General features: G+C 38.0%; 3 protein-coding genes across 19 annotated transcripts in view; 1 reads left to right on the plus strand and 2 right to left on the minus strand.

Moving 5' to 3' along the window:
* Positions 1-7,591: 7,591 nt before the first annotated feature.
* On the minus strand, positions 7,592-158,182 carry LOC145991146 (uncharacterized). Of its 12 annotated transcripts, none has more exons than XM_083126951.1 (3): positions 142,933-143,067; positions 74,564-74,990; positions 7,592-8,115 (listed from the first exon to the last, which is right to left on the minus strand). In XM_083126951.1, exons 1-3 carry the CDS (start codon positions 142,958-142,960, stop codon positions 8,076-8,078), a joined length of 495 nt encoding a protein of 164 aa, XP_082983077.1. In that variant the 5' UTR covers positions 142,961-143,067; the 3' UTR covers positions 7,592-8,075. The 12 variants fall into 12 exon arrangements, with proteins under 12 accessions (XP_082983077.1, XP_082983069.1, XP_082983071.1 ...); XM_083126943.1 differs by lacking the exon at positions 7,592-8,115 and adding an exon at positions 45,928-47,151; XM_083126945.1 differs by lacking the exons at positions 7,592-8,115; positions 142,933-143,067 and adding exons at positions 45,928-47,151; positions 90,487-90,677.
* Positions 158,183-239,879: 81,697 nt separating this feature from the next.
* LOC145991148 (uncharacterized) lies at positions 239,880-283,457 on the minus strand. Of its 3 annotated transcripts, none has more exons than XM_083126952.1 (3): positions 283,096-283,457; positions 271,308-271,753; positions 239,880-241,479 (listed from the first exon to the last, which is right to left on the minus strand). In XM_083126952.1, the coding sequence occupies exons 2-3, from the start codon at positions 271,721-271,723 to the stop codon at positions 240,342-240,344; spliced, it is 1,554 nt and encodes a 517-aa protein (XP_082983078.1). In that variant the 5' UTR covers positions 271,724-271,753; positions 283,096-283,457; the 3' UTR covers positions 239,880-240,341. The 3 variants fall into 3 exon arrangements, with proteins under 3 accessions (XP_082983078.1, XP_082983079.1, XP_082983081.1); XM_083126953.1 differs by lacking the exon at positions 239,880-241,479 and adding an exon at positions 246,874-248,025; XM_083126955.1 differs by lacking the exon at positions 239,880-241,479 and adding an exon at positions 261,048-263,885 and having other exon boundaries at positions 283,096-283,452.
* A 161-nt stretch (positions 283,458-283,618) lies between these two features.
* Positions 283,619-288,358, plus strand: part of LOC145991558 (uncharacterized) — a 21,058-nt gene continuing 16,318 nt past the window's right edge. The window contains exon 1 of one of the 4 annotated variants that reach the window (XM_083127597.1): positions 283,619-283,729. Coding sequence is in view for 3 of the 4 variants with exons in the window: in XM_083127594.1 (XP_082983720.1) it covers positions 284,076-284,529 (454 nt within the window). In the remaining variant the exon portion in view is untranslated. Of the gene's footprint in view, positions 283,730-283,798; positions 284,530-288,358 lie in introns of those variants that run through there. The other 3 variants (XM_083127594.1, XM_083127595.1, XM_083127596.1) reach the window with 3 other exon arrangements.

The raw sequence follows: 288,358 nt of genomic DNA on the forward strand, positions 1-288,358 counted from the left end.
CTACAAAAAGATATACATAATTACAAGCAATTTATCGACAGGCTATTTGAGAACAACTTAACTAATATCTTGCATAGCTATAAATTATGGTCCCGGGTTTGATACCCGGTGGAGGAACATAGTGGTTTGGACCCCATTTTAAACTGTAGGTCCATCCCAATTAGCTGGACTTAAAACACCAAATGTACCAACCAGCCAAGCTTTAAATTGCATTACTTCATTCTCTCAATGTAAATGAGCAATTAGCAACTATGACACAATAATGAAGAATCAAGGATTAATTCAACATAAAAATACCATGCATGAAAAAAGTAACTTCAAGTACTGTTGTACAACTGATAATAATGTGCTGTATATTTTTTTTAAAAAAAGGTGGTATTTTCATTTCTAGGCGATGTTAGTATTTTATTAATTATATCTATAACTTTATGTTCTAATAAGGACAGGACTCAATGAATATTATTGCGTAGTATTGAAATTTTCTGGCAAACTACATTGTACTCGTATGACTAAACTGCTCACACTTTCCGATTCCCTACCATATAGGATAATACAGTATGTTCTTTGTCTTTCTCGATTTGGCTAGGGCTTTACAGGAACTGAATTAAAATATATTTATATATATATTGCAATATCTTTTACTGAAAAGTAAATAATTATAATTAATGTGATATAATCACTCAGAATTATTTCAAATCCAAGGGTGGAGGTTTTCTACTTTTGAAATTTGCATTCTATTGCATGAGCTTTTGCAGATTTTTGACCCAAGTGTCGGCCCTTGAATTTGCACCTGGTGGAACACTGCTGCAAAGTTCAGGGCATGTAAGGGTTACATGGAACAAGGTAACATGAAAGGGTACATGAAAGGGTTACATGGCAGTTTCTGTAGTTGTTTCATTCAAGGTCATGTTTCCTTCTAACAGTCATCCTGCTCTCTCCCCCTTTCCTTTCCAGTGGCAATGGTGGTTGACTTTGGGGTTACCATGTTATGTCTTTTGAGATTGATTGATTTGCTTTATTTTACTTCGCTTTTTGTGCCACTTTCGGCTAATTTGCGAAGATGGGGATGAGTGATGAAATTGATGAATGGACACTCGCAAACATCCATGCCTAGACAAGGATTCGAACCCGGGACCCCTGGGTCTTTTGTGAGCTTATACCATGTGACATGCTTGTTCTTTGTGCTACGTATTATGAGTGTAGTCATCTTTGTGCACAGAAAGGTTAATCAGGACTAGATCTACAGTTTAAAGTTGAATCTGAACCACTATGTGGCTTGGCACTCTTTGGTTTCTTGATTTGTGTTCGCATCATGTTATCATCCTTGGCTTAATGTAAAGTCTGGCTGAAACATGTCAGTATTTTCTGCTATGGAGAATTTCATTAAGTGTGCATTGCAAGTGTGTGAATAGTTCTGATTCATTTTGCTAAGCATATGATAGTTATATGCTGCCTGAACAAATAAAAATGTTACAGACGTTTACTCAAAATGCAAAATGCTTATAATGCTTACATTGGTATAAAACTTGCAGTTAAATGGTGGTCGAGCACACTATGTGATAGACTTCAATCTTGGCACAGAAGTGTATGGGTTCAAGTTCTGGTTTGGACATGCATGCTCTTTGTACCACTTCATCAGTTTCATCAATTATTACTCATCCTCACCATTACAATAAGACCAATGATGCACAAAGCAAATAAATAAATAAATAAATATCAAAAATATAAATACAAGATAAACAGTTAGCTCACCATTTTTACAAACTTGAAATGCAAGGTACAGTCTTTCTCTGCCTTGGGCATGAACCTAAAGATCATACTAGAGGCTACAAGCTTTAACCTAGCACAGTAGTTTAAAACTGTAGACTTTCTTCTGCAAGCCAACTTTCCAAGGCATCTTGTTGGTATTTTCAACCATATTGGCAGAACTGAGTCTTTTGTTGCCACATTGTCGGTCGAGTTATTGTTTTTAGTCCACTTTATGCACGCACAGGCTGACCGGGACTGGACCTACAGTTTAAAATGGGATACGAACTATTGTGCAATGTGCCTCCACAGAGAATCAAACCCAGGATACCTTGATTTCAGGATAAAAACGTTACCACTATGCCTTAAATAATTGTGAAGGTCAATGATTGTGAATACTTGAGAAAACTCTTAGCGAAGAGAAAACTAAATATATGCTTACAGGCCAAAACCAAGTATTAGATAATAATCAAAATATAATTAAATTATAACAACTCGTTTGTATCAGTTTCCAAATTAAAGTACTTAAGAGTAATACTAACAAATGAAAATGATACTAACCCTCCATAACCCACGTGGCAAGTGCTGCATTTTTTAAAATTTTGAATTATTTTTCTTACCAGCGCAATAATGACTGGGAAAGCACTAGGTAATTATCTACACTATTCCTACAAAAACATAGGCGTTCACACCTTTTTTTCTGGTGTTCTTTCAGTTGCTTGCATGCCTCTGAAGTAACCAGTCCCACTTAGGCAGCACTCAGTACCATGCGAGGGAAGTTTCCTACTCTAAATCATAGAACGCCAGCCACGAATTTGGCAAAAATAAAAATGATAAAATTACAGTACATTGTTTGGAATGCAAATTATTTGTATGCAGACACCATTGCAGTGACCATACGATATGTCAGAGTTGTCAAAATAACAATATTGAAAAGTAACATTATTCGGTTCCTTTTATTTGAGTCAGTATGGCTTTCTTTACGTATATCTCATAAAAAAAAGGAGAAATATATTGAGATTTGAACATTTTAAAAATATTTTGTAAGTTTCTTCGAGTTTTATTTCATACATTTGATTGCCTTTTCTGCGAGTCAGTAAAATCTGGACTGAGAAATTTGGAACAAATAGCTCCTTTCTAAGCCAATATAAGTTGTACGATTTCAATTCGTTTTGAGATAGGTTGAATTTTTTTAAAAAATACGTTGAAAGTTTTGTGAATGGTGAGTTCATTTTTTAGTTCCTTCATTATATGGAAAACTTGAAACTTCTAATTATTTTTGAGAATAATGTTTTGGTGCATTTGTTTCAAGAGTATAAGCTTGTAATCTATGAGACACTTTCATTTTTTCATTTATTTCCTTTAATAGCTAATAAAAATGTCCAAAATGGACGTGTTTGCAATCATATATTTCCTGATTTCCAGTAAGTGTTAGTGTAATTCAACATCGATTGGCATCAATAATTCCTGTAACATTGGTTTTCATAGGGTGGCAATGAGTGCCGTGTGTAGGACATTTGTGCTACTATGAGGGTGCGGATGACAAAAGGTTAAAGAGGAAATAAAAAGCACACTTAATTCAAGAAATATATATTATCTTTCTCTTCTCATATGATATCTAAGAAACTAAAAGTTAAAATATACAAAACTGTAATTTTGCCTGTGCTATTATTAGGATTTAAAACTTGGCCCTTTACATTAAAAGAGGAACATAAACACTCTTCTGGTAGAGTGGTCTCTCGTAAAGGTGACTACAATCAACTCATGCTGACGAGGTATACTGCCACATTTATTATTTCTGCAGTTAGAAATATTTTTAGTTCAGAGTGGCCAGATAACTTTGGAGGAATGTACATCACGGTCACATGTTGCATGAGCAGCTCTGGCACACCAAATCAGAATGGGCTTCTCATGTTGGCTACTTGTGACACAGAAATTCTACAAACACAGCAGATATTTCTCCATGGACCATGCTTCAGCTCAGTGCTATGAAATTCTGGTTTTGTAAATATTTTTGAATCTTGACAAATTACACTAGTCAACAAATTTAAACTTTTTTTCTGCAACACGGGAAAAAAAGGGTCAGTTTAACTAAATCAAACCTCCTGAACACGAAAATGATAGTAAAAATGTCGTAACACGTAACGTTTTTGTGTTACACTGGTAAAGAGGATTGTAGTGAAGGCGACGAAAATATATTACGTGACTTGTATTTTAACTAGGTTACGAATGCAGTTATTACACTTGTGTGAGTAAATATCATCAATAAGATGTAAAAAAGATCAAGGTACAAACACGTAAACATATGTGTGTGTGTGTATATATGTAATATACACAATATACAGCTATCACAATGGATGCAATTACCCTTATTTCCTCCTCTTGTAATGTTTATCACTATCTCTAACTGGGAACCAGCAGTAATCGCCCATCGTGTGAGGATCCCATCTACCTTGATATCTCTGCTCCATTGTGCGAGTATCTTGATGGAATCGTTCCCCTTGTTCATCACTGACGGCTCCTAAGTTCTTTGGGGAAAAAATCCAGGTGGGAGTGGAGAAAGTGGATTTTGAGCGACATTCGACATCGAAGCTTTGCATAAGAATCAAGGAGTTCCAGAACTAATTGAGTATAGTTTGGTGCTTTAGTATTGCCCAGAAATCCATTCACCACTGCACTAAAAGCCTTCCAGGCAACTAGTACTTTGACACTTAACTTCCTATTAAAGTTGTGATCTCTCAACAGTTTCCGAATTTGGGGGCCAACGAATATTCCCTCTTTCACTTTAGCATCACTTAGTTTTGGGAAGAAGCTCCTGAGGTATGCAAAACCATCTCCATCTTTGTCCACGGCCTTTACAAAATTCTTCATGAGGCCTAATTTGATATGCAAAGGAGGAATAGCCCTACTGTCCCACGAGCAAAGAAATCAACAATGCTTTGTAAACCCACATTGGAGTCCCATTAATATGGCAATGACCTTTAAATCGCCACAAATCTGCCAGCAGTATTTGTTATATTGAATCATATTTAACAAGACAGACATACTGTCATATGTTTCCTTCATCTCAACAGAATGTGCGAATGGTATGGATGGTTTTTGGTTGCCATTGTGTAACAACACTGCTTTCAGGCTACTTTTGGACGAGTCTATAAACAGTCTCCATTCCTCAGGAATGTGCTCCAACCCAAGTTTATCCATTAAACCGTCTATATTTGTACATACACAGAGGGAATTTTTCATTTCAAAGTAGCCTGAAAACTGTTCATGTCTCTTTCTGAAATGGGTAATTCTAGTTCCGGAAGCCAGCAGATCCACTGTTGAAGTCGAGATCCAAGCACCTCAGCCTGCTGCTTAGTTAGATACATATCTCTAACCAAGTCATTCAGTCTGGACTGGTCGACAAGGAGTGGTTCCATCTCTGGTTGTGGAAAATAGCTTGGATCATTGGAAGTGGACGGGATGGGTGGCTCTTCTTCTTCTGCAAAAGATTCCTCTAAATGTGAGGGTGGGCTAGGGATTGGAAGTTCAGGTGCATGTGGTATGGGTCTCATAGCGGAAGGAATATTGGGGTACACAATACTGGATTTTGTTCGTTTAGAATGTCCCGCTATGCTTGTTAGGCAGAAGTAACAGTCCTCAGCATGGCTACTCGGTTCACGCCAAACCATTGGCACCGCAAATGCCATAGCACGGGTTTTGTCTCCACGAAACCACCTCACAAGAGTTGAATAACAAGTCACACAGCATACATGGGGAGCCCACACTTTGTCTTGATCACCAACATTGCACCCGAAGTAGCTATAATACGCTTGTTTTAACGTTTCTGTCAACATTCGGCGTTGACTTTTCAAAGTGTACTGCCCGCACACATAGCAGAAATTGTTTGGTAAATTTATACAAGCACGTCGGTTTTTCTTCATTGCAGTATCACCCAAGTAACTTTAACACAACTTCTCTACCTCAAAGCACGTAATACTGAACTCATTAAATCACACTCCCTTCAGTCTGTAGAGCATTCTCCCTTATCTTATCTTATCAGTAACTCATTCTGGGGGAGGGAAGCAGCCTTTTTGAACGTCAACAATGGAAACACAGCCAGAAAAAGAAACAAATCTTTTTATAAGTGTGTTTGTTTATACATTGTTGCAAAATTTATTTTCATTGTTGCCCAAAATCATATAAATTGGAATCCAAATGTAAATAACGTATCCACGTTATACCGGATATGACGTCACGTGTATCTCTGAAATGTTACGTGATACAAAAATTTCAGTTGCAGATCTGAAATCAGCACATCCGAATTAGTTAAGAACACATGTTACCTTTGATGTTGCAAAATGGTTGTTGACTAGTGTTATATATTCACGATTATTTAAAGTTAGCACAAGAGAGGAGTACAATAACACAAATAATTGAACGAAATAAGTAAATTATTTCTTGCACATTAAAACATATGCTAGAGCACAAGAGACTTGGCTCTATTTTGAATTTTTGAATTATTTTGATGTATTACTCCTTTTGTCAAAATGATCTCTTACAGTCTGAAATCCAGAATGTCTACTAAGAGCTTCCTTACTTGCAAATAATTCATTCCATGTTGATCACACGCAAGGCTGTTCAGCACAATCAATTTTTGAATGTTCTTTAAGATACCACACATCTATAAATAATCTGCTGAATGTTGATCACCAGGGAACAGATTTACATGTAAATACATACATATTTATGTATGAAGCTGAAATCAATTATATTTTGTATTATCCTTGCACATCATGATATGTTGACTCGAGAAAAAAGTTTTTATTTTTTCATATTTGTACAAATATAATGACATGTTGACTCGAAAAAAAAATAGTTTTTATTCTCAATATTTGTACAAATATTAGGTTTGGCTTGGGAATAACCAACAAATTTGAAATACACTCCCATTGCTTATTGCGATATTGAATGCAGTTTTAGTCAATATAAATCCATCTTAAGAGACTACAGAAGAAAATTCACGTTCAAACAACAAAATTTTGTTATTCATTGTCTTCGAAACAGAAAATAAAACACATTTTGTGTTGTTTCATAATTAATGTCATTGTAAGCATATTGTATTTTTTGTAGCTCGTGTAGTGTCTTATATTATTAAAGTGGTAATTTAAAAAAAGGTTTAATCCATATTTAAGTCCATGTTATGGCGAAAATAAATATATATTTATATATTTAGCACATTTTTACTACATATACTGTAAATCCGTTTCCTGTTGATCACAAGGGACTTCTTTTCACTTTCAATTCTCAAATATATTCTAAGAAATTCCTTACGTTAAAATGATTCGAAACAAATTGAACACGCAGGAGGTTTTCCAACACCATGAATTTCTAAATTTTATTTCAGATTGAGCAACTCTCTAAATGATAAGTTGCAAACGAAACAGGGAAAGAGTTAATTACTAGCATGAATTCTGAAATGTCTTGCAAGAAAGCACTTGCTTGCAAATGATTTGTTACACGTTGAACACACATACGGCTTCTCTTAAGTATAAATTCTTAAATGTTTATTAAAACTTGTTTCATGTCTAAATGACTTGCTACATGTTGAGCACACAAACGGTTTCACTTCAGAATGAATTCTTAAATGTCTTTTAAGATCATTCTTGCGTGTGAACGATTTGTTACACGTAGAACATACGTAAGGCCTCTCTCCACTATGAATTCTTGAATGTTTACAAAGATCGTCCTTCCGTACAAATGATTTGTTACACGTTGAACACACATAGGGCTTCTCTCCAGTATGAATTCTTAAATGTTTACAAAGATCTTCCTTCCATTGAACATGCAAAAAGTTTTTCAACATTATGAATTCTTGAATGTCTTTTGAGCTCTCTTTCTAGTGTATATGATTTGTTACATGTTGAACACACATAGGGCTTCTCTCCAGTATGAATTCTTAAATGTTTACAAAGATCTTCCTTCCGTGCAAATGATTTGTTACACGTTGAACATACAAAAGATTTCTCACCAATATGAATTTTTGTGTGTTCCTTAAGACACTTCATCTTCTTAAATGATTTGTTACACGTTGAACAAAGAAAGCACTTCTCTACAGTATCTATTCCCCTGTGAACTACAAGTTCATATGTCTGATCGAACAAATTAGTGTCATCATTGCAAATATCACTACGCTCAGAGTTTGAAGACCTTGTAGATACTAAATTAGCTTCGTTATGTGTTACCTGAGAACACATAGCTGTTGGAAGCGATAAGCTGCAGAAAGGAGATTCATTTTGTAGTGATATTGATCCAAAATTAATATTTGAAACAATATCCAAATGTTCTTGTTAAAAGTCTCTTCCAATCAATGTGTATTCCAGTGATAACCTACAAGGAGATATACGCAATTAAAAGCAATTTATTGACATGCTATTTGAGAAAACTAAACTAATACCTGCCTCAGCTCTAAATTACATTATTTGATTTTATCAATGTGAATGACCAAATATGACAAAATAATGAAGAATCAGTGATTAATTCCACATAAAAATACCATGTGTAAAACACTAAAAGGAAGGTCAAGTACTGTGGTATACCTGACGGTAATCTATATTTATCCAAAACAAGAGGTGCTGTTTTGTTTCAAAGTAATCATCGCAATTAGCGAAAAGTGATAAAAAGCGACACTATTATCCATACCAGCTAACTGTAGACCAGATGAACGAGAACAAGTCTCTGCGGAAGTTGTGACGCGAGACGGCTCCACCAATGAACACTGAGAGAAACAGGATTGTGTAATGGGCAATGGGAGTTCTCCCGAGATTCTTCCCATTCCCTCCAGTGTTGCAAACTTTTGAAAAGGATAATACCGAACGCACATGGCAAACAGGCCGTATTTTTGTCTCCAGGTCCGTACGATTGGTTTAAAAATTTTTAGGGAAATATTAGAAATAAAACTGCAAGAGCAAATTTTCACAAGCAGTGCATTTAGCGTACGGACTAAGGTCTGGACCGTACATCCGTACATGTATGGTCAGGACCGTACGGTTGGCAACACTGCACTTTCACCACTTGATTTTCCTCTTCCTCCTCTGCCGATATGCGTGGCCCTGCTCTACAGTTAGCTGGGACAGGGTATATGTAAAAATTAATGAATCAATCACATATGGATACATATATTAAATTGGTGAAACTGATATTATCAGTTACTAATTGGAAACAATGTTAGCAAAAATAGTATATTTTATCCACTCTTTCTGCTGATACGCTTTAGGGTCATTCCATGTCAAATCAACCATGGAAGTCAACAAATTTAGGAAATTTTGCACACATCACAATTCAATCATAATCATAATCTTTATTGATCGGTTGACCCATTTTTTCATGGGTATGGTTTTCGTCCAGATACATGAAAATATAAGGTATGGTATACAAGCAATTACAGTATAAGAACAAAAGATTTTTACATGCTGCACATATGTGATAAAAAATAAAAAAATAAATTGTACATTACATATACAATATTAAAAACAATGAGAAGCATATATACCTGTATAATATATATATTACATGTATCACTTTTTTAAATTAGAGTTACATTATTCCTTCTATGGTATTATTACATTTCTTTGTCCACTTGATATTTGTACCCAATCTAATTTATAGTTCATTAATGTTATACAGAACTCTGCCTGTAAGGTATTTTTTGATTAGGAGCAATTTTTCTTAAACGGAGTGATATTTTTTAGACAGGTGGGAAGGTTGTTGTGGAATTTTATGCCTGCAGAATGTGGTGATCTGTCTGTCAGAATTAATCTGTTAGTCTGTATATTGGAATTTTTGTCTGTCTTGTATTATGTCCATGAATTTCTTCATTTCTTAATTGTGTCTTGTCATTAAGTACATAGATAATAGATTTATAAACATAGAGTGAGTATACAGTCATAGTTTTGTTTTCGCGAAAGGCAATTCTGCATGTGGATCTGGATGGTATTTTGCATATAAGTCTAACAGCCCTTTTCTGTAGTGTGAACACTCTTTTTGTATGTACATGAGCTGCCCCTCCCCAAGCTGTAATACAGTATTCTAATTGAGGATAAATAAGACCATAATACAGGATCATATTGATTTCCTTAATATTATATTGAGAAAGGATTTTCAATATTTAAAGATTTCTTGTGAGTTTATCACAGATATAGTCAATATGACATGCCCAATTTAATTTATCATCGATGGTCAATCCTAGGAATTTTACATGGTTAGCATACTCTACTTCACATTCATCTAAGTAAACCACTAAGTTATCAAAGTTCTTCTTGTTGCCAGGGTTAAAAATCATGAAATTTGTCTTTTGATGGTTTACATTTAGGCTATTAATGTTCAAGTACTGGGTTATTTGATTAATTGAGATGTAAGTCTGAATTTCTAGTTGTTCTTTTGTTTTTGCTCTACATATTATGCTAGTGTCATCTGCATAGGTGATAGTTTGAGTCATGTTGTTCATCGGTATGTCATTGATGTAAAGGATGAATAATAATGGACCAACTATAGATCCTTGAGGGACACCTATCTTTAACGATTTGTAGCTGGAGTAGAAGGTTTTGATAGATGAATTATCTGTGCTCAATTTGAGTGCATTGTATTCGATCAGAGAGAAATGATTTAATTAAGTTAAATGTGCCACCTCGGATACCTAAACTATACAGTTTATGCACAAGTGTGTTGTGGTTGAGAGAGTCAAATGCTTTGGACAGAGCTAGAAATACTGTACTTGGATTTTCATTGTCCTCCAAGGCTTCAGTAATTACTTTTGTAAACTGTACAGTTGCAGAATTCGTTGATTTCTTGAAAAAATAATTTCCATAGAAATGAATTGCCGTCATATTACAGTAAAAACTGCATATTGCGGAACCTCTGTAAGAAGGGAATTTGTAAATATGGAAAAAAAGTCCCCAGAACGGACCGATTTTATACCTGAAAATGACCTGCTTAAGGCGGAAATCTCCTTAACGCGGAAACATAACACCATTTAAAGAACAACGAGATGTTTTTATTCTCAGTAAGACAGAAATTTCTTCCCTTATTTTTTTCACTCGCAAGAAAACAATGCAATACTGTAAGTGGAACATGCCTCTGTTATCACTCGCTTATCAGTAACATTGTCAATATGAAAAATGTGCTACAATATTCATAGCTGTTACGATTCAGTTTCTTTCTTTCATCTCTTACCCTCTTCCTCCATCTTTCTTTGTCTATTTCTCCTCTGTTCTTTAGTCATCTTTCAATTTTTCTTGTTATCTCTCTTTCTTTCTTTCTTTCTTTTTTCTTCACATTTATCTCAATCTTTCTTGTAACGTATTGGCTGCGTACTAGAAAAAGGGACAATAAAGCCTTATGGGAAGCGTGAAGAAATAGGTCCGGGATCAATTAATGTACGCGCTATAAAGTAAGCAACAATCAAGAGTTACAAGTAACAAATTGTTGAGGTCATTGGCCAGCGCTTTAACACCGCCACCTCAGTCTCAATAGAGAACCAATGACAAGGCTATGCCTAACAATAAAGAAAATATAATTCTCGGTACTGGTCCCGCCTTTAAATCGATCAAAATAAGTAATAGACAATGGCATTCACAAAATATCGTGGAATATTTCGCTCAGGTTTGACAATTCTCCCAAAATATCCTGCAATACAGAAAATACACACTAACTATTCATAAGAGAACTACAGGATCAATACTACTCGATGAAGTTCATAACTTCCTTTCTTACCAATACCAACTTCGCAGCTTCGCTTTCTTGTGCGGAAGGTTCGTGAACAAAAAGTATAGAACAATATTCAGATTTTTTAAAGACTTGAGTCAAAAATTTATTAGATTCAATTTCGAACAAGAAACGATCAATATCTCAATTATCAACAATGTGAGAAACATTTCATCATGAACAAACCCAATTTAATTGCATTTAGAAAATCTCTCCAATTTAAACTTTAACAAACCTTTCTTACAATTTACCATTTGACGTATCAAGAATACGTATTACTACTTAGACGTTAATAGCAACTTGAATTACTATCACGATTAAATCCATTCTTTTATACTCGTTATAAAATCCACTTGGTCATCAAACCGAACATTTACAATTAATTAACAAATGACTCACTTTGGTCTATTATGCTTTTGTCACAATAAATTATACAATTCTCCCCTTTCTACATTTGATGCTCCCACTAATCTATTTTAATGTTGTGCCACCCTAATATTAATTATTCCAACATTTAAAGATTCGCGACGATGGATAGGAATTATCATTCGTACGCCTCGCTAAATTTCAATGTTACGCGAACGTTGCAAGTTCCGTCATTTTCATTGCCGTATCACAAAATATTCAAATAGTGGTGTCACATTAATTATCCCACATGTATAGGTGCAATCAAGAATAGTTTAAACTTTCGTCGCCCGTTCTTCTTTCATTTTACTCGTCTAAGTTTTTTGACTCAATCGTAATAAAGAAACGGGATTCTAACCCAGTTTCGCGACTTGGACTTCGCAGAACTAAGAGAACGTATCGACACTGTACATACCTCCATTAATCTCTTCCAAAATGTTCCCTCCTCAAATTCGACACTGCAAAGGACGGTCAGTCAAACAGAACTCTGCCTTCCTTCAAGTTCTGGCCTCTGAATATTGGGGTAACGTCTGGAAACGTCCATCAAATCCGTCCCTCGGCTATAGCTCTGGATACAGGTCTACGTTGCGGAAAGTTGGCGAAATCTAACAGGCCCTCGTTAGACTTCTCACTCCAATCAAATGCAACTTCCTTGCAAGCGTATGAGATCCGTCACAAAAGGTACTTCTATCTCGCGTTGACGTGTGGAACTTCATAGAGAGCAACAATAACGAAATGTGCAATCGCTATCAGAATAAAGTTAAAGTCTCGCCCGCGAGACGACTTGCACACTTAAACCAGCAACATGCTCTCGGCCCTTTTCCCCTTTGTCAGCCAAGTCACGCTGACAACTTTCACGTAGGTCTGCAAAGTCGGAACTGAATACTGCAGTTTTTTGTGTCAGCTCGAGAAGAGAGCGCCGAGTGAGAGGTCAGTGGAGACCTCTAGCGGGGGCCAATATAATCAAGAAAGACAAGCGAGACGCAAGGCGTACGAAAAATGAGAAATTGTGACGTTATTCCACGCAGGATTATTACGTAGTACTTTTTTTTACGCAAAGCGTAGGAAAAACGTCACATTCTTCACCTCTCTTATTCCATCTTTCTTTTTCCCTCTATGCACATTGCGATACGATGCCAGGGGTACCGGGTTCGAAAAGATACATAAGTACTGTACGTTCTTACAATACTGTAAAAAGTGTACAAATATGTTGTGTAGTTACATAATTGTAATCTCTGCTATGCTTATTGCGACTGTATCACATTTTTATTCATGTACGCACATGCATTAGTACTCTACATTATTTATAAGTAATGCGAAATGTAAATCTGTCTTTCAATTATTTCCTGCAGCGCTCTATACTGTATTTAAAGTAAACCCTGTATAAGAAGGAAAGCTGTTAAGATGGAAAATTTTGCTCGGAACCATCATGTTCCAGGATATACAGGTTTTACTGTATAAAATTTTGCACACGAATAGTCAATTGATGTCTTCAAAACATATATTCTTTTTAAAAAATAAAATGGGTGTGTTTGAGATAAAAAAAACATTTTTTAAAGTTTTGGATAAATTACAAAATTCGAATAGCACGGTCATGTTGCATTTCAATTTAAAGATCATTAAAAACAGAAGAAAATGACACCAATTTGAGCTCTCTAGATCAAATAGTTTTTGGTCTACAGCTGTTTAAAGATTTTAAAATGTCGTCAAATTTTGGGATTTTTGCTTTTTTAAAAGTCAGTAACTCAGAAACTAAGAGTCAAAAAAATCTGAAATTTGGCAGTTTTTCTCCTCTTGGGAAGTACAATGAATAAACCAAAAATCTTAAAAATCTGAATCGTAAAGGTTCAAATTTTTTTTTTTTTTTGGTTGATTTGACATCGAATGAATGACCCTTTAGTGAAAAAATATTTAACCAACGCTGGTACATCAACATTTGATAACACTTGTAACGTGTAGCAGTGTTCACGTTACAAATATGTATATAAACTTAATATTTTTCTTTGTTTTGTACTTATAATTTTTGTGTGTTAATGGTTAATTACCAAGGAATGTGGAACACACCTCGTATATAAACTATACATCCTGATGTTAAATATAAGTTCCAAGAGTTTGTTTCTTTCTGCCAGCAAGCTGAGCTGGAAGTTTATTATCGGTAAACAATGCAAGAAATCTAACGCTATTGTGTAAGAGCCAGGCAGACTCAACTTTATGAAAACGTTGTCACAGGGAAAAGACGAAAGATTAGGCTGTCTTTCCCATGCTATATCTGTTGTGTCCCTTGGCGGACAATAATGAGACTAATATCATAATAATCCCTGATTCTTTTACTGCAAGACAGTGTATTCAGAATTTAGTTATGTTAAGGTAAAAGAAAGTTATGCCCGCGCAAGACAAAACCTGTATATAAATAATTTTTGCTTAACATTTTGACGTTGTAAATTTTCTTTCTTTTTCTTTGTTGTCATTTCGCGTGGCCGTTGCAGGGAGAGAGGGGAGTTGGAAGAAGCCATACTCCCTGGTCAAATTAAATGCTGAATGTAACAATTAAAATTATATTGCATATTTATTATTCACAAAAGGGTAAAAATAGTAATTTTTACATGTAGCTAATTATGTTCCTCATTGATATTTTATTAATATGTATTTTATTGTAATGTAAAATTGATGTTAAGATAAAAGTTGGTAAATCCTTCACGGCACCGAGAAATGCTATATAAGCAGCAAAGCTCGGTGGCCCGTGGCCTTTGTATTCGAACTTCTTATAAATACGGAACTCGTATAACCGTCTTTCCTTTCAACGCTCGAACTTCTGCGTTTTCTTCCACTTCGTTATTAGGAATTAGTTCATTCTGGGATTACCGTAGGACAATTACTTAGCTCTTCTGGTCAGAAGGCTTACGTTCTCTCGGTTCTATGCTCCTGGTCAGGAGATATAATTGAGAGGGTTGTGATTGTCTTGAGATATACCGGAATTCGGGATCGGCCGATAGACTGTTGGTAGTCAACGTTTGTGACCCTGGTCAGGGTACACCTTTTCTTATTCTGTGGTCACGGATTAATTTTCGGTTCTCTGGTCAGACGCTGAAAAGAGAAAAGGAAGTTGGATACTTAACTGGATATCAACAGAACCTAATGGGAAGAAGGATTGTCGATTGCTTGTAGAATCTTGGTCAAGATCTATAAGTAGATTGAGAACCTTTGACCCAGAATTACGAGGGACCTTACATCGAGGACTGAAGCAACTGGATTAACCCGAACTCTGAGCCGAGGAGACTCAAGCCCTGAAGAGATACTGAGCGTGAAGCCGAGGCTCAATAGACCAATCAAACCAAGTACGATCCAGGTGGATCCTTACACACTGCATTAGTTGATCTTCCTGAACAAGACTGCAAGTTATGCCTTTCCACCTCCGAAACCAACGTCTCTCTCATTGTCAGAGCAGAATTTTTTGCAGCACTTCCTTGTGGAAGAGGGCTTCGGGTGACATTGGACGAATTAGTCAAATTTCATGAGATTTTTTTAAACAGGACTGTACCACTGATCTTCATCCACTTAATATTGATTTGAAAACCAGGTTCCAAAATTTATCCCCAGCACTTGCATAAGTGCACAAAATGTGTAATGGAATTCATTTTTATTATATTTTTTCATTAAATGCCATTTCTTCAAAACATCATATGATCCCAGGCCACATCACCTTCCATTTACTTTCTTCCTTCAGAGTTTCGATTCAAACAAGGTTTCCCTTCACAAAATTTCAAAGTGGTGCTGTTTTCAGTAGCAAGTAGAGAAAGAAGAAAGGCTCTTATGGCTTGGATCAGTGGGCTTTCAGACTTGCTTCACACAAGGAATTGAGATACAGTACCAACAGGCTAATGGCAAGGTAATGATAATTAATAAATTGAATAAGTGCATTATAAATGGTAATTTATACTAATTTACGCTGAAATTTTCATGAGACATTAAACATGGGTTTCTGATGGGACATATTTATATTGAAGAGAGATTGGAGTGGATTGATTTGTTGTTTTAAGTCCACTTTATGCACAATAAGGCTAATCAGGATTGGACCTACAGTTTAAAGTGGGATCCTGTAAAAAAAATCCATGTAAAAAAAGCTGCAGATGTTGAGCTTATGCAAATATTCACATGATGGAAAGCAAAATACTTACCGATGTTACCATCACATCATCTTCGCAGACTGTGGGTAAATATGAAATTATGAGGATTGCTCAATATTTTGAAAAGAATTTAAAATTACATTTCATAAACTATTTGTAAATATGCCTTTCCAACATCAGATGGGACTCCATTTTTCTCCAGGTGAATCACTTTTTAACTCCAGTGTTTCAATCTTTACTAAATTACTTTGCATTAAATTTGAAGCAGCAGAATCGTAAATATTAACTCGATGTTATTCCTAGAAATTAAGTTTTTTCTTCATTCTATATTATAATTTTTCAACCTAATGTGACGTTTTTCCTGCGCGAATTGTAATAAAGACGTATTACGTCTATATTTCGCGCAGAAAAGACCTCACATTTCTCCTTCGTAGTACGCCTTGCGTCACGCTTGTTTTGTTGCTTGTGCCAATCGCCGCTAGGTGTCTCCACCTATCTTTGCCCAGTGCTGCATTTACGACCGTGTAAGCTGAATCAGTTCCGATCCGACCTTTTTTCACGTAACAGTCAGGTTCTCGCAGGGAAACGAGCGAGAAAAAAGGAGGATGACGTGCGATTAGTGTGGAACAGTGTCTCGCTGGACGAGACTTGCATTTTTTTGATATCATAATTGCACGCACTGTTTTGGATTATTTCTCCATACTTCGGACAACCACCCAAAGTTCGGATTGTTCTCACAATCTCGCATTAGAAGTCAAGTAGTGGAAGGACTACATTTGCATGGAATCTAATACGCGTGTTCCGATTCATGTTTGACGTGTGACAGACTGTTTTGGCGTATTATGCACGGTACACGTCACCACTACTTCTATGGAGCGTTCTCTCGGAGCCGTGATTGAGGGGGAAGCTGAGTTTCGCCATGCCGATTTGAAGGAAAACACGACCGGATGAGAAGGAAGCCAAATCCTGTTTGACGCTCCGTTAGCAGAGTCTGATTGGCCAGATGGAACAATTTTGAGTCGACTGTTGAGGTATGTACTGTGTCAAATCCCTCATTTGTGACATATCAAATAAAGTGAAGTGCGTCGGGTTTATATACTTTGAATCTCCAGTTCGAATAATGGGAAGAAAGAGAACATAAGCGTCGAATTATTGGAAGTATGCAAATAGAATTAATCACGTAATTGTTTGGGCAAGCACGTCGACGTCACTGTTTTCTCGTGTACAAAAATAGTAAAGGAGAATTTCTAAGTTCTTAACGTAAATTCAGCAAGGCGTACACTAGGGCAATTTATTATTGCATCTCAGAGGACGTTGGGATACAATGAGAGATAATGTTTGTTTGGCACAATAAAAGATATTAAAAATAAAGTAACTAGGGAGCATCAAAGTAAAAGGGGGATAAATTGTTACAAGAAGAAATAAGAGTTTTTTGCTATAAAATCTTATTGAGAATTTTAACTTGTTAAAGGTGTTTGACATTATATCATTCTACGTTTTGGTTGAATTTATTCTTGTTTGTTGTCGTAACTGTAACGACCTAATGTATGAAAGCTACGGAGTAAATCAAGGGGAGAAGTAATTGTTGAATCTATTTTTGGATATAATCTTGTGAGATTTAAAAGACGGGTTTCTCGTTAATAATTGTTTGATGTACATGTTTTCATGTTGGGACGTTAATCAGTCTTCGCTGCGAGATTAACGCAATAAATTTTGACTTAGGGTCTCAAATGAAATATATTCTCTCTTTTCTTTTTTTTGGAACCTTGCTTGCTAACAAAGAACGAAAGATTACCAACGTTAAATGAAAAGACGAATTGATTGGTTAATATTGCATGCATTTTTTGTGGTGTCTCGTGTACACTCTCGTACATGAATATACACATATCAAAACTGAATGATCGGTATAGTGTGAAATTTTCCACGATACTCTGTGACTATATTTATTGCATACCTTTTTTTGTTTTGCTTAGCATTTTTTGTGAGGGTCCCGCGTCTTCGGACGCGTGTCACCCCTTTTCTCCCATTGGTTCTCAATAGAGACTGAGGCGGCAGTGATAAACGCTTGCCATTAACCTCAACTTTTTTGTGACTTTTGTGACTGGTTAGTTGTTATTCGTTTCTACGAACGTACGTTAACTGATCCCGGACCTTTTGCGCGTTTCCTTAAATAACTTTCACTATCTTTATTACGTACGCAACAACCACGTTACAAAGTTCCTGGTATCAGAGCTGGTTTTATTAATTTATATAATACAAATATCACAAAATTTTTTTCCCTTCACGCTACTATTTTTGGTAGTATTGGTGATAACAATTTTTTTTTTGTTAACCTTGGAGCCCCCCCCTTTTTTTTTAGACATTCTTTTGAAATTTTTTTTTACAGATTCATACATAAGAACCTTTGTTTATTGATTTCCAATATTTTACAGTATATCTTGATGTGGCATTATTGCACTTACTTTGTATTTTGGATATTGTTAGTCCCCTTTTTGTTTTGCCTATATTTTTCGACACCTTTTGGATTTCCTCATCGAGGAACAAATATAATGTCGCTTCCCTTTCAAGGCCATTTGCCTCGGGTTGGGTCGACCTCTTTTCCCTTCCCCCCGGTTAATATACAACCTTCACCTTTTTTACAGACCCCAAACTTACACACACCCAGAGAACTTTTGTTGCATCCCGATTATTCCTATATTACAAATCACATTAGATACACAACCGTTGTTGATTTTTTACGGGTATTACAACCAACGGACGGTTCAGATCCTGACAAGTTGTTTTATTTTTTGCTGAACCTCCATAAAATCTTCAAACTAAACCTCATTGATTTGGAATCTTTACTGCTGATGGCATTTACATCCACGCAAGGACTCCTTCGGGATACTTGGTATGATTCTCTTTACGAGAAATTCCCCTGGCCCATGTTTATACGTGTCATATGGTATCGCTTCGTCCCTTATTCCACGATGCAAGGGTTATTAGATAAACATCTTCTTCGTCCTCAGCGAAGTGGGGAATTCCTCTCCACTTATTTGAATGACATCTACGAGGCTTATCATGTGTTACCCACCAACTGGTCTGAATCTGGTCTATTGGAATTTACGTTACTGAATTTACAAGAGAGCACACGTTTGCATTTAATGGGCTTTGATCGACCGACTTCTATCGCTAATTTTATTTGTTTATCTAGGGAGATATGGCCCTTAGAGTTACGTCGCATTGAACAACAACAGGAAGAATGTACGTTACATTCTATTGATTCCCGTTTTCCTCAATCATTCCCAATCTTACCTGTCCCTTCTTCCTCTTACTCTTCTTTGCCTAAGGTAGAGATCTCTGAAGATTTACCCTTTAAGGTTGTTTCACAGCAAAATTCTAATTTATCGCACATTGAGTCTCCTCCTGTTGACAGAGAACGACATCTGCCATCAGAGGTTACACCTATACCTCATATAGAACACCCTTTGACAATTATCGACAAGGTTATGCCTATCATACATGCCACCTTAAATTCTACACCGAGTCGTCTTTTGGTCGACTCTGGCAGCTCTGTGTCATTAATTGCGAGGGGATTTTTAGCTACCTTACGTCCCATACCACCTACTCTTCAAGATAATGTACGTACGTTGCAAACTGTTAATAATCAGTCTATCCACCTTAATTCACGTGTGATTTTGACGTTGAAATTACAGGGCTTATCCTGGAAATGGACCTTTTGGATTTCCGAAACTTTACCGTTTCCCGTCATTCTTGGCTCTGATTTCTTTTCCCATTCAAAGGGTACTATTTCTTTTGATCATTTAGTGGTTTCATTTCCTTATTCTACGGACTCCATTCCGTTCGCCTCTTCTACACCTCCGGTCGAGAAACAGGATCAGGTACGCCTAGTTGACAAAGTTGATTGCTCTCCAGCAAATAACTTGTCTACCAGCATTACTAATTTATTACAGGAATATGAGGATGTTGTCACAGAACGTGTTGGTACTTGTACGCTGGAACCTGTTTCAATTCCCTTAATCACGAATGTTCCTTTTCGATCTAAACCATTTCAGTTAAACCCTACCCAAACAAACATTTTACGTCAGCAAATTCAGGAGTTGTTAGACCAGAACATCATAGAGGAGTGCGCCTCCTCTTACGCATCCCCTTGTTTCCTCGTAGATAAGAAGGACGGCGGTCATCGCCTTGTATGTAGTTATAAGCATCTTAACCGGCTTATAGCCTATGACGCTTTTCCACAAAGCCGTATAGATTTGATTTTCCAACACTTACAAGCTGCTAAAGTATTTTCTTGCTTAGATCTTTGCAAAAGTTTCCACCAGCTGAGGCTAGATGAATCTAGCAAGGACTTAACGGCTTTTGTCACCTCTTTCGGTCAATACCGGTACACCAGGGTTCCTTTTGGTATCAATCTTGGCACACAATTACTGACTCGTGCGTTGGACAAAATTTTGGGACCCTTTAAATTTAAATTCCTTGTGACATATGCTGACGATGTTTTGATCTTTAGCCCTGATGAAAAGACTCATTTGATTCATCTCAAATTGGTTTTGCAGGCCTTTCGCGAGGCTGGACTCACTGTAAATCCCGTAAAATCTAAATGGATGCAAACCGAAGTTAAATACTTAGGATATATTTTACGGGAAGGGCAACTTGTTCTAGACCCCGACCGTATTTCCGCCATTCAAGATATGCCCTCTCCTCGAAATGTCAAAGCCGTTCAACGTGTTTTGGGACTATTGGGATATTACTCGCGTTTTATTCCATCCTATTCCGACCTTACCTCCTTCCTAACTGATAAAAAGAAAAAGGGTCTTCCCTTCACGTGGTCTGACGAAGATCAACAACAATTTGATAATCTCAAAAAGGTTTTTCTCAAACATACCGTCTTAGCTTTGCCCGATTTTTCAAGGGAATTTGTTTTGCAATGCGATGCTTCGGGATTGGCCCTGGGGGCTACCCTGAACCAACGTATGCCAGATGGGTCATTACGTCCTATTGCTTTTGCTTCTCGCAAGCGTACAGACATAGAACGTCGACAATCCATATACGAGGCCGAATGCTGTGCCATTGTTTATGGGTTCAAAAAGTTTGAAACATATTTAACCGAGAAGCATTTCACTCTTCAGACGGACAACCAAGCACTTTCATGGCTTTTACGCCATCCTGAGCAATACGGCAAATTTGGTCGCTGGTTGCTTTACTTGTCACGCTTTTCTTACTCTGTTGAGCACATTGCTTCTCGTTTGAATCCTGTTGCGGATTGCTTATCACGTATGTATTCCCCTGATGAATTCCAGGTTTCTCCTCAACCCATCACTTCTCTTGCTTGTGCTGCTCCCAAATTTCAAATTATCCCTTTTAGTAATTCTGATATCCTTGACCTTCAGCATAAAGACTCTACTTTACTTTCCATCATTCAGAAATTACAAACGGGTCAATCATGTACTCATTATGCTCTTTATAACGACTTACTTGTTTGGCAACCTCCACGTTCAAAATCTTCATTAATAGTCGTTCCTCATGCCCTACAACACCTTATTTGCCGTTACTATCATGATACTCCCGTGGGAGGTTCCCATTTGGGTGTTCAAAAATGTACCAAGAAAATAATGAATATATTTTGGTGGCCATCGTGTAAACAGGATATCAAGACATATGTTAAATCTTGTGATACGTGTCAAAAAGCCAAATTGGCTATACGTAAACCACCTGGTTTTTTGTCATCTGAAATCATCAAGCACCCTTGGCGGCGACTGTACATTGACCTTGTTGGTCCCTTGGTACGTTCATCAAAAGGGCATACTTATATATTGGTGGTTGTTGATGCATTTTCTAAGTGGGTTTCCCTTTATCCTCTTCGAGGTCCCACTTCCAACCACATAGTAGAAAAACTTCGGTCTTTGTTTCTGGTGTTCGGAGCGCTGTGTGAATTGGTCTCTGACAATGCATCATATTTTCGATCTCGCTATTTCAATTCCTTTTTATTTGAGTCTCGAGTCAAACACATCTATACCAGCGCCTACTATCCTAATCCTTCACTCGCAGAACGTTTTATTCGTAATCTTAAGGCCTCCCTGATTGCATATCATTCTGACGATCACACTAAATGGGATGTTCATTTGAATGCAATTTCTTTCGCATTCAATACTGCGGTACAGGATAGTATACAAACCACCCCAGCGCAGATTTTGTTTGGAAGAGACATCGATGGACCTATGAACTTCTTTTGGGAATTTAAATCCGATTCGGAATTGGCTGGTCCCCCTTCCGCAGATCGTGCTAAATGTTGGGCTCAAGCCTACCGTCATTTGCAGAAGGCATGGGTGAAAAGACGTAATAGATACGACCCTAAAAGGCAACCTTCCTCCTTTAAGGTTGGGGATTTAGTTCTATACAAAACCTTCCCACAAAGCAATGCCTTTCAGAAAGTCACTGCAAAGCTCCAGCAACGTTGGGCAGGTCCTGCTAAGGTTTTTAAGGTTTTGGGCCCCGTAACGGTTCTCTTGGTAGATCCGGAAACTGAAGTTTTCCTACGGAAGGTCCACATTTCCCACATTAAACCATATTATCTCCGTGAGGAAGCTTCATCAGATGTGGAGTTATCAGACTCGCACATGGTTTCACTTTTGTACCCCACCACCCGGGATCAAAACCCTCAGCGTTCTTCACTTTCACGCCAATCTTTTTACTGCAATTTTTGCCGCCGACCAGGACATTCTGCTTCTCATTGCCGACGTCGTCCCCCAACCACCCGCCACTCTTCTCATGACCCAGTTCCTCGCATCTAAGAAATGCACGGAATACTACAACTTTGGCTTTTGTATTTTGGTCGTGTATTTGACTTAGAACCTTAAGAATATTGAAGATATATATATTTTACGCAATTTTGATATATACATGATCTCTGTTAATATTTTTTTTCATGTTGTAAATTAGCTTATGTGTGATATATTGTGTTTTTGAAACAAATGTTTCTTGTCAGATGTCAATCATGATTTTATTGGTAATTAATTTTCTTATTGCATATTACTTATTGCAATTTTTGGTGTATATGTAGGATGACTGTTTTAATCACAATTGTAATTGGTGCTCCCTTTTCTCAGTGTATTCCCCTCTGTTTAGGTTTCCTCTCCTCTTTCCTATCCTTTTTTTTTTTCCTTCTCTTCTATTCTTCTATTCTAATTCGCCCTTTTTTTCTGTTTATTTTTCATGTTTATTGAGGAAACATAAATATCGAGTGTGCCAGCCTGGAATCATTATCTGACGTAAAAATGGAAAACAACCACCATATTATTCTCTTCGAGTGCTAACCTGATTGTAAAACGTCTCCTCTGTTTTTAGAGAAATTCTCCACATTATAGTGTTTATTTGCACTTTCTTTTTCTACGTACAGGTGTTATTTAACAGGTATCTTTATATTGAGTGTATTGTGAAACTTGAATGTTTACTTTGATGTAATGCCTCTTTTAATGGCACTTATACTCATATCTCAGGTTACGAGTATTCTTATTTGTAATGTTAACTTTTCATCCAATATGGTCATTTCATTAATACGATTGCAATCGACTTTTCATGCTCACCTTTTTCGCAATCATTTTTTATAGAGTATTTATTCATCTTATTATCTATTGTGTTTAAATTGGTTACCAACATTGTGCATATTTTTGATATTATTCAATCTAGTCTCAATCTAATCAATTTGTGTGGGATATATATATATATTTTTTAGGTACTTGTTTGCATATATTCTCACATGGTTTGTGTGTTCTCTATTTATTATGTGTCTTTATGGTTCTTTAAAACACACGCATTTGGGTATTTCTTCTTCGATTAAGGGGAATTTGCTTACATATATATTAGATGCTCCAAAATGGTATATCGGTGTCTGGTTAGTTCATGTGCCTTTCTTGCCAAATTATTATGGTTGTTATTATTATCTATATATTTGTTCTTTTATATTTGTTAGCCGGGGGAGTTTGTGACGTTTTTCCTGCGCGAATTGTAATAAAGACGTATTACGTCTATATTTCGCGCAGAAAAGACCTCACATTTCTCCTTCGTAGTACGCCTTGCGTCACGCTTGTTTTGTTGCTTGTGCCAATCGCCGCTAGGTGTCTCCACCTATCTTTGCCCAGTGCTGCATTTACGACCGTGTAAGCTGAATCAGTTCCGATCCGACCTTTTTTCACGTAACAGTCAGGTTCTCGCAGGGAAACGAGCGAGAAAAAAGGAGGATGACGTGCGATTAGTGTGGAACAGTGTCTCGCTGGACGAGACTTGCATTTTTTTGATATCATAATTGCACGCACTGTTTTGGATTATTTCTCCATACTTCGGACAACCACCCAAAGTTCGGATTGTTCTCACAATCTCGCATTAGAAGTCAAGTAGTGGAAGGACTACATTTGCATGGAATCTAATACGCGTGTTCCGATTCATGTTTGACGTGTGACAGACTGTTTTGGCGTATTATGCACGGTACACGTCACCACTACTTCTATGGAGCGTTCTCTCGGAGCCGTGATTGAGGGGGAAGCTGAGTTTCGCCATGCCGATTTGAAGGAAAACACGACCGGATGAGAAGGAAGCCAAATCCTGTTTGACGCTCCGTTAGCAGAGTCTGATTGGCCAGATGGAACAATTTTGAGTCGACTGTTGAGGTATGTACTGTGTCAAATCCCTCATTTGTGACATATCAAATAAAGTGAAGTGCGTCGGGTTTATATACTTTGAATCTCCAGTTCGAATAATGGGAAGAAAGAGAACATAAGCGTCGAATTATTGGAAGTATGCAAATAGAATTAATCACGTAATTGTTTGGGCAAGCACGTCGACGTCACTGTTTTCTCGTGTACAAAAATAGTAAAGGAGAATTTCTAAGTTCTTAACGTAAATTCAGCAAGGCGTACACTATGGCAATTTATTATTGCGTCTCAGAGGACGTTGGGATACAATGAGAGATAATGTTTGTTTGGCACAATAAAAGATATTAAAAATAAAGTAACTAGGGAGCATCAAAGTAAAAGGGGGATAAATTGTTACAAGAAGAAATAAGAGTTTTTTGCTATAAAATCTTATTGAGAATTTTAACTTGTTAAAGGTGTTTGACATTATATCATTCTACGTTTTGGTTGAATTTATTCTTGTTTGTTGTCGTAACTGTAACGACCTAATGTATGAAAGCTACGGAGTAAATCAAGGGGAGAAGTAATTGTTGAATCTATTTTTGGATATAATCTTGTGAGATTTAAAAGACTGGTTTCTCGTTAATAATTGTTTGATGTACATGTTTTCATGTTGGGACGTTAATCAGTCTTCGCTGCGAGATTAACGCAATAAATTTTGACTTAGGGTCTCAAATGAAATATATTCTCTCTTTTCTTTTTTTTGGAACCTTGCTTGCTAACAAAGAACGAAAGATTACCAACGTTAAATGAAAAGACGAATTGATTGGTTAATATTGCATGCATTTTTTGTGGTGTCTCGTGTACACTCTCGTACATGAATATACACATATCAAAACTGAATGATCGGTATAGTGTGAAATTTTCCACGATACTCTGTGACTATATTTATTGCATACCTTTTTTTGTTTTGCTTAGCATTTTTTGTGAGGGTCCTGCGTCTTCGGACGCGTGTCACCCCTTTTCTCCCATTGGTTCTCAATAGAGACTGAGGCGGCAGTGATAAACGCTTGCCATTAACCTCAACTTTTTTGTGACTTTTGTGACTGGTTAGTTGTTATTCGTTTCTACGAACGTACGTTAACTGATCCCGGACCTTTTGCGCGTTTCCTTAAATAACTTTCACTATCTTTATTACGTACGCAACAACCACGTTACACTAATTAATGTACAAGAACACAAATCTCTCAACACAGTACTTGTCTTAAGTAGAATGGCCTGTAATGAAGTCTACATCAATCAACTGATGCCCAAGAAGTATACTGCAATACTAATGATTTCTGCACTTAGAAATATTTTCAGGGTAGCCAGATAACTTTGGACAACCATACATAATAGTCACATGTCACATGAGCAACTCTGGCACTCCAGGAAAGAATTGGCTTACTCATGTTGGCCACAAGTGACACATCAATTCAGTAAAGGTTAACAGCCAGTAGCTACTACTTTCCCACAGAACATGCATCAAACTCCATGCTACAAAATTCTGATTTTTCAAAAACATTTGAATTTTGGGAAATTACATCCTTGTGATATTCAAAATTAACAGAGATGTGAAGTATAATAAAACACAACGATCAAAGAAACAGGCAAACAATTTCTTTAATATGGAACATATATTAGAACACAAAAGCCTTGTCTCTATTATGAATCCTCGATTATTTTTGATGTATTACAAAATGATTTGTTATACACTGGATACAAATAGGGTTTCTCTCCAGCCTGAAGTTCAGAATGTCTATTAACAAATACAGTACTTCCTTGCAAATAATTTGTTACACATTGATCACACACAAGGCTATTTACCACAATAAACTTTGGAATGTTTTTAAGATAACATATAACTCCAAATGATTTGTTGCACACTAAACACGGAAAGGGTTAACTACCAGTATGAATTCTTGAATGTCTTGTGAGAACATCCTTGCGTGCAAACGATTTGTTACATGTTGAACATACGTAAGGCCTCTCTCCACTATGAATTCTTATATGTTTATTAAGATTTGGCTTCTGCCAAAATGATTTATTACATGTTGAACATGCAAAAGGCTTTTCGGAACTATGATTCTTAGAATGCTTATTAAGATCTGCCAACTCTCTAAATGATTTGTTGCACGTTGAACATGGAAAAGGTTTCACACTAGTATGAATCTTTGAATGTCTTCTAAGAAATTCCTTCCGAGCAAACGATTTATTGCACATTAAACACACAAAAGGCTTCTCAACATTATGAATTTTTGAATGTTGTTTAAGGTACGAACATTCTCCAAATGACTTGTTGCATGTTAGACAGACAAAGGGTTTTTCTCCACTATGAATTCTTAAATGTCTTGTAAGCACTTCCTTGTGTACAAATGATTTGTTACATGTTGAACACACAAAAGGTTTCTCAACATTATGAATTTTTGAATGTCTTGCAAGAACTTCTTTGCGTGAAAATGATTTGTTACATGTTGAACACACATAGGGCTTCTCTCCAGTATGAATTCTTAAATGTTTACAAAGTTCGTCCTTCCGTTCAAATGATTTGTTACATGTTGAACACACAAAAAGCATTTCAACATTATGAATTCTTGAATGTCTTTTGAGAACTCCCTTCCGTGTAAATGATTTGTTACATGTTGAACACACATAGGGCTTCTCTCCAGTATGAATTCTTAAATGTTTACAAAGATCTTCCTTCCGTGCAAATGATTTGTTACACGTTGAACACACAAAAAGATTTTCAACATTATGAATTCTTAAATGTCTTTTGTGATCTCCCTTTCGTGTAAATGATTCGTTACACGTTGAACACACAAAAGTTTTCTCACCAGTATGAATTTTTGTGTGTTCCTTAAGATACTTCATCTTCTTAAATGATTTGTTACACGTTGAACAAAGAAAACATTTCTCTACAGTATCTCTTCGACTGTGAACCACAAGTTCAAATTTGTGATCGAAGAAATTAGTGTCATCATTGCAAACAGAAATTGAAGACTCTGAATATCCTTTTCTCCCTGTAGAATCTAAGTTAGCATCTTTATTCTTTGACAGAGAACAGTTAATATTTGAACAAATATCCAAATGTTCTTGTTGAAAGCCTCTTCCAATCAATGAGTATTCCAGTGATAACCTACAAGGAGATATACATAATTAAAAGCAATTTATCAACAGAGTATTTGAGAACAACTTAACTAATACCTTGCATAGCTATAAATTATGGTCACAAGTTTGATAGCTGGTGGAAGAACATATTGGTTTGGATCCCATTTTAAACTGTGGGTCCATACCAATTAGCCTTACGAGCCATACGTGGACTTAAATAAACCAAATGAACAAACCAACCAAGCTTTAAACTGAAAAAAAGTAACTTCAAGTACTGTTGTATAAGTGATAATAATGTGCTGTATTTTTTTAAAAAAAAGTAGTTTTTCATTTCTAGACAATGTTAGTATTTTATTAATTATATCTTTATGTTCTAATTAGGACAGGAATCAATGAATATTATTGTGTAGTATTGACATTTTCTGGCAAACTACATTGTACTCATATGACTAAAAACTGCTCATACTTTCAGATTACCTACCATATAGGATTCTACCTTTACAGAAACTGAATTAAAACAACAAAAAAAAAATCCAATATCTTCTAATGGAAAGTAAATCATTAGAATTAACGTGATATAATGACTGAAAATTATATTTAAAATCCAAGGGTGAAGGTTTTCTACTTTTGAAAATTGTAATCTATTGCATGAGCTTTTGCAGATTTTTGACCTGAAAGTCGACCCTTGCGTTTGCACCTGATGAAACACTGCTGCATGGCATGTCAGGGTTACATAGAACAAACTTATTTCGGTTGCTTTCTACAAGTGGCAGGTTCTGTTGTTGTTTAATTCAAGGTCATGTTTCCTTCTAGCAGTCATCCTGCTCTCTCCCCAGTTCCTTTCCAGTGGCAATGGTGGTTGACTTTGGGGTTAGCATGTTATGTCTTTTGAGATTGATTGATATGCTTTATCTTACTTCGCTTTTTGTGCCACTTTCAGCTAATTTGCGAAGATGGGGATGAGTGATGATATGATGAATGGACACTCACAAACATCCATGCCCAGACAAGGATTCGAACCCGGGACCCCTGGGTCTTTTGTGAGATTATACCATGTGACATGCTTGTTCTTTGTGCTATGTGTTATGAGTGTAGTCATCTTTGTGCACAGAAAGGTTAATCAGGACTAGATCTACAGTTTAAAGTTGAATCTGAACCAGTATGTGGCTTGGCACTCTTTGGTTTCTTGATTTGTGTTCGCATCATGTTATCAATCATGGTTTAATGTAAAGTCTGGCTGAAACATGCAAGTATTTCCTGCTATGGAGAATTTCATTAAGTGTGCATTGCAAGTGTGTGAATAGTTCTGATTCATTTTGCTAAGCATGTGATAGTTATATGCTGCCTAAACAAATAAAATATGTTACAGACGTTTACACAAAATGCAAAATGCTTATAATGCTTACATTGGTATAAAACTTACAGTTAAATGGTGGTTGAGCACACTATGTGATAGGCTTCAATCTTGTCACAGAAGTGTATGGGTTCAAGTCCTGGTTTGGACTAGCATGCTCTTTGTATCACTTCATCAGTTTCATCAATTATTACTCATCCTCACCATCACAATAAGCCCAATGTTGCACAAAGCAAAAAAAAAAAAAAAGAAGAAGAAGAAGAAGAAGAAATAAAAAATATAATACACGACAAACAGTTAGGTCCCCATTTTTACAAACTTGAAATGCAAGGTACAGTCTTTCTCTGCCTTGGGCATGAACCTAAAGATCATACTAGAGGCTACAAGCTTTAACCTAGCACAGTAGTTTAAAACTGTAGACTTTCTTCTGCAAGCGAACTTTCCCAGGCATCTTGTTGGTATTTTCAACCATATTGGCAGAACTGAGTCTTTGTTGCCACATTGTCGGTTGAGTTATTGTTTTTAGTCCACTTTATGCACGCACAGGCTGATCGGGACTGGACCTACAGTTTAAAGTGGGATACGAACTACTGTGCAATGTGCCTCCACAGAGAATCAAACCCAGGACACCTTGATTTCAGGATGAAAATGTTACCACTATGCCTTAAATAATTGTGAAGGTCAATGATTGTGAACACTTGAGAAAACTCTTAGCAAAGAGAAAACTAAATATATGCTTACAGGCCAAAACCAAGTATTAGATAATAATCAAAATATAATTAAATTATAACAACTCGTTTGAATCAATTTTCAAATTAAAGTACTTAAGAGTAATACTAACAAATGAAAATGATACTAACCCTCCATAACCCACGTGGCAGGAGCTGCAATTTTTTAAATTTTGAATTATTTTTCTTACCAGCGCAATAATGACCGGGAAAGCACTAGGCAACCTATCTACACTATTCCTACAAAAACATAGGTGTTCATGCCTTTTTTTCTGGTGTTCTTTCAGTTGCTTGCATGCTTCTGAAGTGACCGGTCCCACTTAGGCAGCACTCAGTACCACGCGCCGGAACGTTTCCTACCCTAAATCATAGCACGCCAGCCATGAATTTGGCAAAAATAAGAATATTAAAATTACAGTACATTGTTCGGAATGCAAATTATTTGTATGCAGACACCATTGCAGTGACCATACGAAATGTCAGAGTTGTCAAAATAACGATATTGAAAAGTGACAGCATTCGGTTCCTTTTATTTGAGTCAGTATGGCTTTCTTTACGTATATCTCATAAAAAAAGGAGAAATATATTGGGATTTGACCATTTTAAAAATATTTTGTAAGTTTCTTCGAGTTGTATTTCATACATTTGATTGCTTTTTCTGCGAGTCAGTAAGATCTGGACTGAGAAATTTGGAAATTTCAATTCGTATTGAGATAGGTTGAAATTTTTTTAAAAATACGTTGAAAGTTTTGTGAATGGTGAGTTCATATTTTAGTTCCTTCTTTATATGGAAAACTTAAAACTTCCTCTTTTTTTAGAATAATGTTTTGGTGCATTTGTTTCAAGAGTATAAGCTTGTAATCTATGACACACTTACTCTCATTTTTTCATTTATTTCCTTTAATAGCTAATGAAAACATCCAAAATGGACGTGTTTGTGTTCACATATATTTTGAATGATTTCCAGTAAGTGCTAGTGTAATTCAACATCGATTGGCATCAATAATTCCTGTAAGTAACATTGGTTTTGATAGGGCAGCACCGAGTGCCGTGTGTAGGACATTTCTGCTACTATGAGGGTGCGGATGACGAAGGGTTAAAGAGGAAATAAAAAGCAGACTTAATTCAGGAAATATATATTACTTTTCTCTTCATAAACATTTCTCTTCTGATATAATATCTAAGAAACTAAAAGTTAAAATATACAAAACTGTAATTTTGCCTGTACTATTATTTGGATTTAAAACATGGTCCCTTACATTAAAAGAGGAACATAAATTAAGATTATTTGAAAATAAAATCCTTAGGAAAATATTTGGATCTAAAAGGGGTGAGGAGACATTGAATATTACCATTTTCTCAATTTCGTAAAAGTTTGGTTTCATTTTGAACAGTCCTTGTAGTTTATCAACTGTGTCTGTGTTTGAGAATGAACATTTCTCAGGAAAGTGTTTGTCTTCTGGCAGAGTGGCCTCTCGTAAAGGTGACTACAATCAACTCATACACATTTATTATTTCTGCAGTTAGAAATATTTTTAGTTCAGAACAGCCAGATAACTTTGGAGGAATGTACATCATGGTCACATGTTGCATGAGCAGCTCTGGCACACCAAATCAGAATGGGCTTCTCATGTTGGCTACATGTGACACAGCAGATATTTCTAGATGGAACATGCTTCAGCTCTGTGCTATGAAATTCTGTTTTCGTAAATATTTTTGAATCTTGACAAATTATATATTCACGATTATTTAAAGTTAGCACGAGAGAGAAGTACAATAACACAAATCATTGAACGAATTAAGTAAATTATTTCTTGCACATCAAAACATATGCTAGAGCACAAGAGACTTGGCACTATTATGAATTCTTGAATTATTTTGATGTATTACTTCTTTTGTCAAAATGATCTCTTACATGATTAATACAAATACGGTTTCTCACCAGTCTGAAATCCAGAATGTCTACTAAGAGCTTCCTTCCTTGCAAATAATTTGTTCCATGTTGATCACATGCAAGGCTGTTCAGCACAATCAGTTTTTGAATGTTGTTTAAGATAGCACACATCTATAAATAATCTGCTGAATGTTGATCACCAGGGAACAGATTTACATGTAAATACATACATATCCTTGCGCATCATGACATGTTGACTCAAAAAAAAAAGGTTTTATTTTCAATATTTGTACAAATATTAGGTTTGGCTTGGGAATAACCAACAAATTTGAAATACCCTCCCATTACTTCTTACGATATTCAATGCAGTTTTAGTCAATATAAATCCATCTTAAGAGACGACAAAAAAAAATTCACGTTCAAACACTTACAACAAAATTTTGTTATTCATTGTCTTCGAAACAGAAAATAAAAACACATTTTGTGTTGTTTCATAATTAATGTCATTGTAAGCATATTGTATTTTATGTAGGTCGTGTAGTGTCTTATATTATTAAAATGGTAATTTTTAAAAATGTTTAATCCATATTTAAGTCAATGTTATGGTGAAAATAAATATATAGTTATATATTTAGCACATTTTTACTACATATACTGTAAATCCGTTCCCTGTGGATCACAAGGTACTTCTTTTCACTTTCAATTCTCAAATATATTCTAAGAAATTCCTTACGTGAAAATGATTCGAAACAAATTGAACACACATGAATTTTTAAATGTTATTTCAGATTGAGCAACTCTCTAAATAATCAGTTGCTAGCATGAATTCTGGAAATGTCTTGCAAGAACGCACTTGCTTGCAAATGATTTGTTACACGTTGAACACACATACGGCTTCTCTTCAGTATGAATTCTTAAATGTTTACTAAGAGTTGTCTCATGTCTAAATGACTTGCTACACGTTGAGCACACGAACGGTTTCACTCCAGAATGAATTCTTAAATGTCTTTTAAGATCATTCTTCTGTGTGAATGATTTGTTACACTTTGAACACACATGGGGTTTCTCTCCCGTATGACGGAATAAATGTCTTAGAAGATATGTTTTCAGTGCAAATGATTTGTTACACATTGGACACATGTAAAAGTTTTCAACACTATGAACTTTTAAATGGCTTTCAAGATATGCAAATTGTTTAAATGATCTGTTGCATGTTGCACACAGAAAGGGTCTATCTCCACTATGAATTCTTAAATGTTTATTAAGATTTGTTTCACGTGCAAATGACTTGCTACACATTGAACACACAAACGGTTTCACTCCAGAATGAATTCTTAAATGTCTTTTAAGTTCATCTTTGCGTGTAAATGATTTGTTACACTTTGAACACAAATGAGGCTTCTCTCCCGTATGAAGGATTAAATGCTTTATAAGATATGTTTTCAGTACAAATGATTTGTTACACATTGAACACACAAATAAATTTTCAACACTATGAACTTTTAAATGGCTTTTAAGATATGCCAATTGTTTAAATGATGTGTTGCATGTTGCACACACAAAGGGCTTGTCTTCACTATGAATTTTTGAATGTCTTACAAGATCATTCTTCCATACAAATGATTTGTTACTCGTTGAACACACAAAAGGTTTTTCTCTAACATGAATTCTTGTATGTCTCTTAAGATATTTCTTCTGTTCAAATGATTTCTTACACACTGAACAGACAAAAGAATTTTCTCTTGATTCAGTTTGCATAGCAAGAAATTCACATTTGTGATCAAACAAATTAGTGATATTATTGCAAATAGCACAACCTTCAGTGTTTGAAGGGTTTGCTGATTTGCTTCCCCACGTAGATTCTAAATTAGCTTCATTACCCTTTGCCCGAGAACAGATAGCTGTTGACAGTGTTAAGCTGCATGAAGTTGATCTTGATCTAAAATTACTATTTGAAGCACTATTCACATGTGTTTTTTGAAATGTTCTTCCAACGAATGTGAAATCCAGTGATAACCTAGACGTTATACGTAGTTAAAAGCAAGTTATCAACAGGATATTTATAAATGGAAATTACCAATTAGAAACTACAACAGAATAATGAAGAGTAATTTCAGGTAAAAATATTATCTTTGAAACACTAAACGTAACATCAAGCACCTCACATGCATCCGTTATATTTTCCCAATGGAAAATCTGCTGTTTCATTAGAAAGCAATGCTAGTATTTCATTAAATATATTTTTAAGTTAATGTTCGTGTTCTAATAAGGACAGGAGTCAATGAATATTAATTACAGCTGAGCCGATACCACCATTTTCCGATACCAATACCATGACCAACCGATACCGATACTTGTATAATTCCAGTACAAAATAACAAAGGCTAGTTACAGAGTCATACTAACTCGTCACATCACTAGGCATGTGTTTAGAAATATATAATTTCGGGAGCCAGACCGAGCTAAGTGTCTCAGAAATATAATAATAAAAGTGTTTCTATTTAATACGTTAATATAATTATTTGTAATAACATGAAAACTAATTAATTAGTACTTAATTTCTCCAATGCATGTGTTGTATGTAATCACAGACTAAGAAACGGAGGAAAGACAACGTTAATACTTATTTTGCTCTTTCTATCTTGCCTCAAAAATATTGTTATTACATAAATAGTAAAAAGACACTATAAAATTAGATAAAACAGCAAATATTCATCATCTAGCTTGAGTGTAGTTAAGACCACTAAAATTTGTGTAAAAACAACAGTCATGGCAAGGAAAACGTATGTCAAAGTAGTAAAAAAATTGAATATTTATTGAATATCAAAAAAAATGATGAAAAGTAAAGTTCCTGATAAATATTTTATGTACATTATTGTAAGTAGTGGTGTACATAAATCTTTAAGAGGGGCCTCTCCGATGGTGTCGCCGTCGCCTTGTAATCAATAGATCGCGGGTTCGATACTCAGTGAGGGCACACAGTGGTACAGGTAGGTCCAGTCCCGATTAGCTTATCTTTCTTAGTACAGGGTTCCCACGCAAACTCCAAATCCATTTTCCCTGAGATTTCCCTGAGTGTTCCAGAATCCTCATATTTTTTCCAGAGTATTGAATGAACAGTAAATGACTACTATAATTTTACAATGGCCTCCTCCATTTCCCCTCATAGCTATACCATCCTCACCTTCTTTATTACTGTTGTTTTCTGATGCAAATAACAAAACTAGTTCAATAATAAAATAAAATCACACTTCTTTGCATGTAATTAAGAACAAAGATGACCAGTTTTCTAGAACTTTAAACAACTCTGACACAATTTCTAACATATCTGATATAGAACATTGAAATATTTTCACACTTTTCATACATGTTTATAAATGGCTACAATATCAATTTATCTGTAATGCGTACAATAATAGTTAAGACAAACAAATTATTGGAATTTTTAAAACATATAAAAATGAAGTGACAATTATTAGTACCGATTTAAAAAGGAATAATAAGTTACTGAGACTGAAATATAAAACAAGAAATTTACTTAATGTCTGATACAGCAAATTAAGAAACTTTACTTCTCAGAAGCTTCAAGTTTTTTTAATTGTTCTGCAATAGCCTTCCCTTCTTCTTGCATCTTATGTTGTTTGGCTTGTAAAGCACGGATCTCACTTGCTTTACATTTCATTTCTTTCCTTTTGTCTTCTTTGTGATCACATTTCTTTCTCATCTTCTGCAATGCTTCTTCGTATCTAATACGTGCACCTTTAACACTCGGGATCATATATTTGCTTACTTCTACATTTCACACTCCTCTCACCACTTTCACTGCGTCATAAACTTGCCGAATAGCCACAACAGACTTCTTTCAAGTTTTCTATTAAAACCTGCTTATTTACAGAAAACCCACTTTCCACATATGCATTGCCATGTGATAAAATCAAAACCAACTTAACAGTGCTCCAAAACAAGCCTAATCTAAGATGAAGAAGTGAGGAATGATAGTACGTAATGGTAAGTTAGTGACAGTTGCAAGTGCAAGTGTGATGGGGGGTTAAGTATACACCATTCGACTGGCCTTCACCTCATGATATCTGTTGAGAAAACTATTTCACTACATGATATTAATGTAGATTTGCTGGTCCTACCAGTAATTCCATTATACACATAAGTGAGCTTTTGAGGCATGTAAATATTCACATGTCACGTCATGACTATAACAATAGTTGAACATGATCAAAAACTTAAAGTATGAACAAGTATTTATGAACAGTACATAATTCATATATGGCACTAGTAAGTAAATATTTAAAATTCTGTTCTAAATGCAGTAAATACACAATCAACAATATTGTACACATAAGATGGCAGAAAATAAATATTTCCCTAAACAGGACACTCCATTTTTTACTATTTTGTAAAAAAAGAAGGAAGAAAAAACTTAAAACTACTCCCTAATAAGGGAAATCAGATGAACACTGGTTAACTTTGGACATCAGGTTATCTTTATTATGCATTTTCCACATCTTGAAATATATTTTACGCCATGTAAAAGATCAAAATTGGTTAATTAAATTTTAAAATTAGCAAAATTTATGAGGGTATACACTTGGTCACCAGCTCTGGAATCACATTTAAAAACAAGAAACAGACAAACAAATAGATATGAGTTCCTTGCTGAAAGAGAAATGCTACAACAGCCTGGATTATCCACAGACAGGAGCATATTATAATCCCTCAGTTTTGCTTCATTGGGAATCATTAATCAATCACAAGATTTTCCCTGAGATTTCCCTGAGATTTGTATTTTTTTCAAATTCCCTGAGATTTCCAGGTTTTCCAGGTGTGTGGGAACCCTGTTAGTACTATCATTCAAAACTGTACGTTCTCAATCTAATCTACGCAGAAATTATTGATTGATTGATTCCCTTTACTTTACTTCCCTTTTTGTGCCACTTTTGGCTAATGTGCAAAGATGGGGATGTGATGGAATTGATGAATGGACACTCCCAAGCATCCATGCCCAGGCCGGGATTCGAACTCTAGCGTCGTAGCGCAATGTGCTAACCACTCCGACACGGGGGCCGGCTTTCGGTGGAAATAAATAGTCATCATTGGCCGATACCGACAGTCACACGAAAGACAGAAGTGAAGAGGATAAGTATAAATTGCTGATTCCCCTTTGCACTTGAATGTAGATAATACAAAGCTAATTTCATAGTGACCTTCATCCCCCTTTTCCAAGAACTTCGCAACTACCTGACCTGTAGTTCCGTTTCTAGGATCGATAACAGATACGTCGATCCATAAATTAACAAAACAACTATTTATTACTGCCAAACGGTAAGATACACAGTTGTACAATTTCTATAACGTCTTCACTCCGAGACCGTCATACTACTGACACAGACTATTCAATCCTGCGTAATGTGAGCATGGTTGCCAGACCGGAACATTCCCCCTTTGCGAACATTACGTGCTAACAATAGTATTTCTACTTTTACACATACACTAGCTAATACTAAATTATTTTACATGAATATCCCCTTACATATTTTCTCCATTTTTGATTTAGTCACATTTTTAGTTAGTATATCAGCTTCTAGATTTTCTGAATTTACATGTTGAAGATACACATTTCCATTTGCTACATCCAGTTTTACAAAATTATATTTTCTATTTAAATGTTTAGTTCCTGCCTTTACAGTGTTACTTGAGATCCAATCAATTGCTGATTTACTATCAGTTTTAACAATCACTGGTCTATTTACAACATTTCCAACATCTAATTCTGATATTAAACTTATGACCCATTTTATATCACACAAACCTTCACATAGTGCAATCAATTCTGCCTCACAAGTAGACAAAGCAACTAAATTCTGTAATTGACTTTTCCAGCTCATGACTGAGTATCCAACCTTGACAAGATAGTCAGTAAGAGATTTCGCTTCTACTGCTGTACCGTAACTTGCATCCGTGCATAATTCAAGCTTACCACCTTCACTTGAATAATTTAATGCATAATTGCATGTTCCTTTCAAATATCTATATACTCTTTTTAATGCTGTTAGATGTATTTCTCTTGGATCTTTACTATACCTTGACAATTGACTCACACAAAAAGCTATATCTGGTCTTGACCCTACAGATAAATACATAAGTGAACCTAACATTTGTAAGTACTTTGTTTTATCAACTGGTTTTGACTCTTCAAAATTATGCAAATCTTGGTTCAAATCACCTGGTGTTCTCACTGGATTACAATCATGAAGTTCATACTTCTTTAATATTTTTGAAATATAACCCTTTTGTGACAACTGATAACCATCTTCAGTTACAATTATATCCATATAAATATGCAGTTTTTACATCATAGAGTTTTACTTTCATTTTGTAATGTGCTCCCACAGTTAACAATGCATGTACTGATTGCATACTTATTACTGGTGAAAACGAACTCTCATAATCAAGCCCTTCTATCTGTCTGCAACCAACTGGCACCAATCTTGCTTTTCTTCTGTATATTGTCCCATCCATGTTCTCCTTTGTACTAAATACCCATTTGCTTCTTACAACCTTCATGTTCTCCTCTCTCAGTATTGGCTCAGCTCTAATATTAAGGTGTGATATTTAGATTTTCCAGCTAATTACATTACACTCGTAAACTTAATTTTTCCCCGACTGAAAACTGTTTTTATTTTCTGATTCCCTACCATATAGGATCTTTGAACCTGGTCTTTGTTTTGCTTCATTCGGAAAGTTTTTAGAAATTGGAATTAAACATAATAATAATTTACAATATCGTATAACAATAAGCAGATAATTTAAGATGATATAATGATTCAGAGATGTATTTCAAGTTCAACGGTTTATATTTTCGAAAGCTGCATCTTTATTGCATGTGCTTTGGCATGGTTTTCAACCTCAGCTGCACCTCTTACCTTTGCTGCCTGGTGAAGCACCTCTGCTTAGTTCAGGATACGTCACCATTACACTCGGTTTCTATGCAAACACTCGCAAAACTGGTAAGTTGAACAAGTGAATGCAAATAACCTTCAGATTGTTCATGTTTTGTGATAACATTGGTGAGATTACTTAAGTTGTTGAAACCTTCTTTGTTCCACGTATTCCATTCATTAGAAGGCAATAAGCATCGCCAGATAAATAATTTACTCAGTTTACGTTAAACCAATCAGTCCATTCATATTAACTCTGTGTTGGTCTCATGTGGTCTCTCCTTCCCAGTGTGTGATTTTAATGATGTTATTTATCAATGATTGTTTTGTCAACACCCTCCCTCTGTCTACCTGAGTTTCTAACACCATGACTTTGTTTTCAGTGTTAGTAAGATATTTGAGCCATTAGGGAGGCTTCATTGAAGCTCCTTGCTGTCTGATTCCATGCGTGGCTTTAGACGTACCTAGTTTTTACTGAAAATCCGATATGCTGTTCCATGCTGGATTAATTAACAGTACATTTTCATAATTTTACAGAATTTAAATTTTTATAGTTTTATAACTAACTAACTAACTAAAACTAACTCCCTAGACTTCTTAAACCCGAAGGTTCATGGCTTCAGCAACACAGGCCTTCCATTTTTCCCTATCTTCAGCAAGTTCTATATACTCTTTTCCATCCCTACCAATTTCCCTTAGGTCCATCTCAACGTTGTCCCTCCATCTTCGTCTTGGCCTTCCTACAGGTTTCTTACCATCAGGTTTCCCAACAAGAATCCTGTAAACTCCTCTTTCCATAGAATCTCAATTGTTGAAAGAAAAGATCTAATCATAATAATTGAAGAATTGTCATTTTAGACCATTAATTTGGCATATTTTAAAAACCCAGCCTTCGAGACCATCGACATAAGTTTTCTCACGTGACCCACGATGGGTTAATTAAAATTAAAATAGGAAAAGTATTCTCTTCCCTTTTCTTTATGTAAACATTTCAAGTTCAGGAGTGTTGGCACAGGTCTCTGTACATTTATAAATAACACATTTGATTGTCATTTGCATTACCATTTACAGAAATGGATTGCTGGATCACAGCTCAACATGCTATAGCTGTGAGAGCATTTTATAGAAACGGCTTGTGCACTTTCGATGTGGCCTTTGGCCATGTCGTATGCACTCGTTTACATGGCCTTCGGCAACATTTTGGGTTCCTCAATGATCTAAAAATATTGAAAATATCGAAGTGTATTATTGGAGGAAGAGAAACGAGTAAGTATGTTCTCTTATTTGAAGAGTTTAGAACATAACCTTATGTATGTACGGGCTTTAATATTGTACAAATATACAAAGATTCAAAATGTACTATTTTCGTAATAATAAACTGAGTAAACAATAACTGTTTCAAGATAGATAGTTCGATGTTTTGTATAAACGAATTTAATAGTGACACAAAATTGGAAAAAGCAATATTTACGTCTTTTGTCACTTTCACATTTTTAAACGTAATTGAAAAAATACTTGTTTTCTGTCATTTTCCTCAAATTCCTACCTCTCCTCTGTAATAAATTCTGATGCTCATATTTTGAAATTCGAAAAGTCTAGCATAATTCACTTACAGTAGTTTTTTGGTGTGAAAATAGACCATCTTTAAGTTCCCTAGCAACGAATGGGAGAGGAAAGAGGAGTTTACAGGATTATTGTTGGGAAACCTGATGGTAAGAGACCTGTAGGAAGGCCAAGACAAAGATGGAGGGACAACGTTGAGATGGACCTAAGGGAAATCGGTAGGGATGGAAAAGAGTATATAGATCTTGCTCAAGATAGGGAAAGATAGAAGGCCTGTGTTGCTGCAGCCATGAACCTTCGGGTTTAAGAAGGCTAGAGAGTGAGTTAGTTAGTTAGTTAGTAGCAACATCCATTTCCATGGTCAACAACAAGTATGGCAAACTCTAAAGAATTGTTTGTTATTACTAGGGAATGGAATTTAAGGTACAGCATCTTTCCAAAAATATAGCTGTTTTCACACCAATCGTTTGAGATATGTATTTTAGAACATAAAATCAAATAAAATGAACACAATTTTATGCACCTTTTTGTGGCATGGCTAATTACTAATTATATTATTTGCTATAGTGTTGAATAAAGAATGTTAATGTAACCTGTTTAGACCTGAATAAAGACATTTTATCAACACCTATTTTTGTACATTTTTTAAAACATTTTTAGAACCTTTTTTCCTCCTTTACCGACCATAATTTTGCACCTTAAGATCGGTTCCCTAGTCTTTGTACCTCTCAACATTTAATTAAAACAACCACGATATAGATATTTTTGTACTCAGTACCAATATCTAATTGTATCTGAACTGTAGATCTCAGTCTTGTTTGAGGCACCTTTTCTAACCAGTTGATTCATCTGTTATTGATCTGTGAGAAACAATGTAGCTGGATAATGAAGATTGAGTGAATGTGGGCCCCAAAAAAAAAAAAAAGCCTATAAAAATGGGTTGCTAGGGATGTGAAAAAAGGGCATTTTCACCCTTAAAAGAGGGTGAAGTGAGCGATTCTTAAATTCTCTCAGCCTTTTGAGGTACTTGAGGATCGTAATCGAGCATTTTTTTGCCCACGGGGCTTCCTTCATGGAGATAATTTATGTCAGTGAGCGAGTGAATGGTGGGATTGGGGCTTGTACATATATTGAAGGACTCGCGCACTTTCAATGTGGCCTAACACCCATGTCTAGGTTAGGATTCAAACCTGGGGGACATGGCATTGTAAAACGCTGTGATAACAACTCCACCATGGAGGTTGGCGAAGCTATAATGAAAAGATTAAACTTACCTCAGACAAAACGGATAGGTGGATCCTGTGAACACAAATCTCCAAGGTACACACACACACACACACACAACACTTTTTACTCACATAGGAAAACTTAGTAAGAACATGATTTCAAGAAACTGCAATAATTATGTTCAATGTGTGACCAAAAGTGCTGGCTGCTAAGAGTTGCAAAAAGTTCAGAAGGATAATATAACCGATGTACCAATTACCATTACCATCGGTCTTTCTACGCATTCCCCCAAAGATTTCATTTTTCTGCTCTCTGAGAAAAGACAGCTGCCTCAAGAAACCAGCATTCTTTCCCATGAAGCCCCGCATATATCACTGCCCCTACTTCAATATAAAGGAGCCAATGTGTCCTGCAATAAACTCTCATATCCATCCCGTCCACATTTGGCTCATGTCAACATAAATTCAAGCTCAGCCTGATGGCTGAAATTGGAGCTAATCACGGAACTTCAGACATTTTAAAACTTAAAACCCCAATGAGGACTTTCCCCCTTGTCTTAAACAAGGACCCTCTGTTCTCACGAGAGTTCGCAGATGGCCAGGCTCAGAATCGAGACAATTGCTCTACACATGGCAGTCTCGACGAGACGTCATAACTTCTACGATCCCGTTCGCCAGTCTGGCTCAGTGACAAGGGTAAATAGTACGGAATCATGAACTACAACCCTGCCCGAAAATATCTCTTCGTATCTCTTCACTTCAGTGGGGTTTTGGCAGCCACGGAAAGCATGACTTTAACAAAGTGTCCCAGTTGTGAGCAATAAAAATTGAGTTGTGAGCAATAAAAATTAATTAGAACAAGATACTTTTCATTCTCGAGATCAGATCTCGAACAAGGTGCTATTGTGTTTTTGTGCTACGCGATTATCACCCTTCGGTGCAGACATGACCACGTGTGGGAGGAGTTAAAAGTTCGACGACCAATAGAGAAGAAGAACAATTCTTCCGGGAACGAAGGAACTCGAAGGAAAAGAGGAAGTAAGGACTTAACAGACACAGTTCGATATTCACAGTTTAGAGACACAGTGCAAGACTCACGGTTTGACTTTTGAGATTAGGATTCTCGTTTCAGTACCTTAGGATTAGCTTTGAGATTTCAAACTTAACTTTTAAACTTGATAGAAATGGTTCTCACGTAAAGGACTATTGTTTACATGCAACGTCGACCATCAGCGGTCTGCGCTGCTAGATTGTTTTGACCCGGTGCATCATGGGTCTGCAATAGCGTCTTGTTTATAATGGTGCTTTTGTAGGTGAGCAACAAGGTGTTGTAAGTATGTCAACAGTAATGCATTAAATATTATGTCATAACATGTTACAGTGTTCGGTGTCTTGATTTCTGATTCCTACTGGTAGAGATAATTTTGGCTTGTAAATGAAGACCAATGCATTGGGAACAAATGCATCTCAGTCCATTGGCTGAATACTTGGACCGTAGACACGATGAATAATCCCGTGTCATAATTAAGTTGGTAATTTAAATTTCTATTACATGAATGAACATCCATGCCTAATAATTAACGTATTCAAACCTTGAAAATGGCCCTCTTCTATATTTATAACTATTATAATAATAATTGAAACCCATATCATGACGATATTCCTGTTCAAGTTTCCTAGAAGGAATAAAATCTGGCTCCGATAGTTAACAACTTCATCCATGGTACATTTACAAAGAATACTGTAACCTTGCAGCCTGAAGTCAAATACATCATTCCTAAAACTCTTTCACAAATTAAGTCCACAAATTTAACTGCTGCCAATGACATTCTTATGATATTTCTAAAGCAAATCTTCAACACATTGAACACTGATGCAAAGATTGGAACGTGAAAATAAATCCTGAAAATTATGATGCCATGATGTTTACTCCCAAACTGAATTTTACAGCACCATCCTGTAAACTATGCAAACAGAATATAAAGTTCATTCTGTTGGATAAGGTGCTGCCACCTAAGAAATCATAGCTGTAAACTACTGGCGCCTGGGACAGCACATACCCTGACCGCAGCTGATAACACGTCTTTTTGACCTTCTGCCAACACAACATAGTAGCAGGAGAAGGATCAAGTAGAATTGGAGAGAAGAGTTCAGCAGCAAATATAGGATTGCAGTATATTGGCTTTGTTCAACTTTCCTATTTAAAGGGAAAAAGTTAGTATTCAACATGCCGAACAACAGTGACTCGTCAAAGCTGAGCAACAACTTGCATTCGTTGAAAAATGTGAATCCTCCAGTGTAACGCACAGCTCATTGTGTTGCAAAAAAGGGCGTAGCCTCCAAGGAAGTATTAACCCACTAACAGGAAGTAAGGACTTACGTCACATATACTTGTCTCATCCTCAACGCGTGTGATTGAGACAAGGCCTTTCCTTCCCCCTTTCTTAGTCAAGGGCAAGGTTACCGACAAGGCGACCAACAGGACGTTAAGGTGGCTTAGTAAATATCAACAAGGCCAAGACCTTGGGCCTGATGATAGGCCACAAGGTCTCCTAACCACAAAAACCTCAGTCGGGGCCAGCAAGGCCAAATGGACAGATTACTAAAATAGCCACAAGGTTGGTAGCACTAAGAACTGGGTTGAGGATGAAGACAAGGTTGTATTGTGAATATATACTTCTTGCACAGAACCGTGTGGGTGTGTGCCCTGCGGACTGGTGAGACGACGAGAGGCTGCCCTGACTAATGCCGCTGCTGTCATAGAGGGTAAGACCCATTTTATCTAAGTGGGCTTTCCACTTGGAACTTGCTTTATAGTTAATAGTTAAACGATTGGCCATGAAGTTAGTAATTAGTACTTAGGTACTATGATGTTAAGATTTAGAACAATAAATAATTGTTATGTCTTGGAACAGTGCTTTTAAATTAAGTCTTAGTATTAAGTATATCATATATAGTACCTTACGCAATAGCGTTACACCAGATCAATTTGTTCTGTGCAACAAGAACAGCTGCTATGATGAAGGAAAAGTTTTCAACGTTATGTAACAAGGGAACTATTTCATTTCGAGGTTGTGATCACCCAATCGTGTTGACAGCATTCAAAGCACCACACGATGTGCACCGTGCATGCACTATATTGGCTGTTAAATGCAACAGGGGGTGCAATGAGAGGTATCCTAATGTGATCTTGACGTGCGGCTACGAGATGTAGTCGAATGGCAAAGTCGCAGCATACAGCACAACAGTGCTATAATGCTACTAGCGTTGACATTAAAACAAATCAAAGGCAGTTTTAAACAAAGCCAACATTGCATTACACCTACAGTAACAGTTACCAAAGGCTGAAAGAGATGCAAGCAATTTCCGACAGTGAGAAGGAAGTGGCAGATAACATATTAGCATTCTTGCAAGATACGCCAGTGGTATGTGCAGTACTGCATACCGATTGCTGATGGTGTCCATTTTGTGAAGTGTACCAAAAACAGTCCATAGAAGGTTGCTCTCTGCACCTCCAGTACCTTTACTTCCCAATGTTTCCCCATGCACATAGTGAGTGGGGTGTATAAGTATTACCAAGCAAATTGTTCATCGTGTTCATGCACCTTGCTTTACCACATTAGAGCTTCATGAATTGAAACAAAATGCCAAACAAGCTGCTGACAGCACACTTAAAAATGTATTCCTTAATATATGTGAGGTGCAAGCAAAAAATTAATGAAAATGGTCATGTACAATTTGTGGAGATCCCACCATACGTGATGGTTCCCAAACATCAAGAATATCTATTGCATTTTCCAGAACCATGCATTGTTACTGATTTGATGTACAAGTATGATGCAACATTTCTACCCCTCTGGGATGTGAGTTTTGAAAGGTCACTGCTATTTTTGACATTTGAAGGACGACATGATTCAAGATAGGATTGTTGTTGGGTGGCTGATAAATGTGATATAACGATAAGCTCCAGATGCAGTGTGATTTGATGCTTGCTGAGGCTGTTAATTGGGTAAAGCAGTTCAACCAACAACAGAAGATTAAGTATGAACTTGGAGAATAAGGTCAGGTGCAGCAAGTGAGCAGACAACCATCATGAACTATGCCACTAGAAGCAGAAGTGCAACCAACAGGAGAGGTATTTTGCAACCAGCAGGTCAGAGTAAGTACAACACAACCTTAGAAAAACCGAAGAATTGTCCCTTCTGTGGAGGACTATTTCACTCAACACTCAAAGACTGCCCTGCCAGAATAGTGAAGTGTAGGTACAGAAAAAAATTAAGAACATTCTCTTCACGTTTCCAGGAAGAAAAACACGAAAACAGTCAATTATTTTGAACTGTGCAATGCTAATAACTAAAACCCCAACAAAAGAGTGAATGTGCAAATGATTTTGTAGTAAATATACATGGCGCTAGTCTTAATACAGAATTTGATTGGTACCGGTCAATTTACATTTAGGAATTTGCAAGGCGACAACACACAAGAAGCTTTAGAGCAAAAATAATTTTTGGTCTGTTAAGATACAGCATCTCTTCAAAAGATCTGTAGCATGTTGGAAACATAAAGGGCTTATTCCTACTATGAATTCTTGGTTTTCTTCCATGAAATGATACACCTTGAACACACATACGGTTTCGATCCAGTATTAATTCTCAATATATATCTTACATTTGTCATCTGTGCACATGATTTGTTACACTTTGAACATTATGAATTTCTGAATGTCTTCTAAGATCTCCCTTGCGTGCAAAAGATTTGTTACACATTAAACACACATAGGGCTTTTCTCCAGTATGAGTTTTTAAATGTGTGGCGAGATTTGATATCTGTGCAAATGATTTGTTACATGTTGAACACACATAGGGCCTCTCGCCAGTATGAATTCTTAAATGTTTTCTAAGATCTTCCTTCACTGCAAATGACTTGTCACACGTTGAACATATAAAAGGTTTCTCAACACTATGAACTTTCAAATGTTTTCTAAGATATGATACATCTCCAAAAGACCTGTTGCATATTGGACACAGAAAGGGTTTCTCTTCTTTATGAATTCCTGAATGTCTTTTAAGAATTTCCTTTCGTGCAAAAGATTTGTTACATATTGAACAGACATGTGGCTTCTCTCCAGTATGAATTAATAAATGTTTACTAAGATCTACCTTCTGTGCAAATGATTTGTTACACATTGAACACACGTGGGGCTTTTCTCCGGTATGAAGTCTTAAATGTTTTCTGAGATATGCTTTCTGTGCAAATGAGGTGTTACACTTTGAACACATAAAAGGCTTTTCGACACTGTGAATTTTCGAATGACTTTTAAGATACCTCAGTTCTCCAAATGACCTGTTGCATGTTGGACAAACAAAGGGTTTTTCTCCACTGTGTAGTCTTAAATGTCTTCTAAGATCTTCCTTCCGAGTAAATGATTTGTTACAAGTTGAACAAGAAAAAGACTTTTCTCTATTACTAGTCCGTGTACGAATCACAAGATCACATTTGTGATTAAACAAATTACTGCTATCATTGGAAAAAGCACATCCTTCTGAGTTTGAAGACTTCTCAAATTCTCTTCTCCCTGTAGATTCTACATTAGCTTCTTTATTCTTTGCCCCAGAACAGATTGTTGTAGGCATCAGTGATCTGCAAGAAGGAGACGCTATATGTAGTGATCTGAATCCAAAGTTCTTATTTGAATCAGAAAAAGAACCTGTAAGATATGAATGTATATGACTGTCCATGGATTCTTCTTGAAAGGCACATCTAATCAATGTGTAATCCCCTGATACCATGGAAGGAGATATTAGTCATTAAAGACAATTTATCAACAGGATATATGAGAACAAGTGCATGAATACCTCACTCAGCTTTAAATTACATATTATCACTTTCTAAATGGACATAACCAAATAGCAACTATCACACAATAAAGAAGAATCAACAATTATCTCAAAATAATAATAATAAATCTGTGAAATGAAGTAATTTCAAACTTTGAGTTATACTTAATTATAGGGATGGGACCGATTAATCGGTACTCTATCGGTATCGGCCGATATAGGCATATCGGTGTATCGGTAAAATTACCGATTATTTTACCGATCCGATATATCGATAAATATCTGATAATTTAGTGCAAAATTCTGCCATTTTGTTGTAATTTTTATGGATAATCTCCATACCCTACTTTCTAAAAAAGTAAATGTTTAAATATGCAATTTCTTTTGTACTGCAATCACCTCGAAACACACATTTATTAAGGAGGTCAATGAAACTTTCAGTTTCTTCAAGGACCATTTCTAATTATATATCGGATCGGTAGAATATCGGTTATCGGTATCGGTAAATTTTATATCGGTACTTTATCGGTATCGGCCAAAATTTCATATCGGCCCATCCCTACTTAATTATAATCTCTTTCAAAAGAAGGCAATGTCTATGTGAAGATAAGTACAGGATTTGAATATTATTGTGTGGTATTTATATTATTGGGCTAATTACATTATCCATGTATACATGGTTCTTGCTGACAGGAAACTGCTCTTATTTTGCGATTCCGTTTCATATAGTATCTTTAAACCTGGTCTTTGCTTTGCTCTGTTGGGCTAGGGATTTTCAGAAATTGGAATTAAGCCAAATTATAATTTGAAAATTCCTCAATAAAAAGCAAATAAGTTCAAAAGAACATTTTCTGTCAGAATTCAACATGACAAAATTATTCAGAGTTGAATTTCTAGTTGAAGGGTGGAGGATTTTCATTGCATGTTCTTTCACAGGGATTTTTGACTGATTAGTGTCTCTTATGTCTGCCATCTGATGAAGCCCTAGTGTGAAGTTCAGGACTTGTCGCAGTTACATTAACCTAGTCCAAAGTCACCCCCATTAAGTTTCGTGTTGATGAACCTAAATCATCCCATGTAAAGTTTGGGTGCCAAGCTACCTTTTCTGACCATGCCTCATGCTTTTTTAATTATTTTTTTTTTTTGCCATAAGGATCCCATGCTTAGAATGTAAGCATCCCTGCTGAAAGTACTTCACTTCTTTTTTAAAAAAATCTTAGGCTCTAAGGTAATGAGTCACAAAATACACATTCGTTGTGGAAACAGCAGTGGCTAAGTTGGAGAAATCTTGCGTTTCTTTAGTGCATGCCCAGTATTTTATGCTATACTGTTTGTATGAATCATTTTCTGTAGAAGGAAGGTAATCATCACTGCTGCTACTCTTCTTTCCTCCCCAACATAGTGGTTTGGATCTCACTTTAAACTGTAGGTAGAGTCGAGATTATCCTTACTGTGGATAAACTGTATTTAAAAAAACTTTTAAAAAACTCTTTCGTCTCCTGGCTTCACTACCACTTGAGGAGGTAAGTGAATAAACATCTTCAGTTCAAAGCGGCAACTCTCCTGTGGTAGCGTTCTTGTTCCATCTTCAATTTGTGTTCACGCTAGCAACCTTATGAAATGCATACTGTTCGTCCAGATTTGCCTTGAATCATGGCCTTCCTTTCTTCCCTTTCATTTCAAGAAACATCTTGTCCTACGTCTGTCATCTTCATGATGTCCTGATTGAAAATGTCAAATTCTCTGAATGTTACTGACAATGATTCTACACTAGCATGCAATGTTAATTGGACATTATCCATTGTCTAGTGCTTTAAACTATACATATTCTAACACTACATTTCAAGAGAGCACTTCCTCTGTTGTCTTCAGGTGAACCATTTTTCTTTTCGCTGGTGGTAGGGATCAAACCTACACTCTGTAAAGAACAAATAGCGACACTTGCTCGGATATGGTTTTCACAAGATTATGAAGTGAATTAAAACAATAAGAAAATCAGGATTTGTCCACCAGCCGTATTTGTGAAGGACCATTCTCGAATGCATTAGTAAACTGTAGGAGGAACATGAGTGCTGAAGCGTTGCAAGGGAGCGGATAGGAGGGAGTGAGAGAGGCAGGATGCATCGTCGGTCGTGTTCGTTTGATGGAAAACCTCTCGTCATGTGATGCCTCTCTCACTCCCTCCTATCATCGCAGAAGAAATGGGAGGTGGTTTTGCAAAAACGATTATATTTATCCAACAACCCCAGTTCTTTTCTATTTACATTAATTTTTTTGTGTTTCAATGCAAGAGACTCCCTCTGGTGCTACTCTGTTGCTTTTGAGGTTCATTGTGCAGGCGGGAAGTTCGCATCGAACGAAGCACTTATCAGCCTCCACGCAACAGAGTAGCACCAGAGGGAGCCTCTTGCATTGAAACATAAAAAAAATAATGAAAATAGAAAAGAACTGGGGGTGTTGGTTAATGAATCTTGTGAAAACCATACCCAAGCAAGTGTCGCTATTTTTTCTTTAAAGAGTGTATAGTAGACCTGTGATTTTAATAGAAATCCGATGATCTAACCAATTACTCCATGGCACCCTCCAGACAGCCCTCACCCAAAGCACCAGGAAGCCAAAGACATGGGTTAGATATGTAGGTGATAGATTTCCTCCAGCATCTGATTAGCATACATCCACCAATTACATTCTCTATGGGAAGGAACAAAAAAATGCCTGCCATCTCTCGATGTCCTAGTAATTAGATTTGGAAATAAAATATCAACATCTGTGTATCAAATGCCACCTATACTATAAATCAAACCACCCCAAGAGTACAAAGAATGCCATTGTCCACTGCATTAGGACAAGAGCCAGAAAAATCTGTTCAAATCCAGAAACACTCAGAAAAGAACAGGAAAATACCATAGATACAATGGAACTCAATGGGAATCCACTAGTGTTGAGCGATATACCGTCCAGACCTAAAAAAGTTTCTGCTAAAACTTTGGATCTATATCTTCCTTCTAAAATAATTATAGTACTGATATTATTGTTCTTCCCTGCTAAAAAAATCCTAAATTTGATTTTTGATGAAGAGCAAAAATCAGTTTTGGATGTAAATCTAAGACATTTGCATTAAAAATGGTAAAGAAAATGTACAGGTCATAAAAATGTAGCTTGAAATGTACTGAAAACAATATCTTTCCCCTAGCTTCCTATCATTTTTCTTAACTGAGTTATCAAGTTGATCACAACTGTCTGGAAAGGCCAAAAATGCCAGAAACCATGAAACAAAAATGGATGTTATTTTTACGTAAAGTCATATAAAAAAGAAATAATATCTGTTTTCTACTACACTTGCACAATGGTTACAACAAAACAATTATATTTTTTACAAACTGTCAGACAACTGATTAATTTCTCTTGGAAATAAATTTAGAAATTTAAATAGATTGACCCTATAGTTGGTAAATTCAACTTTCATATTACATGGATAGGGTTCACACATCAGATCAAAAACATTATCTTCATTTGTGAGAACATTTAAATGTGTGCTTTTCTGTGGACTATGGTGAACATTTCCCTCGTCATAAAGACACTGGCCCACATAATGCTTAGAATAAGAATTCACACCAAAGAGACACACGACATGTGACACGTGTCGTTTGGAAGCAAACCCTCAGTAATCAATGCAACCTTTCGAACCAAAGAGACACGGCAACATGCACGTGTCGCTTAAGTGTGTCTCAGACTGTGCCGCTTTCTCAATATTGTGCATCGTGATGCTTCAGTTTGTTGTTTGCGTTTGCGCAGTGAATGCTTCACTCCGAGCTATATTTATACTTTAGAAGAGAGCCCAACCGGAGGTCTTACAACGTATTTGAAGATCAAATTTGTTGATATAATAAAGTATCGATATGTACAATGTTTTAAGATTTAACACAACGTTCTTTTCGCTTTATCGAGTTTTTTGATGCAGTTATGGACTGTAATTTGCCTTCACAACATCGGGTAAAGAGGCTGTGTTTTCGCCATTTACGACGTGACTGTTTATATTTGAAAAAGCCAGCATATGGAGGCACTTTAGTCCAAAATAGATGAGTCAACATGGTAAAGTAATCTAGTGCATTGTTTCCCAACTGCTGGACTGCAACTCGATACCGTGCCCTCGTATCAACTATACTGACATGCGAAAGGTTCTTTTGAAATTCACAACTATCATAATCCCAATATCATATTTGAGTTGTGAATTTTCATTTTTTAAGTCCATTTTATGCACAAATATACTTATCAGGGCTCGACCTACAGTTTAAAGTGGGACCTGCACCACAACATGCCACCACCGGTTATCAAACCTGGGACCCCTTGATTACAAGGCGACGATGCTACCACTGTGCCATCGGAAGACACTCTTCACCCCCATCCCTTATGAGTAAGTGTGCATATGCGTCTCAAGTTAGTTCTCGCCTCAAGTCTCGAAATGTGTATTGTGTAGTTTCTTTGTTAATTCAATATACATTTTCAGCCAATGAACACATTTCTATATACAATAAACAGAATAAGATGCATTGAATGAAAGGCATAGTTATAAAACACACAAATAACCACACACTATGAAACACGCAAATAACCACACACTATGAAACACCAAATAACAAAATATGTTTTAAACAAGTCTGAAAGAACATGTTTAAAACACTTTGTTGTAAACATTTGTGACAAAACAAAGCCATGTGTTTTAAACGTTTAAAACACTTTTGTTTTAAACATGCCAACCCTGCTCTTCGGTGTGAAACTCTCGTGTCGCATGTTGTGTGTCTCTTTGGTGTGAATTCTCCCTAAGGTTTCAAATCAAATTTTCAATTATACAGAACATTGTTACAGAACAGGTAAACCATTACTCTCATGACTTTGGTTACAAATTTACAAAAGCCATTTTCTTTGGCCATAATATACACGAAGCTTGAAAATTTAGAGGGGTACAGAAATGTTTCCCTTCAAACTATATATTTATGGTATCGCCACCTGCTTCGTGTGGAACAAACTTCTTTTAGAAAGTTAAGATATCGTTACATGAAAATATATCCATGATCTTGGGGAATTGTTACAAATATTTCAAATAAAAAGATTCAGACAGTTATTCAAATAGCCGCAGAGATCATATTATGTTCAATTCAGACAACTACTTACCCCTGTGTTGGTCGCATATGGTCTCTAGTTCCAGATGTGTGGCTTTAACGTCGTTATTTTTCAGTGATTATTTTTTTGGCCGACCCTGTTGCCGAGTGGCTAGCACATCGCGCTGCAATGCCAAGGGTCCCGGGTTCGAATCCCGGTCGGGCTTGGTTGTTTGCGAATGTCCATTCATCAATTTCATCATTTCATCACTCATCCCCATCTTCGCAAATTAGCCAAGAGGCACAAAACGTGAAGTAAAATAAATTAAATCAATCAATCAATCAGTGATTATTTTGTCAACACCCTCCCTTTGTCTACTTCAGTTTCTAACCTTCCTCTTTAACACCATGATTTTGCTTTCATGTTAGAAAGATCTTCGAGCTGCTAGGTAGGGTTTGTTGAAGCCCCTTGCTGTATTGAGTTCATACATGACCATAGGTGTACCTACTGTTTACTGAAAATCCGGTCTGCTGTTCAGTGCCCATCAATGTAACTTTTCTGACATGACACATGAACTGCCGCAGAGAATAGAAATAACACATTTCATAAATTCTGATAAGGTGTCATGCAAAACAACATTGACAAGAATATTTTAGAACTAATAGTTACAAAAAATACTTCCTTCTATCGGTAATGCGTCTGACTATCATGATCAAGGTCCCGGGTTCGATCCCCAGCCGGTTCAAATCCGGGAACTTTTCTAAGCCCCAGCGCCCACCCAGCGTCGAATGACATGGGTACCTGGGGGAAACCCTGGGGGGTAAAGGCAGTCAGGGGCATGATGCTGATCACATCACCCCCACTCATGACCGGATCAAGAAAGTGTGGGGCATTACTCCCACACCCCCTATACGCCTTGATGGCATGGTGCTAAGCACAGGGGAGCACTTTACCTTCTTTTTATCACAACTGATCACACGTGGTGCAGAAGAATTAAGGAAAAGGCTTGTGTCTTGAATCCACCAACCAAAGAACAAGAATCTCCTTCAAATATCTTGAGAACTCTCGTCATTCTGCATCAGACAAAAAATAAAAGCGAGCAGGTGAATAAATTTGTTTAAAATTCGGTATGGAATAAAAAAAAATGTAGAAGCACCGTTCATAAATCCTACAGTGATTCCTCCTTCACAATTTGGCCTGCACTTATCCCTCTCTCGAGCACAGCCTTGACTTATAATTAAACCTTCTTCAACACAAAAGGTTTATTTACATTCAGTAGCTCCAATTGGTTGTCAAAACTGGAGGGGCAAGAACAGTTTACTTTCATTTTTCTTTTTGGTACACAAGGTTTGGCATTAAGAGCCCATAGTGTGTGGAAAAAAACTGACAAAGTAAGGGGGCAACTGCCCACCATGCCCTCATAAGCTCTGCCACTGTTTACAATTATACATAACAAGAAAATTCCACAAGCAATTAAAATCACATCCACAAGAAAACCAAATTAATAAGGAGCGCTGTGCATTTCATAATGTGATGATAACAATAGTGGTTTAATAACAGTAAATAGTAATTATGAGTTGCCGCGGTGGCTCAGTCGGTAACGCAGCTGACTACCATGCTAAAGGTCCCAGGTTCGATGCCTGGCCGGTTCAAATCCGGGAACTTTTCTAACGTACGAAGCAGCTCCGGTGCACACCCAGCATCGAATGACATGGGTACCTGGGGGAAACCCTGGGGGGTAAAGGAGGTGAGGGGAATGTTGCTGATCACATCACCCCCACTCACGACCAGATCAAGAAAGTGTGGGGCATTACCCCCACACCCCTTATACACCTTCATGGCATGGTGCTAAGCACAGGGGAGCACTTTACCTTTTTTTAAAAAAATAGTAATTATAAGAATATGCTTTTCTCGAGTAGATGGACAAAGATTCGTTTTGACGATTCATCTTACAGTGGACCACCAAAGTTCCAAGTGGGTAATAATACAATATGAAAATTTATATATTTTAGCAACTGTCAGTGGTGTGTAAATATAATTCTAAACCTTCCTTTGGGCATTCTTAACTGATGATGTGTGCGACTTACTCACTTTTATACAGATTAATTCGTATTCTCAATAAATTAATCAAAAATACAAAACTACTTATGTGTAGTGCGTATCTATTATTTCAAATGACTTTTTGGGAACAACTGTTCCCTTCCTCAGGTTGTATTTCTCGGCTACCAGAAATATGTCATAGCCTCGTCAAATCATTTCAAACGTCAGGAAAAAGGAAATGGTATGACTTAGGTGAAGGCATAATTAGGAAAAATTATCTAAAATCTTTACTACCCCCATGTTCCCTTGTTTGTTAAAAACCATCACTGTATGTAAAAACTTCTTCGTCTAAAAACCCTATTTACAATTAAAACGTTAAAAAGATGCCCGCTTGTTTCACTTCCCCGTGCTGACTGTTTTTAGACGGAGAAGTTTTTACAGTGGGGGTAGTAAAGGTTTTAGAAAAAAATTCCAAATTCACCTAAGCCGTACCATTTCCTGAAATGATTTGACGAGGCTATGACATATTTCTGGTAGCCGAGAAATAGAACCTGAGGAAGGGAACAGTTGTTCCTGAAACATCGTTTGAAATAATAGATACTCACTACACGTAAGTACAAAAGTTTTGTATTCTTTTGGACATGTGGGGTAACAGTGTCCCCATTCATATTCACTGCGAGATTGCAACATTGTGACCTACACTGCACATGGACAATTTTCTGTAGCTGAACATTCTTCTTTATCTTTGTTCTAAGCTGTGCTGTGTTATTGTTACACTTCCAAGCCACATAATATTATAAAGTTAATGTCAGTAACATGCTTAGGGGACTGAATAGTAGGAAAAATATAAAATCAAGAAAGACAGAGCACACAGTAGACTCAGATGTTATACACAAGTGGCTTTGTGAAGAAGTGGGAGGACACGTAGGTATGTGTTGGTGACGAAAGTGAACATGAAAGTGATCATGTGACTGAAAGTGAACATTTCACTGCTTTGGTTGTTACGTATTTAGGCACAAGGAGGAGGGGGAGAAATTGTCTCCCAAGCATGCAACTGACATTAACTTCATGATATTACATTATTTAGAAATTGCAGTCAATCTTAGAAGAAAGACAAAGAACATTCAGCATGCATGTGTAGTATAATTAACAATGTACATCATGTCCCTATGCATGTTACAGAAAAGATACACCTAAAGCAGGGTTAATAGTTCTATGTTTCTTAATTCAGATTATTGTAAATTTTTGAAGGGCCGTCTTAAATATGTTTAAAAGAAAAGTTTACAAAAATGTTCATGTTTAAATTATGTATAAATAATAACCATGTCGAACTCTCCATAGGTATAGGATATAGGATTGGTAAAAAGTGTGTGGTTAAAAACAATAAAAATCTAAAACCCATTACAGGTGCACGTCAATCTACCATGCCGTTTTCCCCATTAGAAACTGCTCCTTAAAATGCTAAAACTTTAAAACTGTGAATACCCACGGTCCGTGTGTGCTGCAATACTCCAATGTTTCCTCCTAGAGTGCAAGGTCGGGCACTTCCTCTCTCTTTCCTCTCTGTCCCCCCCCCCTCCTCCATTCCAGTTCACTTCAAGTCCAGTGTGAATTCCTCTTCCATTTGAGCTTTGCATGCTACTTCCGAGGTTACGTTAAATCCTATATTTAAGTATTCATTCCCATCCCATTTCTTGAACATCTTCCCCCACATCTCATCGATATTCCCGTCATCCCTGTTTAATTTATTCTCTCTTCCCTTACATATATACGACCCTTCATATACATTCCTTTTTATAGGTTTTTCCACTTCCCTAAGCACTTTCCGTTTGGCGATTACATGGCCTTCATCAAGGAAATGTTTGGAGAGCCCTGTCTTGGGAACTCCCCTCCCTTATATCCCTGTTGTGCTCACCCCACCGAACATTCACACTCCTTCCTGTTTGGCCCCGCCTTGGGGACCCCCCCTCCCTTATATCCCTGTTGTGCTCTCCCCACCGAACATTCATACTCCTTCCTGTTTGGCCCACATATTCCTTGCCGCATTGGCAAACTATTCCATACACACCCTTCATCCCTCCCTCGTTTATTTCTTCCTCTTTTCTATCTTTCTTATATCCCGTGACATGCTTTTCTAAAGTTTTTGGAGCTCGCATTCCACACCTTACGCCATACCCTCGAAAGTCTGTCGATTTTCTCCGATATTCCGGGTAAGTACGGAATTCCTATATATTTAAATCCCCCCCTCTTCATCTCTAACTTGTACTTCTTTTCCTTTTCAGTCTTTCTTCGGTTTATTCCTTTCCAATTCTTTCCCATGTGTGACCTTAGCTTTACTTAAATTCCCCTTTAGCTATTCCTCTCTGTATCCGTTCCTCTTTCCAATTCTCATTATCCATTCAGTTTCTTTACGTAAATCAGCTTGGTTATTACATAATCTGTGAGCCCGCAGGAAAAAGTTTTAGAATACGTTATTCTTTGCCCTGTTAGCGTGGGCCGATTCTTTGTTGATATATAGATCTCCCGATAATGCCTTATGATGAACCCATGTGTAAATTTTCTTTCCCTCTAGTTGAATTGCCAGGTCTAAGAAACTAATCTTATGGTCACCCATCTCTTCTTTAGTGAATTTTAACCTTTCCTCTTGTTCTCCTAGGGTTTCGAATAGTTTCTCTACCTCCTCCTCCTCCCCAATAACAAGGATATCGTCTATGTATCTGCCGTAGAACTTAATTTCCCTGTTTATGAGGCTAAGTGCTGTATTTTCAATAAAATGCATAAATATACTAGAGACAATTTCTGAGACTGGGTTCCCCATTGCTAGCCCTTCTTTTTGAATGCATATCCTCCCATTTCCCCAAAAATAGTTAAACCCTGTACACAGATTAAACCATCTAACATACTCCCATGCCTCGACGACATCTATTCCTTTACTAATTAACCATCTTTGTAATCTGTCAGCTGCTTTTTCTCTAGGGGCACTGGGGTATAAATTTATGACGTCAAAGCTCACAATGCGATCGGAGTTATTAACTTCAAGTGTTTCGATCTCTTCTTTGACGTCCATGGAGTTCTTAATACTAAATTCAGTTTTTTCCCCCACACTCTTTTAATTCTTTTAACTAGGATTTTGGCAAGCCCATAACCTGGGTGGCTATACATTGGAATGATAGGTCGAAGGGGAATCCTTCTTTATGAGTTTTTGGAAATCCAAAAGCGGTTTGGATTTCCCCCCTTTTTACACCCCTCATTTAACTTTTTCTTTTCCGCTCTTGATATTATTATACTGGTTTCTATGCCTTTCTTAATTTCTCGTCTTACTCTTTTTATTGGATTCGAATCTACAATCTTGAAATTGTTGTTGTGGCCGCGGTGGCTCATTCGGTAACGCGTCTGACTACCATGCTCAAGGTCCCGGGTTCATTTCTAACGTTGGATGCGGCCCCAGCGCCCACCCAGTGTCGAATAACATGGGTACCTGGGGGAAACCCTTGGGGGTAAAGGCGGTCAGGGGCATGGTGCTGATCACATCACCCCCACTCACGACCGGATCAAGAAAGTGTGGGGCGTTACCCCCACATGCCTTCATGGCATTGTGCTAAGCACAGGGGGACACTTTACCTTTTTTTTATTTTATTTTTTAAATCGGTTTCATAATTGTACGTCACCCATTTTTACACAGAATTAAATGCTTTTTGTACATATACATCAATTATGACAATCTTATTTTCTTTATCAGATCGTATAATATGCAAGTTACTGTCATTTGCCCATTTTTTAACCTTATTCAACTTTTTTATGACATCTTTATGTCTCTTCTCCTTGTTAACGTTCTCTCCCCCACTTTTTCCTCCCTTGTTATTCTCTTTTCTAATCTGGTTTTCTATGACGTCATGGATCTTGCATCTAACCTCTTTCTTATCTTCCCAGTCATCAATTACTGATATTATCCCTTCCACCGGTATAATAAATTCTTCCTTTTCAATCTTTCTTTCCCCTATAGCATATTTTTTCCTTTCCCCATAATTATCCTAATTTCTTTGGGGAGTTCCTTCTCCGTTAGATTCATCATGCAACCATCGGTTTTCTCCACGTTTTCTGTTTCCTCCTGCTCTTTCATCCCTACCTTCCTATAGCCTTCTAATTTCCCTTTATGCTTCTTTAACTTATTCTGTATTCTCATTCTTTGGTTATTCTTTGCGGTTTCAACGTATTTCTGGTGTCTTTCTTCAAATCTATCCCATACCAGCCCCTTTAGCAGGACGATAAGCTCCAAAATGGAGTTCAACTTATTGATCGTGCCGTATGTTTCCCTCATATATTGACTTATCATCCCCATTTGAAAGTTTTTACTTTATTTCTCCTCCTATCTTTAACCATTTTTATTGCTTTTAACCACACACCTTTTACCAATCCTATACCTATGGAGAGTTTGACGTGGTTATGATTTATACATAACCTAAACGTGAGCAGCCTGAAGAAGGGAGCAGAAGCATCCCGAAACGTCGCAGGAGTTACCTTGGTACTCGCAAAACGTAAGTTAATAATATATATATATATATATATTAAACTTGTAAGTAATTCGCACAACTTTCATGAAAAAATGTTCAATATGGTCCTGAACGTTTTTATTGCTAAAACACCATTACAGCCATGTTATAATTAATTTTTATATCTCTCTTTTTATTGGAATATGCTGTAAGTAAAAAAAGTAACTATTCTGTTATTGTAATGGTTTTACTGCAAAATAATTGCTCCTTTATGAAAGACTGTCACATGAAGTTGTGTAACGTAAATATGGAAATCACAAAAAACAAAAACACTGTATTAACTGGCATAATGGAGTTACAATGGTTACAAATATAAAAAAGATATCAATTGTCAGATTGTTGATAGCATCTGAAAGTTAGAACTCTACCACTTAAAATTATATACAACACATGGTACTAACTATCAAGAAACCAAGACAATATTATATTTTTTGAAGTAATGCGCATTAGAAAACATGGAGAAATTGAAACAATATATTTATTTAATGAAAGGAATTGGGCTGACATTACTTGTGGACATAGCCTTATATTTCATTATATTTGATAGAGTTGGTTTTATTATGAATACTGATTTTGAATTGTTCATCTGCATTATATAAACATAACGAATACTCAAGATACTTTAATGTTAAAATTTCATCCTCATATGCCTAATAGTTTCTGTAAAAAAAGGAACATGACTAACATTGTCCAGAAAGGCAATTGAAAGTCCCCTTATGGCATAAGGCACCGCCACGTGTTCTGATCACATCTTAGCCCCAGACTGGGGAAAGCATTTAATTTTGGGAATTCCTCAATTTTTTGCAGAGTATTAAAATTTCAATTTCATAAATTATTTGTACAGGGAGGTTATTTCAGTCATTCACCGCCAGAGTGACGGCCGTTCGGCGGGCTCTTCATGCAACAGGTCCCGGCAAATTGCGTTCAGGAAGTCCGTAACAGAAACCGCTTGTTTTGTAATGTTTCCACTTTTCACAATTACAGTTACAATTACAATTGAAATAAGCACGTAACTTGTCGCAAGGATTGCAGGAAAAGGTGCCCTCGCAATTACAAATATTTCTGGCACCTTATTTCTGACATCTAATCTTAGATTAGTCATCGCTACTTTATTCTCAGTTGTCGCGACAGCGCCTGCAGCTTATCGGGGGTTGGGTGAGTTGTCAGCCACGAGAGGGCGCTTCATACTGCACGTGTCGGCAGTGATGCCAACCGTAGGGACATGTCCCTACGCATAGGGACTTTTCACTAAATTTCGCCCGCGTAGGAACGTAGGGACAGATTTTGCCAAATGAGGGAAAACGTAGGTACTTTTTTCAATCTTGGTAAATTACATTTTATGAATTAGTTTATCTGGATACTTTAGCGAGGAGGAGAAAAAAGAACTAACTAACAAATCTCCATCAGAATTTTGGAACATGTTATCGGTTACCAAAAACTTTCAAGGCAAGTTCGTTTTTGAAAACATTTCCACTCTCGCGAAAATAGTGCTAACATTGCCGCATTCTAACGCGGAAACGGAAAGAATATTTTCAATGTTAAGTGATACAAAAACAAAAAAGGGAAATAAAATGGGACCAAAATTGTTAAAGAATGCAGGAAATACAGCATCACCAACCAACATCCATCTCTTCACAGCAGCAGCATGTATGACTTCAAATAACATAATCAACAGTAAACGACTCAACGTTATTCATTAGGGGTGTGCTGGATTCTTTACTTTAAAAAGTCGTTAATTCTCGACGTTTTCTGCCTTGTAAGTTTCTGGAACTTATCGAAAGTTGTAAGTTTTTATTCTAGAAATGCAAAAACGATCACTTAAAGTGAAAATGACTTGTAAAATTCGAGATTTCCAGTGCTTCGGGAAATTTCGAACATTTCCCGTCCAGAAAATTTTCCGACTTGGTCGGGAAATTGCAAATTTTTCAGTCCCGAATGTCGGGATTTAAAAAAATTACCGTCCCGATCCCGTCCCGACCCAAAAAATTCTGTCCAGCACACCCCTATTATTCATTAAGGCAAGAATTTACAATACCGGACCCTTCTGTAATTTCTATGCTACGTCTTATACTCACGAAATAATTATTCGTGATTATTTATCTCAAGTTAACATGTTGGGGTGAGGGGGAAAAAATGTTCATTAACGTGCAGAAGTTGTAAAATAAGCTTTTCAATTCTCGCAATGATTCTCCGTATACAAGTATGGTAGCCATATTTGTTGATATGAACAAATTAAAATTAGTTACGCTGTCTACAGCGTTGCCACACTGTTGATTTCATACTTGGAGAGAATGGATCGTGTAAGAATGGCGGAAGAGAACAGTAAAAAAGTTGTTAATGTTGTACAGATTGTTAGGTGGAGTGTGCAGGAGGATGACTGTGGGCTAATTAATAAACTTATGGATTTCAGTATATTGCCCAAAGAACGTGCTTACATGTGACAGCGACAATCACGATGTAGAAGAACTGATTTGATTACAGGTAAATTTGGCAACAGTACATCAATCATAAAATTGCAGGATACGAAAATAGCGTCTTCGATGATGAACGTTTCCCATTAAAGTGCTACGAAAATAATATTTTTTATCGGTTCGTAATCACAATTACCGCAAAACCATTCAGGAATAGCCCCACTGACCATTCTCGGTAAGTTTAGGTTAAGTTAGGTTAGGCAAACATAGTTAAAATTTGGGCTCGAAAAAAACATGCACGGGTAGCCCAACAAACCATTGACGGATAGCCCCACGAACCATTCAGGTACGGTTAGGTTAGGTTAGGATAGGCAAACATAGTTAAAATTTGGGGTCGTAGTAATATCAGGAATGTATATTTCGTTTTTTAAGTATTGGAAACACAAAATCTTCCGGTAAATAATAAGCAATCGTGCCGATCGCGGACCACTCAATTTCACTTATTTTGCAATTTCTACACGTGACCCCCCAAATCTTAACTTGAAATTCGTGATTAGGAGGCCTCAATTAGTGAGTATGCAAAATATTACAAAAATCGGGGAGGGGTCATGTATTGTAAATTCGCTCCTTCATTAATTGTGGAAGCACCGAGCAGAAAGATTTGGTAAGTAAATGTGTATATTTTATCTTCTGTTTTGCATGCTAATGAGGTGTTGTTTTTTTAGTTACTTTACTTGGCGTAGGGACATTTGGTCAGTTGTAGGGACATTTTGACTACGTCTGTAGGGACATTGCTGAAAAATGGTTAGCAACACTGTCGGCTACCAGACGTCAGTGTTCGTTCATGTTCAATTCTGTTTGCGTTCAACAGTACGCGTGTTGCTTGTACTGTGTTATTGTAATGTGCTACTCATGGCCAGTGCTTTATTGTGTGTTAATTGTTATTCATTCGTTACTTATGTCGTTAAACAAATATAGTCTTGAACAGAGAGTTTTTATGTACGATAATTACGTGAAAACGAATTCTTGCAGAAAAGTGGTCAGGCAATTACGAGAGACAGGATCTCTTGAACCTAAGAAACGTGTTGTATTGCTGTTAAAGGAGGTCATTTTCAACATCTCTTATAACACAGGAGGTTAGTGATCATCATTATTATTACTTTTAAATATCATTTTACGCTTTCGGTTTGCTTTATGCGCCGGGATGCTGTCTTCCATTTCTGTCAACTGAGGATAACGTAGCGATGTCTAATCTAAGATTAGATGTCAGAAATAAGGTGCCAAAATATTTGTATTTGGGAGGACACCTTTTCCAGCATCCTTGCGACAAGGTACGTGCTTATTTCAATTGTAATTGTAACTGTAATTGTGAAAAGTGGAAACATTACAAAACAAGCGGTTTCTGTTACGGACTTCCTGAACGCAATTTGCCGGGACCTGTTACATGAAGAGCCCGCCGAACGGCCGTCACTCTGGCGGTGAACGACTGAAATAACCTCCCTGTAAATATGCCTCTCTGCATTCAGATGTAACTGGCTTTTCTCCAGGTAAATAAATAATTGCAAGAAATAGAATTCTAAATATTCTCACATTATGCCTTTGAATTTTTTCTTTACTATCATGATGGTTTGTAGTTTTTTTAAATAATTTTTGTGCAATGACAATCTTTTCTTCCAGCATTTGTCTTCTGGTAGAGTGGTCTCTCATAATGTTGGCTACTTTAAACTGATGCTGAAAAGCTATGCTGCCACATTATCATTTCTACACATGTCTTTGAAGAAATATATGTACTGAACAAAAACAGCTTCTTTCGGTGTTGAATTCTTCAATGTCTTCTAAGAAGTTATTTCAGTGCAACTGATTGTTACACACTGAACGCACAAAAGGCTCAATGAAACTCCAAACTTTTGGATGTTCTTAAGATACCACGTATTTCTACATGATCTGTTGCATGTGGGACATAAAAACGTTCCTCTCCACGTAAATGTCTTGTGTGAACTTCCTTGCATTCAAATGATTTGTTTTGCACTGAACACACATGTAACTTTCTGTCCAGCATGCATTCTTAAAATGTTGTTTTCCATGCAAATGATTTCTTACACATTGAACATTATGAAATCCTGAATGTTTTATAAGATCTCCTTGCATACAAATGATTTGTTACATGTTGAACGTACAGAAGGATCTTCAACAGTGTGAACTTTCAATGTTTTCTGAGATATGACAAATCTCAAAATGACATGGTTTATGTTGGACACAGAAAGTGTTTCACTTCTCTATGAATTATTGAGTGCCTTCTAAGAACTTCCCTTCGTGCAAAAGATTTGTTACACGTGGAACACACAAATGGCTTCTCTCCAGTATGAATTCTTAAATGTCTTGTAAGAACAACCTTATCAGCAAATGATTTCTTACACGTTGAACACACGTGGGGTTTCTCTCCAGAATGAGTCCTTAAATGTTTCCTAAGATAAGCTTTCTGAGAAAATGATTTGTTACACATTGAACACTTAAAAGGATTTTCAACACTATGAATTTTCAAATGACTTTTAAGATACCTCAATTCTGCAAATGACCTGTTGCATGTTTGACACACAAAGGGTTTCTCTCCACTGTGAAGTCTTGAATGTCTTGTAACAACTTCCTTGCGTCCAAATGATTTGTTACACGTTAAACATGCATAGGTCTTCTCTCCATGATCGACTATTGAATGTCTTCTAAGAGCTTTCTTCCGAGTAAATGTTTTGTTACACGTTGAACAAATGTAGGACTTTCCTTTAGTATTAGTTTGAGTATTAATCGCATGTTCACATTCGTTATCAAACACATTGCTGCTGTCACTGAAAGTAGCACAATCCTCAGAGTTTGAAGACTTTCTAAATACTCTTCTACTTGAAAGTTCTAAATTAGCTTCTGTGTAATCCAGTGATAACCTGGAATGAGATATACCTCATTAAAAGTGCATGAATACCTCACTCAGCTCTAAATTACATTCTAATGTTTTCTCAATGCGCATTACCAAATAGCAACTATCACACAATAAAGAAGAATCAATGATGAATTCCAAATAAAATGTCTACCTGTGCAAGACAAAGTAATTTCATATATTGAGGTATACTTATAAATAATCTCCTATATTTCCCAAAGGAAAGATGCTTTAAGTAGAAGAAATTTTTAATATTTTATTAATAATATTTTTAACCTCATTTTCAGATAAGGAGAGGAGTTGAATAAAAATGTGTGGTATTTACATTATCCAGTTAATTACTTTACCCTTGTATATATGTTTTTTGCTAATAGAAAACTGCATATTTTGCGACTACTTCTCCAATGGACTGACAGAGTAATACTGGTTCTCACAGGCAAGATGTTATTGTCATATGAGCAATTGTTAGATATGCACTTCCTGGAATTACATTTATTTGTCAAAATATTATTTTCACAAATTTGAAAAGTACAATATATTTAGAACACTAGGGTCTATATGAATCACAATAATCAGTGTTCGAAGTGGGGTGCAGGAGAATGCAATCCCCTCCCCCAGAAGCAGGAAAACTTAAATAAAGCATCAATTCACCTTTCTCATTTCAACCATGTTAACAAGTAAACATCCCCCCCTCCTAATATTTTCCATTTCAAGGGCTGAAAATTAATGACAGTCACAAAGAAACATCCATGACCAGGATAGGAGTGAAACCTGGAACACGTGGTGGTGACTAGGAACGGTAACAAAAAACAGGATTGTAAAAATTAAAATGCGACCAACATTGGATTTTAGTAATGGAGATGAGAATGAGAATAGATCATTTGTGACAGATCTCTGGAAAATCAAGACAAGACTCAGGTCATCAATATCATTCAAGACTTGATCCAATATTGAAAAACATTCATGTGCACTGAATTTGTTTCACTATATAACTTCCTCAGATATGTGAAACAGATATCTAATTATTTAACCTTGTGTTGGTCACGCACAGTCTCTAGTTTCAGGTGTGTGGTTTTAACGTCGTTATTTATCAATGATTGGTTTGTGAACATCCTCTTTCTGTCTAGCTGAGTTTCTAATATTCCTCTTTTACACCAATATTTTATTTTCAGTGTTTGTAAAATCTTCGAGCCGCTAGGGAGGGTTTGTTGAAACCCCTAGCTGTCTGAGTCCATGAGTGACTATAGGCTTACCTAGTTCTTACTGAAAATCCGGTCTGCTGTTCCGTGCCCAACTAATGAAGAGTGCCTTTTTATAAGTTCATAGAATTTCAATTTTTATGGTTTTGTAGAATATCAATTGTTCAAAGAAAAGAATTAATAGTAAAAATCAAAGATTCAGCAATTTAGACCATTAATTTAGCATATTCTAAAAACCCAGTCTCTGGCACCATGCATGACCATCTGTGTAATTTTTCTCACGCGACCCACGAAGGGTTAAAGATGTGAGTGCGAGCCTCAGCTATTGGACAGGTCACAGGTGGTGGATAGTGAAACCTCCCTCAGATATGAGGGGGAGCTGCAAATAAGGGGAAACCCAAATAAGCAGTACCAGACCGAAGCAGCAAAGCTATCAGGGTGCAGAGGGTATCCAATGGCATGGACATACTCAGCATATACCACAGATATCCACCGACAGCCTTGTGTCATAGTGAATAAACACCGCCATAAAAGTGTTTGCCCCCACTGCCTTGTAAGCCTGGAGGGATCCAGAAAGCCTAAGGAAGTTGGAACCCTAACAGAAAACAAGGGTGTATCTGAGAATCCACAGGTGGCAGCACTTGTATTTTTAATTATCTCTACAACAATATAATGATCACACACATACAAAAGAAAGACAAACTGAAATTGCCTTCTGGACAAAAAGTAAAACAAGCTTAAATCAGAATTCTCAAAAAATGTGAAACACATGCTAAGAAGTAAATAAAAAAAAACAATTTTTAAAAAAAATTTCCAGAGTAATTGAAAAAAAAAATAAAGAACAATTTTGAAGTTTGTATTGTAAATCCTTCAAGTTTTTAGTGAGAAGGATTGCCTATATAGCCTGACACAGTTTCTTGATGTGTGGTTGACTTGAAACGTAGCCTCAGCGACACTTCTATGATCACTATCATCACCGCAGGTAGCCTCACTTTCCCATTCCAATGTTTGCCTTCTAACCAGTCGGATTTCTTTAATAAGCCACTTATCCATCTTGAACCGATACCACGAAATAATTCTACGTTCGTATACTCTCAATTTTATTTGCAGTACATGTATCTGAAAGCTGTCACTGGCAAAACTACTCATCAATAAATACCTTACTCAATCTGTAGCTTGCTAGGATTTACATTAACTTCACACAATCTAACAATGCACATGCAAGTTTGGTGCCAATAAGTATGATCAGTAAGTAAACTTCACAAACAATACAGACAGCTGTACTCATGACGTTTTTACACTTTAATAAATGTTTGTCGGTTTCTGAGTTGAAGAATGAAATGAGTAGAGAATTAGAACGAATATTTAATTTCAAAACATATGAAACAAATATAAGTGTGTCAGTTACAAAATCAGCTTTACTTTCCTGTTGAGTGTTAAAGCTATGAAGTCTGCCTTACACACCTACAGAAAAAATGTTGCCTTGTGGGTATTCTTGACATTTCTCCGAGAAACTGCTTAGTGATACAGAAAGTCTTTCTTTGATAATATGTAGGATGCTTGTGTCATCTCTTCTTGCTTCACCTGGTATGTTCTACCGGTGGCTGTTACAGGGTCCACAATGTAATAGGTCCACTCCCGGTTCCCGGAATGACGTATCCTTCATACCCTGGCACATGGTAAGGGAGTGTGCGACGGTGTTGGAGGGACAGTAAAGAGGCTGGCAGCCAAAGCTTGTCTCCAGAATCCTTTTTCAAACCAAATCATGACACCACTCCAGCTATTTGAGTGGGGAAAGGAGAACATTCCATCAATAACTTTGATTTATGTGACAAATGATGAATATTTGGAAGAAGAAAGTCTTTTAAAAGACACGGTTTGGTGAAGCTGTACCTGTAACAGGGACTCAGAGGTTTCTTCATGCATTCATACCAGTAAACACAGAAAAAGTAGAGACTAAAGTGTTTTCTGCATCTGAAGAAACTTTGGTAAATTGTGTTAAAGTTAATGCAGATGTTGAAAATGTACCCTCTGAACACATCACAGGTTTCGAAAGGTGATGTAGAACATGAAGTGCAGGTGTCTTTCTTGCATCCTTGTGGTCCAGCACAGTCATTTAGTTATCCAAGGTGACCAGATGTTCTTAAAATCCCAAGACACCCAACGCAGTCCTTTGCAAAGTAGACCCTGTAACAGCTACCGGTAGAACATACCAGCTGAAGCAAAAGGAGATGACACAAGCATCATACATTTTATCACAATCAGACTTTCTGTATCACTAAGCAGTTTCTTGGTATGTATGCTTCTGTATTTATAATGTGGTTAGGTATGAAAAATATGTTAACTTAAATCATCGCATGGTCTTGAAAGGAATTCACTTTTCATATGATACCAAAGAGATACCACCTTGAAATTTTGACTGAACCTGCAGTAGATGTGTACAGACGGAATCAAATGAAATGTACTTCCCTTTTCCTACCAACTCAGAATCGAGTTGGAAACTCTTCATTGCTCCTGTATAGATAAGAAAGTGGACAATAGCAGACAAGGCCATCACGTAAACTTGTTTCCGGGAAACTTTCTGTTGGAGTCTTGGCAGTTTGTGGAAGGATTTTGTGTGCCTACCGCCCCCCCCTCCCCGCCTGCCTCTGCCTCTCTCTCTCTCTCTCTCTGTCTTTCTCTCTCTCTCTCCGTGAGGGCCAGGTCCTACCTACCGACTGCCGGCCTCACATCCACCTGCTGAGGTGGGAATTATGGGGTGACGTGTGGTCAGCAAGACAAGCCTTCAGTCGTTGTAGGTTTCCGTTACCGAGTCACGCTACTCATTTTTAGCTCCCCAATTTCCTCACGACTGTGAATGGCCAGCGTTTCCATACACAGGCCGAAATCTCAGGACCAGGTGTTCCGGGTTCGAATCCCGACCTGGGCATGGATGTTCGTGAGTGTCCATTTATCAATTTCATCATATCATCACTCTTTCCTATCTTCGCAAATAAGCCAAAAGTAGCACAAAAAGCTAAGTAAAATAAAAGCATATTAATCAATGAAGTGTTAGGGCAGAACCATATATCACACAATACAGGTGAAAGTGTTGTTGGTTGACGTGAATTGTTAATATGCCTACACTCTTAAAATACTCTAATATCAGGTTTTCTGTTGCAATTATTATTTAAATTTTGAGGGCCTCCATGACCGAGTGCTTTGCATACTGCTCTATGAAACTGGAGACCCTATGCTCTATTGATTGATTGATTTGCTTTATTTTAATTCGCTTCTTGTGTCGCTAATCGCGACGATGAGGATGGTCGATGAAATGATGAAATTAATGAAGGGACATTCACAGTGAACACCGAATGAACACAATGCCAAGGCAAGCATTGATTAAGCAAGCTGTGCTAACCACTCTACCACGGAGGCCGGAATCCTTTTAATTAGGAGAAATCGTTCTTTGACATCGATCTAAGAACAGTTAATATTCGTCACGTCGGAGTTATTATATTTTAAATTTCGAACAATCAATTGAGATTTATTCTTAACCATTCTTTTGCCAACATCAAAACTTCCACACAATAAGATCAATTACGCTAAGGACAACAGCGTTAGAGTCTATGATTTAAGGAATGATTAAGCACACGATGATGACTGAAAATACTTCACATGATTATAATGATGCATTACATCAGTGAAACATTAATTTTCGGTCATGAAGAAAATTGAAAAACGCAGGGACACAATAACAGATTGATTTATTTATTTCACTTTTCTTCCACTTTTGGGTAATCACAAAGATAAGGATGAAAGGTGTGTTAAGATGAAATTTGTAAAAGACAACTACAAACGTAGATGGATAGGACACAGTCCAAACCCCACAGACCATTATACGGTCCTTATGTCTAGACGCCAGATCCTCGTTAGTGTGCAAAATGCACTCCATGGTCACAATGACGTAAGCATTCGTAGAATTGATTTGTATATCCTTCCTTCTTCTTTTAGAAAAACCCGAGATAAACTATTGCGCATTAATCTATGTGATATGCTGATTACTTCTCAGGAACACTCGCGGCCTTCAACTAGTTGTATCCTTAAAGAAAATTGCGGGTTAGGATGTTAACAGATACTTCCAAGACAATATCCAAAAAATACTGTCACATACTTAGAATGTTTTTTATTTTTTTATTTTCTCGTTTCTACTAGCCGGCTCCTATGGCGGAGTGGTTAGCATATCGCGCTACGACGCTAGGGATCCCAGGTTCGAATCCTGGCCTGGGCTTGGATGTTTCTGAGTGTCCATTCATCAATTTCATCATATCATCCCTCATTCCCATCTTCGCAAATTAGCCAAAAGTGGCACAAAAAGCGAAAAAAAATAATAAAGAATCAAATCAAAATCGTTTCTACTACATTCCTGGGGAGTAAAGATGGCTGGAGCATGGTGCTGATCATATGACCTCCAAAATGGCCGGATTCGAGAATATACGGCTCCCTACTGCCACATCCCCTAAATGTTCCTTCATGGCACGGTTCTATACGCACGACGAACTTTACTTTACCTTTACTACTACTAACTACTTATGCCACGAGTTTTTGTATTTTTGATCCTTCATTATGTCTCCATTGCCAACCTGGTTCATTCCCAGACGGGCCAGCAATTAGTCAATGCAATACAAATAAGTCAAACTTAAAATGAAACAGGTGTCGTGCACGCACGCACACACACAAACACAAGGAGAGAGAGAGGGAGGCGGAGAAGGGGGTGGTAGGAACAAAATCCTTCCACAAACTGCCAAGACTCCAACAGAAAGCTTGCCGGAAACAAGTTTGCGTGATGGCCTTGTCTGCTACTGCCCTCCTCCACTTTCTTATCTATACAGGAGCAATGAAGAGTTTCCAACTCGCTTCTGAGTTGGTAGGAGAACGGAAGTACATTTCATTTGATCCCGTCTGTACCAATGTGAAATTTTTTTGAAAATTTCGTTTTTTTGAAATTTTAAAAAGACTTTCAAAATTTCATTTTCTCTAAAAACGAAGCATGTTGTATATCAAATGAAAGCCCTCTTCAGAATCTTTAAAACAAGACCATGCCCAGCCCTGTAGTTGGAACAGGTCTCTTGCAAATTTTATTTAAAGTTTCAGCGGTGAACAGTTTTGGGTAATTTTGTCAATTTTCAAAATTCAATAACTCAAAAACCGGGAACATGAAAAATAAAAAAAATTCTATATTTCAGATGATAAGAAACCTATATACCAAAAATTAGTCGAATCCATGACATCAAATTCCAAAATTTATTTTTCCTTGGTTGATTTGACGACATTGAATTACCCGAGTGCACCACTAAATCTCATGAGTTTGGAAGTTCCATTTTTGTCTTGGATTGGAAGCACAGACACATGCAGGGGTCATTTTTCTATGATGTAATTTTGTTATAAATGAATTTTAGTGGATATGCACATTTCCACACAGGTACTTAAATTGTAGTCCTTAGTCCATATTATAATATACATACATAATATTACATGCATATATTCTAAGGAAGGTAACAAACTTTCGAGTTACAACTTTACAACTTTGAGGATTAGTCTCTCATTGGTATTCAGAATGGCCACCCCTAGAGTACTGCAAGGGACCACTTTCATTCGCTCGTAATCGTTCAAGCTTTGAACCCTTGAGCACGCTATGCTCGAGTGTATACAATCAAATACTTCAATCTGACAATAATCACATATGTAAAATATCCGCCTTGGTAGTTTCAGCACACGATTATTTTCACATATCAGTGTATTGGTAACATAGACTGAATTGCATGTTACTATGAAGATGGTGTCACTTTAGTTTCAATTTCACTGCTTCTTTCATTTCACACATCCATTATTTCAGGGCCAATTCCACAGAAAAATGACTGTTGTATGTGTACTACCGGGCTTCGAATGCATGCTGCTTGCTTTACTTAACGAGCGTTATTCATTTGTGGTGTCGCTCTCAATACCATAAGCTATCAAGAATCATCTGTGCAACTATTGAGTGCTCAAGCAAAAGTCTCTTGCTGCAGTACTCTAGCCACCATGTTTCAAGATGGACAAAGATAGATTTTTCTTATCATGTGAAAGCTTTAAATTATGTAAATTAAGAAACATAAGTCTCAGCAATATGAGGGCATCACTTGAGTTTGAAGTTTCCAAGAAAAACTGTGTAGCATAGTGCATTGTTGAGGATGGGGGAGGGTAAGTTACCAATATTGTGATTATGACACTTACAACAATTTAAGGGCTTTAAGCTGAAATTCATGTAGCAACATGGTACATCCAATGTAATAGTTTTTCTTGTATGTACGCATTGCTTGCATTATAGAATCATTTTCCTGTAGTTTACGGTTATTACAAGCATGAGAAAACAGTTTTTCTTTGTGACGTTTCAGGAGAACACACGCTCCTTTCATCAGACATTTATTTTCATTTTGACTAAAGATACAGTTATAACAATGGTTAGTAATTTTTTAAACAAAAATAATCCGTTATATAATGGATGTTGTCAATGTTACATTGTTGTAATATAGCAACTTAACTGTGAAAAAAGCAGTCTGTTTTATTTTTATTTCAGATTTTTTTAAATTTTTTTTTTAAAATTATGAATCCCAAATATTACCTGATGATATTTGGGATTCATAATTAAAAAAAAAAATTTAAAAAAATCTGAAATAAAAATAAAACAGACTGCTTTTTTCACAGTTAAGTTGCTATATTACAACAATGTAACATTGACAACATCCATTATATAACGGATTATTTTTGTTTATGAAATTACTAACCATTGTTATAACTGTACCTTTAGTCAAAATGAAAATAAATGTCTGATGAAAGGAGCGTGTGTTCTCCTGAAACGTCACAAAGAAAAACTGTTTTCTCATGCTTGTAATAACCGTAAACTACATGAAAATAATACATCCAATGTAGCTTTTACATTTCAGTGAAATCACTTAAAGTACAGGGAGGTCACAAAGTGGGCATACCCCCCCCCCCCCCTATGTTTCCGATACTACTGTGGTTGTTGTTCTTATAGCAATGTGATCACGTACCTGATAGGTCACTTGTCCAGGACATGGGTATGGAGACCATCATGATCGTAGCACAGGTGAATTCTGCACCATGTGCTGGCAGATGTTTTGCAGAGATATTCCGGCATCACGTCCTATCAGCATCAGAGAGTTCATTAATGTGACAAGGACGGTACGGCTTGCACTTTAAATCAAGTTTCTTGTGTTTCATCATGGTCGAACGATTGCAAATCAACATATTTTTTGACGAAAACCCAGGGGTACGCCCACTTTGTGGCCACCCTGTATATCACGATGGTGGATGAAGAAACAATTTCTCATTTGTTGAGGTAGCTCGAAATTGCTGTCTAAACTATAATTTTAGAGATGAAGAAAAAAGGGGAAGAAAGGGCTCAGAGCAATTTCAGAGCATCACTCAAGATATAATTTGGTAATAAAAAACTTTAAAATAGGCTACATGGTTGGGGATGGTTAGGGGACCAAGATGATCTGGGTCACCAATGTTTTGGACATGGGGAATACAGATAAAATTGGGTCTTCTTAGCTAAAATTTTCATGGCAGAGGGATACATTAGAGAATGAATCTGGCATTAGATTTGGTTGAAATCAATCCAGACAATTAAATGTAGAGAACTTATAATTTGGCATGGTTGATACAGAAAAGGCATGTACACTTGAAACATTGTTCCAAACCAGTTAATTAGCTTGGTTGATACAAGACAAAAAGAAAACTAATTACAGCATGAAAGATAAAAATAGTTCAAAGTGGAACAAAGTTTTGTGTAATGAATATTTGTCAGTAAAAATGCTGGGAAAGATGCAGAAAGGATCAACAATATGTAATAAATGTAATGAATGAAAATTATAATTGATGAAAAGGGGGTAATTAACAAATGTTGCCAAACTGACACACATATAAAACTGGCATATGTGCTAAAACTGACTGGCCCATACTGGGTGAGACAGACTGTTATACACCAATAAAAGTTATGTAATATTTTAATTTTGGAATGACATTATGATTTGGATGCATGTGTCAAGTTTGGCTCCCCCTGCAAAAGTCCTCTAGGAATCCTAGTTTAGGTTGATAATTGGAAATACACTCTAGGCTTGGCTATCTAGGTTTGACTAGGGCTTTCTATATCCATCAGAATGACATACCAAGTACTGCTCCTGATGAAATATCATCAAAACCGAGGCCCTAGATTGCTTCTGTAGCACTACGAGCAAAAACGTCATTAAGAAAAGTTCTTCGTCTTTATGTTCTCTACACTCTGTGACAGTTATGGCGATATATGGCGAAATCCTGTGCAGGATGATCTTTACCATGTGCACGCACACATATATACATACAGGACATGCTGTGCCCCTCCTAGGAAAAAAAATTCTAGATCCACCTATGCATTTACCCATATGTAAGAACTGCAACAACTTAAACCCAGTGCATGCAGCAGATGAACTGGCTACACTAGCGCTCATAGCAACACACAGGGAAACGATGAGAACCGAAGCCAGTCCAGCAGTGAAGCAACTAAGTTCAAGAGTGGCAGAGACCACCGAAAATTAATAGAACCTCTACAAGTAAGTTTCGTAGAAAGATTTAGTAACTCGCTTACATCTAATTACTATCAACTGCATCTTTTATTCCCCAAACATGAACATAAGAAGCAGTCTAGAATAGAACTAATTACAGTGAAAACCTGATATTAAGTTCCCACATTTCACTTTCCCCCACATTATAAATTCAAGCTTGATGGATCCCACATAGCAAAATGTTTTAAAATTTTCCTCAATTTTGCATTTTCCCACATTTTAATTTCTTATATCTTCGTCCCCTGAAAATAAAAAAAATCGAGGTTCCACTGTATTCAAGCTGGTGTATTTTGTCATAGTATTGTGACACTCAGTATCATTCATTTGAAAATACTTCATACACTCACCTTTCTGTGTCTGAAGCTGGGCCTTCATCTTCAACTGTCAGTTCACTCTTCTTCACATCTTCAGGCTCCACTTTAACACTGACACCCTCATTATTTTTCAATTCAACGGTGCAAAACTGTGCAATATTATCACTTGCATCCAAATGTTTACTATCCTCCTCTAAAAATTCACTTTTCTCAGTAACAGAGGGCAAGTATACATGGAAGGAACTGCCACGAATCTCCTCTGGCTCTTCGTCTTTCACTTCTTCCTCCTTTGGTTCGGATTTAATAACTGGTGGTGATGGCTCCCAAGTGCTTTCGATTGACTCTTCTTGATAAGGAACATCTTGAGGTTCACTTTTGACCGAGCAACTGATGAAGTCAGGCTCTAGAGTCAGTTGCTCATCAAACTCCATCTGTGTTGTTGAGATGAGGCACGTGAAATCTGCAAAGACATTTTACACATGAACATCATATTGTGCTGAAACTCAATTAGAAAATATACATTCACTTGCTTTTGAAAGAGAAGATGCGAACTGGTGATGAAACAGATGATTTTAAGTAAGGTGCATGCTTATGCTTCAGTGTTTTATGTCATTGCAGCATGAAGAACAATTTAATATTAACACTGCAGTGTACCTGCGGACACAAATAATTGTGAATTTATGATGGACGAGTCCTTGTAGGAATTATTTTGCACAAACGCCATGTCCAACTGCTTACATCAAGTTGACTCGACCTGTGATACAGTAAAAATTTCAAGTTTTTTTTGTTTTTTTTTTGCATGCGGCTCCATGCCACCTGTGCATGCATTCTTGAACAAAACAAAGGTATTTATTATATAAATATAAAGCAATCTATACAGATGTTTAGCTAAATGTTCAGTGGTGTATAAAATAAGAAAATAAAATATTGTTGCTGAAACATTAATACATTATTTGTGATTACATGTCAGCGAGTGCAACACCACTAGTGCGTGTAATTGCGTTTGCAAAAAGAGCACATTCACTGTGGTGTTAATGATGAATGTAGAATGATGCACAATGTTCATGGTTTGATATGGCTGTTATATCTACTTGAATGTAATTGTACCTTCTGATTTCATAGCAGGATGGAAAATATTTACGCAAACTAAACTATGTTTCTGAGACACCATCCTTTGTTATGTCTCATTTTATTTAATTTGGTTTCATTTCACTTTGTAGTACAGTAGACTTTTTACACACGAAGAAATCTAATGTGCATTCAACAGCATTAACCCATGATGCAACAACCCTTGAGGACAAAGGCCTATGTACCAACTGCTGACCTCACTCCCTCATGCCTCAGGAAGAGCTAGATCATCCAACCAGTTACGGAGTGACGTGTGGTCAGCACAATGAACCCCCAGTCAGTGTTGTACGTTTCCATGAACAGGGTTACGCTACTCATTCGTACCTCCCGAATTTCCTCATGATGGTGGGTGGTCACCGTTACCATATACTGGTCAAAATCTCAGGAGAAAAGTTGTTCCGCTTTCCCCCGGAGACTCGAAAATGTGTCCCGTAGTACAAGCCCAAAGCCCAACATCTTAGACAGCACGGTCATGGTGTGGGACCAACAAAATCATTAATGAAAAAGAAAAATCTAATAAATTAAGTAGTAATAATGTGGTTACTTTGAACCCACCCACACTGCTCTATTGTTATGTAATCATTTTGGAAACTATTGTGTGAATTTTTAGCATTGTATTATTATTTACTTTTATTTGACACTTGGCATATAGATAGGAACCCAATGATTACTGTACAGAGGAATTCGAAAGAAACGCCTCCCTTACGGTTATGCAACCCGGAATTTTATATCGTCTAGTTTCGCCTGGTAGAGTAGTTCCCGAGAGGAGCAGTGTTTCCAAACCTATAACCGTAGTGTTTCCAACCCCGTATTGGTTGGTTGGCTGTTGATTTGGTGTTTTAAGTCCACAATGAACAGTATGACTAATCGGGACTGGACCTACAGTTTAAAGTGGGATCCGAACCACTTTGTGCCTCTACCGGGACCCCTTGATTACAAGGCGACGACGCTACCACTACGCCATCCAAGCCTGTATTGCTTCGTAGAAGACGACACCTTCACGTAACTGCTTCATTCGTGATTTACATTTGGTTTACAGACTCACATTACAGGACACTCTTTTCCTGTATTGCATGTTTTCTGGAGCATTTATTTTTCCTTCTGTGGAGAAAATTCTGTTATTATTTTACATCTTATTTTTCGCAGCTTCTCTACCATTTATTGGCTAATCGCAACAATGAGGATGAATGATGACTCGATGGAATTGATAAAAGGACAGTCATAAAGGAACCATGGGGAGCTAGATTCATATTTTTATTATTACTAATATATTTCTCTTTTTTTACTTCACTTTTGGCTAGTCGCAACGATGAGGATTAGTGTATGATAAAATTCATGAAGGAACACTCATAAACAATCATACCCAGGCCGGGACTCGAACCCGGGAATTTCGGCAGTGAGATCAAAAGCCGACGGCTTACCACGCTCGGGCACAGCGGCGGCCAATTATTATTAGTGATATTGTCTCAAGTAGTGTATTTTTCCACCATATTCTTTCACACAATCATGAAACGGATGAAAATTAAAATGTTAAAATACCTGCCTACGTTTTTTTTTTTTAGCTTGCAATATAAAGCCCTACTGCACGAAGCTAAATTGTGGGAATACGAAACAGAACCAAGTTAACATATCTTGGCCGTGGAAAGTGTTAATAGAAAATCTAGAAAAGAGCCATTTAACAGTTGCCTGATTGCTTTTCCATTTGTTGTATGGGAAGAATTGTCTGTAGTGGCAGGCAAAAGAGAATACAAAGATCGAATAGAGAGGCAACACTGTCATTGTTCTGCACTGCACAGACCACGCGTCTCGTCGAGTGGGCGGGGCACTGTGGGTGCGAGCGAGCTGCTGTTGCTTCTGCAAAAAGAACACTCACAAACAACTGAATGACGCTCCGCTTAAAATCTAGTCAATCGAGAAAGGATTTGTTGAGGAAGTGAATTGAAATATAAACGCCAGAATTTGGTCTAAGCCTATAATGGTTACTAGCAATAAGAGCTGATCAATTTTTACATGTGGAATTCCGTAATGAACGAGGCAACAGGCCGCACTCCACACCTTTAGTCTGGTAACACTAATAAATCATCTCGTTATATGCGTTCGGTTATGCTGATAGTCATGTTTAATATATTACCTTCAAACATAAACAATATCATGGACTCACTCAGAGGCAGAATTCAATTTTACGCTTTACTTTCCTGAAGATATTGTAGCAATATAATCATTCCGCTCTATTTTCGTATTCTCAATTGAACTCGCACTATTTTCCCCCCTCCCTTCTCCCACCTTAAAATTTTTTTGGTGAGAGGCTACAAACTATACTAAAACTGAATTACAGACAATACTTTACGACTCAAAATGACGTCACCTAGAACGTAGTGAAAAATCACTGGTGCAAAATTCAACGTAATGATGATAAAATGAAGGGAGGAAAATGGATGTGCTAGAAAGTTTTACATACATACACACAGTTAGCTCCGTGTAGAAGATATTTCTTCACATTTTTCTCACCTTGGCTTCCTTGAATTCACGAAACTGTAAAGCCATGAACGCGTTAACCCCCTATAATCACGGAGTCCCAGGTTCGATTCCTGGTGGAGACACAACTGCCTAGTGGTTCGGATCCCACTTTCAACTGTAGGTCCCACTTCGGGTAGCCTTTTTGAGCATGAAATGGAATTAAAACAAAATTGGAACACGGTAACCCATCACAACACACGCGCAGAGAGCGTTGAACTTAATGACTGACAACTACATCGAACTTTCAGCGAAGCTGGAATAAGGTCTATTTGCCATGACAAATAGTGTGAATTTTCAGTCCCGTGGTGCTTTCTATACGAAGTGCAAGCAAGTTATCTAAAAAAATTCAAATGTGAGGGTGAGTCGAGCTATGTTTCATTCAATAAGACTCTTCACTTCAAACATATTTTGCTCTATAGCTGTCGATTTCGAATGGGCATCTAAGACTGGTTGCTTAGCGGACCGGATTTGGAAAAAATCACGGACTGTCATTGTTCCAATCACACTACAGACATAGCAAAAATTGATCGCCTGAAGATGAGAGAAGAGGTGATGTCTTGATATGTCTCGAAATATATAGATAGAATATATAGTCAATCAAAAAGAAAAACAATGGATAATGTCCAATTAAGTATAGAAACGCTGTTAGAACCGGTGTTCATTCACAGAGCAGAAGGGTTATTTTGACAAAATTCTGTTTCCCGGCTGGCTGCTTCGGAGAAGAGGGCTTTGTGATGTTGCCGCTTCTTGCCCAAGCGGTAGACCTAATTCGTTGTTTGGCCACGAGTTCCTTCGTAGGTAAACGCGGCAACAGACGATCACTGCCATAAAGGTGGTTCCCGCGCCGGCTGAAAGAGCGACGGAAAATTAAAGAACCATTGTCACTAACTTCAGACAGACATCTAATCATTTCCTTAGGTTTCGAAGCTGATCCGAAGGGACAACAAATACCAAAAAACGTCATGAATTAAATGATCGATTGGTCCGTCCTTCTGTTGATGGATGGCAATCCATATTAACAATAATAATCGTAAGCTTATCATTAAAGAGTCAACAATCAAAGCTAATACGCATCTATTGATCAGAAATTACTAGAGGGTTAAAGTTGTTTTTGTACCTCTTTGTTATTTTAAGTCGCTCTTCTGCCACTTTCGGCTAATGAGGATGAGTGACGATTAGATTAGATTGACACCATCCTGAATACTGAATACTGAAGCCGTGACTCGAACCCGGGAATTTCGTGGTATCGGAAGTGGACCATTTAACGCGCTTGGCCACCAAAGAGAACCTTCTCTGCGGCCAAGCGCAGTTAGTGATGGACTAACGATCCAGACACCGAATGTTCCGGGTTCGAGTCCCTTCACAATCTAAGACATAACACTTTATCAAAACTTTATTCACCTCTCCTCCACCTCAAATTTAATACTCAATCTTCCCAACCAAATTTCAAGCCAATTTTAGACTTCCTGTTGATATTGCTCCCTCCAAAAAAGCAATCTAAGACGTAATAGTAATACACAAGAGTTGGGATTCCCTGCCCCCAAAATAATTATCAATCCAGCTACCTGAAAATCCCACTAACTTCATTAATCGCCCACCATAATTTCCCTATCAATCTAAGGCCTAATATGTAAGAGTTGTATATCGCCCCCCACCAATATTACTTATTACCCGTAACAATTCCCCTGACAATCTACAAATTACTATTTGTATAACAGGAATGGCTAATTGATAACGTAATTAAACTTGTTCCCTGTTTACTCAGTCAAATTTCCATCACAGTCTGCGCCATAATGCCCCTCCCCCTGGGCACCACTGATTTAGAACTGTGACAACGTGATAGGTGTAATGTAACTAATAGTTAAGTGTTAGGGATGGGTGCATGTGTGCTGCGCATTTGAATTTTATGTGAATCATATCTGTCAATAATGTGAATATTAATATTATAGAATATAATATAATGGTGGAGGTGTGTGAAAAAGTAACCATGAGCACCAAGGTATCAATAAAAAATAATTGGAAACATAAGTTGCATATGGAGATGTGTGTAATTAGTTTTGTTCTGGGATGTAGCAAAGAACATCGGTTAAACCGTGCGGGATTTCAATACTGTGTCCACCCGCCGTTGGATTCAAGCACTGCATATAGTCGACGAGGCAATGATTCCACGAGCAGATGTTTGGTCTTCTCCTTAAACTCTCCCAAACATCAAACACGTGAAAATGTTTTCGATTGGGAGACTTCGCTGGCCAATCTACTCTTGAAATTCCTGGGTGCTGATTAAACCAGGTGGTGTTCGCTTTCGATGTATGGACGCTGCTGTTGTCTTGATCGAAAGTCACGTGCGAAATCTCATCTTCAAGGTGTCTCTCTCGCACGCTGGGAAGCGTGTGGTTTTCCAGCACTGCGATGTATTCCTGCGAATTCATTCTCGAGGACACTTCCACCAATCCACCTACTCCAGACGAACTGATCCATCCCCACACCGCCATGGATATCCTGCCGCTCCTAGCATGGGTAGAAATGTTCTCGGGGCCGTAGCGAGTGTTGTTGCGCCTCCAAACATAAACCTGACCATTTTCGTCAGACGAAAATACTTTTTTGTCGCTCAAAATTACGTTCTGCCAAAATTCTTGAGGAGCTGGTAAATATTGTAAAGAAAACTGATCCGTGCTTCGTGATGGAAATGCGTCATTGCTTCATTCTTTGCCGCTCGACGGTGCCGAACTGTTGCAGCATCGCACTCCAGTTTCAACTCTTGGCGAATCTTCGTTGTAGCCATGAAAGGATTGCCCTCGCTCATCTCAATGATGCCTGCATCTTCTTCCCTGGTTGCCTTCCACGGCCGGCCTTTGTTGGGTCTTCACTTCATTCCTTGGTCACCTTCTTCCTCGTAACACCGAATCCAACGCCTGACGCATGAATCGTCCACACCAAGGGTCGTAGCAATCTGTAGTGCAGCAGATCCGCCGCACAAGAACATGCGGACTATCTTCTCTCTTGTAAATTCCGAAAGTAAGGCATGATGAAATGATATCGTAAAGGAACATTCGGACCGAAGGGACATGCTGCACGTGGCACATACCTCTTGAAAACACCTTATCATTGGTGCATGTAGAGTTTCACGCCCATTCCGGTGCAGAAAGTTTCATTTTATTGGTTCCGTTGCAAGTGGCATGCTCAAGGCATAGATACGAGTAAAACTGCTGCAGGATCTCGAACGAAGCACCCACCGGGGCTCGAATTAAAGCCAAAGCGTGGTGGCAAAAGGCAACCGTGAAGTTACTGCATCTGAGATTTACGTCAAGCAGGGCCTGCGTGGTGTGTGCAAAGAAACTCACACTTGCTTTAGGAAATAAGGATACTATTGAATCAATGCAATATAAAAAAGTATATACCGTAAAATATACATTATTATTGACTCATGCATTCCCTGAAAAAAATGCATTGCTTTCTCGCACATTTCTGCCCGCAATGAATATAAATGTATAATCTATTAAATTTAGCAGGTGCATGCAGATTTAAAAATATTGATAAGATAATTCAATTGAATTGAATTGAATTGTTGTTTTTTTAAGTCCACTTTATGCACAGAAAGGCTAATTGGGACTGGACCTACAGTTTATAGTGGGTTCCGAACCACTATGTTCCTCCACCGGGTATCGAACCCGGGACCCCTTGATTAAAGGTGACGACTCTACGATTGCGCCATAGGGGAGGCCCTAGTCCTCTTACGGAGATAATTCGTTCGGAGCAATAGAAATGCCCTATCAAAACAATTGGGGAATATTATTTTCAATGTGGATATTCTTCGGAAAATATGTTTCTGACAACAGTTTACCTAAATAGTGGGGACTTGGGGTGAGAGAGGGACGGAGTTGGAAGAGAGAGAGAGAGAGAGAGAGAGAGAGAGAGAGAGGAAAAGCACACAATTTTCTGTTCAGTGCGAACCTTTGGGATTGCTTTTTCCTAGCGCACCAAAAACACAATACGTATAACCCAAATACAACCCAAACCTTCAATGGCAAAATTGTGAGTCAATCACTCAACTGGAATAAAAAGTACGGATTTAAATCTAGGCCAGAAGATAGTTATTGCGCTACCATGTGCCAAAGAAATCCACTTTGCCCGCGAGAATTGTCATGCCTGAGTGATATGTAGTTTACGTTAGTTGTGAGAGTTGCTTCAATTCCATTGCCTGCCAAGAATAATGATAGCACTGAAAGCATAAAATACAGAAATGTGCATGTTTGGCGAGCTATGAGCTTGTGTTTTCTTTTCAAAATTTACTAATTTTATGTCAATTTTTACATATAGCCAATGGCGACAGAGGATGAATGATGCTTCAGGGAAATTGATGAAGATTGAAGAAACAACGAAAAAGAAAAACTCATTATCAGAGGCTAGGACCCAAGAACCCCGGCTACGCAGCATGTTATGATATTTAAATATATCACGGATTGCTGTTAATCCATTCCTAGATATTTGTAATGAATGAACCCCCGCCCCCGCTACGAGAAAAAGAAAGACTATAGGATGTGAAACATTCACAATGTAATTGCATTGCTTTACATCGCTCTTGGCTGTATTCCAAATGTAGTAAGAGATCAGCGATAAGTTAGATTTTTTTTGTGGCAAGGTATAAGTGTATTTGAGCACAAGGGCTACCTATTGCATCATTTATAAAGAGTTAACTTCGTCGTTACACTAGCACCAGGCACAAATGCATCAATTTCTATTTCGGTTATTTTACATCACTCTTCTGCCTCTTGAGTTAATCGCGATAATACGGATGAATTATCAATTTATAAAATTGTGGCAGGACAAACTCAGTGATACATTCATGCCTGACCAGAGTTCGAATCTGGAACATATGACCTCGCTTCGCTAGAAAGGCTGGCAGAAATGTATCGGAAAAGTGTAGGAGCACCAAGAACCGGTTTCACCCAGCACAGACAATGAAATCATTTACAGCGACTCGCTGTGGCAGTGTTGCTCGTCAAACCCTCCCCCTCACTCGCAGATACCATAGCCTTCTCAGCACGCACCTGCTGATGGAAGAGTGGAACCACAAGCAAAACAACCTGCGCAGACCCACGACTCCTGTGCACCGTACTCCCGCGAGGAGGGGCGGGGGAGAGTGGACCATGCTTCCTTATGGCCCGAACTGAAGGGAAGAAGGGAGATCTGCGCGGGTACTTTTCGTCCCAAGGATTTTTTTTGTTTTGGTCGATCTATACTTTTCGTTTCAGGCATATTCCGACTGGAAGGTTTCTGGCACCCCTCCGCCCCCTCCCCTTCCCACCATGGTTAATAAATGAGACCCTTGCACTTTCAAAACCCTTATCGCAAGAAAAAGCTGGCATCAATTTTACACCACTATACAATAAGATTTACACGGGAAACATTTCCCAACATATTTTCTTGATTCGGACTAAGGGCAAATTAAAAATAGTCAAAGAATTAAATTACTGAAAATATGGAAAAGCGCGATACCAAAATCTGTAATGAGTGCGAAGGGAAAATCGAGAAAAGGAAAAAAAAAATAAGTATAAAAGTATTCGAATAAACAGATTAAGAGAGAAAGTTATCACTGCTCGAACAATGCAAATGAAAAAAAAAAACGGGAATACGAATTGAAATATACGACAATCGGAAGTAGACTGAAGGAAGCAAATTTTAATAAACGTGGAAAGAAAACATAATGAAAGGAGCGCTGGTTCGATTCGCGACGGAAGCTCATATTTGTTGTTCGAATCCCACTCTACACTGTATGTCCAGATGCATTTACACTTAAAACAAACTTCGTGGAACTTTTTCCAAATCAGATGTCGCCAAAAATTTAAAAACAAAAAGAATAACTCTGAAGGAAAAATGCCGAAAGCGTTATTGCAAAATGAAAAAAAAAATCTTCACATATTCGTTCGGAAGTGGTAAAAGAATAATAAAAAACTCAAGCATAAATGTTAATAACACTTGTTATTATTACCAGAGACATTCTCAAAATAAACTTCTTGTCCGTTAAAATCAAATCAAGAGGAAAGCAAGATCTCCACCCGGTCGCGTGAATCTGTGGCTAGATTCAAGAGTTGGAAACACTACGCTTCTCGCGAGCTGATATTCCTGGCGAAACTAGATGATATAAAATTCCGGGTTGCATAACCGTAAGGGGGAGCGTTTCATTCGATTTTGAGTGTACAATCTATTCTATTACAATATCAATTATTGTAAAAATATTAATTTTCATATTAGTTTTATAAATACGGAGAAACTAGTACTCACTTTTATCCGCGAAGCTGTTTTTTTCTTTTTCGATTAATTTCAGTGGCCACCATCCACGTACTAGTTTTTCCGTATTTATATACTACCGCATCTCTCTTTTCCCAATTATGAATTAGTTTTATAGAGGAGAATTTTGAATGCTTTTTGCATTACAGAATGAAATCAAATATTTGAGAGACTTCCTTTAACCGCCACCTACATCCATCCTTGCACCTTGCACTGTGAAATCTGCGAGGCCACGGGGCAGAAGTCTACAGAACATCTTCCTTCCTAAATATCAGGGCCTTTCTGTAACTCATGCAGAAAAACCATGATGTACACTAGTAGGAGAACCCACTCAGTACACGAGTAGCAAGAAATTTTTGGAATTTCTTTTTTAAAAATTGATTGTGTCGAATTATTTTACTGCAACTTTCTGCTACTTGTCATTGGCTTGAACAAAAAATCACAGTGTTGACATACATCACCAACAATTTTCAGTGTGTAAAGGACATTCAAGTAAACAACTTTACTTCAGAATGGTTTTCTCATTGAGCTCTTTTTTCAATCCAACGAGCCATCAAAAAATTCACATCTTCTATCCTAAAAGTATGCAATTCCATGGAGAGTTTCATGGTTGCCACTGCTTTTTATTTTGTTCTGCTGGATATAAACTGGACTCTATTATTACTGACATTATGACATATAACATTCTAAAACCGATACTGTGCTGTGGAAATAATATCATTAGCAAAGGCACTGTCAGGGTGAAGTCCTAGTCTTTGAAGAACCATTTTCCTTCAGATGATGCATTTATCACTACACACACGTTACTTATCATATTTGATGCATTTCATTAAAGGATAAAATTCACAAAATTTATAAGGGATATTTACACATCACAGTATGCCTAGTCTATCCCATATTGAAATACAAATTTTGTCACTGTCCACAATAAATAGTAAGTGTCATATCATGAATATTTGTCATGCAGTTGCATAGATACAAGTTTGAAAATGTTGTTTTATGAGGATTCGTAGCATCCAAATAAGCACAACAAAATTCAAAATTTACAAAAACTCTTTAAGTTCCCCTTATGTTCAGACAGCTTAATCAGAATTTGAAGTTTACAGTGCAATGCTATTTCACTGAGTATCAAACCTGGGACCCTTTGATTAAAAGGCAACAAGGTTACTACTACAACAACAGGAATGTAAAAATGAGCTAAACGTCATTGATCATTCTTGCTCTTCTTAATGTTCTATACACCCTCTGAAAGTTTATATATTGTTGATGTATGGCAACCTCACAGGGGTGTGGACATGTTGCAACCAACTCATGCATGCACACAAACAATACATAATTATACATGATTACAGGGTATACTGTACCTCTCAGAAAGAATGTCTAGATCTGCCGCTGCAGTAGGTATTCATTATCACTCTTAGTATGTACATTTAACTATGTAGACAAGTCATTGGGTGTTGTGGAACAAAAGTTATGGTATAAATTTACAATACCGGAAGGATCTCCGATTGCTTTGAAATTATGCATACTCACTAATTTCGGCCTCGTAATCAAGAATCTGCAGTTCAAAATTGGCAGTCACTTCCAGAAATTGCGAAATTACGTGAACATATTAATGCAATGATTGTCGATACACTATTATGGTAGCCATGTTTGATGATATGAACAAGTGAAGTTTGCTACCCATTGCATGGAGTGTTTATTTGCATTTGAGAAAATGGCATCTTGCATAAGGTGGAAAAAATGTTTGCCCCACAAACCATTGACGGTAAGGCTAGGCAAGCATAGTAAAAATTAAGGGTCATCATAAACATACTATTGAAATGCTAACCATTGCAAAAAATAGTTGTTTTCTTCATAAACCAAGGGTGTTTACTCCGTTGACGGATCCACTTATTTATTCTTATTTTGCAATTTCGGTAAAATTTCAGTAACCACCAAACGTCTATAATTCCCCTATTTTCGTATTTTTCACATTGATACTTACGTATTCTGCATTCCTAAGCATTCTTGAAGGTGGGTGGCATTTTGTTTTTCCACGCAAATAATCTCAATTTTAGACATATCGAGTAATTTTCTATTGTTCGCTTTGCTTGCGTCATACGCGATAATTATGGCAGAGAAATCTTGACTAACGTTGTCCATGATCCGTGTTTATGCAGTGTTGCAACCTTCTTCATAGAAAAATACCTACTTTCGTGTATTTCTTTCCAGGTTCGAAAAACACACGAACCATGCACGGATAGCCCCACAAACGATTGATAAATAGCCCAACAAACCATGCACGGCAAGGTTAGGTTAGGCAAACATAGTTAAATTTGTTTTTTAAAATTAGAAAAAAAAATTACGAAACATGCACGGATAGCTCCGTGAAGCATTCATAAATAGCCCCACGAACCATGCATGGCAAGGTTAGGTTAGGTTCTGTTAATTTAGGCAAACATGGTTAAAATTGTTTTTTTAAAATTAGAAAAATTGAAGATAATTTATTTCAATATAACACATAATCTGGGTTTTTGGACATTCCAATTCCTTCACAATTTCATGGTGAATTACAAATTCTACTGGATCTTCAACGCCGTGCAATTTCACCACGCATCCTGTGCACGTCATGTTGTCGCAGATTCGTAATCAGATATGATGAACAGTAAAGCACATTTATTTACGTTTTACAACTGTTAAACAGTTACAAAACCACGTATTTTGAAACACTAACCGGTTGTTACATCATGAAACACACACAAAAATTTGGTTCACATAGTAGACGGACATCAAGGGAACAGCTTTCATGCATCGGAATGAAATTAATGTCGAAAATTACATGATTTACCTGCAAAAAAATTTCAGCGAGGATAAAACACACTTCCAAGACCTTCCTAAAGTATAAATAAACTCATTTCGGTAAGTACTTTCTCCTGTAAAATTGAAGAAATACGTACTGCAGAAACAAAAATTTTACCGCAATTTCTAGACGTGACCGCCAAACTGCAGATTCGTGATTAGGAGGCCAAAATTAGTGAGTATGCCGAATTTCAACAAATTGGAGATACTTCCGGTATTGTAAATTCGCTCCGAAGTTATGTATGCAGCATTTGGAAGTTTGGGTAGTTAAGAATTGACAATATAGAGAAAGTCTGTAATTTTGTTAATTTTCGGTATACTAACTAATTTTGGCCTCCTAATCACAAATCTGTTGTAAAAAACCGGGGGTCACGTCTGGAAATTGTACATTCAGATGAAATATTGTTCGTTAGCCCCAAAAACCATCCACGGTTAGCCTCATGAACCATTCACACGAGGTTAGGTTAGGCCTGCCAGGTTAGGTTCCATTAGCACTCATTTCACACCTAAATTCATCGAAAAAATAGGGTTCGTACTAAAATTGAACATCATAAATAACTTTCAGTAACACTTTACTATACAGGAGATGTATTTCTTCAAATTTACAGAAGAAAGTACTTACGCAAATCATTTTCTGTAGCGTTGTTGAAGTTCGGGAATGTAGTTTTGATCCATTTTAATGGACGCACTATTGCTGCTGCTGCCATTTGCTTTCTGCATGAGAGCACAATACGCGCTATTGCTGCTTTTACAAGATGACGTGTCGAGGATTTGTCGTGAAGTTGTTGCCGGGTGTGGAAGATGCTGTGGAATTTGTAATTCAACATGGAATCTTGAAGAAAGAAGTGGAATGCAGGGAACGACTTGAGATGACCGGACCCCTCTCCGATTTTCTTCATATATGTCATACTCACTAATTGAGGCCACCTAATCACGAATCTGAAGATCAAATTTGTCGGAAACGTCTAGAAATTGCAAAATAAGTGAAAATAAGGCGTTAGTTTTCTGAATGGAAACTGTCGATTTTCGCGAATTTTGTTGTTTCACAACCAAATATATATATTCCTGATACTACAACGACACCAAGTTTTAACTATGTTTGCCCAACCTAACCAAACTAACCTAACCACGTGCCAATGGTCGTGGGGCTAGCGTCAATGGTTCACAGTTATTTCCAATTTCTAGATCCTGATACTAACACGACACCAAATATTAACAATGTTTGCCTTACCTAACCACGTGCCAATGGTTTGTGGGGCTAACACCAATGGTTCGTGAGGCTAGCATCAATGGTTCACAATTTCTAGACGTGACCGACAAATTTTAACTTCAGATTCGTGATTAGGAGGCCTCACTTAGTATGTGAAATATAAAGAAAATCAGACAGGGGTCCGGTCAACTCAAGTCATACCGAATGCAGGACGTGGAAGGTTAAAATTAAAAGAATTCAGTGTATTTTCTTTCATTGAGAAAACCAGATGTTGTCCGTATATGTTAAATTGAACGAAAGGAGTGCTAATGGAACCTAACCTAGTAGGCATACGTCATCCCCGTGATGGTTCGTGGGGCTATCGTGAATTTTTGGACTAACGTCAATGTTTTTTGGGGCTACCCGTGGATGGTTTGTGGGAAATAAGGTACAGTAAGTACTCGTTAATGTAAAAAAAAAGACATTATTATCGTTAGAAATTCATTATTTCACCTAAAGAAATGTTCCGCAATGCAGAATAGTACGTTAGCAATGTAAAAAATTGTGAAATAAATCATTGATAGGTGTCTCCAGTATAGTATAGTAGTACCTAATTTTCTTGTAAAACAAAGGCGTCGTTGGAAACAATGATAGATTACATGGTAACATTATCGTATGAGGGAAACGGATTCCTTCAAATTTACAGGAGAAAGTACTTACCGAAATCATTTTCTTTAGCGTTGTGGAAGTTCCTGAATGTAGATTTGATCCATTTTAATGTGAATGCATGTTGTTTTCTGTGAAAATCTCTGTCCGACACGCTGTTTCTGCTCCCGCCATTTGCTTTCTGCACGAGAGTGCAATGTTCCGTGTGTTAAGATGATGCAACCCGTAGCCAGTGTTTCAGCCTCGCCGTGTTTTCACTAGAACATGACGTGTCGAGTATTTTTTTTTTACTCTGCTTGCCTAACCCAACAACCTAACCTAACCTTACAGAAAATGGTTTTTGGGGCTAACGTGAATGGTTTGTGGGGCTAACGTCAATGGTTTGTGAGGCTAACGTCAATGGTTTGTGACGCATTAGCATAATTTCAAATCCGGGCATGAGAGTAGATATTTTCCGGTGAACGAGGTTGCAACACTGCATAAATCGACAAAACACTCTCAGAACGCCCCCTAAACCAGTACGCTATAACGGCCATAATGTGTTACAGATTCGAAACAACAAGTAACAGTAAGTACTCGTAAACCTAAGAAATTGATATGCATTATTTCACTTTAGGAAATGTTCCACATTCGAAAATAACACGTTAGCAATGTAAAGAAATCCGAAATATATGATTCGTAGGTGTTTCCCTCATACGATAATAGTACCGATTACATTTTCGTTCCTAAAACTACACATATACACCTATATATATAAAAAAAAAATCAGCTTTTTTTTAAATTTCCAGACGTGACCCCCGGTTTTTTACAACAGATTTGTGATTCGGAGGCCAAAATTAGTTAGTATACCGAAACTTAACAAAATTGGTGACTTTCTCTATATTGTCAATTCGCTCCGAAGTTTGTGTCAAAATGCTACTGTGAGTAGCTTACACAGGTTAGGTTACACTAAATTGGTTTCAATGTCATGGCATTCATCTAATCCTTCTACTTCTTTGTGAAGCCAAAAACAAACTTAACCAGCTGAAATTTACAGGCACTATGATTCACTACTTCGAATCGCATTTGAAACTATAGGTTCAATTCCGATTAGCCTTTTTGTGCATAGAGCGGACTTGAAAATAAACTCGCATGCAACTAACAAATATCATCTAACATACAAAAGATAGACCTGTTTTCTTCCTTCCTATTAATATTATTATTACTCTATTCTGAGATGCATGCCAATACTACTCACTATTGGTGAACAAACAGTTCAATATTTTTCTTCCAATGTCACTTCTTAATCCCTCCACTCGATACGTTTCAATTTCTACACTTGACTTACTTCTTTACTGTCTCCACAATTCCAAAAAAAAAAAAAAGAAGTTATTCACACATGTGAGTACATTTGAAAGTTTCTCCCCGAATAAAAAACAATCTCTCTTCAATAAAATAAATCCGTTTTGGTTCTACAGTACAGGAAATATACACGTATCCCTCCCTCTTTACATCCTGAATGAGTGTTCACTCTGTAACTAAGTGTCCTCGACCGCAGATCAAAACAAAAGAATAGGGGTGTGCGGGATCCCGAACGTGACTTCCCAACATTTCGGGATCCTGAAGGTAAAGGTCGAGTGCTCCTCTGTGCTTAGCACCACGCCATGAAGGCGTATAGGGGGAGTGGGGGTAACGCCCCACACTTTCTTGATCCGGTCGTGAGTGAAGTGATCAGCATCACGACCCTGACCGCCCTTACACCCCCCCCCCCCATGTACTCTTGATATTCGACGCTGGGTGGGCCCCGGGGCCGCTTCCAACGTTAGAAAAGTTCCGACTTGCGAATTTTTCCCGCCCCATATGTAGGTTTGTTGCAACTTTATATTTTCGTCTATATAATGATGTGACTGACAGATATTATTTTTTTTAATTGAAAAATATTTCCGTTAATATGACTTATTGGTGATACTGGACAATGGGCATTATTGCTATGTTTATAAAATATTTTTTGTCGATCATACTATTTTTTTTTTTATGTAGACAAAAATATAATTTCTTAACCTTGTTTCCATAAGAAATAAACGGAGTGCAGTGGAACCTCGATTTCTCGTTTCTCATGGGACAAAGCTGATATGCAGTAAAATTTAAAATTCAGGTAAATCTTACAAGATTTTGTTATCAAGTTTGAATTTATAATGGGGAAAAATCTAAAATCTGGTTTCCACTGTAATTATATCATGCGAGACTAAATCAAATTTTCCATACCATACTTATCAGGTGTGGAACTTGTATCAACATTTTACTAGTAAACTAATGTTACACTTGAGACATATAATGCTAGTGGGTTTATGGCGGTAGCTACATCGATCTCCTCTGACTGCAGTCAACATAAATAAGTTCCTCAACTTGTACACCAAGCCGTGCTTCAGATGGAACCCAGCAAGACACTTCACTCTGACAGTTCTTCACATAGCCCAAAGTAATCTCTGTACTATATTTCTTGTAAAGTCACAGTAGCTATACCTATCATTTCTCCCTTTTTAAAAATAACCATACATATTGGCTTTTTACATTACATCCAATCCAAATGCAAAAAGAGGAAGCCACCACTTCTTACCCAGAAGACCAACTATTATGAATTGCACATGTTAATTGAAATGATCCACATTACATGATGTATTTCTGTACTATGAAGGAAATTCCACTTGGATTTTGTACCTCTTTCCATCAACTGCTCCTGTCAAACTTTTGTAACAGGAATAATTCCATGCCAGTTTGATCCAACAGTTACTGTTATTGTCATACCATCTAACAACGAAAATATTGCTGATTGTGGTTGTTCAGAATGACCCAGACCCGATTTTTTTTGATTCTGCACTTTGTATGGGGCAATTCTCTTTTCTATTTCCTCGAATAGTTCCTGTTGCACCTGTACCACATCCAGGAAGTGTTGTTAGTAAAGGAATTTTTAAGTGAAATACTTGTCAAAATATAGGATGTATAGACCTAGTTCCTTTGGCAAGCACAATTCCATTTCCAACATTACAGCTTATCCCAAATCTATCTCACCTTGGAGTCCCATTAGTGATAATTTTACACCTTGATAAGGTTGAAACCCAGGGACGGCGACAGGGGTGGGCACGGGTGGGCAAGCGCCCACCCAAAAAATCCTGTGCCCACCCGATTGCCCACCCAATCAAATTCAATAAGTACTATACTTGGGGATATGTGAACGACTCAATAAATAAATATATTCTGGTGATCATAAAAAAAGGTAAAGTGCTCCCCTGTGCATAGCACCACGCCATGAAGGCGTATAGGGGGTGTGGGGGTAACGCCCCACACTTTCTTGATCCGGTCGTGAGTGGGGATGATGTGATCAGCATCACGCCCCTGACCGCCTTTACCCTCCAGGGTTTCCCCCAGGTACCCAATGTTATTCGACGCTGGGTGGGCGCCGGGGCCGCTTCCAACGTTAGAAAAGTTCCCGGATTTGAACCGGCCGGGGATCGAACCCGGACCTTTAGCATGGTAGTTAGCCGCGTTACCGACTGAGCCACCGCGGCCACCTCATCATCATTCTGGTGATCATAACGTGTATATTTTAGTTGTGAATATTATCTAGGCTAGAAATGTTCACATATTATCAACCCATAAAAAGCCAATTTTCTCATTAGAAAGTGAAAATAATTACTAGAGCTATTGAAACAAAACAAAAAAACTGTGATCAAATTAATACTTCTATGATTAGAAGCAGCTAGTAGGCTTAGGAGGCTCAAAATTATGCAGGGTATGATCAAGATTAGATCAGAATTTAGGGTGAACTTGAGGACTGCACCTCCAGACCTTCACTGGGAAAGATTGCTTTGAAAAGTACCACATAATTAAAAAAAAAAAAATAGGTACTTCGGAAGTGGTAAAAATATAATAACAGACCACACTATGTAACTTGGCGAGAAGTTATAACTGAAACTGTGTAGAGATTATTGGAGTGAGATCTTGGTGCTGTAAGCCAGTAGCGGCTCGTGCCTAAAATAACAGGTGAAGAAGTATATTTATAGGCAATGAAAACAAATAGTAAGTGCCAGTGCCCCCCCCCCCCCAATTTAAAACGCCTTTTTTGTCTTCATCCGTCCATCTGGAAAATGGTGTCTGCAACAAATTACACACTAAGTCATTTACTGGGTTCATTGTAGAAACCACAGCTCAACACATGAACACAACACACGATAGGAAACGCGAAACACACACGCGGAACAAGATCTCGCGAGAACGCGAAGATTTTGCCACAAGCACTGGATGCGATGTTTTCTCCGACGAGAGAACTGATTCACGTAGAGGGCGACACCATGTTCAAGGCCAACGCTAGGTGACGTCACCGTTGCCATGACAACCGGCTAAGTCTTCCGCAACCTAGCGGTGTTTGCTCTTGGGTTGGGACGAACTCAATACGTGCGTAGCGCCGAGCGGCGTGTTATTTGAGTATTATCATGTGCGTTCTGCTGGGAAATAGTTTAATTTAATAAGCAAATGAAAAATGTCAATATTAATTTGAAAATTAGGTGAAAACATCTGCACTTGTTGCACTTGGCCAGCCGCCACTGGTATCCACTAATATCAATGACTAACTAGGAAGATGATGCAGCGTTAAGTTCAGTTACAACATTTTACATTGGCCATGTACCCCCAAAAAGTTCGTTTATACTTACGAAGATATTCTGCATGTCAAGTTGCTGGAACACAGACACAATTACACAAATAAATAAACACGTACAGTAACTATAAAATCGCGAAAAACTAATTATTTCATAAGCGACCAATACGCACAGACGGAACGCAACGCAAACTCACACACTAACTCAAATCCAAATCCGTATTACAATGGGAAGAAAGAAGGATCTTTTTAAAAATACGAGGGACTAGATTGTGCAATAAAAAGTGTTGTCAACTTTTCAGGTCGCCGGAACAAGCGCGAAGAAAAGCATTCGAGGGATTTTTTTTTCTGTCTTATTGCTGCAGGCTGGAAGAACGAATGAACTGCCTGCCAAGCGTTGGAAACACTGAACGGTGAATGAGGCAAACATGAATGGGCAGGGCACCTCGTTCCCTGCCCAGAGACGGCTACGAATTTTGAGCTTTTCCATTGTGAGGGGACCGTCCCTTGCCGATGCTGTAAATGTTTGGATCAGTCAGTGACGTCACGTCTCCGGGGCAGAGCCGAGATTGAACTCTCTCCAACAGGACGGAGAAATATATTAACCTCGCACACGGTGCATACCCTGTAAGTCTGGTTGCAGCAACGTAGTGGTTGAGGGAAAAAACAACAAAAAAAAATATTTACGCGTATATACCGATCGTCTCTTCAGATGAACTTTTTATGTTAAAATTGTTGTGGGGCAGTGCCCTAGTTGCCCTTTATGTAGCATCGCCACTGCATCTTAGCGTTACTTCCACCAGCAACACAATAAATTATTTCGACTTTTTAATTATTATTATAATAATTTAATCAACAAGACTTAGGTGGGAAGGTCATATGACACGAATGGCGGAGGAAAGAATAGTTTACAGGATTCTTGTTGGGAAACCTGATGGTAATAGACCTATAGGAAGGCCAAGACGAAGATGGAGGGATAATGTTGAGATGGACCTAAAGGAAATTGGTAAAGGATGGAAAAGATTGGATGGATCTTGCCCAGGATAGGGACAGATGAAAGGCCTGTGTTGCTGCAGCCATAAACCTTCGGGTTTAAGTATGCTAGGGAGCGTAGTATAGTTTTAATTAGCTCTGCATTGAAATTCCAGAAGTGTCCCTTTCTTTATTTCATTACAATTTTTATATACCTGTCATCTTCAAATACAAATATGATATGTGAAATATCATCTTTATATTCGTTCTACTAATAAGAAGGAATCACAATAATCACTACAATACTGAAGTGAATACATTTTGATAAACCAGTTGTGTATGGAAAAAGCTACAGAATTATTCAATTGCTAATGAGTGGCTTATCCTATTTAGAAATCCTCGTTTGACACATAAATTTTGCCACATTAATCAGCCAAAGATGTCAACAGAATCTGTAGATGCAGCTGAAGTAAAGAAAAAGAAGTTATGTCACGAAGTATACAGAAGACGATTTTGTTAGTTTGTTTTTAAGCACACTTTTATGCTCAGATAGACTAATCGGTACTAAACCTACAGCTTAACATGTAGTCCGAACCAGTGTGCATTGTGCTTCTACCAGAGGAGGGCGAGTCGAACACAGGACCTCTTCATTATAATGCGACAGCGTTATGCCATTGGGGAAAAATATACAGAAAAAACTCGCACCAAACGTGTCATTTTATCACCACAAAAGATGCGTCCATTTTAAGGGGGTGATTGCCTGAGACAAATATTTGAGACTTTCGGAAAGCAACGTCATTTTTCATAGAATTACCTGCCTTGATCCACTAATAAAACGCTGTGCAATTGAAACTACCACCTCAACTTTCTAAGAGGTATGAACTAATGAAAGATTAAGTTGTGGTTGATTTGTTTTATTTTAAGTCATTCTGATAATGACGACGATATGGTTCAATGGTGATTAGATGAAAGTGACGAAGGGGCGAAAACAAACACACGCGGTCACTCAAGATACAAACCCTCATAAATTATTAGTTCGACTGTGGTTCCAGACGCCAGGGACTCGTTGCCCTGCAAGAATAAAGCTAGCAGGGTATGCTGTACAGGACAGAGGTTGACATTCCAGTGTGTTCGAAATGGTCATGCCATACAACCCAAATCATCTATGAAAAATAGATGAATTATTCCTGGTACAGTGCCTCAACTCCGATGAATTCCTTGTGTCCTAAATAATTTTGTTACTTCAAAAAATACGTTCATGTAATAATACATGCATTCCTTCTCCCGCATGAGTAACATTTAAAAACGAATAGCAACTTAGATAATAATCTCTTCAATTCTGAGCAGATTTTTCAATCTTACTTGCTTATTACTTATGAGTGATATTTTGTCAAAATAGCCTTTCATTAGCCTAGGAATACTTCATGGACAATGAACAAAGAATTGGGTTTAAATTGTGATTTAAATCATTCCTAATAAGACGTTCATTTTAATCCAAACATTTACTGGCGGTGATTAGGGGAAGCGGGAGGTGGGGGATGCAGTTCCCCCGGCACATTTTGCCACTTTTTGCCCCCGCACTATGATCTCCTTATGCTAAGCCTTTTCTACCAAAATAAAGTATCTTGCCCCTGCCCCTCAAATGTTGGTTGGCACCCAATCGCTCCTACTGAAAACATTCAGATAGATTTGCCAGTTGCACAAACCTTGTAAGCTACGAAATGTGACCCCCAAGGAGTAAGAAAACTCTTTCAGTCAAAAACTCATACGATGAAAATACTATGCACAGAAACATGCATTTAAATTACGAGAAACATCACGATTGTCTACCATCGCACTTTCTATCACTGTAGCCGAATACATAAAATCAAGTATGTGCTTAGTTTTGTTCTCAAAGGGCAAAATGTGATGCAACACAAGCTTAAACCTAATTTACATTCATTTTATTATATTAACATGCATTAAAAGAATGTGACTGTGAATGTATGGCTGCGCATGGATAAACACTTCGTTGAAATAATTGTGTCCATCAAGAGACAACGCGAAAAGAAATGGAACAAGTTGCGAGAATAGATTAGAAAAGAATAAGGAGGAAAACAAGAAAAGGAAAGGAAAAAAGAAGAAAATCGGGAGTGTAAGAGAGAGGGGGTTACGTATTACATGCACACATATATATGGTCTTAAATTTATACTGCCCACCCTAATTTATCAATATGGAGCTTCTGCCCACCCGGTCGAAAATTTCTGGCGCCGCGAAACCACTTCTTGCAGTTGCTGACAATATCTTGTAATAAAACCTCACAGGTTTTCCTTCTATGCGTTGCCTTGAAGTATGTCACCCATAGTATAGTACCACTGTCTCATCAATTGCCACATGACTTGAGAAACACGTGGGGAAGTTTTCCATAAAACTGGAATTCAGTGGTAAATCTAAAGTGTAAGAACCTGGTGGTTCTCAAAATATCTATTCCGCCGCATACCCTGAGATACTAATGAAAGTGTTTATTCCAAATACAAGTGACAATCTTGCTGAGCGAGCAGCGCTCAGATACTCGATGCACCCCAGTATTGATGATTTTTACAAATAAAGCAATGTAACAAGAATTCCAATACCAACGTTGTTGTGTTATGCAAACAAAATCCAATATATTAAAATAATTAAATAATAATGTTTACATATATTACCTACAAATTGACGAATACTGCAACAAGTGGCAAAAATGGTAAAAAATATGTTTTGCCTTTAGTCAAATTAAAAAAAAATCTCGCTAGGAAATCACAATGGAATAACAAATAAAAAAATCACAACTTGCAGTCGCTGAAACGAAATACTGACGTTGCTGATTTTTTTAAAAAAAAACAACAACAAAAAAACAGACTTTTACTGACCATCTTCACTTGCTATAATGGGGGGGGGGAGTTAAAAATTGCAGTTTTCTTTCTCCACATTTCTCCATTACAGAATTCAGCCTTGTTAACATAAATACATGAAGCTATTACTCAAGGAATTATTTACACAAAGGGGTCCCAGGTTGGTACCCAGTAGAAACATATAGTGGTTTGGATTCCACTTCAAGCTGTAGGTCCAGTACCGATCAGCCTATCCGTGCATAAATTAACTTTAAAAAAAAACTCGTCCATTTTGTAAGTGTGGCTCATGGTGAAAAATTAATTTCAAATCAACCCCTTAGTTTGTGAAATGTTTGGTTTTAGCCCTAGAAAAAAAACTTAATAAAATTACAGGTTTCCAAGCATGTTGACTCACTTCTTAAGACAAATGCAAAGTTTCAAGAAATTCAAACCACTGAGAGCAGCAATGAGGTAGTGCAATAATGAAGGTAGGATTCTAACTTTTTGACAGATTAGTGTTCCAGGTTTTTTTAAAATTATTATTGGGACAAATGTTTCAATTTTGAAGAAAATGTAAGTTGATGAGTTAAATGGCTCTATGATTTGGCTTATAATCACACATGGTAACTTCTGTACATTTGTAAATTTACAATCATTTGGTGAAAATTAACTCTCTAGATTGCAACTGTATTGCATGGGAACAAAATCAAACTATTTTTGAAGATGGTGCCCAAAAAACTGAATTTTCCCATGTGGCATGCTCTAGAATGTGTTCTCAAGAGCATAGGGTACTTACAAATTCAGACATGTTAAAGAATTTCACACTCCACAATCTTGCAATAAAACTTTTAATACCATATTTTGTAATTCAGGAAAGGAGTAGTAGCAAATGTATCTTTTGCAAAGTAAAGATAGGCATCATTGTAACACATTCAAGTTTCCTAAAATTTCCATTCACTAATGAATTTCCAGATGATTCATCTGCAGACTCACTGTCAGAATCTTTGGTGGATTCTCTGCCACTATGATGTTGCTGTCCTGCATTACTACTGCTGATATCATAATCATTACTATTGGCCTCACATTTGTTGCTACTATCCTCAAATGGTGAATCTACATCAGAAATATTTTCTGCCACCCACCCCTCAATTGCATCGTCAGTTATTGGTTTTTCTGACAAAGCCCTACAACCCATAAAGAGATTTGTTTACAAAGCCTTACTTGAGCACCACTGACAAAAATACCAAATACCTGTCGGAACTGCAAAGTCTGTGATGATATTTTGCTCATAAAATGCCTTTCCGAACATATTTGGCCAAAATTATTTTATACCCACATTTATAAGAGTTAAGACTATGATATAAAAAAGCTGGGGTGCCTACAGTTATTCCAACACATAATTTTCATCACAAGACTACAACTGGATTTTCATGCTGTCACTATGGCATCCTTACTGATGCCTAGGTCCAATACATTGTTTACTGGTCTCTTGTATATATGTCTAGAATACCTGGATATATGACTTGACATCATATACGAGTACTAGAGACCGCAATTTTTGTAGGTGAAGAACCTTGGTTGGCACTTCAAATAGCATTAGTTCTTATGGAGTGTAGGGCATCACGAAACTAATTTTTTAAATTTGTTTGAATGTAATGGTCAAAACTCGGTTATCTCTTCAAAGATGAAGAAATGAAGTTAATAAATATGTGAAAATTAAACATATGGTGCCCACAAAATTTTTCGTTAAAAATATGTAAAGTGACACAAGGACCTGGAACTTCGATGTTTCACAAATATGACAATGACACAATGTACCATACCTGAGTGGGTGTGTATGAAGTTTAGGTTTGTTTTATGCACAGACTGGACTGGGCCTACAGGTTAAAGTGTGATCCAAACTACTATGTATCTCCATGGCACCGGGTATCAAACCCGGCACATCTTGATTACAAGTTGACGTCGGCAGCATACTTTGCATGTGTGTATATATATATATATGTGTGTGTGTGTGTGTGTATATATATATATCGATCTCTCTCTCACTCTCTCTCTCTCTGTGTGTGTGTGAGGGGGGCACCCCATTTTGTGTTACAAAATACATGAATTTCTCACTATGTAAAATTGTGCCGGCATAGCGTATGCCTTCCGATCACTAGGAAAAAAAGCAGAGTATGTTTGTAGGTAGATACACATACACGCACAAGTCAGCTGGCTCAGAACCAAACGAGTTGAGTGGTCTACTTTTGGAACTCGCTATCGAGGTTCCCAAGTTTGAGACCCTGCGTGGACGTTGAAATTCTTTGTGAATGTCTTTTCATCAACTTCATCTCATTATCACTCATCTTAATAGATACGATTACCAAAACTGGCAGAAAAGTGACTATATATAACAAAAAAAAACAAAAAAAAAACATACATACATATATTATTTTCAAAATTATGTTTCCTATGAAACGTTATCAGTTGTATTCATTTTAAAGGAAAATTGAAAGAACAATGAACGAACTATGTTCTGCCTTAAAAATAGTTGTAAGTTACAGTTAAACAATTTCATATGCAAGTATTATCCCTTTTCATGATTTATCTTAGTTGTTACAACCATAAATTAATTCATAGCCACTATGTGCAGCTGTTCAATAAATTGATCGAGTTGATGTTTTAAGTCCACTTCATGCACAGTAAGGCTAATCGGGACTGGACCTACAGTTTAAAGTAGGATCCGAACCACTATGTGCCTCCACCGGGTATCGAACCCGGGTACCCCTTGGTTACAAGGTGGCGACGCTACCACTTCATCATCGGGGAAGCCCTAGCTGTTCAATAAAGCAACAGCCCATCAGTGCTTAACGAAATACTTAATTTACAATATTTAACACCTCGAACTTTAAAAACCAGTATTTAGATTTCTGACTGAATTGTTCTTTCTTATTCATTCAGAATATTACCTTCACATCCAAGAACATTTTTTTACATAACATTAGAAAGTACGTAAATAATATTGATAAAAATAAAATACAATCTTTACCGTTCTGCATTTCTACCTTTATTTGTCAAATTACCAACGAAAAAAGGCAATATAGATAAATATTTTATTCAACATTTGACTATTGTGGATTCGAAAGGAATTATCAGCGTTCTGATAATCTATCTAATACAAGGTAACCAAAAAAGTTCTTGCCATTCTAGAGCAGTGATAAACAAGAAGCAATACAGTGGATGGTACGTACCTTTAGGTTTCGAAGAAATCTCCATCAGCATCCAACACTTTTTGCCAAAGTTCCTGCAGCTGCACAATACCATGGTGAGAAAACTCGGCGGGCTTGGATGCAAAGATGTCCGTGAGTGCGTTCCGCAGGTCTCCCTCATTTGCGAAGGATCTCCCACGGAGGTGGTTGTCGAGGGAATGAAATAGGTGGTAATCTGTTGGTGCAAGGTCCGGTGAATATGGTGGATGGCACAGTGTCTCCCAAGCCAAGTTGCTGAAGGGTCTCCCGGGTCCTCTTTGCCACACATGGCTTGGCATTGTCATACAGGAACAGCACACCCTTGCGATTCACCAATGGCGGCTCCTTCTGCCGCAATGCACAGTGCACCCTTTGCAGCTGCTGAGAGTAGAGGTCAGCAGTGATGGTCTGACCAGGTGGAAGGAGCTCGTAATGCACCACTTGCCGACAATTCCACCATACAGAGAGCATAACCTTTTGTGTGTGCAGAGGTGGTCTTGAGCTGTGAGGAACAGGGTCACGTGGCGACAACCAATGTCTGGTAAGCTTGGGAGTGTCATAGAGGACCCACTTTTCATCACCAGTGAGCAAGCGATCAAATATTGGTGTGTTCAGGTGCCGAGTGAGCAAGGACAAACAGGCTGTCACTCGTTGTTCCTTGTTGGCTGCCGACAATGTGTGGGGTACCCACTTGCTTAACTTGTATAACTTCCCTATCCCATGCAGATGCAGTCTGACTGTTTCAGCGGAAATATGGAACCTTTCTGCAAGTTCATCACACGTCAGATCACTGTCCTCTTCGATGGCTGCTTTCAGGGCCTCGTCATCCAACACATGTGGTCATCCACTGCGAGGTTCATTCGAAAGGCTCACATCTCCCGAACAGAATTTCTGGAACCAATGCCTGGCAGTGCGTTCGTTCATGGCATTCTCTCCAAATGCCTGGCAAATGCGGCAGCTGACAGGCCCACTTTAAAGTCATACAACAAACACACGCGAACAAGCTGCTTCGATACCTCCATTTCTCTTCGACAATGGACGAGCTATGACTGCTGTGTGTGTGTGCAACGTGCCTGTATTACTGACAGTCGATGGTCAGACTAACTCCCAATCGCCTGGCAGGCACGTGCATCATTCCGTTTCCTCTCTGTGAGCACATGATTAATGGGACGTCAAAAATGGCAAAAACGTTTTTGGTTACCTTGTAACATGTTAAGAGTCCAAGTTCCGAATGCAAGATAATTTTCTGAAAATGTTATATACAGGAAGATGTGCAAAGTGTTTGAAAGAATGGAATTTCGTATAAAACAAGCCTTTAAACTACAGAAAAACAATTTACGTACATAATGTCAATTAATTTTTAATTCTGGAATTAGAAATTAATTTTTATTTTGCATATTAAAATGTTTTCCTACAAAGAGTAAAAGTGTACTAATGAAACAAGCATAACTAGCCTAACCTACTAAAAACACCTAGATGCTAAGAGTACTAAACTTTATTTACATAACCCACAAATTCAAGCCTATTCAAAGGGATTTACCCATTGAGAATATTAGGGAATTCAGCTTACTTTAATTAAGAAATCCAAAGCAAAAAGCAAAAGAACCAGTAGGTCTCATGTACTATGAGGAGAATATTGCCATTGTTAGTGGCCTCTGGCATTTTTTGTTCTACAATTCCTATAATTTATATTCCTTTTCGGTAGAAAAGCCAGGTAATGGTAAAAATCGAGGGGAAATACAAGATGCAAGATATTTTTCAGGATAGGGTGCAAATTTTATATGTGTGTTTCATTAATGTCTGAAAATGACAATTTACTTCTAACTGTACATGTTAGTATTACCATGCAAATTGTCCATGACTATTTTCATTAATGTTTCTTTTATATCCTGTGTGTTTTTAAGCAATGGATTTTTATGTATGCTGGTGAAGAAGTTGTCAACAGCTTGTTTTGAGTTTTCTTTTAATTCTTGAAGCTCTTATTGGGTCAAATAAAGTGCACGAACATGGTGATGGACAATTTGCATGGTAATACTCATGGATCCCACTGTACATGTAATCAAAGTCCTGTCATGCAAAATAGGTGTGTGTGTTTGTATAATGAAGAGATAATGACCCTGCAGTCTAATCTTAAGCCAGATTACGAATTTGAGAGCATAGTAATCCATTAAATTGATAGTCGTTGAGCATATATTGCAACATTATATTCCCTGACATGTAAGTTAACAATTAGATTCCCTCCTTTTACTTGACATTAAAAAAAGTGGGAGATAATATTTCACACTATGTTTATAATCGTGATATAAGGTTTTAAACTGGAACATAATATATTGTTGAAGAAGTAACTAATTTTCCTGTACCGTGACTATAGTTCAAATCACAAACCCTGACACCTTCTGTAAACAAAACCACCTGCATGCAGAAAGCATTGCAAACTCATAGAAGTAAAATAATCCACACAAAAATCCAGCGTTGTTACAGGATTCATTACGTAAGGTAAAACAATGGCAAATTTGTAGTATGGGATACGCTGCCGCAAATGACGTCTCACTTTAAACCCAATGCTCTTTCTTTTTTTACTTATTGCTTCACCTTTATGGTTAACTCTTTGCACCAGTAATCATTTCCCATAAATTTGGTCCCAGTATAGTATATAGTAAAGTGATGTTGTAAATTGTGTAAATGTAAATTGTGATTGTGATTGTGATTGTACTGTGTATTAAACATAAAGATCAAGTATTCAAGTGATACAGGTGACTTCTAATCCATACAAGTGTCAAATAGTATACATAATAGGCCGTAAAGGTCCTATCATTGATAATCAGAATGGAAGACTTAAATGATCTTCATGCAACCTCGTCTTTCAATTCTGAAAACACTGGTGATGACATGAATCCTAACATTTCACCCGCATTCTACATTGAAGTAGAGACTTCTCAGACAATAACCCATCAAGAAGATCAAGAAGTTATGGATAATTCTCTTAAATCTTCGAACGCAAGAATCTCGGCTCAGAACTTCTACGATTATAACAGTAATGGCCCTTTCATAGTTCTGATAGAGGGTACAGGAAGAAACGTTGGTAAACTTGCAGGCGGGAGCCTAGGTAACAAATTTCGAAAAGCAGAAATTCCAGTTAAATATATAGACCAAGGTGGTCGTAATAGGGTAAGAGTATATTTCAACACTGCTCAGGAGTCGAATAACTTTGTTAAAAACGAAGAATTTCAATCTCATCTTTCTATTAAGGCTCGCATACCTCAATCCTTAATTCAACGAGAAGGTTTAATATATGGTATAGAATTCGACGTCAGTGAGGAAGACGTAGTGGATGGCAGTCAATCATACATTCCTATCATTAGTGCAAAACGAATGAAGAAAAAGATTTGGAAAAGTGATGGATCGTTTCAGCTACGAAATACTAAACTAGTGTGTTTGACATTCCAAGGTAGACATCTCCCAGAAAAAGTAGCCATAAATAGCAGCATATATGAAGTAACACCCCGACAGAAAACAGTCATTCAATGTAGAAACTGTTTCAGATTCGCTCACACGGCCAACCAATGTCGTTCACAGTCTAAATGCGCTACCTGTGGAGCAATTAAACACGGAGATTCATGTAATCTCCCTGCCAAGTGTTCGAATTGCCAGGGGTCCCATTCAGCCCTTGATAAAAATTGCCCAATGTGGCACAAAGAGCGTCAAATCCAGGAACGTATGGCTCTAAATAATTTATCATACCGTGAAGCTAAACAAATGATAGAAGGGACTTATATTCCACAACCTAGCAGAGGAAATTTTGAAGCCCACAATTAATTTTAAAGAGTTTCCACCCATTCAACAATATTCCAGATCACCACCCACTGACTTAAAAAATAAAAGCTCACAAGAACAATCATCTACTAACACAAAAACCATTACAACTGTGGAGCCCATTTTCAATAATATATGAAGACAACAATTTTCTTTGGAACACGACACAGTGGACCCAAAAGTAATTCCACATCCAGACATAGTTGAGATACCTAATATTGCACACAAAAAAAACAATGAACCTACAAAGCACAAAAGAAAATATCATAACAAGGCGAGACATATGGTTCCCAATAATCCAGATCACATAACATCAAAAGCAGAAAGCTCCTCAACGGAGTCTGATATTACTCCTTCCTCATCTATAGGGAAAAATATCTTCGCTTCTGCTAATTCTACGAACAATCGACATTCTGAATGGTCGACAAAAATCATTGATCAACCTCCCCCATCTATCGGTAATATTCACGAAGTCTACACCTAACTTCTCAAAACAATACCACTCCTATGGTCAACTCTAGTTGAACTCAAAGAGTTACATCAACAAAAACAGCTTTTACAACATATCAATGAACTATCCATAAATCTATTAAATGTGTTACAAAACCTTACTTTCAAACAGAACAAGTAGGATACACATAGCAGAAGATGTTTCTCATTCAATGGAATATTATTAGCTTTTCTACACGAAAATTGGACTTAATGTAATTCTTTGCTTACAGGAAACTAAGGGTAGACAGTACGAAACATACAAAATTGTTCATTATAATTGTTTAGCCCCACCCTATTCTGAAAATGAACGAGGTATTAGCATATATGTCCACGAATCAATATCATATCAGGAAATTCAGATATCCAAACACCATAAACTCTTCCGCGATTATAAAGTAGAAGCACGTGCTATCCAAATCTTCATAGAGGGGAAAAAAATAACAATAATCAATATTTATATCCCATCAAATTACAATTCTCAGAATATAAAACCGTCAGATTTAGAAGCATTGACAAAAAATACCCCTAGCCCATACATCATTGTTGGAGATTTTAATGGTCATCATAACATTTGGGGCTCACAATCATCAGACAGACTTGGGTCCAGCATTGCCGACTGGATAGAAAACAACTCATTTATTGTTCTAAATGATGGATCGCCCACCCACGTCCCACGCAACGGAAATAATCCCTCATCAATAGACCTCACTATAATATCAGAATCATTATTACCAAAATTTCAGTGGACCACAGCGGAAGAAATGTATGGTAGTGATCATTATCCCATTTATATTCATTCACATTTTATATCCTCACAACCAATTCAACATATCATATTTCCCATAAATCGCTGGAAAATTAATAATATATCATGGGAATCATATACAATTTTAATAGATTCTTATATACTTAAAGAACAAATAAATTCCTCTCAATCGGTTTCATACTATACACTACTCCAATATATCACAGAAGTTTTAGACATTCTCAGTTCACGAAAAAGAGTAAATTTTTCACGACTAATTTTTCCAAAAATTCATTGGTGGACTTCGGAATGCGAGACAGCAAAAGCCAACCGAAAAAGGAGTGAGAATCATTTTGCTTCATATCCTACCCTTGAAAATCGAATATTATGGAAAAAATCAATAGCACAAGGAAAAAAAATATTTCTACAAGCAAAACGTGAAGCGTGGATTAAATATTGCAATTCAATAGACATGCAGGAATCATCCCGAAATGTGTGGCATAAATTTAATTCCTTACGTAAACCATGTCCACCTCGTAGAAAACCTATAGATAATAGTTGGCAAGACCAATTTTTAATGCTTTTGGCTCCACCATCAGTACACCTTCCATATAAAAAAATAGAGGAAAATATTTCTAACTTTTCACTTGAATTCCCTCCCATTTCTACAGAGGAATTAAAAAACATAATTAATAATATTAAACCCACTGCACCAGGTTTAGATGGAATACCATACCAAGCCATAAAATATCTACCTAAAGCAGGTTTAGATATTCTTGTATCTTTTTACAATAACATATTCCGTACCGGTATAGTACTGAGGGAGTGGAAAGATTATATAGTTCTCCCAGTTTTAAAAGCAAATAAATCACCACATTGTGCTACATCTTACAGACCCATAATGTTAATTTCAGTTTTGGAAAAAATATTCGAACGAACGATATACCTCAGAATTACCTGGACACTAGAACGTCAACGTTTCTTTTATCCTACTAAACTTGGCTTTAGAATCAATTATGGCAGTCAAGATGCAATAGCTATCCTAAGCACTGCAATTCAAAATAGCAAAATTAGTCGTTCACACTGTTATAGTCTTTTTATAGATGTGGAAAAAGCATATGATTCTATCAATTTACATATGCTTTGTAACAAATTAGAAAATCTTTTCATTCATCCTCAATTATCGTTAATCATATGGAACCTATATTCCAATAGAAAGATATATGGATGGTTCTCAGAAACAATTAGTGACCCTCGTTTCACTAGCATAGGAATTCCTCAAGGTGCACCTTTAAGTCCTTTATTATTTAATATTTACACAAATGAAATTCACTCCTTACCTCTTTATCCGTTCCAGTTAGTACAATACGCAGATGATTTCTGTTTTTACTGTACTACAGATGATGCAACCCAAGGTATAATTAAAACACAGAGATTAATTAACACCATTAGAGAATGGTTTCATAATGCAGGATTAACCCTTAGTGAAAATAAATCCAAAATCATTTGCTTTAATAACAAACGCACAGATAGTTATCCCAATAATATTTTACAAATTTCTGACATCCCAGTGACAGATTCTCACAAATATTTAGGTGTACATTTTGATAGACGTTTTACATGGAATACACACATTTTATATTTATTAAACAAAGGTCAAAAGTTTTTAAACATAATTCGTAGCATGACAACAACAAAATGGGGAGGCCACCCAAAAATTTTACTTCTCTTTTATAGAAATTGCTTTCGCTCATTTTTCGACTATGCAGCTTTCAGCTACGGGGGAGCAAAATCCAATCTACTCGACAAAATAGATATATTACAAAGAAAAGCATTGAGAATTTGTCTAGGTCTTATGCAATCAAGCCCCAATGTAAGTGTTTATATGGAGAGTAAAGAGACTTCTTTGAGTCACAGGCGGATTCAATTAACAATAAAATTCCTCCTTAAATCATGGGAAAATCATCCTCATCCATTTAATAAATTGTTTGAAATACAAAAACAATGGGCTGAAGCCGATGTAATAAATCCTCATACCACCTCATATTTCCTTGTATACTGTCATTACTTATTTCCAGAACTTCGATCTAATACTTTCACTCTCTTACATCCTTTGATCTATCAACTAGATATTCCATTATATACTCAATGTTCAATCCACTTCAGAGATCTAGGTTTACATGCATTGTACAGAGAAAAATGGCCAATGCATGTAATGATTTACACCGATGGTTCTAAGAATAACAATAGTGTAGGATGTGCCTATTACATCCCAGAGAAAAACATTTATCAACAATTTAGATTACCTATAGATTCATCTATTTTTACTGCGGAAAGTTACGCCCTATACAAAGCCTTACAATATGGAATAGCGGAAGACTTTAAAAAAATTCTTCTCCTTACAGATTCGCTGAGTGTTCTTCAAGCATTATCTACATCCTATCCCAAATTATGTCACCAATCATATCTTATTATTTTAATTATTCAACAAATTCAACTTGCTTGCAAAAGAAACATTGACATACAATTCAGTTATGTCAAAGCACATGATATTAATGTAGGAAATGATAGAGTGGACATATACGCTAAACAGGCCAGAGATTTACAACTCATAAGTTTCAATAGGTTAATGTATACTGATTTATTACCACGAGTAAAAATCAAACTTATGGAACAATGGAATGAATGGTGCAAAGATCAATTTAAGTTTGTGGGCAACACATATAGATGGATTGCAGAATTTAAATCTAAAGTCCCTTGGTTTAATTCATACACACTCCCACGGCAAGTCATAGTTTTTATTAATAGATTAAGAACAGGACACGTACGTACACCAGCACATTTAGCAAAAATAAAAATTAAAACTCAAGAAAATTGTAAATGTGGCAATAATAATCCTGATGCTCAACATTTAATTCTAGAATGTCCAATCTATTCAGATCAACAAATCATACTCTACAAAGGTTTTCAACGTTTAAAAATTCCATTTCCAATATCACTATCATCCATTTTAACAGATTTATCCCCTTCATTAATATGGATGCTGTATGCATATTCTCGAAAATGTAGACTTGAAATATAAAGTGATTTTTAAGAAACAGCAAAATGGACAAAAAAAGTGAATTATTTATAATAATTGTTATATATTTGTGATTCCGATTAATTTGTGAGACTAACTGCCAACTTTAGAAGAAAACATTAAAAGAAATAAAAAAAAAACAATAACGATGTCCAAAGTCGACAAGATAATGCTGACAGGGACAAAAAAAAGAAGAAGAAGAAGAATTCTTTGAATATATTTTACTTGCATTTTTTAGACAAAATGATATAACATGGTAATGTATATTTCTAAGGTTTGATATAGATAGGAGTGTATTTGAAATTTGTTTGTACATTTTATGTAAATAAAATATATAATGGGCATAAACAGCCATATGCATTGCTGTAAGTCCAATAAATATATTGATGATGATCAAAACAAGACAAAAAGTTCGTAAATTTATTGCGGTTGGAAACTTTGACAAGCATCCTAATAACGATTTTTGTTCCGCCAAATATAGTGCACTTCGTAAAATAACTTGGTGACATGGCAAGGCAAGATAAGTGTGAACATTTTGTAGTAATATAACTTTCAATGAACTTAGAGATTTGTGTACATAATGATATTTTATAACATTGGTTATTTTCTAAAAATAATCATGTGAACAGCAAGGAAGTAGTGCAACTTAGTAATATTGCCTGACTTAGCCTTAGAAAAATAACATGCAGAGTTCTATGCGTGAAGGAAAGTCTCCGTTTACTCCGAGCTTGTTTTCAAAACACCAGCAAGGACAGCCTTTGAAAAGGGGTGAGAAACAGATTCTACTCAATATTTATGTAACGTTCTGTCAGTAGTATCCTGAGAAACCAGTAAATGAAGTGGTTAAGTTGGTATCCCAGTGCAGTGGTGTGTCAGTGTCTGCAGTTTTAAGGGTTATGAAAGAGAGAATGACCGGGAGAGTAACAATGTATGCGGCTGCATATTCGTCTGATGTTTTGAGAACGGGTTCTCACATTCAGAGGCTCTTATATAAAATGAATAGGTGCGGCGAACTATGAGTGTAACAGCAGATGATTGCGGTCATGGATCAGCTGACGCGGAGTGATACATCGAATCGGTGAGACAGTTTGTTTACAGAAGGTCTCAGGGATGGTGATTTAGACCTTAGAAACTAAATATGAGGCCTTTACACTTCCAATTATACAATTTTCGACAATGTACAAACAATAGTATGAACACACAAAACCACAATCAACTTTTCTCATGTCAAATATAGGAATATTTGTTCAAGAATTACAAGTTCAACATTAATGTAATCAACCTTTCCAATTAACTAGACTCAAAAATTCTTAAATGTCATACTTCACATACTACGCTTCACATATTTTGCACTAACGTGTAATTGTGTTTTGTATTACATAGAAGCACACAAATTTACATATAATTGATGTGGAAATGATAATTTTTAATTTGCGTAGACAATTACTATTCTTACTCTGAAATACATCATAAATCCAGGGACTTTATATATAGGGTGGCGCATATTGTATCTACCAATATAAGTTGATGTGGGATGCCAGAGCCCACCAAGGGCTGTAGAGCAAAAGAAGAAGAAGAAGAAGAATATAAGTTGATGAAACATTAAAATGCTGACCAAGGCAAACTTTTATAGTATAAAAATATACATAAAAACGTAATATTTCCACCCTCTAAAAGGGTCTTCTTCAGATGAAACTTCACAACATTTTTATCAATATTTTTATACTATAAAAGTTTGCCTTCGTCAGCATTTCTATGTTTTATTAACATGGAAACAAGGCTTAACAGTGTTGCAATATAAGTTGGCAACCCTGTCGGAATGCAGGTACGCATGCGAAGAAATTTCCCATGCTTAGGCAGCTGCAAGTCTCACACTGGAACGTTGGCCGGTTCAGACACAAATCGTGGCAATAGAGGCATTCATCCGAATGGGTCCCATTCAGGAGACGCAGGAGACACTGCGACGAAGGCCCAATGAGGGAGAAACTAACTGCGACATGTAGTAAGCATTCATAGAATATGAGACTTTAAAGTCCCGACAATAAAGGGGATATACCAAATAACCTGATGCATGAACAGCCAAGACATGTCTCTCCACTACTCAAGTGTCTTCTAAGATTTTTCGAGTGTGCTAATGCATTGTTATATGCAGAACATATGTAGGGCATCTCTCCGGTATCAATTCTTGAATGTTCTCCAAGAAGTTCCGTGTGAGTAAATGTTGTTGCATGTTGTACACACGTACGGTTTCTATTCACTGTGGAGTTTTGAATGTCTTTTAAGATTTTCTTTCCGTGAAAATGCTTTGTTACACACTGCACATACATAAGGCTTCACTTCAGGATGCATTCTTACATGTCCTTTTAAAAGCCTCAGGCGTGCAAATGATTTGTTACATGTTGTACACACATAGGGTTTCTCTCCAGTATGAATTCTTGTATGTCTTGTAAGATCGTCCTTCCGTGTAAATGCTTTGTTACACACTGTACATACATGGGGCTTCTCCCCAGTATGAATTCTTTCATGTTTTATAACATGGGCCTTCTGAGCAAATTGTTTGTTACATATTGTACACACATATGGTTTCTCTCCACTATGAACTCTTGTATGTCCTATTAGGTGTACCTTCACTGCAAATGCTTTATTACACACTGAACATACATAGGGCTTCTCTCCTGTATGAATTCTTTCATGTTCTCTGAGATTTTCCCTGTGAGCATATTGTTTGTTACACACTGTACACACATAGGGTTTCTCTCCACTATGTGTTCTTGCATGTACTCTAAGATCATCCTTGCGAGCAAATGATTTGTTACACCATGAACAAACATGGGGCTTCTCTCCACTATGAACTTTTTCATGTGATCTAAGATACTCCTTGCGAGCAAATGATCTGTTACACTTTGTACACACATGGAGTTCCTGTCCACTATGAATTGTTGAATGACTTCTAAGATTTCGTTGGTTTGCAAATGATTTGTTACATGTTGTACACACACAGAGATCCTCTCCACTATGAATTCTTGAATGTCTCCTAAGAGTTCCCTTGTCTGCAAATGATTTGTTACATGTGGTACACACATAGGGTTTCTCTCCAGTATGAATTCTTGAATGTATTATAAGAAGTTTCCTGTGAGCAAATGATTTGTTACACATTGTACATACACAGAGATCCTGTCCACTATGAATTCTTGAATGTCTTCTAAGAGCTTTCTTGTTTGCAAATGATTTGTTACATGTGGTACACACAAATGGCTTTTCAACACTATGATTTTCCGAAACAAAAGTAGTCTCCCTAAGATATGAATGTGTATCACTACCCATACATTCTTGCTGAAAGGTACTTCTAGACAATGTGTAATCCGATGATAACCTGGAAGGAGATATATATATGTTTAAAGACAATTTATGGCAGAATATTTCAGAAAAATGTACTAATACCTTACTCAGTTTTGAACTATTTCTTATGTAGTTTCTGAATGCAAATTACCAACTGGTAATTATAAAACATTTAAACAAGATTTCCAAATGCTGCAATAATGATGAAAAATTTATTTCCAGGTAAAAATACAATTTTGGAAACACTAAAAGTAACATCCAGTTCTCTACAATATCTGAAAGCAATAATGAATGTTAACCCAAAAGAAAATAAGTTTTTTCAAAAGGTTTTGACTGTTAGTATTTTACATAATTTAGTTTTTACCAATTCTTGTGTGTTCTAATAAGGACAGGGATCAATGAACATTCTTGCGTAGCATTTACAATACTCAGCGAAAGACATCTACCACCACCTGCCCCTTCCTTCTTTCTGTGCAATGGGAAGGAGTTTAGCTAAGGAATGTGAGTTCATACTTGGCTTGATCAAAGGCCAGCGTGCAATCAGTTGGTATTTGCTTTTTGCAATTTTGGTAACTTTTCAATGTGCATGTTACAATGACCCCTCGTCAGTGCTTGAATACCCGTAATTCGTTTTGATACACTCATGACAGATATCTGTCATAAAAGCAAAGAAGAAATGTTAGTTTCAAAAAAATTAAATTATTATGCTTACTTTGGTATAAGTCTTGATCAGGATAAACAATTTCACAGGCTAAACAATTTCAGTCAGTGTCAGAACACATTCAGGGTCATTCCATGCGATATCAACCAATGGGCTGAACTTTAACAGAAATTGTTAATTTCTGACACAGTGGCAAACTAAAGTTGACAAGAATATATTTTTTATAATTTTTGGACGACTTCCTTTCTTAGCTACCGGCATTCAAAAAAGCAAAAATAACAAATCTTTAACATTCTGAAATCCTGGCCCAGAAAGCTCAATTTCATGCCATGTCGTTCGGTTTCTATTGAGCTTTAATTTGAAATTCAACATGACTGTGGTATTTGAATTTTTTTATATATAAAAAAAAATGTCAAAATATAAGCAACAGCCCTTTCAATTCTTGTGAAAAAAAATTAAATGACGCGAATGGATTCAATTATATAAATTTTTTTATTGCATTGCAATGTTTGTGAAATCTGCTAAATTTGTTGACTTCTATATTAAAATCGTAACTATGTTTTGATTTGATTTGATTTTAAAATTGTGGGAGCGTCAGCACTTAGGCTATTTTGCTCCCATCACATTATACGGGGGCCAGCCCCTTATCATTACAAAGAACAACTCTAACGTTGCATAATTAAAAATCTTAAAATGTTCTGACTTCTGTTAAAAGCTGAGGCTGTAAACGGGCACTCAGCACACACAAAGACAAAAAAACAGGACAACACACACAAAATTATACTGGCCATGGGGCCAGTCGCCAGAGCCTCGTTAGTCTTCAGTCCAGGGTGTACTACGTGGAAGGTCACCCCTTACACCCCTAAATCGTAACTATCATAATCTGGGTGATTTATGTTGGAATCTTTATATTATTCCATTTTTTAATCTTTGGACTGCAAATAACATGAAAATGACTACAATTTAACACTTTTAATATGAGAGGAAAATTTAAAATCTCATGTTTGAGTTTACATTTTAAAATAGGAATGCAAATACAAGCTTTTCAATAAATATAAATACACACACACACTAGTGTGCTAAAATTAAGAATGACACTTGAATATGAACATAGTGCATGTATCTGCAGAAACAGCAGACCAGTCGTACTTCAGAAGATTCAGAAGCACTGCACAAAAATGGATAGAGACCACACAAACCAGAACAGTTGACAATCACACATATCCAGGAATGGTTACATAGCAGTACCTCATAGATTGGATATACAGCTCCGTTGGAGATTTACTGAAGAGACCCAATGGTCCTTAGTAGAGGATGTGATCACTTCTCATAGCTATGCAGTAAGTGCATACTGTGGACAAGGCCGTTCACGAGTTCAGGTGATAACTGAATCCATTCCTCTTTTAGCACCATCTTCAGCTGCTGAACATTTTCCGGTGGGCGTTACTTTGAGCTCAGGTAACAATAAAGTAGACATTCAACATGCATACAAGAACAAAAACTATTCAAAAGCTTGATCGATTGATTGAAATTAAAATTGTGGGTGTGCTCAGTACTTAGACAGTCACAATTTATGGGGCCAAGCACCTTACCATGCATAAAAATAAAACACAAATCTGAGAGTACAAAAATCTCCTTACCATGTTTAAAGCTGGGGATGTAAAAGGGCAATCAGCACATGTAAGGATAAGATACAGGGCAACACACACTCCTACATGGGAGTATGCTGGCCATGCCTCATTGACCTGCAAGACTGCAGTTACTGGGATGAAGTGAAATGGTCTTTTGGGACCCTTCTCAAAAGGTCACTCCTTACCCCAGATTCAAAAGCAAAAGATTTCCAGTGAAGAACATGAGCACCAGAGAGATGTATTCAAATCTGTGATTGTCTCTCATTTTAATACCCAGTAATCACACAATCAAAATACAAGGAATTTAACATTCTTCCAAGTTGCTATTATTTAGTGAAAATCAGAATAAACACGTACCTATTCATTACAGAAGTGTCTACATCCTATTAATCATGTTTCCAGTAGCATGACAAAAATCAGCTGAGATATTTCTAGGCAGCAATACTCAGTGGAAGAGCATGTGTTTATTGTTCGCACGTACTAAAAAATGGAGTCCATAAAGGCATGCTAGCGACAATTTACTGCACAGTTTGGGGTCTGTAAATTGCCTGCAAAGTCTTCCATTCAATATTTGGTGAAGATACTGCAAGCAACATGTGCAGACATGCATTGATGCTCATGGTGACCACTTCCAAGTTGCTGTGATGTCACCATGCTTCTTATACACCAAGGTATGTCCGTAGCAAATTTCATTACACTATGACCACTAGTTTGATTTTTATACGCGAAAATCAAGGGCCGAGAGCGAGTGAAACATGGGGATGATTATTCACTTCGTCTTTCACTTCATAATCTATATTTAAGGGTCCACTACCAGACAAATTAAAGTTATACGTAAACTACTGGTCTTCGAGGATATACCGCTTGTTTTGCCTGTGCGAACTATTAGACACTCAAGCAAATAGCACTTGCTGCAGCATTCTATTTTACATGTTACTGACTTTTCCCTGTACTGAACATTCATGAACAACACGATTTTATAATTTAATGTTTAAAAAATATCTGCATGGACAAAATTAATACCCAATGTAAGATTTATGTTTATCACTTTTTGCACAAGTTACGTACAGTCCAAATCTCGGATGCGTGACATTTTGGATATCCTGTAGCTACTAATTTGTTTTTGGCCACACGTGAGTTTATGTACGTGTCTTCCTAATGGCATAGCGGTAACCCTGTTTCCTTGTACTGGACGAGTACCTGGTTTGATCCTCAGTGAAGATATATTGCATAAAGATTTTGATTCCATTTTAAAACTTTATGCCCAATCCAGTTCAGACTATCTGAGAATAAAAGTAGCTTAAAACAAACTTTCACTTTCACAGACTTGTGCCATTGATGTCACAAAAAATGAAGCAAATGTTAATATTAAACTATTATATGTTTCAAGACAATTTAAAACTATACAATTCATCGTATGTATGCAGATCTACATGCATATATTGTCCGCATTTGATACTCAAGATCAGTATGCTACTACTACTACAAGAGTGATTTAGATCCCAAAGTAACTAACATTTCCAAGTACTGTTGGAAAATGGCCAGACATATATAAAAGAATGAACCTCCCTGATTGCATAAAATAACGATGTTGCTCCGTATTCAAGAGTTCCCAAGTTCAATGCACAATGAACACACAGTGGTTCAGGTCCCATTTTAAGCTGTAGGTCCAATCACAATTAGCATATCTGAGCATAAAGTGGACTTAAACAAATAAAATTTTACTGAAAGCTAGATTTTTTAATGATTTCTTTTTTTTTTTGCCATTTGTGCCCAATCTACTTCAGTTTCTGCCTTATTTTTAGGACACTGTGCACTTGGATAGTGTTTCTTTCTTTCTTCTTTTTTCTTGTTCATGTGCATGTTCACAAATTCAAACAATGAAAATTATATCATATTATCAGATTCTATTTACAACATATGTACAAGAGTACTCTAGTTGTGTGTTTACGTACTATGTAGATATATTTCATAAGCCTACTGAAATATGAAGTTAACACTTGGGGAAAAAACATTCATTCCAAAAAGCAAGTATGTTTTCAACTACTGCTTGTGTCTAGTTATGAATTCCATGTCGAAAGTTGTATTTTCAATTTAGACATGTTTTTTTACAGTAGAGAGATATATACGATAGCTATGAAACAAGAAAAATGCAGCTAAATAACGTATTTTCATTGATATGAAACACTTTGGGGGGAAAAGCCGAAAAAAACCAACCAAAAAAGTTGTTGGAAAATCTGTTTTTTTTTTAAAAATGCCAGTTTTTATTCTGACCACTTCCAACTCTTTAATTTTTCGTAATGACTTGACAACTTTTTTTCCCAGTGTGACAACAAACACAAAGAAATAATATCAAGTCTTGAAAATTAGCCCAAGATGCATCAGTGAATTCTAAGATTCAGGAACATAGATGGTTCTTTGAAATGTAGAATCTATGTAAAATACATCTAAACCTAATTAATGGAAACACAATGCTAAGGGAAGGGTAATTTGTTCTGAGCTGGCAGCACTGAACTGTCATGCATTGTGATGGGCATTTGTTATCACTAGGGAATGGATTTTAAGGTGCAAAATTATGGTTGGGAAAGGGAAAAGTAGTTTCTGAAAATGTTTTCAAAAAGGTGCAAGAAAAGGTGTTGAAAAAATGTCTTTATTCAGGTCTAAACCAGTTACATTAACGTTCTTTATTACACTGTAGCAAAAACATAATTAGTTACATAAAGTAACCAGTATTTAGTAATATGATCAAATACTGACCAATGCAAAATTTCTTGTATAAAAAATATACACTAAAAACGTAATGTATCCATCCACCCTCTAACAGGATCTTCTTCAGACAAAGATTCACAATAAATTGATGTATATACACTCACAGTACAGGGTCCATACACAAAGGTGCCAGTCCTTACCTGAGACATTTCCTGTCAGGAATTCCTGAGTGTGGAATCTCCTGATAGGTAATTGACACTCTACCCGACAGGTATATAGGGGCTGAAGAAGACCCTGTTAGAAGGTGGAAGCGTTACATTTTTAGTGCATATTTTTCATACAATAAATTTTGCCTTTGTCAGTACTTGAATGTATTATTAACATGGAAACAAGGCATAAGAATGTTACCAGTATTTAGGAAGTAAACGTGGAATTTACTGGGTTTCAATCAACTTGTACTGTATTATGCTCAACATTTCTATGTTTTTGAATGTAAGTCACTGACGCTTTGAGTTATTATCTTGCTACATTATAATTGGAATTATTGGGACGGCAATGCTTATACTATACCATCTTATAGCTCTCATTATGCTCTACAAAATGTGAGTATAGGATTTTACATAGCTACTCAAGAAGTGAAAATCTTTTATTTTACTGTCAAATTTTTTAACAAAACGTGAAAGACAAGGAAGAAAAAAGGTGCTGAAGCATCAAAGAAGGGGTAAAAAGGGGATAAATGTGCTTATCTCACAAAAAGGTCCAAAAAGATGTAACAAAATGTGTTGATTTTACTTGATTTCATGTCCAAAAATAAAGGGTGTCCCAAAAGTAATGCAGGATTTAAATTTACAAAATGAACCTTTATTTATACATGAATTGGCAAAGTTGTGACATACTTTGAAAGAGTAAACACTCCGATTAATTATGGGAAAAAATATCTGGCAAATGTCCTCCACGTCTCATATGACACTCACACAATCTTTTGACAAAAGTTGCAATCACATTTTCACAAACTTGTGGCTCAATTTCTTCTTTAAGTTCATGAATGGTTGGTATGCGTTTGCTGTAAACCTTGGACTACAAATCCCCAGAGATAAAAGTCACACGGTGTAAAATCGCATGACCTTGGTGGCCAATTGTGATCACTCTTGCGCAAAATCAGCTGCCCATGAAATTTTTGCTGTAACAACTCAATGGTTTCGTGTTCCGCATGACACGTGGTGACATCCTGCTGGAAGAACATTTCATCAACATCAAAGCCAAAGTCCATGGCTTCCACCTGCAACCACAAAAAAGCTGATATCATCTCGCAATAACGTACACTCGTTTTTGAAGTACGGCCCAATAATTCCACCACACCACACAGACACTCATTGGGAATAGATCGGCTTTTCTTCAATCACACGAGGGTTTTCCGTGCCCCAAATGCGACAGTTCTGCTTGTTTACATACCCATCCAGATGAAAATGCACCTCGTCACTGAAGATGATTTTATTAGCAAAATCACCATCCACTTGCAGATAGTCCAGGACCCAATAATCCGCTGCATGTTGCTCCTCGAAATGTCTAACTCAAGAGACCTGCAGCAAATTGACGTTCTCGAACACTCAGCGACAGTAGCACTCACAGCAGTAATGTTTTCGGCTGGTACGAGGATGGCCACTTCTTTTGTCATCCATCACATTCATTTGTTCAAACTTTTGAACCACTCTTTTCACAGTAGTTCCGTTTGGTGCATTTTCCTGCCCAAACATACCACGTATTTTGTGCACGGTTTCAGCACAACACACTTTGTATTTGTATCTGCATCGTGTATTTCTCCATCACGACTAACTCACTACTGAACGGAATGTGCTTACAACATGTGCTTCAGACAGCGTTGCCAACCCAAAGGGAAATAAATGGCACGCAATTTAAATCCTGCGTTACTTTTGGGACACATTTTACATATTTCAAACAATCGGTATGAAAACAGCTATATTTTTGGAAAGAATCTGCACATTAAAATCCGTTCCCTAGTTATTACATGTTTCCCTATTGTATGCAGTGCCTGAATCAGTGCACTACAAACTTTCATGTGCAATGTTCTAAACCTGTAAAATGGGAGAACTATTCGATATCCAAAGATGGGAGATTGTTGGAGCACGTTTAGCTGGTGCATCAGTAACCAAGGCTGCCACTTTATCTGGTGTAGCAAGGGGGACACTGTCCAAGGTTGTGGCAGCGTACCTACATCATGGCAATACAACAACAGCAGACGAATAGTGGCCCCTAGATAAAAGGGATAGTTGAGCACTAAAAAGGATTGTCACAAAAAACGAAGAACTCAATGAACATCTGCCAGATCTTGTTTCCGCAAAACAGTCCAATGGGCTTCATAAACTCAACATTAGGGGTAGGGCTGTAATTCCTAAACCTCTGATTATCGACACCTATGCCAGTGGATGAAAAAAAGTTAGTAAACAAGCACAAAACATAGACCTGTGGTGACTGGAAAAAGGCAATATGGTCAGATGAGTCGTCTTTCACATGGTTTCCGACAACGAGGCACGTGTTTGTGTGGTGAATGCCTAAAGAGACCTATTTTCCAGACTGCCTGCCTCCTACTGTCACACATGGAGGCAGGGCAGATGTGTGATAGTTTGGGCAGGTATCTCCTGGTATTGTGTTGACCCCATCATCTGAGTCACTTCTCTATGATGTAGATTTTAAAATAGTTTTAAATAAATCTTAGCGGAAATGCAGCTTTCCACAGAGTTAGTTAAATTGTAGGTCCTTAGTCTACATAATAATAGGGAAATGTTTGGTGTCTTTTTCAAGGCTATATTACATGCATATAGTCTAAGGAAGGTGACTAACTTTCGAGTTACAACTTTTACAACTTAGAGGATTAGTCTCATATTGCCATTCAGAAAATATGGCCACCACTTGTGTACTGCAAAGGACAACTTTTATATGCTCGTAATCGTTTGAGTTTTTCACCCTTGAGAATGCTAATGGTAATATTCACCAGCTATTTGAACCTGCCTGCTTCAAAGTACTCATCTCCATTTTGCACACACCGCTCCCAGCGCTTATTTCAGCCCTGGAATGAGTGCTGGAACTCCAGTTTTAGTTGGTCTCTACGTCCTGTAGTGAATTATCCTTGATCTCTTCTATTGTCTGAATCTGTGACCTTTGAAGGTTGATTTCAACTTTGGAAGAGGAGGAAGTCTGCTAGTGCCAAAGCAAGGGAGTAGGCCGGTTGTGGGACAACAGGTGTCTGATGCTTAGCCAAAAATTCCGACAACGAGTGAAGAATGAGCACATACATTATCGCGATGATCCATCCAGGACTTCTGCCACATCTGTGACCTATTGTGCCTTCTCTCGTAATCGTTGCATGACGTTAACGTAGAATGCTGCAACTTCACGTACAGTGAGATGTTGGTTTGCACATATGACATCCCACACCCTTTCCATGATCAATGTCACTAGAGGTGGATGGACATCCAGAATTTGATGGATGTTCAACCTGATCTGAAACATCTGTATCATTTGTAACACTGTGTTCTGGTGCCACCTTGTAATCAAGAAGTCCCAGGTTCAATACCGGGTGGAGGCACACAGTGGTTCGGATCCCACTTTAAACTTTAGGTCCAGCCCCCATTAGTCTTTCTGTGCATAGAGTGGACTTAAAAACACAAAAAGAACACTGTGTTCGACTGAAGCATACCTTGTCATAGGCTTTATGTGATAAGTATGTCTCCTTGAAAGTTTTCTGCAATTTCACACAGTATTTCCCACACACTCCGTGCTCTTCCAGTTCTTTCCTTCATGGTAGGGTAACTGAAATTCGCCACAGGCACTCAACACGATCTACTGCGTTAGTGCAGTTAGCAACAGCTTTGAAACTGGGCCAAGTTAATAACCAAGAACACCACTAGGCACCACCACTGTTGGTTCTCTTCAGCAAATTCACATACAACCTTCACACACACAAAAAAAATTATTTCTATTTGAACAGGCCTTGTATAATCTTTAACAACTGCAGGTGCCTGGACATCAACTTCTGTTCCATCCTTTTGTGTATGCTGGATTGTTAGAGTTTCATTGGCATGGTAGTTATATACCAGATGAACACAACAATTATCTTACCATTTGAAGTGGCAATTCCTTGATCTGATATTCGGAAATCAAAGTCACCCCTTTGTAACACTCTGCCATTTGGAAGTCCAACATGATTAGGACACACCATTCCACATCCATTCACACCCTGTGCATCCATATATTCAAGGAACTCCAGAGATGTAAAATAATTGTCAATCATGACTACAATTTTTATGAGACAAAGACAAGGTCAGTTTCTACACTAATATTCAACTTTTCTTATCCATGTCAATGTCAACTTCACCCAGATATATTTAAAATTCACTATAATTTGAATCCAAGCTTGACAACTTTCATCAATGCTCTGAAATTTATCAGGTAACCTAATTTTTTGAATATTCAGATTACAAGCCGTAATCAGTAGACATGGTCAGAACTTGTTTGAATCTTCCATAGAACATTGTCTGAGATACAGCTGGTACTGTGATGGCCAAATCAGTACACTAGTAGTGATAGTAGTGAACACGATGATAACCAAACAGGAATTCAAGACCGAGGAAACCATATAGCTCTTCTTCTGTGATTGGTAATATCCTCTTCTGTTTTTGCTGGATGTATAAGTTAGTTTCAAAGATTACACCACGAACCATGGTTTCACCTAGTACTGTCAGAAATGTATATGTTGGACAGGACTTTCCTGCAAAGAACTGCTGAACTGTATCCTTTTGCAAAGTAAAGATAGGCTTTATTGTAAACCATTCAAGTTTTCTGAAATTTCCATTCACTAATGAATTTCCAGACGATTCATCTGCAGACTCACTGTCAGAATCTTTGGAGGATCCTCTGCCACTCTTATGTTGCTGTCCTGCATTACTACTGCTGACATCATAATCATTACTATTGGCCTTACATTCCTTGCCACTATCCTCAAATAGTGAATCTACATCAGAGATATTTTCTGCCAGCAATCCCTCAATATCATGCCTGTCAGAACTGCAAAGGCCGTGATGATATTTTGCTCATAAAATGCTTTTCCAAACATAATTGCAGAAAAAATAATAATAAATAAATAAATCTATAACCATATTTATAAGAGTAAAGACTACAATATAAAAAATCCTGGGGTACCTACAGTTATTCCAACACATAATTTTCATCAAAAAATGACAACGGCATCCTTACTGATGCCCAGGTCCAAGAAATTGTTTACTGGTCTCTTGTATATATGTACAGCACCTCCTGGCATCTGTGAATAGTAGACACTACAATTGACAGGGACGCACAAGTGCAGCTGGGTCAGACACCAACTGCGACATGCAACAAGCATTCATAGGATATGGGACTTTAAAGCCCCGACAGGCAATAAAGAGGATATACCAACTCTCTAAATGACCTGCTGCATGAACACACAAAAGGTGTCTCTCTACTGTGAGTTCTCGAGTATCTTCCAAGATTTTTCGAGTGTGCTAATGCAATGTTATATGCAGAACATATCAATTCTTGAATGTCCTCCAAGAAGTTCCATGTGAGTAAATGTTTGTTGCATGTTGTACACACATAGGGTTTCTACCCACTGTGGAGTTTTGAATGTCTTTTAAGATTTTCTTTCCGTGAAAATGCTTTGTTACACACCTCACACACATAAGGCTTCTCTCCAGTATGCATTCTTACATGTCCTTTTAAAAGCCTCAGGCGTGCAAATGATTTGTTACATGTTGTACACACATAGGGTTTCTCTCCAGTATGAATTCTTGTATGTCTTGCTAGATCGTCCTTCCGTGTAAATGCTTTGTTACACACTGAACATACATGGGGCTTCTCCCCAGTATGAATTCTTTCATGTTTTATAACATGGGCCTTCTGAGCAAATTGTTTGTTACATATTGTACACACATACGGTTTCTCTCCGCTATGAACTCTTGTATGTCCTATTAGGTGTACCTTCACTGCAAATGCTTTGTTACACACTGAACATACATAGGGCTTCTCTCCTGTATGCATTCTTTCATGTTCTCTGAGATGTTCCCTGTGAGCATATTGTTTGTTACATATTGTACACACATAGGGTTTCTCTCCACTATGTGTTCTTGAATGAACCCTAAGATCATCCTTGCGAGTAAATGATTTGTTACACCATGAACAAACATGCGGCTTCTCTCCACTATGAACTTTTTCATGAGATCTAAGATACTCCTTGCGAGCAAATGATCTGTTACACTTTGAACACACATGGAGTTCCTGTCCACTATGAATTGTTGAATGACTTCTAAGATTTCGTTGGTTTGCAAATGATTTGTTACACGTTGTACACACACAGAGATCCTGTCCACTATGAATTCTTGAATGTCTCCTAAGAGTTCCCTTGTCTGCAAATGATTTGTTACATGTGGTACACACATAGGGTTTCTCTCCTGTATGAATTCTTGAATGTATTATAAGAAGTTTCCTGTGAGCAAATGATTTGTTACACGTTGTACATACACAGAGATCCTGTCCACTATGAATTCTTGAATGTCTTTTAAGAGCTTTCTTGTTTGCAAATGATTTCTTGCATGTGGAACACACAAATGGCTTTTCAACACTATGATTTTCCGAAACAAAAGTAGTGTCTCTAAGATATGAATGTGTATCACTACCCATACATTCTTGCTGCAATGTACTTCTAGACAATGAGCATCCAGATGATAACCTGGAAGGAGATATATATATGTTTAAAGACAATTTATGACAGAATATTTTAGAAAAATGTACTAGCCTAGTACCTTACTCATTTTTGAACTATTTCTTAAAAGTTTCTGAATGCAACCAACTGGTAATTATAAAACAATTAACTGAGATTTCCAAATGTTGCAATAATGAATTATGAAAAATTTATTTCCAAGTAAAAATACAATTTGAGAAATACTGTAAGTAACTTCCAGTTCTCTAGAATATCTGATAGCAATAATGCATGTTATCACAAAAGAAAAGGGCATTGATTGTTAGTATGTTATAATTCTAAGTTTTTACTTATGTTCATGCGTTCTAATAAGAACAGGGGTCAATTTACATTCTTGTGTAGCATTTAGAATACCCAGCTAATGACATCAAACATCATATTTTCTGATTACATGGCCCTTATTTTGCTCCACTTGGCTAGGGTTTTTCAGAAATCACAAGAAACCAATGCAAGTTTCCACTATAGTTCAGTATGAAGCAAATAATTAAAATAAATTATATCTGATAGTTTGATATAACAATGAATCAGTGTTCACTTTCAAATCCAAGAGTGAAGGATTTCTGTTTGTAACAGTTGTATTTTTATGGCATGTGATCCTTCAGGATTATGATATGAGTGGTACTTGTTACCTGTGTTGTCTGGTAAAGCACTGCTGCACAGTTGAGGATCCCACCTTATGCACAGTTAGGCTCAGAGGGACTGGACCTACAGTTTAAAGTGAGATCCGAATGTGGCTCCACCGGGTATCGAATATTGGGACCCCTTGATTACAGGGCAATAACGGTACTTTCTGTTCAATGGGAAGGAGTCTAGTTAAGGAATGTGTGTTCATCCTTGGTTTGGTCAAAGGCCAGGGTGCACTCAGTTGGTATTTGCTTTTTGGAATTTTGGTAACTTTTCAATGTGCATGTGTTACAATGACCCCTCGTAAGTGCTTGAATAGCCGTAATCAGTTTTCATACACTCGTAACAGATATTTGTCATAAAAGCAAAGAAGAAATGTTACAGTTTCACAAAAAATACTTATTCTGACTACAAGTCTTGATCATGATAATCAATTTTAGCAGGCTCGATGGCAGAACACGTTCAGGGTCATTCTGTGCCTAATCAACCAATGGCCTGAACTTTAACAGAAATTGTTAATTTCTGACACAGTGGTAAACTAAAGTTGACAAGACTATAATTATTTTTATTTTTGGTCCAATTACTCTTTTAGCTACCGGCTTTTGAAAAAGCAAAATAAAACAAATCTTTAACATTTTGTAATCTTGAAACAACTGTAGACTAAAAACTATTTGGACCAGAAAGCTCAAGTTTATGCCACGTTGTTCTGTTTCTATTGATTTTTTTCAAAAACTAAAAAAAATATGTCAAAATATAAGCAACAGCCCTTTCAGATTTTCTGAAAAAGAAATAAGTCAAAGACGCGAATGGATTCCAGTATGTAAATTTTTATTGCATTGCAATGTATGGGTAATCTGCTAAATTAGTAGACTTCTATATTAAAATCGTAACTATCATAATCTGAGTGGTTTATGTTGGAATCTTTATATTATTCCATTTTATAATCATTGGACCGCAAATAACATGAAAATGACTACAATTTAACACTTTTAATATGAGATAAAGAAATTGAAAATCCCATGTTTGAGTTTACATTTTAAAATAGGGTTTCAAATACAAGATTTTAATACATATAAATACACACACACACAGGTGTGCTAAAATTAAAAATGACACTGGAATATACCCATAGTGCATGTATGCGCGGAATCAGCAGACCAGTCGTACATCAGAAGATTCAGAAGCAGTGCACAAAAATGGATAGAGATCACACAAAGCAGAACAGTTGACAATCACACATATCCAGGAATGGTTACAGAGCAGTACTTCATAGACTGGAGATACAGCTCCGTTGGAGATATACTGAAGGGGCCCAATGGTCCTTAGTAGAGGATGTGATCACCTCTCATAGCTATGCAAGAAGCGCATACTGTCGACAAGACTGTTCATGAGTTCAGGTGATAACAGAATCCATTCCTCTTTCAGCACCATCTTGCACTGCTGAACATTTTCCGGTGGGCGTTACTTTGAGCTCAGGTAACAACAAAGTTGACATTGAACATGCATACAAGAACAAAAAATATTCAAAAGGTTGATTGATTGATTGAAACTAAAATTATGGTGTGTCGGCACTTGGGCTGTGTAATAATTTGAGGCCAAGCACCTTACCACACATAAAAATAAAACCTGTAGTGAGCGAGTAAAAAATCTCCTTACCCATGTTTAAAGCGGAAGCTATAACAGGGCAATCAGCACATGTAAGGATACGATACAGGGCAACACACACTCCTACATGGTAATATGCTGTCCATGCTTCATTGACCTGCAAGACTGCAGTTACTGGGATGAAGTGAAATTTTCTTCTCGGTCCCAAAGGTCACTCCTTACCCCAGATTCGAAAGCAAAAGCTTTCTGGTGAAGAACATATGCAGCAGAGAGATGCATTCCAATCTGTGACTTTGTCTAATTTTAATACCTAGCAATCATACAATCAAATAACAAGGAATTTAACATCCTTCCAAGTTGCCAGTATTGAGTTAAAATCAGAATACATCCATTTGGTACAGTTGTATCCACATCCTATCAATCATGTTTCCAGTAACATGGCAAAAATCAGCTGAAGTATTTCTGGGCAGCATATATCAAAAATCAAATTCGTATGAATCTTATAACACTTTGCCTAGCAGTCCTATTAACTTCTGGATCGGTTTTGTTTATTTTTTTTGTAATGAGTTGATAACGTTTTCCCAGCATGAACATAAACACAAAGAAATAATATCAAGTCATGCAAAATTAGCCCAAGATTCATCAGTTCATTCGGAGATTCAGGAGCATAGATGGTTCTTTGAAATGTAGAATCTATGTAAAATACATCTAAACATACAGAGGAGTGGACAGATTAATGGAAACACAATGCTAAATGAAGGGTAATTCATTCTGAGCTGGAAGCACTGAACCGTCATGCATTATGATGGGCATTTGTTATCACCATTTTTGCCTATTGCATGTAGTGCCTGAATCAGTGCAATACAAACTTTCGTGCACAACAGTTCCGAAATGAAGCTGTAAAATGGGAGACATATTGGATTTGGAAAGTGGCAGATTTTTGGAGAACATTTAGCTGGTGCACCAGTAACAAAGACTGCCACTTTATTTGGTGTAGCAAAGGGAAAACTGTCCAAGGTTGTGGCAGCATACCTACATCATGGCAACACAACAACAGCGGATGAATAGTGGTCAAAGGCCAACCCTAGGTAACAGGGATAGTCGAGCATTAAAGAGGATTGTTGCAAAGAAGCAAAGAACTAAATGAACATCTGCCAGAATTTGTTTCCAGGAAAACAGTCAAAGGGGAGCTTCATAAACTCAACATTAGGGGTACGACTGCAATTCCTAAACCTCTGATTATCATCACCAATGTCAGTGGATGAAAAAAGTTGCTGTACGAGCACAAAACATATACCTGTCGTGACTGGAAAAAGGCAATATGGCCAGATGAGTCGTGTTTCTCATTGTTTCTAACAATGAGGCATGCGTTTGTGTGGTGAACACCTAAGGAGACCTACTTTCCGAACTGCCTGCATCCTATAGATCAACCACAAGGAAAATAACCTTTGGTCAAAAGCATTCATGCATCTTCCATGCCATCCTCGGGCTATCAGTGCAGTGTTGCGAGGTCAGCCTTGAAAAAATGGGAGTTTGTTCCTTGGGTAAACCAGAATATCTACTAAAAAAGTGATCTAATAGTAGCGGATGAATGATGTTCTTGAGGAGGGAGGGATGGGCATGCGCAATGGGGGGCAATTGCCCCCGATTTTGGATGGCTGGAGATATTTTCCAACGTGGGGCAAGCAAGGTATTTTTTCCAGGGCGTAAAAGAGGCATATTACCCCGTAATAGTGCCCTCTCAAAAAACACCACTTGAGTTTGAAACTATCACGTTCCTGCATCCCCATTATAATAATTTATGTAAATTACTGTGACTAAAATCAACTTATATGTCTGAAATAATATATACTTTTAGGTTAACATTCATTTTCCGAAAGGGGAGGGGGGGCAGGTGGTGGCAATCGTCATCGTACTTACCCATAGAGGCACAAAAGCGATGTAAAATAACCAGAATAGAAATAGATTTTGGGTTGGGCTAAAATACAACCATCCAAAAATAGTAATAAAATAATAATAATTATTATTATGTCCTAGCACAATTGCGTAGCATTTGGCTTAATTTTACAGTTCGCACAGCACTCTTCATGGCTGAGTGGAGTTTCTATGTGCTCCGCTCTACCTGCATGCCCGAATAAGACGAGAGGCATTGATGGTTTCATAGGAACAGTTTATTTAGGAAATCTCTCAAGAAATCAATGGCCTTGCAGCACTGACTTGGACAGCGCTAAAGGCTCCTGGCCCCTGTCGTCCCCCACACCTTCGAGCACGGTGCAGTTTTGCACAAGTGTTTTTACTTGTGGTTCCACTATACTCTCAGACATGGAGGCAGATCTGTGATGGTTTGGGAACTATATCCTGGTATTTTGTTGGCCTCATCATTGAGTCCTTTTTCTATGATATAGTTTTTCAAATTGTTTTACAAAAATTTTAGTGGAAATGCAATTTCCACAGTAGTAGTTAAATTGTAGGTCCTTAGTCTATATAATAATAGGGAAATATTTATGTCTATTCCAAGGCTATCTTGCATGCATAGAGTCTAAAGAAACAGGGTTGGCATTTTGCATGGGTTTTTTCAGTTTGTGGGTTTTTCAGACAAAATAAAAAAAAACTTGCAAAAGTGATTTTTTTTCTGAGGTTATGTATATAAATACACTGCTGAAATGGTTAAGAATGGAGGAAATCAACTAATAAAGTATATACACAAATTGTTATCTGATATATGGGAACATGAACAGATGCTCGATCAATGGAGTATGGCAATAATCTGCCCTATACATAAAAAGAACGATAAAACCTGCTGTGAGAACTATAGAGGTATAGCCCTACTGAGCGTAATATACAAAGTGCTTGCAAAGATCCTAGCAGAAAGATTGTCACCACTGACTGAGGGAATAATAGGGGATTATCAGTGTGGTTTTAGACCAAACAGATCCACTACGGATCAAATCTTTATGGTCAGGCAGATAATGGAGAAATGTTATGAATATAACATTAATATTCATCAGTTATTTATAGACTTTAAGCAGGCATATGACAGTATCATACGAGGAAAATTGTATGAGGCAATGAAGGAGCTAGGGATCCCAAGCAAGCTAATAAGATTAACCAGAATGACGCTTAGGGGTACTAAATGCAAGGTGAAGATTGAAGGAGAGCTCACAAGGGAATTTGCAGTGAACCAAGGTTTGAGACAAGGAGATGTGTTATCTACGATATTATTCAATATAGCTTTAGAAAAGATCATGAGAAGAGTGGGTCAAGGGTGTAACCCAGGAAGAACTCTCTTCAACAGAGTGAACCAAAATCTAGCATATGCTGATGACACTGATATGATGGCATGAAGATTGCAAGAAGTGAAGTAAGGACTGGAAAGATTGGAGAACACAGCTAGTGAGATGGGACTCCAAATAAACCAACCCAAGACTAAATACATGTTCTCAGCGCGAAATATGGGATTCAGGGAAGGCCAACATACGTATACAACTTAATGGAGGCACCTATGAAAAATGCAAAAGTTTTAAATATCTTGGAACATTAGTTACCGTGGATAATAATACTAAGGAGGAAATAAAAGCAAGAATTGCAGCTGGTAATCGAAGCTATTTCTCACTGTTAAGAGTTTTCAAATCTCGCAGCCTGAGTAGAAATTTGAAAATCAAAGTATATCAGCTAGTCGTAAAGTCAGTGGTGACATATGGAGCAGAGACATGGACTTTGGTGCAAGCAGATGAAGAACTTTTGCGAAGATGGGAAACAAGGATACTGAGGAAAATATATGGGCCAGTAAATGAGAATGGACAATGGCGAATAAGGAGAAACGATGAAATTAGAGCACTCTAAAAAAAACAGATATAGTTTCTGATATAAGAAGCATGAGACTGAGGTGGCTAGGACATGTGGAAAGAATGCCTGAAGACAGAGCGGTTAAAAAGGTCTATAAAGGGACACCAGGAGGGAGAAGATTAAGAGGAAAGCCAAGGAAAAGATGGTTGGAGGACGTTGAGGAGGACCTTAGGAGGATGGGCTATCATTGTGAGAGAGGCCAAGGCCCTTTAGGGGCTGTAGCAGCCAAGGAGTAAGTAAGTAAGTATGTATATAAATATATATTTTAAAAATGAAATAAATTTTTCCCTGATAGTAATTTATTGGAACATTCATTTTGTATTGTTTTATTTCAATGAATCAAAAACTATTTAATATTTTCTGTTAACAGTTAAGAATTGACAATCAAAATCTCTATCATCTTGTAGATTATTAAATGAAATAAACAACGTTAAAATGTATAAAGCTTCATACTCACTCACGTAAGTAGTGTTAAATTTAACTACACAATCTAACGTTGTTTATTTCAATCAAAATCTCACACCTTTGAAATGATTAAAGGGAGGAGTTACAGTTACGCACCAATTGTGCATTTATTTCAATATCGCCCGAATGGGCAATCCTACTAAAAAAAAACTAGGTGTAGCCAGGTATGAATTTATCTCCATGTTGCAAGTGGAAGAGGTTTTTTTTATGTTGATTATTAAGCTGGACACGATGTTTGAAAAATATGATGAATAAGAATTTTCGGAATCCCATGTATTCCTTCTGGGGAATCAACTTCAACATCAAGTTACGGCTCATCAAATGATTTTGACTTTTCCGCTGGTCAAATGCACCTTCAAACTGCCCTCTTCCTGTTGATATCTCTTTCGATTCCATCGGAAGTTTGATATTCCAAAGAGAACAAATCAAATAATACTCCCATAAGCCCAATGCATTTCTCCCTGCCTCCTATGGCCATGCTGGCAGTATTGCCAAACCTGATGTGTATAAAAGAGCTAAATTTCACCTTAAATGAAGTTAAAACTGACTTTCAAGGAGCTAGATTTACGAAGGCTGGATAAAGTGTAGCTGGGGATATAAGAGGGGGGTGGAGAGATGCAGACAATATAACAATATCATATCACATGCAAAATGTATTAATCATGGCAAAAGTTGGTTTATGTGGGCTGGAACCATCACAGTTAGCAACAGGGGCAGGCACCCCAGTTCAGTTCTAAGAGAGCTAAGTTGGCAACACTGCCAAAGGGGTAAGAGCTTGGGATGAGCTTCATGGAAACTGTTCTGAATGCCCTTAAACTAAAAACATATATAACCCATGCCGCAACAGACCATTGAGGGGCCAGATCTATCTACGGACTGCACTCCTACCTGATCCTACTCTGAGGTGGGAGATCCAACCAGTTATGGGGACATGTGGTCAGCACGACGAACCCCCAGTCGTCGTCATAGGTTTTCATGACCGGTTACACTACTAATTCGTAGTTCCCCAATTTAATCATGATGGTGAGTGTTCACCAGTTTCATACACAGGCTACAATCTCAGGAAAAAAGCTGTTACATTTCCCCCAGGAGACTCTTAACTTGCACGCATCCCGTAGCCGGAGCCCAAAGCATGATGCCTTGGACCGCACAGCCACAGTGCGAGACAAATTTTTAAATTATCTAAAATACTATGTTCTGAAATATTTGACCAACACTTTGATTCTACTCTTCCTGGATGGCATAACAGTTAATAGATTAGTGATCATTTCCCAGGGTTGCATATTGCAATACTATACTAATACTTGATAGCTGTGGCGGAGTGGTTAGAACAGCAAGCTGTAATGCCAGGGGTTTTATGCACAAAGCTCAAATTGTAGTCAATAAAAAGATTCGAAAATGTCAAAAATGGTCAGAATATGAAAACGTATGCATTGTATTTCCTTGAATACCCCACTCACTCTATTTTTAAGAAAAATATGAAATTTTGGTAGATTATGAGAGTGCTAGACTTATTGGTAGAGGCACATATTTTTGGTAAATAAAAAAGCAACATTTCGGTACAAAAACAGAGTCGATTGCGGGTTCAAAAGTGGTAAATAAAATAAAATTTTGGTGTTATAGCAGCGAATAATCACATCAAAAGTGCTATATAAAATGACATTATGGTTTTAAAGTTGTGAATATAATCCTAAATTTGATTTAAAAACTGCACTTATTACACAAAATAAACTTATAATTACCTTCTAATAGCACATTTATGAAGTTACCAGAGTATTAAGTTTATTCCTGTGTAAAGGGGTCCATTTTTTCTTCTCAAATATTTACAGCAGAATTAATCAATATTCTGTGAATTGCATAACTCACAGGATACCTCAGACTTCAGAAATTGTCGCGTCGGTATATAAATGGTAAATTTCGTGTTTAAGAGTCAATTTCGCATTTTGCACTTCAGGGTAGAAAAATGCACCTCAGACCTTTCAGAAAGATGAAAAATGAACATTACTGCATGTTATTTCATATTTCGTGTTTTCGTCAAAAACGAAATTTGCATGCCTCTACTTATTGGGTATAGAGCTCCTAACCACAAATAACATTTATTTTACATGGGCAAGCAACCCATTATGTTCAATCAATGCACTGAACTGGAGGTAGGGAGAGAACACCACTGTCTCAGTGCAAGGCATTGGAAAGAAAACAGAACATTTGAACACATATTAAATTTTGAGAAATGAAATGAATCATTTGAAAAGAGTTTGATTTAATTATGACACAATTAACTTTATTCTACTCTTACGACATATCAATAAAATGTACTCAATTCTCCTTTGTAATGTGTTATACATGGAAAAATTTATTGTAAAACTTGATCGTCACATCTGAAACTACGTGGCTTTCCCACATACATAAGTGACTGATATCTAAAGTGCTACCACATTTGAAAATTATAAGCTTTGTTCGTTTAATGTTTTATATAAATATTTCAGACCCTTTTGATTTTTTGTTCCTTCGATATATGTTCGTATTATTTCTGTTCAAAGTCCATTTCTAGCATGATTTGAGAAAAATATCCTGAAAAAACCCACTGTGACTTTTATCACATTAATTATTTTGAGTATTATAAGCTTGGTTAAGCCTTTATTTTACTATTTTTCTCAAACTGTTGACAATTCTAGAACCTCTCAATTACTTAAAGCAAAAATGTACAACATTTTCTGAAAAAAAAAAAATCTTTTTAAGTGAGTTTTCTGAAAAAACCCACGTGGGGAAAACTCGGCTGGGCACACCTGGGCCAACTCTGTAAAGAAGTGACAAGTTTTCGAGCTAAAACTTTTGCAGTTGCCAGGTAGCTTAAGAGGATTAGTCTCACATTGCCTTTCAGAAAATATGGCCACTACTAGAGTACTACATGGGACCACTTTTGTTTGCACGTAATCATTCCAGTTTCAAACCCTTGAGCAACAAATACCAGGTGGTTATAATTAAAGTGACGGTGTTCAGAGTGGTACAGCACGGGCTGTAAGGAGAGTACCAGTCTTCTTTGTACTTTGTAGATATGCTAATGAAGCAATGCACTTGCGAATTATGAAGAAGAAAAAGTTCCAATTCTCGCCACCAGGGTAAAAAATGGTGCTGTAAGCAGTCAAAACATGGAATTTCCGTAACTCTGATGTCAAAGTCGGTGACATTGCCTAACCATTGTGTGAGCTCCCTGGTTGTTGTTGGTGACACTTGTTGCTTTTTTTCCTTTAGTGATGTGAATGTTCGCCGAACATTAAAAGTTTGAATTTTTCCGTGTAAAAATCAATGGCTATTGCGAAGAAAGACTGTGCACTGCTAGTGAAGTTGTTTTACCAGAATGGGAGCAATAGCAACATGGACGTCCGCAGAATTTTTTCCAGGGTGGGGCAAGGAAGGTTTTTTTTTCCAGGGGGGAGCAAACAAGGCACATTTTCCTCAATAATAGTGGTGTTCCCTCAAAAAAAAAAAATGCTTAAATTTGAATTTATCATATTCATGCAATAATTAACACATATTATTGTGGCTGTAATGAAATTATATGTGAAAAATATATAATTGTTGGTTGACTTTCATTATCCAGGGGGTGGCCATGCCCCCCACCCCCTTCCGGATGGCCATGAATAGCAACGCTGCACTGCGGAAATATCGCCAACAGAAAGGGCTGAGAAGAGGGCCCATGTCAATTAATGGGCTGAAGAAGATGATGAAGAAATTCGAGGAAAAAGGTGAATTGGGTGTTGCACCAGGGAGAGGAAGGTGGCCCATCCCCATGGAAGTTGTGGAAGAAGTTGCTGCTAGCTGTAGCTGACCCTGCAGCACATGTCTCAACTTCTGCAACCAGTGCTAGAGCTGTGGCACGTGAATTGTCACTCCCCTGTCAACAGTTCGAAAGGTTTTGCGGTGCATTTTACACTGGTATCCCTGCAAGATTCAAACTGTGCACCAATTGAAACCCCAAGATATTCCACAAGGCCGCGAGTTTGCCCATCGGTTTTTGGCATGCATGGAAGTGGATGACATGTGGCCGGGGAATATTCTGTGGACTGACGAGGCGCATTTTACTCTGGACGGTGCAGTCAGGCATGTATCCAAGGGGGGGAGGGCTTAGGGGGCTTGAGCCCCCCCCCCGAAAGTTTTGAGTTTACACTAGATAAAATGAGGTTTTTGGTTCCTTGTGGTGTGAAATAAAATAAAATGAGGATAATTTAAGGAGAGAAATAATTATCGAGGAAAGACAGAGAATGTTCTGTAATCCTATTATTGATAGTAGCACATATCCAAGTTGGGAATCAGGGGGATCGAGCCCCTCCCCCAGGAAATTTTTCAGTTTACACTGGATAAAATTCGGTTTTTGGCTTCTAATGTGACAATTATTTAAGGAGAAAAATAATTATCGAGGAAAGACTGGGAATGTTCTATAACCCTGTTATTGTTAATAGCACGTATCCAAGGTGGGGATCAATGGGAACGAGCCCCCCCCTCCCCAGGAAATTTTTCCGTTTACACTAGATAAAATTAGGCTATTGGTTTCTTGAATAATGTGACGATAATTTAAGGAGATAAATAATTATCGAGGCAAGACAGAGAATGTTCTATAACCTTATTATTGTTAATAGCATGTATCCAAGGTGGGGATCAGGGGGCTCGAACCGCCCCTTCAGGAAATTTTTCAGATTACACTGCATAAAATTACGTTTTTGTCTTCTTGAATACTGTGACGATAATTTAAGGAGATTCATAATTATAAAGACGGAGAATGTTCTATATAACCCTGTTGTTGATAATATTGCATGTAAACTTTTCTTGCGCTTTCGGTGTTGTCGCAGCAAACTTTTTGGATGCTGAACAACAAAGGTAGCGCCACAAGTAGGACGATTCGTTGTAATTTTCAATCTCTGGAAAGGGAACATTCTTTAATAAGAGAAGGGTCGAACTACTCGCAATATTAACGAATCGTTTTATCTGCGGAACGTTCTAGAATATAATGAGGATATAAATATGCGGCTTCAATTTACCGGTTGATCTGTACAACAGAATCGGTTAATGAGAATTCAGAATTTTCAGAGTATGGCAATTCATACAGTCGATTAGTTATCTGTGAGTGTCCATTGCTTGCTTTGTAAGATCTTGACTTACTTTTGACTTATTTCCTGTTACTCCGCTACGGAGCATAGGGCCTCAACGAAGCATCGCCAACGGACTCTGTTTCCAGCCATCTTCCTTATCTCGTTCCAGGTCTTTCCTGCTTCCCATATTTCTTGCTCTATTGTCCTTCTCCAACTCATTCTTGGCCTTCCTCTCCTACGTTGTCCTTGTGGATTCCAGCTCAATGCTTGTCTCTCTATTGCCGATGGATCTTTCCTCAATGTGTGGCCAATCCACTTCCACTTTCTTCTTTTGATCTGTATTGCCAACGGTTCCTCTTGTGTACGTTTCCATAGATCTTCATTTGAGATAATATCTGGCCAATATATTCCCAGAAGTTTCCTTAGGCATCTGTTTATGAATGTCTGTAGGTCTTTAACAATTTTCTTTGTTACTTTCCAAGTTTCACATCCATAAAGGAGAACTGACTTCACATTAGTTCTAAAAATTCGCAGCTTGGTTCTTATTGAAATTTCTCTGGCTTTCCAAACTTTATATAGCTGAATAAATGCCACATTTGCTTTCCTAATTCTTGATCTAACATCATCTTCTGCTCCCCCTGTATTTGCCACCAAACTCCCCAGATATGTAAACTCCTTAACCTCTTCAATATTTTCCTCATTCAAGTGGAAATTTTCCATCTTTTTTACATTTGTTCTTAATGATTTCGTCTTTGTACTATTTATCTTTAAACCAACTCTTTTCCCTTCCTTATCCAAATCTTCTAATTTCTTTTCCATATTACGGTATGTGTGAGACAGCAGACAAACATCATCTGCAAAACACAAGTCTTCTAGCTGTTGGGTGAGACTCCAATTTATACCTCTCCTTTTTCCTTCCGTTACCCTCTTCATTACTTTATCAATTACCATCAGAAATATTGTTGGTGACAAAATACATCCTTGCCTTACTCCTGAAATAACTGGTATTGGATCCGTAAGTATCCCCTCATGCACAACTTGGCATGTGGAGCCATCATAGGAGTTTTTGATAAGATCAATCATATGTGCTGGAATGCCATATTCTTTTACAATTGTCCACATTTTCATTCTATTTACAGAGTCAAAAGCTTTCTGGAAGTCCACAAATATAAGGTACATATTAGAGAAGTATTCCATACTCTGTTCTATAATAATACGCAGTGTATTTATCTGATCTATACAGGAACGGTTGCTTCGAAAGCCTGCTTGTTCTCTCCGGATCTTTTTCTCAACACATCCTTTAATTCGGTTTAAAAGAATTCTACTTAGAACTTTACTAGGAACAGAAAGTAGTGTTATGCCTCTCCAGTTATTGCAGTTAGTAATATCTCCCTTCTTAGGTATTTTTACTAGTAGACCTCTTTTCCAATCTTCTGGTATTGATTTTGTTTTCCATATTTTTGCAAAAAGTGGTTGTAATATTTCTATTGTCATCTCCATGTCTTCCTTAAGAATTTCTGGTGGAATGTTATCAATTCCAGGTGCTTTACCACTCTTTTGTTCTCTCAATGCTTTTTTAATTTCTTCTTTTGTTGGTTCTTTAGTAGTTATTTCATCTTCTATTTCATATTCTGGCATTTCTTCCGGTATTTCAAGCAAATCTTCTGCCCCTTCTATGGTTTGGTTTAATACTTCTGAAAAATGTTCTTTCCATCTATTGAGCTGATTTTCCTTATTCGTAAGGAGTACTCCATCTCTATTTCTCACTGGGCGATTCCGTATGGTTTTCTTTTGAGACAAGATCTTTGTAATTTGGTATACTTCCTTCATATTTCCCTCATTTACTGCTTTTTCTGCCTTCCCGGCTAACTCACTGGTCCATTTTCTACGGTCAGCTCGCGCACTATATTTCACTTCATGATCTTTTTTCCTATATTCTTCTTGTAATTCGGCTTTCTTTTTCCTAGTTTTACACATATTAATCTTCTGCTTAATGTGTTTCCTTTCTTCTATTTTCCTCCAAGTTTCCTCTAACATCCAGTTCTTTCTCTTAGGGTTTCTATATCCCAAAACTTCTTTTGATACCGTTGTAAATGTATTTTTCACCTTTTCCCAGTGTTGTTCCACCTCATCACCATCCAGCTCCCCTAGTTCTTGATATTTGTTTTGAAGTTGCAACTTGAAGTCCTGTTTTACACTATTATTCTGTAGTTTTCCAATATCAAACTTTGTGCTTTGTTTATTAAATTTCTCCTTTGCGGCCATAATTTTTACCCTAAAACTGGCTACCATAAGATGATGATCACTGCTAATGTCTGCTCCACGTTTACTTCTCACATCTAATAAAGATGTTCTCCATTTCCTACTTATAGCTATATGATCAATCTGATTTTGAGTTCTATGATCTGGGGATACCCAAGAGATCTTATGTATATTTTTATGTGCAAATAGTGTACCTCCAATAGTCATTTCATTTGAGGCACACCAATCTACAAACATTTCACCATTTTCATTTCTATCACCTAGACCATGCTTGCCAATCACTTGCTCCAGTCCAACATTTTCTGAGCCAATTTTAGCATTTAAATCGCCCATTACAATAATAACATCTTTCTTCTTAACCCTATTTATAGTGTCTTGTAATTCCTTGTAGAACTCTTGCTTTTCTTCTATTTCTGCTTGGTTTGTAGGTGCATAGCATTGTATGATGCTCACATTTCTAACCTTTGCCTGTAATCTGACCATAATTATTCGTTCAGATACAGGCTTCCAGTCCAATATACTTCGAGCAGTCTTCTTGTTTACGAGTATGCCTACTCCATTACGATGTTCATCATCTTCATTTGGTCTACCTGAATAGAGGAATGTCATACCACTAGATGTTTTCATTTCTCCAAATTCATTCCAACGCACTTCGCTCATTCCCAGGATGTCCAACTTATATTTCTCCATTTCTGCTTCTACTTGTTGCAATTTTCCTGCCTCATATAATGTTCTAACATTCCAAAACCCTACTACAGTTTTCTTTTTAAGTCCAAAGGTCGTCAACAGTTTGTCCGTCCGGCTATTTCCTCGTTTGGTTTCTTTAATAATCTATTTTAAGGGTAGTGGGTTATTGGCCCTCTGACCCCGAGTGCCATGATGGGGCTGCCATCTTTAGGCCTTGGCACTTGCCACTCCACAATGTGGGACACAGATGCAGATGTTCGCATTTGTTTGTTTGGGACTGGGTAGGAATATTGGGATAGGATATACTAGGTAAGATGGGACGTTGCAGAACGCCTTAGTCTGGCTTCTCTTCTGAGACCTGTCCAGCATGGGTGACCCTGCTGGTAGAAAATCTACCGCTGGCATAGCTCTCAGCCTCAACAAAGCACGCAAACCCCTCCGCCCGCACGGTCAGTGCTACTTTAAGGCGGCGTTCCCTGGAGGGGTTTGTAAGATCTAGTGATTCGAAAATAAAAAGGACTGAATATCGTAAAGTAACGAAGTCTATTAGTTCGGGTCCAAAGCTGAAGACATTGATGACAGCGGAACTTCCGGAGCCTCAGTGTAGTGCAGCTAGTTCAGGTCGAGGGCCGAAGAGATCGAAGGTCTCTCTCTCTAAAGTGAATATTTCAGCGGTTTATCAAAACAGAAATAAGCTTCACAGATCAACTGAAAATCAAAGTTTTGAGTGATGATTTAGTTGTGCCCGAAAAAAATTTCATGCATGCAGTCCGAGAATTTCATGCCATAAAATAAATAATTTTGTTTAAGCCTACTGGGTTCGCACACAGACAAATACTTAACTACCATGAAGGGACAGCTGAAAATTTTATGAATGTCGAGAAGAGAAAGCAAGAAGATGTTGCATATGTAGTTATTTTAACGGAAATTGCAGGCTCTACCAGGACCCGAATCAGGGCTCTGGCATACCATGCCATTGCTCTACCAACTGAGCCACCGAGCCACCCTTGACTTCGTCCTTCCCTACAAGAATATATGCAAGGAAAGCTCGACTGAGTTTGTGCTAAAATGTATAGGCTACTTAGTACATGTTCTGTGTGTGTCAAATTGTAAGATGTTACCTGTTTTATTAACAAGCACAGAAAATAAAGGAGAAAGAAGAAAACTGAGGGGAATTCCCACCGATTGAGGAGACATTTTTCTTCGGTGTGCCGCTTCGAGGTGACGATGACAGTGGCTTACTAAGGGAGATTTAACACTCTGTTGCCTGAGGATTTCACAAGTCGAACGTTGGTTTGGGAGGCCTTTTGTGTCGCTACGGTGTGAAACGTTTTTGTTGATTGGCTCATTCCATACGTCATGCATCGCGTATCCCTTCGGTCTGAAATCTACTTAAGTCTTGAAGATCCAAGTCACAAGGATGGAAAATTAGAGCTTTGTTAAGGTTAGGTGCGAAGGCAGGCGAAAGCACCCTAAAGGATAATATCCAAATCTGCAGGAAGAACGCATTTTACCTAAGGCAAGAATGCAGAATGATAAAAACCTCTGGTGAGTTGATTTTAAAAAAATGTGTCCGGGATAAAGAATTGCGTGCCCAGGATTATCGGTAGGAATACTATTTTTGGTAGTCAGTCCTCATTTTGCCATCTTTTCCTGTCTTTCACGTTCCTTTTTTAAGGAATACTGGATCAAATGGGGTTATGACCCCACCAATCCTCCCTTGGGCACGTCACTAGAAATAAGACGAAACATTAGATGTGTTGGAAACGGAAGGGTTTTCAGAGGCCTGAATATGAACAATTTTGTGGGTTTTGGCTTTAAAAGAGCTACAAACATGGGAGGACAAGACACAGTAGTGGTGTTCAGGCTCGAATCGGAGAGAAATATTCGAGAACTGTCTGCATCCAGTTCGCAGCCCACAGTTTGAATCTCGCGTTGTCGAGTGGATTGTCCATCCCGTGCATGTGTAACGGCTTCGTAAAAACACTCAAGACACCATAGATGTCTTGATGCCTGATGAGAAGAAATGGACATACACACACACTGTGATGGTTCTGGCATGGAAACAGGGGAGTCGAATGAAAAAAGTTCCAATTTCACGTTCTGATTAAAATGGCAGCCTTAAACAGTGGCAACGATTTATGGGATAGTTGCTCCCATTTTTTGCCTCTTAATCCTAGGCCTTGTCTACCAAGAGAAAGTAAACTTTCCTTGCACTCCCCCCCCCCCCCGTTTTGGAACCCAATCGCCACGACAGGCCTTAAACATACAATTGTGAAGTTCTATCTATACCCCTTAAAAATATGTTCAGCCCCCCCCCCCCGAAAGAATTCCTGGATACGTGCCTGGGTGCAGTGAATACTCAGAACTGTCGCATATGGGGTTCCACTCGTCCACATGTTGTGCAGGAACAACCATTGCACTCAGTTTACGTGACAGCTTGGTGTGGGTTTCTTCATTCTTGGTCAGTTTTTGTTTGAGGAGATGACACCTTGAGTGCCTGTTAGGTGTACGGTGACATCTGCACATTATAGGGACCTCCTTGTGCAACACGTGCAATAACGGAACTGTGAACACACCAATATTTTCATGCAAGACGGAGCAACATCACATGTCGATTGCCACGTGAAAGATTTGCTGCGAGAAACCTTCACTAATGATCGCATCATCTCTAGGCAGTTTCCAGATGCATGGCCTTCCAGATCACCCGATCTTAATCCATGTGACTTCTGTCTGTGGGGATATTTAAAAGATCGTGTCTATCAGGGGCATGTCCGGTCTCTGCCTGATCTGAAGGCTAGCATACAACATGTCGCTCAGATTTTGCCAGACATGCTGCGAGCAAACGTCGACCATGCCGTGTTACGAATGCAGCATGTTGCTGAATTGGGAGGCCATATTGAACAGTTCTTGTAACCATAGTTCCTAATAAACATGCCAGAACCATTGTTCTCATGTGTTGATCTTTCCTGCCTTTTTCCTGTAAATATACCATGTTTTGACTGTTACAGCGCCATTTTTTACCCTGGTGGCGAGAATTGGAACTTTTTCTTTTTCTTTTTTTGCATAATTCGCGAGCGCATTGCTTCATTAGCATATCTACGAAGTTTCAGACTGCTACTCTCATTACAGCCCGTGCTGTACCACTCTGAACACAGTCACTTTAATTACAACCACCTGGTACTTCAATCTGACAATAATCACATATGTAAAATATCCACCTTGGTAGTTTCAGACCACAATCATTCTCACATATCATTGTATTGGTAAGACAGTCTAAATGTTCACTTCAGTTTCAATTTCGCTGATTCTTTCAGTTCACAAATCCATAATTTTAGGGAAAATTAAACAAAAAAGAATAAAAATAATGGTTATATGTGTACTATCGGGCTTTGAATGCATGCTGCTTGCTTTACTTAACAAGCGTTATTTACTCATGATGCCACTCTCAATACCATATGCTATCTAGTGTCATCCATGCAAACTATTGGGTACTCAAGCAAAAGGCTCTTGCTTCAGCACTCTAGCCAGCACGTTTCAAGATGGACAAAGATGAATTTTTCTCATGATGTGAAAGCTTTAAGTTATATAGATTAAGAAACACAGGTCTCAGCAATATTACTGCATCCAGACAAAGCTCCCAAGGCAATAACATCAAACTCAGGACCTTGATTATAAAGCAACAGTGCTTCTATAACACTATCTGGGAGGTGCAAAGACATCATTAATTGTCATTATGAAAAGTTTTCTGTCTTTATGTTCACTGTGAAAGCTTACGGTTATGTATGGAGACATCCTGTATATATGACCCTTACCACGCAGATATGCGCGCGCGCGCACGCACGCACGCACACATGCACACACGCACGCACGCACCCACACCCACACACACACACACACACACACACACACACACATATATTCACAACATGAGGGGTCCCTACCAGACAAAAATTCTAAATCCACCTATGCATCTACCTGTATGTAAGAAGCAGCTTTGAACAGTGGAACCAAATTTTACATTGCCAGATTTTACGTTTTTCCACATTATACATTCAATCATGAAGGTCCCCACGTAGCAAAATGTTATAAAATGTTCCTCAATCTTACATTTTCCTGCATTTTCATTTTTTATAGCTTCATGCATTGAAGAACATTAAATCAAGGTCCCAGTGTATTCAAGCTAATGTATATTGTCACAGCAGTTTCATTCATTTAAAAATATTTCTTACACTCACCTATCTGTGTCTGAAGCTGCGCCTTCATCTTCAACTGTCAGTTCACTCTTCTTCACATCTTCAGGCTCTACTTTAAGACTGGCACTCTCATTAACTTTTAATTCAACAGTGCAAAACTGTGCGATATTATCACTTGCGCCTTCATCTTCAACTGTCAGTTCACTCTTCTTCACATCTTCAGGCTCTACTTTAAGACTGGCACTCTCATTAACTTTTAATTCAACAGTGCAAAACTGTGCGATGTTATCACTTGCGTCCAAATGTTTACTATCCTCCTCCTCAGTAACAGAGGGCAAGTATACATGGAAGGAACTGCCACAAATATCCTCTGGCTCTTCCTCTTTCACTTCTTCCTCCTTTGGTTCAGATTTAATAACTGGTGGTGGTGGTGATGGCTCCCAAGTGCTTTCGATTGACTCTTCTTGATAAGGAACATCTTGAGGTTCAGTCTTGACTAAGCACCTGATGAAGTCAGGCTTTAGAGTCAGTTGCTCATCAAACTCCATCTGTGCTGATAAGGGGGAGGAACTTGAAATCTGCAAAATCATAAAAATCTGGATTTTACACATGGGCATCAGATTGTGCTAAAATTCTATCAGAAATTAGAAAATATACATACACTTGTCTTTGAAAGAGAAGGAGCCGCGGTAGCTTAGTTTGTAGAGCAACTGGCTACCACACAGAAGACTTGGGTTTGAACCCTGGGGCAGGTAACCTGGACCAGGAATTTTTCCAATCATTTCCCTGTTTCTGCATAGCTCTGATGCCTACCAGGGTCGTAATTGGGAACCTGGGAGGCAACTCAGGGGTAAAGGTGGTAGGGAATGATGCAGATTACATCATCCCAACTATGGCCGAGATTAATAACATGTGGATCTCTATACCTCCACATCACCCCATATCTCTTCATGGTATATGTGCACATGAACAGGGGCACCTTTACCTTTTTACTTTACCTTAACCTTTTAAAGAGAAGATGACAAGTAGTGATGAAACAGAGGATATTAAATAAGGTGCATGATTCTGTGATTTGTGTCATTGTAGCAACAAGAGCAATCTAACATTAACGATGAATGTAGAACGATGTACCAAATTCTTAGTTTGCTACAACTATTTTATCTACTTTAATATAATTCTACCTTCTCATTTTGTAGCAAGATGGAAACTATTCAGGCAAACTTAACTATGCATCTGGGACACCATCCCTTGTTATTTGTTATGTCTTCACATGGTACATCACAATACATGAGTTGCTAGAAATTTTTGCAAAAAATGTAGATTGTGCCAAATTATTTCACTGCAACTTTCTGCTACTTCACATTGGCTTGAACAAAAATCAGCATGTCAATATACACCACCAACAAATTTCACGGTGTGGAGAGGGCATTAAAGTGGTTTTCTCATCAAGCTCTTCCTTCAAGGCAAAGATTGTTAAAAAAAAAAGTGACATTTTCTATCCTAAATTATGCAATCCCTTGGAGAGCTTCATGGTTGGCACTGGGTTCTATTTTTATTGCCAGATAACATTCTAAAACCAATATTGTGCTGTGGAAATAATATCATACCAGAAAAAGACACTGTCAGGGTGAAGTCATCAATCTTACCATTTTCCTTCTGATCATGCATTTTTCTCTGCACACGCAAATTGCTTATCATATTTGATTAAAGGAAATAATTCATATTTACACTTAACAGGATGCCTAGTCTATACCCTATTGCAATACAAATTTTGTAAATGTCCACAATAAACAATATGAATATTTGTCATGCAGTTACATACATACAAATTTGAAAATGTCATTTTATGAGGATTCGTAACATCCAAACAAGGAAAACAAAAATTACAAGAAATGTTCTAAGTTCACTTCAAGCTCAGATAAACTAATCAAGATTTAAAATTTAAAATGCAATATAATTCCACTGGATATCGAATTGAGATATTACTTCTACGAGGGTCACTATTTATATTTTGAGCCTAACAATGAAAAAACAGGAATTTGGCATTGAAAATTGCTTTATTGTTTTTCGAAGTATTCTCCTTTATGGTCAATACACTTTGCATTCGTTCGAACCATTTGTCAAAGCAGTTTTTCCAATATTCTTGAGACACCTCCATAATATGGTTTTTGAACGCATCAACGGCGTCTCCCGCCGACGAAAATCGTATTCTTGACATTCGGGAACAAGAAGAAGTCATTGGGTGCCAAATCAGGACTGTACGGCGGATGACCCATCAATTCGATTTTTTGACTGTTCATAAAGTCGGTTGTTAGACGAGATGTGTGACAGCTGGCATTGTCTTGATGAAGAATGATCTGACGGCGTTTGTTTGTTTTCCGTATTTGACCAAAGACCTCTGGCAAACAAATTGTTGTGTACCATTCAGAGTTGACCGTTCTACGTTCCTCTAAAGGCACAGTTGCCACATGACCAGTTTTCCTGAAAAAAAACAGGCAACCATTTGTTTCGATGTGCTTCGAGCGCGAACAACTTTTGTTGGATTGAGTTCATCTTGAAACACCCATACAGTCGACCGCTGTTTACGTTCCGGCTCACATGCATATATCCATCATTCGTCACCTGTTACAATCTTATATACGAGTCATTCCATGCCAAATCAACACAGATATGTGCAATTTTTAACCTGACCATCTCCGATTTTCATGAAATTTGGGGAGTTGAAACTATGCATAGAACTTAGTAACTATGAAAATTTTTAGTCTCGTGCATCTTGCAATTGTTAAATTATTCAAGGTAAAAGTTTGCAGAAATTGCCTTTTTTGAGCCCGCTTGGATATACTAAATGTGCTGTAACCCCGCCCCTATTTCTCCTAGGAAGCTCAAATAAAGCTTATTGTACAGGGAATTGAACAAGCTTTCCAGTGATATATAACAAGCCTACCTTTGGATAAAAATATAATTTTGTCACGTGACCTTGACTTTTGACCTTGAATATCTCAAAACATGTCATCACCAAAAATCGTGAAAAAAATATATTTGGTCCCTCATACCATACTCTAAAACATATAAAAAAATCATCATTCTGGGACTGCAATGGGATCAGAAGATACAAAATCATATGTGTAACTATGTGATTGATAAAAGCCCAATTACAAGAACTATGAAGAGTCAAATGTCCCTTAACACCCCCTACAAAATGTGAAGGAGTTATCCTGGGTATAATTGGTCATGAAATAGGTTAGGCACAGGGAGATCCCTAGCCGTGTGTGTCAAGCGCAGATCCGGCATATTGTTGACCGCCATATTGAATTCAACGCAAAAATTTCAAAGGAAAGGTGGTGATGTGATATATCAAATCAGGCTAGAATTTCACGAGAAACGTATATTTAACCAGCAAAAATTTATTACTGCATGCTTGTAACCATTTTCTCCTTTTCGAGGTGTTAAAAACAAAGCATTGGAATGCTCCTAACGTGTTAGGAACTCATCGAGATCCCGATGACATCTTGGGAGAGAAAGAAGTATACGCACCATTGCATATGATTTTAATCAGCTACATTCACCAAATAGTTGAATAGTGAAGAATATTGGGAAAAGTATCTCAAACAATTACGTGACACTTCCTTTGGAATGAAAAATTCTTCAGTGAAGAGGCAAATTTTTATGTTCACGTTAAATTAATAAAAATAATATGCAATACCTGTGATTTGCTCAGTCGAATGGTTGTTGCTGGTAAGCTAATTATGTGGTATAATGTATGGCGAACGGAAATGGTTGGTCCATATTCAACAACGGAACCTTAAATGGTGAGGGCTTCTTGGATTTGTTAAGTGAACAGGTTTTTTCACCCTTGCTTACTGGATATGGCACTTTTCGAGAGTTTTGAAACAGGACAGTGTGACCACACTATGTAGACATTTTCGCAATTTCTTCATGGTAATTTTCTAGGTAGATTGATGGGCACACGGGGATCTATTAAAAGGCCTGCACATTCCCCAGATCTAACATCTTAGGAGGACTTTTACCTTCAGAAACATTTGAAGAGAAAGGTGCATGCACTAAAAGTCCCTGATATTGACCATCTGAGAGAAGGCATAGTTGCTGCTTGCGATGTTGTTGCACATGCTCCATTACCAAATGTTCTATGCGAGTGTGAGAGACGTCAACGAGTGTGCTCACAGGAACATTGACAACATTATAATGTGCATATATCGTAAGTGAAAGATATGTGTATAACTTTTTGCTGGCGTAAGTTACGTTGGAAAATCCTTCGTCACTTCATTTCTCGTGAAATTCTAGCCTTATTTGATATATCACATCACCCCCTTTCCTTTGAAATTTTTGCGTTGAATTCAATATGGTGGTCAACAATATGCCGGATCTGCGCTTGACACACACGGCTAGGGATCTCCCTGTGCCTAACCTATTTCTTTCATGACCAATTATACCCATGATAACTCCTTCACATTTTGTAGGGGGTGTTAAGGGACATTTGACTCTTCATAGTTCATGTAACAGAAACAAGTATTACATTGTTGGCTTGGGTACTGATGGTGCAGCAAATATGGTCAGGCACAAATCAGGATTGGCTGTGCAAATGAAAGCTATTTGTAATAAAATGAAAACTATTCACTACCTTGCACATCGTTTGCAATTAGCTGTGTTGGAGTCAAATATTGTAGAGCATTTGATTCCGTGATTAGGAATATTTTTCAGTTTTATCATGGCTCTGCTAAAGACTTCACCTCTTGAGAGAAACGGCAGAAGTTATAGGAGAAGAAATTCTAAAAGGGTCATTCCATGGCAAATCACCGAAATGGTAGTCGCCACTACATCTCCAATTTTAATAAAATTTTGCACAAATGTATGTCTGAGGGTATTATGGAAAACTGTAAAATTATTTATGTCTACGGTCATTAGTTTGGGCTACAGGACTGATTAAAGTTACCGTCTCAGTGTGTAGTGACGTGGTAACGTACAGTGCGAAGGTACAAGATAAATGCTTGTAGCGTAACGAAAATAAATGACATATGATTTCTAGTTGTTGTATTATGTAAAGGAAATATATACAATGAAAAAAAGTTAAGTTTGGTGACAACTATATTAATTTGTGGTTGTCTTTTTCATAACTGAAAAAGCAACTTTCCACACATATATGTGGTATATATGTGGAAATCTATGTCATATTTTAAAGTGGAAGGAAAGAAAGTGCAATCTTCATAGTTCTCACAAGAACAGTTCCCAAAGTGTGGGGTCTCCACACTAAAAAGGAAGACTGCAATATATTTCCTTCTTGCTTAAAAGTGTGTCATGTATGTTAAAAATATGAAAAAGCTAAAAAAAGCACTCTTTTTGGGTGCAAAGTTCCATATGAGGGAAAGATATCAAGAAGAAATGAGTGGCAGTAAAATATTGTACTATTCCAACATGTTCCTCAGGAGAAATTTCATGATTGCACTCTGAACCATTTTCATAGAATACTGAATTATGTGTACTGCCGTTCTGCTAATATCTGCTTTCACATATAATGCGTAATTGAGTTTTCCTTTCAAATATTTCAGGTTGCTGTACCTCGACCCATGCACTCACACCTGTAAAAAGAGTATATTCCAAAACAAAAAAGTTAATTGTGAAACAATTGTGCATTTTGATACTCATTTGTTTCATGTGAATTTCAGGACTCTTTTGTTTTCCCGCCAAATCTATTGTGTGATATGAGGCTGGCTTCTGGTGGTGTACCGTAATATTTTGGTGAGAGCAGTGGTGTTTTTCAATTATTTAGTGTGAATAACAGTAAGACTTGTTAACAAACTGTACTTGTACAAACTGTGTGTGATAACTCAAAGTGAAATAAACACAGACATGGCATTGCCTCAGGGCTGTGTGCCACATGAACCCTCAGTGCAGTGCAGTGTAGGCTTGAAGACAGACAGTGCTTGTCACCTACATCACTACACACCAAAAACAGGAACTGTATTGGTAAGCACCCTGCCAGGTTTAGATCAAGAACTGTTGAAATTTAGAGTAGGTAGTGTAGATAACATTTGTTTCCATCATGCAAAGGTTTACTTGCAAAAATATTCTCACATATTTGGTTCTCATTGTAGCGACCCACTTTCCTATCACAAGGGTCCTTGTAAGAAGTCATTAAGGACAATTACTGTAGAAACAGCAAGGATATATGGTGGTAAACTGATTCCTGGGCAAAAATTGTGTGGAAAATGTGAGACACGCGTGAAAGAAACACCATACCAGCCTGAAGATTTGGGTAATGTTGATGAGGTAAATGACAGTGATTATGTCCCAGACAGCAGTGCTAGTCCATTGAAGAGACTGAATTCAAGTCTGCATGAAATACAAGTATCTCCCATGAAGACACTTACTCATGTGAACAAAGAGAAGAGGAAAAGGTATGGAAAAGCAAAAATGAAACAAATACAATCTTGTGTCACAAAGCATGTTGCAGCAGTTTTACATATCCCTGAAGAGTCAGAAGAATCTGCTGAGGCTACAAAAACTCGTGCCGAACATGACCTAAACCTTCTCATGTCAGAACTTCAGCAGAAATTCATCAAGTCTTCAAGAGCTGAACAGCTTCAAATACTCACACTTACCCCTCATAGTTGGCAAACAACAAAGGTTAAAGAATATTTCAACACTACTGAGTACATGGTACGAACAGCCAAAAAACTGAAAGCTGAGAAAGGAATACTGGCACTGCCTTCACCAAAGACTGGCATTGCTCTGAATGGGGATACCATTGATGCTTGCCGCAAGTTTTATGAGAATGATGAAAACAGCCGAATATGTGCAGGAAAGAAAGATATCATTTCTGTGAAGGTTGACGGAGGAAGGGTGCATAAACAAAAGCGTCTGGTAATGTGCAATTTAAAAGAGTTGTATGCATTGTTTAAAAATGAACATCCAAACTTGCAAGTGGGGTTCTCAAAATTTGCCGAATTACGTCCAAAATGGTGTGTTCTTCCAGGAGCAGGTGGAACTCATAGTGTGTGTGTATGCATCATACACCAGAATATGAAGCTCATGCTGCACTCTGTTCAACCCCATGTCAAACTTCTTACTATAATGGAGAAATGTGTTTGTGATATATCAAATATGGAGTGTATGTTTGGTGAATGTACAAACTGCTCAGGGAGCTACGAAGTGCAGGAGTACCTAGAAAATGTGTGTGCAGAACATGAGGAAATAACATACAAACAGTGGGTCACTACAGACAGGAGCACACTCACATCAGTCGTACAAACAATAGAAGAATTCATTGCTACTTTCCTTGAAAGAATTCCAGCCTTAACCAGGCACCATTTTATATCCTCTGCACAAAGCCACTTTCTGTCGACAAGGAAATCATCGCTTGCCGATGATGAGTGCATCCTTCTAGTAGATTTCTCAGAGAATTATGCTTTTGTAGCCCAAGACGCTGTGCAAGGATTTCACTGGGAAAATTCTCAAGCCACACTTCATCCTTTTGTTGCCTATGTGCGGAATGAATTATCTGTTAGTACAGTTTCTCTGTGTGCTGTAAGTGATCACCTGATTCATGACACAGCATCCTTTTATTCCTTTCAACAAGAAGTTCTCTCAATTCTCAGAAACAGATTCCCAGCTATACGGAAAATTGTGTATTTCAGTGATGGATCTTCTGCACAATACAAGAACAGGAAAAATTTTATAAATCTCTGTCATCATGAGGAGGATTTCGGTTTGAAAGCAGAGTGGCACTTTTTTGCTAGTTGTCATGGGAAGGGACCTTCTGATGGTGTAGGAGCCACAGTGAAACGGTTGGCAACTAGGGCAAGCATACAAAGACCATACAACAATCATATTCTAACTCCTATGCAACTATGTGAATTTGCATCTACAATCAAGAACATTCAGGTTTTCTATGTCAGCTCTAAGGAAATTGAACAGCAAACAGACAAGTTAAAGCCACGATTTGCTCAAGCAACTCGCATTGAAGGAACAAGAAGTCTTCATTGTTTCATACCACTAACCAAAACACGCATGCTTACATCTCACATATCCAGCATGACTACAAGAACTGAAGTTAGTGTGATATCTAAAGAAGTTTCCAACGTGCCGGTAACACAAGGTAAAATAATGCTACACAGTTCATCATACGTTGCTTATGTGTACAATTCGGAGTGGTGGTTGGGGATCATTACAGAAGTGTCTCATGACAACAGTGAATATCGTGTCAAATTTATGCACCCTCATGGACCTGCACAGAGTTTTACATGGCCGAGCAAGGAAGATTCATGTTGGATTCCACACACTGACATTTTGCTCAGGATTTCACCACCTGGCACATTTACTGGGAGAACCTACACTCTGGATTCAGCAACTGTGCAACGTATTCACACTGCATTTGCGACGTACAAATGAGTGTTTTCAGTTAACTAAATTGACAATCATCACTGTCAATGTAAAACTGATTGATCCCTTGAGATTACTTTCCACTTACAACTTCCAGTTGACTTGGGATATGATTATTGGAAACTTCGGTATTACGGACATTCTGCACTGCACGTATTTCGTATGTCCGCAATAGATACCAAATGAGGCAGAGTGCAATTTTCATATTTCCAGTAAATAATACCAAAGTTCAGGTGTTTCCAATTATACCACTTGCACAGTGTTGCCACCTTTCCCATTACAAGATTTTAACTCTTGAAATAGCCTCATTTTGCACTTTCTTCCCCAAACATACTGTAAAAAGTGTCTGTAATTTATAACCAGAAACATTAAACAGCAATATGAGGTTGTGTGCTGATGAACCATACATAGAAGTCATACTGTGACGAATATAAAGACTTTGGCTGATTTCCTCAGTACGGTGGAAATCAATAAACTTGTCTAATTTTCTGCCGCACATCTTAACGACAGTGAATTTCAACCACTATCTGGGCATACACATATAAAGGTAAGGCAAAATATACAATGCGTTACAACTAAGTATACTTTACTTTGTACAATAAAGCAAAAATAAACTTTCTATCTCAGTTTGTTGTTTCTTAACAATTATGTGAAAATGTCGGTGTCTTGTATTTTTTTTGAAGGATCACATTCTTTAGAGGCACCCTGTACAATATGTATTACGTTTTGAAACGAGATATTTCACACAATGATATTTCCTTACTAACTCTAAACGTGCACAAAAGCTTGTTACAATCTGTTACTATGAGGCGACCCATTTCCGGACAATTCTGGTGATTTCCCATGGAATGACCCAAAACTGAGTGGTATCCACACTATTAGGTGGCTAGCCAATAAAGAAAGTGCTGTAAGAGATCTCTTGAAATCATGGAAAGCTGTTGTGACCAATCTTGAACAGGTGCTCCATAGAAAAGACAATGATGGTGCTAAAGCTAAAGGTTTGCTGAAAAGTTTGAAGCAATTTAAATTTGTTAAGGTTCTGTACTTCCTTTTGGATTTTTACAGGAAATTGAACCCTTTAAGTGTGGCACTACAAAATAAGAATCTTTTGATTTCATCTCTGAAAATAAGAATTGAACACTGCATTTCAGTTTTGGCTGACCTGGAATCTAATGTTGGACCAAGTGAACAAGATTTCTTGGACCATGTATCCATTTCAGGGAAGATCAGGGATGTGCAGATCCCTGCAGCTCACAAACATTCAAAATGGGAGAGCAAGAGTTTCAAACTGTTAGAGAAAACGTAATTAACAATGCGAAGGTGTACATCACAGAAAGATTGCAATCTATATCAACAGATGTGATTGCATCTCTGCATGTTTTCGACACCTTGGGTTGGCCTCCCAAAGAAAATATTCTTCAGTTTGGGATAGAAGAAATAAAGAAGCACTACATGTACTTGAACCCGAGCCTCTATAATGAGAAAATGGATGTTCCGTTAGCAGAGTGGACAGAATACAAACTTTTGTTTTCTTCTCTGACTTTGAATCAGACACTGGAAAAGATTCACAGTGAGGAGTGTTCAGCAAGATTCCCAAATTTGTTCCAGATTTTGACATTTTCTGCTGTTCTACGAGTGAGCACAGCTTCATGTGAGAGAGGTTTCAGGTGTCACAACAGACTCAAGACTACTTACAGGAACTCTCTGACGACGGAGACACTGGATGATTTGCTCCCAGTTTCCGTAAATGGACCCCCTCTGTCAGTGTTTGACCCAGCAGCTGCGATTGATAAGTGGTACTTCAGTGTAGAACGACAGCGCTACAAAAACATTAATTCCTAAGGCATGTTATTTTTAATAATTGCTTATATTTTTATTATTTATCAATATAAAATGGTGGCGACCAAAGACTTGAGTCCGGCGACTGACTTCAAACTTGAAATTTCATGACCTGATATAGCATGTTGTTCTAGTGTTATTTTTTGTATATAATTTTCTGTATTCTGCTTGAGTGTTTGTTGTGCTTGTGTGAAGAATGTCAAACACAGGAAGCAATACTCGAGATGACAATGTACTAAACAGGCCATGCACTAAAAGAAAAAGTAATTCTTTTCAAAGGCCAAACGCGGGAGATGGTTTGTTCTGAGCGCAAATAATTTGAGCAAGAGAAAAACAATGGGGTCCAATCATTTCTGTAATTAAAATTTCTGGACAGGACTGCTGCTGCTGTCGGCGTGTTTAAGAACACTATTTTTACCATAGGGAGAGAAAAATATAATGTGGTGGAAATAAATAAATCAATGCGAGGCTTCAAAACTGGAAACCCCAGGAGATAGAGGAATATCAGTAAATGCGTGACAAATTTAGATACCTTTCAGCAAGATGCTATTCGTCGCCATATTTACTCTTATTATAGGAGGAAAGATCATCCCACTGTTGGGAAACTGCGCATTTCGTTGAAAGATTCGGGACTTTTTCAAGGTGGGGAAATATATTTAAGGACAGTCATAAAATCTCTGGGATTCTCATACAAAAAAATTAATGAACGCAAAATAACGTAAAGTATAGAGGCATATGGGGATGTGGAGGTAGGGCTCCACACATTCTCGACCTCGACCTAGGGCATACTATGGAGGTGATGTGGTTCACCAACCGCTCTTACCTCAGGTACTCACTTGGGCTGAGTTGACCCCGGAGCCGCTCGGGATATTTGAATAAGTTCCACAAACCACCGCGGGTCTCCTGCGTAAAAGCCAGACGCCCCACGAACTGGACTATGTGCAATTCAGTTGCGGTATAATTGAAAGATGGGCAGACTTTAACGGCGACTTAGGAAAGAAATGGTTATTGAAAGTGTATATATTCAATATTTTCAGAAAGGATTGAAAAGGTAACCTGTAAACAATTCTAGTTTCGTTAATTCGTTCATGTTGTAAGGGAGATGGAAATGAAGAGAGAAAACAATAATGCATTCATCATTGTTGTCATCATTGTTATTCCGTTTTTCTCGAAAAACAATAACACATTTCATCATTGTTGTTCCTTTTCATAACACGTGTTCCTCGACACAGCATCAGACGGCTGCACTGCGTACCATACCGTAACGCATGATATGGCAACACCATGAGGTGCGTGTTCCTTCAGTTCTCAATACCAAACTAATGTTGCGGCAGGTATAATAAATTTAAATTCAGCTTTAACAATGAAGTCATCAAAGAAAGCAATGCAACAAAATTCTTAGGAGTATGGATAGACACAAACCTGTCTTGGGACATACAAATTACTATTTTAACTCTGCTACATGATGAGAATTCTGAGAAATGTTTTATCTTTAAATGATTTAAGGACAGTATATTTTAACAGATTCAACCTATACTTACATATGGTATCTCTTTCTGGGGAAGTTCACCCAAAATTAAGAAAATTTTTATTTGGCAAAAAAGAATATTAAAAATTATGAAAAATGTATCCCTCTCAAGCCCAACGAAACAAATTTTCAATGAATTTCAAATATTACCTCTTCCATGTTAGTACATATTAGAAACATTTACTTTATTCATAAAAATTCTGAAATGTTCTCAAAAAATCTGGAAATACACAAATACAGAACTTGTATGCATAACTACCTCCACCTTTCTACTGTCCGCACATCCAAAACACATAATGGTCTAGGATTTCAAGGTGTAAAACTTTATAACAAACTGCCAGATGAATTCAAGAATCAGAATCCAACTAAATTTAAAATGACAGTAAAGAGCTTGCTAATAAAGTATTTGTAGTTCGGTATATGAGACATACATTAAAATCGGATATTTTGTGTTTCGCATGGTTCGTACTTACCTATTGTGTATTGTGGAACATAGTTCAAGGTGCCATTATGTTTTTTTACATTAAAACGAACACAATTTTTCACATTTATAGTGATTTTTTTTATTCCTTTCTTAGCTTCCGTGACACACAAAATGGAGGGCACATTTTGACTCACGTTTTTGGAATGCAGTGTTTCCAATCTTCTACACCGAAAAATACCTACTATGGTGTTTGTCACATGTGCAAATTGTACATTATGCACAGGTAGCTGACGGATAGCCCAATTACCTGACCGATAGCCCCACGAACCATTAATGGATAACCCCACGAACAGTTATGCACTGTAGCTCATGGACAGCCCCACGAAAAATTTCCCATCAGGTTAGGTTAGGCAAGCATAGTGAAAAAAAGGGGGATTGGAAACACTGACAGGGGATTACATCATCAAGCATACGCAGCATGCAGTTCACTTAGGCGAAGCAAATGAAAGCAATCAGAATTGTGCGTTGGTGATATATCTCTCTTGAAAAATACATGATTTTCCGGTCGAATATATTCCACAATGAAAGAAAACACCTCGATAAACGTTGTAGAAACTCATTTCCGTAAGTAGTTTCTTCGGAAACAGTTTCGTATATCGAGAAAAACATTAAAATCAGATATTATGTGTTTCACATGGTTCGTACTTACCAATTGTGTATTGTGGAACATAGTTCAAGGTGCCATTATGCTTTTTACACAAAAACAAACTCAATTTTTCACATTCTGAGTGTTTTTTCTTATTCCTTTCTTTGCTTCCAGAACACACAATATGGAGGGCACATCTTGACTCAGGTTGTGGGTATGCAGTGTTTCAACATCTTCACCGAAAAATACCTACTATCGTGTTTGTCACTGGTGGAAATTATATATTATTCACAGGTAGCTGACGATAGCCCGGGTAGATGACGATAGCCTGGGTAGCTGACGGATAGCCCCACACACCATTCACAGATAGCCCCATGGACCATTCACGGTTAGAGCCACGAACCATTTCCATAAGGTTAGGTTAAGTTGGTTGGGTTAGGCAGGCATAGTAAAAACAAAAAAAAAAAAAAGGAGTTTGAAAAATTGACAGTGGGTTACGTCATCGAACATGCAGAGCATGCACTTCACGTAGCGAAAGCAATGGCAATTGTGTGTCGGTGAGTTACTTCTCTTGAAAAATACATGATTTCCAGATCAAATAGATTCCACGATGAAAGAAAATACCTCGACGAACGTTGGAAAGCTTGCAGAAACTCATTTCCGTAAGTAGTTTCTTCTGTAAAAATGAAGAAATGTGTTTCTGATATACGGAACTGTTACTGGTTCTTCTGTAAAATTGAAGGAATGTGTCTTCGATATACCGAAATTTTACCTTTGTTTTATAGCACAGAGGAGTACGTAGCTTGACATAACGTTTGATTTTTCTGTAAATGTTTACTATCCTTGGGACACTTGTGGGGCTATGTGTCAATGGTTCGTGGGGTTATGCAAGAATGGTGTGTGGGGCTACGCATATTGTTTTCGAAACCAATATTTAACTATTGTCACCTATACATAACCCTACCTAACCTAACCTTACCGGAAATGGTTTGTGGGGCTATGCGGCTAAACTCTACTTTACATCCTTATCTGCATGGTGATTGCCTCTTTGCGTTGGCGGTGCGCATTCATGGTGCGGCAGCCGGCATCTCTTCGGGTAAGTACATTTTCCTTTTTACACTTTCTGTTCACAATAGCCACACTAAACATTCACGGGGATGAGGTATTCCTACGAGGTTAGGTTAGGCCTGTTATGTTCCACTAGCACTCATTTCGGTAACACTTTACTATACCAGAGACGGATTTCTTCAAATTTACAGGAGAAAGTACTTACGCAAATCATTTTCTGTAGCGTTGTTGATGTTCGGGAATGTAGTTTTGATCCATTTTAATGCGAATGCATGTGGTTTTCTACGCGCTATTGCTGCTACATGATGTGTCGAGGATGCATCGTGAAGTTGTTGCCGGGTGTGGAAGATGCCATGGAATTTGTAAATCCGATGTTGTCCGTATATGCTAAATTGAACGAAAGGAGTGTTAATGGAACCTAACCTAACAGGCCTAACCTAACCTAGTAGGCATACCTCATCCTCGTGATGGTTCGTGGGGCTATTGTATGTAAGAAATAGACATTATTTTCGTTAGAAATCCATTATTTCACCTAAAGAAATGTTCTGCAACGCAGAATAGTACATTATCAATGTAAAAAATTGCGATATAAATCATTGATAGGTGTCTCCGGTATAGTAATGCAGTACCCTCATTTCACCCCTAAATATGTGCTTCATCATCGCAAAAATTCCTCAGTACGTTCAATTATGCATATCCGAACAATATCGGTTTTTCTCGATTTACTCCTCCCGGAAATTTTTCCTCGCTTTGGGATTTACATTGTTGAATTCCAAATAAGCTTTCCAATGATATATGACACGTATTCCTTAGGAAAAGGACGTAAACTACAGTCTTACCCGAACTTCTTACGGTATTTTCTTATGTAAAAAATTACGAAATCTGTCCGAAGGATAGTAAACAAGTACCCCTTTTCATTAATAGACATAACCTTTGATTTCTCCTCTTCTATTTTTATGTTATTTTATACTCTTTTACACTTTTAATATGCATAAGTATGTGTTAATTCCTTTGTATTCAAAAATTATACATGTAATTGACCTACCCCATATCATAGTGCTATTTGTACTTATTTATCAAGTGGATGGAAATAAATATATTGATATTCATTCACTATTTTGGATTCCAAATATCGTTAGAATTGATCATTCCTGAGATTTGAAACACACAGATTGCGATATGCACACTTTAAACACTAATTCGCACACTTGCTAATTATCAAACACTGTTCTCATTTCACCATTAAACTAGAGGTCCCACGTTCGATACCCAGTGGTTCAGATCCTACTTTAACAGACAGTGTTAAAAATGTAAACATAAACATTGTTGAGGTCTTGACCTCTCTCTCTCTTCTTCTTTGTTTGGCACACACCGCCTATGAGCGATTTCTTGCCAGAGGTCCTATTTGGTAGAAGCATAGAAAAGTTAGGGAATAGAAGTGGAAGCTACATTTAAACCTCGCTGCGCTTTGAAATTGCATTTCCATCGGTGGCCAGTAGATGGCGCGGCCGTCTTCTTTTGCCGTTTCCAGCACAAATTGGGGGGAGAGCTCTTTCGGTGACAGTCACGTGGGTTTCAAACGTCCTTATTGGTCAGATCTCTTGTATCCCAGCAAGGCTGTTACCAATGGCAAGGGCTTTCTTTTTCGCTGGTTCCCTTCCAAGCACCGCTGTTAGGGGTGGGGTGAAGAGATGGGATGGGTGATGCGTTTCCGCCACCGCAAAGTTCTTCGGAATCTTTTACTCGAAAGTAAGGTTGCCTTTCCTATGCAATTAACAGATTCTTTGAGTGTTTATTTGAAGGCGAAATTGGGAATGTAAAATGTAGGCATTTTCAACTGGCGCCTGAATTTTCAAATTCAGTTCTCAAAAAACTTTTTTTTAAAAATATTTCAACTTCGCTTGTGGAAATTTCCATTACCACTTTTGAAATAACGAGTACAGTGTGTGGGCCTCCCCGATGGCGCCGTGGTAGCGCCGTCGCCTTGTAATCAAGTGGTTCCGGGTTCGATACCCGGTGGAGCTACAAGTGGTTCGGATCCCACTTTAAACTGTAGGTCTAGTCCCGATTGGCCTGAGCAAAAAGAAAAAAATAATAACTCATAACTGAAGTACAAACTGGGGGCGGCGAATTCCATGCACCGGCACAACAATCATTTCTTGACTGCAACAATCTTTACTCGACCTCGCCGCACAAGAAATGAAAATGAACTGAATAACGTGAAATTCAAATAATTTTTGTTTCACTTTGCTCGAAATAAAATCGTTTCTTTAAGATAGGGTGACCATTCGTCTCGTTTTGACCGGGAGAGTCCCGTTTCATAGGCGTGTCCCAATTGTCCCGTCGATATTATACAAGAAACACTATTTGTCCCGTTTTTTTAGAAGTCTAGGAATTAGCTTGAAAACCAAGTCTAAATTTGAGAGATTCTTAAAAAGAATGACTTTCTGTGTCTTGGCGGAAATTCAAATGTCAAATCCCGCGTTTTGTGTTAGATATTAATATGTGATGCAACTTTTTCGGGAAGCTTTATTAACGGTTAGTAAAGAATAAAGTTGTTCTCAAGAAGATTGGTCCTTCTGCAAAATACTTCTGGCATAGTAGTTATACCGAGATTATAAAAATTAATAGCTCTTGACAACGAGAGATCATATTTTACATAGATATTGTTCATGATGTATCATTTATGTGATCCATACTATAATAAATAATAAAAAAGGTAAAGTGCTCCCCTGTGCTTTGCACCACGCCATGAAGGCGTATCTCGGCCGAAGCTTGGAGTGATGTGATCAGCACCACGCCGCTGGCCGCATTTACCTCCCAGAGTTTCCTCCAGGTATCCACTTTATACAACACTGTGCGAGCGCCGGAGCCGCATAAACAGGTGAAAAAAGTCCCGGTTCTCTCAGCCGGGGATCGAACCCGGGCCTCTCGCATGGTAGTCAGACGCCATACCGACTTTTTGATATATATATAAAATAAAGAAATACCCCTATTCGGTGGTATCCCCCGTCATTCACACACATTTTCTCAACATTCGTACATATCAGTTTTTCTCTATATTCTCGGTTTTCTAAATTTACGGACAACACAAACATCCAAGTCCTAGCCGGGATTCGAACCCGGGACCACTATGCTAACCACTCCTCCACGGAAGCCGACCACCGACTGAGCTACAGCGGTTATTATAAATAATAATAATAATACGTTAATGACAATAATTTTATAGCTAATTAGGCCTAACCAATTTTTCAGGAGTGATTAAAGTGACCTTTGGGTCAAAATATTATGGTCACCCTACTTTAAGAGCAACATCAAATCGTACTTGACCATGTTTTTATGTTTAAATTTTTGCAGCTTTTAAAAATTAAGATATACTATTGATGAAATCCTACGAGCAATATTTGTATTTTCCTCAACCACTACAAATTTTTAATTCACCATGCTCCAAAAAACTTGTAAAATTATTGCTTTTTTATATTATGTTTTTTTTTTCTTTTTGAAGAGTGACAATTGTCAATTCAACCTGTATGTGGAGTGAGTTGACGATATGTTCGGGGTCAGTTGACCTTTGAAATGGTTTGGAATATTTTATTTCAAACAATATACTGCCTTAAAATTACAGATTACAAAAATGTGATTTAATGAACAGCATAATATGTAACATAAATGTTCCAAACCACGGTGCGGAATCCCGGGGGGAAGGGGGGAATTCCTCCCACCAACGATCTTGTCTTGAAATTCCCCCCACAAAATTCTTCCAAGGGGGGAAGAGTTTTTGTTTTAACAACAAATATAAACAATTAGTTTGAGATTCGAATATACATGACTGGAATAATATCGAGAACATACAAAAAGAACGGACAACAAAGAGCCTCACCTCTAAGGACACTAAACCCAGCAATCCCCAGAACACAGAAATTAGACCGACTTGTCACTTCTTCTCCATTTCTCATCGTCTTTCGTTAGCAACCACGAAGTACATAGATATAATAATAAAACACGTAATAGCATTTATATGTGAATTTTATACATGAAACTATTATCATCTTAATATATCTTATTTTTTATCCCTCCTCCCTTATGCACATCATTGTTCATCTATTTGCAATTATACATTTTGAATGAAAGACAGTCGATATAATATATTGTATATTTTATAAAATAATTTGAGACATTTAATGACATTATATTGTAGTGCCACCCTAAATTTATTTATTTTTTTTATTATATAATTTTGGCTTTTCGTTTTTCTTTTATCAGTTAGTTTACCAGTTTTTTTTCAAAGTCGCACCCAGTCCCTTGCTTGGCATGGCGAGAGTTAGAACCGGGCTCTTCAAGTTACACTGGCTAGGGTGTCCTTCTTTTTTCTTAGTTTTTTCTTCCTTTTGGGTATTTGTGTGTTTGTGTGTGTGTGTTAGAGCCACTGTACAAGGCTAAAACCGGCAACATTGGGAGAACACAGGGGAAGGTTGAGCGTCTTTGGGGAAAGACGGGACACAAGGATATAGAGTGTGAGGAGTGAGGAGGTGTATTTTGGAAGTGTGGCTAAACTTGGCGTATGTGCATACTGCGATGCAAGGAGACACGTTACTAAAGTAGGTGAAGTGTGATTGGTGAGCAACTGACAACACCGTGCAGCTGAAGGAGCGGTGTTTTGTTCCCGTGTAATTTGAACTACTTCCGCGTGTTAATCACAACATGTCGCCGGAGCATCGGCCACCAAAGTAGGTGAAGTGCGATTTGTGACAGCCCACAGTACAGTGCAGCAAGGAGAGCTGTGTTTTAATTTTGTGTAAATGGAACTACTTCCGTGTGGTTACTGAACAATACATGAAACAGATCACACCATGTGACTGGACGTCAGCCAGCCTGACCTGAAGCCGTGAACAGTCCTCTTTTATCCCCTTCAACAGCGAACCACAACCATCCCCTTCAATCTAAAATAGGAGCAGTGTGTGTAAGGAAGTGCATCGCATAAGTGACAATAAAAGGTAAGGGATCCCAACAAACATTTACTTATGGCCATAAGATGCATGAAGGTTATTTATTACTTGTGTTTGTATTTGTATGAGCTATGCCGGGTTAATCTACTTATTTCATTAAGATCAATAATAATAATCTTCAGAACAAATTTCATGTTATTTACATATTCCCCCGCCACATCTGGCAGCCCAACTAAGGGGCACGATTACCACCGATGTTTAGGCTTAAACAAAAGAAAGGACAATTTTTGTTCAAAACTTTATCAGTAAAATTAGCATATTTTCATCTTGATATCAGCAACTAACTTATGTCGTCAGTAGCCAGTATCAGTCATGCTTTGTTTAGCTTTCAAACTTATTTCCCGGTTTGTCTTTTGTCAAGCCACCCAAGCGACTGGATTGATAAAATTTTATTTAAATTGAAGGGGAAGTTCCTTACATTCAGGCACATCATTTGGCCAATTTTCTTAAATATTACTTTTTCCTAAATAATGCGGGTGTTTTTTGTTTTTTTTTCTCGTTTTTTTTCTTCTTAGCAAAGGGGAGAAATCCACTAAAAACAGTAATGCTTTGTGAGTCATTTTCATTTTTTTTTGTAAGTTTCGTTTATCATAGTTTTTTTTAGGCATTTATAGAGTTATTTTATGTTTTCTTTGTATTGTTTGGAACAATCATGGTTTTAACGAGGGAGCAAACGCGAATTTCTAGTTTCATCGAGGCTAATCAGGTCACAAAAAATTTAGAAGAGGATGTACAAAATTTAGAGAATTTAGAACGGGATACGGAAAATGCTGGGGACAGGAGTATGGAGTCTGAGTCTGAAAGGGGGGAAGCTGCCCCGATTACATTAAATGACCTCGCAAGAATGATGATGGATTTCAAGCAGGAAATGAGAGAATTACGGAGAGAATTTAGAGAAGGGATGGAGGAACAGGCGCGTCGGTTCGAAAAGTCGCAATCTGAAATGGAAAGAAATCTGACCCGTAGGATAGATAATGTGGCAAAAGGTAGCGCAGGGACACGGAAAATTGTGGATCAGCTTGTCGTAAGAACCAGTACTTTAGAAGAAACTGTAGGAAATTTAAGCGAGGGATTGGCGGCTGTTTCCGGGTGCGAACCGGAGGTATGTAGGCAAAATGCGGCCGAAATAAGGCAGTCTGTAGCAGAGCTTCAGGAAAATGTAGCAGAGGAAGTTCGACAAAATGTTGCGCAGCAGATTAATGGGGTTTTGCAGCGTCATGAAAGTCGGTTAAAAAATGATTTGAGGGAAGAAATAGAAGCATTAAACGCCCGCTTGAACGAAGTCCAGGGTTCAGGAGAGGCGAGCGAACAGTTGCTCGCGCCATCCCCTGCGGCGAGCAGCGATAGTAGTACAACCCCAAGTAATGTGTACTTGCACAGGGACATGCGCTTACCAAGCTTTTCTGGTTCGGAGAATGAAGTGAGAGCCAGCTCTTATCTCATGGAGCTGGAAACTTCATAAACCTGGCTCGAATCCCGGCTGAACAGCAGGTAGGCGTGGCGAGCTTGTCATTAAAAGGGGCCGCGCTCAGCTGGTTCAACGTTAACAGAAAGCAATGCAGAGATTTTGCCACCTTCAGGGAACTGTTTGCGTCGTATTTCATATCTGAAGAAAAATTATTGCGCCTGAAAGCTGAGATTTTTACGAACCGCTATGTTGCCGGGGGCGGGAAGACTTATTGTGAGTACTACATGGAACTCATCGAAAGGAATGCCATCCTTCCCGAACCCCTGGGTGAAAAGGCCTTGGTTCGATTGGGGATAAAGCAACTTCCCCCGTTTGTGCAGAGGAGTTTCCTTGGGTTGACCATCGACACCAGCAGTCAGTTACTCGGGTTGCTGAAAGAACTTCAGGAAACAATGAACTACGATACTTCGAGACAGTCATCACCACGTCATCGTCCGAGACCCATAAATCTTATGGAAGCGAACCCAGACCCATGCAACTCCGAGAGGGGAGCTCGGTCACGGGGCAATTATGGCAACAGACGCAGGAGAGAGTTTGGCAACCCTCTCAACCAACCTTCTCGGGGAAGGGGAGGTTTCGAGCGAGGAAGACGGAGCCCAAACCGACAAGTAGATTGGACGTTTGGCAACGATGGAGAAGAAGGGGGGTGGAGTGCCCGAGGGGAAGGGTCACCCACAAATTTCCCTAACATTAACGCCATGACTTTTGAAAGTCAGAGTGGGAGGGGGCCTCCCACTCCTGACAACGAAGCATGACAAGGGGAGAGCACGTTGAGCGGGGGTTTTGCAGGACAGGTTGAGAGTTGTTTACGTCAACCCGAAGGCGAGACTGCTGTAAAGAATGTATGCTCGATTTTAAAGGAATTTGTAGAGGAACCCCAGACCTCGAGAAAAGAGACCCCAAGGTCGTTGCCTGAAATTAATGTGATTATAGAAGGAAAGTATTATGAGGCAGTCGTGGATACGGGGGCTACACATTCATGCATTAGCGAGAGTTTATGGCTGGAGCTATTGAAAATTAACCCACGGTTGCCTTGCCTCACCGTAGGCGGATTGAAAGTTGTCTCGGCATTCGGGACTAAAGCTTCAAAAGTAATCACACAGACGTATTTAAATATGAATTTTGGAGGGACTGGAATAGATGTAAACTGCTTAGTGATAAGAAGTTTAGTAAAGCCGATTTTATTGGGGACTGATTTCATGGAGGATAACCATGCAATTCTGAATTATGAGCAGCATGTTTTAAAATTAAGAACTGAGAAGGGGTACACAGAAATAGAATTTTCAACATTTAATGAGCCAGCGGCGTGTCAGGAGTTGCACAATTTCCGAATAGTTTACTCTTGTATGGAGCCTATTTGTCGTTGTGGGGACGAAGTTATGTCAACCATGGGTCCTGTGGGCCCGAATACAGGAAACGTGTGCGGGGCTGAAGGATGTAGCTGCCGGCACGAGAAGGAGCCTGCGTTTTTAGTAGAGGGAGATCAATTTTGTGAAGAAAATCACTCGGTGGTTATGGAGAAAGGAGGACAAGAATATTTCGAGAATGTAATGGAGGGAGATGTACACAATGTGAATGTAATTTCAAATGAAGCTTTATACGAGAGGGACTCCATGAATAAAGATCAGCCGCTAGATTCGTTTAGAAGGTTTGAGAGAGGGACCAAAGAATCACAGAGCCACGCGATAGAAGAAACTAGGGCTACCAACACCCAAATTTACGAGAGCGTAGAAAGGGCGCAAGGGTTGACTCCTGAACAAAAGGGAAAATTAAGAGAGCTGCTATTCGAATATCGCGAGATATTTGATAACAAACCAGGGTTGGTCCGTGAATACGAGCATGAAATCGACGTCATAGATGATAAAGCTTTCACTCAGAAAGTGTATCCCATTCCTTACCAGTACCGGGAGGATGTAAGCAAACAAATTAAGCAGTGGTTACAGTGGGGGATTATCAAAAGAGCAAAGGCACGATTCGTGAATCCACTTGTTTGCGTGAGAAAACCGGGAGGAAAATCAGTCAGAGTTTGTCTCGATTCCAGGGGTACCAACTTGAGAATACAGCCAGAATACGACTCCCCCCCTTCCATAGTAGAAGTGCTTCAGAGATTTGAAGGAAAGAAATATATTTCTTGCCTTGACCTATCGCAATTTTTTCTTCAAATCGGCCTTAAAGAAGAACACCAGCAATATGTGGGTTTTATGTACGAGGGCATTGTGTACACATTTCAGAGACTCTGCTTTGGGTTGAAGACAGCGTTAGCGAGCGCTATAAGGTGTTTGCGGCAAGTGTTGGATGATGAAACTTGTCATTTCATGGCGGCCTACTGTGACGATATTTCTCTTGCCGATGATGATTTTTTCGGACCATTTGCAGCATTTGCAGGTCATTTTTTCCAAACTGAAAGAAGCAGGGTTAACGCTAAAATTAGAAAAGTGCCAGTTTGCGAGGCAGGAAGCTTCGTTGTTGGGATGCAAGGTGTCGTCCGACGGGATAAGGAAGGACCCAGAGAAACTACAGACCGTCAATGATTTTCCCAGGCCAAAGAACGCAAAGCAACTGAAGTCGTTCTTAGCCCACTTGCAGTTTTACAGGATTTTCCAGGTGAATCATTCAGAGCTCACGGTGCCCCTTCTCGAACTTCTCCGTAAGGGAGCGGCGTACGTCTGGTTGCCTAAGCACCAGGAAGCATTCGAGAAGATAAAACGTGCGTATTTGCAGGATGTGATAATCCGTAGCCCTCTCCCCGGAAAGACGCTGTATCTGGAGACAGACGCTTCCGACAAAGCTCTCAGTAGTCTGCTGTACCAGTTAGAAGATGGAGGGGATCCTCGGCTGATTGCATGCCACAGCCGCGTCCTCAGCGACTGCGAATCGAGGTACACAATAACGGAGAAGGAGTTATTAGCTATTATTTATGGCATACAGAAAAACACCGTGTATTTACTGGGAAGAAAGTTCACTGTCAGAACGGATCACAAGGCGCTACAATTCTTATTCACATGCAGGTTAACAAACCCACGAATAGCGAGATGGATATTGTTCCTACAGTCGTTCGATTTTGATGTCCGGTACATCAAGGGTGAAGAAAACATGGCGGACTTCTTTTCGCGTTACCCTAGCGGCACAAGGAGCGCTACCGTTCACGAAATAAAGGAGCCGCACGAGGTAATAGCGAACATACACTTCAAGCCATCGCCTGAATTGGTAGAATTCATGCGAGAGTTGCCAAATCGTCAACAAGAGGACCCTGAACTTGGGAGAATAAGAGATGAGATGTTGAAATCGGGAGATGGAAAAAGGGCGAGAAAGCTCGAAGATTATGCCTTGAAGGATAGAATATTGTGCAAAAGAGAGCGAGGAACCTTTAAAGTGTGCGTTCCGAAGCAAGTTGCCATAGAGCTAATCGCATTTTATCACGGTCGGGGCCATTTCGGACAAAAGAAGACACACTGGGCTGATGCTGAACACTTCACGTGGAAAAAGATGAAGGATCAAATTAAAAGGTTTGTCAACGAGTGCGACCTCTGCTTGAGGACAAAGCACCTTAATTACGAAGTGAAGGGAGCGATGCATCCCGTGATCGCCGACAAACCGGGAGCGGTGATCTCGGTGGACCTGTACGGGCCGTTGCCAAAGGCTAGGTACGGCTTGGAATATTGCCTCGTTATGTGCTGCTTGTTTAGCAAATACATCGCGATATACCCTCTGAGAAAGGCCACCACCAAGGCCGTTTTGGGAAAAGTGAACGAATTTTTGATAATGTGTCCCAACGTCAGAACTATTCTCACAGACAAGGGCAGTCAGTTCACCTCAAGACTGTGGAAAGAAGAGCTTCAGTCGAGAGACATCGAGGCACGCTTTATAAGCGCTAAGCATCCACAGTCGAACCCCGTCGAGCGATGCATGAGAGAGATCTCACGCTTGTTTAGGCTGTGTATAGATGGGAGCCACAAGAAATGGCCGGAACACATCCCGGATATGGTAAAGTGTTTAAATCTGGCGGTTCATACTTCCACAGGCTTCGCTCCAGTGGAACTGTTTTTCAACAGGAAACCGGACGACGAGATCAGGAAACTTTTTAAATTGCCCTCATTGAATGATGACCCACACTATGAATGGAAGCTGCTGAGAGCAAAGGAAAACGTAGAAAGAGCGGCCGAGAACCGAAAAAAGCAATATGACAAGGCAAGGCTCACCTATTTCGAGGCAGGAGATATTGTTTTAAGAAAGTCATTTGCGTTCTCGGACGTGCAAAAGGGAATTTGCAAGAAATTTGTGCACCTTTACGTGGGCCCATTCCAAATAAAGAAACGGGTGGCACCAAATGCATATTTGTTGTGGGACTTTCAATGTAACAAAGAGGCTGGAGTGTATAATACATCGAACCTGCGACCTTATACATCGGCAAAGGGACAAGGACCACCTGCTGTTCCGAATACAAAGGGACCCTCGAGAGCGTGAACCCAAGTGGTTGGGGAAGAAAAGGCTCTGGCCTGCAGAAAGGAGGGAGAAAAAGGTCGAAGCTAAAACCCCTCCCCTTTTCCCTTGCACCCTGTCGGGCGAGGTTTACCAGGCAGGGGTATAAGAATTAATGGAGAAAAGGGAGGCTGTAAATAATAGGAGTAAACATATTTTAGGAATGCAATTATATAATATTTTTTGGGGCCATTTTAAGAGTGATTATTGCTATTGTGAATGTATTTAGTGGATTTGTTTATTTCTTATTTTTTTTGCGTAGCCGGGGGGAAAGAAGAGGCATTACCCCGTTTTAGCCTTTATTTTAAGTTTAAGAAAATAGGTTCAGATAATTATGATACTATTTTCATATTCGTTATCCTAATTATCTGAGGGGGGAGATGTAGTGCCACCCTAAATTTATTTATTTTTTTTATTATATAATTTTGGCTTTTCGTTTTTCTTTTATCAGTTAGTTTACCAGTTTTTTTTCAAAGTCGCACCCAGTCCCTTGCTTGGCATGGCGAGAGTTAGAACCGGGCTCTTCAAGTTACACTGGCTAGGGTGTCCTTCTTTTTTCTTAGTTTTTTCTTCCTTTTGGGTATTTGTGTGTTTGTGTGTGTGTGTTAGAGCCACTGTACAAGGCTAAAACCGGCAACATTGGGAGAACACAGGGGAAGGTTGAGCGTCTTTGGGGAAAGACGGGACACAAGGATATAGAGTGTGAGGAGTGAGGAGGTGTATTTTGGAAGTGTGGCTAAACTTGGCGTATGTGCATACTGCGATGCAAGGAGACACGTTACTAAAGTAGGTGAAGTGTGATTGGTGAGCAACTGACAACACCGTGCAGCTGAAGGAGCGGTGTTTTGTTCCCGTGTAATTTGAACTACTTCCGCGTGTTAATCACAACATGTCGCCGGAGCATCGGCCACCAAAGTAGGTGAAGTGCGATTTGTGACAGCCCACAGTACAGTGCAGCAAGGAGAGCTGTGTTTTAATTTTGTGTAAATGGAACTACTTCCGTGTGGTTACTGAACAATACATGAAACAGATCACACCATGTGACTGGACGTCAGCCAGCCTGACCTGAAGCCGTGAACAGTCCTCTTTTATCCCCTTCAACAGCGAACCACAACCATCCCCTTCAATCTAAAATAGGAGCAGTGTGTGTAAGGAAGTGCATCGCATAAGTGACAATAAAAGGTAAGGGATCCCAACAAACATTTACTTATGGCCATAAGATGCATGAAGGTTATTTATTACTTGTGTTTGTATTTGTATGAGCTATGCCGGGTTAATCTACTTATTTTATTAAGATCAATAATAATAATCTTCAGAACAAATTTCATGTTATTTACATATTCCCCCGCCACAATATATATATATATATATATATATATATATATATATATATATATATATATATATATATGGGTCGGGTCATTCATTCCATGTCAAATCAGGCAGGAGTTGACCCTCATAGTCACGAAGTTGATGATATTTCGGACACAGCTTTGCTTTGCTCCAAAACCTGTGAAAGAATTTTGCTGAACTATGATTATTACGAATTATATGAGGGTTGTTCAAAATGTCATTTTTGAGCAACATGCTCTTTTCAATTAAGTATATCTCGGGAACGAACGAAGATACAGAAGCGTTCTTGAGCTCGTTGTAGAGGGGGGAAACGGTTGCATATTACGAGATGATAAAATGTTGAAACTTTGTAAAATTTGAACACACTGTTCAAATGTTCAAATTTCAAGTTTGAACAGCTCAAAACATCCCCCCATCGATTTTTCTCATTTTTGAATATTTTTAACTACCATCCTTCCTCTTCATACTAAGAAAGTTTTATCGAGGTTTTTTTATATATAAGAGAGAAAAATGAATTTGAAATTTGTCCTGCATCAGCAATGAACTGAGCTATAATGAGACTTTTCATTTGTGTCGCGCTAGAGGATATACATACGTACTGTTCAGGGACAGATGATATTCCTCTTGATAATTGCCTTTATTTTGCGCTGTAATTGCTAATTTATACGTTACTGTTTTCATATTTTTAGCCGCGTTCATGGGGACGAGATGTGGGAGTGTTGTGAAAACTTCTGTGTTAGCCAAAAAAAAAAAAATAAGTTGAAAACGACGAATGTTGGGAATGATTCCGTAAAAGATGGATTTTGGTCAGTTGTTAGACCTCTACTAGAAGAAAAAAATCTCAAAAGTTCACGTCCTTCTCCCCTGTGCTTCCCCTCAGGCATCGGATTCACAGACTCCTAGTTACTGGCTTATATCTAAGCAGTTATTTTTCTGTTTAAACTTTTGATCCTCATTAGATAGACTGAAGAAAAGGTAATGTTTCGTTGTTCAATAATGCGTAACGATCTGTAGGATTTTATGTTTTGGTAATGAACGATACCCCTATAAGATTGGATCACATATAAAGACGAATTCAAAGGAATTATTTTCCGGAGAGGGGCATCGTAACGATCTGTAGAATCTTTTAAATGTAACGTACAACAAACTCTAAAATCCCAGACATTTAGCTATCATCTTTCCAATCAGGAAATTGCTAGAACCATCTAAGGAATGAATGTTTTGTCAGACATTGCCGAGCTTCCTTGATCGCCATCGTTGCAAACAGGTGTAAACGATCGCAATCAAGTAAGAGTCTACAGATAACTGAGTCGGCATTACTTAGTAAATTCGATTGGAATAAATGTCTGGAAGGAGAGAGGTCAGTGGTCAGTTCTAAGTCCGTCAATCGAGGAGCGAGTACGAGGATTACGAAGAGAGATAAGATGACGCCTTGGGGAGACCGTGTCGAGACGAGTCGCAAGTCAGACTCTTTGTATAGTCTCGAGCGTAACCTCTCATCGCATATCTTCAGCTGCAGTGCAGAGACAAGTATACCCTTTTCAATAAGCCATGTTGATCCAGTCTTTGGGGGTTTAAAACTCAAGTGGTGTGTCTTGCCAGATGTAGGGTTACCAGACGTCCGGTTTTTCCCGGACATGTCTTACATTTTAGCCTTATGTCTGGCGTCCGGGAGGAATTTGAAAAATATCATAAAAGTCCTACATTTTGAGCGTCACAAAATATTAATTAGGAAAATAGGTAACAGAAAGAAATCATGCAAGTTACAAGTCTATGGACTACGCTTCCAAACTCAATAGTGAAATTTATTTTGCTTCAGTCGTTGATGTGCGTTTGCACGAACGAAGATCAAATTTTAAACTCGGATCGGGGAAGGATCACTGGAAAATTCCATTGCACGAAGACGGTTCAACACTTGTTTATCTTCTGATCGGCCATTCGTGACCGTTTTGGTGTGTGATCCTGGTTCACGATACTGACGCTTCGACTGCAGGCAGTTGTTTTTTTTAATATAAAAAGAGCGGAAAGTGATATCGAGGGCGCGCAAACGCTAGAGATGTTGGATGTACAATGCTGATAATTCGAGAACTATGTAAACTAAAAACTGCCAAAATAATAATAATAATAATTTGTGGTTCTGTGGTGCAAAGTTGTAATGTTTATAAATACTGTACTTTCTATCCCAGAACACAAAACATATATAAATGTCATATATTACGCGCAAGGTAAATTAGAACACAGCAATGTTTACGATATTGCTACATGGTGTTGGAAATATGATTGTATAAATTTACGAAAATACATGTTACTGGCTATTTACACGACACGACAATATAAATATATAAGAATTAAGAAATGAAAAATTCAAATAGTTACCACAGTACAGTAATAATAGAAATAATAATAATAATATATCTTTATTGCGGGCGAGGTTCAGCGTACACTGTTCTCTCAAAATCGAATGTATTTCGTAAGGCATTAAAGTCCCGTAGAAGAAGGTTCCATGCTTTCTCCTCCTTTTGTGTTGTGCCGTCAGTTCTTTTTTAATATCATTATTTCTTTACACTCCACTACATCCTTGTACATATTGACAAGGTTGATTAGTACATCTCTCAAATTCAGAGAAGTTTGCAGCCCGAATTATCTTCTTCTCCTACATGTTGATACTTTACCACATCACATTACTCTATGGGGTTCTTGGTTGTCATTTGTGTTAGCCAACCAATCAGGTATAGCCTTACAAATTAATCTCGGATCAGTTGAACGGAATCTCCTGAACATCGTTTTTCGTTGGTGCAATGCAAATCCTTAAACCAAGTTCATTTATTGTGGATTAAAATTGATCTCGTTCATCTGAACTTCGAAATAATCGGCGTTGGTGAACGCGGCCATGAGTCATTGCCCCCCCCCTAAAAAAAAAGTTTGTCCTGCTATTAAACAAACAGGAAAACGGAAGTACTTAATGAACATAGTTTTGGGACCACTTTCTGATAACGTCACTGTTCAATGCCTGAGCAGAATTTCTTGCCTTAGGGTTTATACTGATGGAACAAGGTCTTGCCCATTCTGATTCAATATTCAATACAATTTGATTGTAAAGCAGGGGTATAGATAACAAAATTATCCATGGTGTCTGCCAGTCAAGAAAGTCATGGTAGTCAAGAAAAAGTAAATATATTAACAAGTATGCCAAGAAGTCAATAAAACGGCAATAAATTATTCTTGTGGTCAAGAATTTTTGCTATCATAATGACTGATTGGTTGATTTAGTTTATTTTACTTCACTTTTTTCTGTCCCTTTGGCTAATCGCGAAGATGAGGATGAATGGTGGTAAGATAAGATGGATGAAGGGACAGTCACAAACATATAGGGACAACCGACACAAGCCCCATATGAGTTTATACTGGCTGTGAGTAGACGCCAAAGCCTCGCTTATCTGCCAAACACAGTTCAGGATCTTTAGTAGGGTTTTTCATTAAATAATTATTTATTTTCTTAATTACTAATTTTCAACTTTACCTAAGTAGGGGTCGCATAAATAGACATTAAGAAAAACGGAAAAAGGTATAGAAAAGTCCAGAAAAAGTCAAGAATTCTGGATGTGTTATTTTGGTAGACACCCTGGACACTACTCAAGATGAAACTTCTCGAACCATTTTCAATTACGGTAACTGCTGAATATTTGTTTGCCATTACAGGTCATAATTCAAATGTTGAGAGAGTACTTTCATTACCATCAGCACAACAGACTCACGAGAGAAATTATTTTTTCATGAAGTCTGTAAAATGTTTGTTTGGTACTGGTCCCTATAATTTCAAAGAGTTTGACTGTCCACTCTAACATAAATATAGTTTGGCTAAACCTGAAATTTTGATAAAGATTGTCTCCTCTGAGAAGTACCGCTTAAATCATGTAGTGAGAGGTGCATTGATTAGTATGATTGCAAGTTTTGAAATTTTGCATTTAAAAATTCATTAAGAATTCATTTTTTAAAAACTGAAAAGTGTCACTTTTCAACTACTTTCTAAAGTGTTCTATAGAAATATCTATTATTTATTGAGAATGTTTTGTGTCCTACCTACATTTCGGGACAGCATGTCCTACATTTCCCTTACAGCGATCTGCTAACCCTAGCCACACGTATGTGTTTAGTCAGTACCACTTGCACCTTATCATCAGGTTTGCCATGAACAGCGAGTATGCCAATAGTTGGGGTGATGAATGATGAATGAGCTACATTACCCGTAGTGATAGATGCGGGATATTCATTTATTTCAATTCGAAATAAATGAAAATTGGAAGGATAGGCAATGATACGAATGTAAGTGGTTTTCACGTTATGTAAGAAATCATCTTTTATAATAAAGGCAAGTCTTGTCTTCCCCTGTAAAATAGAGACAAGTCTTTCTGTACTTTTAGAATTTTCTCGATTGTAACTATCAAATAAATTATGCGACAGAAAATTATTTGGAATAAAAATTATAGCCTAATTTATAAGCGTTAAACTGATATAAGTTTTAATGTATTTGAATTTGAATTTTGAATTTAAAATTTTGGGAGCGTCAGCACTTAGGCTATTTTGCTCCCGTCACATTATACGGGGGCCAGCCCCTTATCATTACAAATAACAACTCTAGCGTTGCATAAATAAAAATCTTAAAATGTTCTGACTTCTGTTAAAAGCTGAGGTCGTAAACGGGCACTCAGCACACACAAGGAGAACAAACAGGACAACACACACAAAATTATACTGGCCATAGTGCCAGTCGCCAGAGCCTCGTTAGTCTTTAGTCCAGGGTGCACTACGTGGAAGTGAGGTTGACTTTTGGGCGCCTACGTGGAAGGTCACCCCTTACACCCCTTTTAATGTATTTAATCAAAGAATCGCCATAAGATGTGTCTCCAAATAGAGGACTCGACCACCATCTTGATCACTGTCCAGCGGCTAAGTCCCTAATGATTGACGAATTGTTACACTTTTTGATAAAAGCAAGAGACTTGGTAGTATAATTGTTATGCCATTTAAGGAATTTTCAGTCGAGGAGCCAATCGCTATGTGCGTGCCGATGCCTCCCATGTTCAAAATAGTCCACCGTATTAGATTTATTTTGGTTTGATATTTCTCGGGAACGGTGACGCCTATGAATGTCTGGTTTTCTCAGAAGTTCTCCAAATAGTATAAACTTTCACACTAAATCAATAAATCTATTTTTAAAAAATAAACGATTATTTTGTGAAATACTCATTTTTAAAGTATTTTGTGAGAATAACTGCATATTGAAAATTTTGTTGATGGTTATGTTCTTACATTTTCAGTCATATAAATTAGAGCTCATTCCAACATCTCGAATTGAGGTCTCAAGCAATAAAATTTTGTATAACTTTCATTTGTCCAGTAACTTTATAAATATAAAAATAGTATTTTAAGAGGAAATCATGCCCCTCGCCCGAGCGCGACCGTCTCCCCCTCCCTTTCCTAGAAAGACGAGTTTTCCCCGTTTATTTGTAAAAGAAGTAATCAATTCCACTCCTCCGTAACTATTGGACTTACGACCTTCATATTTTTATGGGACACTTTTTAAAGGTTTATTTCATAATCTATTCACTCAAATTCTCTGTACCAATAATGATTTCATACTTGATTTTAATTATATTGAGTTTGGTAACAGCGTACAATTGCCTCACTAAATGGTCGGCTTCTCACTTTCCGATTCCGTTTACTTCCTCATTTTCAGCGAGGGTAAACAAAACAGGTTTCGAGAATCGACGGGACAGAGCGGGCAGGTTTCTAGTGTTTCGCCCGATGGGAGGGATTGAGAGAGAGGGGAGAGGGGAGTGAACTGCCTCATCCAGAATAAATAGCCTCGGCCTTTTACCATAGCCATGGGCAGGGGCAGCCTGACAAAATTCGCAGCAGCTTCTATTCTCCACTTGCTTGTGTCCATAGGAACACAGAGCAGATGGTAGGTTGGTTACTCTATCCCAGTGGTTCTCAACCTTTTCGAGACCTCGGCCTAGTATTTTTTTATTTTATAGGACGATGCCCAATCCCAACAAATTTATTCGTAAATACTTTTCAATTTTTTTTATAGTTTATACTAACAATTGGAAAGCGTGGTATAATCATAAAGACTGACAAATATAAATTTAAATTAGTTACCAATCACTGGACCAACGCAATATTATAGCATATAAGTTCCTCAAGCCATCATCATTAAATTAATTTCTGTTCATTATTATTGACAAACCCCTTTCTGATAAAAAAATATATAATATTATTCCGTATAAAATTGATTATTGTATTATTAAATTGATTGATTTTAATTGTGTAATTAAAACTGCCGGCCCCCGTGGCGGAGTGCTTAGCACATCGCGCTACGACGACAGGGGTCCTGGGCTCGAATTCCGGCCTGGGCATGGATGTTTGTGATTGTCCATTCATCAATTTCATCATATCATTCCTCATCACCATCCTCGCAAATTAGACAAAAATGGCACAAAAAGCGAAGTAAAAGAAAGCAAATCAAATCAATAATTTTAATTAAAACTGTACTCACTATAGAAGTCAATTAAGCAGGAAGCCAGCAGAAGAATGACAGCTTATCGGCGAAACCCTGTCCTATCATATACACACAACAAATATATACATGCGTAAAATATATAATTTAGTCAATAAACACTAGTTCAACACTAATACCAGGCTGTCCCAGAAGTCCTGCACCATCAGCACACTGAGCCCCAAGAGATGAAGTTTGCGAGGGTAGGTGGCGCCACCGGTGAAAGGCTGTTGGCAGGCATAGAGGACAGGTTCGTGGGATCAAGTGAAGGCACGCGCAGCGTGTGTAGCGAGTGTTCCTTTGAAATTAAAGTGGGCACGATGAGTGAGGACCAAATTGCACTTCGTGCAGTGCTAGCTTTTTTATGGAAAAAAGTGTCTAACAGCAAAAGCGGCAGCGGAGGAAATTTGTCGTGTGGAGAACGAAGAAGTGGTGAATCGATGGACAGCTTCCCGTTGGTTTAAAAAATTCGCTTCGGGTGATCTACGCTTCGCGGACAAGGCCCGCACGGGGTGACCTCCGATTGACATTAACGAGTCTCTGCAGGATGCTGTGCATCACAATCCAGCACACGTGTTAGCCAGAGTGGTTGGGGCATCCAAATCGACAGTAAAAATTCGCTTGCATGACATGGATTACACCAATAAACAGTCTCGACAAAGTCCACACGAGCTGACAGAGGTGCAGGCCCAGCGCAGAGTTGCAATTTGCCAGACATTGCTACAAAACCCGCATGATCTTCGTTTTTGGAGGAGAATTGTGACAGGAGACGAGAAGTGGGTGTTTCTGAATACCCCGATACACGTAAACAGTGGGTGAAAAGAAGACAGGAGGCCATCGCCCATGTGAAACAGGACAGATTTGGGAAAAAGCTCATGCTGAGTGTGTGGTGGAATATTGACGGGATTGTCCATTATGAGTTTGTTCCAGAAGATCATGCTGTAACAGGTGAAATGTATTCTGAACAATTACGCCGAGTGTATGCCATTCTGGACGGGAAATACCCGGCATTAACGAGGAGGAAGAGCTCTGCTGCAAAATGAGAATGCTCCCAGTCACCGGTCTCGAAGAGTGACCAACACACTAGCTGAGCTTGACGGATTTGAGTTGTTACCTCATCCCGCCTATAGTCTGGAAGTTGCACCATCGGATTACGGTTTGTTTCGCTCTCTCTCATTTCCTGTGTGGTCGGCACTTCAGTTCATATGATGAGGTAAATTCTGCCTGTCGTGAGGTTTTCAATTCTAAACCTGCCACCTGGTATCGCCATCAGATTGAACTGTTGTCGCGGAGGTGGGTGAAGGTAATTGAACATGGAGGCCTGTACTTTGCTGAATAAAGTCTGTCTTTGTTTCTGATAATCTGTGTTTCGTTTTCGTTCTAGTATGGTGCAGGTCTTCTGGGACAGCCTGGTATTTTATTTTGAATTTGCAAACTCGCTGAAAAAATTAGTTGGCTTATTTTATTACAACTGAGCTTCTTTTTTTGTAAGTTATTCTAGTGAAACTTTTGCTGCCGTTTTCTGTCCGTAAGTTTGTTAATTCAGGAATGAATTAAAGTGATATCCAAACGAAGACAGTCACAAAATTGCAGGTTTTTAACTTGGAACACTAATACACTTCTATCTTCATTTAACTTCTTGGATTCCATTTTCTAATATTCCTGTGAAGAGCATGTTCCAATGTCACTTCGGGTTCGGGCCTATTATAATAATTAATGCACTGTTACAGAAATTGAATTACATGTTTAAGAGATGATAATTAACCTATCGTTAATGTCCAGGTTGAAGAGGTCCTTCATTTCTTCCCTTGGGATCTCGTCAAAGAAGGCGTCATTAGAAATATTATGCTTATTTCTGTGCTTATGTCAGAAATTAGTTTTTAAATTATATTTAGTCCCGTCTTCACAGAATTGCTTCCACATAAAAAAAACATCCACTGTGAAATGAGATTTGAAAAGCCTCAATTGCGTACAATTTATACGAATCCATGTTTGAAAGACAAATTGAACGACATCCAGACAGCGCAAATTTGTAATTTATATTTTCAACAGATAGTTTCTAATTTATATGATCAGCGATCAATATATGTCGTGGGATATACACTAATAAAATCTGTCCGAAAATCTTACTAATTCAAACATTAATAGAATTTTCAAAAAAACGTGTACATTACCCAGGGCGAAGTTCGAACCTGGAATCTTCGGCGGTGACATTTTGAGTCGATAACTCAAATGATTTGGCCACTGAGGCTGTCCATTAAATGTAGAAACTCCGGATAAATTCAAAGATGGTACCATAATGGAGGCTCTTCCTCCCAGTTTCATATTTTTATTCCTCCATCTCGTCTTTCTTAATCTAATGATATAAAGAGCAATATATTTAAGTTTATTACACTTATATTCACCTCACCGTTAGATCAACTTTGATGGGAAAAAGTTTCAAGATAAAGTAAATTGAAAGATAGCATACGAGGTCTTTATGGAAAACACAGACCTATAATTCACATAAACTGACTGTATTTATTATTTTCGTTGCTTTTATAACTCTTAGTTTAATCGCGACGATGAGGATGATGAAGCGTATACAATACAATTTCTCTCTCCGTGTAAAAATAATTATAATTATAACTAGTGTTGCCCACGGGACGAGACGAGACAGGCTTTTAAAAATTCGAGACGAGACGAGATTGATCATGTGTCCCGAGACAAACGAATATTTTCGAGACGAGACAGCATTTCACAGCATTTCCACGAGACGGGACAGGCCAAAGTCTCGTCTCGTGGGCAACACTAATTATAACCCATGGCGCAAAGGTCCAAGCAGGTCAAGATACTGCCGGCATCACTCCCACATGCCTCAGCAGAGGGAGATCATGCAACAGTGGCGCAACTACAGGGGGGCATTGCCCCCCACCCCAACCTTGGACGGAAATGAGTTGGGGGGGGGGGGGACATTGACGGCCAAGTGCATCTGCAACGGGCAATTACCGCCCACAACTTCAAATTTTATGTAAATAAAAATGCTTTTCGTAAAATTTTCTTCCTCGCTTCGCTTGCAGTACCTGCTTTTCTTAGTATTATCAAGTCCCGAAACATAGCTGGGGATGGCGAAAGTCGGCCTTGGCCGCCGAACGATCTAAATGAAAAGAGATGAATTGTGGTTTTAAGTCCACTTTATGCACAGAAAGGCTAATAGGGACTGGACATACAGTTTAAAGTGGGATCCGAAGCACTGTCATGTGCCTCCGCCGGGTATCGAGCCCGGGACTGCATCAAAAGGTGACGACGTTATCACTACGCCATCGGGGAGGCTAAAAAGTTGTAAAAGAGAGAATTGCATATGTGCGAAACATATATCGTGCATGAGATATACATGTTAATGTAAAAGGGAATTATATTTGGAATGCATTTATCAAGCATTACTATCTTTCAAAAATAGTTTGAGTACTTGTTTTCCATTATTAATGTGAAATTGAACGTGTTGAAAAATAATTTAGATCGTTTGTTCGAAAACAAATACTTTAGCACCAACTTCTACCCCTTTTTGCATAATTTACGAGGGTAATAACGTCTTGGATACTACTACTACTACCGCTACTACTACTACTACCAATAATAATAATAATAATGTTGGTCCCGGGTTCGAATCCCGGCTTGAGTGTCAATTCATCAATTTCATCATATCATTCATCCCCATCTTCGCAAATAAGTCAAAAGTGGCACAAGAAGCAAAGTAAAACAAAGAAAATCAATAATAATAACATTATTACTATTGGTACGTTTATTATGGTACTTGCCCCCCCCCCCCCGCAGACAAAAATTTAAAAAATTCGTGGTTCCGCCTCTGTCATGCTACCAGTTACGGGATGACGTGTGATTATAACCCTCAGTTGTTGTTATAGGTTTCCACGACCTGATTACGCTAATCGTTCGTAGCTCCCCAATTTGCTCACGATGGTGAGCCTCATACCATCCTGCCTCATACCCTGGCCAAAATTTTCGGGAGAAAAGTTGTTACTAAGTAGAAATATTTTCCAAGTATAATAAGTAAGAATTTGATATGTTCTACTAGAAAGTTTGTATTACTAGGAAGCTAGCAAAAAGTCTATCACTGTTTTGCAATTGCAAGCCGAACGATACTGATATTATATGACCAGGGGTCAACCTAGAATTTTACAGAAGTGTAAGGATAAATTTAGAGCCGAAATAATCATAAATTTGACTTCAGTGAAAAATTTTAGGTGAGAGTTGAGAAATTTTGTAGTCGTTAGGGGTGCGTGGATAAATTTTTGTATAGGACGTCATTACTTTCACAGGTAAGGTAAAGCAAAGTTCCCCGTGCCATAACACACATTTAGGGGATGTGAGGTAGGGCCCCACACATTCTCGGTCATGTGATCAGCACCACGATCCGGCCGCCTTTATCCCAAGGGTTGCCCCCAGATACACATTGATTACAGGCTAGGTGAGCCTCAAAGCCGCTTTATGAGGGGGCAAGGCCCACCTCCAGAATCGAAACTGTGTCTCCCACGTGGCAGTCAGACGCCCTACCGAGTAGACTACCGAAGCCGTATTCTTTATTTTTATTTCATTTTGTCTTTATTTTTTTATTGTTGGTGATCTGGTGTCCCTTGCTATCACCATAGAGGAGTTAGGGAGTAGAGGATTATCCCACATTTAAACCTCGCTGCGCTTTGAAATTGCATTTCCATCGGTGGCCAGTAGATGGCGCGGCCGTCTTCTTTTGCCGTTTCCAGCACAAATTGGGGGGAGAGCTCTTTCGGTGACAGTCACGTGGGTTTCAAACGTCCTTATTGGTCAGATCTCTTGTATGCCAGCAAGGCTGTTACCAATGGCAAGGGCTTTCTTTTTCGCTGGTTCCCTTCCAAGCACCGCTGTTAGGGGTGGGGTGAAGAGATGGGATGGGTGATGCGTTTCCGCCACCGCAAAGTTCTTCGGAATCTTTTACTCGAAAGTAAGGTTGCCTTTCCTATGCAATTAACAGATTCTTTGAGTGTTTATTTGAAGGCGGAATTGGGAATGTAAAATGTAGGCATTTTCAACTGGCGCCTGAATTTTCAAATTCAGTTCTCAAAAAACTTTTTTTAAAAAATATTTCAACTTCGCTTGTGGAAATTTTCATTACCACTTTTGAAATAACGAGTACAGTGTGTGGGCCTCCCCGATGGCTCAGTGGTAGCGTCGTCGCCTTGTAATCAAGGGGTTCCGGGTTCGATACTCGGTGGAGCTACAAGTGGTTCGGATCCCACTTTAAACTGTAGGTCTAGTCCCGATTGGCCTGAGCAAAAAGAAAAAAATAATAGCTCATAACTGAAGTACAAACGGGGGGCGGCGAATTCCATGCACCGGCGCAACAATCATTTCTTGACTGCAACAATCTTTACTCGGCCTTGCCGCACAAGAAATGAAAATGAACTGAATAGCGTGAAATTCAAATAATTTTTGTTTCACTTTGCTCGAAATAAAATCGTTTCTTTAAGATAGGGTGACCATTCGTCTCGTTTTGACCGGGAGAGTCCCGTTTCATAGGCGTGTCCCAGTTGTCCCGTCGATATTATACAAGAAACACTATTTGTCCCGTTTTTTAAAAGTCTAGGAATTAGCTTGAAAACCAAGTCTAAATTTGAGAGATTCTTAAAAAGAATGACTTTCTGTGTCTTGGCGGAAATTCAAATGTCAAATCCCGCGTTTTGTGTTAGATATTAATATGTGATGCAACTTTTTCGGGGAGCTTTATTAACGGTTAGTAAAGAATAAAGTTGTTCTCAAGAAAATTGGTCCTTCTGCAAAATACTTCTGGCATAGTAGTCATACCGAGATTATAAAAATTAATAGCTCTTGACAACGAGAGATCATATTTTACATAGATATTGTTCATGATGTATCATTTATGTGATCCATACTATAATAAATAATAAAAAAGGTAAAGTGCTCCCCTGTGCTTTGCACCACGCCATGAAGGCGTATCTCGGCCGAAGCTTGGAGTGATGTGATCAGCACCACGCCCCTGGCCGCATTTACCTCCCAGAGTTTCCTCCAGGTATCCACTTTATACAACACTGGGCGAGCGCCGGAGCCGCATAAACAGGTGGAAAAAGTCCCGGTTCTCTCAGCCGGGGATCGAACCCGGGCCTCTCGCATGGTAGTCAGACGCAATACCGACTTTTTTATATATAAAATAAAGAAATTCCCCTATTCGGTGGTATCCCCCGTCATTCACACACATTTTCTCAACATTCGTACATATCAGTTTTTCTCTATATTCTCGGTTTTCTAAATTTACGGACAATTTTTTTTTTTTTTTTTTTTTTTTGAAGAGTGACAATTGTCAATTCAACCTGTATGTGGAGTGAGTTGACGATATGTTCGGGGTCAGTTGACAATACTTGTAATTCTACCTTTGAAATGGTTTGGCATATTTTATTTCAAACAATATACTGCCTTAAAATTACAGATTACAAAAATGTGATTTAATGAACAGCATAATATGTAACATAAATGTTCCAAACCAAGGTGCGGAATCCCGGGGGGACGGGGGAATTCCTCCCACCAACGATCTTGTCTTGAAATTCCCCCCACAAAATTCTTCCAAGGGGGGAAGAGTTTTTGTTTTAACAACAAATATAAACAATTAGTTTGAGATTCGAATATACATGACTGGAATAATATCGAGAACATACAAAAAGAACGGACAACAAAGAGCCTCACCTCTAAGGACACTAAACCCAGCAATCCCCAGAACACAGAAATTGGACCGACTTGTTACTTCTTCTCCATTTCTCATCGTCTTTCGTTAGCAACCACGAAGTACATAGATATATTAATAAAACACGTAATAGCATTTATATGTGAATTTTATACATGAAACTATATCATCTTAATATATCTTATTTTTTATCCCTCCTCCCTTATGCACATCATTGTTCATCTATTTGCAATTATACATTTTGATTGAAAGACAGTCGATATAATATATTGTATATATTATAAAATAATTTGAGACATTTAATGACATTATATATATAAATATGGGTCGGGTCATTCATTCCATGTCAAATCAGGCAGGAGTTGACCCTCATAGTCACGATGTTGATGATATTTCGGACACAGCTTTGCTTTGCTCCAAAACCTGTGAAAGGATTTTGCTGAAATATGATTATTACGAATTATATGAGGGTTGTTCAAAATGTCAGTTTTGAGCATCATGCTCTTTTCAATTAAGTATATCTCGGGAACGAACGAAGATACAGAAGCGTTCTTGAGCTCGTTGTAAAGGGGAAAAACGGTTGCATATTATGAGATGATAAAATGTTGAAACTTTGTAAAATTTGAACACACTGTTCAAATGTTCAAATTTCAAGTTTGAACAGCTCAAAACATCCCCTCATCGATTTTTCTCATTTTTGAATATTTTTAACTACCATACTTCCTCTTCATACTAATAAAGTTTTATGAAGGTTTTTTTTTATATAAGAGAGAAAAATGAATTTGAAATTTGTCCTGCATCAGCAATGAACTGAGCTATAATGAGACTTTTCATTTGTGTCGCGCTAGAGGATATACATACGTACTGTTCAGGGACAGATGATATTCCTCTTGATAATAGCCTTTATTTTGTGCTGTTATTGCTAATTTATACGTTACTGTTTTCATATTTTTAGCCGCGTTCATGGGGACGAGATGTGGGAGTGTTGTGAAAACTTCTGTGTTAGCCAAAAAAAAAAAAAATTAAGTTGAAAACGACGAATGTTGGGAATGATTCCGTAAAAGATGGATTTTGGTCAGTTGTTAGACCTCTACTAGAAGAAAAAAATCTCAAAAGTTCACGTCCTTCTCCCCTGTGCTTCCCCTCAAGCATCGGATTCACAGACTCTTAGTTACTGGCTTATATCTAAGCAGTTATTTTTCTATTAAACTCAGGGACGTCGTTAGGGGGGGGCACGCGGGGGCACTGGCCCCGGCAAACGTCCACGTGGCCCCGGGAAACTGTTCTGTATTTGCCTGAAATTTTACTTTGATGACAAATATTGCAAAATAATTCTTCAGTAAATTTTGCTTTCAGTTTGAAACACTTTTTCAATTTTCAGTAACACGAAACCAAGCAAGGCATTTCTTTCTTATTTCCCTGTTTCTAGCTTGTTGAACACGAACAGAGGTATTGGGAGGGGATGCAGTTAATGGTTTTGTGGTCCGTCCCGGTCAGGGAAGTCTGAAACCTATTGAAAATGCACTTTTCCTCCCTTCTGCACACCAGATCCAGGATCCCCCAAAACCCGCACTTTCTCTTCATCTGGCCCTGCACTGGTTCCATGGGCGCCGAAAGGACGACTCAAACAGGAAGATTTAGCTACGGGTGGCTAGAACTTTCTGCGTTAATTATTTTATGGTTCAGAAAAGATATCCCCATGCGTTTCAAATTCCAAGAACAGAATTCTATTGCTTGTCCCTTTTTCGGCGCGGGAATGAATGACATAGCGGTTCTTCTCACATGCACTCAACCCTCCTGCTAATGACCTGCCCTGCAAGAAGTGAAAGGCCACTTTCTGAAAATTCGGAGAAACATCGAAGCGGTCGGTTCATCTGTTGATTTGGTGGACAGTTGATATCTGTCAGTTTGAAGTAGGATTTGTTGTCGGAGCGGTGGTAAAATTCTGTAAACGCCAGAAGATAGCATCACGAAGTGTTTGTGATCTCGTTTTCCTATATCGCGAGTAAAATGTCGAATGAGAAGCTGCCAGATTGTCTTCCACTGGAAACAATGGATCAGGATCGACTGATCGACCAAATATCCAACATATTGGCATTCTAAAAGAGAGTCTGGTTACCACATCCTGGGTTCGACTCCCAGGGTGGTTGATCTCATGTATAAGGAAGAATAATCCACGTTTCAATTAAGGAAGGAAACTAGGTATGTAGCAATTGTTTTTACAGTCGTCTGCACGCACTATAAGTATTATGTTACAAAATTTGTATATATTTCTGACTTTCTGTGATTTGTCTTCATTTAGTCTCCAACTGCAAATGCGAAAGCTGCTGCTTCTTAGGTGACTAGGTTGGCTAGACATACAAATATAATTAATCCCTAGTCATACAGTGAATAATACTTATAATATAATCATGAGTTATGGAGAAGCAAATAACTTATCAAGCATTTTCTGCTTCTATTTCTTGTGCAGTGGTTAACAAGGTACATTACGATGCCAGGGTCCTGGGTTCGAATCTCGGTGGGCGTGTGTGTTCTTTATGATGGTCCTCTCATTAATTTCACGTCACTCATTGTCATCTTCATCTTCAGGATTAGCGAAAAAGTGTCAGAAAAGCGAAGTAAAATAAACCAAATCAATCATTTATATATTCCCATATTATGCCGCTTTTCTGCCTCTTGGGTTAAATGCGACGATGAGGATGAATGATGAGCCAAAGGAATGGCGATGGGACACACATGATACAACCATACCTGTCCAATGTCCGAACCTTGGACGTCTGGTTTCATAGCGTGTTATACTCAATGTAATTCTTAGGAAGAAAAACTGTAAAAGTAGGGTGAAAAGAAGCAAAGTTGTACGATGCATAAAAAGCCATGTTTAGTTCTTCTAAAACCTTCCAATTATCGAGATCGTCTTTAAGTCCACTGTATGCACAGTAAGGCTAATCGGGGATCCGAACCATTATGTGCCTCCACCGGGTATCGAACCCGGGACCCCTTGATTGCAAGGCGGCGACGCTACCACTGCGTCATCGAGGAGGCCGAGAAAATCTTACAATTAGTCAGTAAAATTAATATTGAGAGACAAGCCCTGCGAAGAGTTCTTTCATTCAGTTACGCATGCTCATCACATAGAGTCCCATAGTTTCGAGAGCAGAATTTGCTTCCATATCGCTTTCAAGTACTTCCCAAATTGTCCTCACGATGTTGAAACAGCACAGAAATGTTGGAGTAATACAAGCAGGCACGTACCCACGGAAGGGGTTCGGGGGCTGCAGTCCTTTCCCGAAATTCTACAAATATCTGATTTTAATAATGTGTAGAAGTAATTAAATTTACTTCATTAACAGGATTAAACATCTTGTATATGGTAAGTTGCAATATACCAACAAATTCATCTTCAGCGCATTTACTACTCACCCAAACCTTTTCGTCTTTAGATGGCGGTTGCCGATTAGGGATAAGCCCCTCCAAAATCAAATTCTGGCTACCGGCCTGACCACCAGCGATCGAACCTTGAACCTTTCGATTGATTGATTAATTGAACTGGTGTTTAAAGTCCACTTTATGCACAGTCAGGCTAATCAGGACTGGACCTACAGTTTAAAGTGAGATCCGAAGAACTATGTGCTCCATCGGGAATCGAACCCGGGCAGGTTGTTGAACCTGCCGAACCAAAGACGAGAGCGTAATTATTTGAGCGTGTGGGAACTTTGTTTTATCCAGTGCCATCATATATTCAGTTTTCCACACAAAAATAAGATTAATTTTAAGAAATTAGACTTGTGCATATAATTTCTTATCGTCATCATTTCCCAAATGAACAATCAGATGCCATAGAAGACTCGGGCCCGCCCTTGAACTAAGAGATACCGAATTCGATTCCGGTATGAACTGTATACATGAGATGCCTAGCTTGAACTTATTACGCATATATTTCATATTTGCACTGTTGCCAATACTTGTAAACCTGGTGCCAGCACTTTATATCTAAAACCACGGAAAAGGGTTTTATCTAATTCTCAATTTTTTCCCAGAAAATTTACAAATCTAAAGACTAATAACATTGTTCTTGGTGTATCAGTCATTAAGCTAATGAGTTCATTCTGCATTTAGTTTCCCGAATAATGGCTGTTGATTTCGCGAGAGTATATCCGTAGACTGTTGGGGGCTACAGAAGAAAATGATGTTCCTTTCCAATTTATTGGTTGATTGAGTTGGTGTTTTAAGTCCATTTTATACACAGTAAGGTTAATCGGGACTGGTTCTACAGTGTCAAGTGGGATCCGAACCACTATGAGCATCCACCGGGTATTGAACCCGGAACCCCTTGATTACAAGGTGACGATGCTACCATACGCCACAGAGGATGCCCTTGATCCTTTTCTTTCCAAGACTATATATATATATATATATATATATATATATATATATATATATATATATATATATATATATATATATACACACACACACACATACATATATAATGTATGTATACAGCATAGGCCTATATGGTGTATAAATAGTTTGTTAATTTATAATAGTTTGATAGAAAAAATCTTATGTTTGGGCCCCCCCAAACTGATCAACCTAGCTACGTCCCTGATTAAACTTTTGATCCTCATTAGATAGACTGAAGAAAAGGTAATGTTTCGTTGTTCAATAATGCGTAACGATCTGTAGGATTTTATGTTTTGGTAATGAACGATGCCCCTATAAGATTGGATCACATATAAAGACGAATTCAAAGGAATTATTTTCCGGAGAGGGGCATCGTAACGATCTGTAGAATCTTTTAAATGTAACGTACAACGAACTCTAAAATCCCAGACATTTAGCCATCACTTTCCAAATCAGGAAATTGCTAGAACCATCTAAGGAATGTCTTGTTAGACATTGCCGAGCTTCCTTGATCGCCGTCGTTGCAAACAGGTGTAAACGATCGCAATCAAGGCAGAGTCTACAAATAACTGAGTCGGCATTACTTAGTAAATTCGATTGGAATAAATGTCTGGAAGGAGAGAGGTCAGTGGTCAGTTCTAAGTCAGTCAATCGAGGAGCGAGTACGAGGATTACGAAGAGAGATAAGAGGACGCCTTGGGAAGACCGTGTCGAGACGAGTCGCAAGTCAGACTCTTTGTATAGTCTCGAGCGTAACCTCTCATCGCATATCTTCAGTAGTGCAGAGACAAGTATACCCTTTCCAATAAGCCATGTTGATCCAGTCTTTGGGGGTTTAAAACTCAAGTGGTGTGTCTTGCCACACCTAGGGTTACCAGACGTCCGGTTTTTCCCGGACATGTCCTACATTTTAGCCTTATGTCCGGCGTCCGGGAGGAATTTGAAAAATATCATAAAAGTCCTACATTTTGAGCGTCACAAAATATTAATTAGGAAAATAGGTAACAGAAAGAAATCATGCTAGTTACAAGTCTATGGACTACGCTTCCAAACTCAATAGTGAAATTTATTTTGCTTCAGTCATTGATGTCCGTGTGCACGAACGAAGATCAAATTTTAAACTCGGATCGGGAAAGGATCACTGGAAAATTCCATTGCACGAAGACGGTTCAACACTTGTTTGCCTTCTGATCGGCCATTCGCGACCGTTTTGGTGTGTGATCCTGGTTCACGATACTGACGCTTCGACTGCAGGCAGTTGTTTTTTAATATAAAAAGAGCGGAAAGTGATATCGAGGGCGTGCAAACGCTAGAGATGTTGGATGTACAATGCTAATAATTCGAGAACTATGTAAACTAAAAACTGTTAAAATAATAATAATAATAATTTGTGGTTCTGTGGTGCAAAGTTGTAATATTTATAAATACTGTACTTTCTATCCCAGAACACAAAACATATATAAATGTAATATATTACGCGCAAGGTAAATTAGAACACAGCAATGTTTACGATATTGCTACATGGTGTTGGAAATATGATTGTATAAATTTACGAAAATACATGTTACTGGCTATTTACACGACACGACAATATAAATATATAAGAATTAAGAAATGAAAAATTCAAATAGTTACCACAGTACAGTAATAATAGAAATAATAATAATAATATATCTTTATTGCGGGCGAGGTTCAGCGTACACTGTTCTCTCAAAATCGAATGTATTTCGTAAGGCATTAAAGTCCCGTAGAAGAAGGTTCCATGCTTTCTCCTCCTTTTGTGTTGTGCCGTCAGTTCTTTTTTAATATCATTATTTCTTTACGCTCCACTACATCCTTGTACATATTGACAAGGTTGATTAGTACATCTCTCAAATTCAGAGAAGTTTGCAGCCGAATTATCTTCTTCTCCTAAGGTGGTAAGATAAGATGGATGAAGAGACAGTCACAAACATATAGGGACAACCGACACAAGCCCCACATGAGTAGACGCCAAAGCCTCGCTTATCTGCCAAACACAGTTCAGGCCCTTTAGTAGGGTTTTTCATTAAATAATTATTTATTTTCTTAATTACTAATTTTCAACTTTACCTAAGTAGCGGTCGAATAAATAGACATTAAGAAAAACGGAAAAAGGTATAGAAAAGTCCAGAAAAAGTCAAGAATTCTGGATGTGTTATTTTGGTAGACACCCTGGACACTACTCAAGATGAAACTTCTCGAACCATTTTCAATTACGGTAACTGCTGAATATTTGTTTGCCATTACAGGTCATAATTCAAATGTTGAGAGAGTACTTTCATTACCATCAGCACAACAGACTCACGAGAGAAATTATTTTTTCATGAAGTCTGTAAAATGTTTGTTTGGTACTGGTCCCTATAATTTCAAAGAGTTTGACTGTCCACTCTGACATAAATATAGTTTGGCTAAACCTGAAATTTTGATAAAGATTGTCTCCTCTGAGAAGTACCGCTTAAATCATGTAGTGAGAGGTGCATTGATTAGTATGATTGCAAGTTTTGATATTTTGCATTTAAAAATTCATTAAGAATTATTTTTTTTAAAACTGAAAAGTGTCACTTTTCAACTACTTTCTAAAGTGTTCTATAGAAATATCTATTATTTATTGAGAATGTTTTGTGTCCTACCTACATTTTGGATAGCATGTCCTACATTTCCCTTACAGCGATCTGCTAAGTGCTAACCCTAGCCACACGTATGTGTTTAGTCAGTACCACTTGCACCTTACCATCAGGTTTGCCATGAACAGCGAGTATGCCAATAGTTGGGGGTGATGAATGATGAATGAGCTACATTACCCGTAGTACAATCAACAGCAAATGAATTAGGAGAAAAAATATTTTCTCGACGAAAAATGAGTTGGCAATGCTTCGAACACCGAGGCATTTGCGATAAGACGCTTGAGGAGCCTCAAGCAAAGTTTTCTCAACGCACAACTTCAGTACCGAAGGTCATGTCGATTGGCAACTTTCGGGAGCATGTTGTCTGTCTACCTCTACACAGTTCTCCCCAAATGCCTGTTTGAAAATGATCTGGTGTTCACTTTTTTTTGCCAACGTAGTTCTGACATTGCACTAATGTTACAATATTTTTTTCTTATTTTGCTTTGTTTTTATCATGACACATTTATAATTTGTCGCAACTATGAGGATGGATGATAATTACATTAAATTGATAAGGAAACACTGCAGAGATAGAACTCCATGCTGAGACCAGGAAATGACAATTTTTCCATCCCATGAATAAGCTATAGCGTCCCTGGGCTAGTGTGCTGCATAATTTCTACATTTAATTTGAGAAATCATTTTAAAAGATCTATATTTTTGTTCCTCAGGTCCCAGGAGCTTAACAAAAATATCCTTAACTAGTAGCCTAAATGTTAACAAACCTGAAACTTTTGGGGCCAAGTGTCCCTCTTTCAGATGCCAGGATTTGAACCCTAAAATAATAATTCTGAATTTATGAATAGTAGCGTGTTGAATGGCAGTGGGTAATTAGAGGTGCTGTGCGTATTATTGCTTTACGAATTCATTTTCGTTCTGAAGAAAGTTGCCATTCCGATACAGACAGAATATTTCGAAAAGTCTTTAATCATTCTGAGTCTGAGTTTTATGCACAAATAGGCAAACCGGGACGAGATCTACAGTTTAAACTAGAATCCGAATCACTATGTGCCTCCACCGGGCATCGAACCGAGAACTCCTTGATTACAATGCGGCGACGATTTCCTTGTGCCATCGTGGAGGCTCTCTTAATCAGTTGCATATGCATAAATTAGTATAAATTAATTTAAAGTATATTTCTCATACTTCATAGAATTCATTATCACCACAGTCGGGGAAAATAGTTTTAGAGAAAATTGAAAATAGAGGAATATCTATCGCTCTTCCTGTTTTACTATTTCTTATAAAATCAGAAGTATTTCACATCACTGTCACAATCTAGAGCCGCTATTGAATGCAAAAACAGCAATACTTCAAACTTTGAAATCGACACCGAGGGTGATATTTTTGTTATTTCACGTCACTGTTCTACCAGTCTCGGATAATCGCAATGATGAAGGTTGAAGATGTGATAGATGGAAGTTGGATGCACACAATGACACATCTTCACCTTACTTCGAAGCGCGTGCGCTAACCAATTAGCCACGGGGTTGACTTTTTTGTGTTTGTCAGTTCACCAAATTAATTTATTCGTCATTCATGATCCAGAGGTAGAAAAGCAACGTAAAATAACGAAAACAGAAAAAATACCATTCACTTATCATCACCCAACAATTTCATGCTGACCAAATCCACACACGAACCTCTTTTGGCATTCGTTTTGCAGAATGGCCTTGGGAATTAAACATCGCCCATTTACTGGTTCAGCTCGAGACAATCCAGGTGATCATGTTATCGAAGCTTATCTTCAATCCTTCACACAACTTCGCTATTTGCTTCTTACAGGTTTAACATCTTAACAGAACTTCTGTCGAACATCGCTCATAGAGTATATTTTACCTATCAGCTCTTAATTAACCTTCTAATTTTCACATATTTTTTATTTTTATTTAGCGTCGCTTTTCTTCCACTTTCGGGCAATCGCGACGACGAAGATCAGTGAAGATAAAATAAATAGAACATTCAGAAAGAACACCAATGCCCATACCGGTATTCGAACCTAGGATCCTTGACGTAAAACCGTCTAGTGCTACCACTCAGTCAATTTTCACATAGAAACTTACACTTACACACCTCTTCCTTACATATGTGTTTTGTTTTACCTGCTGTACTTCTCTTATGGTGAATTCTAACCCCTCATTTCAGGTTTATCTCATGTTTATAGCTATTGCTTTGTAGTAAATGATAATCCTATTACGCCATGTGAATCTTACTCCAACAAAAACCCTGTTAGAGGATGGAAACGTTACGTGGGTAGTGTTGTTAAATGTCTGCTTTGGTTAGCTTTTTTAGTGTATTGAATGAATATTGCATTCTCATTTCGTGTTGAGGCATATTTTCGTCACCTAGATTTTGCATTTAAAATATGTAGGTCCAGTATATATTAGTCATTGTGAATTCGAGTCAATTAAAACATTTTGCGTTGTTGCGAGATTATCTATGAGGCATAATGAATAAGTAGAGAAAATGCAAATGGTATATCAAAATTGCTATGTCCAACTGATCTCCGAAAGTATTGTTTAGCACGTCACATTTCAAGTATAGTCCATGATTGTATCTAGTATATGAACGAGATGTGTCCCTCCTCTCAAACAATACGTGGCTTGTCCCCACCGAACGAAGTGTGTCACTTATAAATTAAGTGTCCGAAAGCAGGTATTAGTCATGAACAGAACAAAAAATACTCCTGAGCAATTACAAATTTTATACTACAGTTCATGGCCGGGAGTTATTGACGGTCACCCCACCTTATCCGCTTTAGGTTCCGGGTTCGAGTCCTGGTCTGGCAATCTCTTTTTTAAGTGTCTCTTCATCAATTTAATCTCATTATCATCCATCTTCATAGTTTCGATTAATTGTAAAGGTGACATAAAAGCAAAGCAAAATAAGAACAAATACAAATAATTGTAAAATGACTACAACGTCAGAACTACATTTGAAAAATAAAATGCGAGCAGAAGGTTCATCTTCAACCAGGCATTTGGGGAGAATTATGTAGACAGACAGCATGCTCCCGAAAGTTGCCAATCCACATGTAGCATGACCTTCGATACTGGAGTTGAGTTGTGCTTTTCAGGAAAGTTTGCTCGACGCTCCTCAAGCGTCTTATCAAGATTGCCTCGGTGTTCGCAGCATTGCCAACTCATTTTTCGTCGAGAAAATCTTTTTTCTCCTAATTCATTTGCTGTTGATTGTACGATCCCACGTGGTGATAGATGTGGGATATTCATTTATTTCAATTCGAAATAAATGAAAATTGGAAGGATAGGCAATGATACGAATGTAAGTGGTTTTCACGTTATGTAAGAAATCATCTTTTAAAATAAAGACAAGTCTTGTCTTCCCCTGTAAAATAGAGACAAGTCTTCCTGTACTTTTAGAATTTTCTCGATTGTAACTATCAAATAAATTATGCGACAGAAAATTATTTGCAATAAAAATTATAGCCTAATTTATAAGCGTTAAACTGATATAACTTTTAATGTATTTAATCAAAGAATCGCCATAAGATGTATCTCCAAATAGAGGACTCGTACCCACACTCTTGATCACTGTCCAGCGGCTAAGTCCCTAATGATTGACGAATTGTTACACTTTTTGATAAAAGCAAGAGACTTGGTAGTATAATTGTTATGCCATTTAAGGAATTTTCAGTCGAGGAGCCAATCGCTATGTGCGTGCCGATGCCCCCCATGTTCAAAATAGTCCACCGTATTAGATTTATTTTGGTTTGATATTTCTCGGGAACGGTGACGCCTATGAATGTCTGGTTTTCTCAGAAGTTCTCCAAATAGTATAAACTTTCACACTAAATCAATAAATCTATTTTTAAAAAATAAACGATTATTTTGTGAAATACTCATTTTTAAAGTATTTTGTGAGAATAACTGCATATTGAAAATTTTGTTGATGGTTATGTTCTTACATTTTCAGTCATATAAATTAGAGCTCATTCCAACATCTCGAATTGAGGTCTCAAGCAATAAAATTTTGTATAACTGTCATTTGTCCAGTAACTTTATAAATATAAAAATAGTATTTTAAGAGGAAATCATGCCCCTTGCCCGAGCGCGACCGTCTCCCCCTCCCTTTCCTAGAAAGACGAGTTTTCCCCGTTTATTTGTAAAAGAAGTAATCAATTCCACTCCTCCGTAACTATTGGACTTACGACCTTCATATTTTATGGGACACTTTTTAAAGGTTTATTTCATAATCTATTCACTCAAATTCTCTGTAGCAATAATGATTTCATACTTGATTTTAATTATATTGAGTTTGGTAACAGCGTACAATTGCCTCACTAAATGGTCGGCTTCTCACTTTCCGATTCCGAGGGTAAACAAAACAGGTTTCGAGAATCGACGGGACCGAGCGACGTGCGTCAAGTGGGAATCGCCACATATTAATAAATTATGAAATTATATCTCAAACGTTTGCACATCGTTAGCACACGAAAGCACACTATTTATTTTAATAAGCACACAAATATTAATCAAGATATTAAGGAGTTTATTGTGGCGATTCTGGCTTGATATCAAGCCAGAATCGCCACAAATCAAAAAATTATTTTTGAGCAACCAAATTGTACTATCTTTTAGGCATTCGTTAGCACACGAAAGCACACTATTTATTTTAATAAGCACACAAATATTAATCAAGATATTAAGGAGTTTATTGTGGCGATTCTGGCTTGATATCAAGCCAGAATCGCCACAAATCAAAAAATTATTTTTGAGCAACCAAATTGTACTATCTTTTAGGCATTCGTTAGCACACGAAAGCACACTATTTATTTTAATAAGCACACAAATATTAATCAAGATATTAAGGAGTTTATTGTGGCGATTCTGGCTTGATATCAAGCCAGAATCGCCACAAATCAAAAAAATATTTTTGAGCAACCAAATTGTACTATCTTTTTGGCATTCGTTAGCACACGAAAGCACACTATTTATTTTAATAAGCACACAAATATTAACCAAGATATTAAGGAGTTTATTGTCACGATTCTGGCTTGATATCAAGATAAAATCGCCACAAATCAAAAAAATATTTTTGAGCAACCAAATTGTACTATCTTTTAGGCATTCGTTAGCACACGAAAGCACACTATTTATTTTAATAAGCACACAAATATTAACCAAGATATTAAGGAGTTTATTGTCACGATTCTGGCTTGATATCAAGATAAAATCGCCACAAATCAAAAAATTATTTTTGAGCAACCAAATTGTACTATCCTTTAGGCATTTGTTAGCACACGAAAGCACACTATTTATTTTAATAAGCGCACAAATATTAACCAAGATATTAAGGAGTTTATTGTGGCGATTCTGGCTTGATATCAAGCCAGAATCGCCACAAATCAAAAAAATATTTTTGAGCAACCAAATTGTACTATCTTTTTGGCATTCGTTAGCACCTCTGGCGGGATTGTAAACACGAGAGTTGGGGGAAGAAAATGCCTGTAGGACCTTCAAAAGCGGGCCAAACCTGAATCAGATCCGCGAGCAGTTTGGGCATCGGGGGGGTAATGGTTGCGGTCGTAAACTTGGGAACATTACGACAGTGAGTGAGTCCTAACTCAAGGTTACCCCCCCCTCTCCTCCTCGAAGCCAATGCGTCGCTATTTTTCCACAGAAGATTTGAATCTGAAACCTGCGAAGATTGACATAACAGCTACTGAAGGCAGCCACGAAAGCTCAATTGATCATGATAATTAGCGGCAATGCAGGGTGTGGCGAGGTGTAGAACCAGCCCCGCAATATTCTTTCTCTCTCTCTGCTTCTGAAATTTTATATAGCTTAGAAATTCAACAGGAAGTGTCGCTTATGAAATAATTTAATTTACAAGACAGAAATCTGGTTTCCAGTAACATATGATACGACATCTTCGATAATAAGCAGGGGCGTTCTGGTTCGGCCAAAGGGGCCCGGCTAACTTAACATATGTCCTCCTCCGAAATGCAGAATTAACTTCCTTGCTCGCAGGTGGACATCTATAGGAAAAATCCCATATCTCATAACTAGACCTCGGATTTTTAGATTCTAAAAATCCTGAAATAGGTCCTAAAAATCTTAAGTTAGACTCGAAAAATCCTAAAATAGGTTCGAAAAACCCTAAAATAGGTTCTAAAAATCAGTGACGTGCAGTGACGTCGACACTTGGGGTAGCAATGAGTGGCGTGCCCAACGGGTCATAATCCCCCCCCCCCTTTTTTAGGGCCCGGTATTCCTAAAAGAAGAACGTCAAATACAGGAAAAATTGCAAAGTTAGGAATGACTACAAAAAATTGTACACATAACTTCCACCCACTTTCGAAAATCAAAAACGTTTTGATTTGACTACTGAGCCGGAGATGCCGGGTTTGAATCTTGGCTTGGCAATGGGTGATCTTTGTGTGTCCCTTGCCCTTCATCAATTTTATCATATCGTCTTCGCGATTAGCCAAATATGGCGGAAAGCGAAGTAAAATAAACTAAATCAAACAATCAATCAATCAATGATTTGATTTGATTCGCTTTTTTATACATTTGTTTAATCGCGAAGATGATGCGACAAAATTAATGACACCCATGTCCAGGTAGGGGTTCGAACCAGGAACTCCTGGTGTTGTAGCGCGCTGTGGTAACCACTCCCCCACGGTTGGTTGATTTGATGGTTGATTTGACGTTTTAAGTCCATTTTACACACAGAAAGGCTAATCGGGACTAGACCTATAGTTTAATGTGGGATACGAACCACTATAGGCCTCCATCGGGTACAGATCCGGTCGGCCGACAACAAACATGTGAGGAAGGCGCTAACCATTCGGATACGTGGGTATCGGTAAAGCAAACTGCATTTTTCCTGAGTAGTAATTTTCAGTTGAATTTTTGAAATACCATCTTTCGTTTTTTAAAAAAATTTGCATTGCTTGATTTCCATAATTTCTCACGATCTCGTTACTGAAGGATCCGGGCTCGAGCCCTGGCCTTTGCATGAGTGTTTATTTGCAACCACTCTTCACCCGTTTCATTTAATCAACGTTCATCGTCATGTCAGAAATTAGGTAAAGCGATGGAAGAGAGAAGAAAATACAAATAATTTCCTCCCAGTGCATCTGCAGGGTACTGTGAAATCAGGAGCCTAGAATTCTCTGTTTATGATTGTCCCTCACGACTTTCCAAGCTCTTAGCTACTTATTCCGATTAAATCTATACAGCTAGAAAAAGCGATGGGTAACAAAACACAACTTTAAACAAACCATTTTTCTACTTTCTTCAATGATATTCATTTGGCTTTTTGAGTTCTGAGATACATTTTTCATTTCTAATTTTCTCATTATCCACTGCAAGCAGAGTACAACACATAAGAACAAGAATGCACGCTCGTCACGAATCCCGGCCTGAATTGTTCTTTGCGAGGTCCCTTCATCAATTTCATTATATCATCACTCATCCTCATTTTCGCTATAACCAAATGTGACAGAAAAGCGAAGTAAAATAAACCAACAACAAGAATTAGAACGAGCGTTCACTTTCCCAAATAAATAAATCCGTATTTATGATTGTTTAGCTTATCCATTTTTTTATTGGAGGCCAAGAGATTTGTATATTTTAATAAAACACTACTAAAACGAGATCAAGAGAGAGTGTGAGCACATATTTGTTATTTAACCATTATATATTCCATATTTTAAAAAAAAGCATAAAATTTTGTCTGCACAGAAGACGTTCCAATTGCATAAATGATAAAAGCACATCCCATAGTATACATACATATTGTACAACGTGTAAAAAGTAGTGTAAATACAGAAGACAGAAGTACTGCAGGAAAAATTCCCCTTAGTTCTTTAGAGGATTTCAAAGAAATCGAAGGGAAACCAATCCCCTATCTGTCCTATAGGAGATAGACTGGAGGACCTGAAAGCACAGGCTTTCAACCATTGCAGCGGGGGCGAGGGGGCAAGGGAGGTAGAGGCAGAAATCTTCCCTTTCGAAAACCCGTTTCTACCTGGAATTGTGAGGCGGAAAAAGAGCGAGCTAGGCCGCTGAACGCACCGAGGGACGAGAAGCGCGTGAAAAAAGTGTTGCATATAAACTGTGGCTTCAACAAAACAATAAATATTGTGATTTGAAAATAATTAGAGATTTGAGATTGATTGATCTATCTCTGCTAGACTAGCTACTCCTCAGTGCACGTCACTGCTAAAAATCCTGAAATAGGTCCTAAAAATCTTAAGTTAGACTCGAAAAATCCTGAAGTAGGTTAAAAAAAAAACTTAAAATAGTTCAAAATTTCTGAATACTGCTGATTAGGTATAGTCACCGGCAATGAAAATGGGACACATATATCCTGAAATATGCACTATCTTGCATAACGTTATGTGTGTTGCCTAACCCTACGGCGATGGCAGAACTCAACATTGGAAATTTGCTATTAAAATCCACTCATCGCCGTATAGTTAGGCACCAATCTGTTTTCATGTTATCCACAGTAAAACTCCGCAATTTTGTCTGTGAAGATCATCTTATATTCTGAAAATCTTACAACAAAAATATAGTGAGTGGTACAAACTTCAATGCTGAAATGTTAGTTTGCAAGGCGTGAATGCCACAAAGCATGGAAGTGACGCCAAAGTGAGCAAGACCACACAGATCAGACCACTTTGTATTGCACAGGTCACAGTGTAACCTAAAATAGGTTCTAACAAGCAAAATAGGTTTTTAGGCACTAAAAAACTTTTGTTGCGTTTTTTAACGAAACGCTGACATAACTTATTATTTCTTGCATGAATCCAGTATAGAAAGATCCAGTTACTCAACCAGTCGTTGCTTTGTTGCTGCACAATATAAAGAATTAAATTTGATAAATCATGAAGTTTTATCACTAATTTTAATTTTACGTGTGGTATTTGAATGTAACTTCACATCAAATATTTTCAAGATGGCTCTAAGCCTTTTTATATTCAAATAAGAGCTGAAAAAAACTCTAAAATAGTTTACACCTGTTCCATGTTACTTCAAAGTGGTCCCAAAACTCAGTTTGATGTGGAGTCGAATTATCCCTTTGCCCTAAGGGTTCACAGCGTATGGGTTAAATGTTACCATTATTTGGGGGCATTTTGTGAAGTTCATTTTTCTTCCATATTGAAATTCTGTGGACATTTCCTTCTTTCCAGTGTGTTTTTATTTTATGATCTACAGTGCTCGAAGTGGATACTCCTATAGCTGGTATGCTTGGTCGAGGAGGATTGGATTGATTTGGTGTTTTAAGTCCACTTTATGCACAGTAAGGCTAATCGGGAGTGGACCTACAGTTTAAAGTGGGATCCGAACCACTTGTGCCTCCACCTGGTATCGAACCCGGGACCCCTTGATTACAAGGCGACGACGCTACCACTGCGCCATCAGGGAGGCCTCTTGGTCGAGGAGGGTCTTTGTGTAGATCAGCATGGAGACAATGAAGAAGTGGGGGATGCTTATGCAAATTATCCTAGCAGGAGGCGATGGTTAATGGAAATGTACATAACTGGGGGAAAAGCACCCCTCTGCACTCCTTCTCCACACCCACAACTCCAGCACTGACGATCTATTATTAATATAAAAAGGTCTTGTTTCATGAAATATATCGAAAAGAAATGCTATTGTTGAAATTATTATTAATAATGTCCACTATTATTAAAATTGAAATCCTTTTCGGAATTCAGTCTTTCCGATCGACTTTCATTGAGTGACGAATTTTCAGTGAATGAAGTCCCATCACCGCCCTATTACCCGTCTTTCAAGGCTGGAGTTCCGCCATATTTCATTCTACTAGATTTCAATTGAACTTGTGATGCTGGGTTAACACTAGAAATCTAGAGGTCCAGTTCAACCCCCAAAACAGAAATGAGCACATTGTTGAATACATTAGTTACTATTAGTATTAGAAGGCTAATGTGAGGGGATTACTTTATATCATACATTTTAGTCCGATGAGAAGGTCCGTAAAAATGCAGATAGATACCTCAAAAATTTTTAGATCCAATTTGTGCAATTGAAAACAATATTGATTTATTAGTGCGCAATTAATTTCCCTGGACGCCATGGCATTCTCTCTTTTACAACTTTTTTTAGATCATTCGTGCCCAATGGCTGGCTCCCGCCGCCCCTCTGAACTTGATGAAAACAAGAATAGCAGATATTGCGAGCGAAACAAGGAAGAAAATTTTACAAAATGAATTTTTATTTGCATAAAATTTGAAATCGAAGGGGTAATTGCTCGCATTAGCCCCTGTCCCCCCTGTAGTTGAGTCACTGTATAATGCAGACATATTTAAGCAATATATGTTTACTTTGGATACTTTAGGCTCACTGCCATTGTTAGTCAACCTTATTCTGCACAGTTGCTCGACTAACCTTGTGTTAATGCAAATACCACGCACCCTTCCCCCTTCCATCCAAACCGATTCTAAAGGCATAAGAGATAATGTTTTATTTCAACCCTATCGCCGCGATCACCCACAGGTAGGTAGAAAAACTATACATAATAACCAAAACTAAAAATCAATAACAAGTCAATCAAACGATAGTTTAAAGTGGGATCCGAATCACTATGTGCCTCCACCAGCAGGCACGTATCCAGGAATTCCTTTGGGGGGGGGGGCTGAACATCATCTCTTTAAGATATATAGATAGAACCTCACAATTGTATGTTTAAGGCCTGTGGTGGCGATTGGGTTCCAAAACGGAGGGGGGGGGGTGCAAGGAAAGTTTACTTTCTCTTGGTAGACAAGGCCTAGGAATAAGAGGCAAAAAAATGGGGAGCAACTATAAAGTAAATTGTTGCCACTGTTTAAGGCTGCCATTTTAATCAACGTGAAATCGGAACGTTTTTTATCACTCGACTCCCCTCTTTCCATGCATTAACATTGTGTACCAGTACCATCTGAGTGTGTGTGTTTGTCCAGTTCTTCTCATCAGGCATCAACACATCTATGGTGCCTGAGTGTTTTTAAGAAGCCGTTACACATGCACGGGATGGACAATCCACTCGACAATGCAAGATTGAAACTGTGGGCTGCGAGTTGGACGCAGACAGTTCTCGAATATTTCTCTCTGATTCGAGCCTGAACACCACTACTGTGTCTTGTCCTCCCATGTTTGCAGCTCTTATAAAAGCCGAACCCCACTAAATTGTTCATATTCAGGCCTCTAAAAAACCTTCCGTTCCCAACACATCTAATGTTTCGTCTCCCAATATGATCAAATGCTTACTTATTTATTTCTATTGACGTGCCGAAGGGAGCATTGGTGGGGTCATAACTCCATTTGATCCAGTATTCCTTAAAACAAAAAAAAAAAAACTTCAAAGACAGGAAAGGATGGCAAAATGAGGACTGACTACCAAAAATAGTATTCGTAACCCTTCTCCCTACCGATAATCCTGGGAACGCCATTCTTTATCTCGGACACATTTTTTTTTTAAAATCAACTCACCAGAAGTTTTTATCATTTCGTATTCGAGACTTAAGTAAAGTCTTCCTGCAGGTTTGGATTTTATCCTTTAGAGTGCTTTCGCCTGCCTTCGCACCTAACCTTAACAAAGCCCTAATTTTCCACCCTTGTGACTTGGATCTTCAAAACTTAAGTAGATTTCAGACCGAAGTGATACGCGATACATGACGTATGGAATGAGACAATGAACAAAACGTTTCACACCGTAGCGACACAAAAGGCCTCACAAACCAACGTTCGACTTGTGAAATCCTCGGGCAACACAGTGTGAAGAAAACTCCATCAATAGGCCACGAGCAGCAGCTCGTGTTGACCACCGAAGAAAAATGTCTCCTCAACCGGTGGGAATGCCCATCAGTTTTCTTCTTTCTCCTTTATTTTCTGTGCTTGTTAATAAAACAGGTAACATCTTACAATTTGACATACACAGAACATGTACTATGTAGCCTATACATTTTAGCGCAAGCTCAGTCGAAGTCAAGGGTGGCTCGTGGATCAGTTGGTAGAGCAATGGCATGGTGTGCCAGAGCCCTGATTCAGGTCCTGGTAGAGCCTGTAATTTCCGTTAAAATAACTACATATGCAACATCTTCTTGTTTCTCTTCTCGACATTCATGAAATTTTCGGCTGTCCCTTCATGGTAGTTAAGTATTTGTGTGTGTGTGTGAACCCAGTAGGCTTAAACAAATTTATTTCTTTTATGCCATGAAATTCTCGGACTGCATACATGAAATTTTGTTCGGGCACAACTAAATCATCACTCAAAACTTTGATTTTCAGTTGATCTGTGAAGCATATTTCTGTTTTAATAAACCTCTGAAATATTCACTTTAGAGAGAGAGACCTTCGATCTCTTCGGCCCTCGACCTGAACTAGCTGCACTACACTGAGGCTCCGGAAGTTCCGCTGTCGTCAATGTCTTCAGCTTTGGACCCGAACTAGTAGACTTCGTTACTTTACGATATTCAGTCCATTTTATTTTAGAATCACTAGATCTTACAAAGCAAGCAATGGACACTCACAGATCACTAATCGACTGTATGAATTGCCATACTCTGGAAATTCTGAAGTCTCATTAACCGATTCTGTTGTACAAATCAACTGGTAAATTGAAGCAGCATATTTATATCCTCATTATATTCTAGAACGTTCCGCAGATAAAACGATTCGTTAATATGGCCAGTAGTTCGACTCCTCTTATTCAAGAACGTTCCCTCTCGTGCTTTCCAGAGATTAAAAATTACAACGAATCGTCCTACTAGTTGCGCTACCTTTGTTGTGCAGCTTCCAAAAAGTTTGCTGCGACAACACCAAAAGCACAAGAATGGTTTACGTGCAATATTATCAACAAAAGGGTTATATAGAACATTCTCCGTCTTTATAATTAAGAATCTCCTTCAATTATCGTTACAGTATTCAAGAATACAAAAACATAATTTTATGTAGTGTAAACTGAACATTTCCTGTTTGTGTGTATGTGTGTGGGAGGGGGGCTCAAGTACCCTGATCCCCACCTTGGATACATGCAATTGACAATAACAGGGTTATAGAACATTCTCCGTCTTGTCTTTATAATTATGTATCTCCTTGAATCGTCACATTATTCAAGAAGACAAAAACATAATTTTATGCAGTGTAAACTGAAAAATTTCCTTAAGGGCCGGCTCGAGCCCTCTGATCCCCACCTTGGATACATGATATTAACAATAATAAGGTTATAGAACATTCTCCGTCTTGCCTCTATAATTATTACTCTTAAATTATCATCATATTATTAAATCTCCAATAACCTAACGAAATGTGAAAAATTTTACTGACGGGGGCTCGAGCCCGCTGATCCCCATCTTGGATACGTGCTATTAACAATAACAATGTTATAGAACGTTCTCAGTCTTGCCTCGATAATTATTTTTCTCCTCAAATTATCGTCACATTATCCAAGAAGCCAATAGCCTAATTTTATCTAGTGTAAACTAAAAAAATTCCTGGGAAGGGGGCTCGAGCCCATGATCCCCACCTTGGATACACGCTATTAACAGGGTTATAGAACATTCCCCGTCTTGCCTCGATAATTATTTCTCTCCTTAAATAATTGTCACATTATTCAAGAAGCCAAAAACCTAATTTTATCTAGTGTAAACTGAAAATTTCCTGGGGAAGGAGGCTCGATCCCCCTGATTCCCAACTTGGATACGAGCTATTATCAATAATATAGTTACAGAACATTCTCCGTCTTTCTTCCATAATTAATTATCTTCTTAAATTATCCTTATTTTATTTTATTTCACACCACAAGGAACCAAAAACCTCATTTTATCTAGGGTAAACTGAAAACTTTCGGGGGGGGCTCGAGCCCCCTAAGCCCCCTCCTTGGATACGTGCCTGTCCACCAGGTATCGAACCCGGGACTCCTTGATTGCAAGGCGAAAACGTATTCACGGCGCAATCGAGAAGGCAGTTATAAATATCTGATACATAAAAAATATCAAATAAATTCCCTTATATGTATTAAATACTAATGTATTTTTACATGTTTAGTAATTTAAATTTATATTTAATAACATTATAAATATTAATCATATAGGCTCTTTCTTCTCAGATGCTTGGTAGAAAATTTGAAAAGTTTCATGCACATACATAATATATATGTATAGTTTGTGTATGTCTGTGTAGACCACAATCTTCTTGCGCCCCCCCCCTGAAAAAAAATCAATCTTCAATGATTTCGCGCCATGGTAGGGTATGTAGCTGCCTGGCAAAGTCCTCATTCCGTAAATTCACGAACTGCATGAAATCAGAAAAAGACATATATCCCCCCTCGTTTTCAGAAAACCTGTTTCACAACCCACCCCTGTCCTTTCTGTGGTGAAGGACACTCCAGTGGGACAATGAATCTCCCCCCCTATTTACTGCGAGCAGCAAAAGAAGACGGCCACGCCATCTACTGGCCACCGATGGAAATGCAATTTCAAAGCGCATCGAGGTTTAAATGTAGCTTCCACTTCTATTCCCTAACTTTTCTATGCTATCACTTCGCTTAAGAATGATTTAATACACAAGGATTCTCTGTTTATTTTTAATACACCAAATCGCCGACCTACATGACGCTGTGGTTAGCACTGTGCGCAACAATACCAGGGATGCAAGGTTCGAAGCCAGGGCTTTGCATAGTTGTTCTTTGTGAGTGTCGGTTCATCAGAACATCAATCATCCTCATCTTCACGATTAGCTAAAAGTGGCAGAAAAGCAAATAAAATAAACCAATTCAATCAAATCCCAAAATCGAAATTAAATATTTGTTTTTAAACGGACATGCAAACAATTTTCATTGTGAACTCAGCCGGCTCCCGTGGTTAGCACATTGCGCTCCAACGCCAGGGGTCTCGGGTTCCCGACCTGGGCATGGATGTTTGTGAGTGTCCATTCATCAATTTCATCATATAATCACTCATCCCCGTCTTCGCAAATTAGCCAAAAAGTGAACAAAAGTTGAAGTAAAAATAAAGCTAATAAAAAATATTGTGAAATTTTATGTAAATAAAAATACTTTTTGTAAAATTTTCTTCCTCGCTTCGCTAGCAGTACCTGATTTTCTTAGTATATCAAGTTCCGAACCGTAGCGGGGGTGGCGAGAGTCGGCCTTGGGCGCCGAACGATCTAAATGAAAAGAGATGAATGGTGGTTTTTCCATTAATTCCGAAGAAGAGCACCCTGCCGAGATTTCTTCTTTGGAACCTTTGAATGTGGTATTCTGCGCCTTTTCTTTCTTCGATCTTCCATTTCTTGAAGGTTTACTCTTCCAACGAAGGGTTGGCACTTGTTACAAATAACACAAACTCCCGTTGCTTCGTAAAACACACTGAAAGGAGGTTCAAGCATTCCGTGGTCAAAAGCAGGCGGGCCATTAGCAGCACCCCTCCCTTCCTTCGCGGTCCTGCCGAAATGAGGGGGAAAAAACTCCAACCGCCGGGAAAGAAAAGGGTCGATTTTGACTTCGCCTGTTTATGGCATTTGGAATGAACATTGCCAAATTTAATGTAAATAAAACCAAATATCAAACCATTTGTGAGAATGAAAATTTGAATGAATAGATTATGAAATAAACCTTTGAAAAGTGTCCCATAAAAATTTGAAGGTCGTAAGTCCAATAGTTACGGAGAAGTGGAATTGATTACTTCTTTCAGAAGTAAACGGGGAAAACTCGGGAGACGAACGCGCTCGAGCGAGAGGCATCATTTCTTCTTAAGTATTCAGTTAATCTAAAATTTAAATTAAAACTTCTAACAAACATTGCCCAATATTACAATATATATAATACTATCGTTTGATTCGGGAATATTTTTAAGACTGCTAACTAACTAGTAGTGGTGATCGGCACAAGAAGAGAAGTAAAATAAAGTAAATCAATAATAACAATAATAATAATAATGTTACAATAACATTATTAGCAACATTATTATTAACATTATTTTATTAACATTATTATTATTATTATTGGTACGATTATCCTGGTACTTGCCTCCCCCCCAGACAAAAATTCGTGTTTGCGCCTCTGGTCCCAACCAAGACAAAGCCTACATCACGCAGGAAGTCACAGCACGGAGTTTGCGGGTTGTTTTTAAAGAAATCGTTGACGCACGACATCAAACTATGGTCAATGGATCCGTCTCTCCCCCAACCTTCCCTCGCTCAAGGACGACTGGTCCTCTATGCCTCGCAAGAAGGCATCCCTTCTGTCCCGCAGTCGGGTTACGTTGTGTAGTTGTGTTCTCTGCCCACTCCCACTGCCTGAAGGTCCCCTTTTGCAGGGATATAAAACCTTTTTCGAGCAAGGCCTCATCCTCTTTTGCAAAGAGAATGAATCGGATTTTGTCAACCCTCGCGGTCTGAAAATTCTGTGACGTCATCGTCACATCGGCTCGAAGAACTTGCCTTCCTGTGATGTGTTCACGTGGAAGCGTATAGAAATAGGAACATCAGTGCAGGCCCATAGCCAAGAATTCTTTGTAGGGGGGGCGAAGTCAATCCTAGAGGGGGCAAATTTTTAATATATTGTGTCGCATTGGCAGGGTACACAGAAGCACTTGCCCCCTCCCCCAAAAGAGATAGTAACAGAAAAGGGATGATATCTTGAAACTGCAACGAACAAAAAAAAACTTCGAGCAACATCAAATTGCAATATTACGATAATGACCTTTCCAGATTGCCAAAGAATATAAAGTTTAACATAAATAGGCTAATAGGTACTGTATATACTTGATATTTACAGGTCGATAATGTTAATAGATGATTAATATGTACCAACAGCTTTGGGCCTCTCTGCAGAACTGATTAAGGGAGCCCTTTGTAAATCATGCTTCATAATGATTTCCTCTAGTTTCCAGTATGCAAGATCTTTACGCACAAAGGAATCTAACAAGAATCCAACAACACCATTGTGTTGTGTTATGCAAGAAGAATCGAATTAATTAAATAATAATTGTTACATATTATCTACACTTTGATGAATTCTGTAAAAATTTGTAATACATTTTTGTACTTGCTAAAACATTAAAACATGGGTCTCTTAGTTCACCACGGACTCTATTTCCTTCAAAGGGGAGACTCTTGCATTACTACAGACAATGTTTGCCTACTGGTTACGTTAACCATTTTGCAAAATATTGTGTGAATTGTTCAGTATTATATTGCTATTTGAAATACACGTTTTGACACCTGACAAACAAATAGGAATCCCTCGATTGATCAATGACTCCTTGGATTACAGTGTCATCATTAATATTTCATATTAAGTTTCATAGAAAGAAATTGTTTTAATAGGGCGGGGCGCCATGGTATTCTCTTTAAGATGTCTTTTTTTTCATATGGATCGTTTGGCTGCCAGGGCCGACTCCCGTCGCCCCACAGCTATTTATGGCTCTGAACTTGTTCTATAAGAAAAGCAGATATTGCGAGCGAAGCGAGCAAGAAAATTTTACGAAATGTATTTTTATTTGTATAAAATTTGAAAGAAAAATGCGAACACGTAAAAACTAATTCCATCATGAGTATCCAATTGTCCTGCTATTCTTAGATTCTCCTAGTCTTGTTTTTTACTTCAATGTTTGCTTCCCCTTGAATGGACTTCCGTCCAATGTCGGGGGGAGGGGACAATGCCCCCTGCCCCCTGTAGTTGCGGCACTGTATATGAGTGTCTCTTCATCAGTTTCACGTCATCACTCATTGTTGCGATAAGCTAGATGAGGCAGAAAAGCAACGCTAAGTAACAAAAATTAAATATCCACTCCCTCTCTCTACCACATGAATCACTATTACCAAAAGGTAGACTTTGGAAATAAAAATGTAAGCAGTTCCAAGTTCAGGGCAACACATTCAAGAAAAACATCCGAACACATTAGGTTACCTTTAATACAAGACTACTCAAAATGTCACAACTGTTCTAGATACTGAAAATTGCGAAATCATTACCCGAAGTCTGAATTTGGAAGGGAATTTTTTCCCCCAATTCTGATACGACATTATACGGAACCCCATACACCCTAATAAATCACAAAATCAATAAGTGTCTTTGTTATGTTGTTAGAGTAACACATGATATAATTGTAAAGATTTGTGAGAATTCCAGGTAATGTGTTCTGTATTTTTCACAGGGGGGCAAAGCAGGCTCTCAGGGGGGCAGTTGCCCCCCTGCCCCCCCTCTAGCTACGGGCCTACATCAGTGGAGTGTACTGAGTGTACCGAGTTTAAACCCATTCTTGAGCTTTGATTATATAATGGAAAATTTGGAGAGCGGTATTGGAGGTTTATCACGAATCTTTACAGTGTCGTTTGAGAACTTTCGATATGTCTAAACCATGTAAGCTACCGCCACCGCAAAATTCAATTTTGCATTCCCGCTCCCCGCCCCCCCCCCCCCAAAAAAAAAGTCACGCGGTGACTCTTGCCAGAATTGTGAAAAATCCTTGCCTCGTCGCATTGGGTCGTCGTTATTGCGAACGTTCTTCCCGGTATTGATTTCGTATCCCCTTGTGAACTCTCAAGTGGTACTGAATCTACATCTACATCAGTAAATAATGTTGATGAAGTGCTTTCTGAATAGCCTAGAAGTGATTAATGCGTTGCAATTTTTTAAAATTTACTTTTGAACGCAAAAATAGGCCCATTGGAATTTAGCAACATGTATTCTGGTGAGTTCCATAGGTAAAGGTAATGTAAATTTTCCCGTGCATATAACACCGTACCCAGGGGCGCCGACTTGTCAAAATTATTGGGGTGGCTCTGATCACTGAAATAAATGAATGAATGACTCACTCCCTTCCTTTTTTAAAAATAAAAATTACGTCTTCGTATAGCAGATTTAAGCAGCTATTATATTCCTCATGCAAATGAAATGTAACATGAAAAACTTGTGTCTGCTGATTTGTTTTTTAGATAACAATTAACATTTTTATTTAAAAGTAGGCTATGTATTTACATTAAGAGGCCAACATAACAGTTTTATGCCAGCCTCGGTAGCCGAGCGTGTTGGGTGGTCGTCTCAACTCGCTTTGATCCGGAGGTGTCGGATTCGAGTCCCGGCGAGGGCATGGGTGTGTTTTAATGTCCGCAACAGACTTGTAAAGAGAGGACATGTGACGGATGCAAAGAACCTTAGTGTTGACGTACCCATAAAAATAGCGAATATTTACAATATTTAACAGTTTTATTTCATTATTTACATAAATGCTAACACAAATCGCAGGCAAATAGTTTTACTTTTTTGTTCTTGCTACAATATTTTACTTTTTAAATTTAATTTTGCAATAATAAATAAACACATAGCACGCCGTGCTTTAGCAATAATGCCTTTGATCATAGCCGTTCCCGCTTTCGCAATACAGACTTTTCATAAGCTTTCCTTGCGTACTTTACTGCAAGCCAGTGTTAAATAAACTCAAAGACTTTAGAATTATTATCCCCATATTCTTTGGACTAGAGGAAGAGATTTCGAGAATAACTAAATATCGTACATGTCAATATTGCCTGAAAGTTGTGTTTACTACCTCAAATTGTTTGGAATTTACTAAACAAGAAACATACTGGTATAATTGTCATATCACCTCGTTATTTTGAAACTCTTTTTAGTAAAAATGTTATCAATACTCATAATTATCTACTTAGTATATAGTAATAAGTCATGTGTTTTGCTGTCTCCGTTCATAGCCCCCCCCCCAAAGTTGATGGTTTACCGGTCTCAGCCCCCAGATTTGATGGTCTAGAACATTTCAAATGTGTATTTTAAGTTAAGTTCATGTTGCACAATTCAGAGTAAACTTTACAAGAGAAGCAAAATAATACATTAGATTCTCTTAAGTAAAATTCTTTGAGGGTCTCTTCCCCATATCATTAACATTGGGGGGAGGGGGGGCTCGAGCCCATGGAGTCCGCTCCTATGACCGTGCCATGATGGCATATGCAAGGGTGGGGCCCACACATTCTCGATCTCGACCATTTTGGAGGTGATGTGATCACTACGCTCCGGCAGCCTTTACCACGTTGATTTACTCTCGGGTACCCATTGATATAAGGGTGGGTGAACCTTGGAGGCACAAGGCCGGAAAAGTACCAACCTTAGATAACCCATCCCGAGAATCAAAGCCAGAAAAACACCAGCTTTGGGCCTCTCTGCAGAGCTGATTAACGGAGTCCTTTATAAATCGTGCTTCTTAATATTTCCCACAAGTTTCCAGTATGCAAGATTTTTACTCACAAAGGAATCTAACGAGCAACCAACAACACCATTGTGTTGTATTATGCAAGAAAAATCGAATTAATTAAATAATAATGGTTACATATTATCTTTGATGATAAATTATGTAAAACTTTGTAATATTTTTTTTTCCACTTGCTAAAACATGGGTCCCTTAGTCCACCACGGTTTCTATTTCCTTCAAAGGGCAGAGACTCTTGCATCACAACAGACAATGTGACAATGTTTGCCTCCTGGTTACGTTAATCATTTTGCAAAATGTTGTGTGAATTTTGTTATTTTATTGTTGAAATACATGTGTTTGACACCCAACAAACAAATTGGAATCCCTTGATTGATCAGTTACTTCTTGGATTACAGTGGCATCATTAATATTTCATATGAAGTTTCATAGAGAGAAATTTAATTAAAAGGGTGCAAATAATTTTACGGGGCTCCATGGCATTCTCTTTAACATTTTTTCCCCCACATAGATCATTTGGCTCTCAAGGCCGACTCCCGCCGCCCCATGGTATGGCTCTGAATTTGGACTATAAGTGCGAAGATATTGCGAGCGAAGCGATCAAGAAAATTTTACGAAATGTATTCTTATTTGTATAATATTTGAAATCCAGGGGGCAATTTCCACTCTGTGTCCTCCTGCAAGTGCCCTCGGCCGTCTGAAAGATAAAAACATGGAACACGTGAAAACTAATTCCATCTTGAGTATCCATTTGTCCTTGTTTTTCTTTCTTCCTCAATGTTTGCTTCCCCTAGAATGAACTCAATCCAAGGTCGGGGAGGGGGGATGGACAATGCCCCCTTCACCCCTGTAGTTGTGGCACTGTTTGTGAGTGTCTCTTTATCAATTTCACGTCATCACTCATTTTTGCGATTAGCTAGAAGTTGCACAAAAGCAAAGCTAAGTAACAAAAATTAAATATCCACTCCCTCTCTCTACCATATGATTCATATGATATGAATCAATATTACCAAAAGGTAGCCTTGGGAATCAAAAAATTAAGCAGTTCGAAGTTCATACCAACACATCAAAGAAAAACATCCGAACACATTAGGGAACTTTAATACAAAACTACTCAAAATGCCACAACTGTTCTAGATATTGAAAATTGCGAAATCATTTCCCGAAGTCTGAATCTCGAAGAGAATCCCCCCTTGCATCAATGATTGTAAAATAGAACTAAAAATACACAATATTGCAGACTGCAAACTTCTGATGTCTGCCTCTCTACACAACAAACACATTCATTTTTGCAAGAAAATTGGAATTTTACAAATTTGAAAAATCGTCGATGTTATTTTCGTAGCTTATTGTAAATTCACATTTAAATATTTCATAGTTCGAGGAGGGGCATGCCCCCCGTGGCCCCTCCTCTGGGTACGGGCCTGCCCATATTATATAATATTGCCTAAAATACCAATTTTTCTATTATTTTTTATTCATCTTTATTTCTTCAACTCAGGTTTAAGTACATTGTAAATGCATTTATGACCTAATACATGCAAGAAAATGCCCTATAAACTTAGAAAAATGACCTAAAAATTCTGAAAGATTTTTAAAACAAATTTATAAACTACCAAGATAAATTCAAATTACAAATCAACGTTACAGTATCTATCACATGCTCATTGCGTATGGTGGTAGTACAAGTAAGAAAGTTAACTTTTTGTCATCTTTTACACTTTAAGTACTGAGTTACAGTACACAACGAATGATTGTCGGTTTTTGGACAAGAGAGCCTTGTACACGGAACTTTCTTTTTCGACTTCCACCTACACAAGAGTAGCTTACTTGAAATGAACAAACAATATCACTTCCTGTTAAGTCACTTTCAATTCCATAGAGTGCAAATTGCTCCCTGACAAAATATCCGATACAGAGCACAAAACTTTGTACCCTTTGTTTTTTTACAATAATCCGTCTGGCGACAATATATTTACTGATATAGGGGAAATCACATTGTTTGAGCTGAATTGTTATACAACACCTTGTGTCAACAATCCTTCACAGAATTTCTTTGTTTCTTCAAACACAGTCATTCAGAACTGAGCTGAAGACAATGAGACGAGAGTCGGGAACCTCTCTCCTTCAAAGGGTTACATTTGCATGTAAAATGTCCCTTCTTTCACCAAAATGTAGAAAATTCATAAAATGACTTAAAAATGGCCGAAAAATGACAAACGGTTTTAAAAGTCTAAAAAATTACATTTACTTCAAAAAGGTTCAAAGAATTGCAAAAAAGTGCCCAAACAATGGCGTTACCATTTATTCACTTACGTGTAAAATACGTTCCTATCTACTTATGCAATGTTTCTGCCTTACCAAAAAAAATATGCATTTGCATCAAAATCCTAGCCCTAGTTATCACATTACAAAGGATGTAATATTATTCAAATTCCAATTTCTCACCACCAGAGTAAAAAACCTGGATGGCTACTTGGTGACTCGGACAGAACGACACCAATCAGATGTCAGCCCACCCCTTCCTTTTTTTTTCAGCTCCATATTTATAGTAGTCAATCATTATTAAATTGTTTCGTTCTACGTGTATTTCGATGCCCGGCCTGGGCATGGATGTTCATTGTGAATGTTCTCATATGAATTTCATCATATCATCACTCATCATCATCGCCGTGATTAGCCAAAGTGGCAGAAAACGACGTAAATAACCTAATTCAATCAATTGAGCATTCAACACTTTCGAATCTGCCCCCCCCCCAAATGCTTTGTGTGAGCCTTCTTCAAATCAACATGTTCTCGTTGCTGAAATGGCGACCCTCGGAAGAAGTTTCACCTACGTAGGTGACGTCACAGCAGGCCTGTAGCTATAGGGAGCAGAGGGGCAACTGCCCCCCCCCCTGTAAAAAATACAGAATACATATCTACCTGGAATTCTCACTAATCTTTACAATTTGATCCTGTATTACTCTAGCAACATAACAAAGACATTTATTGATTTTGTGATTTATGAAGGTGTGTGGGATTTCGTATAATGTCGGATCAGAATAAAATCTCTTCCAGATTCAAACTTCGGGAAATGATTTATCAATTTTCAGTATGTAGAACAGTTGTGATATTTTGAGTAGTCTTGTATTAAAAGTGCCTAATGTATTTGGATGTTTTTCTTGGATGTGTTGCTAAGAAGTTTGAACAGCATCATTTTTTGTTTCCCAAGTCTACCTTTTGGTAATAGCGATTCATGTGATAGAGAGAGGGAGTGACGTGAAATTGATGAAGAGACACTCACAAACAGTGCTGCAACCACAGGGCTTAGGGGCATTGCCCCCCCCCCAATCTTGAACGGAAGTCCAATCTGGGAGGGGGCAAACATTGAAGTAAAGAAACATGACTAGCAGAATCTAAGAATAGTAGAACAAAATGGATACTCAAGTTGGAATTAGTTTTCAAGTGTTTCTTGCTATTTTCCTCCAGACGGCTAAGGGCACTTGCAGGGGACAAGGAGGGGCAATTGCTCCCTCGATTTCAACTTTCTTTTACAAGAAAGTTCTTTTCTCTCGCAAGGTCAATATTTCCTATTCTTATAGTCCCATTTTAAGAGCTATAGCTAGGGGGCGGCGGGAGACAGCCCTGGGAGCCAAAACGATCTAAATAAAAAAAACAATGTTAAAGAGAATGCCATGTTCCCCGTGAGAATTTGTTGCGCCCTATTAAATAAATATTGTTTTCAGTTTGCAAATATTTGATACTAAAGACTTTCCTGCTCGCTTCGATCCCAATATGATTATTTTCTGTTATTTTCTGTTATTACCCGAGAGAGAGGTAAGGCCAGATATATACTTCAGACTGTTGCTGCTTAAGTGCATGAACAATTCTTTTGAGGAAATGGAGCGTTCACATTTGAGAGACAATTTGGCGGATGAATTGACCATGTAATGTATTTAAATTATATATATATATATATATATATATATATATATTAAAGAAACTTTGAATACGTACACAATTTAGCGTTAACATGTTGCATATGTGTTTTCTTATTTTATGTCGCTCTATGTTACATATGCTTAAAATATATGTTGTATACATGAAAGTTATACTTGTCATATGTACAAAATAATAATGTTCGTCATTATTCTGTTCTTGAAAAATACGGTTTGTGTGCTTGTTTTCCATTATTAGCTAATATGAAATTGAACGTGTTGAAAAAATATTTCAAATAATTTGTTCAAACACAAATGCTTTAGCACCGACTTCTATCCCCTTTTGCATGATTTACGACGATAATAACGTCTTGTAATGCTACTATTATTACTACCATTACCACCACTATATTACTATTATTATTATTGGCACGTTTGTCCTGGTACTTAACCCCCCTCTCCAGATAAAAAATTGTGGTTTCGCCTCTGCTCACAAAGAAGACTCATGCCCAGGCTCGAACCTGGAACCCCTGGCTTCGCAGTGTGTTATGTAACCATCCTACCATGTAGGTCGGCTAGTGAAAGATGTAGGACAGCTTACTGGCTCAAATTATTATCAAACACGATGAAAATGTGATAGTGTTTCACAATTATTATTTCGGTTAGAAAGCGATAAAATTTGTAGTTAGATAGGGTTACACTAAGCATCTTATGGAGTGTAAATATCAATTTCAAATCTTATGAATCATTTCTCTATGCAAACGCATCAAATATGGTAAGCAACATAGGTGTGTGTTATGATATCCATTTTATAAAGGAAAAGTTAAGTTTTAACCCTGACTGTTTGCATGATATCGTTTCAATAGCATGTTATATATTGCTCTCAGAATTTTAAACGGCAGTAAAAATAAATGACATTTGCTACTACGAAGCTTACAATGGGATTGCATCCATTAAGGACAGAAGATGCCTATTTTGATTGCTTGTAACATCGAAAGATGAATTAGAGGCGCAAATAGTGACTGAGAAAAGTTGCTTGCCTTGATGTCCTGCACACACTGTGAAAGTTGTCAATGTTATCAGGCGGCACCTTATGAATGTAGGTTCAAGAAAATGACAAGTAGAAAAAAGCTGCAGTGAAATAAATACGATTGAAAATCTCTCAAATTACATTCTATTTATTTTCTTATATTTATAATAATAAATTGTGTCTGTAGCAGAAGTTGTCTGTTAAACCTACCTCAGGCACAACCTAATTTTTTGACAAATAATTATGTCAACTCTTCTGCTATGTAGTGGATTCTCCTACACTGGTGAAAACAATTAAAGGGACAAATGGTATTTGTTAAAAGAAAAGAAAAATATGGAACGGCGAGAAGCAAAGAAGGGAGCAGACCATAGCTACGTGTGTTGCGCACAAACCGTGCCACGCCGTTGTCGATGACGTCGTACGGCGGTGGCGCTGTGATCGCGTGTGCGTAGAGGTACCCAGTTGCTCGGCGTGGATCGGAGCCGCAGTACGTTGTGAAACACCGTAGCATTGGGCAATCCGTGTGTTTTGAATTTCTGTGTTTACCCATCGTTAGTATGGCGAGTCGGCATCGTTTAGATGATGCCACAAGATGGAGGATAGTTGGAAGACTCGAGGCAGGCCAATCACAGGCAACCTGTTGTAGGGACCTCGGGGTTCCGAGAAAGGTGGTGTCCACGCTGTGGAAACAGTTCACAGAGACAGGAACAGTGGTCCGCCGACGTGGTCAAGGCTGCAAAAGGGCTACAACGCCGGCTGAAGACCGTTATTTGCGACTTCTCGCCAAGAGGGATAGGTCCGCGACAGCAACACAGCTGTCTCGGAACCTGTATAATGCAACAGGGACATCAATTTCATGCATAACAGTCGCCCAGAGACTGCATGAAGGTGGGTTGTATGCGAGGCGCCCTGTAGTGTGCATCCCTTTGTCTGTGCAGTACAAAAGGGCCCGGTTATCATGGAGCAGAGAACACCTGTATTGGACGGATAATTATTGGGGGCGCATTCTCTTCAGTGATGAGTCGCGATTCAGTCTGGACAGCGACTCAAGACGTGTTCTCATCTGGCGAGAAACGGGGAGTCGATATCGCCCCTCAAACATTGTCGAAAAGGACCACTATGGCGGAGGGGGTGTGATGGTGTGGGCGGGCATCATGGCAGACGGGCGTACGGACCTTCATGTGTTTGATAGAGGTTCTCTGACAGGTCAGCGATACAGGGACGAGATCCTTGCATTCTACGTGCGACTTTTCCGCGGAGCATATGGACCGCAGTTCATGTTTATGGACGACAACACCCGTCCTCATAGGGCGCAGTTGGTGGATGAATACCTTCAATCAGCGGATATTCAACGATTGCCGTGGCCTGCGATGTCCCCTGACCTTAATCCCATAGAACACGTATGGGACTACCTTGGACGCTCAATTGCAACCCTCCAACCAGCTGCAACAACCATCGCTGAGCTCAAGTGTGCCTTAGTGCAAGAGTGGGTGCGGTTGCCACAGGAATTGCTAAGGACCCTCGTACACAGCATGCATCGCTGATGCCAGAGTTGAATTGCTGTACGGGGCGATCATACGCCCTATTAGACATGTTTTTTTGGCCTCACTGACAGAGCGTTGGTCAGCTGCTGTGCTGGACATTTGGCATTTTTGGTTTTCATGGATGGCGGTTGTACCCATGTTTGTTTTCTCATCTATAGTTTTGTTCTGGGATGATATTGTGGCCACGTTTGGCGTTATTTCGTTGTTATCTTTTGTTTTTGCATTAAAAACCATTTGTCCCTTTAATTGTTTTCACCAGTGTAATTTTATTCATATATCTTAAGCCATTGTGTGACTGGTAAAAATTAGTATCATAATAAAAATCCCTGATATTTGGGGTTTGTACTCTTCTGCTCAAAAAGTGGTGACGATAAGCTGCTCAGAGACTTCGTGCCACGGAAATGGGGTAAAGCGAAGGAGGCCCCTTATATCTTTCGGTTTCGTACCATAGTCATTAAGGAAGGTATTTTTCAAAATGTAAAGAGGATACAGCATTTCCCTCGATAAAACATGAAATATTAATGATGACAGTGTAATCCAAGAAGTCGCTGATCAATCAAGGGATTCCTATTTGTTTGTCAGGTGTCAACACAATATTTTGCAAAATGGTTAACGTAGGCAAAGATTGTCTGAAGTGATGCAAGAGTCTTTCATTTGAAGCAAATAGAATCCATGGTGGAGTAAGGGACCCATTTTAATGTTTTAGCAAGTAGGTCTAAAAAGATGTAAATGTTTACACAATTCATCAAAGTGTAGATAATATGTAACCATTATTAGTTAATTAATTCTATTTTTCTTGCCTAACACAACACAATGGTGTTCTTGGATTCTCGTTAGATTCCTTTGTGCGTAAAAATCTTGCATACTGGAAACTAGAGGAAAACATTATGAAGCACGATTTATAAACGTCTTCCTTAATCAGTTCTGCAGAGAAGCCCAAAGCTGTTGGTACATATTAATCGTCTATGAACATTATTGACCTGTAAATATAACGTAGATACAGTCCCGATTAGCCTATGTATGTTAAACTTTATCTTTGTATTCTTTGGTAGTCATTATCGAAATATTGTTATTTGATGTTGCTCGAACTTTTTTGTTCGTTGGAGTTTCATTCAAGATATCATCCCTTTCCTGTTACTTATCACTTTTGGAGGAGGGGGAGGGGGGCATCTTCCAATGCAACACAATATATTAAAAATTTGCCCCCTCTAGGATTGACTTCCCCCCCCCCTACTAAAAATTCCTGGCTACGGGCCTGCGTCACAGAGAAACTGGCTCTGGCGGGATTGTAAACACGAGAGTTGGGGGAAGAAAATGCCTGTAGGACCTTCAAAAGCGGGCCAAACCTGAATCAGATCCGCGAGCAGTTTGGGCATCGGGGTAATGGTTGCGGTCGTAAACTTGGGAACATTACGACAGTGAGTGAGTCCTAACTCAAGGTTACCCCCCGCCCTCCTCCTCGAAGCCAATGCGTCGCTATTTTTCCACAGAAGATTTGAATCTGAAACCTGCGAAGATTGACATAACAGCTACTGAAGGGAGCCACGAAAGCTCAATTGATCATGATAATTAGAGACAGTGGCGTAGTGGCCGCCCGGCAATGCAGGGTGTGGCGAGGTGTAGAACCATCCCCGCAATATTCTTTCTCTCTCTCTGCTTCTGAAATTTTATATAGCTTAGAAATTCAACAGGAAGTGTCGCTTATGAAATAATTTAATTTACGAGACAGAAATCCGGTTTCCAGTAACATATGATACGACATCTTCGATAATAAGCAGGGGCGTTCTGGTTCGGCTAGAGGGGCCCGGCTAACTTAACATATGTGTCCCCTCCGAAATGCAGAATTAACTTCCTTGCTCGCAGGTGGACATCTATAGGAAAAATCCCATATCTCATAACTAGACCTTGGATTTTTAGATTCTAAAAATCCTGAAATAGGTCCTAAAAAACTTAAGTTAGGCTCGAAAAATCCTAAAATAGGTTCGAAAAACCCTAAAATAGGTTCTAAAAATCCTGAAATAGGTCCTAAAAATCTTAAGTTAGACTCGAAAAATCCTGAAGTAGGTTAAAAAACAACTTAAAATAGTTCAAAATTTCTGAATACTGCTGATTAGGTATAGTCACCGGCAATGAAAATGGGACACATATATCCTGAAATATGCACTATCTTGCATAACGTTATGTGTGTTGCCTAACCCTACGGCGATGGCAGAACTCAACATTGGAAATTTGCTATTAAAATCCACTCATCGCCGTATAGTTAGACACCAATCTGTTTTCATGTTAACCACAGTAAAACTCCGCAATTTTGTCTGTGAGAATCATCTTATATTCTGAAAATTTTACAACGAAAATATAGTGAGTGGTGCAAACTTCAATGCTGAAATGTTAGTTTGCAAGGCGTGAATGCCACAAAGCATGGAAGTGACGCCAAAGTGAGTAAGACCACACAGATCAGACCACTTTGTATTGCACAGGTAACAGTGGAACCTAAAATAGGTTCTAACAAGCAAAATAGGTTTTTAGGCACTAAAAAACTTTTGTTGCGTTTTTTAACGAAACGCTGACATAACTTATTATTTCTTGCATGAATCCAGTATAGAAAGATCCAGTTACTCAACCAGTCGTTGCTTTGTTGCTGCACAATATAAAGAATTAAATTTGATAAATCATGAAGTTTTATCACTAATTTTAATTTTACGTGTGGTATTTGAATGTAACTTCACATCAAATATTTTCAAGATGGCTCTAAGCCTTTTTATATTCAAATAAGAGCTGAAAAAAACTCTAAAATAGTTTACACCTGTTCCATGTTACTTCAAAGTGGTCCCAAAACTCAGTTTGATGTGGAGTCGAATTATCCCTTTGCCCTAAGGGTTCACAGCGTATGGGTTAAATGTTACCATTATTTGGGGGCATTTTGTGAAGTTCATTTTTCTTCCATATTGAAATTCTGTGGACATTTCCTTCTTTCCAGTGTGTTTTTTTTTATGATCTACAGTGCTCGAAGTGGATATTCCTAAAGCTGGTATGCTTGGTCGAGGAGGATTGGATTGATTTGGTGTTTTAAGTCCACTTTATGCACAGTAAGGCTAATCGGGACTGGACCTACAGTTTAAAGTGGGATCCGAACCACTTGTGCCTTCACCGGGTATCGAACCGGGACCCCTTGATTACAAGGCGACGACGCTACCACTGCGCCATCGGGGAGGCCTCTTGGTCGAGGAGGGTCTTTGTGTAGATCAGCATGGAGACAATGAAGAAGTGGGGGATGCTTATGCAAATTATCCTAACAGGAGGGGATGGTTAGTGGAAATGTACATAACTGGGGGAAAAGCACCCCTCTGCACTCCTTCTCCACACCCACAACTCCAGCACTGATGATGTATTATTAATATAAAAAGGTCTTGTTTCATGAAATATATCGAAAAGAAATGCTATTGTTGAAATTATTATTAATAATGTCCACTATTATTAAAATTGAAATCCTTTTCGGAATTCAGTCTTTCCGATCGACTTTCATTGAGTGACGAATTTTCAGTGAATGAAGTCCCATCACCGCCCTATTACCCGTCTTTCAAGGCTGGAGTTCCGCCATATTTCCTTCTACTAGATTTCAATTGAACTTGTGATGCTGGGTTAACACTGGAAATCTAGAGGTCCAGTTCAACCCCCAAAACAGAAATGAGCACATTGTTGAATACATTAGTTACTATTAGTATTAGAAGGCTAATGTGAGGGGATTACTTTATATCATACATTTTAGTCCGATGAGAAGGTCCGGAAAAATGCAGATAGATACCTCAAAAATTTTTAGATCCAATTTGTGCAATTGAAAACAATATTGATTTATTAGTGCGCAATTAATTTCCCTGGAAATATAACTTTTATAACTTTTTTTAGATCATTCGTGCCCAATGGCTGGCTCCCGCCGCCCCTCTGAACTTGATGAAAACAAGAATAGCAGATAATGCGAGCGAAACAAGCAAGAAAATTTTACAAAATGAATTTTTATTTGCATAAAATTTGAAATCGAAGGGGTAATTGCTCGCATTAGCCCCTGTCCCCCCTGTAGTTGAGTCACTGTATAATGCAGACATATTTAAGCAATATATGTTTACTTTGGATACTTTAGGCTCACTGCCATTGTTAGTCAACCTTATTCTGCACAGTTGCTCGACTAACCTTGTGTTAATGCGAATACCACGCACCCTTCCCCCTTCCATCCAAACCGATTCTAAAGGCATAAGAGATAATGTTTTATTTCAACCCTATCGCCGCGATCACCCACAGGTAAGTAGAAAACCTATACATAATAACCAAAACTAAAAATCAATAACAAGTCAATCAAACGATAGTTTAAAGTGGGATCCGAACCATTATGTGCCTCCACCAGGTATCGAACCCGGGACTCCTTGATTGCAAGGCGAAAACGTATTCACGGCGCAATCGAGAAGGCAGTTATAAATATCTGATACATAAAAAATATCAAATAAATTCCCTTATATGTATTAAATACTAATGTATTTTTACATGTTTAGTAATTTACTTTTATATTTAATAACATTATAAATATTAATCATATAAGCTCTTTCTTCTCAGTTGCTTGGTAGAATATTTGAAAAGTTTCATGCACATACATAATATATATGTATAGTTTGTGTATGTCTGTGTAGACCACAATCTTCTTGCCCCCCCAAAAAAATCAATCTTCAATGATTTCGCGCTCTGGTAGGGTATGTAGCTGCCTGGCATAGTCCTCATTCCGTAAATTCACGAACTGCATGAAATCAGAGAAAGACATATATTCCCCCCTCGTTTTCAGAAAACCTGTTTCACAACCCACCCCTGTCCTTTCTGTGGTGAAGGACACTCCAGTGGGACAATGAATCTTCCCCCCCTATTTACTGCGAGCAGCAAAAGAAGACGGCCGCGCCATCTACTGGCCACCGATGGAAATGCAATTTCAAAGCGCAGCGAGGTTTAAATGTAGCTTCCACTTCTATTCCCTAACTTTTCTATGGTAGAAGTACCAGGTTGGTACACTTTGTTTTAATTGTTTAAAACACACGGCTTTGTTTTTTTACAAATGTTTTAAACGTTTAAAGCAATGTGTTTTAAACAAGTTTTTTTACAAGTGTTTAAAACACATTTTGGTGGGAGATATTTTATAGTCTGTGATAATTGTTTTGTTTGGCAACCCTGTGTTTTCATTTAATCTGTGTCAATTAATCCGTGCTTTACAGGTCTCACTTATCGCACAACATTTGAGCAACCTTATGTTCTGACGTCACGGGAGAAAGCTTTTTAATTTTAGGCTAAATGCCTATGTTTTTAGGTTAGGCAGGCTAGCTATGTATGCACAAGGTAGCAAAATTGTTGTGCTACAAGGAAGAGCCGTGCTTTACTGTAGAAATCGAAACTTCTCACTTCCTTGTTTCGTATCGTCCTGTAAGTTTGAGACTGGTGGAAGTTGGAAATGGAAACTAATATCTGAATACACAATGCCTGATAATGATCATGACGTGATTTTTTTTCTTTTGCGATACGATTCATTGGTTTGTATAACTGAATGAAGCGAAAATGCTTACTTTTGGTAACATAATTATGTACTTTGAAAGATAAATTGATCTGGAGAATGCAAAACAAACATAACTTTTAGTAACACAAATAAGGATACTTTCGATTGTAATTAGTAAAAAAATGTGTTTTATTATCCTTCGAAAGGTGTGTGAATATTGAAGTTGTAAGGAAGATCAGAAAATGAAATGTGTTGAATACAAGTGAAACTCCCAAGATAAATATTTTTATTCCAGACTATATAATCAGGAGCTAAGTACTGTCAATTATTACAACAGACGATATTATCAATACTGTTCGTAGGAAGAGAAACACTGCTCCTGGCTTGGACAATATCACATACGTATTAATCAAACAGGCCCCACTTGCATTGCTGTCCCTTCTGGCTATTATCTACAATTTTATCCTCCACACAGGACACTACCCGACAGACTGGAAGATTTCAAAGATTCTAATGTTTCCAAAGCCACAAACTATCGACCTATTCAGCTCACATCAACCTTTTGCAAAATATTCGAACGCATCATTGTTCGACGCATACACATGCACTTACAAGCACACAGTTTACTTCCGTCGCACCAAGCAGGCTTTAGACCTCAACACAGTGTCCTTGATAAATTGTTAAAACTAACGACTAGCATCACAAATCACTTCAACACTTCCAAACCATCCTGTCTAGTACTATTCGACCTGGAGAAAGCATTTGACAAAGTATGGCATACTGGACTCATCTACAAGCTCCATAAATTCCACCTACCGCTTTCCTATGTCAGATTAGTACACAGCTTTTTAACAAATGGGGTCGCTTATGTCACTGTAAATGGAGTGATGTCATAACCCATTTTCCCTTACTCTGGCGTTCCACAGGGTGCTGCTTTATCACCATTGCTCTACATACTATACGTTGCCGATATGCCAAAACCCCAACAAGTTTCTATCTACCAATTCGCTGATGACACCGCATTTCTCGCCTGTTGTTCAACCATCCAAGCTATAAACAAAACTCTCCAACTAGCTAAAACTCCTTCCAAAGATGACACATGGCGTCTCACAATTAATTCTCTCAAAACACAAGCATTGGTGTTTCTACAGACAGGCTGTCGCTCGAAGATCCAAAGGAACCCAACATTATTAAACATCAAAATACGGGGAACTCCAATTCTGCCTGCCACCACTGCAAAATACCTGGGAGTCATATTTGACTCCAAGTTAACCTGGAAACCTCAATTGCTCAACATCGTCCAAAAAGCTACATATCGTCTGAGCTTGCTCAAACGGCTAATTGGAACATCCTGGGGACTCAACTCCCAGGTTGTCCTACATACCTACAAGGCTTTCCTTCGACCAGCAATTATTTACGGCCACACTGCATGGATATCAGCCCCAGACTCATTCTATCACAAACTACAAGTTCTGGAAAGACATGCTCTTTGTTTGGCCTTCAGAGTAGTCCTACCAAGTCCTACACGACTACTGTACGAGCGAATAACCTTTCCCGAAATAACAACCCACATAGAAGCCATCCGTCACAAATATATAACTGGTCGAATGAACTCTCACCATCCACAACTTCTTAGCACAATGTACGAAGATGCTCTACACGACTGCCTTCCCACATACCACTGCACACCATTACAGCATCTCTTAACCATGTACACCTTCCTGATAGATCCACAGCATCCTGACTATAAGCTGTATAATATCTATCATCCTCCGGAACTACGGCACGTGATATATCCAACACATGCCGTACCATAGCAAATTATTACTTTTCTAACTGAAGTAAATTTCCACTACCGTCACGGAATAAATAAGATCTAAATGAACTACTCCCAGAATAAGTAAATATGTACCACTTCAATACTGAACAACACTTAGACCATCACCTTGCAAGGGAAAACATTTATGAAAACAAATCACTTACCAAAGAGAAGGTGTACCCTTCTAAATGGAAAATGATGACAAAAAAAAACTGTCAAAGAAAGACAATTCAAGCAACGAACGGGTAAAAATGTGACTGTTCCTCGCCGCATTCCAAAGGTCTCCAATAACCAAGGAGATGTACGACGTCACACGCCTTCTGCATATGCCTGTCAAGATAGAGACGTACCAAGCAAGGGATGCCCTGCAGTGCTACAACTGCCAGAGAATAGGCCATGGTCAGCATACTTGCAATGTGACACCAAGATGTGTCAAATGCGCAGAAAATCACCATACGAGGGAATGTCCAAAAACAGATCGATCTACACCGGCCAAATGTGCAAACTGCAGCCAGCCACATCCAGCCAACTTTAGAGGATGCAAAGGCTTCCAACAATACAAACAAACAAAGGCGAATTACAAACCTCCAAAACCCACGTCGACAGAACCAGCAGCCCCTGATTACAACCAACCATTAAAGAAATTGCCACCAGTTCCTGCATGGCCAGTCATGTAAAACAAAACAAAAGAAACCCAACCCGATGTACCCCAGGCCAACCACGTCAGCGGAGAGCACCACACAAGCTGAACAAAATACTGTAGCTTCCACACCAGGAACGACGTCTACAAAAGGAACCCTCGGCGATGACATAAAGAAAATATTAACTCTCATTAATGGCCTGGATATCCAAAAAATTCTCCAGCACATCAAAACCGGATTCGAAAAACTCCGATCGGCAGACGACACTCCGACCATAATCACGGTGTGCATTGAAACAGTCATCGCCATGTTCAACGATGGGTGCTTCTAAGAGAGCCCAAGTACACCGGCACATGACTATCCTCTACTGGAATGCGGATGGAGTTTTCAACCAAAGACTCCAACTAATACACTATCTACACCAGCAAAAGTTAGACGTTGCTCTAATAAACGAGACCCACCTGAAACCCAAGAACAGATTCAACCTACGAAACTACATCATACACAGACAAGACAGACCTACCCCAAAAGGCAGACTAATGATAGCAATAAAGAGAGATTTTCCCACAGAGACAATCACCATCCCACAACTGCAGACCATTGAAGCCTTGGCCATCAAAATCATCACACCAACTGAACCGCTGGTCCTTGTTGCAGCATACAAAAGACCGGAAACGAGGGTAGAGCTTCAAGACCTTCAAACACTACAGTCATTAGGCACCAGAGTACTGATAGCTGGAGATTTGAACTCCAAACATCCAGAGTCGAATTCTAGGGTCACCAATTGAAACGGAGTACAGCTGTTCAACCCATATACCATTTATAAACCTTGCGGTAACAGCACCAAAGGATCCAACACACTACCCCAAAAATGGAGCTAGGCCGGATGTCTTAGACATCACACTACACAAAGGAATCAACTTTACCGTAGTGCAGTATGTCGTCGCCGATCTCGACTCGGACCATGAGCCGGTTATATGTGTTGTCGCCCATAGACTACTGACGCATCTCACTACCGCACCAACACGACCGCTGACAAATTGGCAGCAGTACAAAACAACTCTTCACGAAGCAATCCAGCTGCCTCTCCACGTTGCAACCCCGGAAGATATCGACATGGCTGTTGAGGAAATCGGTGCCAAGATCACTTCAGCAATTCGGAACAGTTCCACCAAACAAAACCGCCAAGAGCAAGCAAACACAACGGACCTCAAGCTACACATCCTGTTGCACCTAAAGCGATAGATCAGACGCAAATATCAACAGACACGACATCCACAATACAGGAAGCTCCTCTAGAACTTGAAAAGTTGAGTGAGAGGACACCTTCAAAGATCAAGGGAACACCTTTGGGACGAAAAACTCCGAAGAGCTCCGACAAGCCAAACGACGAATTCTGGAAGCTCGCAAGAAATTTCCGCGGACACACCGCCAGCTCAACGATGCCAGTCCTCCACGACCCACAGGGCAATCTTCTATTTCAACCACAAGAACAAGTTGACGCAATCGCAAACAACCTTGAAGAACAGTTTTCCCCCAATACAGAACCATGCGACGAGGAACAAATAGCAATGGTGGACAACTTCCTGGACACATTCAGAGAGCAGCCACATGCAGACCTACCACACCTAATTACTCCCCGAGCGATTCACACAGTTATACGACAGCTACCAAACAATAAAGCGCCAGGCCCAGACAAAATACCGACAGAAGCCTTGAAGCAAGCCCCAAGGAAACTCCTGATTGTCCTAACCCAAATATATAACACCATTCTTCTCACTGGCTACTACCTGAGAGCTTGGAAAACCGCCAGAGTATGTTCAATCCTGAAGAAGGGGAAAAGCCCGTTACACCCACAGAACTATCGGCCAATAAGCTTACTGTCTCACGTCAGCAAGGTCTTCGGGCGCCTCCTCCTGTACCGATTACAAGACCATGTACAACACTTTGATCTACTCCCAGACCACCAATTTGGCTTCAGGCAACACCACAGCACGACCACCCAGCTGGTGAGGGTGGTCGACCATCTCTCGGTACGCTTCAACTGGAAACACCACATACTAGCCATATTCCTCGACATACAGAAAGCCTTCGACAAGGTTTCGCTCGAAGGACTCATATAGAAACTACACAGACTTGGTATACCTGACTGTTATATACGCTTGCTGGACAGCTACCTCCATCAACGCACCTTCTTCGCAGTGTTTCAAGGAGCCATCTCCACCATTCGAACAACCATGGCTGGAGTACCCCAAGGATCCTCCTTCTCCCCGCTGCTGTACGCCCATTGCCTCCCAGCCACTTTCGTAGACGACACCGCATACTTTGCCGCAGCCAAGGATATTCGTGTTTCCTACATCAGAATGCAAGAACAACTGCAACAATACGATCACTAGGCAAAACAATGGAGAGTGCGAGTGAATCCCGACAAGAGCACCGCCATCGTGTTCTCTCGTAGACGCCGTCCGCACGAATACCATCTCAGACTACAAGGACAACCTGTCCCCCACAAACAAGCCATAACATATCTTGGCATGCTGCTAGACAGAGGGCTCTATCTCAGAGACCACATAGCCAAAATCGTCAACCAAGGAAACAAACGCATGGGAGCACTTTACCCGATGCTACGATCGCCAGGACTGCGGTTGGAAACCAGACTTCAACTGTACAAGGCAATCATCCGACCAGCTCTGCTCTACACCTGCCCTGCCTGGCAACACCTACCCAAGACGACCCTCCGCAGACTCCAAGTCATACAGAACAGGGTCCTACGTATCATCAGCAGACACAAACGGTATTCAACAAACGTCCAATTCCACGAAGACCTCGACATTCCACCGCTAGATGACGTGATCAAGTGGACAACAGCCACGTTCTGGGCCAAACTCCAGGAAAACCCAAATCCAACGGCACAAGCCATTGGTACCGCCAACCCACTCGGACACACTCATCGTCTACCAAGACCCTGAGCCGACCAGCCAGGACAAGTGAAAAGTGACCACAACCTAACCGCCACTGCCACCCTCACTTTCCCACCCCAAGCGACAGCTGCCGGAGTGGAATCCAACACCGAAAACATCGCACGCCATTTCAAAAACAATTCAAAGAGGAGGCAAGGTGTCCACAGACGCTGGTACTCCACATCATATTGGACAAAGCAAGCCAAGACTCGTAACTGGTAACTGCAAAAAGAAACTGATTACCAGGTGTAGTTAGAGATTGGTTAATTCATCACAATCTCCAGACTAACAATTGCCTATTGCGGTGGAGCAGGAAAAGTTTTTATAATATGTAAAGAGAAACTGTGACGTTACAAACATGAGTTTTTCCTGTTACGCATATGTATTATATACAAAAATGGCTTGGCAAGATTGCTAATAGCTTACCATGCGAAATAACCATATTTTAAATATATGTACATTGTTATATTCATAAATTACACAGGCAGCAAGGTAATGTTGCAAAAAAGTTGTGGCAACGTTAACCCTTGACATACCTAACGTTGCTACATAATGTTCAGTATATGTTGTGATAACGTTGCAGCAACATTGAAAAAAATGACCCTTAAACGTTGACACAACGTTGTATCAACATACATTGCAAAATGATAAGAACAGTATCGAATTTGAACATATCGTGGGAACGAAAAGGAAACAGGTAACGAAAGTGATGCAGACTGACAGAGAGAGGAAAGCATGTTATGAGAAATCTGGTACTGTTCAGAGAGACGTGTATGTGTAACAGCAGGCAAAGTCGAAATCAAAAGAGCGTTGCAAAATGATAAGAACAGAGTGTGGTTATTTCAGTAGATGTCATTGCCAGTGGCTACAGAGGGTGCTGTTGCGGCTAGCGTGTAGATCGCGAGGTATTCATGCCCTGTTGCGGAGTACGACAGCATTGATGAAGATACAGAATGGGCCATCTAGCAGGATTGTCGGAACGTGAAAAGGGCCAGATATTGGCATTTAAGGAAGAGGGAGTGTCTTTGAATGAGATTGCATGCCTAATTTGTCGCAGCGCCTGTGTGGTGAACAATTTGCTAAAACTTGGAGACAGGTATGGAATGAAGAAAGCACAGGGAAGGCCGCAGAAATTGACGTCCCGACAGGAACGTGATGTCCTGAGGAAGATGGCTGCTGGTAAAACATCCCTCAGACAGTTGACTCGTGATGCTCATATTCATGTGCATCAATCAACGCTATCACAGGCTGTGAAACACAGCAATCGTCTCCGATATCGCAAGGCCAAACGACAGCCAAGACTCACAGCACAACACAAGGAGCGTCGCGTGTCCTTGGCCAAGATGTACATGGCGTGGAAGGAGGAATGACGGCGGGTAATTTTCAGTGATGAAAAGAAATTCGATTTGGATGGTCATGATGGCTGGAGAAACTATTGGCATGATCTCCGCAAAGAGGAAAATATCTTCTCCAAGAGACAACAAGGAGGACAGTCTGTAATGGTGTGGGGTGGGTTTGGTTATCATGGCAAAACGAAATTCGCCTTTCCCACAGGCCGTATGAATGCGCTCGGATACCAAAACGTCCTAACGGACAATCTATTGCCTTTTGCCAATGGCATTGGTGGCGATCAGTGACGTTTTCAGCAAGACAACGCCACTATACACACTGCTGAGTCCACTATCTTCTGGTTTCTTGACAGGAATGTGCATGTCATTGATTGGCCTGCGATTTCCCCTGACATTAACCCCATGGAAAACCTGTGGGGTCTTCTGTGCCGTTAAGTGTACGCCAATGGAACCCAGTACAACAACGTTCATGACCTGAGGAATGCTATCGTTGCTGCATGGGATGCCCTAGATGCTAATCTATTGAAAACACTGGTGGACAGCATGTGTGATCGGGTCTTCAAAATGGTGTACTGCCATGGTTTGTGTATTGACTATTAAGGCAGGTCTGGGATGCCATTCTTATCATTTTGCAACAGTAAACATGGTCACTTTTAAGGTTCGTTGCTTTGTACCTTCCCCTTCCCTGCACATGACTTCTGTTCAACACTTTTTCTCTTTCTGTACATTAGGTGAGCATTGTAATGTGCTGTGTGCCTGTACCTGTAACTTAGTAGACGTGTCACACTTACTTTTTGATTCGTTGTTATCATTTTGCAACGCACCTTATCTTGAAAAACTGTCCCCTCTAAGGGAGAATTCACACCAAAGAAACACGCAACACGCGACATGCAACACAAAACACATGTCGCTTGGAAGCCAACACTCAGAAATCAATGCAACCTTTCAAACCGAAGCGACACGGCAAGATGCACATGTCGCGTGTCGCTTACGTGCCTCTCGGACTGTGCCGTTTTCTCAGTACCGTGCATCGTTTTGCTTCAGTTCGTTGTTCGCGCATGCAGAGCGAATGCTTCATTCCAACAAGCTGTATTTAGACTCTAGAAGAGAGCACAACCGGCATTATGTTTGAACCTCTAATTTGTTGATATAATAAAGTATCGATATGTACAATGTTTTAATATTTAAACACATCGTTCATTTCGCTTTATCAAGTTTTTGATGCAGTTATATATCTGCTGTAATTTCCCTTCAACATCGTGAAAAGAGGCCGTGTTTTGGCCATTTACCTGACTGCTTTTATTTGAAAAAGTCAGCTTATGAGGCACTTTAGTCCAAAATATATTAGTCAACATGGTAAAGTACTCTAGTGCATTGTTTTTCAACCGCCAGGCCACGACCCGATGCCGAGCCTCGTATCAACTATGCTGAGCACTGAAATGATCTGCTGAAACTGGTTGACAACTATCATAATCCCAATATCATATTTCAGTTGTGAGTTTTCGTTTTTTAAGTTCATTTTATGCACAAATAGACTAATCAGAACTGGATCTGCCCGGTGCCTCCCCGGTTATCGAACTTGGGATCACTTAATTACAAGGAGACGATGTTACCACTTTGTCTTCCATATTTTTATATTTGTCAACAATCCTACACATGTAATAAAAACTATTATTACTCTATGATTATGCTAGAATTTATTTATCAATATTTAATTTCATGGTACATGTTAATTCATGCATAAAATCTTAAATACTGTAAAGATTTACGAGGAAAATTCTTCGGCTAAGGGCATTGACTTAAAAAAAAATACCGTGACATGGTTTCACGAAGGTTGAGAACCATTTCTCTAGTGTTTAGGTATTCGCTTTATTCAGGCTGAAAAGTCTAGCGTATACAGTTTGAGCTCAGTCCATATTATTTCTCAGTTTTCTCGTGCACAACATGCGTCTCCCAAGTTTCAATAACTTGCACAAATTTTACAACGCAATTTACATGTCACAATGTCTTTTGTTACGTTATTTTCGGGTGACTAATAAACTGATTAATGCAATTATATCGGTACCATCATGCAAACTGAGCAAAGAAACCAGTGTCGCTTGCCGCGTGCATCTTGTCTCTTCGGTGTGAAACACTCGTGTTGCATGTCGCATGTTGCATGTTGCATGTTTCTTCGGTGTGAATTCTCCCTAACATGCAGTGAAAAAGATAGAATGCTAGAAAATATTTGTCATAAAATAAATTTCCAGTGACAAATCTCGAAAGCTGGTGAAAATAGCACCAAAGCTTCGTTCACCACCTTGTGAAGGTATTCACTGATTTTATTTTGTTATTACAAAATGAGGTATTTATCACACAAAAATATATGATTTAACATAAGCATAAATGTGAAATCATGGATATTTCTCTTCTATTTTCCATTCCAAAAGTGTATCGAGAAGAGGCTGTATCTCTTCAGATAATTTTATTTGACATAAATTAATACAGGTCCAAACTCTGATTTTGTACTTTCAAATTTCTCATAATACGCACATGCATTTACATAAATCAAATTCTACATGTGCATATAAGCAAATCCTGAACACGTTTTCTGATGAGAACAATTTTACCATCCTGCTTGTGTGTACTTATACGAGTAAGGATAGGTGCTATTAACATTTACTAATTGTATATTTTTAAGCATGTAGCAATTGTTTAGACTTGAATACCTTAGTACTGAAACATTTTTACAATCACAGTTATTTTCATGCTATAACTTCATCAGAAATTAATATTTTCTGCATTTCAAAATGCATGAGGTATGGAGATTTTTATATATAAACCAAGCTTTCTGAGACCTCGGAAAATATGCAAACTACAGGCTTCCCCGTAACTTTAACTAGCGCCACTGCTCCCATGCGAGGGCTTCAGATGGGTTGGTGGATCTATATAATCAGGTGTGTGTATTGGATTAATTTGTGGTTAGACATTAATTTATGTAGCATGAATTTTCTTTATAACGTTCCATGTTCTTGTGAGAACAGTCTTATATTTCACACCTCATTGCTCATGTTCATACAATCTTAAGGATATTTTGTTGTTATTTTTTCAGGTAGTGGCAGGACCCTGAAAGTTGGCAAGATGGGCAGGAATGTATATGATAATTCGCTACCCCAAAAGACAAGATGCACTTCTTCATGGCAAGGGATATGCAGCTCAACAATACCTCTACATTCCATTCCAAGAACCACCAACTGATCCTGAAAGGAAGTACAACTATCCCCATGCTCAGGCGAGGAATGTTGTGGAGAGGACATTCAGGTCCAGTTTGTCCAGAATACTTGGAAGCAGTTCAAGACATTATTATTTCATATGCAGTTCTTCATAATATTGGTATTATATACAGTGACAATATTGAAATTTTCCATGAACCACAGAGAGATGAATGTGCATGTTGAGAATGCTGAGTTAGCAAGGGAGCTTCTTGTAAATAGCCTGTTCATGTGAACATTACCGATGAGGACAACATATTTAGCATTTTCTATAACCTGAAGTTCCTATTCATCCAAGTGCTGTGTACATAGATACTAAGTATCATATATTCATAGAATACCAAAACGTTATCCTGCAATACTGTGCATTTCCTTAAAACCATACATTCTATTACATGGTTTTAGTGTCAGCGAAAACATGTGTATCTTGTGTGGATGACATAATGTCATTTAACTTGGTTAAGTACTTTATTTTTTTTTAGGATAAAATAAAATAATGAAATGTGAAATTTTATATGTGATCAGTCAATGAGATTATTCTAAAGATATATTAGTGCTTTTACCTGTCAATTATTTTTGCTTTTTATTTATTACACACACAGTTTAGTGTTTCTCAGTGATGTAGCATTGTCGCCTTGTAATCAAGGGATCCCTGTGGAGGCACGCAGTGGTTCGGATCCCACTTTAAACTGTAGGTCCAGTCCTGATTAGCCTTACTGTGCATAAAGTGGACTTAAAACACCAAATCATTCAACAGTCTCAAAATCATGTTCATGCCTCTAGGGAAATTGTACATCTTAATTCCTTTGGTTCTTTTATGAATTTATAACATGTGATAATTCTTGGAAGCCATGTGCATAAATGTGCACACACATGCATAGACAATCAATAAAAAAAGTCGATTAATAAATCAAAATAAAAGTCTATTGCATCTTACACCAAAAATTATTCAGAACAGGAATGGCATGCTTTCAACTATTCAGTATAACTTGGTATATTTGAGAGTTGCTGATATCATTCATTAATTGGGAAAAAGTCTGATGGAAGTGTACCATCAAGCTGATGTTAGTCTAAATGATTGGGTACAAAAAGAAAAAAGTTATACTGTTAATGTGATTTGAAAAATATTGTGTAATTTGTGGAAGAGAAATATTGATAGGAAGCAACTGACCATAACTCTCCGGAACATTTTATTGTGACCATGAATTGGACTCTTTTAGTTTGTATAGCCTATGGTACAGTGTAAATGAGCAAAGGTAGAGAGGCTGTGATTATGCAGTGGGGCAAACTGAGTATGGTAATCTTTGTGCATTTCACAATTGAGATTTATGTGAGAACCTCATGCTCTTGTACCTTCTGTTTTTTGATGGAACACAAAACACACCCAGTGTATTGTTACACACTGTTGCCTCAAACTTTGATCCATCCATTTCACATATTGATTAAATGACAATGACAGTAGATTTTTTTCTTTCTTCTGTCGAAAGTTAAGACCTTAACATAATCTGGATGTGTGATGAGCATACCTGCCCTTGCTCACTCATTGTGCATGAATGCCAGGCTGTAATCACACCACATATCTCTTTCATGTGTATTGTAACTACCTGTTTCAAATTCCAACTGCTAGATGTTACGCTTTCTTTGTTGATGAATTTTAATTGTACTTGTGTTGAATTACATCAATGCATTTTGCTTATACTCTCGAGAACGGAATGAACAATTTATATGCACATTGTAAAAATTCATTATGAGCATTCACCTTTCGATTTCGCAGCTATAGTCACAATTTCGAATCCGAAGAAGTAGTTTTTAGGTTATTTTTCATGAATTATTTCAGGGTGTCTACCACTGAAAATGTAGGTCAAGAAATTATGCTTGTCAAGATTTTTCCAGTATAGTATATACTGTTGTTATATACCTGTAGTGGAATTTGATAAAATTGCATAACTGGAAATCTAAAATTGTATTGGGTTGTTTAAGATTTTTTTTTTGCTTTGTTTCTTAAGAATTACATTTTTATATACGTGAAGTTTTGCAAAAATATTAAAATTATGTGGCCATTCCCCTTTCAGGATGATGTCCTAATGAAGCATTAATTTTTACATGCATTAATAATTAAAAGAAGTCTAAATCTCTTGTTAAATAGAGCTTAACCACCCTTATGGTAGGGATTTATCATTTTAAAAATATATGTATATATTTACTACATTTCCAACTATACCTAAGTAGGGGGCAATTAAATACATGTTAAGAAAAAGTCAAGAATTTTGGGTTTGTTGTTTTGGTATTTCTATTTATTACTTCATTTTTCTCTCAAAAATGGTTACAGAAAAACCTTCATAAATTTGAGACATGTGCATAGAGGACATCATGTAGAATTCAGAAGAAAATTGTAAATATTAACAAATTGAACAACATATTTTCGATGGTTTTCTAAAAAGCATGACAATGTGCAGTTAAGTTTGGACTAGATAGCACTTTCTCGTTTGTTGCACTTTGATACATGGGTAGCAAGTGGAGGAGCATCCCAGTATTAGAGTGATGCAAGGAAGTTGAGTTCAACCAGGTTGATGCTTCACTGAAAGAATGGATAAGGTTGTTAAGCTTTAAGTTCATCAGATTCACCAAATGCCTTCTTGCAGCTGTAAATAGCCATTTCGCTCAACTAAAGCTTATTAAATTTCTTCTTTAATCTTATGCGGCTAGACTCTACTTTACGTCCTTATTGTCTTTTGGTGGTAATCGATGGGAGTTAACAACACTGCAGGCTCGTCTTTGTGTCCACCTTTATGAATGCATGTGCTTTGCTCGTTTGCATTCTGCGTGGTGATTGCTTCTTTGCGTTCGCGGTGTGGTGTGCGTGTGTATAGTGTCTTTTTCAAGGCTATATTACATGCATATAGTCTAAGGAAGGTGACAAACTTTCAAGTTAAAACTTCTACAACTTAGAGGATTAGTCTCATATTGCCATTCAGAAAATATGGCCACCACTAGAGTATTGCAAAGGACAACTTTTATTTGCTCGTAATCGTTTGAGTTCCCCACCCTTGAGAATAAAAGGTAAAAAAAGGTAAAGTCCTCCCCTGTGCATAGCACCATGCCATGAAGGCGTATAGGGGGTGTGGGGGTAACGCCCCACACTTTCTTGATCCGGTCGTGAGTGGGGGTGATGTGATCAGCATCATGCCCCTGACCACCTTTAAGACCCAGGGTTTCCCCCAGGTACCCATGTTATTCGACGCTGGGTGGGCGCCGGGGCCACTTCCATCGTTAGAAAAGTTCCCGGATTTGAACCGGCCGGGGATCGAACCCGGGACCTTTAGCATGGTAGTCAGACGCATTACTGACTGAGCCACCGCGGCCACACCCTTGAGAATGCTAATAGTAATATTCACCAGCTATTCGAATGTGCCTCCTTCAAAGTACTCCTCTCCATTTTATTCCCATCCTGGAATGAGTGCTGGAACTCCAGTTTTAGTTGGTCTCTACGTCCCATAGTGAATTATCCTTGATCTCTTCTATTGTCTGAATCTGTGTCCTTTGAAGGTTGATTTCAACTTGGAAAGAGGAAGAAGTCTGCTAGTGCCAAAACAAAGGAGTAGGCCGGTTGTGGGACAACAGGTGTCTGATGCTTAGCCAAAAATTCAGACAATGAGTGAAGAATGACCACATACATTATCATGATGATCCATCCAGGACTTCTGCCACATCTGTGACCTATTGTGCCTTCTGTCGTAATTGTTGCATGACGTTAACATAGAATGCTGCAACTTCACATACAGTGAGATGTCGGTTTGCAGGTATGACATCCCACACCCTTTCCATGATCAATGTCAGTAGAGGTGGATGGACATCCAGAATTTGATGATGTTCAACCTGATCTGAAACATCTGTATCATTTGTAACACTGTGTTCGAGGGACTCCCCGATGGTGTCACCTTGTAATCAAGGAGTCCCGGGTTCGATACCAGGTGGAGGCACACAGTGGTTCGGATCCCACTTTAAACTTTAGGTCCAGCTCCCATTAGTCTTTCTGTGCATAGAGTGGACTTAAAACAACAAGAACACTGTGTTCGACTGAACCATACCTTGTCATAGGCTTTATGTGACAAGTATGTCTCCTTGAAAGTTTTCTGCAATTTCGCACAGTATTTCACACATACTCGGTGCTCTTCAAGTTCTTTCCTTCATGGTAGGGTAACTGAAAATCGCCACAGGCACTCAACACTATCTTCTGCGGTAGTGCAGTTAGCAACAGCTTTGAAACTGGGCCAAGTTAATAACCAAGGACACCACTAGGTACCACCACTGTCGGTTCTCTTCAGCAAATTTACATACAACCTTCACACACAAAAAAAATTGGTCTCTTTTTTAACATGGCTTGTATAATCTTTAACAACTGCAGGTGCCTGGACATCAACTTCTGTTCCATCTTCTTATGTACGCTGGATTGTTAGAGTTTCATTGGCATGGTAGTTATATACCAGATGAACACAACAATTATCTTACCATTTGAAGTGGCAATTCCTTGATCTGATATTCGGAAATCAAAGTCACCCCTTTGTAACTCTCTGCCATTTGGAAGTCCAACATGATTAGGACACACCATTCCACATCTATTCAGACCCTGTGCATCCAGATATTCAAGAAGCTCCAGAGATTTAAAATAATTGTCAATCATGACTACAATTTTTATGAGACAACGACAAGGTCAGTTTCTACACTAATATTCAACTTTTCTTGTCCATGTCAATGTCAATTTGACCCTGATATACATGCAGGGTGTCTACACCCTGAGGCAGTTTAAAAATAGTAAATCTTTCTCATTTCAGGTCTGACTTGTCCGTTGGGTGCAGAAGGACTTACAGGTGCTGCCTAAAATTTTTCAACGTGTGGCATGCATTGGTGTTGGTATAGTTGTCCATTGAAACCAAAATGGCATCAGTGCGGGAGAAGGCACAAACTTGCTACCGCCATTTGTGCAAAGGTACATAAATCTTGATCATAAACCTCAGCTAGCTTATCTACAGGGTAAGGTTCTTTGTAGACAACGAAACCAGACAGGATGCCTTCCAATGGAGACGTTTAAAGGTATATATTATTTAAACACAGGATACATGGAATAAGAATATTTACATGATGAGCTACTTTTCTCTATAATTCTCATCTACAGTGAAGTTTTATCTCAATATATTTTTTATTATTTATTTTCTTCAATTTGTATATTCTTCCATCTGGACCTCCTTCTTAATGGACAGTCTGAATCTGGACTTCCTTCTTAATGGACAGATCTGGATCTCCTTCCTAATGGATGGCGTGGATCTGGACTTCTTTCTCAATTGACGGTCTGGATCTTGACTTCCTTCTTAATGAACGTTCTGGTTCTGGACTTCCTTCTTAATGGATGCTCTGGATCTGGATTTCCTTCTTAATGGACATTCTGGATCTGGACTTCCTTCTTAATGGACATTCTGGATCTGGACTTCCTTCTTAATGGACATTCTGGATCTGGACTTCCTTCTTGTCTTCTTTGTGAACTTCCCTCTGGATTTCCATTTATTTATGTTTTTGACGATTTAATGAATTCCTTTATCCTTTTTCCAGCCTTTTCCTTTAAGCTTTGGGAATTATACTAATATCCTCCCTTGCGGCTGTGATTGGAACATGCCAACACTAACCGGGTACAACAGAGTGTATACTTGGTGCCAAACGACTGACACGCATATCCAAGTAGGTGCTACGGTTGAAATGCACAACCAAAAGTGGTGTGGGGCATCGACTGGAATGTGCCCCCACTGGTGTAATCAAAATTTCCGCTATGGGATTAGTAAATCTATCAGACAGATGCAATATCTCTTCAAAGACACAAACTTGTATCAGTGCTTTGACTTCTTTAATTTTCATATTAAATTACATATGATCACTGATTTGATTTATCGAATATTTATATTAATTTATTTATTTTATATTTATTTATCTTCTTATAGTAGATTTTATTGTTTTTCATCTTTCCAATTTGCTTTGTTCTTATTTATAAAGTTATCTACATATATTATGCTAATTCTTAATCTTGCATGCCTGGTGCTGCCTTCTCTGTTCTACTTTGGCAAACTATTTACATTATTTGGTCCTATTGGGTACGTAACAAACTGTGCTTTGGTACGCGGAGTTTAAATCCATTTTGATGGTGCAAAGGCAGTTTTGTTGTGTATACAAGAAAGCAGCACCAGATGCCAAGAGGATAAAATCATGGCACAGACAGTTTCTGGACACTGGCAGCATTCTGAAGCAGCATGGAGGGGGTTGGCGTGTTTCCGAAGAACAAGTTGAGAATGTCCGCCATGCGTTCCAGCGAAGTCCACGCAAATCAATTCGTCAGGCTTCACGGGAACTTTAGATGCCACGTGCAACTGTTCATAAGGTCCTCAGAAAGCGGTTGCATCTGTATGCATACAAGGTGCAGATTCTGCAGGCCATCAAGCCTGATGACAAGCAACGACGATATGACTTTGCATGTGACATGCTAAACCGAATCGACCGGAATCCTGCCTTTTTGTCAAGTGTAATGTTTTCTGATGAGGCCACATTCCATGTCTCTGGTACTGTGAATAAGCATAACGTTAGAATTTGGGGGTCAGAGAATCCACACAGTATCAGGGAAAAGGTGCAAGATAGCCCGAAAGTGAACGTTTGGTGTGGCCTCATGTGCGACAAGATCATTGGACCGTTCTCCTTTGCTGAGGAGACTGTCACAGGAACGACATACCTAGACATGCTGGAGTTGATTTGTTTTCCCCAGGTTGAAGACCTGCAACCAAACCTTTGGTTTCAGCAAAATGGTGCTCCACCTCACTGGTCGCTGGATATTCGGAAAACTCTGAATGAAATATTTCCAGGATGCTGGATTGGACGAGATGGATCCGTGCATTGGCCTCGAAGTTCTCCGGACATCACACCATTAGATTTTTTTCTCTGGGGCTACGTGAAGGACGGGGTGTTCGTCACTGCAGTGCGGAACCTTGAAGATCTCCGTATTCGGATTGTGGAACTGATTGGTACCATCCCTCCGGACATGTTGCAGCGGACCTGGATGGAAGTTGAATATAGACTAGACATTCTTCGTGTCACCGCAGGGGCTCACGTGGAAGTGTTTTGATTTGTTGTTGTAATTTTTGACATACAACTTATTTTTGTGGAAAAATTAATTAATTTCATTTCATTTTGTATATGGAGCAAATTGAAAATGGCATTTTGGTGTAGACACCCTGTACATCATATATATACATAAAATTCACTATAATTTGAATCCAAGCTTGAAAAATTTGATCAATGCTCTGAAATTTATCAGGTAACCTAATTTTTTGAATATTCAGATTACAAGCAGTAATTAGTAGATGAAGCTTGTATAATTTGTTCTTACAAATGTGAAGGCATTGATACATTATCATTCACATGTAAATTGGTCAGAACTTGTTTGAATCTTCCATAGAACATTGTCTGAGATACAGCTGGTACTGCGATGTCCAAATCAGTACACTAGTAGTGATAGTAGTGAACACAATGATAACCAAACAGGAATTCAAGACCGAGGAAACCATATAGCTCTTCTTCTGTGATTGGTAATACTCTCTTCTGTATTTGCTGGATGTATAAGTTAGTTTCAAAGATTACACCACGAACCATGGTTTCACCAAGTACTGTCAGAAAAGTGTATGTTGGACAGGACTTTCCTGCAAAGAACTGCTGAACTGTATCCTTTTGCAAAGTAAAGATAGGCATTATTGTAAACCATTCAAGTTTTCTGAAATTTCCATTCACTAATGAATTTCCAGATGATTCATTTGTAGACTCACTGTCAGAATCTTTGGAGGATCCTCTGCCACCCTTATGTTGCTGTCCTGCATTACTACTGCTGATATCATAATCATTACTATTGACCTTACATTCTTTGCCACTATCCTCAAATAGTGAATCTACATGAGAGATATTTTCTGCCAGCAATCCCTCAATATCATTGTCAGTTATCAGTTTATCTGACAAAGCCCTCCAACCCATAAAGAGAGTTGTTTACAAAGACTTATTCAAGCACCACTGACTAATAATACCAGATGCCTGTCAGAACTCCAAAGACCATGATGATATTTTGTTCTTAAAATGCTTTTCCAAACAATTACAAAAAAAAAACGATCTATAAACACATTTATAAGAGTAAAAACTACAATATAAAAAATCCTGGGGTACCTACAGTTATTCCACACAATTTTCATGCTGTCACTATGGCAGACTTACTGATGCCTAGGTCCAAGAAATTGTTTACTGGTCTCTTGTATATATGTACAGCACCTCCTGCCATCTGTGAATAGTAGACACTACAATTAACAGGGACGCACAAGTGCAGCTGGGTCAGAAACCAACTGCGACATGCAAAAAGCATTCATAGGATATGGGACTTTTAAAGCCCCGACAGGCAATAAAGGGGATATACCAACTCTCTAAATGACCTGTTGAATGAACACACTATCAGTTCTTTTTCGAGTGTGCTAATGCAATGTTATATGCAGAACATATCAATTCTTGAGTGTCCTCCAAGAAGTTCTATGTGAGTAAATGTTTGTTGCATGTTGTACCCACATAGGGTTTCTACACATTGTGGAGTTTTGAATGTCTTTTAAGATTTTCTTTCCATGAAAATGCTTTGTTACACACTTCACACACATAAGGCTTCTCTCCAGTATGCATTCTTAAATGTCCCCTTAAAATCCTCAGGTGCGCAAATGATTTGTTACACGTTGTACACACATAGGGTTTCTCTACATATGGTTTCTCTTCAGTATGAATTTTTGTGTGTCTTGCTAGATCGTTCTTCTGTGTAAATGCTCTGTTACACACTGAACAAACATAGGGCTTCTCCCCAGTATGAATTCTTTCATGTTTTATAACATGGGCCTTCTCAGCAAATTGTTTGTTACATATTGTACACACATATGGTTTCTCTCCAGTATGAACTCTTGTATGTCTTATTAGTTGTACCTTCACTGCAAATGCTTTATTACACACTGAACATACATAGGGCTTCTCTCCTGTATGAATTCTTTCATGTTCTCTGAGATGTTCCCTGTGAACATATTGTTTGTTACACATTGTACACACATAAGGTTTCTCTCCACTATGTGTTCTTGAATGTACCCTAAGATCATCCTTGCGAGCAAAGGATTTGGTACACCATGAACAAACATGGGGCTTCTCTCCACTATGAACTTTTTCATGTGATCTAAGATACTCCTTGCGAGCAAATGATCTGTTACACTTTGTACACACATGGAGTTCCCGTCCACTATGAATTGTTGAATGACTTCTAAGATTTTGTTGGTTTGCAAATGATTTGTTACACGTTGTACACACACAGAGATCCTGTCCACTATGAATTCTTGAATGTCTTCTGAGAATTCCCTTGTCTGCAAATGATTTGTTACATGTGGTACACACATAGGGTTTCTCTCCAGTATGAATTCTTGAATGAATTATAAGACGTTTCCAGTGAGCAAATGATTTGTTACATGTTGTACATACACAGAGATCCTGTCCACTATGAATTCTTGAATGTCTTTTAAGAGCTTTCTTGTTTGCAAATGATTTCTTGCATGTGGAACACACAAATGGCTTTTCAACACTATGACTTTTTGAAACAAAACAAGTCTCTCTAAGATATGAATGTGTATCACTAACCATACATTCTTGCTGAAAGGTACTTCTAGACAATGAGCACTCCGATGATAACCTGGAAGGAGATATATATATGTTTAAAGACTATTTATGACAGAATATTTCAGAAAAATGTACTAATACCTTACTCAGTTTTGAACTATTTCTTATGAGTTTCTGAATGCAAATTACCAACTGGTAATTATAAAACAATTAATCGAGGTTTCCAAATGTTGCAATAATGAATTATGAAAAATTTATTTCCAAGTAAAAATACAATTTGAGAAACACTATAAGTAACTTCAAGTTCTCTAGAATATCTGATAGCAATAATGCATGTTATCCCAAGAGAAAAGTATGTTAGTATGTTATAAATCTAAGTTTTTACTTATGTTCATGCGTTCTAATAAGAACAGGGGTCAATTTACATTCTTGTGTAGCATTTAGAATACCCAGCTAATGACATCAAACATCATATTTTCTGATTACATGGCCCTTATTTTGCTCCACTTGGCTAGGGTTTTTCCGAAATCACAACAAACCAATGCAAGTTTCCACTATACTACAGTATGAAGCAAATAATTAAAATAAATTATATCTGATAGTTTGATATAACAATGAATCAGTGTTCACTTTCAAATCCAAAAGTGAAGGATTTCTGTTTGTAACAGTTGTATTTTTATGGCATGTGATCCTTCAGGATTATGATATGATTGGCACTTGTTACCTGTGTTGTCTGGTAAAGCCCTGCTGCACAGTTGAGGATCCCACCTTATGCACAGTAAGGCTAATCGGGACTGAACCTACAGTTTAAAGTGAGATCCGAACCACTGTGTGTCTCCACCGGGTATCGAATTTTGGGACCCCTTGATTACAAGGCAATGGCGGTACTTTCTGTTCAATGGGAAGGAGTTTAGTTAAGGAATGTGTGTTCATCCTTGGCTTGGTCAAAGGCCAGGGTGCACTCAGTTGGTATTTGCTTTTTGGAATTTTGGTAACTTTTAAATGTGCATGTGTTACAATGACCCCTCATCCGTACTTGAATAGCCGTAATCCATTTTGATACACTCTTAACAGATATTTGTCATAAAAGCAAAGAAGAAATGTTACAGTTTCACAAAAAATACTTATCATTCTGACTTTGCTACAAGTCTTGATCATGATAATCAATTTTAGCAGGCTCGATGGCAGAACACGTTCATCGTCATTCTGTGACAAATCAACCAATGGCCTGAACTTTAGCAGAAATTGTTAATTTCTGACACAGTGGCAAACTAAAGTTGATATGACTATAATTATTTTCATTTTTGGTCCAATTACTCTTTTAGCTACTGGCTTTCGAACAAGCAAAATTAAACAAATCTTTAACATTTTGTAATCTTGAAACAACTGTAGACCAAAAACTATTTGGACCAGAAAGCTCAAGTTTATGCCACGTTGTTCTGTTTCTTTTGATTTTTTCAAAAACTAGAAAAAAAGTCAAAATATAAGCAACAGCCCTTTAAGATTTTCTGAAGAAAAAAAATTGAAAGACGCGAATGGATTCCATTATGTCAATTTTTATTACATTGCAATGTACGTGAAATCTGCTAAATTAGTCGACTTCTATATTAAAACTGTAACTATCATAATATGAGTGGTTTATGTTGGAATCTTTATATTATTCCATTTTATAATCATTGGACCGCAAATAACATGAAAATGACTACAATTTAACACTTTTAATATGAGATAAGGAAATTGAAAATCCCATGTTTGAGTTTACATTTTAAAATAGGTTGCAAACATAAGATTTTAATACATATAAATACACACACACACACACACACCCACACACTGGTGTGCTAAATTTAAGAACGGCACTGGAATATGCCCATAGTGCATGTATCCGTGAAATCAGCAGACCAGTCGTACATCAGAAGATGCAGAAGTAGTGCACAAAAATGGATAGACCACACAAAGCGGAACAGTTGACAATCACACATATCCAGGAATGGTTACAGAGCAGTACTTCATAGACTGGAGATATACTGAAGGGACCCAAGCGCATACTGTTGACGAGGTTGTTCACGAGTTCAGGTGATAACTGAATCCATTCCTCTTTTAGCACCATCTTCAGCTGCTGAACATTTTCCGGTGGGCGTTACTTTGAGCTCAGGTAACAACAAAATTGACATTGAACATGCATACAAGAACAAAAAATATTCAAAAGATTGATTGATTGACTGTAACTAAAATTATGGTGTGTCGGCACTTGGACTGTCACAATTTATGAGCCCAAGCACCTTACCATACATAAAAATAAAACCTGTAGTGAGTGAGTAAAAAATCTCCTTACCCATGTTTAACTGTAAAAGGGCAATCAGCATATGTAAGGATAAGATACAGGCCAGCTGCACAGTTGAGGACCCCAGATGGCTGGAGAACAAATATTTTGGGTCTCTCTTTACAAGTGGAAGGATCTGTGATTTGTGACTCTCGAAGTCATTTTCCCTTGGCATATTCCTGTCCCCCTCTTCTTTCTGTGCAATGGGAAGTGTAGTTGAGGGATGTGTGTTTATCCTTGGCTGGGTGAAAGGCTAGGGTGCAATCAGTCAGGATGATATTTTTTTTACTTTCCATAACATTGCAATCTGCATGTTACATTGTCCCCTCATCAGTGTGTGAATAGCCGTGATTTGTTTTGCTACACTGGTGACAGTTATTTGTCATAAAAACAAAGAAGAAATGTTACAGTTGTACAAAAAACACTTATTATATTCACTTTGGTATAAGCCTTAATTAGGATAAAAATTGGCATACAGTTTGTAAATTACCAGTAAAGTTGAATAATCAAATTTCAGATTTTTTGTTCATTTAGTTTTTGAGTTAATGACTTCGAAAAAGAAAAGCGAATATAGCTAAAAATATATATATATTATATATATATATATATATATATATATATATATATATATATATATATATATATATATCTTGTAATCTTCAAAACTGTAGATCAAAATAGATCAAAAACTATTTCACCCAGAAAGATCAAGTTTGTGTGATATTCTTCTGTTTATATTGAACTTCAATTTGAAATTCCGGTGTTTCATCTTCCAGTGTGTTCGTGGCATTGGTTCTTGTAAGCAGTGTCTCAGCCGAAAAAAGTAATAAAAGACTAACCATCTGTAGAATTGAACATAAGATTTTAACTTATAAAGCTGACCTTTTGGACTAAAGCCACTGTGCGAGAATAATGTTGTTCAAGAAATTTCACCTTAACAATTAGTCTTTACCTTTCCACACCCAAACTTGTAAGCCCTCTTCTTGCAAATTACATTCATTTTTTTTTCATGTCGCTTTTCTTCCATTTTTGGTTAATCGCAACGAACATTCATTCGAAGGCTATATGTTTCATTTGAAATTGTTTGCAACAATGTCCACACACAAATGTCTGTGCGCATTTATTTTAATGTCAGAGTTTGGACATCTTCGAGCTTGACACGTTGGTGTTTAATACTCTTAACAATAATCATTTTCCAGTCCCATTTCACACAGTGGGTTGGTTATTCTGTTAGAATGAAACATATTGACCAGTGGCAAATATATAGATTTGAAAATGTTTATTTCCTAAATAGTCACTCTACTGGAATCTACAAAGACATGCATACAGCCTGTTCTGAATTTGCAAACTTCATATTCTATTATTGCAGGATCAATATTCATGTGTACACCTAACTGTTCTTTAGGTTAGACTGAAGCAGAGTGACATTTTGTGTGATATATATCCAATTTTTGGATTTATCTTTACCTGGCACTGAAACATTCAAAGGACAATCACGACTTGTTGATTATACCCTGTATAAATTTTAATTTTATAATTGTAATAATTATGATAATACTGGGAGAGGTGTGCTCCTGCCCAGTATTTTTGTAAGAGTGGTTAAAATACTTTTTAGTAGTCTTCATTCTGCCATCTTTTCCTGCATTTATTTTTTTTTAATACTGGCACAAAAGGGGGATGATTATGACTCTCTTCAACCCCACCATGGGCATGCTGCTGCTCCCGCCATATGCATACGTGGACCATCGTAGGAAGAGATTTAGTCTTCTTGTTTTCAAATTTCAATTCTTTTCCAGGTCCACATATTCAGTGTCGACTTGCAGTTATGTCTGCCTAAGTGAATGGGGGAGGAATTAACAGAACCCTCATCCACTCCCTAAGGGAAAAGGGCACTTTTCCAAATGAATGAAAAGGACCTTTGCACAAAGTGAAGGAATTGAAAAGTACTTTTTTCCACCTCAGCTTATGCCATTTTATCTCTTTTTTTCTTTATGAATCCTACCCAACCTCCGACCACATTACATGAACTCGATTGTGAAATTGGACTTCATATTGCAGGAATTTAAACATTGCAAACTCTTCCGTGACACTTTATCTCGGTAAGTCAGAATTACCTACATGTATTGACAAAGGCTGTCAGAAGGCAACACTTGCAATGTGCTGTTTTCCCAAAATTTACTTTCATTGAACCGCTAAACATGATGTCCTCCGAAGCTTGACTTGAACTCAAACAAGTGTTCCACATTATGCAAACAGAAATTTACATTTGAAGTACCACACACTAAGTAGTTTTGAAAAGTGCATTGTCCCCTCAATTGTGCAAAATATCATGGATTCAAGAATTTTGTACTACAAAATGTATCAAAGGTACTAAATTTTATAAATTTAATGTTTCAACCCAAGTATCTGTAAGCCAAAAATGGCAATCTACATTATGCACACTGTAAAATATTGAGATTAGCTTTCAATTTGGAATTACATTTATTCCTTTAGGCCTGATGAAAATGTTCACATCAAAAGTACATTTCCATGTATCTTACCTACTGACACAATGGCTAGTATTAGCCATATGATACCATTGGTATGGACAAGAGATAATGCTAAGAATGTGAAAAATCTACTTGAATTCATGAGTGTAGAAGAAGGTCTAATGAGAATAATACAGTATTCAGAATGGCAAGCATTTCTAGATGTTTACCTTCCCTGCCTGTGCCAAGAAATCCACATTTGGAATGCTCTTGTGGCCACACCAAAGTGTACGAAGTGGTACATTACTACAACAATGCACAGCTTCTTTGAAAATATTTCATACTTCTTGGAGGGAAAAAAATCATATTCTCTTCGCCAAACTAAAACATCCATCATTTCCCCATTCTGAGAGAAAACCACAGCCATAAATCTATGGATGCAGTGTACACAAAGAAGGGCTACTTCGGAGTTGTCAAGCATCTTTCAAATTCCGCCCCTTAAACAGGACAGGGAGAGGGCAGTGTAGATGGATGTTCTTCCCCTGCCCCCTTGAGCATTTTTCGAGTGTGCTAATGCATTGTTATATGCAGAACATACATAGGGCTTCTCTCCCGTATCAATTCTTGAGTGTCCTCCAAGAAGTTCCATGTGAGTAAATGTTTGTTGCATGTTGTACCCACATAGGGTTTCTACCCACTGTGGAGTTTTGAATGTCTTTTAAGATTTTCTTTCCGTGAAAATGCTTTGTTACACACTTCACACACATAAGGCTTCTCTCCAGTATGCATTCTTAAATGTCCCCTTAAAAGCCTCAGGTGCGCAAATGATTTGTTACATGTTGTACACACATAGGGTTTCTCTACATATGGTTTCTCTTCAGTATGAATTTTTGTGTGTCTTGCTAGATCGTTCTTCTGTGTAAATGCTTTGTTACACACTGAACATACATAGGGCTTCTCCCCAGTATGAATTCTTTCATGTTTTATAACATGGGCCTTCTGAGCAAATTGTTTGTTACATATTGTACACACATATGGTTTCTCTCCAGTATGAACTCTTGTATGTCTTATTAGAAGTACCTTCACTGCAAATGCTTTGTTACACACTGAACATACATAGGGCTTCTCTCCTGTATGAAATCTTTCATGTTCTCTGAGATGTTCCCTGTGAGCATATTGTTTGTTACACATTGTACACACATAAGGTTTCTCTCCACTATGTGTTCTTGAATGTGATGTAAGATCATCCTTGCGAGCAAATGATTTCTTACACCATGAACAAACATGGGGCTTCTCTCCACTATGAACTTTTGCATGTGATCTAAGATACTCCTTGCGAGCAAATGATCTGTTACACTTTGTACACACGTGGAGTTTCTGTCCACTATGAATTGTTGAATGACTTCTAAGATTTCGTTGGTTTGAAAATGATTTGTTACATGTTGTACACACACAGAGATCTTGTCCACTATGAATTCTTGAATGTCTTCTAAGAGTTCCCTTGTCTGCAAATGATTTGTTACATGTGGTACACACATAGGGTTTCTCTCCAGTATGAATTCTTGAATGTATTATAAGACGTTTCCAGTGAGCAAATGATTTGTTACACGTTGTACATACACAGAGATCTTGTCCACTATGAATTCTTGAATGCCTTCTAAGAGTTTTCTTGTTTGCAAATGATTTCTTGCATGTGGAACACACAAATGGCTTTTCAACACTATGACTTTTTGAAACAAAATAAGTCTCTCTAAGATATGAACGTGTATCACTAACCATACATTCTTGCTGAAAGGTACTTCTAGACAATGAGTACTCCGATGATAACCTGGAAGGAGATATATATATATGTTTAAAGACTATTTATGACAGAATATTTCAGAAAAATGTACTAATACCTTACTCAGTTTTGAACTATTTCTTATGAGTTTCTGAATGCAAATTACCAACTGGTAATTATAAAACAATTAATCGAGATTTCCAAATGTTGCAATAATGAATTATGAAAAACGTATTTCCAAGTAAAAATACAATTTGAGAAACACTATAAGTAACTTCCAGTTCTCTAGAATATCTGATAGCAATAATGCATGTTGTCCCAAAAGAAAAGGGCATTGATTGTTAGTACTTTATAAATTTTAGTTTTTACTTATGCATGCGGTTTAATAAGAACAGGGGTCAATTAACATTCTTGTGTAGCATTTAGAATACCCAGCTAACAGTGGCGTGGCGTGACTTTTAAAAAGTGTTACCGGCTATCAATCAGTACGAGAATTATGCCTGCTAGACGTTATTACACCCCCCCCCCCCCTTTTCGGTAAAGAAAACATGTCGTCGAGCTAGATTTTTGTTCATTTCGTTTTTGTTTTGCAATCAGCACAGTGATTTAGCCACAAACACTCCTAGAAAGAACTACCACTCATGAGACAGTTAACACAAAAATCCAATGAATAGTGGTAGACCTTTGTCAATTCTTCATCTGTCTCCGTTTCTTTGAAATGAGCTGCGAAGGGGAAGAAGAAGAACCACACTTTTCTCGTGTCAGTTTCACGTTTGTGTGGTGAGCACTGAGCAGACGACAGAACTCCGCTCCTTTGTGGAAAGGAAGCCCAGCTGTATACGTACTACTGTTGCCAACTTAGTATTTTGGAGCAAGGTTTGTCCAAATCACGAATCACACCAAGGAACTATATTTTCGTCTATTACCTAACTGGTCTCAGTTGTAGTTCAATCCAGCCTAGGCTTTGAGGTCTACCTCTAGTTGCTTCACAGAAATTGTATTCGTATTTTAGGATGGATTTAGCTCTTTTCTGCCAATCCGATGTGACAACACTGGTTGCCCCGGTAGGTCTGACCGGCAACAGGGCCCCCTTAACAGGCATATGAATAACCCCATAAAGTCCTTCCCCGCTCTTTCCTTGCATTGGCGCCCTCTTCTCCCTTGTTGCCTCTTCAGGGTAGCGGAACGGCCTCCCTCTTCGCTTCTGTCGGCTGCAGAAAAATTGTCCTAGGCAATATCTACTAGACGGCAACGGTGTTCATTAACGTATTTAACAATGTTGTCATTTTATTGAAACAACTTTTTAATTCTCTACATTTTGCCATGCCTCTGCCAGCTAATGACATCAAAATCATATTTTCTGGTTAAATGGTTCTTAGTTTGCTCTACTTGGCTAGGGTTTTTCAGAAATCACAACAAACCAATGCAAGTTTCCACTATACTTCAGTATGAAGCAAATAATTAAAATAAATTATATCTGATAGTTTGATATAACAATGAATCAGTGTTCACTTTCAAATCCAAGAGTGAAGGATTTCTGTTTGTAATAGTTGCATTTTTATGGCATGTGCTCATGCAGTATTATGATATGATTGGCACTTGGTACTTGTGTTGTCTGGTAAAGCCCTGCTGCACAGTTGAGGATCCCACCTTATGCACAGTAAGTCTAATCGGGACTGAACCTACAGTTTAAAGTGAGAACCGAACCACTGTGTGTCTCCACTGGGTATCGAATTTTGGGACCCCTTGATTACAAGGCAATGACGGTACTTTCTTTTCAATGGGAAGGAGTTTAGTTAAGGAATGTGAGTTCATCCTTGGCTTGATCAAAGGCCAGGGTGCACTTAGTTGGTATTTGCTTTTTGGAATTTTGGTAACTTTTAAATGTGCATGTGTTACAATGACCCCTCATCCGTACTTGAATAGCCGTAATCCATTTTGATACACTCTTAACAGATATTTGTCATAAAAGCAAAGAAGAAATGTTACAGTTTCACAAAAAATACTTATCATTCTGACTTTGCTACAAGTCTTGATCATGATAACAATCTTAGCAGGCTCGATGGCAGAACACGTTCAGAGTCATTCTGTGACAAATCAACCAATGGCCTGAACTTTAGCAGAAATTGTTAATTTCCGACAGAGTGGCAAACTAAAGTTGACATGACTATAATTATTTTCATTTTTGGTCCAAGTACTCTTTTAGCTACTGGCTTTTGAAAAAGCAAAATTAAACAAATCTTTAACATTTTGTAATCTTGAAACAACTGTAGACCAAAAACTATTTGGACCAGAAAGCTCAAGTTTATGCCACGTTGTTCTGTTTCTATTGATTTTTTCAAAAACTAGAAAAAAAGTCAAAATATAAGCAACAGCCCTTTAGGATTTTCTGAAGAAAAAAAATTGAAAGACGCGAATGGATTCCATTATGTCAATTTTTATTGCATTGCAATGTACGTGAAATCTGCTAAATTAGTCGACTTCTATATTAAAACTGTAACTATCATAATATGAGTGGTTTATGTTGGAATCTTTATATTATTCCATTTTATAATCATTGGACCACAAATAACATGAAAATGACTACAATTTAACACTTTTAATATGAGATAAGGAAATTGAAAATCCCATGTTTGAGTTTACATTTTAAAATAGGGTTGCAAATATAAGATTTTAATACATCTAAATACACACACACACTGGTGTGCTAAAATTAAGAACAACACTGGAATATGCCCATAGTGCATGTATCCGTGAAATCAGCAGACCAGTCGTACATCAGAAGATGCAGAAGCAGTTCACAAAAATGTTTAGAGACCACACAAAGCGGAACAGTTGACAATCACACATATCCAGGAATGGTTACAGAGCAGTACTTCATAGACTGGAGATACAGCTCCATTGGAGATATACTGAAGGGACCCAATGGTCCTTAGTAGAGGATGTGATCACCTCTCATAGGTATGCAAGAAGCGCATACTGTCGACAAGGCTGTTCACGAGTTCAGGTGATAACTGAATCCATTCCTCTTTTAGCACCATCTTCAGCTGCTGAACATTTTCTGGTGGGCGTTACTTTGAGCTCAGGTAACAACAAAATTGACATTGAACATGCATACAAGAACAAAAAATATTCAACAGGTTGATTGATTGACTGTAACTAAAATTATGGTGTGTCGGCACTTGGACTGTCACAATTTCTGTGCCCAAGCACCTTACCATACATAAAAATAAAACCTGCAGTGATTGAGTAAAAAATCTCCTTACCCTTACTTATACATGTTTAACTGTAAAAGGGCAACCAGCATAGGTAAGGATAAGATACAGTGCAGCTGCACAGTTGAGGACCCCAGATGGCTGGAGAGAACAAATATTTTGGGTCTCTCTTTACAAGTGGAAGGATCTGTGATTTGTGACTCTTGAAGTCATTTTACCTTGGCATATTCCTGTCCCCCCTCTTCTTTCAATGCAATGGTAAGTGTAGTTGAAGGATGTGTGTTTATCCTTGGCTGGGTGAAAGGCTAGGGTGCAATCAGTCAGGATGATTTTTTTTACTTTCCATAACATTGCAATAAGCATGTTACAATGTCCCCTCACCAGTGTGTGAATAGCCGTGATTTGTTTTGCTACACTCGTGACAGTTATTTGTCATAAAAACAAAGAAGAAATTTGTACAAAAAACACTTATTATACAGGGTGATTTTTTTAAAACTCATGGTTTTCTTTGTTGTGTAAAATTTGTAAATGAAGTATTATTTCCATGCGGTTTGTGACAAATGAATAAGGAAGGATGGGAGATTTATTGGAGTATGTTTACCGGTTTATATGCATCCCGGGTAATATCGCCCATGCCTCAACAAAAACAGCAAATATTCACCAGTGTACCCTACAATAACATTGAAGTATTGGATTTTTGCTAAACTGAATTAATGAAAATGAGTTCTTTTTTTTGTATTCACTCAAACATAAATAAAACATAAAAATTATGGCACAGACATATGACATAACATCTCACCTTTAAAGAAGGTGCTGAAAGTGTCGACCTCCTTCCTGTAAACAAAGTCGAACATGCCATTCCATGTTAAGGGCTGTCTGACATAGTGTTTCTGCGCTAATGTTCGCAATTTCAGTGATAATGTTCTGCTTCAACATTTCCAGGGATGTAGGGTTGTTTGTGTACACACGTCCCTTTAGGAAGCCCCACAGAAAGAAGTCAAGAGAAGTTAAGTCTGGAGACCTCGGAGGCCACAATCCCTTTGAAATAACCCTATTCGCAAAGAAACTTTCAATCAGTGCCATACTGTCATGCGATGTATGGCATGTAGCACCATCCTGTTGAAAATAACCTTGTGCGAGTTCAATGTCGTCCAAACTTTCAACAAATTCCATGAATATTGCCCTGTACCACTCTGTGTTCACTGTTTCATTGAAGGAGATTGGACCCACTATACGTGATGCTGAGTCAGTGCACCATACCCGAACTTTCCGTGAGTGGAAAGGAATTTCGATTACACTATGTGGATTTTCAGCTGCCCATATCCATGTATTCTGATAATAAACATACCCAGAGAGATGAAACCAGGCTTCATCAGTAAACCACGTTATTTTCAGGATATCAGGATTACGCACAATAAAGATTAAAAACCAATTACAGTAATCTACATGTTTAACTTAATCTGGATCCTTCAATTCTTGAACAGCTGTAATTTTGTACACCCTTAGTTTTGCAGTTTTCGCTGCCTTTTAACATGTTGATTAGCTATAGCCGATTTCTTGTGACAAACGACGGAGAGATTTCTTGGGCGACCTCAAGAGTCTAGCACTGACATCTTCCACAACACCTGTCCGTGGGGTCCGATGCTTCCCTGTCTCACTCAGAAGCGATCCTGTTTCTTCCAATTTCTTCACTACCGACAATATTGTGTTCCTGTCTGGGGCAGAACGTGAGGCAAATTTGTTTCTAAATGCCCTTTGTGTAGCAACAACAGAATCAGTTTTCCAAAACCTTTTCACGATAAACACACGTTCCTGCAAGGAGTACACCATTCTTACTGTGTGTCCTGATCACAATAATGCAACTTTTCAGCACAACAATTACGCATAAGCACACAACTTTCCAGCACAACAATATAACAGCTCAGTTTCCTGGTTATTGTTGACAATGACAATGGTTTTATCTACAGGAGGAAACTTAAACCTCCACACTGCATCCAAACCCCCAGACCATATAGACGCGAAAGGTACACTGGTGAATATTTGCTGTTTTTGTTGAGGCGTGGGCGATATTACCCAGGATGCATATAAACCGGTATACATACTCCAATAAATCTCCCATCCTTCCTTATTCATTTTCCACAAACCGCATGGAAATAATACTTCATTTACAAATTTTACACAACACAAACAACAAAGTATATTTACTTTGGTATAAGCCTTAATTAGGATAAAAATTGGCATACAGTGGTAAATTACCAGTAAAGTTGAATAATCAAATTTCAGATTTTTTGTTCACTTTGTTTTTGAGTTAACGACTTCCAAAAAGAAAAGCGATATATATATATATATATATATATTGTAATCTTCAAAACTGTAGATCAAAATAGATCAAAAACTATTTCACCCAGAAAGATCAAGTTTGTGTGAGATTCTTCTGTTTATATTGAACTTTAATTTGAAATTCCGGTGTTTCATCTTCCAGTGTGTTCGTGGCATTGGTTCTTGTAAGCAGTGTCTCAGCCGAAAAAAAGTAATAAAAAACTGACCATCTGTAGAATTGAACATAAGATTTTAACTTATAAAGCTGACCTTTTGGACTAAAGCCACTATGCGAGAATCATGTTGTTCGAGAAATTTCACCTTAACAATTAGTCTTTACCTTTCCACACCCAAACTTGTAAGCCCTCTTCTTGCAAATTACATTCATTTTTTTTTCATGTCGCTTTTCTTCCATTTTTGGTTAATCGCAACGAACATTCATTCGAAGGCTATATGTTTCATTTGAAATTGTTTGCAACAATGTCCACACACAAATGTCTATGCTCGTTTATTTTAATGTCAGAGTTTGGACATCTTCGAGCATGATACGTTGGTGTTTAATACTCTTAACAATAATCATTTTCCAGTCCCATTTCACACAGTGGGTTGGTTATTCTGTTAGAATGAAACATATTGACCAGTGGCAAATATATAGATTTGAAAATGTTTATTTCCTAAATAGTCACTCTACTGGAATCTACAAAGACATGCATACAGCCTGTACTGAATTTGCAAACTTTATATTCTATTATTGCAGGATCAATATTCATGTGTACACCTAACTGTTCTTTAGGTTAGACTGAAGCAGAGTGACATTTTGTGTGATATATATCCAATTTTTGGATTTATCTTTACCTGGCACTAAAACATTCAAAGGACAATCACGACTTGTTGATTATACCCTGTATAAATTTAAATTTTATAATTGTAATAATTATGATAATACTGGGAGAGGTGTACTCCTGCCCAGTATTTTTGTAAGAGTGAATTTTGTACTACAAAATGTATCAAAGGTACTAAATTTTATAAATTTAATGTTTCAACCCAAGTATCTGTAAGCCAAAAATGGCAATCTACATTATGCACACTGTAAAATATTGAGATTAGCTTTCAATTTGGAATTACATTTATTCCTTTAGGCCTGATGAAAATGTTCACATCAAAAGTACATTTCCATGTATCTTACCTACTGACACAATGGCTAGTATAAGCCATATGATACCATTGGTATGGACAAGAGATAATGCTAAGAATGTGAAAAATCTACTTGAATTCATGAGTGTAGAAGAAGGTCTAATGAGAATAAAACAGTATTCAGAATGGCAAGCATTTCTAGATGTTTGCCTTCAATGCCTGTGCCAAGAAATCCACATTTGGAATGCTCTTGTGGCCACACCAAAGTGTACGCAGTGGTACATTACTACAACAATGCACAGCTTCTTTGAAAATATTTCATACTTCTTGGAGGAAAAAAAATCATTTTCTCTTCGCCAAGCTAAAACATCCATCATTTCCCCATTCTGAGAGAAAACCACAGCCATAAATCTATGGATGCAGTGTACACAAAGAAGGGCTACTTCGGAGTTGCCAAGCATCTTTCAAATTCCACCCCTTAAACAGGACAGGGAAAGGACAGTGTAGGTGGATGTTCTTCCCCTGCCCCCTTGAGCATTTTTCGAGTGGCAAAAGATTAGATTCAGTCCCTCTGTCTTCTTTTACGTTCTTGTCTTCATTCCTCCCTCATATACATGCCGCAGGGCGATGCAGTGACCATACCCAGAGGAAGGTTGGATGCTGGCAGACAAAGAGCAGAAAAGAGATGAGGTAATGTTTTCCACTGTCAACCGTGGAATGTGTTGTGGTTTCGGCTGGAAGAGGGGTGGTGTAAGGACACGAAAGCATGGCAATCAGAATACCAATATATAAAAGCACTGGCTGTATGGATGTAATGCCTGTCCTCCAATTTGGAAATAAAATATGGAAATTATGCAGCATTTTCAAGTCATAACTTTCAGGAAATTTTGAAAATTGGTTCTTCGTCCTTGTCACATGTTGTGCGTGCATTCTTTTGTTATCACCAATGCATGTAATGGTAAAAATATTTCAGAAAAAAGCCATGGTTGAGGGGTTATATTTCCTTTATCTATAACATCTAAATCATAATACTGAGGTGGAAACAAAGGACTTGTTCAAACTCCACTTTATAATAACAATGTAATTCGAGTTGTTATACTTTCATACGTATACTAATATATAAAAAAGAAAACTAAAATATCGTGTGTAATTTGCTGCCCCGTAGTGTTGGAATATATATCGTTGATGTGACCACAGGGTTCACAGACTGCAGGAGATAATATATATATATAATAAAGAGGAGAGAGAGAGAGAGTTTTAAAAGCAGTGACATGAACTGAGGAGTAGCTAGTCTAGCAGAGACAGATCAATCAATCTCATATATCTAATTATTTTCAAATCACATTATTGTCTTGTTAAAGAGACAGTTCATATGCAACACTTTCCTTTCCATGCACTTCTCGTCCCTCAATGCGATCTGCAGGCACAGCTGGCTTGCTCTTCCTCAGTCTCACCAGTTCCAGGTAGAAACAGCAACCCAAAGGAAAAGGGAAGATTTCTGCATCTACCTTCCTTGTCCCCTCACCTCCCACTGCAATGGTTGGAAGCCCGTGCTTTCAGGTCCCCTAGTCTATCTCTAACAGATAGGGGATTGGTTTCCCTTCGAATTCTTTGTAAATCCTCTAAAGAACTTAGGGGAAAATTTTCTGCAGTACTTATGTTCTCTGTAATTACACCACAACTTTTTACACATTGTACAATATGTATGTATAATATGGGATGTAGTTTTATTATTTATGAAATGCAAACATATTATGTGCAGACAATAATGTTATGTTTATTTTTTTCTTCCAAATATGGAATATATAATGATTAAATCAAATATTTGCTCAGGTTCTCTCCTGCTCTCGTTTTAGTAGTGTCTCATTTAAATATACTAATATCTTGGCTTCCAATAAAAAAAATGGGTAAGCTAAACAGTCATGAATACAAATGTATGTATTTGGATAAGAGAACGCACGTTCATAATGTTGTTGTTGGTTCGATTTATTTTACTTCGCTTTTCTGCCAATTTGGTTATCGCAAGAATGAGGATGAGTGATTAAATGAGAAAATTGATGAATGGGATTCACAAAGATTCACGGGATTTGAACCCGTGATGAGCACGCATTCTTGTTCCTATGTGTTGTACTCTGCAGTGAATAATGAAATAATTTGGAATGAAATGAAATATATTTACTTCGCTTTTCTGCCAATTTGGTTATCGCAAGAATGAGGATGAGTGATTAAATGACGAAATTGATGAATGGACCTCACAAAGATTCACGGGATTCGAACCCGTGATGAGCACGCATTCTTGTTCCTATGTGTTGTACTCTTCAGTGAATGATGAAATAATTTGGAATGAAAAATGTATCCTAGAACTCAAAAAGCCAAATTAATATTATTGAATAAACAAAAAAGTGTGTGTTGTTACCTGTGTATCTCCTCTAATATATTGAATTTTTGCCACCTCCCATCTCTTTTTCCAGCTGTATAGATTTAATCACAATAAGTAGCTAAGTATGTAAGTATGGAAGTCATGAGGGAGAATCATAAACAGAGAACTCTAGACTCTTGATTTCACAATGCCCTGAAGATGAACTGGGAGGGATTTTTTTTTCAAGCGTTGCTCTTCCAGCACTGTACCTACCTTTCTACCATGACGATGAACGTTGATTAAATCAAATGGGTGAAGGGTGGAAACACTCATGCACAGGCCAGGGCTCGAGGTCGGATCCTTCAGTAATGAGATCGTGAGATGGAGAAATTAGGGAAATTAATCAATGAAAAATATTTGAAAAAAAAAAAAAAAAAAAAAAAAACCTTAATCATATACAAAGATGATGTTTCAAAAATCCAATTGAAAATTACCACTTAGAAAAATGCAGTTTGTTTTACCGATACCCATGTATTTCCACTAATCTTTGTTGGTAGCCAACCTCTGTGGGGGAGTGCAATTGATCCTGGATTGGTACCCCGTGGAGGCACATAGTGGTTCGGATCCCATTTAAACTGTAGGCCCAGTCATGATTAAACTTTCTGTGCATAAAGTAGACTTAAAACACCAAATCGACCAACAAAGCAACCAACTGTGGGAGAATGGTTATCACAATACGCTACAAAACCAGGAGTTCTGGGTTCGAACCCCAACCTGGGCATGGGTGTTCTTGGTGTTTGTCCTCTCATTAATTTTATTGTATCATCTTCACGATTAATCAAATGTGACAAAAAAGCAATGCTAAGTAACAAATACGAAATCAAATCATTGATTGATTGATTGGGTTTATTTTACTTTGTTTTTCCGCCACTTTTGGCTAATCGCGAAGATGATACGATAAAATTGATGAAGGGACACACACAAAGAACACAAAATACCCATGGCCAAGCTGAGATTCGAACCTGGTATCTCTGGCTTAGTAGTCAAACCAAATCGTTTTTTATTTTCGAAAGGGGGTGGGAGTTAAGTTTACTTTTTTTTAGTACTCATTCATCATTTTGCAATCTTTTTCTGTTTATGACGTCCTTTTTTTTAGGAATACTGGCCATAAACAGGGGAGGGGTATGAAACACACCAAACCCCCTTGGGCATGCCACTGATTGCTACCTCAAGTGTCGACGTCACTGCATGTCACTGTTTAAGAGTCCTGTAGGATTCTAAAAATCTATAATGTTTAAAGTAATAGGTATATTACATTGAAATATTGCTTGTTACACAGAGGAAACTTTAAAATTAATGTTTGATGTGATTTGGTTCATTGCAAGATCTCAAGCTGGACACCATTTATGTCCAAACACTCTTGCAAACTTCATTTGAATTCAAGAATTGCATTCTGATGGTGTTTGTGAGAAATGTTGTGAATCATATCATGTATTTTGAACTGCACTGTCTGTTTCTGTGCATACACCTGGGTCTTGACATGTCTCCACTGACAGTAATTGCAAGGCATAAGGTCTGGTGACCTTGTTGGCCAAGGTGTGGGTCCTCTGATCCAATCCTTCACTCCTCGAATTGACTATCAAGACACCAGTGGACCTCGTTGAAGATTACTAAACTCTGAAGTTCCGGGACAAGGAATGTCTGCAACATGTTCAGGTATCTGACGCCATACACGGTGTTCTCAAAAAAGAATGGACCAATGAGGTGGTCCATGGAAACTGCGCACCATACATTGACCTTGGGGCTACCCTGCTTATATGTCTCGGACTCGTGTGGATTCTCAACCCACCAAATTATTATTATTCCCGAAACATGAAACATGGCCTCATCAGAGAAAAGAATGAGGGACTGAAGGGTCAACATTTAATCAGGTTATTATTAATTCACAAAATTGATTCCTCATGTCAAAGTCTTCTTCCATCAGATCATACACATATCTCAACTTGTAGGGCCTGGCTTTCACTTTCTTGTGCAAGATACTGTGTAACATAAACCTCACTACTCCAGGTTCCAAGGATCTTCGATTAAGTGATATCAATGGACTTCGTTGCAAGCTCTCCTGCACTACATCCACCACATCATCACTCGTTCCTGGCCTCCCACCATGTGGCAAATCTGCTATGCTTCACAAAGCCTTAAACTTTTCGTACCATCTCTGGATACTTGTCTCCACTGGAGGTGTTTTTCCAACCATTGTTTGGAACCTTCTCTGCACCAAAACAAAAGATTTTAACTCTGCAAGCCATAACGTGCACTGAGCTTCTTCCTGCATTGATGCCATCTTGGAATCATGTGATCACCTGCACACGCGCCATTCAGCAGTGTGGGCAGAACAAAACTTTAAATTTTCCCCTGTGTAAAAAAAAACAAAACAGTATTTCATTGTAATAAACCTATTACTTTAACCTTTTGAGTCCCAAGGCCATTTTCACAAGTAAGCTTCACGGTCCTGAGCCAATTTTGAGCAAAATGCAGAGTTTGAATTAAATGAGTGTAGATCGGAGATTAATTGCCCTAGAGAGATGAGTGATATACCGTTGTATGCGGAATGAACCTGAGATTCAGACTATATGAAATTTATGCAAATTCGGCGTATATATGGAGGGAGAAAGGGGGGAAATCCCTTGAAAATACTTCTTTTTTTAAAAAAAATGGGGTTTCGCCCCCTCCCGCCCCCCGAAAAAAAGTACATGACAGTGTTGACATGCACATGGAAATGATCGCTGACATGTAAGGAACACAAAAATATTTGCATTATTATCATATGACCAATGTAACTTGAGTTGTACCCCCCAAAAGGAATGCTGGGCACGCCACTGAATCAAGCTTCAAAATGCAGCGGTACCTTGAAATGACTTTAGCTCAGAGACTATTTGCCCTGGAGATATGAACTATATACCGTTGTACGCAGAATGAATCACAGATTCAGACGATATATAATTTATGTACATTCGGCGTATATATGGAGGGGGAAAGGGGGATATCCCCTGAAAATCCTTTTTTTTTTAAAAAAAAACGGGTTTCGCCCCCTGCCACCCCCCCGAAAAAAAGGATATGAAAAGTTCAAAATGCACATAGAAATTATCGCTGGCATGTAAGAAACAGAAAAATATTTGCATCATTGTCGTATGACCAATGTAACTTGAGTTGTAACCCCAAAAGGAATGGTGGGCACGCCACTGATTCAAGCTTCAAAATGCAGCGGTACCTTGAAATGACTATAGCTCAGAAACTAAATGCCCTAGAGATATGAAAGATATACCGTTGTACGCAGAATGAATCACAAATTCAGACGATATATAATTTATGCACATTCGGCGTACATATGGAGGGGGAAAGGGGGGGAATCCCCTCAAAAATACTTTTCTTAAAAAAATGGTGTTTTCCCCCGGCCCGAAAAAAATGGTCAAAATGCACAAAATGCAAAATTTATGCAAATTTGGCGTATATATGGAGGGGGAAGGGAGAAAACCCCCAAAAATTATTTTAAAAAATTGTTGAAATGTTTGAAATTTATCTTTCCCCTTGAAAAGAGACGCAAAAGAGAAGTCCCTTTTCCTGCCTTTTCACCTCCATTTTCATGAAGAAAAAAAAAGGTGCAAGAAACATTTCTGTTAAATACATGTGTTAGGAACAATATAAAAAAGAAAAATCGAAATTCTAGCCAAAAATAGAAAAGTTATAACGTAAAAACTACGACCTTGACACAGCGTCTCGATCGAGATGCTTGGGACCGTGAGGCTTACTTTTGGGTATCTCGATCGAGACGCTTGGGATCCAAAAGGTTAAAGTTATAGCTTTTTAGAATCCTGAAGTACTTTTAAAACACACTGTAGATGGGTGAAACTTCCTTTTGCAGGACTGATTACAAAAAAATCATCTGACGTTATACTGGTATTAATTACAACTATTGGGACTGGAAAGTCCCAACAGGCAATTGACACCTTATGTATAAACACTGCAATGAAATATCAGATGGTGCGTGGTTATAAAATATATATTCCCTTCACACTTACATGCCAAATATCTTCACACTACACTGTTTAAAATATACTGTTTGGAAAATAAATATGTAAATTATAAGCCAAATCAGAAAGAAAATATAAATGTATAACTGAAGAAATAATATCTTACGATTCTTGATACTAAAAAAAAAAGTTGTTCTTGTCACCTTGCACTAGACTCAGTCTTGCATGTAGTACACAACTCACATCTCCCCTGTTTGCCAGTCAATTCTAGCCAGTGCCCTCCTAGGTTCTGCAGTCAAATATCTGAACTGACAGAGAATCTTCCCTTCATCTTTGCTTCACTGGTGGGCTGACTGTGATATTGATGGAGAGGAGTCCTGCTTAGGTCTCCCTCTCTTTTTGGTCGGAACTTTGTTCCCTACGTCACTCTTCTTACGAAATCCAGCAATGGTATGTCATATAGTTCTGAATAAATTATGTAGGAATTCACCAGGACAATTTCCATAAATGCAAAGAACAATCTGTACCACCACTTCTTTGATCTTTTGGTGCAATCATTTAGACATTGCAGCATGTCTGCCTTATCTACATCTCCTGTGAGTTAATTATGATCTTGAATAACTGCAGGTGCTTGGACATCAACATCCATTCCATCTTTTTGTGTATGCTGGATTGTTACAGTTTCATTGCCATGGTAGTTAGATATCAGATATGTAAAAGGATTGTCTTGTCATTTGTAGTAGGGAATTCCTTGATCTGTGAAGTCCAAATCACTATACTAGTAGTGATAAGTCTGTGGAAGAGGATGATAACTGAACCGGAATTCAAGACTGAGGAAACCATATAGTTCTTCTTCTGTGATTGGTAATACTCTCCTGGTTTGAAGGACTCATCACAAACCGCGGTTTCACCTACTGTCAGAAAAAATGTATGTTGGACAGGTCTTTCCTGCAAAGAACCTTTTTGTAAAGATAGGCACTCTATTTGCACTTTCAAGTTTTCTAAAATTTCTATTTACTAATGAATTTCCAGATGATTCATCTGCAGATTCTCTGACAGAATATTTGGTGTATTCTCTGCCACTCTGATGTGGTTGTCCTGCATCACAGTGAATACTGACGTCGTAATCATCACTATCGGCCAACATCAGAGATTTTCTGCCAGCCACTCCTCAACATCATCGTCGATTATTGTTTCTTCTAACAAAGGCCTACAACACCAAAAAAGAATTGTTTACAGACTTATTCGAGCACCACTGACAAAACTACCAGACACCTGTCTGGACTGCAAACACCATGATGATATTTTTCTCATAAAATGCCCCTCCAAACATATTTGTCCAATGTTTTTTTATACCCACATTTACAAGAGTAGGGTACTTGACAGTCATACCAACACCTAACTTTCATCAAAAGAATATAACTGCATTCTTATGCTGTCAATATGGCTGCCTTACTGATTGCTAGGTCTAAGGAATTGTTTGCTGTCTCATTTATATACGTATATGCAGCAGCTCCTGCCATCAGATGTTCAAGTGCGGCTGGGTGTGAAACCAACTGTGACATTCATAGGATATGGGTCTTTAAAGTTCCGACAGGTAATAAAGGGGATATGTCTACTCTCTAAATGAACTGTTGCATGAACACACAAAGGGTTACTCTCCACTATGAGTTCTTCAATGTCTTCTAATATTTTCCTTCAGTGGAAATGCCTTGTAACATGCTAAAAATATATAGGGCTTCTCTTCAATATAAATTCTTGAATGTCCTCGAAAAATAAATTGTTTGTAACACATTGTACACACATAGTTGTTTCTATCCACTGTGAATTTTTGAATGTTTTCTAAGATTTGTTTTGTCTGCAAATGCTTTGTTACACACTGTACATTCATAGGGCTTCTCTCCAGTATGGATTCTTGTGTGTCTCCTCAGAACTCTCTTAAGTGCAAATGATTTGTTACACGTTGTACAAACATAGGGTTTCTCTCCAGTATGAATTTTTGTATGATTTACTAGAACTTCCTTATGTGCAAATGATTTGCTACATACTGAACATTCATAAGGCCTCTCTCCAGTATGAATTCTTGAATGCACTCTAAGAAGTCCCTTATAAGCATATTGTTTGTTACACGTTGAACACACGAAGGGTTTCTCTCCCCTATGAATTAATGAATGTCTTTTTAGACCTTCCAACATTGCAAATGATTTGTTACACTCTGAACATACATGGGGCTTCTCTCCTGTATGATGTGATAAATGTCTTATAAGACCACCCTTCTCCGCAAATGATTTGTTACATATGGTACACACATAAGGTTTCTCTCCGGTGTGAATTCTTGAATGTTTTCTAAGATTTTCCTTGCGTACAAATGATTTGTTACAAGCTGAACATACATAGGACTTCTCTCCAGTATGAATTTTTGAATGTACTCTAAGATGTGCCCTCCGAGCAAATGATTTGTTACACGTCATACACACAAAAGGTTTCAGTCCACTATGAATTCTTGAATGTCTTGTCAGATTTCTCTCGTATGGAAATGATTTGTTACACGCTGAACATACATAGGGCTTCTCTCCTGTATGAATTCTTGAATGCTCTCTAAGGTTTTGCTTGCGTAAAAATGATTTGTTACATGTTGTACACACATAGGGTTCCTGTCCACTATGAATTCTTGAATGACTTCTAAGAGTTCCCTTGTGTGCAAATGATTTCTTGCATGTGGAACACACAAATGGCTTTTCAACACTATGATTATCCAAAACAAAATAAGTCTCTCTAAGATATGAATATGTGTCAATACCCATACATTCTTGATGAAAGGTACTTCCAGTCAATGTGTATTCTGATGATAACCTGGAAGGAGATGTATGTTATTAAAGACAATTTACAACAGGATATTTAAGAAAAATATCAGATTTACTCAGATAAACTATTGCCCAGTAGTTTCTCAGTGGAAATTGGCAAGTGATAACTCCAAATTAATTATTGAAGATATTCAAATACGGCAAAAATGAATGATGATAAATTATTTCCAAGTAAAAATATAATTTGTGGAATATCTGGTAGTAATGCATGTTTTCTCCAAATAAAAGGTGCTTCTTCAGAAAGCATTGCTAGTATTTTATAAATTGTCGTTTATATAATCTAATAAGGAGAGGAGTAGGTGAACATTCTTGTGTTGCATATAGATTATGCGGTTAATGACATTAAAGTAGTAAAAATGAATGTTGCTGACTGAAAAGTGTTCATACTTTCTGATTACACAGCCTTTGTTTTGCTCCACTTGGCTAGGGTTTTTCAGAAATCATAACAAACCAAATGCAAGTTTCCACCATTCTTCATCATTAAACACATAATTAAAATAAATTAATTCTAATAGTTTGATATCATGACAATGATTCAGTGTTCACTTTCAAATCCAAGGGTGTGCTTGTGGAGGGTTTTCACATGAGCAGCACCAGTTACCATTGTCATCCGGTGAAGCCCTGCTGCACAGTTGAGGACCCTAGATGGGTCTCTTTCTACAAGTGGAAGGATCTGTGATTTGCACACTTGAGGTCATTTTCCCTTTCCATAGTCACCTCCCTTGTCCCTCCCCGTAACCCTTCTCTTCTTTCTGTCCAATGGGAAGGAGTTTGGTTGAGGGATGTGTATTTATCCTTGGTTTGGTGAAAGGCTAGGGTACAATCAATCAGAACTTTCTCTTCTTCTTCTTCTTTTTTTCCACTTTCGGTAACTTTCAATGTGTATGTCCCCTCTGTGTGAATTTGTTTTGCTACACTCATGACAGTTAGTTGTCATAAAACAAAGACGAAATGTTACAGTCTTACAAAAAAGTCTTATTATGCTCACTTTGGTATAAATCTTGATCAACATAAAAATTGGCACGCTCCATGGCAGAACATGTTTAGGATCATTCTGTGCCAAATCAACAAATGGACTGAACTTTAAGAGAAATTGTTAATTTCTGATACAGTGGTAAATTACCAGTAAAGATAATTATAAAATTTCAGATTTTTGGTCCACTTAGTTTTTGATCTACTGACTTTTCAAAAAGCATAAATAACAAAAAATTGACATATTTTAATCTTTAAAAAACTGTATGTCAAAAACTATTTCACCCAGAAAGCTCATGTTTGTGTCATATTCTTCTGTTTCTATTGAGCTTTAATTTGAAATTGCGGTGTTTCATCTTCTGGTGGGGGTGTAGTGTAGTTAACAGTGTGTTTGTTGCATTAGTTCTTGAAAGAACAATCTCTCAGCAGAAAAAAAAAACAACTGAAGAACTGAATGTAAGATTTTAACTTATAAAGCTGACATTTGTCCCACTTGGACACAAGTCAGCATGCGAGAAATTTCTCCTTTACAATTAGTCTTTACCTTTCCGCATCCAAATCTGTAAGGTCTCTTCCTCCAAATTACATTAATTTGAAGGCTACATGCTTCATTTGAAAGTGTTTGCACACTATGCACACACATTGTTCACAGTATAAGAAATTTCTGTGTGTGTTTATTTTAACGAAAGAGTCAGGATGTCGTCTAGCATGTCACGTTGGTGTTTAAACCCTTAATAATAATAATCATTTTTCCACTCCCCTCCAACACAGTGAGTTATTCTATGTCAGAATGAAACATATTGACCAGTGGCAAATATATAGATTTGAAAGTGTTTATTTCATAAATAGTCACTCAACTGGAATCTACAAAGACACAAATACAAATACAGCCTGTACTGAATTTGCAAACTCTATATTCTATCTTTGGGGGTCAATATTCATGTGTACACCTAAAGAACAGTGGATCCAAAAGTGACTGAAGCACAGCAACATTTTGTACAATAAATTCCTAATTTTGGGATTTTTCTTATTACCAGGCACTGAAATATTCAGAGGACAATCACGACTTGTTGATTGTAGACCAGACAAATTACTGAAGAAGGGGAGAGGGGTTCTCATGCACAGTATTTTTGAAAGGGAAGGGGGTGGGGGTTATGAATACTTTCTAGTAGTCCTCATTTTGCCATCTTTTCCTGCATTTGACTTACTGGAATCCTATTTTTAGGAATAGGTCTAACAGGCGCGAAAATAATTTTTTATAAGTAGGAGGACGTTCAACACCTAATGAACCCTTAAGCTTCATTTTCATAGACGTGCACACGGGGAGGCAAGGGTGGTCGACTGCCCCCACCCCCCAATCTTTACTTAGAAATGTAATGTAATTTTATTGCAATTATAATATTATGCTCTAAAAGAATGTTACCTATTTTTAAATTGATAAATGTCCAAGCAACTACGGGAGACGAGGTTGCTTGTATTACTTTGCATTTAACTGAACTACTCCACTCAGTTTTCTAGGAAATTTCTTGTTATTAACACTCACTCATACTTTATTCGTCAGCTGTGAGCTGTGTTGCTTAATGTCGCTGGCAAATAAATGGCTCATACTTGGAAATTAATAAATTATGTGTAGTTGTTTTGAATCTGAACCTCAGACTAATTTAAAGTCACATAATTTAAACAGTGTGATTTTTTTTTTAATAATGCAATACATATATAGCTTAATTGTAATTAGTCCAACAAGGCATGGTATCTTCGAAAGCATCTTAAGAGATGCAAGATGGAAACTTATTTCTTTAAAGATCTTATCTGTAACAAGATTGGCTTGCTGTGTGAATGCTATGACCGTCATAAAATCTTTCCGTAAATATTTGACATCAGGAAATAGTCTCAAATACAAAAGTAACTGAAGTAAAGGCAATAGAAGAGGATTGCTTTCGCAAATGAAAATGGCGGAAGCGAGGGGAGCATTGGCCATCTAAAATTTTCAGGTTTATTAAAATTTATAAGTCGATGGTACTTTTGTTTACCTCCTTGGACAAACAGAGGAGCAATTTTTATAATTTTACAAATGTGACATTATTTCACAAAATAAAAATTATCTTGGATGCTATTTTTATAGCCTACAAAACTTTTTAATCCTCCCCAAAAAAGTTAAGTGGCAAGTTCGATTGTGACCCCCTAAAGTTAGACTCCAAGTTACGAAAAAGAACTTGGATAGAGAAATTCCTCATCAAAACAAAAAAAAAAAAAACAAAAAAAAAAAAGTCTTACTTTTGTCGCTTTTCCTTAGACATACTCCTAAGACTCCGAAAAGCATTAAATTGCCCAAGCGTGCTGACTTTTGCACAAATTGCAGTATTTTACAGTGGAATTTGAGGCACTTAATGAAATGTACCCCCACCAGGGATCGAACTCGGGATCACTTGGTTAGAAGGCAGCAGTCTTATTGCCAGACTACCTGGGTGTGGAGCTCAATTTGAATATTTCTAATTCATAGTTTGTTAACTTCTTGATTTCATAACGTCGTATTTTTCTCTCTTGGAATTTTTAGCAATAAGGATATACATACATTACCTTTCACGGCTGGGGTGGCCGTTGGGCGGCAGCTAGCACGTCGGTAAGTAAGAGCACATCTGCCGGCATTTAAACCCACAACTGTACGCTGACCTTGGTCAGTGCTTCAGTATCCAGACAGCTGTTGTCCAGTTTGCACATGTTTGTGAAGTGTTAAATTGCTACAAGTGTTTTAGATTGTTTTGTTTTAGTTTAGGTATTACCAGGTTGTTTTTTTCTGGAGTCTAATAATGCCACGCCATCCGTACAATTTTAAACAACGAATTTTTATATACGACTCTTACGTCATTACGAATTCTTATAGGGAATTTAGAATTATTTTTTTTTCCAGCAGAATTCCCAGATGTTTCTGTTTCACACAGAGACAGTGTTCTGTTACTTGTGAACAAATTTAGGAAAATAGTGTCTGCTCTTGTTAAGGTAAAATGGCATATGCTTACTGAGGATAGACTAGACAACATAGGAATACAATTGAAACATACTCCTCAAAAATGTCTCTGGCGCCTTGCACAAAAAACAGACATATTTTTAACATCATCCTGGTGAGCTACCAAGCTTTTATACCGGAAGCCATATATTAGAAGAATTGAAAGAAAATATGAAGAAATAAATTGAAGCAATTTCGGAAGAGGAACTGATACGTGTTAGTGAAAATTTCCTATAAATATGTGGATGGAGGAGGACATCATTTCAAACATCTTTTGTAACATGGTATGTGTTCATTTTAATTGTCTTGATAGTCAATTAGGGAAGTGATGGATTGGCCACAGAGGACCCACACCTCATCGCACAAGGTCACCAGACCTTATGCCTTGCAATTTCCGGATGTGGGGACATAACAAATCCCAGGTTTATGCACAGAAACAGACAGATATTCATGACCTTTAGTTCAACATTCAGGATGAACACTGTCAGAACGCAGTTCTCGCATTCATATGAAGTTTTTAATAGTGTTTGGATGTGAATGGAGTCTAACTGGAGATCTTCCGATGGATCAAATCACATCAAACACTAATTTTAATATTTTCTCTCTGAAACGAACCGTATTTCGTTGTAATAAACCTATTACTTAAATATATATATATATTTTTTTAGAATCTGACAGGACTTTTAACACATATATGTTTGTATGTATGTATAGATATATCCTGTAGCCTTTGCACCCTGTTGTGGCCACATGGCCGATATATATTCCAGCACCACGTGTCAGCAGTTAACACCCTATTTCTTGAAAATTACATGCAATATTTCAGTTGCCTTTTTATCAATTACTATGGATATGAAAGTATGACAAACTCTAATTACAAAACAGTATATCCTTTGTTATTATTAACAAATGGAGTTTGAAAAGGTCCGTTGTTTCCACCCTATTTCATAAATAAAAGGGACTGTAACCTCTCAACCAAAGGTGTTTTTTTTTCCATCCCTTCAAATTTATTCCATGCACACAGTAAAAGCACAAACAGTGCTTTTACACATTGGTATTCTATTTGCCACGCTTTTATGTCCTTGCTCCACCCCTATTCCTGCTGAAATCACAACACATGCCAGGGTTGACAGTGGTAAACATTGCCTCATCTTTTTTTTTTTCCTCTTTTTATCTGCCAATATCCAGCCTTCCTCTGGGTATGGTCACTGCATCGTCCTGCGGCATGTACAGGGGTTGGGCAAAATAATATGAACACCCACCTAATATGGTGTGGGACCAACTTTGGCTTTGAGAACAGACTCAATCCTCCTGGGAATGAATGCATACAAATCCTGGATGGTAGTCAGTGAAACAGTGGGATGCTATACCATTCCTCAACAAGAAACTGCTCCAATTCCTTGAGATTGGCTGGCAGAGGGAAACGGGCCCGTACTCTGGTTTCCAATACTGACCACAATGGCTCGATAATATTCAAATCAGGCAATTGTGCAGGCCAGGGAAGATGTGTAAGTGCATCATCGTGCTCATCAAACCAATCTTGGACAGTGCCAGCGGTAATAATTGGGACATTATCATCCTGGAAGATGGTATCCTCTACTGGGAACAATGCCTGTGCCATTGGATGGACATGGTCACCTAAAATGACTTCATACACCTTGGCACTTACCCTTCCTTTCAGTGTGACAATATAACCCAGTGAATGCCATGAAATGACCAAACACACCATTACTCTACTGCCACCATATTTCTCTGTTGGCACCAGACAGTCTGGTATGCTTCGGCCACACGTAAACACGTCCACTGGTGGGGAATAGTGTGAAGGTTGATTCGTCGAACCACATGACATGTTTCCATTGGTCGGTAGTCCAGGTTTTGTGCTCTTGACATCTCCGTTTGGCATTGTCCTGCATTACAAGAGATTTGGCAATAGCAGCTCTGCCATGGATATTCTGTTTATGCAGTTCTCGGCACACTGTTTACGTTGACACTGCATTCTCAACATGCATATTCAGCTCAGCAGTCACTTTGGTTGTGGTGGTCTTCCTCTGAGAGCCAACAGTCCTCCTCAATGCCCTCCTGTCTCTCTCTGTCAGTTTCGTCTTGCTCGCGATACCTCTACTATCTTTGCAACTGTTGTTACGGATGCACCAACTAATCGGGCACCAACAATTTGCTCTCGTTGGAAGTTTGCGTAACACAACACAAAGCCGTTCACAGGCTTAATAGTGGCTCATACCTCTAGCAGAGGGATCTTTCCCCTTCCCCTAATTTTATCACTGCTATCATTTGTGATTGCGATTAATCCTTATCCTGATCCAATTACGAGAGGATATCCCCCCCCCTTTTATCACCTTAAATTTTCGGTAATTCCTGTTTGAATTCTATCCAAACATTAGTTATGTTGAAGGATCATGCACCCAATTGTGTGTGTTTATGTGAGAAGTGGGTGATAAATAAATAAATGCTACAAATATATAAATCTTGACCTATAATCCACAACTTTTGTTTCATCTTCCGGTGTAGTGTAGTTAACAGCATGTTTGTCGCATTGGTTCTTGTAAGCACAGTCTCAGCTGTGGCACAATAAAAAAGACCATGTTCTAAATTCAAACTTTGTCAAGAGTAACTGTCACAACCTCTGTATGTGTAACAGATTAAATAATTATTTCTTCTTGCCACGTGAACAATACAATCGGTAAGCAGACAGTGAAATACTTTATGTGGACCCCAGCTGGCGAAAAAAAAATGTATGTGTGTATATGTGCATGTCTCTCTCTCTGTGTACATACATACAAAAATTATGTGAGGGGCCTCTCTGATGGAGTAGTGGTAACATCGTTGCCTTGTAATCAAGAGGTCCTGGGTTCAATACCTGGTGGAGACACATAATGGTGTGGATACCACTTTAAAATGAAGGTCCAGTCCCAATTAGCCTTCCTGTGCATAAAGTGCACATTCAATCAATCAATCAACACGAATATGTGAGATAGGAGACAGTAAACACTTACCACAAATTAAAAGATTTCCTATATTTCACGGTCGAACCACACAATCACGGAGTGGAAACATAGACTCATTTCTCATTAGGTTTCATTTAAATAGACAACTATTGAAAATTAAATTAGGCTGATTTTCAGTTACATAAACAAAGAAACTGCTCTCTGTTATTGGCAATATCTTTCATTAAAAAATCAAATATGGTTTATTTAAAAAACCACTTACCCTGTTGGCAGGCTTCCATATTTTTTTAAAAGGAGGGAGGGAGGGGAACTTCAGAACTATACTTCATTGTTTAATTGCTATGTACAAAAATTCAGTACTTCTCTCTCCATATATAAAAAGTAATTTTGAATATAACTAAATATTCAAGCAGAAGAAATTTTGAGAAAAAAATGATCAAAGTATTGTGGTATGTGTACTTCATGCACTCACCTTCCTATCTCTGAAGCTTCACCTTCAATTGTGAGTTCACTCTTCTTTACATCTTCAGGTTCTGCTATAACATTCTCTCTCTCATTACTTTTGTATGCAGCAGCAGAAGCAGCAAAGTGTTCAATGCCATCACTTGTATCCAAATCCTTACTATCCTCTTCTAAAAAATCACTCATCCCAGCACCAGTGTGTATGTGTACGTGGAAGGGACTACCAGGAGCATCATCTGGCTTTTCGACTTTAATTTGTTCATCACTTGGTTCAGATTTAATAACTGATGATGATGTTGGCTGCCAAGTGTTTTCGATTGACTCTTCATGAGAAGGCACATCTTGTGGTTCACTCTTGACTGAGCAACTGATGAATTCAGGCTCTGCATTCAGTAGTGGGGCTGAAGAGTGTTCATCGAACTCCATCTTTGTTGATGAGGGTGAGGCACTTGGAATCTGAAAAGACATTTTACACGGAACCATCAGATGATGCTCAAATTGAAGACAGTCAGACCCCCTACCAACTAGACCACTTTAGTTCCTATATATAATAATATGACAAAACATGTAATAACATGACAAATATACAGGGTGTCATTTTAATGGTGCCCACGGACCACGGAAACGTATAGAGGACATCAAAACAAACAACTTTTCTCAGTAACATTTTTCTCGTTGGTGCATCATTTCGGCGCTACAGTCGTTCAAAAAAGCCCTTTTGCCGCCTGAATGCTGGCAATCACACACAACATTTGATTGCATTTGTGACGTCATATCCCGTCGTGAAGCGATGCGTTCCACGGTTGCCAGGAACACACATATTCTGTGAAATATGACATAGCTACAATCAGATGTACCGTAAAACAAAACGAGAAAACACGTTCTGTAACCTAACAGGAAGTAAACAAACGATACGAAAAATGGTAGAAAGGAAATAGAATTCAAGTGGAAATGGCCATATCGAATTTTGTCTGAGCTTACAATCTTACATGTCAAATATTAGCAAATCTAGTTACCAAGTTGACATCTACAATTTAGTCTATCCACTTTGTCCTTCTGATACTAGTTGTCTGTGACACACTGAACAGATGACAAAATAGAAATAAAAGAACTCAAAATTCCAAAGGTAAGCAACACATAATATAATGTATATTCAGGGCATTATGAGGCAAGTGGCAAAAATGATTGTACATACAGGGATGTAAGTAGTACTAATACAAGCTCTCCGACGACTGTGTTTATCTATGCACCGGATACACATGTACTAGTTTGCAACTATGAACAGGGCAATATATTCGCTACCGATTCATAAATAGATTGTTACTGTGGTTGTGCGTGTTTTAGCCGTAATGTAATAACGTGAACCTCGGATACTTCCGTTATCAGCACAAAAGTATCACAAGGCATCTGGACACAAACCTGCAGATATCAACCTTGCAACGAGATTTGCGAATATTTGACATGTAGCTGGGCGTAAACAGCCACATGTAAGCTGTAAGTCCAATAAAATTTATTGTTGTTGATATTTGACATCAGGCCGAGACAAAATCCGATATTGACACTTCATTTTGAATACGTTTTTACCATTTCTCATATCGTTGGTTCACTTTCCCCTTCCCCTGAGATGACTGCTGATCTTCTGGCTGGTAGGCTATGATGTTCGGTCTATTGGAGGCGTTTCTCGATTCGTTTTACACCTAATCATTTTCACAAAATTTGTGTGTTCCTTGCAACCCTGCCATGCGCTGTTTCACAGCAGGAAATGACGTCACAGATACGATCAAATGTTGTGCTGGGTTGCCAGCATTCAGGCGGCAAAGCGGTCTTTTTTGAACGGCTGTAGCGTCGAATCGACGCCCCAACGAGAAAAATGTTACTGAGAAAAGTTGTTTGTTTTGATGTCCTCTATATGTTTCCGTGGTCCGTGGGTGCCATTAAAATGACACCCTGTATAATAAGTAATAATATGTACTATTTAGATAAAACCACAGTTGGATACATTTTTACTACAGGTTTACAGCTGCAGGATTTTGTGAAATTTATACAATGAATAAGTGTGTATATATAATGAACACATGTCATATATGCTGGTTAAAATACTCAAAAGTGTTGTCCACTTATTTCTTAATTTGTACCATTCAATTATTATTATGTATTGGATACCAGTGTTTTCATATATTTCTTGAGTATTAAAAAATGTGCAAAAAATTAGCTACTTAGAATAATTTACTTGCACAGTTTTATCTATTACGTATGTGTCTAAACTAGAGTTGCAAAAAGCCAGCCTTTTTGAATGGACGTTTTTTTTTCTGATAAAAAGCAGGCTTTTGAAGACAAAAAATGGAAATTTTGACTCTTTTGGCTTTTCACCAATTACAGCTAACCTATTTCACTTGAAGTTACATTTATGAGTTTACAGGTTTGTAGTGACATATTTTAAACCTAGCTACAAAAATTTACGTGATGAAGCAGCCAAGAGACAGATATTGGCCAATCCCAGTGGACACATATTGCAAAGTGGTTCAGATACAATCTTAACCCTAGCTTACAGATGAGGAGAGGGGAGGGGGATTGCTGGCAGGCCCACCACCTCTATTTTCTTAGATTTTTGAACTGTTTGAAAATAAATTACATGGTTCCCTAGGGTGTTCACAATATTTCTGTATCACTTTTGTTCATAAAAACATAAATGTAATGTAATTAGGAGACAAAATGCACTTGGCGAGCATATCAGGTGTCATGCCTGTGACAGTGTACAATTAGTTGGTAATGATGGTAATTATTATATTTAATCATTTAATCAACAACTTTTAGTGAATGATATAATACGAGGGGAGGCTGAAAAGTTTTGCCTGTTGATTAATATCCATCTTATTTTATTTGCAGAGATCTCGGAACGTTTGCTGAGCATTCCTCCATTCCTTAGCTACAACGCCACATAGCGGGAGTTGTTGTCATCTGCCCACGTGATCAGCAGTTGTGACCAAGATGGCAACTGGTATGGACGTACGGTTAAAGCAGAGAGCCGTAATCAAATTCTTAACGGTGAAAGGGGTGCAAAATCGCCACAGGTGACGAATCGTGGGTCAACCACTATGGCCCAATGATGAAGAGGCAGTCCATGGAGTACTGTTCACAAAAGTTGTCCCACTCCAAAAAAAATTCAAAGTCTGTGCATCTGCGGGAAAAGTCATGCTGACTGTTTTTCGATGTGAATGGTGTTGTCCACACCAAGTTTCTTCCCAAGGGTACCACCGTGAACTCAGAACGGTACATTGAAACCCTAAAGAAGCTAAAGGCTCGACTGAGATGCGTCATGCCTGACAATGGAGCCTCTCTTCTTCTCCATGATAATGCTAGATCCCACACCAGCAAATTGACCACCGACGCAATATTGAAGCTTGGATACACTGTCCTCCCACACACCCCCATACAGCCCTGATCTTACACCCTGTGACTTCTACATCTTTCCTAAACTGAAGGAACACCACTACTCATCGGATGAGGACGTCCAGCATGCTGTGCGATCGTGGTGTCACTCCAAAGGCAAGGATTTCTACCGTGACGCCATGGAAGGACTGGTGCACTGTTGGAGGAAGTGCGTGGAAGAGATGGTGACTATGTGGAGAAGTGATGTTCCAGAACTGAAGCCAAGATGTCAATGTATACATTGTCTTTTATTTGATTAAATTCTGTTCACTATAACCCGAGATATTAATCTACAGGCAAAACTTTTCAGCCCACCCTCGTATATGTGAGACACTCATGCAATAATTGGTTATAATATTTCTATTAATGATAGTAATTTTTGTAATTATTATAATTAATAAATAACTACATATATAATCAGCAAAGGAAGCAGTGATTCAATAATAAAATGATTTCTTTAATTAAGTGATAAAACAAAGTGGGGGCTTGAGAGCCATGCCCCCTGTATGTAAGTTTTTTGTATGGCACAGATAAGCTAGGAGTGAAACTAAACATGTAGTTCTGATGAGCACATCTGACCATGAAATGGACTTCAAACAAGCTTTTACATGTTTGTGTCTCAACTTAAAAGTTGATGTCATAAAATATGAAACAAATGTTAATATCACAATGTTTGATGTTTCAGGACAATTAAAAATCTTTACTGTTCACAACGCATATGAAGAATTATACGTGGTACATGAATGTAACGGAGCTTTGAGATGGAAGTGACATGTGGCTCTTGGAATCCAAACTTCAGAAGTAAATGCAACCTTTTGAACCAAAGCAACATAAGCTGCAAGTGTTGCTTTTGTCACTTGGCCTGTACCATTGTCTCAGGGAACTTTCAGACTGAAAGCAACAAGTGACATGTGTCACTTGGAAGCAGACCCTCAGCAATCCATTCAACCTTTTGACCCGAAGTGCGACAAGAAGCTAAACATGTCACTTGCATGTTGCTCGGACTGTACTGTTTTCTCAATGGCATGCATTGTGCCATTTCGGTCTGTTGTTCTTGCATGCACGGCGAATTTTTGCTTTATACTGAAGGAGACTGCTCCTTCTATAGCATGCATCATGTCACCTCGGTCTTGTTTGTGCATGCATAGTGGTTGCTTGCTTAGACTGAAGGGGCCCTTGTCAATTCAATGTGACACTCCCCACTGCCATGTGTTGAGTCAGTCTGAATGTTCTCTATACTTAACATGATTGTTAGCTACTTCATCAGATATTAGCCTGTAAATCACAGAGAACAAGTTGCAAGTACTGTTGTTGGAAAAAGGCCAGCTTCTTGATAGAAGGTGATAATCATGAATGGGCCTCTGGAGTGGAATAAATTAATGCTGTTGCCTTGTAACAAGAAGGGGTCTGAGGTTCAATCCTCAGTGGTAGCAGAGTTCTCCGGATCTCATTTCAAACTGTACATACAGTCCAGATTACTTAAATAGATTCTTTTTTGCCACTTGCGGTCAGTCTTATTTGCTTCTGCGTCAGTTTTTATAGGCCAGTGTTTTTCAACCGCCGGGCTGCAAAAAGTCCAGTGCACCCAGATGTTGACGACTAATTTAATTCTAATTATATATTTGACAGCAAGTCTATACATAATTGAACTATGATTATGCCATAGTTGATAGACAGTATTAATATTAATTAAGGGTACATATTAATTTCCATATAAACTTTTAAACATCAGAAATGTATTTATGAGTGAAATTTTTGGGTTCAGGGAATCGATTTTTAAGAAATAAATTTAATAGGCTGTGGTCTCACGAAGGTTGAGAACCACTGCAACTAGCTGCCAAAATACAATAATAGTTGCTCAGTGACCACCTTTAGCCACAATTTAATCAAATTATACATGATATACTGTAAAGCCAGAATATATTTTACTGAACACAAAATTTAATGTAGAGATTTGATACTAGATTTTCAAAAGGTAGAAGAGTATTTTCTTTTTTGTTTCATGTACGTGCTCGTATAACAAATTCAAACATTGAAAATCATATCATACTATTAGGTTATATTAAAAACACATACAAAACTACTCTAGTTATGTGAATATGTTTGTACTAAGCACATGGAAATGATCGCTAACATGTAAGGAACACAAAAATATTTGCATTATTATCATATGACCAATGTAACTTGAGTTATACCCCCAAAAGGAATTGTCGGCACGCCACTGATTCAAGCTTCAAAATGCAGCTGTACCTTGAAATGACTTTAGCTCAGAGATTATTTGCCCTGGAGATATGAACGATATACCGTTGTACGCAGAATGAATCTCAGATTCAGACGATATATAATTTATGCACATTCGGCGCACATATGGAGGGGGAAAGGGGGGAAATCCCCCTAATTTTTTTTTAAAAAATGGGGTTTCTCCCCCCCTGCCCCCGAAAAAAAGGATATGAAAAGTTCAAAATGCACATAGAAATTATCGCTGACATGTAAGGAACACAAAAATATTTGCATTATTATCATATGACCAATGTAACTTGAGTTGTACCTCCAAAAGGAATGGTCGGCACGCCACTGATTCAAGCTTCAAAATGCAGCGGTACCTTGAAATGACTTTAGCTCAGAGACTATTTGCCCTAGAGATATGAACGATATACCGTTGTACGCAGAATGAATCACAGATTCAGAAGATATATAATTTATGCACATTCGGCGTATATATGGAGGGGGAAAGGGGGTAAATCCCCTGAAAATACTTTCTTTTAAAAAAATGGGGTTTCTCCCCCCCGCCCCCCCCCCCCCCCCCGAAAAAAAGGATATGAAAAGTTCAAAATGCACATAGAAATTATCGCTGACATGTAAGGAACACAAAAATATTTGCATTATCATCATATGACCAATGTAACTTGAGTTGTACCCCCAAAAGGAACCGTTCAAGCTTCAAAATGCAGCGTTACATTGAAATGACTATAGCTCAGAAACTAAATGCCCTAGAAATATGAACGATATACCACTGTACGTAGAATGAATCACAGATTCAGACGATATATAATTTATGCACATTCGGCGTACATATGGAGGGGGAAAGGGGGGAAATCCCCTCAAAAATACTTTTCTTTAAAAAAATGTCAAAATGCAAAATTTATGCAAATTTGGTGTATATATAGAGGAGGAAGGGAGAAAATCCCCAAAAATTATTTTAAAAAATTGTCACTTCACCCAAAAAATGTCCTCGCACTTGGGCACAAAACGACACCTTCGCACAACATTCGCGGACGAAAAGCTACAACGTAGTGAAAAATGAGCGCCAATTCTTGCAGCTGCTTGAAATTCTATTTTTAGACAATGCTGGGTAACCCCTGTTGCCACTTGTGGACACTTGTGCTAAAAAAAAACAAAGGTTTCCTTCAGCACGCTTCGAAATTCCATTCTCACAATGCAGATTCAACAACCAGTCTTCCCCCACCCCCACCCCCTGCTTGCGCCCTCACGGAAAACTTTCATTTTGACATCGGATACTGATAAACAAGTTTCCTTCGAATGCACTTAGAAGGAGGGAGTGAAAAGCATTGCTTTAGAACAACAAAGCCAGTCTTCCTTTGTCGTCAAAAATTTGACGTTGAAAAGAGCCGCAAAAGAGAAGTACCTTTTCCCGCCTTTTCTCCTCCCATTTTCATGAAAAAAAAATGCAAAAAACCATTTCTGTTAAATACATGTGTTAGTAACAATATAAAAAAATAAAATCGAAATTCTAGCCAAAAATAGAAAAGTTATAACGTAAAAACTACAACCTTGACACAGCATCTCGATCGAGACGCTTGGGACAGTGAGAGTTACATTTGGGTATCTAATTCGAGACGCTTGGGCGGCAAAAGGTTAACCCATACTTTATGCATTTATTGATATCAGTAAAATTATATTCAGTAAGTCGTTTTAGAAGCAAATAAGTGACAACAGTTTGCTACATAAGTTGTTGATATGTTCATCCCATGATAATATTTTTTGTAATGTGATCGCCAAGAATTTCACTCTTATTTTAAGGTTCTATGTGTATTCAGTCAATGATTGTTGTTTGTTTATCGAAGTCAGTGCTTTGCTTTTGTTAATATCATAAATTTAGTCTTATTACTGCTTGTTAATAATCCATGGACATTTACTGATTGAATGGGATAAAAATGCTGATTTCTGTTCATTTGCATCTTTGCTTTTATGGGGAGAAGTGAGGAAATTTCCTGCCAAAAGAAATTCTAGCCTTTACATTATAATATTCTTTCTCTGAAAGTATCAGCAGCAAGTGCACAATTCTTACAAGAATGAAACACATATCCGCCAATATTCAGGTACTGTTTTGAACAATCACGTACCAGCACTGACTATGTGGGAGCCCGAGGAATTTCAAATTTCAAATAAAGATAAATTAAAAATTTCTTCTTCTGTTTGCTAAATGTTTGACTGATTGATTTGGTTTTCTCCCACTTTTGGCTAATAATGAAGAATAGGATGAGTGATGAAATTAGCCATGCCCAGACTGGGATTCAAACCCAGATATTTGCTAAATGAAAATAAGTTTCTTTGAGATAGACTTGTAGCCTAGACTGTAGAAAATAAGCTGTAATTCTAGCATTAGTTGTTACCTAGCTGTATGATTTTTTTTTTTATTGGAAACTTCCTGACGAAAAAAGTTTGCTTTTACATTAGAATACAATACATCCGAAAGTATAAGCAACAAGTGTGCAATTCTTGACACAAGAATGGAACACATATCGAGCAATATGCAAGTATGGTTTTGAGCCCATGGACCCCGGTGTTGCATTATGTGGGGGCATGTCAAAACTAAAATCTCATAAAAAAATAAGATCCTTTTTTTCATTCTTCTTCATCATCTTTTATTTGGTAAATGAGAATTTGGCTTTGGAGAATCATCCTTTCCCAAAGCTGAAAAAGCAGCCCACTTCATTGGCGAATACGTTATGCAGGTATACTTAGAATGATGTACTGTTTTTTACACTTTTCTCTTCCTATTAACAAACAAAAACACAGTTCGGTAGCAAAAATTGCAGGTGGTGTAACACACAATTCGTCCTGCTAAGTGCCCGTGTAGTCTAAGTCGTCATGCTTTGGGTTCCTGCTACAGGACACACACAGGTTCGTCTCCTGGGGAAAGCTAAAACTTTTCTCCAGAGATTTAGGCCTATGCATGGGACCAGTGGCCATCACCCACCATTGTGTCGTAATTTGGAAGCTACAAATGTATAGCGTAACCTGGTCATGAAAACCTACCATAACTACTGGGGGTTAGACATTCTGGCTACACATCAGCCCAGACCGTGACTGGTTGGATTATCTACCACCCTCTGGAGGTGCAGATCAGGTCGGCAATCGGTAGGTAAGCCTATGTATATCATACACAAAAAAATGCACAATATTCAATCACATTGCCTACAGTACATTTCACTCCCAGCCAAAGCAATGACAGTCCCCTTCGTTCGTAAAACCTGGAAGCTGTTGACCTTTGATGCAGATGTGAAGGGAATTTGCATGATGACATCAAAGTCTAAACGGGAGGTCACAACAGGGCCTTAAAGTTGGGAGCTGTCTACATTTTCACTCTTCACTGGAAACAAATTACACAAAATAGTTTTACCTAATGTCAAGGGGGGCTGATGGCAGTGCTGAGGGGGGCTGGCAGCACATCCAGGGGAAGGGGCTTAGGCCCCCTGGCCCCTTACTGGCTACCGGCCTGAGTATGTGTTAACATATGTACATCGAAATCGAACCATGTAAAAATTGCATTCGTAGCATGATGAAATCGCAATAAAACAAAAGGAACTTGGACCATGTTTCCTGCAACTAAGACAAAATACCTATTACGATCTATGAACTTTAAACATAAGTTCACACACCCCTTTGCATATTTTCGAACACTTCTCTGTCTCCCCATACGGTAACAGTTTACTATATCGGAAACACATTAAAATCGAATATTTAGTGTTTCGCATGGTTCGTACTTACCAATTGTGTATTGCGGAACATAGTTCAAGGTGCCATTATGCTTTTTACACGAAAAAAGAAACAATTTGTCATAGAGAGTAATTTCTTTGACTCCTTTTTTCGCTTCCATAACACAGAATATGGCAGCCAAATATTGACTACTGTAGTGGGCATGCAGTTTTCCAACCTCCTTCACTGCATCACTTGTGCAAATTGTATATTATGCATGGGTAGCCGACGGATAGCCCCACGAACCATTATGCACGGTAGCTGAACGATAGCCCCACCAACCATTTCTGATTAGGTTAGGTTTGGTTACATTAATTAGTCAAGCATAGTAAAAAAAGGGGGGTTGGAAACATTGACAGGGGCTTACGTCATCAAACGTACACAGTATCCAGTTGTCGTAGGGCAACAAAATGAAAGCAATGGCATCGACGAACGTTGTAAACCTTGGAGAAACTAATTTCCGTAAGTCGTTTCAGTACTTGTCTGATAAGGCCCGAACACCTCTCGCTCGTTTATTTCCTTAATTTTAGCATTGATACTTACATATTCTGCATTGCGGAAGATTCTTTAAGGTGAAGTTATGCCTTTTTCCATAAAATAGTGTCAAGTTTTCATATTACAAGTCATTATTTGTCTTCCTTGTTATGCTTGGGTAACAGACAATATGGTATGCAGTCGTGCTTGTGTTTTGTCGATTTGGAGTGGGTATGCAGTGTTTCAACCTTCTTAACCGAAAAATACCTACTTTTGTGTTTATTATGTCATCATAAACCATTGACGGATAGACGAAAAACCATTCATGATAGCCCCAAAAACCATCCACGATAGCCCCACGAACCATTGATGGATAGCCCCAAAAACCATTCACGATAGCCCCACGGACCATTTCCGACAAGGTTAGGTTAGGTTTGGTAAGCATAGTTAAAAAAATTCCCGTAAAAAAAAGGCACGTTTGGAAACACTGCCGAGATGCTTGCGCCTTCTGCATGCACATAATGGAAATAACGGCCTAATGTTACAGAAGATGCAAGTTCCTTACGTAAAAACTGATTATTTATTGTTCTGCAGCTTTCTATGATGAAGTTTTTAGTTTCCGCGAAAGAAAATACTTCGAAGAACCTCGACAATGATACAGAAAGTGATTTCAGTAAGTAGTTTCTCCTGTAAATTTGAAGAAATCCGTTCGGGCGATATCAGACAGTTACCCATGTGTACAATTGAAGAAATGTGTTTCCGATATAGTAAACTGTTGCCCCCCCCCCACCTAAATCATTCAACATTTTGTGGGGTACTACTTTACTATACCGGAGACACCTGTCAATGATTTATTTCGCACTTTTTTACATTGCTAATGTACTATTCTGCATTCCGGAACATTTATTTAGGTGAAATAATGAATTTCTAACTAAAATAATGCCTATTTCTCACATTTACTGTTTTTCCTTATTTCCACACAATTCATCGTGCGGTGTGCCAGTGTTTTGTCAATTTGGAGTGTGCATGCAGTGTTGCAACTTTGTTCACTGAAAAATACCTAAATTTAAAAAAATTAAAAACACCACAAAAATTTTTCACGAAAAAAGTTCAATTTTCGACATAAGAAGTAATTATTAAACCATTGACGTTAGCCCAAAAATTCCCGATAGCACCACGAACCATCACGGGGACGAGGTATGCCTACTAGGTTAGGTTAGGCCTGTTAGGTTAGGTTCCATTAGCACTCCTTTCGTTCAATTTAGCATATACGGACAACGGCACGTCATCTTATAGCGAAAAGACTGCGTGGGTTGAAGCACTGACGGTACTTGTTTACTATCCTTCGGACAGATTTCGAACATAGCCCCATGAACCATTTCCGGTAAGGTTAGGTTAGGTAGGGCCACGCATAGGTTACAATAGTTTAAAAATTGGTTTCGAAAAAAATATTGGTAGCCCCACACACCATTCTCGCATAGCCCCACGAACCATTGACGCATAGCCCCACAGGTGTCCGAAGGATAGTAAACATTTACAAAAAAAAAAAAAAAAATCTGGTAAAAAAAAGGCAGTTTGGAAACACTGGAGCGACCGCTTGACTTTCGACGCTCGCGCCATCTGCAGGTTCATAATGGAAACAACGGCATAATGTTGTCGCTTTGCACAAAATGCAAGTTTATTATATCAAAAGTGCTTATTTCTTGTTGTGCAGTAGTCTACGGTGCGAAAAAACCTCCACGAACTTTCAAAATACTACAGAAACTCATTTCGGTAACTAGTTTCTTCTGTAAAAATGAAGAAATGTGTCTTCGATATAAGACATTTACCGTTTTTGTTTCTCATAATTCAAATGATTATTACTTTATTCTGGAAAGCATGCTACTATTACTTACAATTTGTGACGGTCAGTATTTTTGGAATGTCCCTTTGTACTCCTCCCGTTTCATAGGATTCACTTTCAAAACTTGTTCCATACTGTTCGGTAATTTGCCCCCACTTTATTGATGTTGCCTTGATAACAATTAAAGATAATCATGTACAATTGAGTTGTACGAATCAAAGTGGTTTGTCCATGCAAAAAACAGATATTTTCCTTCTTATGAATTTAAGGGATCTCACTTGTCTTAAGATTGTTTCAGTTCAGACTGGGGATCCACCACCTTTGCCACAGACATCCGCAATTATTGTTCGGCAAATCCTCCATAACTATTCATTAATTTTTGTTTTGATATCGTACGCGTTTTTAAGAATTACATTTTTACGTAAGCTGGTGTTAAAGTTGTCCATTCAAAGAAATTCAGCCTTCCTCGAAAATATATATTAATTTTATTTTAATTCTTTCTTTTAAAGACCTACGGCAGAGGACATTTGGTCAAATCTTCACTCGTGGTAGCAGTCAGGCGGAGATCTGTGTATATTTCCTGCACCAAAAACTAGCGAAGCAGTAACAAAACAAGCTGCGAGAATTATAACCAAAAAACTAAAGGAAGTGATATAAAATGTCATAGATTTCCAGCTGATAACCGTGTAAGTAAACAGTCGATTCGTGCTAGTGATCGAGAACATAATATTAATATTAAAAATGCGAGAGTGTGCAGTGCCCATTTTTGTAAAGAAGACTATGTGCGAGATCTAAGAGCAGAACTTCTGTGTTTGCCAACAGAGAAAATTACTGAAGCCAACTGCAGTGCCATCACTAAAATTACACCATATTACTTCAGTGCAAAATAAAAGAGAATGTGTTGTAGCAAATTCTCCTGAACCTTCCTCTTCAAAACATGAATCATTTTTAGGATGTGCTGATAAAGACTGTGGAGATGTACGCTACGAAAGGTGTGAAATAAGGAAACGTTCCTTAAATAAGCTAAATACTATGTCGCCGAAAAAAAGAGAAATAGACGTAGGTACAGAAACTGCTAGCAATGCTTCGTTGTTGGAAAACACTATTCATCGCTTACAGAAGAACAACACACGTTTACATAAAGAAATTAATAAGTTAAAGATTAAGAACAAGCTCTTGCAACTTGCTTTAACCAAAAAAACTAAACAAGTTCAAAATCTTCAACATAACCTGACCGATAATGTAACAAGAAAACTCACGAATATCTTGGGGAAAGTGTTCAGTGACACTCAAATACAATACTTAGTACACGGTAAAACGAAATCCCTATGGACTAAAGATGATATAAGCAAAGCGTTGACTCTTCGAGCCGTTTCAAAAAAATGTTATGTTTATTTGAGAAATACAGTTGGTATACCTTTACCTGGACTTTCTACGTTAAGAAGATGGGTGTCGAATTCATTTCGTTGCCGGCCAGGTATATTAGGTGATGTTTTGCAATTGATGAAATATGTGTGAACTCTCTCTAATTGTAAATCACATTACATTAATAATTTGTTTAAAAGTTTGTTTTATTTAATTTCGTATTAATTATGTTCGGGTCTCTGAGTTCCATATTTTCGGAAATTTTACGTACAGGAGGATGACGAAGTAGAGTGTAAAATTGACATTTCGTGCTACAAAATTTGTGTTGTAAATAAAACACCAAACCTTGAAAATGCAAGTCCAGTTTGTAATTTCAATAAAATGTTATTTTTTCGATATCAAAGTGAGGTTGAACAAGTTACCGTTCTGATAAGTTACAGTTGTGTGAAATCGTTTTGCGTATTAAAAGCTATAATACGTGTACGTGCAAGCGAAGAGCGAAAGTGTACAAATACGAATGCAACACCCTTAACTAGCCGAACCTACTCGAAACTGGATGCTAAGAACACCAAACCTAATTCACCTAACCTACTAATTCAAGCGTACATAAAGGGATTTACGAACACACAAAAAATTTAGCTCATTGATAATATTAAGCAAAGCCAAAGCGAGATGCAAAGGACAACACGGTAAACTCACGTATAGTCAGGAGAATGTTGCCACTATTGCTGCATTTTTTTGGGTACTTGTTTACTATCCTTTGGACACATTTATTTATTTTTACAGAAGAAACTACTTACTGTAATAAGTTCTTGTAGCATTGTCGAACATCGGGAAGGTGTTTTGTGTGATGTGGGAATGTTTCATAGCTGAAATTCATGTTGTTTGTTGAAAATTAATTCTCCGGCGGAGAATAGCTAGCCCCACGAACCATTGGCACGTGGATAGGTTAGTTCTGTTAGGTTAGGAAACATAGTTAAAATTTGGTGTCGTGTTAGTATCAGGATCTAGAAATTGGAAATAATTGCGAACCATTGGCACGTGGTTAGGTTAGGAAACATAGTTAAAATTTGGTGTCGTGTTAGTATCAGGATCTAGAAATTGGAAATAATTGCGAACCATTGGTGCTAGCCCCACGAACCATTGGCGCGTGGTTAGGTTAGTTCGTTTCAGGCAAGCGAAAAGGCCTATCAGAAAGACTTACTGGTAATGTGAAAAATTGCAATTAATTTCATCAAAACAGCTTTGATACACCTTCAGGAATGTTCCGCAAAGCAGATACGTAAGTACGAATGTCAAAAATTGAAGAAACTAAGTAGTTATAGGTGTCCGAAGGATAGTAAACAATTACCGTAATAATGCCTTTAAGGATAGGGCGTGAGATGTAGAAGTCCCTAACATGACAACGGCAATCTACTTCTGCCATACATAGAGTCATATAGTACACACGTACCGAAATCTTGTCATGCGATTTTGTGTGTAATGAAGAGATTATCACCCTGCAATCTAAACTTGGGCCAAATTACGAATTCAAATGACATAATTAATTCTTCAGAGAATAGTTTTTCTATTAATAATTAATTCTTCAGAGAATAACTAACTAACTCTCTAGCCTTCTTAAACCCGAAGGTTCATGGCTGCAGCAACACAGGCCTTCCATCTGTCCCTATCTTGAGCAAGATCTATATCTTCAGAGAATAGTTTTTCTATTAACTCTGTCCATTTAATTGATAATCATTAATTAGATTTAATTAGATGTTCACTGACATTAGGTTAATAATGTTGATAATTATATTTCTCCCTTGTACATGTGACATTTAGAACAGGTTAAGATAATATATCTGAAGCATAAATGAAAATATAGCAAATAAGTTACAAGAAATCAGAATGAAGGACTGTACAAGGGTATGAATCGTTAAATAGTTAAATTTTATTTTTGGACTTTGTCTTGGATTTTCCTATTACATTTCCAAATACATTTTAGTCATCTATAACCAAGAAAAACTATTCTATATGCCGAGCTCGTGGCACAAGTATATAGTTCGTCAACTACACCACAAAGAGCTTACTGTTTTAAAGAAAATTTTCCACGAAAGGAGAGTATGACATCCATTGTTTACACTGAGTAGAAAGGTACAAAATCATTCACATTATATTTGTAACGTGTAGCAGTTCCACGTTACAAATGTGTATATAAACTTAATATTTTTCTTTGTTTGGTACTTAAAATGTTTGTGTGTTAATGGTTAATTACCAAGAAAAGTGAAACACACCTCATATATAGACTATACATCCTGATGTTAAATGTAAGTTCAAAGAGTTTGTTTCTTTCTGCCAGCAAGCTGAACTGGAATTTCTTTATCAGTGACAACAATGCGAGAAAGCAATCACTATTGTGTAGAAGCCAGGCAGACTCAACTTTATGTAAATGTTGAAACCGGGGAAAAGACGAAAGATTAGGCTGTCTTCCCCACGCTATATCTGTCGTGTCCCTTGGCGGACAATAATTTAATTAATATCATATTAATCCCTGATTTTTTTACTGCAAGACGGTGTAATCAGAATTTAGTTACGTTAAGGTAAACAAAAGTTATGCCCGCGCAAGACAAAACCTGTATTTAAAAACATTTGCTTAACATTTTAACGTTGTAAACTTTCTTTCTTTTCTTTGTTGTCTTTTCGCGTGGCCGTTGCAGGGAGAGAGGGGAGTTGGAAGAAGCCATACTCCCTAGTCAAATTAAATGCTGAGTGTAACAATTAAAATTATATTGCATATTTAATATTCACAAAAGGTTAAAAATAGTAATTTCTGCATGTAGCTAATTATGTCCCTCATTGATATTTTATTAATATGTATTTTATTGTAATGTAAAATTGATGTTAAGATAAAAGTTGGTAAATCCTTCACGGCACCGAGAAATGCTATATAAGCAGCGAAGCTCGGTGGCCCGTGGCCTTTGTATTCGAACTCCAGATAAATACGGAACTCGTATTACCGTCTTTTCTTTTCACACCCGTATTTCTGCGCTTACTTCCACGTCGCTACTAGGAATTAGGTTATTCTGGATTATCGTTAGGACAATTACTTAGCTCTTCTGGTCAGAAGGCTTATGTTCTCTCGGTTCTATGCTCCTGGTCAGGAGATATAATTGAGAGGATTGTGATTGTCGTAGGATATACCAGAATTCGGGATCGGTCGATAGACTGTTAGTAGTCAACGTTTGTGTCCCTGGTCAGGGAACACCTTTTCTTATTCTGTGGTCACGGATTAATTTTCAGTTCTCTGGTCAGAGGCTGAAAAGAGAAAAGGAAGTTGGATACTTAACTGAATATCGACAGAACCTAGTGGGAATAAGGATTGTTGATTGCTTATAGAATCTTGGTCAAGATCTATAAGTACATTGAGAACCTTTGACCTAGAATTACGAGGGACCTTACATCGAGGATTGAAGAAGCCGGAATAACCCGAACCTTGAGCCGAGGAGACTCAAGCCCCGAAGAGATACTGAGTGTGAAGCCGAGGCTCAATAGACCCATCAAACCAAGTACGATCCAGGGCGGACCGTTACAAGTGGCGCTGCAACGTTTGGGGCTCGAAGTATATATCCGGTGGTTCTTCTGAAATTACGAAACATCGAGATGGCAACAAGAAAGTCTAAGCGCAATTCATTGCCAACAATTGTAGAGGAACACGGAATTTTGCACTTTGATTGTTGCTCCGATGATGATGAAGATAAGGGGGCATTTAGGTGCATTTCCTGCAGCCAGTGGAAGCATTTCGTTTGTGAATTTGAGGCTGAATTTGTGGAAGGGCAAAATTTAAATGCCGTCGGGTGTAAAGGTTGCCAGGGCGATGAAGATGAGAATAAGGAACCTGCTATTGAACTTCCTCCGTGGTTGATAGTTTGGTCCGAAATGGAAGAGAAGAAAAGAAAAAAAGAAAAAGCATA

Source organism: Lepisma saccharinum, chromosome 8 (genome assembly GCF_977018435.1).
Source record: "Lepisma saccharinum chromosome 8, izLepSacc3.1, whole genome shotgun sequence".
NCBI lineage: Eukaryota > Metazoa > Arthropoda > Insecta > Zygentoma > Lepismatidae > Lepisma > Lepisma saccharinum.

Bases quoted from the DNA above. Each gene is read 5' to 3' on its own strand.
- LOC145991148 (XM_083126952.1), bottom strand. From the start codon at position 271,723: ATGGAGTTCGATGAACACTCTTCAGCCCCACTACTGAATGCAGAGCCT. The intron at 241,480-271,307 runs GTGAGTGCATGA...ATCTCCTTCCAG, and splicing joins GAAGCTTCAGAGATAGGAAG to GTTATCATCGGAGTGCTCAT.
- LOC145991146 (XM_083126941.1), bottom strand. From the start codon at position 143,438: ATGGAGTTTGATGAGCAACTGACTCTAAAGCCTGACTTCATCAGGTGC. The intron at 112,344-142,932 runs GTGAGTGTAAGA...ATCTCCTTCCAG, and splicing joins GCAGCTTCAGACACAGATAG to GTTATCATCGGATTACACAT.